Source organism: Schistocerca cancellata, chromosome 4 (genome assembly GCF_023864275.1).
Source record: "Schistocerca cancellata isolate TAMUIC-IGC-003103 chromosome 4, iqSchCanc2.1, whole genome shotgun sequence".
In the NCBI taxonomy this organism is placed as follows: Eukaryota; Metazoa; Arthropoda; class Insecta; order Orthoptera; family Acrididae; genus Schistocerca; species Schistocerca cancellata.
This window is the reverse complement of record NC_064629.1, coordinates 265,009,474-265,297,831: the sequence shown is the minus strand read 5'-3', so window position 1 is coordinate 265,297,831 and position 288,358 is coordinate 265,009,474. Positions and strand designations below refer to the sequence as shown.

The 288,358-nt window shown below is 44.7% G+C and overlaps 1 protein-coding gene across 1 annotated transcript; it reads left to right on the top strand.

Moving 5' to 3' along the window:
* Positions 1-154,572: 154,572 nt before the first annotated feature.
* On the top strand, positions 154,573-274,654 carry LOC126183264 (tubulin beta chain-like). The gene is made up of 9 exons (XM_049925087.1): positions 154,573-154,697; positions 190,214-190,322; positions 223,963-224,209; positions 238,044-238,170; positions 240,956-241,155; positions 242,874-243,126; positions 250,859-251,008; positions 267,893-268,045; positions 274,523-274,654. Exons 1-9 carry the CDS (start codon positions 154,641-154,643, stop codon positions 274,646-274,648), a joined length of 1,422 nt encoding a protein of 473 aa, XP_049781044.1. The 5' UTR covers positions 154,573-154,640; the 3' UTR covers positions 274,649-274,654.
* The last annotated feature ends 13,704 nt before the right edge of the window (positions 274,655-288,358 follow it).

Sequence of the window (288,358 nt, the reverse complement as noted above, 5' to 3'; positions counted from 1 at the left end):
CTCGCACAAGGTTTCGCAGTTTGCGGTAGTATTCCAACATCATGACCTACATGTCTGTTTACGTTGAACCTTTGCAATGTAAGGAAATAGACATGCTTGACACTTGTAAATGCTAGTTACGAAGAGCATGATTTCACCATAAAATGCAATAAAGTTCGAGGGAAGAGTGGCCGTCTCCTGGACGAATTTTTTCAGCAACGAAGAATGCAGCGCTGGAAGCAGCCATTTTCATGTCTCTTAATACGATATGGAATGTTCTGCACATTATCGACAGGCGTGTTGCTATTCACAGTTTTCGTCCACAGACCCTTGCTACGGCGAGGCAACCATTACAACAAGAACGACATCACATTATAATTAACAGCATAAAGCTTCGCTGTATGTACTCTAATTCTGCTCTATATAATAACCCTTTCTTTGGAAATTATTCAGTTTTGCACCAGACAGACATAGTCATTCGTAGACGTTCTAAATATATTTCAGGTGGCACCGTGTTTGGCGCACTGGATTCGCACTGGTAAGGACGACTGTTCAAATTCTCGTCCGGGCATCCATATTTAGGTTTCCCACGATTTCCCTAAATCGCTTACGACAAATGCGAAGATGGTTCCATTTAAAAGGGAGTGACCCATTTTTCTTTCCCTTCATTCAGTGATTCCAGCTTGTGCTCCGTCTCTAATGACCTTGTTGTCAACAGGACGTTAACCTCTAATCTACCTGATGTCTCGAATTTATATTAGAAAATATACCTACCTTGTACATGGAAATGTACTTTCGAGTTTTTATCTGACGAATATGGTACTACTAAAACAAATAACCTAACCATTCAGAGTCATGGAGGACAAAAAGCAGTATTGCTGTGCACGTCGCTGGACCAGTTGTTTCGTTTAGTGTACTGTCAAAACAAAAATGCATATACAAAATCAGACATAATGAAAGGACTGATAATTGCACACTTACAAAAAAAAAATGGCTCAAATGGCTCTGAGCACTATGGGACTTAATAGCTGAAGTCATTAGTCCCCTAGAACTTAAAACTACTTAAACCTAACTAACCTAAGGACATCACACACATCCATGCCCGAGGCAGGATTCGAACCTGCGACCGTAGCGGTCGCATGGTTCCAGACTGTAGCGCCTAGAACCGCTCGACACTCCGGCCGGCTGCAGACTTTCGTGGAAGGATGAGAACACTGAGGGAACAGCAGTACTTACCAACACTCCTTCGCGCCCATTAACGAAAACATCTTTGCATGTAATACCACGCACTTTTAATGGGACTGCTCTGTTCTTTCCATGTGCTTCTGTTGCTTGCGGTGGCTCATCTTTTACTCTCGGTCGTTTGACCTCGGCGTCAGCTTGGTCTGCGACGTGACGATGACGCTTTTCCTGATACTGCCGTTTATTTTCTGGATCTGCAGCAGCGGCTCCAGCAAAAACCATTGGGCTGCTGACGATGGAAGTGAAGTTTCTAGCGCCATTGCCAGGGTTTCTTGGGTCCGGAGCCTGTGTATCCGCTTCCAGAACATGCAGCCTGTGGAAAATATTACCCTCACACTTCATGCACACCTGTGTCGGTAAGTAGTTCTACAAGGCTTCCTGGAAAATTTTGAGGTGAACACAAATAGGTACATAACATACAATCAGTTCCAAAAACGCGACATGAAATAAGAAATAAATGTGAAGCTCAGGGACACGTGGAATTCTACACAGCGATTCGAATCTAACATGATAACTTGTATACGAAGCTTGTCGACAGACATACGACTACTACGAGGATATTGAGACACACTGAATCACAAATAAAAACCACCACCTTAAATGCCAGAGTGTCGTGTTGCTGAAAGTGAAGTGAAAATAAACTGAAAGCTATGTTGAGGACGATACATAGTGGTTATTTTACAGGCACAATTCTGTGATCGTGTAGCGAAACAGTATTGTTAAAACGGTTAATGCACTCCTCCTAGGAATATCGTAGCCAAAAAAGATAAATCGTGGTCGTTCTAAATGCTCTTGAAGAAAGGAGATAAATTTGATTCTGTCGACGAAACTAGTATCAGAGTGGCTTCATGGAATTCGGCGACTGAGCTACTACCTGATCCAGCGTAGCCTCCATGGGCCTAGATGAGCTTCAGGGACACATGCTGCTCTTCATTCACATACACACTCTTCGCATCACCTAATTGGTATTGGATGAGAACCTTTTAAGAGGTTACGCATTTAGCAGGTTTACAACTCGAACGTTGGGACATCATACGTTTTCTCCTGCCTCACGATGTCAAACGTTTTGAGGGAAACCCTGTTCATGTTTTCTCGCTTTTATACACTCCGTATTAACAGTACTTTATAAAAACATTTCTTATATTCAATACAGTCTAGTTGACTCGTGCGAATGATTCGCACTGTATCCTGGTCACCGATAGGTAATATAGTAATGCAGGAACAAGTAAATACAAATAATTATTAATAAAAAGTACAATGCTGCAATACCAAAATACAGTATAGAGGCCGGTGTAAGTTGATGCAACTCTTGCAGGAGGTTGGGAATTTACAGTCGTGTGATAAACCTGACGATGTATTTTGAAACAATATGGACCACTGTCAGTAATATCAACCGAATTAAACTGCAGTGAAGCAAATGCCAGAGCATTGTTCAACTGTCTGATATTTTCTAGGTAGTTCTTACTATCGTCACAATGCTTCTCTATGAGTTTTCGACGCTCTTCACAAACTTCAATGGGCTGTAAGTTCACCTTTGCCTTGTGGCAACACGTAGTAGCTGAATTGTCACTGAACTCCGCAGCAAACAGCAAAGAAGAGCAATGTATGCACATTTGGTCCGTCTTACCAATGTTTTGAGTTTGAACTTCATCGTCTTTAGTGGAAAAACGGGCAGAACAAAAAGTTTTTGAAAGTTTATATAGTTGTCTTCTAGCACTGATAGTTTGATGCAGATGAAGCATGTAAGTCGGTGACACAAAGTCGTTACTAACTTGTGCCGTTGACCATAAACCCAACTTCTCTGCGACCGTCCTGAGCTTCTTTGACGTGCTGAATCCGAAGTGTTCTTTCTTCGTCACTGTGTCTGGCATTTCATTTTCTGCCGTCTGTGACACGTTGCAATAAGTATCCTACGATTCACATTAATGTTGATTGATTTTATTGTATCCGACGAGCAGACTCTAACAAACAGTTATGTTACGTAGCAATGATTGAGAAAAGCATAAATCAGTAGATTCTTTAAAACGGTAACTTAAAACCGTGTGATTCCTAGACATTTTGCAGGGGGAGCAGTAAGAGGAACATGTTCATCACGAATAGCCACGCGACACTCTCAGCGAAGATATTAGGTGCAGACAAAGTGCTGACGCAGCGCAGTGTATGAGGGGCTCTGATACACGTCTCCACCGTGGGCAGGGTTGGCGTTATCATGCGATAAGGACGGTCAGAATGTCGCTTAACAAGACCCGACGGCCCACTGCCTCCTGCAACCCGCATAACTCGTGCGCTTACAGACCGACAGAGCACGAAATTGAGTCTCGAGTAAGCAACTCATTTATACTGTATCTCCAAGAGTTGACGTGTACGCGGTAGTAGACTCTATACTTATGAACAAAGCGCTCTCTAGCGGCTGTTACGCCTACACGTGACTGCCAAAAGCTTCACAAAATGTTCACATATGAAAATGCTGCGTTATTTTAATGATCGGGAGATGAGGGGAGGAAAGCCTGAAAGAAATTGTTGATGGATTCCAGTGCACATATTTCGGAAAAAGTGATGAGCGCTCCACCGTTCTGGTCTCAGAAGAGCCACTAGGGACCGACCGACTGCCATGTCGTCCTCAGACAACAGTGTCATTTGTTTGCTGTATGGAAGGGCGTGGCGTCAGTGATTCGCTCTTCCCTCTTCCGGTCGCTGTCGTGTTTGCAGACCTTGAGAGTCGCTACTTCCCATTCAAGTAACTCCTCAATTTGCCATGAAGAATCTGAGTGGATCCCGTTCCTATCCTCCTCCTTCTCCCGCCCCCCTCACCAATGAAAAGTCCCTGGCAGTATCAGGAACTGAATTCGGGTCCCCCTACATGGAAGTCATCCATGCTCACTAACCCACGGAAGTGGGCTAATTCACGTAAAAATTACATTACTTCCTTGAAAATGTGTATGTAATAACAGATTTGAGCTTTCAAATGAAGCTTTAAACATCTGTAACCACATAAAGCGACTGGGAATCGATATATTTGGAGGAAAGTACGCTGCGAAAACCACTATCAGTACAAATATCACTAATTTACTCGGAATTCATACCTGTTCGTTGTTTGCATCCATAGCTTCCACTTTAATCCCAAACAAGGTATCCCTCTCGACAGTTCTTGCTGATGTTTGAGGAAAAGTTCTGTAAAGTTCTATATTCATTTCCTTGCACTTAAAAAAATTGTAGCACTTAAAATACTGTAAACATCCAGTCCCCAGAAAAATATATTTCTTACGCTAGAGCTTTGTAAAATCATATTTTCGTAGAATATAAGTTATACTATTACAATCATCAAATGCGGCGCTCTTGTATGTGCAAGTGCTGAATAAACCTTGGTTAAATGAAGTTAGTGTTCGTCATTCATCTAACTACACATTGTTCTACGTGATAATATTGTGATACACCTCCATCAACAACAGAAATTCCGCTTCGTAGTTCACCGCAATCCGATATAAGGTTCATGAGCTACACCACCGACAAGTTGTCGCCTTCGGAAAGTAGCGCAAGCTTTACCGAATTGTAACTCTAAATCTAGTAAACATTAAAGAGATAAGTTTATGAAAGGTGTTTTCTTTTACAGTAATTGCCACATATAAAAATATTAATGCTTTTAAAAAATATAAGGTTAATTTTCTCATTTTTCGTACGATTTGAGATGGACGTCGCACGTGTTTAAGAACCGTTTTCGGTGTACCTGCATACTGGCAATTCTTGTTTTATGTGTACGCATTAAATAAGAACTAAGAAATATTTCGGATTGAAGAGATTATATCCATATTCAGAAGAGAAAGATTCATACATTCTCAAACATTTCGGATAAAGTAATCGCCCACAAGGAAGATGTTTCGTCAATTATGCATCAGCATGGTGCCTTGATTCTACTACCACTTCAGTATGACAAACAAGAATCTCTGGGCGTCTCTGATCGTTGTTTAACGTAGTCCATTCAACTGGATGGTCGAATACAGCTCGTATGTTTCTACTATGATTGATATTACTTCTTTTAATTACTGGATGGAAATTCGCATTCGCTGTAATGGGAAAATGGCCATCTATAGTATTTTATGAAACCTTTTCGATGAAGAATGCTACCTACCACTGAACTGTCTCCTCGGGATACTATTTTCATGTACTAGAACAAGCGATCGAAGTGACGCAATGGCTACAATATTATACTCTTCGCATTAGGGGCTCAAATCTCCATCCGACGATTCATCTTATGTCTTCCGTCTTTCCTTTATTCGCTAAATGTAAATTCTGGGACTGTACTTAAGAGAGGATCTATCTTCTGATGTCAAACCTCGCCCTTAGCAGCCCGAGCTACTGTTCTGTCTCTAGTTGCTATTATGTCGACTGCGCATTAAACCCAATCCTTTCATGACCGCAGGTTGGTAATTACAGCCAGTTATTCAACTTTTGTCGCACCTGTGACGGTATTCGCTAAAGGTGGGCGTTCTTCGCGCCAGGATTAGGCAGTTATTTTCTTTTTTTTGTGTGCTCCGACAGTTTCCTTACGGAACACCATAATGAACTTTCACAAGAAGATGTCATGCTGGCTTTTGTAATCCTGATCGTATGCGTGTTGCCATATACCTGCTCTGCGTTACAACGTTCAGTTCAATAAGACGTACACATCTTGGTTGAGCAGTGGCGTTTTGCTGGCAAGCCAGCCTTCGCGCTCTTATCTTTGCTTGTGGCGCGTACTGAGTCTTGGCTGCCTTAACTTTGCCGGAATAGTTAACTGGAGGCACTCGCCATGGACGTGACAGTTGGCGTTCGATGCTACCTGAGGCCCGAGTGTGCGTGTAGTGGAGCGGGAACCGACCACGTGTAAGGGGCAGCTTGGTGGGGAGCCTATCCTGTCGCCTGTGAGGGAGCTTGTTTCTGCCTTGGGTTGCGTGCTGCTAGTTCCGGACGCGGCTGTCTACGGTCGTCCGCCTGCTGTACCCGACGCAGGCCATATCGGACGTTAAGTGAGATTGTACATAGGGCATGTCTGTGAAGGTGAAGAGGGCTGCTACCTCACTTCTGGTAACTATTAGCGCATGGGTGTTACCATTGAAGTAAAGGTGTGCGTATGAAGAGTTCATGGTGTTTAAGACAGATGTTAAATATTAATATAATGCACGAGCGTGCCTCTTCCAGCTCGTGAGAAATTGTTGTTTGATGTAATATGTAATCAGCTGCAAGACCATAATCTGTTTATCAAATATACCGCTTTCGAGTGTTTGGTAGCCTTAGCGTAGTGATCCCCAGTAAAGCTTATAATGAAATTTTCAAAATTGTGCTCGTTACGGTTTTCACTGAACAGTGGGCCATAAGAGTTCACGTAATTTAATTGTGACTAAGATTGGAGTGCACGCTGGCCTTGCTAGTAATTGTAAGTTTTTTTAATGTCTTAATAGCAGGCAATTCTCCTTAAGGTTATTGATAAGATTTGTGCTGTTGGTTGTACCTTGTCTGTGTAGTTAATTCGTAGTGGGGACAAAGGCAGTGTGCCGATTTATTAGTGGATTGTCCCTGCGGACCTGTTGAGTGCGCTTGTTAAATGTTACAGCTGGCTGACTGGTGTTTTGGAGTAAGCACTACCTTTCCATCTATGGGTACCGGGCCTGTGAAATCCTGGGTAGCGGGAGGTGACTCCGGGTCGAAGCTCGAGAAGTGGGTCTTGTACGAAATGCCACCTTCCGTCTTGGCTTCTCCAAGCTAAGTTTTCGTTCTGCCCTCGAGCGACCTGGCGTCACTCCTCGCTAATTAATTCTGGCGCTAATTGTGTTTACTTGGGTATTTATTGTATTTAGTATATTTACTAATCCTTGTCACAAGAGCAACATACAACTGTAAAAGGTTGTTGCGGTGTTACTCTTAGTAACACTTCGCGCTGACTATCTGTGTTACTGAGCCTTGTAACCGAAGTTTGAAACCTTAGTAAGCCTTAGTGATATTGATTGACTCTTGAGTGTGAAACAAGTGCCTTTGTATTAACTTCATCCTGCTATTTATTGGGTGTATCTCTGGCAGGTTGTTATTTAGGTAAATGTTTTGAGAACATCAGGTCTCAGTGAGCGAAGACTAGTCAGAAATATTGTATTTCTTAATTCAAGCCGTCAGGCGCATAATTGTCAGTGGTTTTAAAATTTTCTTATATACAAGATAGACTTTGTTTCATAAAAGGACATTGGTAGCAGATTCACTAAATTCTTGTGACTTACTATTCTTATTACCTAAAAGTAATCAGGAGTAAGATATTGTTGTTTTAAAGGAATTTGTTGATATGACTTAAATAAAACGAGTGATAACGAAAGGGGTCTAGTCCCTCCTACTGTTTCCCCATTCCCTAGTAGAAGAATGTTTCAAAAGAAGAAGTCATGCTCGTTTTTGTAATCCTGATCGTATGCGCGTTCCATATACCTGCTCTGCGTTATAACATTCATTTCAATAAGACGTATACATTTTGGTATTGCTATTTTCACTACCATTAGTGATATTGTATAGAGAAGTTTGTCCACTGATTGGTTACGAATAGGGATCCTCTGGTTCTAGTGTAAACGCATTGCTGTACGTTAGTAACTGAAACTACGGAGGCTTGTATAAGAAGTAGAATAAAGTACTGTGATATGTAGATTCCACTACGTATAAGCAAATTTTGTGATATATCTGAGGCGTAAGGAGATGTATTAATAACTTTTTGACGAACATGACAAAAATAAATACTTACGGTTTGATTACATAGGTTCCCAGATGGACTAGCTGATAAACCCGGCTACCGATAACCACCATCTTGGGTCCAGCAGGTGGAGCTGGTGGTGGCTGCGGAGGCTGCGGGGGTGGCACTGGTGGCCTCGGCCGCGGGGGAGCAGGCGGGGGTGGACGAGGCCTCCTCGGGTCAGGCTGCGGCTGCTGCTGCTGCTGCTCCTCCTCCATCTCGGGCCCCAGCACTGTCCCAGCTATCAACGCCTGAAGCACAGTACATGCTCGGTGCTCTCACAACAAAGCATACTTTACACCTCTCTGCTGGTTCATATTTTACTTCTTAAGACCAAATGTCAAATTAACGATTTTACTGTCATTTTGCCATCCTGATTCAGTCCATACTGGTAGGAATAGTTGGCCGGTAATACACAGAGCGACTTTTCGATGTGAACGGAAAAATCAAACGACGTACAGATACCGGTAAAAGGAAGTGAAAAGTTATGTTCTACTTTCACGCAAAGTAATATTTGCGGGACCATCGCAAATTCATTTAGCTCAAAAATAGCAACACTGAAGATCACATTACTAACTAATTCGTACTTAAAATTATCACATTATAAAGATTTCATGTAAATGCTTGGTCTAAACGAAGAGAATTGTTCACAAATTGCCCGGGGAGTTTCAGCAATGAACCAGGTAACAGGTGGGTCGTAAGTAGGGAAAGATGGTATTTCTTCCCAGCTTGGTTGGATGGGTGACTGATGCCATGTGAATTTATCATACTTTGTATTGTGCGTATCCACTGCACGTAGTCTACACGAACCAAGAAGTATATCGGCAGTTAACTGCTGTGTCACAAGCAGGAATTGTATCTGAACGGCGTACATACAGTACATAGGATGTAAACAATAACTGTTTACACTGTACCACACTGGTGTGGAGGAAGTTGAAACGAAATATTTGACGTAATATACTTGTCTATCATGTCGAGAAGCAACCTCAAGTTGGACAACAAATGCCACCTAAGCTTCAGTGCATACACGCCACGTGAGACTTAATATCCTCTCGTCCTCTTACGCCACCAGCTTAGTGGAGGACCTACTGAATCTAAAACTGACGTTTTGTAAATGTTAGCTCAAGATTAAGTGAATTTTAGCAGCGTAAAATTAACTATTAAATGGTTTTTATTTTCTATGGCTGTCTTCCTGCGAGACGACTGTGCTCGTAAGAGGTAAGTTTAAATGAAACTGGAAACATGATTACTTTTTGCATGACGTGTTAAAAACCGTCCTTTAGTTGCTCTTAGTTTAACTTACTGATGATAACGAAAACGGGTGGCACAAGAGGTCGAGAGGATATTAAAAATCTCGCCCCGCGTGCGTACGCTGTGACTTGATGGATTTTGTAGACCAGTTTAAAGTTGTCTTCCAGCTAGACTGACCGCAAGTGTTATACGACAAATTCTTCGCCTCGACTACCCCTACACCATTGCGGGAAGTTTTAAACAGCTATCGCATACACACTGTATATTGTGAAGTTAGTAAATGATTTAAGTTACGTATTTTGATATGACAAAGCCATGACTGGAAATGTATATTTAATTTTTTTAATGCAGTACAAAAGTTACACCTCACCTAAGTAATTTCGAGTTCAGAACAAAGAGAACAACATACAAACTGCAAGAAGATTGGCACTGAATTGAGGTGTTCTTGAGGTTCCTTATCGTTTGCCTACAGTATTCCATGTGTTTGTAGTAATCTCTAAACAGCATCCGTTGGTAAGGTAATCTGTTGGGCAGGTGGACGAACTTGGAAACTCCCTTTATAGGATGTAAGGGGTATACGTGCAGATATTTTTATTGGTGACTGAGGGTAACTGAACTGATAGCATGGACAAAATCTCCATGCTTGAGTGTACTTGTCCTTTTTTAGGCTGGGTGATATTTTAATAGCAGCCTGTCGTCTTAAGTAAGGATAGAATGGTATGACGCTGTTTTCGTGCGTTAAAAATTTATTGAACAACCACGCACAACCGTTTTCAAACCTTACCGTTTCAATAATCAATTTTCTTTTGCGGTTCTGTGGAATGGTTATGTTTACCTATAGAAACTCCTAGAATTACTCAAATAAAAAATAGTTTGTTCGTCTTCCGAAAATACTTGCTGTCTCAGTTTTAGTTCCAACTATGTCTGCGTATTGCATTCATAATCGTCCCCAGTATGGATTGTGTCATTTGTGCCAGCTGATGCCTGAGGCTAAGTCATTTCGACTGAGAAACGGAAGAAACAAACACATGGGCGGAATAAAACTCGTTCAGTTGAGAACACTTGTTTACTCATTTGCTCCCTGTTGAGTAGAAAATTCCTAACCTGAAAAGCCTCGCGTACGTGGGAAATTTAAATGAGTTAAAACATCAGAACCTACTTTGTCGTCAGTCTAAAGTACATCTGCAAGTGCGATGGCGGACGTCTGTGATACTGCAAACGAAAAATGATTAATCTTAAATTATTTTACACTTATGCTCACTCCGTTTGTGATCTAGAGGGAGGGTCGAATTTGGTTGTCCTCTTATTATTTTCTGGATGAGCTGTTGGAGTGTAATCTGACTTAAAGGGCCATCATAGTCTGCGTTAAACTACATCAAAAATAGCACATTCAACACAGTAGTTTCAATGACAGACTTTTGACAACGTTACTGTTCACACACATTCAACATGTTTCTATCACACATAAAGTACGTAGATTTGTTTTGTGAAAAGACTATTGGTAAATAAAAAGTAACGTTACTGATGACTTCTCTCAAGAATTCAGAATGTGAGGGGACAAGAAAAGGGACGGTAAATGAAAACATCCAGATCTCAGTGTTGTGACGGAGGCAGGGGCTATGTATTGAGTATTATAAAACCCAAATCATAGCAGCTGTATCTCCAGTTAATTATACAGTTCTTAAAATATTTAACTGCAACAACGATCACAATGCACGCAATAGTTATTCCACTAAACCGTGACCGAGTTCGTAATCTGCGCGGAGTTTCAGAAACACTTTCATTAATGCACGGACTGCCGTATTCTTGGAACTTCAGTACTGCGATAGCAGTTTCGTTTTCGTCGTACTCTCCGCGCTTCGCCGACATTCTGAGAAGTGGGGAACTCGACTGGCGTGATGCGCAACCACTTGTAGCAAGGGCCAGGCCCGAAGCATAGGATGTAGTGGTAACTCAGCTGTAAATTCATGGTGTTTACTCTTCCCATTCGACAATTTAATCGAGCTGAAATCTTAATGCTCATCGACTTCGACTAAACAGTTGAGTCGACGGAACAATTGATTGTATGCCCTGGGACTTACGAGAATGTAACCGCAACTGTTCAAATAAGTACAATAAGATTCGCACTCGTCAGCTAATGGTACGCAAACATTCTGAAATTGTAAGGCCATGGAACACACTGACTGTGTCTAAACTGAAATAAACATTGATTCAAACCAATATTGTTACTCTCTTGAACCTGAAACGATGCAACTCATTTAACGAAGAAAAATCCAGTGTATGCTCCTGGCTATACGATCACGTAATTGACACTGTTCAAATAAGCTCCGTAAGAATCGTACTAGTCAGCTAATTCCGCACAAACATTTTGTTGTTTTTTACAGTAACCAGCGCAAATATCGCGATCCTACGCATTCAGTTATCAACATTCGACGATGTGCCAATGAAGTAACTAACTTTCTTCCAAAATAGAACCTTCTCAAGTAGTTAAGCCATGGAAACCAATGACTGTATCAAATCCGAAATAGACGTGGAGCCAGAGCGAGATTTCTATGGCATTTTAACCGAAAACCGCTCATTTCTCTCAGCGAACTATAGAATTATTGATTCCTCTCATTCCGGTTTGGCATTCTCATCCGTAAATGTGTACACTACAAAATTTTGTTATCGTCTAAGATCTGATGATAGTAAGGCGTTTGAACATCTTGGCGCTTACTCAAGTGAAGTAGTCAGCCAAGGTACTTTCTGGAATGCTGGCCATCGGATTTGCCAGATCCAATCCCCACATAGAGAAACGGTCACTGCGTCTGTCTCTAGTGCTGAGTCGAACATTAGGGCGCTGCTCTCATGACATATCATCGGGTATAACAATGGACTTCATCTGCGAAGGCAGCAGTATTAAGCAATATTCTATATCTGTTTCTGGAACAAATTACAGTGCAATTTGTACATTTGGTCCAGTAATATTCTATGGATCAGTACAGCACTATCCGAAGATGTAGGGCTACGGCCAAATGCCAAACGGAGTAATAGAGGTTCTTGCTTTTTTTTATGCTAGTTTCAGATATTCCATTATGTATCTGCTAGATAGTATGGACCTAGGAAATGTTCCAAGTACCGCTTCTGATTAAAACATAACTTTTTCCTGGGATATTTGCGTCCTTTTACTATTACCAGTCATTTCAGTTTCTTTTACATTTCTGTAACGCTGTCCCGTGACTCAAACAAACCTGTGACCATTCATGTTGGTCTTTTTTGTATACACTCAGAATACTACATTTGTTCAATTTGATATTGGTCCTATACGCTTGACAAAAATTCTCTTAGATGGGTTCTACGAGTGTTTTCGAAGCAGTCTTCTACGAAGTCCCAATGCATTTTCCTAGTATTTTATCGATGAACCCAAGTCTATCAACTTATTTACCTACGATAGAGCCTAAGTAATCATTCCATTCTATAACCTAATAAATTTGAACAACGAAACTGTCTCCAAATATGACAGAAAATCCAAAGAGATCCTATTCATATATAATGTATACAAGCCGCAAATCGCATTCATTGCATGGTAGCAATGATAATGTTGCCGAAGACAGCGCCAGCAGCGCTAAGGTGGAGTTACTAAGCAATGAATTTTTTACAGCAAAGAAGAAGCCATAAATATTCTAGTTCGAATAAAGATCAGCGACCATCACGGGTAACTTAGAAGTAGCTTTCTTCGTTCTAACGAATCAACTTCAGTCACTCAACAAGAGCAATTCTTCCAGTCCACATTACATACCAGTTATGTTCCTTTCAAAGTATCTTGATGAAATAGTTCCATTTGGATCAGTCGTATAGAACCACGCGGACAACGACAGATCTTTACATAAAGACTAGAAAGCTGCACAAGCTACACCAGTATACAAGAAAGGAAATAGATGAAATCCTTTGCATTATAGACCCATGTCACTGATCGATTTTCAGTAGAATTTTGGACCATACATTGTGTTTGAACATCACGAAATACCTCGAAGGAAACGATCTATTGACACAAAGGCCACATAGACCAAAAAAAAAAAAAAAAACCATTCAGGTGAAACACACCTGGCTCTTTATTAGCACAAAATAATGAGTGCTATCAGCATTCCTTATTTTTTGATTTACAGAAGGTAATGACATCGTTTATCACAAGCAGCTTCTAATCAAATTGCTTGTCTATTCGTTATCGTCTCAGCTGTGTGACTGTATTCGTGATTTCTTGTCACAGAGGTCACACTTCATTGTGACTGACAAAAATCATACTGTGAAACAGAAGTGATATTTGGCGTCCGCTACGAAGTGCTATCAAAATTTACACTAAACAACAGAAAGTGTGAAGTCCTCCACGTAAGTTCTAAAAAATTCCTGTACACTTCGGTTTCACGCTAAATAACACAAATGTAAAGATTTTAGCTTTAACTAAATGCTTCGTGATTACCAACTTAAGTTAGAACTTACACTAGGAAATTGTTGTGAGGAGGGCAAATCAAAGGCTGCGTTTTATAGGCTGAACACTTAGAACTTGCAATGAATCTAATGAAAATGCTGCCTACGCTAATCTCGTCTGTCCTCCTCTACAGCACTTCTGTGCCGTATGTAATCTATACCAGATAAGATTGACGGAGGAAATCTAAAAAGTTCAGAGATGAAGAGTTCGTTTTGGATTGCCACGAAATATGGGGTGATGGCATGTCAGATTACGGTGTGATCAGCTGTTGCCTCCGAATTCCAAGAATGGCCAAGCATTCACAATATCTCTATACTTCGCTAGAAGATCATCAGTATGACACTCATCGAAGCGTTGAAGTGATCAAACACTGGTACTCAATTTGAGATCCAAGAGTTGTTCATTAGAAAGTCATGGTTTGTGTGTCACTCGTGAGAAATATATGTACAACATTACAAATATACAGCCAGAGCGCGATTGTGATTTCTGTACATCAATATCCTGAAGCTAATCTGTATCAAATACAAGAAAAACATAATAGGAAAACAACCGTTAATTCACTCCTTACGTAATGAAGTTCATCATCATATGTCTGGATTTGGGAATATCCTGTGCGGACTAATGTTTCGTCCATTTTGTTACTGTGCTTGTATTTCGTAATATACAATGTGTTATACTGCAACGCTTAAAACATTGCTCAGATACATGCATCTTTTAAGCAGAATTACTCTCCTTTATTACAGAACTGCTTCCAGACGTGCATAACAAAAATGTTGTTACTTTAACACTTAGCTGTACTGCACATAACGATAAATTGGAAAATAGTGCAAGAAGAAGCGAGCCCTTACACTTAAAATTTAGTAACAACTATAAGACTAACTTACAGCAAACAAAAGGTCTAATAGAGTATACACTGCGTAACAAAGAAAGTCTTAATTTCGCATATCTTGTATAGATAATTATCACTTGCTTTTATTTCAGTCTCAACATCTAGATAAAATATTCTCAAAGCGCATGTTCCTCAATTTCAATAGGTTGACGCTGCCGTGTATTTGTCTTGTTGAAAAGAGGCTGCCCATCGACAATCCGATGCGCAGATGTGGAAATTTCTGTGCCAGATCTACGATTACTTTTGTACAAAAGAGATTTCGTATGGGCATTACTGTGTCTTGCCTAACATTCACTTCGGTAAACGTCCTATGAAATAAATCTATCACGTCACACCGGTGAAACATGAACAACATATGTGGCAGCTTAATAAGTATAAAAACAATGTACCAAAAAAGGTTTTGTTGTATACGTTGAATTTTTAAACGTAAGACTGCTTTCACTTTTGGAAAGCAGACAACCTAGGGTCTAACAACTGAATAGAAACAATGATGCCATCACGTTAGTCTCAATCAACTATAAATTAGGAAGTTTGCTACGCGCCTATTTGCACATAATATAAGTAACAAATAGTCAATAATTTCCTAAGTTTTGTACTTACCAAAAGAATAAGCACCCGTATATTTGTAGTGGCCACTGCCTCTGCTCTCCTCCTCGTCCAAGCGACTGCTGTCGACTGAGTCGCGCTGTGGAACGCCTTCAAACAACCCCACCCCTACCCCACCCTATCCGCAAGCTGCCGACTCAGCCTTGCGCCTTCCGTACGCTGATTCACTGAATACCGACAAGAGGCATGTGTGTCACTAGCGTTAGAACGCTAAATTCCTTCCGCTCAGACCCTCAGATAACAAGACGGAGCACCTATTTTCGAATGACTCAACACTAGAGAATTTCCCTCCAGAGACTATGTAATCTCGAATATAATAATTCTGTCACTCGACCGCGAAAACCAAATGAGTGTCTGAATCTGAACTACACTGACGGCCTACTTTTCGTTCTCCCTACTGACACCAGATGATGTTTTATGCTAAAGTGAAATGATATGGCGGAGAACTATAGCACAGGACAGCTAGTTCAGAGGAGCAAATTTCAAATCCCAGTCCAGTCACACTGATTTAAGGTTTCGTTGTTTCCCTAAATCTCTTTAGGCGTATACATGGAGGGTTCATTCAAAATGACCAGTGCAAATTTCCACTCCATTCTTGTATAACTGAACTGGTGCTTATGGGTCAACCATGGAAATTTGTTCCACCAAAGAGTAGTGAATGGTAAGGACTGTTCGTGACGTTGGAGGGACATTTTATTTCCTTTGAACAGGACTGTTGTAAGATGCCTACTCCTTTATTTTTATCTATCGTTGCCAAGTTTCTTTCTAAAACCAGCTGTGTTGATATAACCACAGTAATCGGACCACTGTTAATGCTGCACAGCTTAGATTGGGCATCCTACTCCCAAGGAACACGCATTTGAAGACAAAAATGAGACTGTATGTCTACCGGTACATGCCCTACAAAAATCACAACAGCTGCCATTAAAAATCTTCAAACTCGGTTAGTTTTAATAGATATGAAAAGAATGCGAAACGAAACACTGTCTTAATAGAAATAAAAGGTTTATTTTCTCTACAACGAGGCACGGTACACGTTCCTAACGTTTCTACCCACACGTACGGAGTTCACTCTTTTTTGACTTATCATTTATTACCTTTATGAGATAACCATTGCTTCTATCGGTCTTTGCTATCAACTCGCTGCTAATATTGACGAGTTCTCAATACCGTCCATGAACACTGCAACATTTAACTGATTTATCGAACTTCTCACGGAAGGCGGACGTGAATCGTTCCACCACGTCTGACAAACAGTCACAGCTCCCCACTACACATTGCCTTCCGAGCCGTCCGTTATGGCTGGCGCCGGACGAAACTTCTCGATCATTAAGGATTCCCCTGGCGGCAGTGCTGCTGCACTAGGCCGCTACGGGTAAGGTACAGATGTAAATACTCAATAGTGACTATATCTGTAACCTTACGTCCCCCAACTTAAAAAGTTTTCAAGATATATTTTGAAAAAAAAAAGAAGGGTAATAATCCCCCCCGATGGGATGGAATGGAAGAAAATTCCCCTTACACAAAGTCTGAGGAAAATTACTACAATGATATCATCAATCAATTTCAAGAAATTCGAAAAATCATCCCATTTCACATAATTCAAAACCCCCAAAAAAATCACAATAGTCCAAAAAAGCAAATATCAGAAACAATGTCCAATCTATATGGTGATTCAAACAGCGAACAAGATAAAATTCCTCGTATACAGGAATATTATTTACAAATACAAGCGAAAGGAATTAAATGCATTAAATTTTATTTTCAAAATTGCGAAGTAATTGCATTACATTTCGTCAATTATTTGACAGTTAACTAAACTATCAAATTGTATCTTAATAAAACACATCACTCGTAGAAATTAGAAGCAGTTTATGTCTCAAAAATTTAAATTAGGCGAATATTTGATTTAGCTCAATATGGCAGTTATTTTTATTTCATTTATACATTTTCAATAAATTGAACGTTATTACTTTTTGCTGTTGACATTTGCATTAAACAACTAAGATATACAGGGTGATCAAAAAATCAGTATAAATTTGAAAACTTAATAAACCATGGAATAATGTAGATACAGAGGTAAAAATTGACACACATGCTTGGAATGACATGGGGTTTTATTAGAACAAAAAAACAAAGTTCACAAAATGTCCGACAGATGGCGCTGGACAGCAAAACGTCAGTAACTGCTACCGTGACTGGTGAGAGGTACGCCGATATGTTACAGAAGCGCATCATCCCCAGCCTGGCTGATAAACACCTGCTGGAACGTACGATGTTTATGCAGGATGGCGCTCCACCCCATATTGCTTGACGGGTGAAAGATCTCTTGCGTGCGTCGTTTGGTGATGATCGTGTGCTCAGCCGCCACTTTCGTCATGCTTGGCCTCCCAGGTCTCCAGACCTCAGTCCGTGCGATTATTGACTTTTGGGTCACCTGAAGTCGCAAGTGTATCGTGATCGACCGACATCTCTAGAGATGCTGAAAGACAACATCTGACGCCAATGCCTCACCATAACTCCGGACATGCTTTACAGTGCTGTTCACAACATTATTCCTCGACTACAGCTATTGTTGAGGAATGATGGTGGACATATTGAGCATTTCCTATAAAGAACATCATCTTTGCATTTTCTTACTTTGTTATGCTAATTATTGCTATTCTGATCAGATGAAGCGCCATCTGTCGGAAATTTTTGAACTTTTGTTTTTTTTGGTTCTAATAAAACCCCATATCATTCCAAGCATGTGTGTCAATTTGTACCTCTCTATCTACATTATTCGTGATTTATTCAGTTTTCAACATTATACTGACTTTTTGATCACCCAGTATATTTGTGGTTTTCCCCATAACCATCCTTTCTTTTTCTTATCACTACGCACTGGGTTTTAATTGACTCATTGGTGTCCCGCGCACGTTTCACAACGTGGTATCACCTCCATCGATGTCTACCTCCGCCGATGTCGTGCTCGTGCACGAGTGAAGTGGTAGCAGCCAGGCAGCTATCAGCTGCACTCTGCTCGGCTGACTGTGGCATTGGCTGCAGTCTCCCCTCCAGTCTCTGCTGAACGCTGACCCTGCTCTCTACCGAGGCTCGCAAAACACAGGCTGCTGGGTAGCAGGGAGCCAGCTGAGCTTGTCATCATTCAGGTTTTCACACTGCCCATGCCTCCCGGCGACGACTCTACAACTATCTGCTTTGGGAATTATATTCTGTCGTGTTATTTATGTAAATGAGGTAGATAAAGATGACCATTTGTGCGAAATCAGTCTCGCTTATTTGGCGTGTATTACAACTGCTGCAATATTAGAAAGTTCGGTTTTGTTTTATCTAGCAGACAGTGCCAAAATACACGTAATCAAGTCGAGAAACCACACGATATCAACAACTTTTTCGTATTAGACAATGACATTTTGAGTTTTCATGTAGCAAAACGTTTGACGAACTTTGATGAGGTAATAGATTCTTTCGCAAAAAGGAAAGCTCACCGTGTAAAGTTGTAACAAGATTAGAGAGAAAAAATGCTGGGACCTAAGGATTGCTACGGTACCAGGTTCGAATCCTGCCTCGGGCATGGATGTGTGTGATGTCCTTAGGTTAGTTAGGTTTAAGTAGTTCTAAGTTCTAGGGGACTGATGACCTCAGAACTTAAGTCCCATAGTGCTCAGAGCCATTTGAACCGAAGGATTGAAGAAATGTGTACTGTTTTGCTTCTCACTTGCCTTTACTGGTTCGATGTTTCCTCTATTTAATTTTACGTCGCACAAAAGAGAACATTATTACTAACAAGCAATAAAGAGTACAAATTTTCTGAAGAGTTCTTATTCTCCCGTTACAAATAATCGCATCCAGTGTTAATTGTGAGTTTTTTAAGCCAAAATCGGGAGGCTACTGAGAAAATCGAACATAAATACTGTCTTCCAACCGCCGCCGAAGACGAAACAGCTGCTGGGCTCAGCTAAAGACCCACTCAAACTCAACATACCTGGCGTATATACACTACTGGACATTAAAATCGTTACACCACGAAGATGACGTGCTGCAGACTCGAATTTTACCGACAGGAAGATCTTGTGATATGCAAATGATTAGCTTCTCAGAGCATTCACACAAGGTTGGCGCCGGTGGCGACACCTACAACGTGCTGCTCATACACAAACAGCAGTTGACCGGCGTTGCCTGGTGAAACGTTGTTGTGATGCTTCGTGTAAGGAGGAGGAATGCGTACCATCACGTTTCCGACTTTTATCAAAGTCGGATTGTAGCCTATCGCGATTGCGGTTTATCGTATCGCGACACTGCTGCTCGCGTTGGTGAAGATCCAATGACTGTTAGCAGAATATGGAATCGGTGGGTTCAGGAGGGTAATACGGAACGCCGTGCTGGATCCCAACGGCCTCGTATCACTAGCAGCCGAGATGACAGGCATCTTATCCGCATGGCTGTAACCGATCGTTCAGTCACGTCTCAATCCCTGAATCAACAGATGGGGACGTTTGCAAGACAACAACCACCTGCACGAACAGTTCGACGACGTTTGCAGCAGCATGGACTATCAGCTCGGAGACCATGGCTGCGGTTACCCTTGACGCTGCATCACAGGCAGGAGCGCCTGCGATGGTGTACTCAACGACGAACCTGGGTGCACGAATGGCAAAACGTCATTTTTTTCGGACGAATCCAGGTTTTGTTTACAGCATCATGATGGTCACATCCGTGTTTGGCGACATCGTAGTGAACGCACACTGGAAGCGTGTATTCGTCATCGCTATACTGGCGTATCACCCGGCGTGATGACGGTGTGGGGTGCCATTGGTTACACGTCTCGGTCACCTCTTGTTCGCATTGACGGCACTTTGAACAGTGGACGTTACATTTCAGATGTGTTACAACCCGTGGCTCTACCCTTCATTCGATCCCTGCGAAACCCTACATTTTAGCAGTATAATGCACGACCGCATGTTGCAGGTCCTGTACGGCCTTTTTGGATACAGAAAATGTTCGACTGCTGCCCTGACCAGCACATTCTCCAGATCTCTCACCAATTGAAAACGTCTGGTCAATGGTGGCCGAGCAACTGGCTCGTCACAATACGCCAGTCACTATTCTTGATGAACTGTGGTATCGTGTTGAAGCTGCATGGGCAGCTGTACCTGTACACGCTATCCAAGCTCTGTTTGACTCAATGAACAGGCGTATCAAGACCGTTATTACGGCCAGAGGTGGTTGTTCTGGGTACTAATTTCTCAGGATCTATGCACCCAAATTGCGTGAAAATGTAATCACATGTCAGTTCCAGTATAATATATTTGTCCAATGGATACCCGTTTATCATCTGCATTTCTGCTTGGTGTAGCAATTTTAATGGCCAGTAGTGTAGCACTGCCAGGGAATGTGGTGTACAGTACATTGGACAAACGCAGCGCTGCGAATCGAAAAGGTGCGAGGAACATATCAGACACGACCGACTTGGACAGACAGAGAAATCTGCTATAGCTGAACATAGCATCAAAGAAAATCACACCTTTGATTTCGAGAACACCCGGGTGCTGTGCCGAGCCAGGAGCTATTGGGACAGCGTCATGAAAGAATCGATGGAAATACGGGGCCACGAGAATCTTGTGAAAAGGGACGAAGGTTATCAACTTATCGCGGCCTGGAATCCAGCATTGGCCGCAATACGCCGTGAGCGCACCAAGAACCGTCCAGCTCGCGAGACGCGAGCGGAATGCTCTGACGGAGACACAAACGGCGCACCCCCTTCCCCCTCCACCCCGCCCGCCGGCTCCCCTGGACCCAATCTCCCGCGGCCGGGTGGCGAGGGACATGTTGCACGTATAAAGGGACCGGCATCAAAAGAGTCTTGTCATTTCGCCAGAAGACGATGAGTATGTCACTCGTCGAAACGTCGCTGTTTGAAGACACCGCCACCCGGCAGGAAGCCCGAGAACTCTTCAGCAACGTGTATTTCGACGGATGTTGCTGATGTCAGAAGTATCAAGCTATCTGTTTACCTCAGAATAAACAAATAGTGTTTTTCTAAAGGTAGTAGCTGCGTCCACTTTTCCAGCCACTTGCAAACAATCGAAGGATGTTCATCTCAGATTTTTTTTCTGCCCGACAGATGGGATCTGTTGCTCACACACCTGTAGCAAGTCTGCTTGAAGAAAAAAGAAGGCAAGTTAGTTGCTGGTATAGCATTCTGACTTCTTATTGGCCCTCTGCAAAATAGAGGGTGGAGTCTGAAGGTATATAAAGCCCAACTCCCATTACACTCGTCATCAGTCTTTGATAGTGCCTAGTTGTGTCCATGTGATTCCTACAGTGTGAAACGATCAGCCAGCAGTGATGCCAGCGGTAGTAGTGGTGGGAAATGGCCAAGCTTCTGCCAATTGCTATGCAAGTGTTCACAAAAAAAAATTGTGAGTTCAGAATGCTACAGATATAAAATTTTGAACAAAGTATTCAAATTTATCGAAATTGTGATACATTTTCGTAACAAGTGGTTATAAATGTTCTTCTTTTCTTGCTATTGCAGCATTCATTCCCAAAATTTTGGCTGAGTTACCTGGAAGCAGAAAGTCGCCAGCAAGCGGAAGACGTTGTGCTACCATCATGTAAACTTAAAACTCTGTGCGTGATAGTTTACATGTTCAGAAAACATCTCTTAAGGTATTCAAATCGTAACAAGTGCTTATAATATTTCTACTGTTGTTCTAGCATTAGAGCAGCAGCAGCTGGAAGTTGATAAGCTCCAGCAAGTGGAAGAGTTTGTGCTACCATCATGTAAGTACATCTCCAAATTCTGTGTGATAGTTTACATGTTCATAAAATAGCTGTTGATGTATTCAGATCGTAACATGTGTTTATAAAATGTTTGATCGCGCTTTTGCAACATTAGAGTGGCAGTTGACGGACATTGGGCGGCTGCTGGAGGCCGAAATGCAGCAAGAACGTAAGTACATTTGTAATGAATTGCTGTTAGACTTTTTTTTCATTGTATACAGTTGTGATAGGCATATCTTACTCATTGTTGTAGATGTTGCTATAGATCAAGAGGAGGATGAGATTCTAGTAGGGGTATGCATCGAGAATGATGACCAGGAGTCATCACTTCCATCTGGTATGGACTTCTTATTTTTATTTTTTCGTAGTTATGTATAATCAGTATCTCTCTGCAAGCTGAATTCAGTACAGATTTGTTGTTGTTTTTTCTTAATATCAATATCTTGTTGCAGACTACTTAGATAAGGTGGATGGGTGGCTACACAACAACACTTCCGGCGATAGTAGACTACCGGAATGGGAGTGTGAGATGGCTACTGAAAGGCAGAGCGACCTGTCCCTTCTGGAAGAGGAGGTGGAGACATTGGAATGGGTGGGAGAACTAGCAGAAAGATCGACTGAACTGCTCAAGTCTGGGACACAGAGTGTAAAAGGCGATTATCACATGACCGTCATCATTACAGCATATTATTATTCTGCAATGCTGATGTACTTCATTGTTGTTGTTTGTTTACAGCATATATTTAAAAAATATTGAGCATTGTACTTAATTTTGTTCCATTATTCGTATGTTACAGAGGTGCCACCAACACCGCCACAACAACAGCTTGCTGTGGCACCTGGAACAGGAATGCTAAAGCATTACGTGTAAGCTTGAATTCGACTGAGAGACTACCATCTTTTTTTTATGATCCATCCAAATGTATATGAAACTCTTGTATGGAAAAGTTAACGAATGTTGGTGCTGGATGACAATCCTAATTTCATTGTTCTTAAATGTCGATGAAGCATAAGGTTTACGCGAGAAGTATTCCTGGTGTATGATTATCTAAAGCTCTATTCCCTCGACGCCATGTGACCCTCTCTACGAGATACGTATCTGGTTCCGAGCTCTTCCGTAGCTCTTCTGTCTAAAACCATCCTGCCATTTCAGCACCATTGCTTTCCTTTAAGAGGTAGGTTCTACGATTCGTTCTCTGCATTTTGGACCCTGTGAATATCTCGATTGACCAGTTTGGCATGTATGACTTGTCAAAGTCCGTCTTGTGTTTTGAAATACGTACTTAATCACCTACATTAAATTGCTGTTTGCGCGAAATTATTATTTCGATACGATTCTATACTATATCTAGAAGTCTATTATCATGAACATCGAACAGTCTCATTTATATTGTGCGATGTTTGTTTTGATTATACTGTGCAATTATTTAAGGGAGGGTATCAGTTCCATTGTGTGAGTCACGAAGATTGAATTGCATCGACATTTGGGTTTTCACTGTTCTGTTCAGACATTCCACGATACTCGCCTTCGGGTTCAAAAAATTTGTGTGAATTCCTAATGGACCAAACTGCTGAGGTCATCGGTCCCTAGAATTACACACTATTTAAATTGACTTATGATAAGAACAACACACGCACCCATGCCCGAGGGAGGACTCGAACCTCCGGCGCGAGGGACGTGCAATCCGTGACATGGCGCCTCTAACCGGGAGTTCACTCCGCGCGGCCGCCTTCAGGTGGGTGAACCTCGAGTAGTGACGTATTCCATACCGCTCCATCACAGTCTTGAAATATCTATTGTGAAACTCGCCACCGTGATCTGTTTGAAAGTTGTCTGGGGTTCGATTCGTCCCCGTCTTCAACAATCCCTCAAACACATGCGCGACATCCTTCCATGTTTTCGCTTTCACGGGTAATGCCCAGGCAGTTTTAGAATAAATATCAATTACCATTAAAATATACTTGAATCAGTTATTCACACGTGAATATTCCCCCATGTCGACAAGATCCGCCTGCCAAAGATCGTCTAGACCTTTAATCATAACGTATCTTCAAGGGTATGTTTTGTGTGCTGGTTTGTGTAGTTCTACATACTTACTACAGTCCCCATACTTATTCGATGATAGCTCTCTCTCTCTCTCTCTCTCTGTGTGTGTGTGTGTCTCTCTCTCTCTCTCTCTCCCCAAGCTCAGAAATTATTGAAATAACTTCATTCAAATGGGCTGTACTACCAGCGGCAGCTGATGCCATGAGCAATCGTAGCTGGTCTATTAGCTTATTGGGCTCGTCGTAATATATATACTGCTGATATACTGTTTTATGCTGAATGTCAATACCCTCACCACTGCTATTTTTTCACCATCCACTTAGGTTTTATAGTGGATTTGAATTTCACATTGCTTCGGCTTTTTGCATTCTTATGCGGATCAGTCAAAAGCAATAGTTCATGATAAATTTCAAGATCTTTAGGCGAATAGTTTAAAGTTTTTGTGAGTCTTAGGAAAATAAGGTTCAGTAGGCCAGGTGTTCTTTGAAACTGTCTATCACCGATCTGTATTGTTTTTTACATTTAAAGTGGTAGGCTGCGTGCCCAATCTGGCCCAATATGTATGGTTTTTCACCATTGACATCAAATGTTTTGTCTATCCTAGCGTTGCTGTGACGGTCAATGACATCGGCAATAGCGTCATCGTCGTTGTGGAATTTCACTGGGAGTTCTTCGAGAGATTCAGTAAATGGTTTAAAGGTTTCTTGCTGTGTCTGCCCCTGCTTCAAATGCGCTAACCTCAGCAACCGCAACATCTCGCGAATGGTCTTCCGTGCGTCAATGAATTTATGCTTAGTCGACATCTCGTTGTATACTAATCGGACTTCCGTGCAGCGCGAAGTTTTATATATCCGCTCTTCTTCTTCTTCTTATGCTCCTCCCCCTTCTCTGTAACAGCTAGTTTCCCTTTTCTTAAGTCGTCTACTTTCTTTTCAATTACGTTAACCCTTTCATACAATGGCCCCTTCTCAATAACGGCTATTTCCCCTTCAGTTAAGCCGTTTACTTTCTTCTCGACTGCATTAACCCGCTCATTCATTGTACTGTTCAGTCTCAGAAGATCCGTAGTTCCTTGCGTACGCCAATAACTTTACGTTCCAGAGTTTGAATTTTTGCGTCCATGTCCAAGCGAATGTTTTGTCTATGCACATCAATCCTATCAAACGGAACTCCCAGCATGTGCGCGAATTTATCCATGGTGTATTGATGTAGTCACCTCTTTGCATGGCTATATATATAGGGACTCCTGGAAGTTTCATCTGTACCTGCCGTCATTCAGTTTTCTTGTTTTAAAACCCATACTGTGAGTGATTCCAACAATCTGCATATATCTCTACAAAATCATTGAACGACATATCGATTCCTACATTAGCCTGATAAATGTGTTTTAATTTCAGATTTTCCTGTTTGAATGCTATATTTAGGTTTGCATTATCCCTCACCAGCTGTTTTGGAATCTGGATTGTCTGACTCAGATAAAATACATCAACAGCCATATGGCGACCGAAACAGAAATACAGCCGAATTTGATCTTGGTTTTCCACAGCAGCCTCGTCAAATATGAACTCTGTGTCTGGCTTTACTTTTTCTGGTCGAGGGATATCACTGCTCTCACTGAATGTCGTGAATGTCACACCATCTACACTCTGCAATATCTCCTTTAATAGTTGGTATTTGGGCTGAAACAGTGTTTTTCAAAATACACATACATTGTCAAAGTGGACTCCATACTGATGTATTAGCAGTGACATGAGAACATTTGTCTTGCCGCAGTTGGATGGACCTACAGTTATTGCACATATGGTATTTGGAAAGAGTACGCCATTCTTCTTCCGGTCTTCTTGCACACTGTCACAGCTCCAGTCGCTTACAGTAAAGTCTGCCATGATACCTGATACTTCAGGTACTGGCGTGCAATGGGTTTTTATAGAAAATAATGAACACTATACCCTTCCATGATACCTACTATGTCAGGTACTGGTATACGATGGACTTTTACAGAGAATTTATTTTAATGACATACTTTTCTGCTGTTGCATGTTTCCAGTGAAAATACTAGTGGCAGTAGTTTTAGTTCTTGCGATATAATGAGAAGTAAGAAATAAAATACATAAAATGGCTATATACATTTTTATTCAGTAATCAAACGCAAAATGGACTACATCAACTGGGTCTTTCTTTATCTTAACACAGATACAAAATGTTCAAATGTATGGGGATTCCTACGGGACCAAATTGCTGAGGTCATCGGTCCCTAGACTTACACACTACTTAAACTAAGTTAAACTAACTTACGCTAAGGACAACACTCACACCTATGCCCGGGGGGCCGCGCAATCCGTGACATGGTGCCTGAAACAACGCGACCACTACGCGCGACACACCAGTACAGAATATAGAAAATAATGCCTTCTTGTAAGCACAGAATTCAGCACGTATTTCCCTCAAACTTATTGGCAATACATTAGTTTTCGCTGGCACCATATTGACCCACTGTTCAAAGTCATCTACATGCACATTGTTCGCACTTAGATCCTCTGCAATGTTTCTACACACAACTTTAAAACAAGGTAACCATCTGTTCAGTCTTTTCAACACAGTGGATAGCACTATCTGTAGACGAAACAAGTTTCTAATGGAGTGGTGTACAAAAATGGATGTGCCACCTGATTTCACACAGAGTGCAGAGTCATTGTACACTGTTGTAATGGACAAAGTTAACGCAGCACAGCTCAGCTCAGATGATATACAAGGGTCAACTGCTGCTTGATGTGGGCTTTTGTGCGACACAGTTCATCCCATTCCACCTCCATAAACCGCACTTTAACACTTTAAGCTGTATTCTCTATCTCTAACACAACACACCACTCAGTCTGTGGTTGCTCCTATACCAACATGTAAGCACTTCGGACCACTAGCGGTTAAATTATACACTGAAGTGAACAGCACTGGTGCAAATGGCTTAACTAATATCTTCTTATCCACTACATTCTCACTTTTTCTATGCAGTATCACTAGAATATTCTGTGATTATGGAGTCCAGTACCAACCTGCGTCATGCTGATTAGGGTCGCCAGTGCACTTTGTAAGTAGGTTGTTTATGTTTTCTTATTGGCAACGTTACGTAGCGCTCTGTATGAAAATCACTGGCTGTGCTGTGTGCAGTCTGTGGCTGGTTTGCATTGTTGTCTTTAATGTAATATTTTTTCTGCTTGAGCTATGTCATGTTTAGATATAAGTTATTGCATTTTTTGCTGCTCTTTGGCAGGCATAGTGCTACTGAATTTTAATTTGTGTTACTCTTCTAAGCCAGTTTACTACTGATTTATTTTTCTTGTTTGCTGCACATTGCCTTGTATTAGTTGTAATATTGCAATTGCTTTGCTAATTTCTATAATGCTGCTTGCTTCGCAAATCTGCATTTTTTTCATTGCTGTTTTTGTTAATTGTTTTGTGCTGCTGCATTGCCTCGTCCCTTAGTTTAGCATCTGAGCTCAGTAGATTTAAGTTAGCTTAAGAGGGGGTAGACTATATAAGAAACTAACTATGATGAATTGGAAGAAATGCATTGAGAAGCTATAAGAAAATGGTTTGGCCAAAAAAGTTGTGTACAGTGGAGAAAAACTAATTTTGAAAGAGGATATGAACAGAATACAGAAAGCATGCTTGGATAGGATTTTTTTGGTGGAAACAAATGTTGAAATAAGAAAAAAAAGATCTATGGAATGAAGTTTTGGGTTGGACTGCTGTACCAAATGTTACACTGAAAACGAACTCTGTCCTTTCCTTTTGTGTTATCCCACTATGTGTTTGTGTACCCTTGTGTATTTGTTTTCTTCCTGTCTCTGTGTACTGTTTCATAGAATTTTTTTTCTCTTCTAATACTAAGCTACATTCACTATGATGAGGAATACTGTTATCCTCAAATATAACTGGCATTAATAATATGTTATTTATTTTGTAAAGATGTTTAGACATTATTTATTCTGTTTTGTTTTAATGCTCATGTGTGAAGTTGATGTTTCAATAATTATTCTGATCTTTTATGTATTTACTTATGTCATAATTCCTGTAACACTGATGTGTATGTATATTTCTATTCTTTTGTAAAGCCCCTATTACTACAAATGTTATCTGTATTGTTATGTTCTGTAATGATGTATTTTGTACCTTTGTTATTGTATTCTCATGTTATAAAAGTGTAATTGACACCAGTTCATCAAATTAAGCAACTTGTAAGTTACATTTCACTGCACACCTTTCTGTTGCTCATAGTAATGCACAATATGTGAGAGGTTGGGACTGTTAGTGTTTGCACGTGTGTTAATAATTTAGCAAGGGACTGGATAACAGCATTGCTGGTTCTAAGGACAATTCCAAAAATTTGTGAGTGCACAAGTGGTGGTTATGGACTTGCTATATTATCCGCAAGACTCTTCAATGGTGATTGTGCACCCGCACAGTCACAACAGATGGCTGCTGGCCATCTCTACAAGGACTACAGTGGATCTGCATCTCTGATGGCCCACCAATATCATTATTTCTACAAGGACTGCAGTGGGTCTGCATCTCTGGTGGCCCACCAATACCGTAATCTCTACCGGGACTACAGTGGGTCTGCTCTGTGATGACCTACCTACCAATATTCTTCAAAACGTCGAATAACTCTGCTGTGGGTTTCCTCTGTTGTGGCCCATTACCTGTCTGCATGTCAAGAGTCAGCACTGTATTTCCGTTGGAAGGACAACACTACTTCTTCAAGATTGCATGGAAATCCACTACTTCCTTGTGCATTTTCTTTTACTGCTCAGACTTTGAGAAAAAAAACACACTGCAATTTTACTGTGATGGATGATCAGGACTGTCTTTATGGACCGTGAGAAAATTTTAGCTTTTGACCAACATTGTATCAAACAGTGTGTGCATTTGATATCTTTGTTATTGTAGTTATGAAAAATTTTATCAAATCATTACTGGCCACTGCCCAAAAGAATTTGTAAAATTTTTTGTGGGGAGCATGGGGGCTATGTAAGTAGGCTGTTTATGTTTTCTTATTGGCAACGTTACGTAGCGCTCTGTATGAAAATCACTGGCTGTGCTGTGTGCAGTCTGTGGCTGGTTTGCATTGTTGTCTGCCATTGTAGTGTTGGGCAGCTGGATGTGAACAGCGCGTAGCGTTGCGCAGTTGGAGGGGAGCCGCCAGCAGTGGTGGATGTGAGGAGAGAGATGGCAGAGTTTTGAAATTTGTAATACTGGATATCATGAACTGCTGTATACATTATGACTTTTGAACACTATTGAGGTAAATACATTGTTTGTTCTCTATTAAAATCTTTCATTTGCTAACTATGCCTATCAGTAGTTAGTGCCTTCCGTAGTTTGAATCTTTTTTTAGCTGGCAGTAGTGGCGCTCGCTGTATTGCAGTAGTTCGAGTAACCAAGATTTTTGTGAGGTAAGTGATTTGTGAAACGTATAGGTTAATGTTAGTCAGGGCCATTCTTTGTAGCGATACTGAAAGTCAGATTGCGTTGCGCTAAAAGTATTGTGTGTCACTTTAGTGAATGTTTGAGTACGTTCAGTTTTGCTCAGCTGTTTGAAAAGCAAATAATGTAAGAGGTTTATCAGCACAGTAATTCAGAAATTTTTCTAAGGGGACTTTTCATAACTTGAGTGAGTCAGGGACTGACTGGGTTTCTTCAACTGATAGTGACAGCTGATTGTCGTGCTCCATCAAGTTGACCAGGCGCAGAACAGGATCCTAGGATGCTGCCATTGTTGCAGGCTGGGGCACTATGCTGTTGCAGACCCTGACTGGCTGGAGGACGTGACATCCACTGATGAGCAAAGAAGAAAAGGCGGTACAAGCAATGATACAATCACAAAGACTCATTTTCCTCATGTAACAGTAAACACAGACATTAAGCAGGGGTACTTACTCTTCTGCAGCTTCTTCCTATTCTGCTTCTGCTGCACTGGGCGGCGCTGGACGACCTCGGCTGGCACTTCATGCTGACAGACGACTGCAACTGAGGCTGCAGAGCTACTGGGCCCACCTTATGTCCCCCATGTGTTCGAATGCTCTATTCCTATTAGCTACTGCCAATTTCAAGTGCTTCTGGTTTTATCATTGTGTTGTGGTGAGTGAGGGATTTGGGCTTTCCTTCCAGGAAAACCAGTGTTCAAGTCCTGGAAAGTGCACAGCCACTTTTAATTTCCGCCAATTTCCGGGTGGGGCGTGGGGTGGGACGTCATCACAGTCCTGGGAGAATTAAATTCCCACCAAAATTGGAAAATCCCACCATTCTTGAAATTCTCGCAAAAATTCGAAATTCCGCCAAATTCGAAATTTCCTCCAATAGAGTAGGTTGGTGAGGGGGAGGGGGAGGGGGCGAGGATCGGAACCCACGTGCTGGCTGATGAAAAGACATAACGTCATCTGGGGGTGACGGTGGTTAATTTGATAACAATTTGATATCAAAATTGCACTCGAGCCCCCATCTTCCTACTACACTACTGGCCATTAACATTGCTACACCACGAAGATGACGTGCTACAGACGCAAAATTTAACCGACAGGAAGAAGATGCTGTGATATGCAAATAATTAGCTTTTCACAGCATTCACACAAGCTTGGCGCCGGTGGCAACACCTACAACGTGTTGACATGAGGAAAGTTTCCAACCGATTTCTCTATCACAAAAAGCAGTTGACCGGCGTTGCCTGGTGAAACGTTGTTGTGATGCCTCGTGTAAGGAGGAGGAATGCGTAGCATCACTTTTCCGACTTTGATAAAGGTCGGATTGTAGCCTACCGCGATTGCGGTTTATCGTATCACGACGTTGCTGCTGGCGTTGGTCGAGATGCAATGACTGTTAGCAGAATATGGAATCGGTGGGTTCAGGAGGGTAATACGGAACGCCGTGCTGGATCCCAACGGCCTCGTATCACTAGCAGCCGAGATGACAGGCATCTTATCCATATGGCTGTAACGGATCGTGCGGTTACGTCTCTTAGTCAACAGATGGGGGCGTCTGCAAGACAACAACCATCTGCACGAACAGTTCGACGACGTTTGCAGCAGCATGGACTATCAGCTCGGAGACCATGGCTGCGGTTACCCTTGACGCTGCATCACAGGCAGGAGCGCCTGCGATGGTGTACTCAACGACGAACCTGGGTGCACGAATGGCAAAACGTCATTTTTTCGGGTGAATACAGGTTTTGTTTACAGCATCATGATGGTCGCATCCGTGTTTGGCGACATTGTGGTGAACGCACATTGGAAGCGTGTATTCGTCATCGCCATACTAGCGTATCACCCGGCGAGATGATGGTATGGGGTTACACGTCTCGGTCACCTCTTGTTCGCCTTGACGGCACTTTGAACAGTGGACGTTACATTTCAGATGTGTTATGACCCTTGGCTCTACCCTTCGTTCGATCCCTGCGAAACCCTACATTTCGCCGGCCGCGGTGGTCTAGCGGTTCTGGCGCTGCAGTCCGGAACCGCTGGACTGCTACGGTCGCAGGTTCGAATCCTGCCTCGGGCATGGGTGTGTGTGATGTCCTTAGGTTAGTTAGGTTTAAGTAGTTCTAAGTTCCAGGGGACTTATGACCTAAGATGTTGAGTCCCATAGTGCTCAGAGCCATTTGAACCATTTGAACCCTACATTTCAGCGGAATAATGCAAGACCGCATGTTGCAGGTCCTGTACGGGTCTTTCTGGATACAGAAAATGTTCGACTGCTGCCCTGGCCAGCACATTCTCCAGATCTCTCACCAATTGAAAACGTCTGGTCAATGGTGGCCGAGCAACTGGATCGTCACTCTTGATGAACTGTGGTATCGTGTTGAAGCTGCATGGGCAGCTGTACCTGTACACACCGTCCAAGCTCTGTTTGACTCAATGCCCAGGCGTATCAAGGCCGTTATTACGGCCAGAGGTGGTTGTTCTGGGTACTGATTTCTCAGGATCTAAGCACCCAAATTGCGTGAAAATATAATCACACGTCAGTTCTAGTATAATATATTTGTCCAATGAATACCCGTTTATCATCTGCTGTTCTTCTTGGTGTAGGAATTTTAATGGCCAGTAGTGTACTTCAGACTACTTGAAATGAGAGAATTTCCTTCTTTGTTAGGGTACTTCATTTTCCTTATAATAGAAAAAATACTAGTCGTCCCTTTGCTTATAAACATGAAGCCTCGTCCCCCTCTCCACAATTCTGCGATTTCTAAATGAATAATGAGGAACCCGTCCCCAAATATGTTCCTAGAACCGCCGTTGTGACTAACTCTTGGTTCACATTTGGTGCAGTTTATGCAAAATTGTCTTGGAAGACAGATTGCGACAGAGAAATAGGTGTTGATTCACTCAGTTTATGAAAAGATTAAAAATATCAAAATGACATTCACACATAACATCGGTCCTTAACCGCTTCCTCTGCAGCAACGGTAAGAACAACTCTTAAACAATCATATTGTAGTGCAGTCTTATTATTGTTCAACAAAAATTTTCTGCTTCTTTAATTTCTATGAGTGTTCACTAAAAAATAACAATAAACAATGAAGCTCGAGACTTGCTGTACTGTTAAGCAACAAAGAGAAACAACACTCGATTTTTTTTTCCTTAAGTAGCAAGTATCATGTGACTGGTTACAAAAAACGCGGTTTAACTGCCCCTCACCTTCAAGTTTTTATCGTCGCTTTACAGTTTCACCTCTAGTTGTTTTCAAAACTAGATAAAATAATAAGTCTTATCACGCGCAATTTCTTCGTTAGTTCAACTCGAGTGGCATGTAAGTAGGACATCACAACACACACCTCCAGCCTCAACGAATGATATAAGTCATGTTTTTCCCCTTCATGGAAAAAAGTTTTCAAAGAAAATTAACTTTGTACCTTTCTGTTGCGTGTGTGTTGTGAGTATGAAGAGTTGTATAAAAATGCATAGCAACATTTGATGCCTTTCCGTGCCACTTATGTGAGCAGATCTTTTCTGACCTTTGCAGTATTATAACCTTAAAACGAAATCGTCTTAATAATGCAGCGGACCTAAGATTGTTGGTGACAAAACTTACTTCAGTGGAGTTATTGAAAAACACATAGAATTTCATTCCTCACGTCAGTGACCCCACATTTGAGAACATCGTTTATCCACTGGATTTCCTTAAAAAAAACTCTGATTTTCAGTTACTATACTTATTGTACTGTATTTCAGTAAATGCAATATTTTCTGTATTACTGTACTATTACTGTATTACAATAAATTACTAATGGCATCATTTTTCTTGATCTTTTTCTTGTCTGTGGCAATTCTAATTAGTAAATTTTTTAATACCACGTGAAATTTCAGACAGCATTGCAAGGGGCTCTTTAGATCACTTTCCGAATATATAGTGAGTCCACGTTATCGGAAAGTTCGGGAACCACTGCCCTAGGCGTTTGCGACACTTACTTCTTATTCTCCGGCCTCCGGCTGCCTGCTGTTTGCTGTGGCTGCTCTTGTTCCCACGGTCGGCTGCTTGTGGCGCCGTGGCATCTGCTTTCTGTAACCAAGTTGTTCGGCGTTTCTTCCGCCATTGACTACATTTTTCTGTTTGCACTCGTATTTCGTATCCGTAATTTCCTCTGAAGATAACTACTGGTCGAAAAGTCCTTTCACGGGTCGCCAACTGTAAGATGCCCAACTCCCTTACTCGTATCTATCACGGCCGAGTTTCTCTCTTACACAAGCTGTTTTGATATAACCATGTCAATCGAACTACTGTTAGTGCTGCACAGCTTAGCAAGGAACAGGCACCTGAAGACTAAAAATGGGACGGTGTGCCTACCGGTACATTCCCTACCAAAATCACCACACTCGCCATTAAAAGTCTTCATACTCAGTTAGTTCTAGAAGATATGGAAATGATTGAAAGGAGACGCTGACTTCATAGAATTTAAAGGTTTATTCTCAGTAGCACAAGGCACAGTAGACGTCCCTAACGTTTATAAGCACACGTACTGAGTTCACTCTTATTTGGACTTATTAGTACTTTTCTGAGGTAACCAGGACTTCTACCGATCTTTGCTAACAGCTCGCTCCTAATATTGATGAGTTCTCATTCTTTCCCACGAACACTGCAACATTTAACGAATTTATCGAACTTCTCACAGCACGTGGCCATGTATCGTCCTACAACGTCTGACATCCAGCCACGACTCCCCAGAACTCATTGCTTCTCGTGCCGCCTGTAACGGTTGGCGCCAAACCGAGCTTATCGATCACTGAGGGTTCCCCTGGCGGCTGTGGTGCTGCGCTTGCCCATTACGTGTACGGTACATATACCTATACTCAAAGAGTAACTATACCTGTAACCTTACACTATTTACTGGAGATCTAATTATTTTTTGGGTATTAATACCAGTTTAGACAATATAAACTACAACAGACTTTACTTATCTACGAATGCTACCATAATTATGGACGTAATTTCAGTTCCCTGTTCGAAATTTGCCTGACTTATTTTATTTCCTTCATAACAGGGTAGAGTCCTTTCGACCTTCTGACTGAATAGTTAAGAAATTAAGTAGCAACTAACTGGTTTCCAAATCTGGTCAAGTGTCGCTGAGGGTTATGTTCTTGCAGCGATGCCCTATACCTTTACATCCCACAATATTTATTTTTGCGCATTCATAGAGAAGGCAACAGATATTTCGTTTTTCTGAACGCAGCAACAATAATAGAGTCTCAGAAAATTCGTAGAAGCATTACATACACCATTATGTTCCTGGCGTCGGAAACCATGCATTAAGCACCCATGTTTCTGATCAACTTTTCGAAACAGTTCCATTAGCAGACCAAAGTAATAAATTTCTCACAATTCATTAACATTTACCAAACGTAAATACCACAATAAGATATTCTTGTTAATACCACAGCAAATTGCAGTTGTCTGTGGCTAACGAAAGGAAAAAGAAAACAAAATGAGTGCTTTAATCTTGCCGTTTCTTAATATCAGTTTTACAACAGTCAAATGTAACAAATTTCCTCTGTCCTACCCAAAACCGACAAAATATGAATGCCAGAGCACGACAGTTTCGTGAGAAATGTCTCGTAGAATACAAAGAACGTTATGAAAAATATTTAGGTTAGGTATCTTGTGTCATGAAGGTTTTTCTTTGTAACTAGGAACCCGGAATTTCTGCCATGTATCACCATAGCTCCTAGTTCGTTAAATTGTGGACTTTATTGCAAACGTATGCTACAGATGAAAGCTATCCAAAAAGTTCCGAGACCGATTTCATTCCTATCGTATCAGCGCCGTCAGCATAGAAACTACGCTGGTTGCCTGAAATAACAACTGTAAGCAACATACGTGCATTCCACCAGTTAAGTTGTGAGCAGGCAGTGTGTCAAACTTGTATTTCAAATTGTAATGGGGCAACATCTCTGAATCAAGTGTTCATGGACACTGTATTGTGAAAATATAGACACTGTACATACACAGATATTGTGTATTCATGCCTCGACGGACTATAACTAGATATAATATTTGTCTCCTTGTGCGGAAATCAGGAACTGTGAGAGTATATGGAAGTTTGGATTGATCCTAGAGCCGTGCTCGGATAGCGGAAGTGGTTAAAAGGCTCACTCGTGACAAGTGGGTTCGAGTCCTGGTCTGTCAGAAATATTCATGTGTTACAAACAGCTAACACTAATGCACCGTTGCAGAATACGAACCTATTTCATAATATTTACTACAGCTGTAATTGTCAGTGCCAGTGTCTGTTCATTCAGATGTGCATGGATGTCTGAAGGATATTGTATTGTGGACATACAGACAAAGTATAAACACAGACACTGTAACCATCAATGATGTACCCATGCCCCGATGGGCTAAAACGATGATATAACATTTTTCTCCCTGTGTAGGAATCACGAATTGTGCGAGCATGAGTTATGACTATGCAACATATTGAAGTTTGGATTTGTCCTGGAGCTGTGCCCGGTTAGCTGAAGTGGTTAAGGCGACCGCTCACGATAAATACTAACTCTAGGTTCGAGTCCCAGTCCAGCACAAGTTTGCATGTGTAGCAAACAGCTGACGTCAATGCACAGCCGAAGAATGCGACTCTATTTCGTAATGTTTACCACAGCTGTAATTGTTAGTGGCAGTGTCTATTACTTCAGAAATGCATGCATGTCTAGAGCACAATGTGTTGTGAAGATACAGACACTGTATAAGCAAAGGCATTGTAACCATCAATGATGTATTCGCACTTCAATGTGCTCAAACAACAGTGCAGTATGTGTCTCGCTGTAGACTAATCAGGAATTGTGCAAGGATAGGTGTTGTGACTACATGACAAATGGAAATTTGGACGGGTCCTGGAGGTGTACTCGGTTAACCGGATTGCTCATGACTGCATATGATAAGTGGGAGATCGGGCTGATCCAGTAAACATTTTCGTATGTTGCAAACATCTCATGCCAATGCATAGCTGCACAATACGAATATATTTCACGATATTTCTTTCCCCTGGTACATAGGTGATTGAGAAGTCTCATTCTTGTCAACAAAATCCCATCTCGTTAACCTTTTGAGGGTCCATTGTGCTGTCAACAATAACCCTATGGTCAGTATATATCCTAGTCTTGCGTCCAAACTGCAAGTGCCTGAGGTTCAGTTACAGTGTAATTCTTTTCGCTCTTAGTCGGTGCATAGTAACAAAATGCTACGGTTTTGTGCTCACACTTTCGATTATTTTCGAAATCTTGAAAAATCATTATGCTGAGTTTTGTCTTAGCACAGCCTATGGCCATAGAAAAATCTTTCATTAAATCAGAGTGTGACAGTATAAGTGCCGTCACCACGACTGCCTTTAATGTTTGGCAATCTCTCTCTCCTTTTGTGTCCTACACTCAGAGTGGTTTCTGCCACTAAGCTTACACAGCCATAGTGTTTTAGGCGTGTGTACCTTTATGAAATGCTTATAAAAATTAATGAGAGGTAAGAGTCCTCTCAGTACTTTCTTGGTTCTAGGTGACAGGAATTTCGCAATGGCCACGATTTTATCTGTGCTTGGTGATATACCTCCTGCCATAATAATGTGACCTAAGAATTCTACTTTGTTTTTCAGAAAACCGGATTTTTCGATATTTGTGTTTACTCCATTATTGTTTGAGACAGTGAGTAGCGCCTTTAGAACTCTGTTGTGGTCTCCCCGTGGTTTCTCTTCACTTAATAAAACGTCGATTTAACTTGTTACATGTTGTTTCAATGACTCATCGAGGATGTCATTCAGTCTGTGAATAAAAGCTTCAGATGACATGTTCAGGCCAGATGGGAGGAGACGGAACTGATAGCATCGTCCGCATGCAAGAAACGTCATGTATTTCCTGCACAAAGGATGCAACTTAATCTGCCAAACACTAGATCTCAGGTCTATTGGGGAAAAAATTGTGATCACGTGGAATTTTCGTTGTAATTCTTCAAGTTTCTCTGGGCTGTCCATTTCTGGTGCAATAATCATATTGATTTATTGAGAATCAAGAACAAGGCGAATGTACCCATCCTTTTTATAACCAAACCACAACAATCTATTATATATTGAAACATTAGGTTCAGTCACTCCATCTTCTAATATTCTCCTAATTTACAGAAAAAATTTACGCCTGTTCTAACATGTGTGAGACTGGTTCTGATCTGACTTTTTACCACAGTTGTGCAAGGACGCTCTGTGAGTGCGTTAGGAACCTGGTGTTGAACCTATGGCCTGAAAGGTAGGATGATTCCATCTCATGCATGCAGAGTTCAGAAGAGTGCAACAGTACAGACAGTGATGTAATCAGACAATGCTCTCAATGTCGGTTCCACTACACTCCCCGTAAAGGCAAAGTTATTGCTAACAGAAATTAGTGTACGGGTTTAGGAGTAACTGTATGTTAGCAAAAATGAATATCTTAGATTTTCGTTATTAACAAGGTTCTTTAATGGTAGGATGGTTGATGACTATGTCTGGGGGTCGATAAAAATACAAAAACATTAAATAAAGTTGGGGCCAGAGATATCAATTACGCTAAAATGCACAATGAAAATATCTAAAATTGAATGGGAGGTCGGTAAAGAGCAATGAAAAAGAAGTACACAATTAAAACCATTCAGCAAATGCATAGTATAAAAAACTCTACCGTGGCTGATCAGTCCTTTTCATTAGATCGGCTATCTTGCGTTTCTGCTTCAGTTAAGCACAACAGTTGTGAATATGTTTAGCTACAGGTCATGTTTGAACGTACAAAAAAAATAGGAAAGATAGAGATGACAGTAGTTCTGAGTGTCAACTGAATATCACTTTCTGACATAGTGGAAGGACACCTTCTGTCGGCAGTGGCAGTGGCTTCTGTCTACACGAGCTGTGAACCTGAGGATCTATTCTAAATTTCTCTCAACTGTCAAACACCAGTCATATATATTTCCTACATCTTCGGTGAAGTTGAGACTCCTAGTTATTCCCTAGGTAAGTTAATTGGCATGGTGCACGCTATTTGGCTGGAATAGCGCATATGTCATTGCCCTCAAATCGTTCACAAGCATTAACTGTCAGTGCTCGGTGCAATCCTCCATACTAGGAGACTTTGCAGTTTAACTCCTCATGAATTAAGACGAGCTTGTGAACAAGTGCTCACATAATGACTCTCGCAATAGTCTGAGCACGGCATGAGTCTCCTTGCTGAAACACTCGATGATTTTCTGCAAGAGAAGAAGCGAATTGCTCTGTCATCAATTTGCCTATGTCAAAGCTGGTGGCCACACATTTTCTTTCCGGCTGACCAGAGCATTTGTACTTGTTATAACTCCACCCGCTAGAGTTTTTGTAGCCTATCACAGGCGTCGATTCTTTCGTTGGACAAATTTAACTTCTACTATGTAATACTGAGATAAACAGCTTTTTATTTCATGCAAGTTTTAACACAGGTGGCTACGGTGAGTCACCAAAGTTTTGAGTTGGGTTTCTCTGGAGGCTTATCTGGCATCTCCTGCAATGTTCCTGTAGAAAGGCTTTCCAAAGGGTCGTCATTAAAAGCAGGGACAAGGACTGCTTTTGCCAGCGACCCACACAGTGCCTCTGGCTTCTCATTGTGTCTACTAGGTGTCCTGCTGTGAGGTTTCAGCAGAACGTGGGAGGGGCATTCCATCGTAAAAATTCTCCTTCCCTCAGAACTGCATCTCATAGCTCAGGTCTGGGAAACTGCTTGTGTGTAATTACTATTGTGAGTGTTAGTGGTTCACATTGACAAAATGTCGGTTTGTTTATTCGCTTTGGCTATCAATTAAATTCGTTCCTTTTCATGTAACTATGTCATGTGACGTATCGAGTTAACCAGAATTGTTTCAGTGTGTTTGAGTGTAAGGTATGTTATTTGTTTCACACCTTACGCTGTAGGCAAGTCGGATATTGTATGGAAGTACAGAAAATTTATGATCGTCTTTTACTTTAAATGTGTATTGAAAGTTTTTGATCGTTCTCAGTTTTGGTGAGAAGTCTTCTTTATTGGTTAGTAGTTTCTTGGAATTCTCCTCTTTCTTACAAACTAATGTTTTGAAATTCTTCCACCCATTCATTAAGTTTATGCTCGATTTAACGTCAGATCACCCGCTTCTCTTCGTGACATTGTCTTCCTTGATTACTGTTACTGCTTACTTTTAAGTCTGTATACTTGTCATGTTTCAAGCATATTTCAAGCAGGTCGCTGGAATTTATGCTCGAATAGCTTCTTCCGCAGAATGGATGTGTTTTTTCTTCCTTTCTGTAAAATTGCCTCCCCTTGGCCAAGATTTAACATTGCTGTGCTATTATTCAGACAGTCCTTTACCAATTATTAAGTTTAGAGTCAGTTAGCTGTCCCCTTCACAAACAAATTCTAGTCTGTGAATTTATCTGCTATGGCTCCTTTGATTCTCATTACTTTTCCGACAACACAGGCCAGCAAAAATTCTTGACACGTGTTTGGAATGCTGTATCAGATATTACCAAAATTGGACTCCAGCTGTTGAGTATCCCTTTTAATTGTGCTTGTCCTATTGTGACTTCAATCACAGGATTCAGATTTGGCAATGTGATTACTTCCTTCGCCTTTAATAGCATCTCTGAAGTGTCATCATCCATAAGCAATGTTATTTGGTTGATTATGAATTGCTTTGCTGGCGTCACAGCAGCCTCCCCCGCAGTTAGACTTCGTCAATGTGATGAGCAACCACCACGCTTGCCATTCCTTGGATTAGGTGGTCTGATTTCTACGATGTCAGGCTGTTCCCTCTCTTGATCTGGTTTGGATCCATTTTGCATGGGTCACTGTCTATAGCATAATTATAATTCTGATAGCTGTTGCAACCTTCTCTTTGTGGCAGATGACTACAGAAAATGATTTCCTCCGTCTAACATTCCATGGTAATGACTACCTCCTGTTATAACCGCTTTTATTGTTATAGTGATATAGAGATCCTTTGAAATTACTTTCTTAACCTCTCACCGAGCGAGGTGGTGCAGTCGTTAGCACACCGAACTCGTATTTGGGAGGACAACAGTTCAAACCCACGTCCCGCCATCCTAATTTAGGTTTTTCCTGATTTCCCTAAATCACTTCAGGCAAATGCCGGAGTGGTTCCATTGACAAGGCATGGCCTACTTCCTTCTTCATCCTTCCCTAATCCGGTGGGACAGATGACCCGCTGTTTGGTCCCCTCCCCCAAATCAATGAAACAACCTTAACTTCTGCTTCTCTCCCTTGCGTTGTTCTCGTCAAAATCAAATTCTTATTCATGAACCTATGTTTTTAAATCCTACAGTATCTTCATTGCATCTTTCTGATACTGGTGATGTTTGGTTTGTGGGCCGCTAAACTGCGCGGTCACAGCGCCCGTACAAAGTCCCAATCTTTTCTCACACCAATGTTTTTTTTTTACGCACTCCAATGTAGCCACTATCACGAATGAGGATGGTGATGAGATAATGAGGACAACTCAGACACCCAGTCCGCGGACAGAAAAAATCCCCAACCTGGCCGGGAACTGAACCCGGGACCCAATGATCCAGAGGCAGCAACGCTAGCCACTAGACTACGAGTTGCGAGCATTCCTGATAGTATTTGCTGGTAATCAGTCTGCAGTTTCATGTAGCGGTATTTGAATGGAGCATCCAAGAATTGATTCTTTCTGACCACAGCATCAAAGAACTTCTCTGGACTCATGAATCTGGATGCTACTAAATCATTGCACATTATCATTTCATGTTTCATTCATTCCTATGTCTTCGAAGAGTGCACAAACGAATTTGACCTGATATGTCAAGGGCCATGAAGGTGGGATATGTCAAGGGCCATGAAGGTGGTATTGACAAACTGAAATGAGTAATTCACATTTATGGGTGAAGTGTGTTCCCATTACGCTCATAATTTTGAAATTTCAGACCGAGATAAAGTGCTTAAAGTCGAACAGCTCTAATTCTCTAATGCATAACTGACTGTCGTGTCCAATGATCTCCTTGCTTCTCCCTGTCGGGATTCACTGTGCAAGTTTTCTCTGTTTCTGTGTCCAGAACTACACTCAGATGAGATTGTGACTTCTGCTCAGTGGTACAAAATTATGTGTTTCTCTTGATTCTGTTTCCCAGGCTAATGCTAGCGATACTTTCTTTTGAAGTCTGCTGTAATTTTTCTCTGATTCGTTATTTCTTTTCTGCTGCCTTTCATTTATGATTGCTTGATTATTATGAGATGTTAGAAGTGACTGTGTCTCCTGGGCTTCTACTACATATACCAGGACTGTGACGACTGAGCCTACATGGGCTTTAAGTATTTTTTCTTTTACTGAATGTTTTGCCCTTACTTCTGTCTTAGATTCAACGCATCATTCCAGAATCTTCATGTTCTCTATATTTCCATTGCTGTTTATCACCGGAAAATTGTGCAAACTTTTGCGAATGCTTCTTTGATCTAACAAATTCGTTATGTAAGACCATGCATTTGCTGATAGCCATCTTTTGCGTCCCCCCATTGCACAACTGATTCATAAACAGTCAATGAGTACTTCACTTACTTTACTTGCTATTTACTCCCAATTTTCTTCTCGATAAGAACCATCTGTTGGTTCACTAATGTACTGTAGTTCCCTTACATTATGCCATTACATTGTGTGATGATTATATACATAAAGTAAGTTACAAGCAGTAAGCCATTCATGACATCCTTCCAGTAAACCAAGACACATGTTTAGCAGCGCAAAGTAAATTAAGCAGGCACACAACACAGTACTACTGCCAATTCCTTTTACACCGACAGCAGGCTTCACAATTCTGTGTAAGCTAATCAGTCTCACAAGGTAACAAACAAACAAAATTTTGTCTAATTTAAACCGATTCTAAAACGTTTGTGTTAGAGATTTTGCGAAAAAATTAGTGCACCCGCACATCACTGACATAACTATGTGCACACCTACTTTCTCCTCTGCAAGGACGGCCACTCAAATTCTCTGCAGTTGATGGCAAGATACCTCTAACAAATAGAACAGACCATTGGTACAGATTGGTAACACAGAGTGTGGCGCTCTGTTAAGTTATAGTGAGAGCACCAGTTGTAGTACAAACCACCATCTATTTCTCTGGTGGGTCCTTGGAATTCTTTATCATCAATGTTCATACCTTTACTATTGCACCTATCCCCAATATGCTGATAATGTGACATGGTCACAATATTATCTCTCACTCTGGAAATAACACCAGAATGTTCTATTACTCCCATTGTCCATTCCAACCATACACATTACGATAAAACTTTCAAAAAATTTTCGACACTGATATCAGGACACTGCAAAACAATCCCCTCGCTAAACTAAACCGAAATAAGTGTTTCTCAGTTTAGCTGTGATTCCATAGAAAGCTGCATAGGTGGCGCACAGTGTCAGTCATGTCTTACCACCCTAGACTGAAGGGTTTCCTCTTACCTGTTTTCCGTAAATATCTCGCAGATTTTGTACGTCGAAGCAGTTGTTGTACCGCATTGGATTGTTCAGAAGGTACAAGCAGGCTACCTGTGATCGTAAGTGGACATGTGCTTAGTTAATTTACCTGAAATAAGTCCGAGGATGTGATTACATAGTGTTTGTTAGCTAACACAACAAAACAGTAAGTAGTAATTTTGTGGAGAATTGCTGAAATGATGCTTCCACGATGTAATATATTTGTGAATTGTCAGTGACATATTATGCAACCTCTCTGTGATGCAGACGCTCTGTACAAATTAAGTTACTTGTGTTTGATGTTCAAAATTCACATTCTGATTGTTCCCCAAAATTTTTAGGGCCAGAACCCGGGCGGCGTCATTACGGACGGGAACTTTCAGAATCACAGGAATGTCGACGACACGAGTAAGCGCACACCGATTCCGAACGACTACGCGGTGACTACACAGCGGGATTTCTTCACACGTTAAGTGCAACGCGCGGATCCAGCTAAGCCATTCATGCATTGGAGCATTCTGTTTATCTGTATTCATTACTGAAACATACTACATTACTGCCCGCACACTATTAATTGAAGTAATAATTGAGCAGACAACTGATTGCGTGACATACACTACTGGCCATTAAAATTGCTACACCACGAAGATGACGTGCTACAGACGCGAAATTTAACCGACAGGAAGAAGATCCTGTGATATGCAAATGATTAGCTTTTCACAGCATTCATACAAGGTTGGCGCCGGTGGCGACACCTACAACGTGCTGACATGAGGAAAGTTTCCAACCGATTTCTGATACACAAACAGCAGTTGATCGGCGTTGCCTGGTGAAACGTTGTGATGCCACGTATAAGCAGGCGAAATGTGTACCACCACGTTTCCGACTTTGATAAAGGTCGGATTGTAACCTTTCGCGATTACAGTTCATCGTATCGCGACAGTGCTGCTCGCGTTTGTCGACATCCAATGACTGTTAACAGAATATGGAATCGGTGGGTTCAGGAGGGTAATACGGAACGCCGTGCTGGATCCCAACGGCCTCGTATCACTAGTAGTCGAGATGACAGGCATGTTAGCTGCATGACTGTAACGGACCGTGCAGCCACATCTCGATTCCTGAGTCAGCAGATGGGGACGTTTGCAAGAAAACAACCATCTGCACGAACAGTTCGACGACGTTTGCAGCAGCATGGACTATCAGCTCGGAGACCATGGCTGCGGTTACCCTTGACGCTGCATCACAGACAGGAGCGCCTGCGATGGTGTACTCAACGACGAACCTGGGTGCACAAATGGCAAAACGTCATTTTCTCGGATGAATCCAGGTTCTGTTTACAGCATCATGATGGTCGCATCCGTGTTTGGTGACATCGCGGTGGACGCACATTGGAAGCGTGTATTCGTCATCGCTATACCGGCGTATCACCCGGCGTGATGACGGTGTGGGGTGCCACTGGTTACACGTCTCGGTCACCTCTTGTTCGCATTGACGGCACGTTGAACAGTGGACGTTACATTTCAGATGTGTTACGACCCGTGGCTCTACATTTCATTCGATCCATGCGAAACCTTACATTTCAGCAGGATAATGCACGACCGCATGTTGCAGGTCCTGTACGGGTCTTTCTGGATACAGAAAATGTTCGACTGCTGCCCTGGCCAGCACATTCTCCAGATCACTCACCAATTGAAAACATCTGGTCAATGGTGGCCGAGCAACTGGCTCGTCACAATACGCCAGTCACTATTCTTGATGAACTGTGGTGTCGTGTTGAAGCTGCATGGGCAGCTGTACCTGTACACGCCATCCAAGCTCTGTTTGACTCAATATCCAGGCGTATCAAGGCAGTTATTACGGCGAGAGGTGGTAGTTCTGGGTACTAATTTCTCAGGATCTATGCACCCAAATTGCGTGAAAATGTAATCACATGTCAGTTCTAGTATAATATATTTGTCCAATTAATATCCGTTTATCATCTGCATTTCTTCTTGGTGTAGCAATTTTAATGGCCTGTAGTGTAGTTGCTCCCTGGTGAGGCTGTCAGTACGGAATCTTGCAGAGCACTGTAACCGATCATAGCCACGAATACTGAATCAGCAAATTGTCTCACCAAGCAGAAAGGTAGACGAGGAACGCAGCCAAACAAATTCATTTAATGACTCCACGCCCAGAAATGAAGTGCAACATGTTCGTAGTTGTCTACAGGAGGCTTTAGCTGAACTGATAACCTTGAATAACACTATTCAAAATTTATTCGACGAAATAGAGTACGACGCCGCTGTCCCAACTTGTGAAGATTACACAGACTCGGCAAAATGAGCGATCCTGAAGGCAAAACACGATGTTTAGGCTATAATTTCAGACGTCACGGCCATGAGGACGACTTCGGGGATTTTCTACGCAGGCATGTAACAGTGTTCGACTACAGATTAAGGTACAACCGTTCTCCTGTAACAACGACCATTGGGCTCGTTTCTGGGAACAGTTCGTATCTTCCATTGACGCAGACCCATACTTGTCAATTGTCGGTAAACACGTATTCCTTAGAGGCGTTGTAACTGCCGCTTCCTACGCTCACACTAAAGAGACTTTTCGTACGTGTTTTGGTGACAAAGGCAGAATGAATCGGGGACATCTTGATTATGTCGAAGCCGTCCAGCACATATCATCCGACTCCCCAGAAGCTCTCAGCTTAATGTTTAATGAATGTGAGAGACAAACCCAGGCTCTACAGATGGTAGGGAAGAACATAGAATGTTATGGTCGAACGTTTCGCGCTTTTCCAGAGGACATACACTGATCAGCCAGTGCATTATGACCACCGACCTACAATCGACATAAAACCGTCAAGGCGATAGCTGCGTCACCTGACGAGGAATGACTGCTACTCAGGCACACATACGGTGCATGTAGTGTCAGCAAGCGTGCTGTCCGTGTGTAGAATGGGGAAGGCGCGCGACCTATTTGAGTTTGACCGAAGGCAGATTGTGATGGCCCGGAGAAAACTGCATGATTTGTCGGGTGTTCGAGGAGTGCTTTGGCGAGTGTCTTCAACACGAGGCGAAACCAAGGTGAAACCACGTCCAGACATTTTGAGGTTGGGCAGCCAACACTCACTACAGATGTCGGACGTCGTAGGCTGGGCAGACTCGTAAAACAGGACAGACAGCAAACAGTGGCGGAACTAACATTAGACTTTAATGCTGGGAAGAGTACTAGTGTATCTGAACTCTCAGTGCACCGAACACTGCTAACGATTGGCCTCTTCTGCCGAAGCTCCATGCATGTTCCAATGTTAACATCACGAGACAGACAACTACAGCTGTAACAGCCACGTGACCATCTTCACTAGATGTTGACGCAGTGGTAGAGCGTTGCATGGTCTGATGACTCCCGATACCTTCTTCGTCATGCCGATGGGAGGGTGTGAATTCGTCGTCTTCCAGGGCAACGCATCCTTGACACTTGTCCTTTGGCACACAGGTAAGCTGGCGTCAGCTCCATTATACCCTAGGTACCATTCACCTAGGCATCCATGGGTCCAGTGGAGCTCGTGTAAGGCACCTTGAAGCCAGGGAGTATCGTACACTGGTTGCAGAACACGTACATCCCTCCATGACGATCATGTTTCCCGATGGCAGTGAAAAGGCCAGGAGTGTGATGGAGTGGTTAGAGGAACACAGTGACGAGTTCCACTTGATGGGCTCGCCCCTCAGCTCACCAGATCTGAACGCAATCTAGCGCATGTGGGATGTGATTCAACGTGGCGTGAGAAATCATCACCCCTCTCTCCGGAATTTACCGGAATTTGTTTACTTGTGTGTGGCAACTCCAACCAGCGACCTATGAAATCCTCATTGCTTCCATGCCACGACGTGTCCCCGCAGTTATCCGTACTAAGGTGGACATAGCGGCTATTAGGTAGGTGGTCATAATGTTCTGGCTGATTAGTGTATGTCGGCGCTGGATAACCTTCCCCAAAAAGTTACTATTGGCACAATGGAGCATTCTGAAACTAATGGAATTCTTGTCAGAAGAGGTTGACGGGGCGAAGAGGAAACAAACCATTCTAGTGGAAACTCATAAGTTAACTGGCATTGTACTGTTTACGGCAGTCGTCTTGGTTCTCTACAAGCCAGGACATACAGTCAGTACGGAAGGTACAACACTATTGTGAAGTTCTATGAGCAGCAAGGTCACTGGGCACAAGACTGCGAGACAGTAAAAAACGTTCATGATCGCCTCAATATTCTGGGATCCAATAATATATGCTTTCTTTGTATTAACCAGTGCCATACAGAAGAAGACTGCAGGAAGAAACGAAAAGCGTTTTGATTCTTTTGCAAGGAAGATCATCTCGTATGTCAGCTGGTACAAAAGCGGAACATTCTACTTGGTCAGTTCCACTTGCCGAACACAATTCCGTCAGCAGTGTAAACAGAGGGCATCTAGGATATATATACCTTCAGATAGCTTCGCGTGTATGTAACTAACCTAAGGACATCCCCCACATCCATGCCCAAGGCAGGATACGAACCTGCGACCGTAGCGGTCGCGCGGTTCCAGACTGAAGCGCCTAGAACCGCTCAGCCACACCGGCCGGCCTAGAGCATGGTAGAGTCGACTATCACATAAGAACTGGCTCTGAGTACATCCTATAACAGACTGGTGAAATTGGTATGCGACCTAAATCTCTTGCTCACATCTTAAAACTTCGTAGCTCCTCGTACAACTTCCATAATTTAACAATATTCAATTGTCTACAGAATTAACTGGTTTACTGCATAGTGACATAATATTAGTAAAGACCTGATGACGCGTAGGCTCCTCATAGAATTTGCTACGTGAAAAGTGGACATTAATAATTAATATTTGACAAATAAAATGTTGAGTTTCACTCTAGAACACTTGAAATGTGTGAACTATATAGATTTTATTAGTGAATATAGTTAATTGATAATTGCTGTTGTCTGTCTAGTAGGAAAATGAGGCATCGGACATTAATAATTAGCCAGATATAGAGGGTGATCTTACTGTCAACCTAAATGCACTAGAAGTTACAGTTTGACCGTGAGCCTAAGACGCACGCCCTGTCTATTCTGCCACACTGCTCTATGATTCTGTCCCTTCCAAGATATTCTATTAATAACGAAGAGGTTATAATACATTAACAGTATTGTATGATAGAGTTATTTTATTCAACTTTAAATTCATGCAACACATTCCCTAGTTGTTCTCACAGCACTCACTCTACAATTACAATCACCCATTTATGACGAACTTGTGTGAGTTTACCATTGCCAATTCATCATTATACCATCGCCTTTTCACTACGTAACAATTCCCCCATAAGAAATTTAATCTGTGCTTTAACCTCACTTAGCTCGCAAAAATACGCCTTCTACTCACGTTTAAACTCTGTTGCGACTTTCAATATTCTTTACACAAATTTCATCATTAAGCACGATGCGTGGAGCAGGAGCTCCCGGGGCCTACTCTGCAGATTTGCTCAGGCTCGACTGACTTACACCGTGCCAAACGATTTTCAGGCGCCAATCTCTCCCTTCTAGAACTATGGGCATCCACGTCAGCAATGCCGCTGCACTGTAATAAAGAGCATAAGGGTGCATTCGATCCTTCAAGTGTAGGGTTGATATCTGTACCCTTACATCTCCCAACTATTTGTCTTCAGAAGCCGTGTGAAACAAGCGTTTTTGAAGAAAATCAAAAATCCCTCATTTAGTGAAAAGAGGAATTTCCCCACTAACTGAACATAATTGAAAATTAGCAACGAATCCGTCATGCTTGGCTTACCTTCTCCTATTTCCAGATTTACACTTAACACTACCTCATCCATCCATACATACTAAACTGAAGCGCCAAAGAAACTGGTATAGGCACGCGTATTCGAACACAGAGAGCTGTAAACAGGCAGAATACGGTCGGCAACGCATCTAAGATTCAAGTGTCTGGAGCAGTTATTAGATCGTTCACTGCTGCTACAACGTCAGTTTGTCAAGATTTAAGAGAATCTGAACGTGATGTTATAGTCGCCGGCCGGAGTGGCTGTGCGGTTCTAGGCGCTACAGTCTGGAGCCGCGTGACCGCTATGGTCGCAGGTTCGAATCCTGCCTCGGGCATGGATGTGTGTGATGTCCTTAGGTTAGTTAGGTTTAAGTAGTTCTAAGTTCTAGGGGACTGATGACCACAGCAGTTAAGTGCCATAGTGCTCAGAGCCTTTTGCACCATTTTTTTGTTATAGTCGGCGTACGAGCGATGGGACACAGCATCTCTGAGGTAGCGATGAAGTGGGGATTTTCCCGTACGACCATTTCAGAAGTGTACCGTGAATATCAGGAATCCGGTAAAATATCAAATCTCCGACATCGCTGCGGCCGGAAAAAGATCCTTCAAGAACGGGCCAACGACGACTGAGGAGAATCGTTCAACGTGACAGAACTGCAACACTTCCTCAAACTGCTGCAGATTTCAATGCCGGGCCATCAACAAGTGTCAGCCTGCGAACTATTCAATGAAACATCATCGACTTGGGGTTTCGGAGCCGAAGGCCCACTCGTGCACCCTTGATGATGGCGCATCACAAAGCTTAACCGCTCGACTGGGCCCTTCAACACCGACATTGAACTGTTGATGACCGGAACCATGTTGCCTGATCGGACGAGTCTCGTATGCAGGTATGGAGACAACTTCATCAATCCATGGACCCTGCATGTCAGAAGGGAACTGCTCAAGCTGGTGGAGGGTTTGTAATGGTGTGGGGCGTATGAAGCTGGGGTGATAGATACGACTCTGACGGGTGAAACGTAAGTAAGCCTCCTGTCTGATCACCTGCATCCTTTCATGTCCATTGCGCATTCCGACGGACTTGGGCAATTCCAGCAGGACAATGCGACACCTCTCTCGTCCAGAACTGCTACAGAGTGAGTCCAGGTGCACTCTTCTGAATCTAAACACTTCCGCTGGCCACCAAGACCCACAGACATGAATATTGTCGAGCATATCTGGTTCTGAGCACTATGGGACTTAACTTCTAAGGTCATCAGTCCCCTAGAACGTAGAACTACTTAAACCTAACTAACCTAAGGACATCACATACATCCATGCCCGAGGCAGGATTCGAACTTGCGACCGTAGCGGTCGCGCTATTTCAGACTGTAGTGCCGAGAACCGTTCGGAAACCCCGACCGGCAGCATATCTGGGATGCCTTTAAATGTGTTGTTCAGAAGAGACCTCCACCCCTTGTACTCTTACGGATTTATGGACAGCTCTGCAGGATTCATGATATCAATTCCCTCCAGCACTACTTCAGACGATAGTCGAGTCCATGCCACGTCATATTGCGGGACTTCTGCGTGCTCGCGGGGATCCTACACGATATAAGGCAGGTGTACAAGTTCCTTTCGCTCGCTCTTCGGTGAATTTTCTGACAGTTACAAAGGTATAATGTATATTTTCATTGTGTACAGACTTATTCAAACAGGATAAGGTCATATGGCACACTGCAATTAAGTCCACTTCAAATTTTATGAAATATAAAATCCTTGCAGAAAGATAAATACATTGAAACATATTTTCAAATTTTTCACACCACTATATCCATCTGGAGATTACAATTACATTTCGTTTCAGTCCATTTCAAAATTTACGAAATATTAACGTCCAAGCTGAAAGAAAGTACATAGAAACACCTTTCTCAAAATTATTCAGATCACTTTTTGTTGTTTACTTTAACCAAATAGCCCAAATTACGCAATGTTTTAAGTGACAAAAGTTTTTGTAAGAGAACCAATCTATAAATAAATAAAGTGTACCCAATACCATGTGTTACAGAAAAAGCTTTTGAAATTTAATAAACATGAACTAGCCCTATAATACAAAACCCAGTCCACTGCAAAAAAAAAAAAAAAAAAAAAAAAATGAATTGTGTCGTACATTCATGCGCACTTCTTTATACTTCACAGATTAACGCACAGGGAAGCACTGCTTGGATATGAAAACAGAATCTGCACACACGTCCACACTTAATCGCTGTAATGCGCCACAAACTCACTTACGTCGCACGGCTCCCTGGTTTATCGCTGCGTTACCTGGCAACGACTCAGCAGGCAGCCTGTAGCTGGCCCGTCCCTGTTGTCAGCTAATGAGGTTGCTGTCCGCGTTCGCTGAATACTTCCGCTCCCATCGGCTCCTTCAATGCGCCGCCAGAAGCCTCACCAACAACAAGGCTGCTCTCCGCCCAGCTGCTCTGCAGTTTATTGCCGCGCCTCGCCTTCTCTCGACATGCAACCACAAATTACACTGTGTGATCCACACTCGCATATGCTACACCACCCAACAAGTGTCGCAAGTCCTGGATTTAACTGCTAATCTTTTTTAGATCACTGTACTTTATCACAACATCCTAAGTGACTATGAGAATGGATGAGTTACTCTCTCTCACATATTTTTCGCATATGGAAAATTATTAAAGATTTTGTTACAACCTGATGCACCTTGAGTGAGACTAGAAAGTTAACAGCCTGAGCAGACGTTGATAAAGCCTGGTAGGGAGCTAAAAGCGTGAGGTATTTTTATGATTCTTAGCTCATAGAAACGGCATGCTGGGAGTTCAAAGCAATTGGCGGCGAGCCCATCCCTTAGTTAATCTTGCCAGACAGGTCCACAGCCAAACAGGGCTGGGAGGACAGCCCCTCATCGAGACAGGTCTCCAACAGAACAATGCCATGATACCTGTCATGGTGCTGGGGGCAAAGGTCTGAAGCAATGCGTCTACACAGTGGGGTTGTAAACCAGGCATTGTGTGCAGAGCCACGTGTAATAAAAATTCACCTGTTTTTATGTTCGCCGATGCTGCAGATAGGCCTGTGAACCACTTCCACTGGCTGCCTCGATTGTATAAGAAAAATCCGGCGTCTGAGAAAAATTTGGAGATGGAATCTTTATTACGCCTCATAGCTAGGACTAACAAACTCCACGGCACAGGCGATTTAGACGAAGATCTTTAAGCTTGTATCTGTTCACCTCTTGTCATGGGAAGCGACACAACTTCAGAGTAAATCGTCTCTTCTCCCTGTGTCAAAAACTTAATAAAGCCAGTAATTGGCGTTTTCTTTTTTTTCAGAGATGTGGGTTTCTTAACTCTTGCCCTGGTTCGACATGAGTTTGTGCTGTCGTGTGAGAGGGGAGATTTAGCACCTCTAGAGCCCTGTGATTGGCTCAAGATGGGGTGAAGGCGGTGTCGTTCATGTAGTTTGCGGGAAAATTGATTTTTTTTTAATGGTGTGGGACTCTGGTCTGGGAACAGTTCTAGTTGAGGCTCTGGCGTGTGGTTGGAACTTGGGGCCTGTCCTGAGGCTGATTTCACTTGCAAGTAGTTTAGAATGGCGATCCTGTAGTGAAGTTCTTACTGTACCGATAGTGTGACTTCAAATGTCTCGGACTGCTCGTCTGCCGAGGGCACACTTATTCGTTTTTGGCTTACCAGTCTTGACATTTGGTATCCTTTTGCGCTCTGTTGTATAAGTGAGCCAAATTGGTCCTTGTTATGACCAGTGAACAGGTGTGTCACACACTGAAATCTACTGTGATTTAAGGGCTCTTCAAAAATGGTTCAAATGGCTCTGAGCACAATGGGACTTAACATCTATGGTCATCAGTCGCCTAGAACTTAGAACTACTTAAACCTAACTAACCTAAGGATATCACACACATCCATGCCCGAGGCAGGATTCGAACCTGCGACCGTAGCGGTCACGCAGTTCCAGTCTGAAGCGCCTAGAACCGCGCGGCCACAGCGTCCAGCTTAAGGGCTCTGGCAAAGAGTAAATTGCGATCTGTCTGTCTGAGCGCTAGACCGTGAGATTTTTGCATTTCTTTCATGGCCACGATCAATTCACAGCTGCCACCTCCACGCCTCACCTCCGCCTCACACATCTCGCCTGCTGCAATTTACATCGCCACACGAAGCTAACAGGGTAAAGTACTGCCGCTCCAGCATTGTCAGGGCGTACAGATCTCAATCACCACTTACTCTCAGCTGCACCTATATAGAGAAACTTCAGTAGATTTGATCAATCAAAGTCTGCTCAGCGTCATATCAATTCATATTGCGTTACCCACATTTTTAGGGCCAGAGTTAAACTGTCTTTGCCAACCCAGAATCCTTGTCCAGTGTAGTCTTAAACCACCTGTTAGTTGTTTATGGTATGCAATCAATAACTTGTTTAGCATAATGTATGTCTGTTTTTTTTTTTAGAATGCTATTCGAACACTAAAATTATGGCCACTTTATCAAAAAATGGTTCAAATGGCTCTGAGCACTATGAGACTTAACTTCTGAGGTCATCAGTCCCCTAGAACTACTTAAACCTAACTAACCTAAGGACATCACACACATCCATGCCCGAGGCTGGATTCGAACCTGCGACGATAGCGGTCGCGCGGTTCCTGACTGTAGCGCCTAGAACCGCTTGGCCACCCCGGCCGGCAACTTTATCAATCATATAAACAGTCCCCACCGGGTTACCTTTCATTATGGCGTCCCATGCCAGGATGTCGGATTGATGGCACCTTCTGTGACAGTCAGATAGTAGATAGTGTTGCATAGTGAAGTTTCTGTTTCCATGTTTAATGTGGTGCACTGGGTAGAGTATTTTTGTGTTGCTGGCGGCTAGACATAGTGCTAATAATTGTTGTATGTGTGTATTCTCATGTTGTGGTCGTGACTTCAGTGTCAGTTCAACGATTGTTTCTGATGGCGAACGGCGTTGTGCTGATTTGTTAGTATAGAGTGCTCACAAACGAAAATCTCATAGACAAGGGTGCTGTAGTTGTCAGGAACTAGGAGTTAGTAGCTCACTGGAGCGTAATTTAGAGTAGAATCTGTGTGGCATAGGAATGTGTACTGTTTAAATTCGTTTGGTTCAGAATTAGAGTGCATGATTACAAGAAGCAAGGCACGTTTGCTGCAGAGTAGCGGAAGTAATTGTATTTTGTTAACCATGGATCCACGTCATATTATTAGCAGGGACAAGACAGATATTACACGGGTTTATCAGGTAAATGCAGTTGCAGACCGGGCAGAAATGTCGAACGTAGAACCTGCAGAGTATCACGACATGCTTCAGTCAGGTGACGAAAGTGAACGGGAGACCGCAGCAGAACGAAATGTAGGTGATGCTGGTACGAGAAGCACCATCAGTGAGACTGGTCGACCAGAATCACGAACGAAACGTCACAGAATCATGGAATCTCGTTCATCGAGCCCTGGAGGTGTTAGCAGTGGATCTTAGTTTGAGGCTCTTATGCAATTCATGCAAGAGGCAGAAAGGAAGAGGCAAGATGTTCAAATGTGTCTGAATTCCTAAGGGACCAAACTGCTGCGGTCTTCGGTCCCTAGACTTACACACTACTTAAAGTAACTTATGCTAAGAACAACACAAACACCCATGCCCGAGGGAGGACTCGAACTTCCGGCGGGAGAGGCCGCGCAATCCACGACAAGGCGCCTCAAACCGCGCGGCCACTCCGCTCGGCGAAGAGGCGAGAGACAGAAAGGAAGAGACAAGAGGCAGAGAAAAAGAGACAGGAGGAAGAGGAGGAAAGACACAAATTAGTCATAAGAACGGACTAGATGGAGTCAAGAAAGAGATCGCAGGAATCCAAGAAGAGATAGAGAATGTCAAGGAAACGACAGTAGAAATGCCCGCATCTCGTGGTCGTGCGGTAGCGTTCTCGCTTCCCACGCCCGGGTTCCCGGGTTCGATTCCCGGCGGGGTCAGGGATTTTCTCTGCCTCGTGATGGCTGGGTGTTGGGTGCTGTCCTTAGGTTAGTTAGGTTTAAGTAGTTCTAGGGGACTGATGACCATAGCTGTTAAGTCCCATAGCGCTGAGAGCCATTTGAACAATTTTTGACAGTAGAAAGCGCGATGCCAAAACAGCATGATTGGCACGAAGAGACGAATGAGTGGCCAAAGAACAAATTAAACTGTCCAGAACTGAGGTGTGTAAGACAAAAAAGGCACCTGAAACTCTCCAAAAGCAAGGCAAAAAAAAAAAAGGTCAAGAAGCGCAAGAAAAAATGTGTGAGCTGCGAAGCGAATCGAACAGATAGAAATCAAGCAGACCGAAATCTCTGAAGTTAAAGATCAGCACACCCGAGTCGCCGTGCTACAAAATGAGATGGCTAAGGACGTTCGTCAGGCACATGAACGGGTCGCGCAAAATGTGTGTGTGTGAAATCTTATGGGACTTAACTGCTAAGGTCATCAGTCCCTAAGCTTACACTCTACTTAAACTAAATTATACTAAGGACAAACACACACACCCATGCCCGAGGGAGGACTCGAACCTCCGCCGGGACCAGCCGCACAGTCCAAGACTGCAGCGCCTAGACTGCTCGGCTAATCCCGCGCGGCACGCGTCGCGCAATTGCAAACACAATCTCGTCCGGTAGAGCGCCATCTAGAGGATCACATAAGTGAAGAAAATGTTTTGCGATTCTCCGAACCGCTATACGAGGACACACCCCTGCACATCGGCGAATGCAGCAACAATATGCTCCTGCCGCGGCGGAACGCGTAATAGAAAATGCTCCGTCGGTAACACGCGGCATGTAAGAGACAGAGCCGGAAAACAATTGTACACGTCTAAGGAGGTCGGAAACGTTATTACGTGAATCTGACAACACGAGGGGATACCACAACAGTGCGCGAGGATCGTTTGGGCGCGGATATATGGAATCAAGCGCTGCAGACGAGAGGGTAAATTCGTACAGCGGATACGTCGAACCTTTCGACCACAAACTTTTCTTGACCATCCAGAATTTTCAAGTCTACAAGGAGGCAAGCAACGCATTACATCCAAAGACCTGGATGGCACAGTATGATCACGGGCTACCAGAATCTTCGCCACTAAAGTATAAGGTCCAGTTTATTTGTGGTTTTTTAGAAAGGTCGATTGCAGAACATATGCGTGGTGTTGCAAGAGTTGTCGCTCCTACTAAGAATTTAAGGACGCATTCCTTAGCACATACTGGTCGCAAAACACGCAGGAGAGGATAAAACAGGAGATCATGTTAGAAAAGGACTTAGAAGCGTCAGGATTCCACAGACCTGTCAAATTCTTCGAATCCGTTGTCAAGAAGAATCGATTCTTGGATCAACCATACAGTCCCAAGGAAGTTATAAGGCTCTGCTACATTAATTATCTTTACGTTACGAGCAACTGCTCATCGGTAGATGCAGCGATTCAATCGAAGCTTTCAAGAGCGGGCTGTGCGAACTCGATTAAATGGATGAAATTCACAACTCGCGGGAAAGAAGTAGAAATAATGACCGTAGCTGGTCAGATTTGCCAGAGAGGAATGACGATGGACGAAATGGGGGAAACATATATCGAAACGAAACCAAAATTCAAACTACAATGGGAATAACCAGCCATCATGGTAAAATAGAAGAAGACGAGGAAATTATAATCATAACAACAACAACTACCGACGGAACGGAAACAGGAGAGAGCAATAGAACTCGAACCAAGGCCAACAGGATTCTAAGGACCTACAGCAAAGCAATAGCAGGACATACAACGGTCAATGTCAGTAGAATGGCCAACGTAGCGAATATGTGTAATTGAGGCCACCTAACCCATATCAGGGGTCACGCAGAGAAAATTCAAACAGGAATTGATACACAGCCGCTGCGGACTCATGTCAAAGCAATGCTGCAGAAACTATCGGAACGAGCGATATTAGCCTGTTAGAATACGAAGATACAATAAAACTGCTACGGGAAGAGGAGGTGCAGTATGTAAATAGTCTCCATGGATGAACTGTTTAACGTAATTCAATTTTGATATTGTGTTGCTTAGCGTAATTTTCCATTTGTCCTATTTCAGTGTTGTTCTGTTTGTTTGCCACGTCCATTAGTTTTCTTCATGAGTCCTTGTTGAAAGCCGGCCGCGGTGGCCTATCGGTTCTAGGTGCTTCAGCCCGGAACAGCGCGACTGCTACGGTCGCAGGTTTGAATCCTGTCTCGGGCATGTATGTGTGTGGTGTCTTTAGGTTAGTTAGGTTTAAGTAGTTCTAAGTTCTAGCGGACTGATAACCTCAGGTGATAAGTCCCATAGTGCTCAGAGCCATTTGAACCTTGTTGAAAGTGGTCAAATGAGTTGCGTACTTATGACATCTTCACGCCAACATTCACTGGCAGGTGGCAGATGGAATTAAAATTCTGTTGCAAATTATATCTCATTAACAACTGGCAATTTATGTGACATACCAAACCAGGCACGTTGCAATACTGAGTGCTCCAAACAACTGAGAACTGCTATTATTTCTTTGGACGTCACAATCGTTGTCCGATTTCCGCTCCCAGGAGAACAAGGAAATCTGTCGGAAGTTGGCCACAATTGACATCGTATTCTGCCATAGCATTCTCGTAGAAGAGCCTTCTCAAGTATCACCATGGCCACTGAAATGGTTTCTGTTTACTTTCCGTAGTTTCTTGTACACTGCCCAAGGGACGGATGTACGTCACTTTATGTTTATCGTGATGTCAAAACGGTAAATCGTGCCATAGAGCAAGTGCGTCTCGATTTTCGGATGTGTCTCGTATGGTATTAGCGGTCCACGCTTTGGGCGGTGGTCGACGCTAAGACTCGGTGTGTTATGCGCCATTGCCTGTCGTGCAGTGTAGCTTGTCTCCTGGTGGAATTTGCCAGCCCCATGTGAGCGCCACCGGCGAAATATTGTGTATGGGGAATTAGCACGGACTAGTGCAGGTTACAGTAGAGTGGCGAACCCCAGACCCGGAAACAGGAAGCAGAAATGAAATGATGGACCATAGATGAGACTAAATATATATATATAATGCAATATGATTGTGTTTCATTTCAGCTGCAGTGATCCTGACAGAGGCGACAGGAGCCATCCTTATACTATGTAAAATTACATGTACACAGTCATAAAACGCCACTACAAAGATTACAGGCAAATCACCAGCACCTGAGTGAGTAGACGCACTTCCTGGCCACTTCAGCGTCAGCAGACAACACCACTGGACATCGAGAAATAAAATAGGAGTATACAAGGAATAAAATGCATGGAAATTCGCCTCAGTAGTATTAGCAAAGGCATATGGTAGTACAGTAAGTTAGTATTTAGTATTGGGAGAAGTCTGCACGTTTGGTGAAGGTATAGAGGTAGCGCCAGCGTAAAATTAGGGTGCATGACAGGAGTATAACAAACCGAAAACTAACAAAAACAAGTGCACACACAAACAAAGACACCTCAAACCACATACTTTACGTCCATACAGCATTAACAGGGCCCTGCAGTCATTAAGTGTATTTTTGGATATTGCGTCCTTAGTAATATTACAAATTTAAAGTAAAATATGAAGTAAAAAAATTTTACTCTTCAATATTTTTTTCTGTAAATTGATTATATCGATTTGTGAGAGAATACAGCACTTGACCACACTTGAGGATTGTGCAGATCTGCCATTGGACCCCAGAACCAACACGGCAGACAGGACGTCACGGCCCACACCAGCCAGCGAAGGGCAAGTGGAGCAGGCAGATGTAATGAGTCAGCTGTAGCAGCCAAGGCAAGTGGGACCACCCGCAGCGACAGATCCGGCCCCTGACAACTGACGCACGTACGTCACGCAGCCCGATTGTCTACCAGTGGAGGCAGCACATCTCAAGCCAGTGCAGACAGCGTGATGCCACCACATGCCTGCAACAACCCTCTAGAAGCCAACGACCCACCATGCCACTAATTGAGGAACAAGCTAGTCGCGTGACACCACAATTGACGCATGCGGCGAGCCTAATTGACTCAGTGGGGTGCCGAGAATGATGCATCCCCTCGACAAAAGGCGAACTTATCCGATGTCCCGTGCTGGCAGGCACATGTTCCGGTGCAGAGGTGAACAGGAAGAGTAGGGCTGCCCCTTGTCCCGCTAACACTGAATGGATTTCTATGCTAGGGGGTGGGTCGCACATCAAATGCAATGCTGTCATGCCAATCCATAGCGGCTGACTGCGGCCTGACAAGAATGAGGTCAAGGGTCCAGTTGCAGTCGAGAAGCTGCCAAGTCGCCAGATGCTGCCAGAGACGTCTGCCACCACTTCTGCCATGTCATACACTGAGTGAGAGGCCATTCCACTCTGGCACTAATTGCTGTTCTTCGATCCTACCAGCCACAGTTTGTGCGTGCACATAAGTGCATTGTTCTCAATTCGTGTGACTTTTCAATTGTAAAATTTTTCTCCCCAGGAAGCGATAGGACACCTTTCTGTAATATTATTATGTAATATATTTTTGTGTCTTTTGTATGTATCAACTGAACTGTTTTGGTTATGGGATCTATGTTTTTTCTGCACGTTTATTAATGCTCTCGACAATGATTATGTGGCTGTATTTGCTTTAAAATAATACACAAATTTACACAACTTAGGTAATAAGACAAACAGATTACACGTGTTTTTTCCTTGTTCATTGAGAATATGGGAATGTATGTGTTTGATGATTGAGACCAAATGCGTGATAGAGCAGGGGTAAATCAAGAGCAGAGAACAGTTCATACCCCAGGACATTGTAGATGATTAGGGACATTAGACATCTCTGACCTCAGGATATGGTGTGAATAGGTATATTTCTTTGCTTTAAGGCCTTGTAACTGCATATTAAATGTTAAACGGAAGTCTGTAATGTAGCAATGACCCCTGGGTTTAACATAATTCACACTACTCACAGCAATGTTTACATGTACTCTTGCTAGCTTGCAGCTTCATGTGAGTGAATGACCCCTGGAATAAATTAGGTCAAACTAGAATGTGTTTTAGAAATGGGAAATCTTGATTGTCAAAGTTATCTTTTTCACACATATATCGGTTATCAGGATGAGATTTTTCTACAAATTTTCAATGATTTCCTCTGGGTCATGTCACACTAAACAATATTGAAGTGAGACACTACCCATGCAGAAATCAATGGCAGGTAGTAGGCAGTGAGAGAGGACTCACCTACTTTTCACATACGGAAATTTATTAAGGATTGTATTAAAACCTGATGCACCTTGAGCGAGACTCCAGAAAGTTAACGGCCTGAGCAGACGTTGATGGAGCCTGGTAGGATGCTAAAAGCATGAAGTATTTTTATGATTCTTAGTTCGTAGGAACGGCATGTTGGGAATTAAAAGCAATTGGTGGCAACCCCATCCCTTAGTAAATCTTGCCGCACAGGCCCACAGCTGTTCAAGGCAGGCAGTCCCTCGTTGATACAGGGCTCCAGCAGAACAATGCCACAGTGCCTGCTGCGGTGCCAGCAGAAGCCTGGGCAGGAGTGACGGTCTAAAGGGACATATCTACTCAGTGGAGTCGTAAACTGGGCATTGTGTGCAGAGCCACGCTTGATAAAATTCACATGTTTCCGTGTTCGCCGATATTGCAAGAAGGCCAGTGTGGCAAGTCCCTTGGCAGCCCATGTTGTATAAGAAAACTCCGGCATCTGAGAAACGTTTGGAGATAGAATCTTTATTACACCTCATAGCTAGGACTAACAAGCTCCAAGGCACAGGTGATTTACATAAAGATCTTTGAGACTGTATCTGTTTGCTTGTTGCCGTGTGACGAGACGCGACTTCGGAGAAAATCATCTTTTCCCCCTCTGCGAAAACTTAAAAAAAAGCTAGTAATTGGCGGCTTCTTTTTTTTTCAGAGACACAGGTTTCTTGACTCTTGCCCAGGTTCGACATGAGCTTCTGCTGACATGTGGGAGGAGAGATTTAGTGCCTCTAGAGCCTTGTGATTAGCTCAAGACGGTGTGAAGACGGTGTCGTTCGTGCAGTTTCCGAGAAAACGGAATATTTTCTGGATAGGTGGCAAGCTCTCGGGTGCAAAACTTTGGTCTGGTGAGGACTTCTGGTCGAAGCTCTGGCATGGGTGGTTGGTACTTGGGACCTGTGCTGAGACTGACGTCACTTGCGAGTAGTTTAAACTGGGGAGCCTATATTGAAGTTCTTACTGTACCGACAGTGTGACTTCAAACGTCTCGGACTACTCGTTTGCCAAGGGCACACTTATTCGTTTTTGGTTTACCAGTCTTGACGTTTGGTATCCTTTTGCGCTCTGTCGTGTACGTGAGCCAAATTGGTCCTTGGTATGACCAGCCAACTGGTGTGTCACACACTGAAGTCTACCGTGATTTCAGAACTCTGGTAGAGAGTAAATTGCAATCCGTCTGCCTGATCGCTAGACCGTGAGATTTTTGCATTTATTTCGTTGCCGCGATAGATTCACAGGTGCCGCCTCCACGTCTTACCTCCTCCGCCGCACACATCTTGCCAGCTGCAAGTCACGTTGCCGCACGAAGTAAACAGGGTAACGTATTGCCGCTCCAGCATAGTCAGGGCGTACAGATCTCAATCGCCACTTGCTCTCAGCTGCACCTATGTAGAGAAGCTTCAGCAGATTTGATCAATCAAAGTCTGTTCAGCGTCAGATCAATTCAGCTTGCGTTATCCACAATTTTAGGGTCAGAGTACATGGCTCACTGGTCACCTAGTCAAACTCTCTTTGCCAATCAGGCGCCACCCAGTGGAGTGTTTCATCATCTGTTAGTTGTTCAGGATATTCAATCTATGCCTTGTTTAGTATAATTTATGTCTTGTTTGGTAAAAATAAATGTTCTTAGTACACTAAATTTTGCCAACGTTCTGAATCAATTAAATAGTCCAAACAAGTTACCTTCCAAAGGCGCCAGTCGACATTGGCCGTATCAACTCTCACATTGACTTCGTCTGCACTTACTACATGGAGCTGAACTGTATTGAAGATAATTTGCCAACTCACAAGACACCACAAGGTAGACTCTCTAGAAGAGAAACATCTAGCGGTGTCAACTGGAAAAACGTTTGGAAAAATATTAGCAACCCTATCCTCCAATTCAAAATAGTGTCCATATGGTATGACATAGTAAACAAGAACGTCCACCCAGGTAAAAAACTACACTAGATTAAACTGAAGTTGAGTCCGTACTGCGGTTATTCGCATACTGTCGACGCTTTGGCTGACACTAATCTGCAGAGAGCAATTCCAAATATGGAAAAGGAGTAGAAAAAACTCGCAATTATTACTAGAACTACAGAAACTACTATAACACTTACATAAGTAATTCAGCCAGACTGGCATTTCTTTCCTGAATCAAAGAACAATAGCTGCGCCTGGATTATCAGCCAGTTCTTATATTTTGCAATTGCGACCAAAAATGCGAGTATAGATGGATTTGTAAAATTTATAACGGGAGAGCAGCATAATCTTATAAAGAACCCAGAATACAAAGCTATGTCTTCTTTTCACGGTTTACAGTAAAGAAGAGGTAACATTTGATTGTTGCAGTTCAGTTAAGAAAGTTCCTACAAAATATGTATCATTTCATTTAATTTCGCTTAAAAAATTGTGTTTTTGACAAGTCATATTGCCTCAGGAGATCTCTTATTTCGGTAGAGCCACAACATAGAAGTTCAACAAAAATGGAAAAAAATAAAACATTTTTTCTAGAAGTATTTGCTTTATTTTGTATTAAGAAGTTTGAATTCTTTGTTTAAGAAAAACGCCAACAGTGAATGTCTTCATAACTTATGACAATGAACGGAGATTTATTCCTACAGGGTGATTCCGCGATGATAGCACAAACTTTCAGGGGTGATTGATGGAGAAGAGTAAATGTATCAGTCTGAGGTGAGGAACCCTGCCCCGGAAACGACCGGGTCGTTAGTTAAAAGCAAAAATCGTTCTGATACCTCAGACAGGTATCTGCATTCATTAAAGCCCTATTAATTACTGCCAGTGAGAAAACTGAGCAACAGTGGATGAATGGCAGCAACACCTCTGCACCTCACACATGAAATAGACCCATTATATGCCAGTTAATCAGAGCAATATGTGCTATGACTGCATGTTTCTGTCAACGGCTTAATTTCTTTCGCAGTAGTCTTTCACCCTGTTGTGGAGCCAAGAAAGAAGTGTTACGGTCTACCACACTATCGTTCAAACCCACTCCCTACCCCCGCCTACAACACCCACAGAGGATGTCTTCATAACTTATGACAATGAATGGAGCATTCCTCATCAACAGGGTGTCAGTCTGCTGCGAAAGAAATGAAGTTATTGGCAGAAAGATAGAAGCATAGAGCATTTTGCTGCTATTAATTGGCATATAATCGGCCTGCGTTGTGCGTGGGGTGCAGAGATGTTGATGCTGTTCAGACAAAGTTGAGGAATTCCTTCACAGGCAGACAGTAAGTCTAGACAATAATCCGAGGAAGTGGTAGTTTGGCTTTATGAATCAACAGAGTATGGGTAACGTCAGTAAATTCTACCAACGGTCTGTCCATCTATGCCGTCACATTACAACTCGATAATTCTCTTCTGAATATTACGATACCCTAGAGTGGTCGTTCATATCAAAACGTCTGGGGCTAAATTAATAATACACTGCGCCGACGCCGCATAGAATCTCAGCAGCGCGTTCAGTTTGGTGAGCCAGTTGTTATTTCGGGTTCTCTCTGCCTTAAGCGTATTGCAAGTTGAAAACTTCTTAAACACAGACGCTTTTCGCTTTTATTGACAAAGCATCAGAAATGGTAATATTGTAGTTATTACAAGTAGATGATTTTTGTCATTCTTGCAGCATTTATCGACTGAATGACGGTTTTGCTTAACGATCACTTACTCTAGATATTACTGTCAGCGTTCTGTGTTACTTGCTCCACGTTCTGATGACAACTGCTTTTCCGATCTTCTTAGCTGGTTTAATTTTCTACAGCAGTTTTGGAGAGCGCTTATTCGGACCTGGCGTATAGTTTCCGTGCGCAGTAGACGACTTGATGAGGAACTTTATGTTATTCATAGATTACGAAGTCTCTCTGTTGATGTTCTTGTTCTGCAGTAATTGCTGTGTCGTTCGTTATCTTTTCATTTGTGTTCTTCTGTTCTGGGGGAATAGTGTCAATGGCAACGTTCTTAAGAAAAATATTTTAAAAGTGTGTAATGATCAAAAGACGTGTTGCCTACTCTTAATGTTTACCGTATAAGCACTGGAACGCTTCAAAATGTGAATGGTCTTTTCAGTATTCAGTGCGCTTAAGATAAAAAAAGTTGTTACAGTTATTAATTTATTGCATTTAATTTGCAGTCGGTGTACCTAAGTATTATAAGTAACTACGCTCTAGTCCTTAAAGCTCGTTACAGAAATGGCAATAAAACTCATTGAAATATACTTAACGTATTCCGACGTTCAGCACCCGCGTCTTTGAGACGTAAGCTATAATCACATCCGAGCCCGCTCAGTGCGCACATTGGTGGTATTCTTCCTCCTGGTAGTTAGTTGAATCTTGGCATCACTGCAGAATAAGTCTGGCAAATCTGTTACGGAAGAGTTACTTCCTGGATGGCACAGAATTATCCTGCTAAATTCAATTGATTTTACTTGTCATTACCACTGAATATCAGTTGGAAACCAGTAAGGATATCTTAAGAAGGCTTCTCCATGAAATATAATCTCGCAACTTCCAGTACCTCTTAGTGTAAGGCTCTGAGCACTATGGGACTTAACATCTATTGTCATCAGTCCCCTAGAACTTAGAACTACTTAAACCTAACTAAGCTAAGGACAGCACACAACACCCAGTCATCACGAGGCAGAGAAAATCCCTGACCCCACCGGGAATCGAACCCGGGAACCCGGGCGCGGGAAGCGAGAACGCTACCGCGTGACCACGAGCTGCGGACTCTTAGTGTAAGGGGGAGAAACTTACGATAATGCACAACTGATAATGCCTCTTTCCACTTCTGCCTACATAACTTTTTGTGAATACACAATTTTACTTATTAAATTCCACATTTCCATACTACGTGAGTATGACACAGATCAGCAAATAAACTAAGACTAATTCGTAGACACGCTCGTGTTACAGATGCTTCATATTTTACTAGAACAGACATTCATCGTAAGGTTATCATGGTAAGCTGTATTTCATTTGTATTAGTACAGTACATATTTTAACAGCGTTTTTCATTCATTTATTGAACACAGAAGTAAACATTATTCAAGGATCAACAATATACTCTCACACATTACCTAAACAGTCTGAAATGCTCAGGTTGTTTACCAATTCCACACCAGTAGAAACCTACAGGTTCTTAGCTGAAGATGTCGTCAAACCAGGTTGAAAATCCGCGTCGGCAGCTGAGTGATCTACATCTACATCTACATGATTACTCTGCAATTCACATTTAAGCGCTTGGAAGAGGGTTCATCGAACCACAATCATACTATCTCTCTACCATTCCACTCCCGAACAGCGCGCGGGATAAACGAACACCTAAACATTTCTGTTCGAGCTCTGATTTCTCTTATTTAATTTTGATGATCATTCCTACCTATGTAGGTTGGGCTCAACAAAATATTTTCGCATCCGGAAGAGAAAGTTGGTGACTGAAATTTCGTAAATAGATCTCGCCGCGACGAAAAACGTCTTTGCTTTAATGACTTCCATCCCAACTCGCGTATCATATCTGCCACACTCTCTCCCATATTACGTGATAATGCAAAACGAGCTGCCCTTTTTTGCAGCCTTTCGATGTCCTCCGTCAATCCCACCTGCTAAGGATCCCACACCGCGCAGCAATATTCTTACAGAGGACCAACGAGTGTAGTGTAAGCTGTCTCTTTAGTGGACTTGTTGCATCTTCTAAGTGTCCTGCCAATGAAACGCAGCCTTTGGCTCGCCTTCCCCACAATATTATCTATGTGGTCTTTCCAACTGAAGTTGTTCGTAATTTTAACACCCAGGTACTTAGTTGAATTGACAGCCTTGAGAATTGTACTATTTATCGAGTAATGGAATTCCAACGGATTTCTTTTGGAACTCATGTGGATCACCTCACACTTTTCGTTATTTAGCGTCAACTGCCACCTGCCACACCATACAGCAATCTTTTCTAAATCGCTTTGCAACTGATACTGGTCTTCGGATGACCTTACTAGACGGTAAATTACAGCATCATCTGCGAACAACCTAAGAGAACTGCTCAAATTGTCTCCCAGGTCATTTATGTAGATCAGGAACAGCAGAGGTCCCTTTACGCTTCCCTGGGGAACATCTGATATCACTTCAATTTTACTCGATGATTTGCCGTCTATTACTACAAACTGCGACCTTCCTGACAGGAAATCAAGAATCCAGTCGCATAACTGAGACGATACCCCATAGGCCCGCAGCTTGATTACAAGTCGCTTGTGAGGAACGGTGTCAAAAGCTTTCCGGAAATCTAGAAATACGGAATCAACTTGAGATCCCCTGTCGATAGCGGTCATTACTTCGTGCGAATAAAGAGCTAGCTGCGTTGCACAAGAACGATGTTTTCTGAAACCATGCTGATTACGTATCAATAGATCGTTCCCTTCGAGGTGATTCATAATGTTTGAATACAGTATATGCTCCAAAACCCTACTGCAAACCGACGTCAATGATATAGGTCTGTAGTTCGATGGAGTACTCCTACTACCCTTCTTAAACGCTGGTGCGACCTGCGCAATTTTCCAATCTGTAGGTACAGATCTACCGGTGAGCGAGCCATTGTATATGATTGCTAAGTAGGGAGCTATTGTATCAGCGTAATTTGAAAGGAACCTAATCGGTATACAATCTGGACCTGAAGACTTGCCCGAATCAAGCGATTTGAGTTGCTTCGCAACCCCTAAGGTATCTACTTCTAAGAAACTCATGCTAGCAGCTGTTCGTGTTTCAAATTCTGGGATATTCCATTTGTCTTCCCTGGTGAAGGAATTTCGGAAAACTGCGTTCAATAACTCCGCTTTAGCGGCACAGTCGTCGGTAACAGTACCATCGGCACTGCACAGCGAAGGTATTGACTGCGTCTTGCCGCTTGTGTACTTTACATATGACCAGAATTTCTTCGGATTTTCTACCAAATTTCGAGACAATGTTTCATTGTGAAACCTATTAAAGGCATCTCGCATTGAAGTCCGTGCCAAATTTCGCGCGACTGTAAATTTTAGCCAATCTTCGGGATTTCGCGTTCTTCTGAACTTCGCATGCTTTTTCCGTTGCCTCTGCAACAGCGTTCGGACCTGTTTTGTGTACCATGGGGGATCAGTTCCATCTCTTACCAATTTATGAGATATGAATTTCTCAATTGCTGTTGCTACTATATCTTTGAATTTGAGCTTCATCTCGTCTACATTTGCATAGTCAGTTCGGAAGGAATGGAGAGTGTCTCTTAGGAAGGCTTCTAGTGACACTTTATCCGCTTTTTTAAATAAAATTATTTTGCTTTTGTTTCTGGTGGATTTGGAAGAAACGGTATTGAGCCTAGCTAAAACGACCTTGTGATCACTAATCCCTGTATCAGTCATGATGCTCTCTATTAGCTCTGGATTGTTTGTGGCTAAGAGGTCAAGTGTGTTTTCGCAACCATTTACAATTCGCGCGGGTTCGTGGACTAACTGCTCGAAATAATTTTTGGAGAAAGCATTTAGGACAATCTCGGAAGATGTTTTCTGCCTACCACCGGTTTTGAACAAGTATTTTTGCCAACATATCGAGAGAAGGTTGAAGTCCCCACCAACTATAATCGTATGAGTGGGGTATTTATTTGTTACGAGACTCAAATTTTCTCTGAACTGTTCAGCAACTATATCATCGGAGTCTGGGAGTCGGTACAAGGAGCCAATTATTAACTTAGTTCGGCTGTTAAGTATAACCTCCACCCATACCAATTCGCACGGAGTATCTACTTCGATTTCACTACAAGATAAACCACTACTGACAGATACAAACACTCCACCACCAATTCTGCCTAATCTATCTTTCCTGAACACTTCCTAAAAATTTCTGCAGAACTTATTTCAGGCTTTAGCCAGCTTTCTGTACCTATAACGATTTCAGCTTCTGTGCTTTCTATTAGCGCTTGAAGCTCAGGGACTTTCCTAGCACAACTACAACAATTTACAACTACAATTCCGACTGTTCCATGATCCAAGCACGTCCTGTATTTGTCATGCACCCTTTGAGATTGCAGCCCACCCCATACTTTCCCGAGGCCTTCTAACTTAAAAAACCGCCCATTCCACGCCATACAGCGTCAGCTACCCGTGTAGCCGCCAGCTGAGTGTAATGAACTCCTGACTTATTCAGCGGAACAACCCTAGTCAGCGTGGTGGACTGCTAAACAAAGGGACCGGGTTCGATTCCCGCCCGGTTCGGAGATTTTTTCCACGCGTGAACTGGGTGTTGTGTTGTCCTCACATTCGTGTCGTCATAACTGACTTTGCGCTATTGGGATGGGTATCACCAAAATCCATTACATAACAAAAATAAAAGGTTCGCAGTGCATTTTCTTCCGGTAACGAACTACCTTGACTGTTGTTCAGTAAGAAGGGGGAACATTCTTGATGGTTGTTCGGCAAGGAGCAGGACAGGTAAACATTTGAGATCAGAATAACCTCCGGGATGGTTTTATTTTTGAAATCTGCAGAATGTGTTACGTGTAGTAGCAACAGTTGATACAGTTTTGTCTTTCGTTTTTCTTACTCTGCGACCGAAAGGCGTCTCAGCTGTGGGGGCCATAAATACCAGCTGCGATGGACACGCTCCTGGGGAGCAGCTGCTGGTGCAAATCGCACTTTTTCAGCCAACAGATGCAAAATATGTTCATGCTGATCTTTGCTCGAGAATATGACCCTTGTTACGGCTCAGCCATTAATTTATTCTTAAGAAGTTAATATAAAGGTATCATAACTTGCCACCAGTAACAATACTGCATAGCAATGCTCAATGTATGAACTGATGGCGTTGAAGCAAAAATACAGCAATAAGCATTGCTTTGACTTTTGTTACTATGAATTAGAGCACGGAGTACTTCTACACCCGACTTCTGAACCTTACCTATTGAATGCAAATCTCGCACAACACTTAAATCGTCGCAGTTCATCACATACAGTTCATCATAAGTGTCGGCTACGGAGACCTCCTGAATGTGGAAAATCATTCATGCCAGAACGATCTTCCCTGAAAGAAGATAATCCTCTCATGACGTGTTTTGTCCAAAGGCACTCACCCCAAACACAATACAAAGGCCCCGAGCTGCCTCTCCTGCTTTCGCCCCTGTATGAACTCCAAAGCGAATAAGACGTCGCAAATGTTAGGTCTTTTATGGTGTCCATTCGTCCCGTTTTCAACGGCACAGTCCCGTTTTATTTCCAAATGTCCCGCTATCCCGAAAGTTTTTTTGGGGACGCTCAAACGTCCCTTCATTTTGTGATTCCCCTTGGCTAAAGTATTTATCGGGTGTTTCATTTGTAGTTAACAGCGCAATTATGTACGCTTGGAAGAACCACTTTTACTGTTTTGGGTACTACGTCCCATAATTAATTAAAGCCGTTATGACTTTTAGCACTTTACTTACTCGTTAACTCGAAAAGAGTCAGAGAGAGCAATACTGCAAGCAAAGGGATTACATAAAACTAGGTTACGAATAACAACAAAGGTTATCCTCTTCTAGTCTGTCTTCTCGGTCCTCAGATACTTCATATCACTGCTACTTGCTTTCTTCGCTATACTGTTAATGGTTTGCTCTTTTGGTAGTGAAGATTCTTGCTGTATTTTCTACTGCTGGTTTTAAGCAGTCTGAAGACATTATAGCCGACACCTGACAATTTTAAATCTTCTCAATCACTACTTTTTCATCAGGCCAAAATGGCAGTGCAATAAAAATTTGGAGTAGGTATTAAAATCCATGGAGAAGAAATTAAAACATTGAGGTTCGCCGATGACATTGTAATTCTGTCAGAGACAGCAAAGGACTTGGAAGAGCCGTTGAACGGAATGGATGGTGCCTTGAAGGGAGGATATAAGATGAACATCAACAAAAGCAAAACGAGGATAATGGAATGTAGTCGAATTAAGTCGGGTGATGTTGAGGGTATTAGATTAGGAAATTAGACACTTAAAGTAGTGAAGGAGTTTTGCTATTTGGGGAGCAAAATAACTGATGATGGTCGAAGTAGAGAGGATATAAAATGTAGACTGGCAATGGCAAGGAAAGCGTTTCTGAAGAGGAGAAATTTGTTAACATCGAGTATAGATTTAAGTGTCAGGAAGTCATTTCTGAAAGTATTTGTATGGAGTGTAGCCATGTATGGAAGTGAAACATGGACGGTAAATAGTTTGGACAAGAAGAGAATAGAAGCTTTCGAAATGTGGTGCTACAGAAGAATGCTGAAGATTAGATGGGTAGATCACATAACTAATGAGAAAGTATTGAATAGGATTGGGGAGAAGAGAAGTTTGTGGCACAACTTGACCAGAAGAAGGGATCGGTTGGTAGGAGATGTTCTGAGGCATCAAGGGATCACCAATTTAGTATTGGAGGGCAGCGTGGAGGGTAAAAATCGTAGAGGGAGACCAAGAGATGAATACACTAAGCAGATTCAGAAGGATGTAGGTTACAGTAGGTACTGGGAGATGAAGAAGCATGCACAGGATAGAGTAGCATGGAGAGCTGCATCAAACCAGTCTCAGGACTGAAGACCACAACAACAACACATAAAAAGTGAATTTCCTTGTATCACTAGTAAGGGAGAAACCGTATAATGTACGTTGTGTAAATCAAAATTTGTTATTGAACTTGGTGGAAGGTCTGACACTGTGAATCACGTAAAGACAAAGAAACATAGCATGGCTATCCAGACGAAAAATTCAAATAAATGTGTAGGTAACTACTACCTAAAGTTAAAAACAGTAACTGAAATGAATAGGCAATTGTTAGCACAAGGCGCTACGTTTGCTTACCACAGTGCAATGCAATAACCATAACGATTAAGTCAATGGATTGTACTACAGTACTTGTTAAAAAACTTTTAAGCTTTAAATTCACTTGTGGATCCACAAAATATAATGCAATTATTTCAAATGTTGTTGCACCGTGTGCAGCTCAGAAGTATTTAGATGAACTGAAAGGTGCTCCATTCACTTCTGTAATTATTGATACACTGAATCATTTGAATTTGTGGTTAGTTACTCTCCTTGTCACGTATTTTCTCCCGAAAAATGGAATCATAGTGAAAGTACTCGAATTGGTTAATTTGTCAAGAGAAACTTCAGATTTACTTCAGAACCATGTGCTGGAGATTTTAAAGAAATAAGTACTTGAGGGGAAGTTCGTTGCAGTTTCTCCAGACAACACTAACACCAATTATGATGATAAATAGAGGAAACGAAAAAACAATGTATTCTATAAACTGCAACAGAAGACAGTGAATAATATTACAGTTGCTGGCTGCCCAGCACATGTAGTGCGAAGTTCCTTACAATCTGGGTCAGACTGGGTACCCATTGACTACCAATTAATTGTAAACAAAAACAACCAGCATTTCTACACATACAAAGTAAGGTTGAATCTCTCAAATCATTCTGTAAGTTTCATGAAACTGAATACAAAACGGGACTCGGGCACAGCAGTACAAGACTGCTACCAGTATTGGAAAGGATTATAGAAATATTTCCTACTTTCAAATTCTATTTCATTTCCATTGATAAGTGTCCTGTTTTTCTTAAGCATTTCTTTTAAAACCCTCTGTATATTGTTTTCTGCATTTTTTGTTAGCCATCTAAGACCTTTCTCCACAACAATTAAATGTATTGAGAAACAAGAAATCACAGTGGTGGGAGTGTATCAAGAAATGAACAAATTATTGGGAAAATTACAGTGTAGAAAGTCTGAAAGATTTCTCTTATCATTTGTACATGAGCAGTTAACAAAACTGGAAGAAGAGGATGAAATTACTGTTGAAGAATTTAACAGCTATGGTGACATCTTCTATGACACTTGAACTGAGTATATTAATGAATGGTGTTTATCATTTCTCAAACATTTTAAAGCATTTGGGTGGTCTTTGAAAAGGATCAGCTACAATGGAAGGATATTCAGCATTGTTGTACTTCAGTTAGCAGTATTGTGTCAAATTTTTCTGTTGACGAAGACGAACTCTTCGATAAATTTTCATGTACTCAGAACCCAAGGAAAAGTGAAGGAGGAGACAATGAAAGTGCTAGCGCAATGTGGTGTAAAATGTTTGTCTATTCGAATAGTAAAAATATTAACACGAAAAACATGAGCCGGCCGCTGTGGCCTAGCGATTCTAGTGCTTCAGTCCGGAACCGCGCTGCTACTACGGTCGCAGGTTCGAATCCTGCCTCGGGCATGGATGTGTGTGATGTCATTAGGTTAGTTAGGTTTAAGTAGTTCTAAGTCTAGGGGACTGGTAACCTCAGATGTTAAGTCCCATAGTGCTTAGAGCCATTTGAACCATTTGAAAAACATGATTCATATGGTGGAGTTTTGCCTGGCAATTGCTGGGTCGAATGCTGCTGCGAAACATCTCTTTTCCTTAGTGAACTCTTTGTGATCAGGTGAAAAAAAAAACAGAATGAAAGATGAAACAGTGAAGGTATTGCTCGTTTTCAAAATGCACTTTAATGTGATCATGCGCTGACTTTTACGATACAGTATCAAAGAAAAATTCACTTCTTGATAAAATACAGAAAAGTGAAAAATACGGTAACAGTGGGGCAGAAAAATTGTAAAAAGTTATTTGAATCATCTGCGTTCATGATATAAAGGTAAACTATGTCCACTGAATTTTGTCAATATAATTTATGGACTGTTTTTTTTTTTCCTTATTTGTACCAGGTTTTTGTCTAAAATTCAATAATTGCCCCGTTTTTAATGAATAAAAATGAACACCATACCTTTTCCCACTTGTATGTCCATTTTACAACTTTTGAACGACGTTCGTAGGTTTCTAGCATGCAAAATCCAATATGTAAATCCGTGGTAAATATTATAACTTCAAATAACAAAATTATGGTTGATAATTACACTCATAGCCCCGCGTCGCGTTCACGTGACGGTCAGTGCCTGACGGCTGGCGGCGTATAGCCGGTAGCCGGTGGCGTCGGCCGACGGCCGCTGTAGCGCGAGGAAATGTTCGAGCGTGAACTGCTCCGATCATAACGCAGCCACGAGCCATTGGCGGAATAGTTTTTGGAAGCTTTTGCTGTTGCATGTGGGTTAGAGAGTGAAGCGAATAATCTTTGAGGTTTCATCATTCTCTTTGGCGTGTCAGTCCTGCGTTCACGCGGGGAGAGAATAGTCATTCATTATTTACCTATCGTCGAAGACAGTCATTTTCGAACGATCTTGGTTTTCGTTCGGACAGAAAAATATTGAAGCAAGCAGATCGTCCTGAAGCTCTGATGGTGATGTTGAAACGCAAAATTTAATATGGTGGTCTCGTAACCCACCGTGATTCGGATTCCCCGTTCAGACATAGTACCGATATATAGAGTCTGGGCTTTTATAGCTAGCAAGCAGCCACATCTCCTAACAGCTACGCAGACAACGCAATCCTAGAGTACACCGAGCATGCCTGCTTTCACCTGAAATGTTCAGACCGCCTTATGTGGCAAAGTTAGCGACTACTGCTTCTATTTCTGTTGCTCCCTTTCAGTTGTTGTTGTTGTGGTCTTCAGTCCTGAGACTGATTTGACGCAGCTCTCCATGCTACTCTATCCTGTGCAAGCTTTTTCATCTCCCACTACCTACTGCAGTCTACATCCTTCTGAATCTGCTTAGTGTATTCATCTCTTGGTCTCCCTCTACGATTTTTACCCTCCACGCTGCCCTCCAATACTAAATTGGTGATCCCTTGATGCCTCAGAACATCTCTTACCAACCGATCACTTCTTCTGGTCAAGTTGTGCCACAAACTCTTCTTCTCCCCAATTCTATTCAATACCTCCTCATTAGTTATGTGATCTACCCATCTAATCTTCAGCATTCTTCTGTAGACCACATTTCAAAAGGTTCTATTCTCTTCTTGTCCAAACTATTTATCGTCCATGTTTCACTTCCATACATTCATTCTGAAGTCATATGTAAGCTTACAATGAGCCTGCTGTGTTTTGGACGATGTTTTCATCCAGCTGTTCAGCATTTGAACTCAGAAGTCATTGTAAGTGAACAAGTGCCCGCTCCATGAGCATTGCAGAGCAGGCACACAGGGCGTGGGAGGGGGGGGGAGGCGGTGTTGCTACTTAATAATACGAGCTACAATCCTAGGTGCGTTATGGAGCCCCTTAGGGGAATGGCGTCAGGGCTGGAAAAAAGTCTAATTTACGCCGGTACGTCTGCTGAGGGGCCTCATCCGAGATGTAGACGAGGCCCTGCCTGAAGCTATCGAAGGTCCAACGTGCAGACAGCTTCATGTTATGAATCATATCGGCATCAACGAGTCCTATCGCTACGGTTCTAAGGCCATTCTCACTTCGTACTTGCGAGTGTCGGAAGTGATGAAGACTGCTGGCCTCGCTCGCGGTGTGCAAACAGAGCTTACAATTTGCATTAAGGTGTGCAGAATTGAATGGAATCCTTTGATTTGGAGACGAGTGAAGGGTCTGAACTAGATGTTACTTCGAGTCGGAGACTGCCTTTGCTGCATATTCTGGACCTGTGTTATGGGGAAGAAAATTGTGGGACTCCCCTTGGTACATCTATATAAATTCAATGCAGGTCGCAGTCAGTCCTGTGAAGTGGTCCTAAACACATTTTCCGGAATAGCTAGTTCGACAACCCATCAGCAACGGAAATATTTTAGTCCTTGCAGCTACAAACATGCATGACCTTATCGACTGTGTCAGTAGGAAGACAGGCATTAGTGATCATGATGTCATCATAGCGACGATGATTACTTAGGTTAATAAATCAGTCAAGATGACTAGGAGAGATTTAATGCTGTAAAGAACCGATAAGCAGTTGTTTGAATCCTACTTAGATAATGAATTGACATCATTTACTTCCAATACGATGGAAGTAGAGGAATTAATGGGCAAAATTTAAATTAATAGTATATCAGGCTCTAGAGGAGAATGTGGCGAGTAACTGAATTAATGGCGGAAAACATCCAACGTGCTTTAATAACTGAGGAAGCAGAGATTACTGCAATGTCCGTTCAAATAAGAACACGATATTGTCAACAGTCAAAAGGTATTAGAAATTCGATCATCTATAAAAGAATCTATGTACAAACCGTACACCAATTTTCCATTGTGATGCGTTAGCAGAAGATTTTATGGATTACCCAATAAAATTCTCTCCTTGCGGGGCAGCCCAGTTGTTAGCATACTGCACTCGGATTCGGGAGGAGCCAGTTCAAACTGGCGACTTGCCATCCTGATTTAGGTTTTCCGTGATTTCCCCAAATCGCTTAAGGCAAATGTCAGCATGGTTCCTTTGAAAGGGCCAGCCGCTTTCCTTCTCCACCCTTCCATAATCCGAGCTTGTGATCCGTCTCTAATGACCTCGTTGTCGACGGGACGTTAAACACTAATATTTTTCTCCAATTCTGGTCGTATGTAAAATCACTAAGTAGGTCGAAGGCTTCTGCCCAGTCTCTAGTCGATCAGAATGGTATAAAAATGACAAACAGCAAAAGAAAAGCTGATGTTTTTTGTAGTTCGAGTTTAAAATAGCATCCAAACATAAGGTGGTACAGACAATTGTTTGAAGGTGTCACGGACTCCCGTAAGGTGTCCCTGGTGTCCCTGGTGTCGAGAAGCAACTGAAGGGTCGAAAACAATTAATTCGCCAGGTCCGTATCGAATCCCAGTGCAGCTTTACAGGTGGTTCTCCTCGGCACTGGTCCCTAACTTAGCTTCAATTTATCGCGAATCTCTTGCCCAGTGTAAATTGCAAGTATTAGTGCAAAACAAAGTATCTCTATGTATATATTTATTAAATTTTCTTTTAAATGTTAACATGCATAAAATGTTGGGTTAAAATGAAATTTTTGTATTGCAAAACCTTTTAGTGTAGAAAAAATATTGTCAATAAACCTATTCTGGTTAACAAAGCAAAATAATACTAATACATCATAAGTAATTTGTTATCATATTCATACCTGTTATTGTTTACAAAAAAAAAACACTCCTTGATCTCAATCAAACATGGCAGCAGCGCCTTCCACTACAGTTTACAGCCCAAAAATAAGGAGGTTCACGCAATTTCTCTAATGAGAAAATGAGGGAAGGGAGAGAAGGACTTGATTTAAGTAACCATTTGGTCTAGAGAGAAAAGGGGAGAGTGGCCTGGTCTTAGAACATTATCTGTCCCAGAACACGCACTGTTAATGAGTGACCTCCATTTCTATGTTACACAATTGCCCAGGGCGTGTGGGAGTCCATGTGACATTCTGGCCTTGAATGAACCACATACAATTAATTGCCTAAGAGGGGAGGGTGTGACCTTGAGATACAATTATAATATGTCTTAGAAGCTACGCTGAGCCCACTACTAAAATTTACTATACATTTTCCACTTGATTTGAGTTCGCAACACACCAGGTTCTCATGCAAGTCACTTGTAAAGGAGATTAGCATGAATCACTATTATTAATTTTGCTGTAATTTGCATAGTTTTGCTGTATAGAATATTCTAAGTGTGGACTCGTCCGATGCATGCACTCAATTTTTGTACCTTTTGAAATAAATGTAGCATTACTGGATTGTTTGACACCAAATATGCAAGATATTTTCGTAGTCTTATTTCATTTCAGTGAACAATCTCGCCACGACACATCTTTCGTTTTGTACGGGCGAGTATGGCATATCTTCGTACCACGGAAATCCAACACATGGTCAGTGTCTTTTGTGCCTTGCCGTTTACGTGGTAGCCGGGAGCTGTGCTTAAGCTCCGCCACTCGCGGTGGACTACCACCACCCCATTTGACAGGCGTGCATATCTAAAATGCGTGCTTCTGTGTGTGTACTCAACATCCGGGATGACGGAGCCTGCAAGTAACACTATATGGCACACTGTGCCATTACCTCCCAGACCATAATTTCACTAGTGAGTCGGAGAGTCTTGCAACTATGGGTGAGAGTGGCTGGGTGTGAGGGACAACGAGCTGCAGTTAATGAAGCCGACTATCCGACCATGGTGTTCCTCATACCATACATGATAAAGTAACTCTGACCTCCCTCCGAATAAGGACTGCCCCAATCAGTTACGTCTGTAGCATACAAACAAATATACATCACAGTTTAAATGAGTGTATTTTATATCGTGATAAGAGGACAGAAGCAAACGTAGGTGGGAATCTGCATTCTATTTTAGCTAATGGTGAGATAAGTCTGGTAAATATTTCAAAAATAAAGGGAAATTGATATGATTTAGCTGCTTCGGGCGTTGAAAGAATTCAACAGCGGCACTTGACTCTTTGTAACCAAATAGCGACTCGAACCTGGATTTTCTGCTTTTCAGAAACGGTAGCCTTGACTGCCTCAGCCATCCGGTCACACTTTCCATCATCATCATCATCATCATCATTTAAGACTGATTATGCCTTTCAGCGTTCAGTCTGGAGCATAGCCCCCTTATAAAATTCCTCCATGATCCCCTATTCAGTGCTAACATTGGTGCCTCTTATGATGTTAAACCTATTACTTCAAAATCATTCTTAACCGAATCCAGGTACCTTCTCCTTGATCTGCCCCGACTCCTTCTACCCTCTACTGCTGAACCCATGAGTCTCTTGGGTAACCTTGCTTCTCCCATGCGTGTAACATGACCCCACCATCTAAGCCTGTTCGCCCTGACTGCTACATCTATAGAGTTCATTCCCAGTTTTTCTTTGATTTCCTCATTGAGGACACACTCCTGTCATTGTTCCCATCTACTAGTACCTGCAATCATCCTAGCTACTTTCATATCCGTAACCTGAACCTTGTTGATAAGGTAACCTGAATCCACCCAGCTTTTGCTCCCATACAACAAAGTTGGTCGAAAGATTGAACGGTGCACAGATAACTTAGTCTTGGTACTGACTTCCTTCTTGCAGAAGAGAGTAGATCGTAGCCGAGCGCTCACTGCATTAGCTTTGCTACACCTCGCTTCCAGTTCTTTCACTATATTGCCATCCTGTGAGAATATGCATCCTAAGCACTTGAAACCGTCCACCTGTTCTAACTTTTTTCCTCCTATTTGGCACTCAATCCGTTTATATTTCTTTCCCACTGACTGAAATTAATTGTTGGTAAGGCGGGTACCAGGTTGAGATTCATTGGGAGAGTCCTTAGAAAATGTAGTCCATCAACAAAGGAGGTGGCTTATAAAACACTCGTTCGACCTATACTTGAGTATTGCTCATCAGTGTGGGATCCGCACCAGATCGGTTTGACGGAGGAGATAGAGAAAATCCAAAGAAGAGCGGCGCGTTTCGTCACAGGGTTATTTGGTAACCGTGATAGCGTTACGGAGATGTTTAACAAACTCAAGTGGCAGACTCTGCAAGAGAGGCGCTCTGCATCGCGGTGTAGATTGCTCGCCAGGTTTCGAGAGGGTGCGTTTCTGGATGAGGTATCGAATATATTGCTTCCCCCTACTTATACCTCCCGAGGAGATCACGAATGTAAAATTAGAGAGATTAGAGCGCGCACAGAGGCTTTCAGACAGTCGTTCTTCCCGCGAACCATACGCGACTGGAACAGGAAAGGGAGGTAATGACAGTGCCACGTAAAGTGCCCTCCGCCACACACCGTTGGGTGGCTTGCGGAGTATAAATGTAGATGTAGATGTAGACATTACTTTCGTTTTGAAGATGCTAATCTTCATACCATAGTCCTTACATTTCTGATCTAGCTCTGAAATATTACTTTGCAAACTTTCAATCGAATCTGCCATCACAACTAAGTCATCCGCATATGCAAGACTGCTTATTTTGTGTTCATATATCTTAATCTCACCCAGCCAGTCTATTGTTTTCAACATATGATCCATAAATAATATGAACAACAGTGGAGACAGGTTGCAGCCTTGTCTTACCCCTGAAACTACTCTGAACCATGAACTCAATTTACCGTCGACTCTAACTGCTGCCTGACTATCCATGTAAAGAGCTTTAATTGCTTGCCTCCTATTCTATAATCTCGTAGAACAGACAATAACTTCCTCCTAGGAACCCGGTCATATGCCTTTTCTAGATCTACAAAGCATAGATACAATTCCCTGTTCCACTCATAACACTTCTCCATTATTTGCCGTAAGCTAAAGATTTGGTCCTGACAACCTCTAAGAGGCCTAAACCCACACTGATTTTCATCCAATCGGTCCTCAACTAATACTCGCACTTTCTTTTCAACAATACCTGAGAAGATTTTACCCACAACGCTGATTAAAGAGATATCTCTGTAGTTGTTACAATCTTTTCTGTTTCCATGTTTAAAGACTGGTGTGATTACTTCTTTTGCCCAGTCTGATGGAACCTGTCCCGACTCCCAGGCCATTTCAATTATTCTGTGTAGCCATTTAAGACCTGACATTCCACTGTATTTGATGAGTTCAGACTTAATTTCATCGACCCCAGCTGCTTTATTGCACTGCAAACTATTGACCATTTTCTCCACTTCCTCAAATGTGATCCTATTTCCATCATCATTCCTATCCCATTCTACCTCGAAATCTGAAACATTACTGATCGTATTTTCACCTACATTGAGCAACTCTTCAGAATATTCCCTCCATCTGCCCAAGGCATCCACAGGATTCACCAGCAGTTTTCCTGACCTGTCCTAAATACTTGTCATTTCCTTCTCACTTCCCTTTCGAAGACTGCTAATTACACTCCAGACTGGTTTTGCAGTAGCTTGACCTATAGTCTCCAACCTGTTCCCAAAGTCTTCCCAAGATTTCTTCTTGGATGCTGCAATTATCTGTTTGGCTTTGTTTCTCTCTTCAACATAACTCTCTCTGTCTACCTGAGTTCTAGTATGTAGCCATTTTTGATACGCCTTCTTTTTCCGTTTACAGGCTGCCTTGACTGCGTCATTCCACCAAGCTGTTTGCTTCATCCTACTTTTACACACTACTGTTCCAAGACATTCTTTAGCCACTTCTAGTACTGTGTCCATGTACCTTGTCCATTCTTTTTTCAATGACTGTAATTGACTACATTCAACTAACTGGTACCTTTCTGAGATCGCTGTTATGTACTTGTGCCTGATTTCCTTATCGTGAAGTTTCTCCACTCTTATCCTCCTACATATGGACCTGACCTCCTGCACTTTCGGCCTCACAATCCCAATTTCACTGCAGATTAAATAGTGATCAGTGTCATCAAAGAATCCCCTGAATACACGTGTGTCCCTCACAGCCTTCCTGAATTCCTGATCTGTTATTATATAGTCAATGACAGATCTGGTTCCCCTGCCTTCCCAAGTATACCGGTGAATGTTCTTATGTTTAAAAAAGGAGTTTGTGATCACTAAGCCCATACTGGCACAGAAATCCAAGAGTTGTTTCCGGTTCCTGTTGGCCTCCATATCCTCTCCAAATTTACCCATAACCTTTTCATACCCTTCTGTTCGATTTCCAATCCTGGCATTAAAATCCCCCTTGAGCAGAACACTGTCCTTGTCCTTTACTCTAACAACTACATCACTGAGTGCCCCATAAAAACTATCCATCTTATCTTGATCTGCCCCTTCACAATGCGAATATACTGACACAATCCTAATTTTCTTGCTAGACACTGTCAAATCTATCCACATCAGTCGTTCGTTTACGTACCTTATTGCAACTACGCTGGGTTCCATTTCTTTCCTGATGTAAAGCCCTACACCCCATTGTGCTATTACTGCTTTGACTCCTGACAGGTAAACCTTGTATTCTCCCACTTCCTCTTCTTTCTCACCCCTTACCCGAATGTCACTAACAGCTAAAACGTCCAAACCCATCTTACTTGCAGCCTCTGCCAACTCTACCTTCTCCCCAGAGTAGCCCCCATTGATATTAATAGCTTCCCGTCTCGTTACCATTCGTTTGCCGAGTCGTATCTTAGGAGTTCCTGCTTTGTCAATTAGAGGTGGGACTCCGTCACCTCCAAAGGTCCGAGGAATTTTGCTCTGATTGTTGCCAGCATCATATTTAAAGTACCAGGGAAGCAGGTTTCTAGCCTTACTTGCCCTGAGTCCCATTGGGTTTTACCCCTAACGGTTCCCAAGTGACGTTCAGTAATTTTGTTGCGACCCCTTTGCTCGTAGCCTCATTGTATTCCCACAAAGGGACGAACAATGGCATGCATCCACCTTGAAACAGCCGCATGTCCATCGTGGCGTATCTATAAAATTAAATGTGTGGTATTCATTTGGACATGAAAAGCTGAAACAATGCATCATCGGAAAATTCAGCTCAATTGATATACATGTCGTCCTGACGCATTGTCTCTGCAAGTTCCGAAAAGGCGATGAGACTGACCTAATAATTCTTCAACTTCAAATCCCCAAGTGCTCAACAAAAAAGTGAGCCGCTCAAATTATGGAAGAAGACTGGTATGTGTCGTGGTAGTCTGTACTTCAAGGTGCATGCGTTGTGAGCTGCGCTGTGGAACTTCCTCGTTATGTGACAGTGGTCTCTACGAGGAGTTTCCACTTTTATATCCAAAGATAGCCCAGAAATATGACATTTAACTGTCTTCTTGTATAAGGTATCATTCTCCTGCGAGTTGATCATTGGAATGTTTCTACTAGTGTTTCGAGCTCAGAGAGCAACTGTTTCGCAGGATTATCCCCGACATATGAATCAAAATGTTGCAGCTGGAATGATATGAGCATACAACATGATACACTGCCGTGTCGTCCTGTGATAGCGGTGTGAGAGGCATTGGAATCACCTTCACAATGATCGGCATAACTATCATGCACTCAAAGTCAGTGTATACAATGAAGGGACATCGTTCCTGGTAGAGGTCGTTCTTAAACTTTAAGGAATTTTTATCGTTAGAGGACTTTTCACATGTACTGCTTCTTGGCTGTAGCAATCAATCAGATGTCTTTCTAATCACTCATTCGTAGTAAAAGAGTTGATGCCTGGGTGACAGAAATAGCTTGTAGCACAATGTTTCTACAAATTGGAGAAAAATACGTGCGACTTGTTTTTGATCCATACGAAGTGATACTTTTCGCCTTCGGCGAATAGCATCAGATCTACATGTTTCCAGATCAACATCAGGAATTTATGTTCTCATTTGTGATTTGACGTAATTCATGCGACTAAAAAACTGTCCAAACACGTAAATATTTTCAGATAATGAAATTATTTTTAAAACATATTTGTGAAACGCTGAATATTTCTTCTTGTCCAAATATGTTTTATAGTACTCTTCCACACTAACCTGATTAAATTTCTCCTTTAACTGTGCATCACATTGCATTTCGTAGCGTTCAATTCGTAGATGTTGCGGTAGTGAACTCCTGTCTACGCAGAATGGAGTAGCAAAGACAGAAAAAAAGCAGACGATGTTTTTTTAAAATCTTGAAATGGGTTTTCGAATTCGTATTTCAAGTCAGATATCAAAGACACGTATTTAATCGCTGCCGCCTGTATGACATCCGATTGCTTTGACAGTGTAGGAAACTGTTGTTCCGAAAGCCCAAGTTTCATTTGGAATGCGGAAATAAGATAATGCATGACGTTAATCAGCACATCATTCCCTTGGAGTTGAGTAGTAACATCATTTAGGTGACTAGTTATGTAGACCAAGAACAAAAAGTCGGAAAACCGTTCTTTATCTTCGAACTCCGGGAGTTGCTTTCAAAGAACGATTGTATTTCTTGCTTCAAACCTAAAACCCTTTTCAACATTTTCCGCACGGGTTAGCCATCTTACTTCTGTATAATATGAAATGTTATCATGTTCTGAATCCAAAGACCTCAGAAGTTCTTGAAACTGACAATGATTCAATCATTTTGGCTTAAAAAAGTTCACTGTTTTAATATCCACCTTCATGACGTGGTCCATTTGGAGGGACTTGGCACATAAATTCTCTTTATGGATAATTCAATCAAATTTTAGCATTGACTTGTTGACAGATTTGCGGGTTTCGTTCCCAACAAATCAACTGAACCAAACCTTCGCGTTTTCCAGCCATTGCTAGAGCACCATTCGTTGTTAGCCCCGATAGGTTGTTAAGCTTTAACTAAAAGTGACTTAATGCCGATATAACTGCTTCTAACACATCTCATGGCTTCGTGGTATCCTTAAGTTGGTACAACGCCGCTAATTCTTCTGTTTTATTAAAATAGGCATCAATACTTCTGACATAACTCGCGACTTGGGCGGTATCCTCCATATCTGCTCATTCATCGAAAGCTAGAGAGTAAAATATAAACTCAGATGCACGATTTTTTAAATTATCTTCAGTTTGTCCTGCAATGTCATCCACACGTCTAGTAACATTTTTACTCAGACTCATTTTTGAGAAATCCTTTTTCTTTTCTGGACACACAATTTCAACAACTGTCTCTAAGTATTTCTTAACCACTTCGCCATCAGAATATGGCTCTAATTTTTTTCCCAGTATCAGAGCAACTGCATAACTCGCTTTCACATAGCATGTTCACTCTGAATTCGTCCTTATAAATATCTGTGTTAAGCAGAAAGTTTCCTTTTTAAGTCGTTTATATGGTCTTGTCGAAATTGTCCCTTTTACCTATAAAACATGTTTGGTCCCGTAATGCCGTTTGATGTTATATTCTTTTGGAACTGAGACAGATTCATTGCATATCAGACATAAGGGTTTTGTTTTATACTCCACAAAAAATAGTTTACAGTCCATTTGTCTCGGAAAGTTCTTAACTCCCTGTAACTTTTCTCTTCTTAGGTCCTATTTGTTTACTAGTTGACGCCACACCAACTTTACGCCTTGAACTAAAACAAACATTTTTTTACTATAATTCGGAAACTGACAAAGAGACTTCACGGTAATCGGGATTTTGTAATTTTTTTATGCATATGGTAGGTGAAGTCCAGAATCAAATATCAGTTACCTAAAGTACTTCGGCACAACTCTAAAAAATTCCTTACGAAATCAACTTTAAAGTTTCCCGAAGTTATTTAACTGTTTTGACGGCCTGTGTGGCTCTGTGGTAGGAAGCCCAACTGCCACATGGGTGAACGTCGATTTCCAGTTGGGGTAAATTTTTAAACGAAAGTTCATGTTCCACGAGCATTTCCGTGAAGCGTAGTGCACATAAAGTTGGAAAAAATTAATTTGAAATAATTTTCTTTTTTTGAAACAACCTTATATATAAAGGACCAGTGATTAGGGAGTTACATCTGCATTTTTGCATATGATATCTAATTAGAAATAAGAAGAGGCACATTTTTCGTAAAACTTGTCGTTAAATATGTGCTAATTATCATATATTTATATGACGTAGGCATTCTAACTGAACGGAAAAAAACTAAAAAAGTAATGACCGAAATTAAACTCGAACCAGAAATCCAGCAATTACTAGTCTCGAGCGCTGCCTTCTTTTTTTCAGTCTTTATGTATTTCACTCTTCACAGAAATGCTTGTAGAGCACGCGACTATTTTTAAAAGTATATATCAACCATGCACCCATGTTTAAAAATACGACTCACCTGGAAATCAAACCCTGGCCATTCACATAGTTGGTGAGCATTCTACCACAGAGCTACACTGCTCGTCGACTCATCAGTCTTTCAAATGAGTATTATACACATTTCGGGAACTTCATAGGCTGTTCTCTTGAGAATTTTTGAGAGTAGTAACCAACTGCTTTAGGAAATCGATATTTTAGTGCTGAAAGTCATGTATCATAAACAGAAAAAATTACATAAGATTCACTTAACCTAGCACCCTTACTTTAAGATTTCGACCCCCATTTCGAGTCCCTTTGCCACGACTGTTTCATAAAAATATTCTACATTGTTTTCAAGTCGATAATATTATTAGTTGCTGCAAATTAGAGAGAAAGACAGGTGGATGAAGTTGCACTAGGAGGTTGCCTATTCTACCTTTCTAATGCGGAATCCTTAAACGTCATCAGTAGAGACACATTGTTACAATTAAGTATTTATTTATTTTGCACTACTGAAATTTAAAAAAAGGCACTGAGGCAGGAACCATTGCACCACTAAAATTAAAGACAAGCATCAAAGATTAATTTAAAGAGATAAAACCTGACTTTACTTACCTGGAGTGTTAATACGTCTATCGCGATCGAGTGTGCACCACTATGCACGGAGAGGCCGTAACTTTAGCGCCGATAGTTTTGTAAGATTGCACTAAAATTAAACTGGAATGTATTGGCTATATCTGTCCCTCGTCTCACTCGCGCAGTGCAACAAACGCATCCGGTTGCCCAATCCATACTACTGCTGATTGTTGCTTGCATATCGCCAAGGCGAACTACATTTTCTTCAAAATGGCGCACGGGTTTTTCTAAAGAAATCCCACATAGTGATGTTTTTAAACAGGAATGTAGCCGAAAATCTATCTATATTTGAATCAATGAACTGAGACATTCCTATTGTAATTGGTTATGAAGACGCTTGATGGATGCTCCTATAGGAGTTTAACGTGAAATAAAAGTTACATTTTTCTGTCATACGAAACAGGTCCACGGGCCAAAACAACGATCGCGCGGGCCACACACGGCTCGCGGGCCGCCGGTTGGCCACCCCTGTTGCACAGCAAAAAGATGACTCTGAGCACTATGGGACTTAACATATGAGGTCATCAGTCCCCTAGAACGTAGAACTACTTAAGCCTAACGAACCTAAGGACATCACACACATCCATGCCCGAGGCAGGATTCGAACCTGCGACCGTAGCGGTCGCGCGGTGTTGCACAGCATATTCTGCAAAGTTCATTTGTCAGCCCAGAGGCAACTGCAGAGCTCTGGGGCCAGAGACCATCGTACACCAGCTGACCGCTAGAAGAACGACTGACAGCTATATGTTGCTCATTGCCGATTGTTAAGGAATATTGGTGGCTTCGAACATTGGTCAGCGCAATGGTTCAGCTATGGTTTTATGCCAGAGGAATGGCAGTTACTTTCGAGGAGCAGTGAGAGACCCTTAAGAGGAACTAAGTTTGTGTGTACAGGGTCGGAAGAACATGAAATTTAGTTGCTGTTTGTTCGCCGACTTGAGCTTATGCGGTTAGTTATCGATATGAATTAATCGGACGACTGTATCGATTTATTGTTGGGGTAGGAAGTTTACGCAGTTTTAGAAGTATGACTGAAAGTGTCTGTATTTCGGGGAAAGATTGCAGCAACGGGTATAGGGCTGTATATTAAAGACTGGAAATACACTCCTGGAAATGGAAAAAAGAACACATTGACACCGGTGCGTCAGACCCACCATACTTGCTCCGGACACTGCGAGAGGGCTGTACAAGCAATGATCACACGCACGGCACAGCGGACACACCAGGAACCGCGGTGTTGGCCGTCAAATGGCGCTAGCTGCGCAGCATTTGTGCACCGCCGCCGTCAGTGTCAGCCAGTTTGCCGTGGCATACGGAGCTCCATCGCAGTCTTTAACACTGGTAGCATGCCGCGACAGCGTGGACGTGAACCGTATGTGCAGTTGACGGACTTTGGGCGAGGGCGTATAGTGGGCATGCGGGAGGCCGGGTGGACGTACAGCCGAATTGCTCAACACGTGGGGCGTGAGGTCTCCACAGTACATCGATGTTGTCGCCAGTGGTCGGCGGAAGGTGCACGTGCCCGTCGACCTGGGACCGGACCGCAGCGACGCACGGATGCACGCCAAGACCGTAGGATCCTACGCAGTGCCGTAGGGGACCGCACCGCCACTTCCCAGCAAATTAGGGACACTGTTGCTCCTGGGGTATCGGCGAGGACCATTCGCAACCGTCTCCATGAAGCTGGGCTACGGTCCCGCACACCGTTAGGCCGTCTTCCGCTCACGCCCCAACATCGTGCAGCCCGCCTCCAGTGGTGTCGCGACAGGCGTGAATGGAGGGACGAATGGAGACGTGTCGTCTTCAGCGATGAGAGTCGCTTCTGCCTTGGTGCCAATGACGGTCGTATGCGTGTTTGGCGCCGTGCAGGTGAGCGCCACAATCAGGACTGCATACGACCGAGGCACACAGGGCCAACACCCGGCATCATGGTGTGGGGAGCGATCTCCTACACTGGCCGTACACCACTGGTGATCGTCGAGGGGACACTGAATAGTGCACGGTACATCCAAACCATCATCGAACCCATCGTTCTACCATTCCTAGACCGGCAAGGGAACTTGCTGTTCCAACAGGACAATGCACGTCCGCATGTATCCCGTGCCACCCAACGTGCTCTAGAAGGTGTAAGTCAACTACCCTGGCCAGCAAGATCTCCGGATCTGTCCCCCATTGAGCATGTTTGGGACTGGATGAAGCGTCGTCTCACGCGGTCTGCACGTCCAGCACGAACGCTGGTCCAACTGAGGCGCCAGGTGGAAATGGCATGGCAAGCCGTTCCACAGGACTACATCCAGCATCTCTACGATCGTCTCCATGGGAGAATAGCAGCCTGCATTGCTGCGAAAGGTGGATATACACTGTACTAGTGCCGACATTGTGCATGCTCTGTTGCCTGTGTCTATGTGCCTGTGGTTCTGTCAGTGTGATCATGTGATGTATCTGACCCCAGGAATGTGTCAATAAAGTTTCCCCTTCCTAGGACAATGAATTCACGGTGTTCTTATTTCAATTTCCAGGAGTGTAATTTAATTTTACTGCGCTCCTCGATTTAAATTGTAGAATTATCGCAGTAACCCATTCTTCAATCAGCTGAGTGGGGATTTAAGTTTTGTACGTGTAACATGGTTACGAGTTTTCTGAGGATCGTGAATCGTGAATCGAATAAGTATTGCTTGACTTAAGCCATCGGGCACAAGCTATTTGAGTCGGGGTTCCGGTTATGGCGTATTTGTGTCACGCCGATAAAGCGGGTGCTGTGATTAATTGTAAAGGTTGACGAAGGCATTCTCTGAGGCATAAACTAACGACCGTGAATGTATTGGAGGGATATGGTATTTGAGGATATATGTGAGTAGGATTTTGTGGATACTGAATTATTTTACTGTCGAGCGGAGTTCTCCATTTTTTTAAGAGATTTGAAGATTGTTGCCGGAACACCCAGACCGGTGTTTTTTTTTTCATTTTGATAAAGTTTATACGACTCAGAGTTGCGATAGTAACATTTAGTGTTTATCCAGATCCTAACTGAACCATAATTAAGTAGTATTCCACGCCTACCCTTATTCCCGCAGTTGCTAGTAACGAGTGACATTTTCATTAAGGTTTTGTTAGTGGGATCGCGGATCGATAACACCTCAAGTGGCTGCAAATTTTGCAGTTTGTGTTTTAAATTGAGTTAAAATGTGGTGATAGCACCTAACTTCATTTAGTTTGGAGTGGGGATTTAGTTTTGTTTGTTACTCGATCACTCCTTGACGTTTGTCTCTGTTTACAGTTAGTGAAGAGATGGAAGTAGACTGTTATTTTGTCTACAAGTCAAAACTTAGTCCCAGCGTTCTCATTTAGCCGGAATTACAAAATAATTGCTATTGAGAGAAATCATTCCTTATTACAGAAACAAGCTAGATCTTACACTAGCGGTCTAAGGCGTTGCAGTCATGGACTGTGCGGCTGGTCACGGCGGAGGTTCGAGTCCTCCCGCCGGCCGCGGTGGTCTAGCGGTTCTAGGCGCACACTCCGGAACCGCGCGATCGCTACGGTCGCAGGTTCGAATCCTGCCTCGGGCATGGATGTCTGTGATGTCCTTAGGTTAGTTATGTTTAAGTAGTTCTAAGTTCTAGGGGACTGATGACCACAGATGTTAAGTCCCATAGTGCTCAGAGCCATTTGAACCATTTTAGCCGAGTCCTCCCTCGGGCATGGGTGTGTGTGTTTGTCCTTAGGATAATGTAGGTTAAGTAGTGTGTAAGCTTAGGGGCTAATGACCTTCGAAGTTAAGGCCCATAAGATTTCTAACACATTTGAACATTTGATATTAAACTGTGGAATATTAACAACTGGAAGATAGCTGCTCTATTCAAAGATTCTTTAGTGACAAATAAACGCAAAATAGAGAATCCAAAGTATTTGCGAGTTAAAAAATTTTCATTTCAAAATCATTTAATTGATAAAATCATAATAAAATAAAAAGGGCTATAGTTTGTGTTTAAAAGGATATAAGAGTGAGTTATATATTCAAAAGTCCAGAAACTACGAAGGACTGGTTTAATTTTGTTCTGAAGTTGAAATTTGACGAACTTAGTCTCGTAATGTAAAGACAGGGACATTGTTTATAATATTGACGCTACTGTTTCTATCAAAATTCGTACATTTGAAACGTTTTGGATTCTCAGTGACAGTAGTACGCATAAGAAAGAAATTAGGAAAATATATCAACCTTTGACGGCGATTTTACTATATCTTTAATAGCGAAGTGAGTTCATTTGTGATTGGTTGGTTGGTTGGTTGATTTGGTGGGAGAGACCAAACAGCGAGGTCATCGGTCTCACCGGGTTAGGGAAGGATGGGGAAGGAGCTCGGCCGTGCCCATTCAAAGGAACCATCCCGGCATTTGCCTAAAGCGATTTAGGGAAATCACGGAAAACCTAAATCAGGATGGCCGGCCGCGGGACTGAACCGTCGTCCTCCTGAATTCGAGTCCAGCGTGCTAACCACTGCACCACCTCGCATGGTTCATTTAAGGTCTTCGACTTACGTTAAAGAGCGGTCTGACGTGTGTATTGCTAGTAGTGATTCTTGGCTACTCCAGAAAGGTTACGCGTAAGAAAATTAAATTATTTCTGTTATAGGAACAGTTCTAGAGAGCTACCTCTTATATACGTGTTTAGACAAAATAATTTTAGATTAATTTCGATCAATTTATGGTATTTAATCATCGATGTTACTTGACAGTGTACTATATGCAATTGCAATTTTTCCGTTAGTGTGTTGACGTCAATATAGGAGGAACCACCTCTAAAAGTCACTGCTAATGACCTTAACATAGTAACAAAACCATAAGGGAAAAGTATTTAAAAACTATATCGATTACAATCTACGCAGATAGCTGTCGTTTGTGTGCTCAGTTGCAATGCCCCAGAACTTGAACTTCTGTCTAACGACAGTGTTACCCCTGTGTTTCTTCACGTTATAACTCATAATTCTTAACACTATTTTTTTTAAAAAATTCTCTCAATTTATTCTCTTACTGGGGCTGTGTTTTGTATGCTAACAACAAGACTAGTTATGTGAAGTTATGGGTTGCATTTCCGGCACGGTGTAGGAAGAGAAGAAAAAAGAGTGGCGACCGTGGTGTCCAGGATATGTATTAATTATATACATTTCCTGAGAGGGGAGAATTGAGCCAACAATAACGATTGTGACAGAAGCAGTAAGGTTCATGGTAATGTGTTAACAGAGAGATAGATTTTTGATTCCAAATTGTATCATTAGATTTATTTAGTATTAAGTTTAACTCTCTAACCCGTAGGTTAAAGTAGTGATAAGGTTTGTCCAGTTGCTGGCTAGTCTTAATCCAAGTCACGATCGAGAGCAGCAGAACTCCGAGAGGCGAGCTGCCAGAACTACAGTCTAAACCATCGGCTTCAGCTGCAACTACATCATCGGCTTCGGTATCGAACGAGCGAGTCGAGACTAAGGAGGAGGCACAAAAGGAAAACCTTAAGTAAACTAAGAACTTTGCATTCTTATGTCTGTTTGGTGTGTAGTTCCTCAGTGGTTGTAGAATAGCATTTGTGTAAAGGGATAGTATCATTTTGTCTATCGCGTGAAGTGGAGTCAATACATATTTGAAAGTGTATCTGGTTATCAAGGGAAGGTGGAGTAACCTTTATACAAATAATAAATTTGTTATTTGTGGGTATTAAGTAATTAATTAGCAATCATGTCAGAGATCATGAAGGAGTTACTGGCCGAGTTACTGATTGAAGTGGAAGATAGTAAACAGGAAATGAAAACGGTTTAAAGGAAATGAAAGAAGGTCAGAATAAATTAAGGGAACATATGAGAAAGGGTCAGGATAAAATGAAACAGGAAATGAAAGAGGGACAGGATAACTTAAAAAAAGAAATGAAAGAGGGTCAGAATAAATTAAGAGAAGAATTGAAAGAGAGTGAAAAGGATTTAAAACAGAATATTAAGGAGGTCAATGTAAAGTTGAAAATAGAGGGTTATACGTTAAATCAAAGATGTGGGGAACTTAATAATAGGCACGGAGCAGTAGAAGAAGTTTTGGAAAATTTGGCTATACGTCCTACAGAATTTGAAAAGTTTCTGGAAGAACGCCACCAAGCTATTAGTTTATTGGTTAAAGACGTTAATGCTCAATTGAATAGACATTCAGAGGAGGTCACAGAGAAATTTCGAGGCATGATTGCAGTGGTGGAGAACAAAGTACACGGAGCCAAGGATGACATGTTAGGGAAATTAATTAAAACGCAAGAGCGGGTAACAATAAAGGAAACGGCAGTAGGCGTTAAATTGTTTGAGGTCAGTTTTCCAGGGGAGAATGTTAAGAAGGAAAGTAGATCGCAGTTAGAAACTGAAAAGCTATCTACGTCTTCTCTCTGTAACGGCAGTGCAGTAAGTTCAAGATGTAATGATCAAAGTAGGCAGTGAGTAAGAACGACACTAAATAGTCAAATTATGAACCGAGGTGCAGATGTAAGAAGGACAACAGTTCGTGTCGTTTGGCAGCAGAATGGTCTTGTTGTGTTAAGAATTTAAGTTATCAATTTCGGAAATTAAAGCCAAGGGGATTGGTGCACACTGTAATTTTCTTTACATCGTTTCAAGGAGCTTTACCTCCTTCTTGGGATGATGCTCAATGTGTAAGATTTTCAATAAGTCATTTAGAGGGACACGCTTATCAATGGGCGATGTTGAATTCACCAAGATTTAGTACGGTCAAAGATTTTGCCAGTGCGTGTAAAGAAAAATACTGGTCTTCAAATGAATGATCAAACTTTGAGGCTTGGGTCTCATTGTCTCAGTCTCAACGACATTTGGGTGAAGAATTCTCCAAATCCTGGAAGGACCACAATAGACATTAAAAAACTTCTTAAGAAGGTACCCGTGTTTATGCAGTGGTCGGTGGGATTTCATTAATATTTTCTGACCTACAGCTACTTTCATTTCTCTGATTGCCTTTGCGCAGGTCTTTCCTCTTCTGAACATATTCCTAATCTGCTTGTCACTGACCGAACCACTTCTGTGTGTCTATTTGTCCTCGTAGGGGGAAAGCTGACTAGCTATCTTATCCTGGCAGTAGGCAGCCAATTTTTCAGCACACGCATCTGATCTGTGGATCACATCTGTAGATTTTTGCGGTAAGTTCTTAATCACTTCTTGGAAGTCCCTGAGGAATTCGTCCCATCTCCTATGCTGCTTATTGCAGTTCCTTGATTAATCACTTTCCTGGGTTCGAAGCTAGATGTAAACAGGATACATCCACTGCCTTCATTCTTAACTTTCATAAAATATCTTTGGGATCTGTACTGTACTCAGTTGTCCGAGATGACCTTGTCTATCTTTCCGACATCTGCCAGGAACTTTTCCACAAATGGTTTAATTATTGGCTTCGCCATCACGCATTGTAGGGGAGTAAATGTCATGTACTTAAAGGTTAATTCGACTGTCATAACTGCGTATCGCAATCCTGATCACGTTACGGGAAGGGGATCTAGATCTAGCAGACTGGTGGCAGGAAACTGTCTCAATTGGTCTGGTATTACGAGGAAAAGTAGACTTCAGTCAGTGACGCTAGATGGTTTTGCCTTCTGGCAAGCCGTACATGTCGCCAAGACTCTCTGATTCCTTTTCGCCGTCTTATTAGAGTACACAGATTGTCTCAAATTAAGGAAAGACTTACACACCCTCGTCCTCACTTCTTTTTCGGAACAAGACTCCGCCACTGACTTTGTAGAAAATTCGAATGTTAAATTTCTCTTTGTCCTTCCACTTATCTTTTACATCATTTCAAGCTGGGTCTCTGTCTTCCTCCTCACTGATATTGCTCAGTCACATTGGCAGATAATTCTCAAAACGTACTTGTTTCAGATATAGTGTAACGAACACTGTTCGTTCAGATCATCATCGCTACCCCCAGAAAAACCTACTGGCGCTCTTCTTAGCGCAGTACTATGACGTTCTCCTTTCCCAGCGAATAATGGGATGTGAAATGAAATTCCTGAAGGTACAAAGCCCAATGGGCCAACCGTCTGTGCGTCAGCTTCGCCATTCGCAGTCATTGACCATTGCTTTATGGTTGATATAAACTGTAGTATTACGCCAGTAGAGAAAGAACTGGACCTTGTGGAATCCTCACACAATAGCGAGGGCTTCAATTCAGTCACCAAATAGTTTCTTTCGGATTTGTTTAACATTCTTCTGGCGAATGCTATGGTATTTTGCGTTACTACACCACCCTGTACTGTTTCTTGCACAGATAGATACGAATTCTAATTCTGGAGCTATCCGAAGCGAGACAGAACTCTTTCTCCAGCTGTGAGTGTGATAGAATAGGTGCATTAATGAGTGCATCTTTAAGAGCCTCAGACTAGCGCTCGGCTTGTCCATTCCACTCCCAGGCGGTGTTCTTACCAGTCACTTCGCAATGATAAGGCGTATTTACTGTATTAATAATAAAATTTTTATAGGAATTGACTAGTCCAAGGAATCTACGGTCGTGCTTCTTACAAGGGAACCTCCCCATCGCACCCCCCTCAGATTTAGTTATAAATTGGCACAGTGGATAGGCCCTGAAAAACTGAACACAGACCAATCGAGAAAACATGAAGAAGTTGTGTGGAACTATGAAAAAATAAGCAAAATATACAAACTGAGTAGTCCATGCGGAAGATATGCAACATCAAGGAGAATTGAAGCACAGGAGCGCCGTGGGCCCGTGGTTAGCGTGAGGAACTGCGGAACGAGAGGTCCATGGTTCAAGTCTTACCTCAACCGGAAAATTTTACCTTCATTATTTTCTCAAAGTTATGATCTGTCCGTTCGTTCATTCACGTCTCTGTTCACTTTAATAAGTTTAAAGTTTAGTGTCTGTGTTTTGCGACCGCACCGCAAAACCGTGCGATTAGTAGACGAAAGGACGTGCCTCTTCAATGGGAACCGAAAACATTTGATCGCAAGGTCATAGGTCAACCGATTCCTCCACAGGAAAACACGTCTGATATATTCTATACGACACTGGTGACGGCATGTGCGTCACATGACAGGAATATGTTGTCGACCCACCTAAATTGTACACTTAGCGAATGGGTAAAAAGATTCTTCTACCTTGCCCGATTTAGGATTTCTTGTGGATGTGATAATCACTCCCAAAAAAGTGATGAAAACATAAGAGTTTGTCACACAAACTGAAAATAAAAAATTGAACTTTTTACTCGAGGGAAGACTTGAACCTAGGACCTCTCGTTCCGGAGCTATTTTCGCTAGCCACGGGACCACGGCGCTCCGTAACTCTCATTATCTTTGATGTTGCATATCTTCGCATGGACTACTCAGTTTGTATATTTTACTTTTTTTTTCATAGTTCCACACAACTTCTTCCTGTCTACTCGATTTATCTGTGTTCAGTTTTTCAAGGCCTATCCACTGTGCTAACTTATAACTAAATCTGAGGGGGGTGCGATGGGGAGGTTCCCTTGTTAGAGGTGGGATGGCATATTCTCTGATAGCCCTCAGATTCTCTACATCTGGTCTGATCTCAGAAGCAAACACCACGTGTCCCGGAAAGTAACTTCCCTGCACCCCAAACCGGATTTTTTTTATTTATCTTTACTCCATGCATTTTAAAGACATGTAGCAATCAGTTTAATATGTTATTGTGTGTCTCCCAGGACCTTCCATCCGTCAGGGCATTGTCGATCTACAAATCCTTTTCCTTAAATCGTCTGATATGACGGTATTAATACCACATATGATAGCTGTCGACGATATATTCAGTCTGAATAACAACTTTCGGAAATGGTAACATCTACCATTGCAAACAAAGGCTGTAAATTCACAGCAGCCAGAATGCAACTGTAATTGTCTGTAACTAGTTTGTAAATCAACGGATGTCAATACTTTTATCCCATTAAAGGGCTGCAACAGCTCATCCATCGTTCCCAGGCGATCAGTCTCAGTCGCAGTGACCGTATTTATCTTCCTGGAGTGTCCGCCTGCTTAGCTGAGTGGTAACATATTTGCCTACCATGCAGCAAGCCCGTGTTTGATTCACGACTGGATTGGAGATTTCCTCCACTCGTGGACTGGGTGTTGTGTTGTCATCATCATGATCATCATCTCTTCATTGCGAACACGAAAGCTAACCAATGTGGTGTCACCTGCAACAAGACTTGCAACCCGGCGGTCGAACTTCGCCGCATGGGCCTCCTGGCCATCAGTGTCACACGATCTTTTCATATAATTCTACTGCCTGGAGTCGAGGACTATACCCGGACTGGTGAAACATGTCACTTGACAGCTGGCGTGTGGTTGGTTACACTGCGATTGCGAGGTTGCGATAGCTGCCACCGCACACGCCCACAACTCCGAAGTACGTTTTGTAAATGTAAGCTACAATCAACGTTTATACGTAAGTGCAACAAAGTACGTTTTTCTAACAATGGAGGGAACGACGACGGAGACCAAGCGTTTGATAGTATATTAAACCTGGAAATAAAAAAACCTGAAGTTAATGACAATATCTATGAAAAGTCGTCCAAATTGTTACAGTAATAGCTGCATGTAAAACGTCGTATAATAATGCAAATCTGAGCATACCAAATAACACGCTATCCACACTCATAGAAAGAAATGAAGCAAAACATACATAGCCTGCCCGATTGCAGAGAGAAAAAAAATTAATTCTGTATACATTTACACTCACCAATTTACCATGTCAATGGCGCAATTCCATCCAGTTCTCCTTCACTGTGATCGGAATCGGCGCCAAAACCGTTGTCTTCGTCATCATCATCATCATCATTAAGAGAAATCATTAACTGTTCGTTTTCATTTATAATGCCATCTATAGTCTGTGCTTCTCTTATCAGTTTAGCTACATGGTCTACTTTTTTCCTCCATGAGGCAGCGTCTACCGTAGCAAGACCTTCACGTAGCATTCTTTCCACTTCTGTTATAGTAAAAGTCGTTAACAGCAGTTTCGTCATGCTCATGTCCGCAGCAATGTCTCTCGCCTGCAACCACTGCACCATAGTTTCTTTACGGTCACTAGTGGTGGGAGCTTTATCTAAAATCACAGAATGGTACGGAGCACTGTTCATCACAAAAACGGTCGTAACATTAAACTGGAGCAACAAGTTTTTAAACCACTGTAGAAACCGTGGGTGGTCCATATCCTCATGATAGTCACCGGTTTTTTTCGATCGAAAAACTAGAAGCATTCAGGCACAAAGCCGTTTGAAGATCCTGCATGGGCCACAGTTAATCGTGTTCCTCTTCCTGTTGTCTGATGACCGCTGCTATTCGGAGTATCATCTGTCCAGAATTTCTCAACTGATTCTCCAGCGTTGACCCAGGTTTCGTCTAACCATATGACTGAGTGTATGTCCTTTCCCGTAATTTTGTGTAAGAAAATGGTACGCGCTGCAACGACATGAGCTTTTTCTAGTAACAGTTTTCGTCCATCTAACTTTTTAAAACGGAAGCCAATACTTTTAATATCATCGTAAGTGACGTTTTTCCCCCTGAGGAAAGTTCACTTTCTTTTAAAGAAATTAGCAACTTCGCTATTGTGGGGTATTCTTTCCTTTTATAGTATCCGTATATGTGCCGACGAATTGCATCGGATTGGAAGGAATCAATATCTGTAATAGGACGAGGCTGCTTCTTTTTCTTACCCGGAGTACTTAAAAACACACTGTTTCATCTACAGGGGCTTGCTTCCACACAGTTTATTTCACTGTCTTGTAAGTCTTGAAGTAGCATCCCTTTCCTCATAACTGTTCTTTCACTGAGTCCTAGAGTTTTCGAGGTACGCTCTAAAACTTTATCGGCAGGAATCGACGTATCCTCCGTAGTAATTCCAAAGCCTGACTATTTAATGGCACTCCACGGCGCAACGGATTGTCGCTTGGTGAACGACATCGTTTTGGAGACATTGTTTAACAAACAAAAACTGTAGTCGAGGAGGTAACACAACACAACAGCAGGCGTTCGTGCACGGCTTTTTTTCGGTGCTGTTACTGGTTCGGTAGACGCGGTGCCTCCCGTTCCTCACTTGTTTGTTAGTTATACTACCAACTCTAAGGCGCTTGGGGAGTGACTAAGTGACATGTCTCAGCGGCCCGGGTATAGACAATTGAACCATTATGCTTCATTACAATATGGAGAGGGCTGTTGTAAGATGAGGTGGCGTGCTCTGTCGGTGATGATCTAGCAGACATTTCAATTGGTCTCTGCACTCAGGACCTTTTCCTCTAATATCTTATTTAATGACATCTCACTCTAGCGTTTCTGTAGTTCTAATAGCTCTGACTCAGAGACGACAAACCCAGTCACACTCCTGTCTCCTACATTGCTCCAGCCAAACAATCCTTGAAATATAAATGTGCTGCACTGCTCCCTACCTTAACCTCTACAAAGCGTCATTTCATACTGATACTGGCGCGATAGTATTTGTGTAACCAAGAGAAGTTATGGGCACAGAAAATCTATGAGTACGTTTTTCGTTATCAGCGCTGTCTTTCCCCCAATCGCTCCTCTGATTTTTGTTTTATGTAGCGCTAACACTGGCCTCTCCGCTTCTATCATGCACACATCGAATATATTTTCATTAATAACTGATAAGCAGCTCGCTGTTTCGACAATACGCTGTACATTTCTACTTATAATATTTACATTAAGTACTGCATAGGAAACTAAACCAGTACTTTACTTCTCTCGCAGTAAATTTTCTCTTATTTCTTTTGCCTCCATGAATAGTGACATTTGTTCTCCTAGGCCACAACAGGATATATTCCGTCTAATTCTCTCTAGTCATCTGTGCGTTAGATTGACGTCTTCTTCATGTGCCGCTTTATGTCGAGGGTCTGGGAATCGAATCTCTATGATGCTCGCCAGAGGTAAGTTATCCCGTGCTGCTTCATTATGCATGTACTCAAGCCTTTCAGGTAAACGGTTATGTCGGGACCAATCATTTCTCTGGGTAACCCTGTTCCACCGCAGGCAGTTTGGTCGTGACAGTCTCTGTCGTCTTCAAGTGGACGTAAGGGTGCTGGCTGGTTCCTATCTGCTTGCACATTTTCGCGCCCTTCGTTATTTCTGTAGTATGGGAGTTCCTGCATAAGCAACTGGAACGATCTGATGTCGCTTATGCCTCTCCCTGCAACGGCTATGACTCGTTGCAGACGTTTAGAGAGCTTTGTCAAGCAGATACGAATAAGCTCAGAGGAATCGTAATGGGTGTCTAGGAACTGATTTCTTTAAACCATTTTCTTGAATTAAGCAGTAGGATCCTAATTATTCGTCTCCCCAGATGGTTTTGTCATTCACTATACAACCGATAATCTCGCACTAAGATTCGCATATGCGCCACAGCTTCGTTGCAGAGATGCCTGCAAACAAAATTAATTTTAAGACTAGAGCTCCATGATACCGGTAAAGCATCTTGGAACCGATCAATCCACATGAGTGGGTGAATCTCGTTCGCTGGGTCTGAACAGATGCTATATTTCTGTACATGAAGGAAGTTCCTTCAATTCTCGTCTTCTTCCACTTCACTGATCGGTTCGTTATCTGTTATCCTCTCTGAAAGACTGCAGTCGCTTAAGTGACATAATCTTTCCCCAAAATCTTTTATCTTCTTCGCATATCCCCACATTTTCACGAGATCCTCACTGCCGTGTTTATAGGCGAACGAAATGCTACTAGGCATCGCCTCATGGTGAATGGTTCCTTTATGAAATTCGTGAAATACGTTGTGGTTTCTCTTGTTTATTTCAGTCTGGTTCTCCTTGAAGCGGAGTAATGACTGTATTTTTTCACTATCACTTATCCCTAACGGTTGTACCCGGTCAGAACTTTCACTACATTTTGTTGACGTAGGTTGAACTGTTACAGTTAGTCTTTCTAGTCGTTCCGCAACCTTGCCAGCTTCTTTTTCATGTCACGCAATCTGCTGTCAGACGTTTTGTACAAGCGCAGTGCATACTTTATTAACTTCGTCAAGAACTTCACGGATTTTAACCGGGTCTAACGTGCCCATTTCTGTACCACCGACTGCACCACTTTCCACGGCAGTAATACGGTTCTCCAGTCGCCCTTCGAACTCTGTTGGGCCATCTATTACTTCTCCCATCTGTACGAGCCAAGTCTCCCTCCAAAACACTACTGCTTCTAACCACGTTGTTGCTTCGTTCACCTCCAGCCTAAATTTTTCCGCTACGCCCTTGGTCGCCACTATGAACACATGTATCCACGTGTTCTGGTCGTCTGTTTTCTGTACCAGGATCAAGCTCGTGCCGTCTAATTTCTTTTCTAATTTGAATACGGGACCTCTTGTTCTTCTTCTGTGACACTTTATTTTTCCATTTGCTATATTATAAGTGCTTGAAAAGCGGAAGGTCGAAGACGGTTGCCATTGTTTGCTCTGCAGGCGGCGTCCCGTAGCTGTGTTAGTGTCACCATCCTTCGCTTGAGCTTGGGTGGGCTGAAGGCCTACTACTACGGCGGGACTTGCTTTGTCCGGCTCCGACATAGGTGAGAGCGGTCGGCCACCTAGTCTGTTTCGCATTCTACTGTCCTGGATTTTTCCAACTTTATTGTGTGAGACGGCAGGACCGACGGGTCCTCTAAACCCGGCACGAGTGCGTCGCTTCCCTCCATGTCTGGAGTGCTGTTATTCTCTGCAGCCCTTCTCACGGGTTGTAATACACTCCTGGAAATGGAAAAAAGAACACATTGACACCGGTGTGTCAGACCCACCATACTTGCTCCGGACACTGCGAGAGGGCTGTACAAGCAATGATCACACGCACGGCACAGCGGACACACCAGGAACCGCGGTGTTGGCCGTCGAATGGCGCTAGCTGCGCAGCATTTGTGCACCGCCGCCGTCAGTGTCAGCCAGTTTGCCGTGACATACGGAGCTCCATCGCAGTCTTTAACACTGGTAGCATGCCGCGACAGCGTGGACGTGAACCGTATGTGCAGTTGACGGACTGAGCGAGGGCGTATAGTGGGCATGCGGGAGGCCGGGTGGACGTACCGCCGAATTGCTCAACACGTGGGGCGTGAGGTCTCCACAGTACATCGATGTTGTCGCCAGTGGTCGGCGGAAGGTGCACGTGCCCGTCGACCTGGGACCGGACCGCAGCGACGCACGGATGCACGCCAAGACCGTAGAATCCTACGCAGTGCCGTAGGGGACCGCACCGCCACTTCCCAGCAAATTAGGGACACTGTTGCTCCTGGGGTATCGGCGAGGACCATTCGCAACCGTCTCCATGAAGCTGGGCTACGGTCCCGCACACCGTTAGGCCGTCTTCCGCTCACGCCCCAACATCGTGCAGCCCGCCTCCAGTGGTGTCGCGACAGGCGTGAATGGAGGGACGAATGGAGACGTGTCGTCTTCAGCGATGAGAGTCGCTTCTGCCTTGGTGCCAATGATGGTCGTATGCGTTTTTGGCGCCGTGCAGGTGAGCGCCACAATCAGGACTGCATACGACCGAGGCACACAGGGCCAACACCCGGTATCATGGTGTGGGGAGCGATCTCCTACACTGGCCGTACACCACTGGTGATCGTCGAGGGGACACTGAATAGTGCACGGTACATCCAAACCGTCATCGAACCCATCGTTCTACCATTCCTAGACCGGCAAGGGAACTTGCTGTTCCAACAGGACAATGCACGTCCGCATGTATCCCGTGCCACCCAACGTGCTCTACAAGGTGTAAGTCAACTACCCTGGCCAGCAAGATCTCCGGATCTGTCCCCCATTGAGCATGTTTGGGACTGGATGAAGCGTCGTCTCACGCGGTCTGCACGTCCAGCACGAACGCTGGTCCAACTGAGGCGCCAGGTGGAAATGGCATGGCAAGCCGTTCCACAGGACTACATCCAGCATCTCTACGATCGTCTCCATGGGAGAATAGCAGCCTGCATTGCTGCGAAAGGTGGATATACACTGTACTAGTGCCGACATTGTGCATTCTCTGTTGCCTGTGTCTATGTGCCTGTGGTTCTGTCAGTGTGATCATGTGATGTATCTGACCCCAGGAATGTGTCAATAAAGTTTCCCCTTCCTGGGACAATGAATTCACGGTGTTCTTATTTCAATTTCCAGGAGTGTATTTATAGTTGCTGCAACGAACTATTCCGCTCTCTGTGGACAACCCTAATGTGAATCTCAATCTGATATAATTTAAATATTTTTCCACCAAAACGCAGAGAAATAATTACAAAGGAAAACGACGCTATAATACTAATGTAGATTCATTTCAAGAATGCAAACAAACTGCAACGAGCTGTTGAAAAGGAAATTTAAAATTAGAAAAAAATATTGTTGTTGTCGTGGTCTTCAGTCCAGAGACTGGTTAGATGCAGTTCTCCATTCTACTCTATCCTGTGCAAGCTTCTTCATCTCCCACTACCTACTGCAACCTACATCCTTCTGAATCTGTTTAGTGTATTCATCTCTTGGTCTCCCTCTACGATTTTTACCCTCCGCACTGCCCTCCAATACTAAATTGGTGATCCCTTGATGCCTCAGAACATCTCCTACGAACCGATCCCTTCTTCTGGTCAAGTTGTGCCACAAACTTCTCTTCTCCCCAATTTTATTCAGTACTTCCTCACTAGTTACGTGATCTATACATATTATCTTCAGCACCATTCTGTACCACCACATTTCGAAAGCTTCTATTCTCTTTTTGTCCAAACTATTTATCGTCCACGTTTCACTTCCATACATGGCTACACTCCATTCAAATACTTTCAGAAACGACTTCCTGACACTTAAATCTATACCCAATGTTAACAAATTTCTCCTCTTCAGAAACGCTTTCCTTGCCATTGACAGTCTACATTTTATATCCTCTCTACTTCGACCATCATCAGTTATTTTGCTCCCCAAATAGCAAAACTCATTTACTACATTAAGCTTCTCATTTCCTAATCTAGCTCCCACAGCATCACCCGACTTAATTCGACTTCATTCCATTATCCTCGTTTTGCTTTTGTTGATGTTCAGCTTATATCCTCCTTTCAAGACACTATTCATTCCGTTCAACTGCACTTCCAAGTCCTTTGCTGTCTCCGACAGAATTACAATGTCATCGGCGAACCTCAAAGTTTTAATTTCTTCTCCATGGATTTTAATTCCTACTCCGAATTTTTCTTTTGTTTCCTTTACTGCTTGCTCAATATACAGATTGAATAACATCGTGGATAGGCTAAAACCCTGTCTCACAACCTTCCCAACCACTGCTTCCCCTTCATGCCCCTCGACTCTTATGACTGCCATCTGGTTTCTGTACAAATTGTTAATGGCGTTTCGCTCCCTGTATTTGACCCCTGCCACCTTCAGAATTTGAAAGAGAGTATTCCAGTCAACATTGTCAAAAGCTTTCTCTAAGTCTACAAATGCTAGAAACGTAGGTTTGCCTTTCCTTAATCTATTTTCGAAGATAAGTCGTAGGCTCAGTATTGCCTCGCGTGTTCCAACATTTCTACGGAATCCAAACTGATCTTCCCCGAGGTCGGCTTCTACCAGTCTATCCATTCGTCTGTAAAGAATTCGCGTTAGTATTTTACAGCTGTGACTTATTAAACTGATAGTTCGGTAATTTTTACATCTGTCAACCCCTGATTTCTTTGGGATTGGAATTATTATATTCTTCTTTAAGTCTGAGGGAATTTCGCCTGTCTCATGCATCTTGCTCACCAGATGGTAGAGTTTTTTCAAGACTGGCTCTTCCAAGGCTATCAGTAGTTCTGATGGAATGTTGTCTACTCCCGGGGCCTTTTTTCGACTTAGGTCCTTCAGTGTTCTCTCAAACTCTTCACGCAGCATCATATCTCCCATTTCATCTTCATCTACATCCTCTTCCATTTCCATAATATTGTCCTCAAGAACGTCGCCCTTTTATATACCCTCTATAAACTCCTTCCACCTTTCTGCTTTCCCTTCTTTCCTTAGAACTGGGTTTCCATCTGAGCTCTTGATATTCATGCAAGTGGTTCTCTTTTCTCCAAAGGTCTTTTTAATTTTCCTGTAGGCAGTATCTATCTTACCCCTAGTGATACACGCCTCTACATCCTTATATTTGTCCTCTAGCTATCCCTGCTTAGCCATTTTGCACTTCCTGTCAATCCCATTTTTGAGACATTTGTATCACTTTTTGCCTGCTTCATTTACTGCATTTTTGTATTTTCTCCTTTCATCAATTAAATTCAGTATCTCTTCTGTTACCCAAGGATTTCTATTAGCCCTCGTCTTTTTACGTACTTGATCCTCTGCTGCCTTCACTATTTCCTCTCTCAAAGCTACCCATTCTTTTTCTACTGTATTTCTTTCCCCTATTCTTGTGAATCGTTCCCTAATGCCCTCCCTGAAACTCTCTACAATCTCTGGTTTAGTCAGTTTATCCAGGTCCCATCTCCTTAAATTCCCACCTTTTTGCAGTTTCTTTAGTTTTACTCTACAGTTCATAACCAATAGATTGTGGTCAGAGTCCACATCTGCCCCTGGAAATGTATTACAATTTAACAACCTGGTTCCTAAATCTCCATCTTACCGTTATATAATCTATCTGAAACCTGTCTGTGTCTCCAGGCTTCTTCCATGTATACAACCTTCTTTTATGATTCTTGAACCAAGTGTTAGCTATGATTAGGTTATGCTCTGTGCAAAATTCTACCAGGAGGCTTCCTCTTTAATTCCTTACTCCCATTCCATATTCACCTACTACGTTTCCCTCTCTTCCTTTTCCTACTATCGAATTCCAGTCACCCATGACTATTACATTTTCGTCTCTCTCCACTATCTGAATAATTTCTTTTATCTCATCATACATTTCATCAATTTCTTCGTGCGGAGCTAGTCGGCATATAAACTTGTACTACTGTGGTAGGCGTGGGCTTCGTATCTATCTTGGCCACAATAATGCGTTCACTACGCTGTTTGTAGTAGCTTACCCGCATACCTATTTTTTTATTCATTATTAAGCCTACTCCTGCATTACCCCTATTTGATTTTGTATTTATAACCCTGTATTCACCTGACCAGAAGTCTTGTTCCTCCTTCCAGCGATCTTCAATAATTCCTACTATATCTAACTTTAACCTATCCATTTCCCTTTTTAAATTTTCTAACCTTCCTGCCCGATTAAGGGATCTGACATTCCGCGCTCCGATCCTTAGAACGCCAGTTTTCTTTCTCCTGATAACAAAATATTGTACGAATTAAATTTAGTCCTAACGGCGGGGGTTCAGAGGATCCCTAAATATAGGATCCTGGATAAAAGAGTTGCCACAGAAAGGAGGCGCCTAGGTGTGTAAAGTTGGATTTTGCTAGGATTCGTAATTCAACAAAGCTAAAGGGAAAGGTTATGGTTCTTTGATAATAACTGTTAGTCATATAAGTCGATATTCAGGGGCCTGATAAGGAAGACTGCCTAGGAAGACTGCCTTCACAGAATGATCCCGAATAATAAACGCATAAATATAGCCTTCCAAAAGCAAGCATCCGCTTTCACTACAATAACTGGAATTTTATTTCGTGTCTAGCAATAAAGCATGATGCTTCCTTTACTAGAAGGAACGATTTGCGGCTAGTCTTTCGAACGTGCAATAGTCGGAATGGATCTTGTAATGAAACGCCCTGTCCTCTAGGTTTAATTTAGCAACATCAGCACGACGACAAAGCGAGATCCGTGACGACCACACCAAAAATAAATGATGTCTTTATGGATTTATTTGTTCCCCTTATGGAGGCCATGACAAGTTTCTTTGCAATTTCATGCGTTTCCTCTACGTTTTTGTTGGGGATGGACGTTATTGAAAGAAGGAATTTCCAACTTTAGTTTATTACAGCAAATCTCAGTATTGATTACAAAGTGATATGTTTAGGCTACTACAATTTAACATTCTATCTACATTCTATCTGCATGAACACTTATTTCAACAGCGAAATCTCTCAATAAGAAGTCGAGTGGAAAAAAGAAGAGAATGATGGAGCCTGACAGTTACTACGAAAAAATTACGCTCGTTGTTACAAAGAAATGGAGGAGGGTTAACATGCAGCCTCCATTGCAGACAGATAATCCGCGAAATAGCTCGCTACCGGGATGGAAATTTAGCAGAGAAGGATCCCTTCCGCAAGTTAGGTAAATCACTGGAGAATTCATCATACGCTCTGTAACTTACTACAGTGCACATGATGGATTCCTCAGCCCATATAACTACTGTTCTATTAGGCAATACTAAGTTGACCACTCTCCACGGCTTCCTAGGGAGAGGAACAAAGCAGTAAGATCACGTCCCACAAAAATTGACAGTTGCAAAAATAGTCACGTCACTATCAAAATATTCAATCGAGTTTAAGTCTAAAAATGGTTCAAATGGCTCTGAGCACTATGGGACTTAACTTCTGAGGTCATCAGTCCCCTAGAACGTAGAACTACTTAAACCTAACTAACCTAAGGACATCACACACATCCATGCCCCAGTCAGGATTCGAACCTGCGACCGTAGCGGTCGCGCGGTTCCAGACTGTAGCGCCTAGAACCGCACGGCCACACCGGCCGGCAGTATAAGTCTCTCTGAAGGCGAAGCAAATGCATGAAAAGCATATGAATTTGCTGAACATGGTTATCAAGTGCATCTACGTTGTCGTAAGGTCAATAACAAAGCAACAGGATCATGTCTCGCGAAAATCAACGGTTCCAAAAATATTCACTTATCTAGCGAACTAGTGAATCGAGCATAACACGGTGAAACATATGCATGAAAAGCGATGAGGTTATGTGGTTTATAAAGAGTCTCTACGTACATGAGGCCTAACTGGTGTACAAAAATACGGCTAGATCCAGGGCAAGGTTCCTGAATTAGTATCTCTTATTGAAGGAAATAGTGCGCATATAGTATTAGGAACGGAAAGTTGGTTAAAACCGGAAGTGAACAGTAACGAAATCCTAGACACAGAATGGAATATATACCGCAAGGATAGGATAAACGCCAATGGTGGAGGAGTATTTATAGCAGTAAAGAATTCAATAATATCCAGTGAAGTTATTAGCGAATGCGAATGTGAAATAATCTGGGTTAAGCTAAGTATCAAAGGTGGGTCAGATATGATAGTCGGATGCTTCTATAGACCACCTGCATCAGCAACCGTAGTAGTTGAGCGCCTCAGAGAGAACCTGCAGAACGTCGTGAAGAAGTTTCGTGATCATACTATTGTAATAGGGGGAGACTTCAATCTACCAGGTATAGAATGGGATAGTCACACAATCAGAACTGGAGCCAGGGACAGAGACTCTTGTGACATTATCCTGACTGCCTTGTCCGAGAATTACTTCGAGCAGATAGTTAGAGAACCAACTCGTGAAGCTAACGTTTTAGACCTCATAGCAACAAATAGACCGGAACTTTTCGACTCCGTGAATGTAGAAGAGGGTATCAGTGATCATAAGTCAGTGGTTGCATCAATGACTACAAGTGTAATAAGAAATGCCAAGAAAGGAAGGAAAATATATTTGCTTAACAAGAGTGATAGGGCACAAATCGCAGAATATCTGAGTGACCACCATCAAACGTTCATTTCTGAGGAAGAGGATGTGGAACAAAAATGGAAAAAATTCAGAAACATCGTCCAGTACGCCTTAGATAAGTTCGTACCGACTAAGGTCCAAAGCGAGGGGAAAGATCCACCGTGGTATAACAATCATGTACGAAAGGTACTACGGAAACAAAGAAAGCTTCATCATAGGTTTAAGAGTAGTCGAATCATAGCTGATAAGGAAAAGCTGAACGAAGCGAAAAAGAGCGTAAAGAGAGCAATGAGAGAAGCATTTAACGAGTTCGAACATAAAACATTGGCAAACAATCTAAACAAGAACCCTAAAAAGTTTTGGTCATATGTAAAATCGGTAAGCGGATCTAAATCCCCTATTCAGTCACTCGTTGACCACGATGGCACCGAAACAGAGGACGACCGAAGAAAGGCAGAAATACTGAATTCAGTGTTCCGAAACTGTTTCACTGCGGAAAATCGTAACACGGTCCCTGACTTCAGCCGTCGCACGGACGCCAAAATGGAAAATATTGAAATAAACGATATCGGAATTGAAAAACAACTGCTATCACTTAGTAGCGGAAAAGCATCCGGACCAGACGAGATACCCTTAAGATTCTACAGTGATTATGCTAAAGAACTTGCCCCCTTTCTATCAGCAATTTATCGTAGATCGCTGGAAGAACGTAAAGTACCTAGCGACTGGAAGAAAGCGCAGGTCGTTCCCATTTTCAAGAAGGGTCATAAATCAGATGCGAATAATTATAGGCCTATTTCGCTTACGTCAATCTGTTGTAGAATAATGGAACATGTTTTGTGTTCTCGTATTATGACGTTCTTAGATAATACAAATCTCCTTCATCATAACCAACATGGATTCCGCAAACAGAGATCATGTGAAACTCAGCTCGCCCTATTTGCCCAAGAAATTCACAGTGCCGTAGACACTGGCGAGCAGATTGATGCCGTATTCCTGGACTTCAGGAAGGCATTTGATACGGTTCCGCACTTACGTTTAGTGAAAAAAATACGAGCTTACGGAATATCGGACCAGGTTTGTGATTGGATTCAGGATTTCCTAGAAGAAAGAACACAACATGTCATTCTTAACGGTTCAAAATCTGCAGATGTAGAGGTAATTTCGGGAGTACCGCAAGGAAGCGTGATAGGACCTTTATTGTTTACAATATACATAAATGACTTAGTTGACAACATCGGTAGCTCCGTGAGGCTATTTGCAGATGACACGGTTGTCTACAAGAAAGTAGCAACATCAGAAGACTCGTACGTACTCCAGGAAGACCTGCAGAGGATTAATGCATGGTGCGACAGCTGGCAGCTTTCCCTAAACGTAGATAAATGTAATATAATGCGCATACATAGGGGCAGAAATCCATTCCAGTACGATTATGCCATAGGTGGTAAATCATTGGAAGCGGTAACGACCGTAAAATACTTAGGAGTTACTATCCGGAGCGATCTGAAGTGGAATGATCACATAAAACAAATAGTGGGAAAAGCAGGCGCCAGGTTGAGATTCATAGGAAGAATTCTAAGAAAATGTGACTCATCGACGAAAGAAGTAGCTTACAAAACGCTTGTTCGTCCGATTCTTGAGTATTGCTCATCAGTATGGGACCCTTACCAGGTTGGATTAATAGAAGAGATAGACATGATCCAGCGAAAAGCAGCGCGATTCGTCATGGGGACATTTAGTCAGCGCGAGAGCGTTACGGAGATGCTGAACAAGCTCCAGTGGCGGACACTTCAAGAAAGGCGTTACGCAATACGGAGAGGTTTATTATCGAAATTACGAGAGAGCACATTCCGGGAAGAGATGGGCAACATATTACTACCGCCCACATATATCTCGCGTAATGATCACAACGAAAAGATCCGAGAAATTAGAGCAAATACGGAGACTTACAAGCAGTCGTTCTTCCCACGCACAATTCGTGAATGGAACAGGGAAGGGGGGATCAGATAGTGGTACAATAAGTACCCTCCGCCACACACCGTAAGGTGGCTCGCGGAGTATAGATGTAGATGTAGATGTAGATATGCGAAAAATAAAGCGCTAATGCTTTCAAGTTTACTTAATATACGCATCACGACTTAGTCTAAGTCGGTATTCACTAGGAACATATGCTTACCCATCGACAGCAGGAACACCACTCCACTATCGAAGTCTACCTCTCTCTCTTGTTCAAAGTGGAGCCGCGACTTTGTGGAGGCGGAAACTGGCGCTCTCCATTCTCGCCAATGAGACTGCGTAAAATTGCCTCGTGAACTACATCCTGCTCTGGCAAGATGTGCAATAGGATGGCTCGTGATTTGCTAAAATTTAAGTAGGGTGATTTCTTTGCGTCACCAAACCTGCAAGAGAGGCCAGCTTTCAAAGACTGGTACTGCCATGATTTCAGGCTAAACATCTGTAGCGGGAAAAGAACTAAATTATGGCTGTTTGATGGTAGGTAGGTAGGTGGTTAGTGTTTAACGTCCCGTCGACAACGAGGTCATTAGAGACGGAGCCCAAGCTCGGGTTAGGGAAGGATTGGGAAGGGAATCGGCCGTGCCCTTTCAAAGGAACCATCCCGGCATTTGCCTGAAACGATTTAGGGAAATCACGGAAAACCTAAATCAGGATGGTTGGAGACGGGATTGAACCGTCGTCCTCCCGAATGCTTATGGCTGTTTGAGGGAGAGAGTGCAGTTTTTTAAGGAAATAAAAGGGAAATATCTTGAACCCAACCTCTTTCACGTATCAGTGTGGTTTTAGATATAGAAAGTTAAAGATGCACAGGGCACACGACACTGCCAGATCAAACACTGTTAAGGATCACATAATAAAATAATTATAAAAATATGAAAAGAGGGTAAAATAGCACATATCTTTCATCAGCTTAAAACATAATATTATTCATAATTTTAATCCAGCGCATTCTCTTTACAAAACTCAGGTGTTACAAAATTAGCTGCGACATGCAGTATGTCCAGACTGTTACATAAGACAAACAAGATGAGCAATTTCTGTTCGACCCAAATAATATCTCTTAGGAATAAAGGTAACGACATATATATTTCATCCTTTGCCGATCATTTACTAACTGCAGGCCATAAGCCTATGGAATGTCATGACGTCAGCACCCTGCACGCTGAATACTCTTGAAGAATAAAAAGTTTCAAAACACCTTTCTTATAATGACGGTTTCGTTCTAAATCAATATCTGCAATTACATAACAAAAAAATTTAGTGGTATTAAGCCGCTGCTTAGAAATGCTTAAAGCTGAGTCTCTTTTCTCTTCAGAGTAGACTTTCAAGTCTCGTTTTCCTCTCTCTTTTTCATCTATTATATTGTAATCGTTTTACACAAAGGGGTACATATTAGTTGGTGTTGTACTATCCCATGTAATTTTTCATTTTGTATGGTACTGGCTATAAACATTTGAGGTGAACACTCATATGCTGTTTAAAATACTTTTCAGAAGTTGGGCAGCTGTTGTCTTCGATTGTTGCAAGATGTCGCAATTTGTTTCGTGACCACGTTGTGACTATTTCGGCATATGTCCCTTTTAGTTTGGTGCCACCTCTACTGACTGTAGTCTTTCGCATCCCTTAGCGGCGTGTACAGTGCTACTTACTCCATGTAGCTATAGATTCACTGGCAGTTACCAGCTTTATGTCAGTTTCAATGTCTTTAACTTTATGTGATTTTAATATTAAGGTCTTGAAGAAGTATCTTATGTGGCGAGAGCATTATTGCTCTTAAATTCGTTCATCAGTTACTACAGGTGAGTACAGTCTTATAATAAATCTAATCGGAATAAAAATTTGTTATTCTTTAGTTTTCTCCGTGTTAATGTTTACTTATAATTTTTTAATTAAATGTGAATTTTCTGACGAAGACAATCATAGTCGGTGTCGAAACCTGGTAAAAGTAAATTTTTGTTGCAACCAATTCACTGTTTTATACCAATTACAAAAATAGATGGATGAATACTCATTGCAGTTGCAGGCACTGCTTGAGTAGTGGGGGACGGGATAGAGATTTTAAGAAGGGTATACAATTCCAACATATGCACCACGATGTGCTGGTGGATACAATAAAATAATGCAACGTCCTACCATTCAATTGCATTGTCATTATTTGTTGAACTACATTGCTTCCATCTGCAGTCATACACTCCTCCGTTATCATGCTTAGCGTTCTTGATACAGAAAGGTGTGAGTACATTACCCTGATAGATGTTTGCAACATTTACACTTGTTAAATTCTTCTTTGCTCAATGCAATCTTCTCATCTATTGAACACATGAGACCAAGATGTACATACTGACAGCAAATAAATGATTGCCCTTAAGTTGGCATCATGCTTTTTACATAGTGAATTATTCTCGTGGCATCACCAGTTCATAGCTTCTCTACAATACAGCGGCAGGAAAACTGCAGACTGCATTGCATGCAGTTGGTTGCTGAGTAGGGATGCTTGGAGTGGGGGAGGCAATGGCACGTCAGATTCCAAGTACTCGGCAGTAAGTGTGAGTAAGCACACTCATTCACTCGAGTCGCATTTACATATAAACTACAGCCCTCTCTCGCTCCTGTTAAATCGCGAATGTAGCTGTACATGCTGATAAGTGCTACACAAGCGAACTACAGTCGGCTCTCGCACCCACAAGAAGCGCAAACGCAACAACTATGTCAGCGCTACACTAGATACGCACGAAAGTGCAAACTAGGCATTTACCCGGTATGCCAATGGCTATACGTTACAGCACAGGTGCGGGGGATTGGGAGGCGAGAGGGTGTGTGGGAAGGGGCGGGGGGATGCTCTCTCCCTCCCGTTCCATGGTCGTGGCACATGTCGACAGAACTCCAGAAGTTGCTGATATTAGTAAAATATAACAAGCACAATTGCCTCATCACTGTGGACACTGGCCACACCCTTCCCCCCCCCCCCCCTAACACTGACAATGTTGAAAGCGACGTTGTCTACGTCATGCGTAATTGTGTCAATGTAATATGACACTGCCGTGTCACATCAGCTAAGAGAGCTCAGATAATGGCGTCAGTGAAATTCCTGCCAGAACAAGCACTGACCCGCTACGTGCCAGTTCTGTAGATGCCTGTCGAGTAATTGTAATGTGAGAAACACATAACAAAATGTCTTTCTTTTTGTACATTTACTGAAATTTAATAACACAGCTGCTTTTTGGCTGTAATATTGCATTTTTTACCATCAGTTTACAAATCACCCATTTAAATGACGTTATCTAGTCTAGTAACTCAACAGTGACGAATTTAAAAATATCATGGATTAAAAATAAAAGCTTCCTCGTATCAATTATGGTGGAGATAATGGAACGTGGTTTATTTAGTTATCGCTAACGGTGAATGGAGTCATAACATCAAAGTTCTCTTCGCTACATAGAATGTAACTTCTCCATCTATAGCGACACACCTGTGGCCATATTGCCAGTCTGTATATTAGAATTTCATAATCTGGTGGCTTATTACGTGAACTACTGATATTTTTCCATGAGTTTGAGGGAACTGTATGATTGTAAGAGATACAGAGGCGAGCGAGTGTGCCGCAGCTTACCCTAGTTCACTACTACGAGCGGCGCATCATCATAAAGCGTCTCTACTTAACATACAAAGGATTGCAGTATAGTTTAAGAGTGAAATTAAAGATTAAAATAGCTTTACCAGACTTCATCAGTGTATGCTTAAGTATATTAATGTGAACTTTCTCAAGTCTCAAAAATGATTAAATGATTATGTTAGGCAAAATACACTATCGTAATAAAAACATAAATGGCGCTGTATAATAAAATCATAAAGCTAAAAATTGGTCAGAATACGTCACAATTAAAAGTTAAAAGTCTCAACTGGATCAGAGCAATATTTTGGTTCAAATCGATATTTTTACAAAAAATTGAAGCCCCTGAATATTTGACTCAACAGCTGAAATTTCGTATGTAGCCTCACATTCATGTGAAAGCATTAAAAATGTGACACCAATAAGCTACGACTACTAGTGTTCAAGCTATTTATTAAAAACTAAATCGGGAACGAAAACGTATGAATTAATACGTGTCCGAGAAAGGGGCCATTTAGATACTGTTACATGTGCTTACGGCAGCTGACAGCAGATGTTCCGTTTGGCGGTCGGCAGTACCCCTATATACACTCCTGGAAATGGAAAAAAGAACACATTGACACCGGTGTGTCAGACCCACCATACTTGCTCCAGACACTGCGAGAGGGCTGTACAAGCAATGATCACACGCACGGCACAGCGGACACACCAGGAACCGCGGTGTTGGCCGTCGAATGGCGCTAGCTGCGCAGCATTTGTGCACCGCCGCCGTCAGTGTCAGCCAGTTTGCCGTGGCATACGGAGCTCCATCGCAGTCTTTAACACTGGTAGCATGCCGCGACAGCGTGGACGTGAACCGCATGTGCAGTTGACGGACTTTGAGCGAGGGCGTATAGTGGGCATGCGGGAGGCCGGGTGGACGTACCGCCGAATTGCTCAACACGTGGGGCGTGAGGTCTCCGCAGTACATCGATGTTGTCGCCAGTGGTCGGCGGAAGGTGCACGTGCCCGTCGACCTGGGACCGGACCGCAGCGACGCACGGATGCACGCCAAGACCGTAGGATCCTACGCAGTGCCGTAGGGGACCGCACCGCCACTTCCCAGCAAATTAGGGACACTGTTGCTCCTGGGGTATCGGCGAGGACCATTCGCAACCGTCTCCATGAAGCTGGGCTACGGTCCCGCACACCGTTAGGCCGTCTTTCGCTCACGCCCCAACATCGTGCAGCCCGCCTCCAGTGGTGTCGCGACAGGCGTGAATGGAGGGACGAATGGAGACGTGTCGTCTTCAGCGATGAGAGTCGCTTCTGCCTTGGTGCCAATGATGGTCGTATGCGTGTTTGGCGCCGTGCAGGTGAGCGCCACAATCAGGACTGCATACGACCGAGGCACACAGGGCCAACACCCGGCATCATGGTGTGGGGAGCGATCTCCTACACTGGCCGTACACCACTGGTGATCGTCGAGGGGACACTGAATAGTGCACGGTACATCTAAACCGTCATCGAACCCATCGTTCTACCATTCCTAGACCGGCAAGGGAACTTGCTGTTCCAACAGGACAATGCACGTCCGCATGTATCCCGTGCCACCCAACGTGCTCTACAAGGTGTAAGTCAACTACCCTGGCCAGCAAGATCTCCGGATCTGTCCCCCATTGAGCATGTTTGGGACTGGATGAAGCGTCGTCTCACGCGGTCTGCACGTCCAGCACGAACGCTGGTCCAACTGAGGCGCCAGGTGGAAATGGCATGGCAAGCCGTTCCACAGGACTACATCCAGCATCTCTACGATCGTCTCCATGGGAGAATAGCAGCCTGCATTGCTGCGAAAGGTGGATATACACTGTACTAGTGCCGACATTGTGCATGCTCTGTTGCTTGTGTCTATGTGCCTGTGGTTCTGTCAGTGTGATCATGTGATGTATCTGACCCCAAGAATGTGTCAATAAAGTTTCCCCTTCCTGGGACAATGAATTCACGGTGTTCTTATTTCAATTTCCAGGAGTGTAAATACCCCCAGAGAGGCAGTAAGAGGAGACACTTCGCATCGAGATATGAAGCTATCTGCATCAGTCAAATGTCCACGTGCGTGGATTAATTATCACCTGTGTTTGTAATAGAAAGTTCTAATTATAGCACTCGATTACATTCATGCAGTCATAAGGCTGTACCAAGTTTCAAGACTGTATTTTAAATAACAATGGTTACAAGGACTCTTAAAGAGGCAATTCAGAGGTCATGTTCTACTGTTGGTTCCGTTCTAAAAATTCCAGCTAGCAAAGTTTAAATGTAGTTGAGCTAAGACTTTTTCAGTAACGAAAGCAAACTTAACTCTATTTATATAAATATTAAGATGATTGTAAGTCGTTAAACAACAAAGCTATTAATTAATACGTGTCCAAAAATGGGCCATTTAGATACTGCCATCTGTGCCTAGGGCATTTTATAGCAGATGTTACGTTTGGCGGTCTGATACGCCCCTATACAGGGTGTTACAAAAAGGTACGGCCTAACTTTCAGGAAACATTCCTCACGCACAAATAAAGAAAAGATGTTATGTGGACATGTGTCCGGAAAAGCTTAATTTCCATGTTAGAGCTCATTTTAGTTTCGTCAGTATGTTCTTCCACCTACGCTCAATGGAGCACGTTATCGTGATTTCATTCGGGATACTCTGCTGCTAGAACATGTGCTTTTACAAGTGCGACACAACATGTGGTTCATGCACGATGGAGCTCCTGCCCATTTCAGTCGAAGTGTTCGTACGCTTCTCAACAACAGATTCGATGACCGATGGATTGGTAGAGGCGGACCAATTCCATGGCCTCCACGCTCTCCTGACCTCAACCCTCTTGACTTTCATTTATGGGGGCATTTGAAAGCTCTTGTCTACGCAACCCCGGTACCAAATGTAGAGACTCTTCGTGCTCGTATTGTGGACGGCTGTGATACAATACGCCATTCTTCAGGGCTGCATCAGCGCATCAGGGATTCCATGCGACGGAGGGTGGATGCATGTATCCTCGCTAACGGAGGACATTTTGAACATTTCCTGTAACAAAGTGTTTGAAGTCACGCTGGTACGTTCTGTTGCTGTGTGTTTCCATTCCATGATTAATGTTGTTTGAAGAGAAGTAATAAAATGAGCTCTAAAATGGAAAGTAAGCGTTTCCGGACACACGTCCACATAACATATTTTCTTTCTTTGTGTGTGAGGAATGTTTCCTGAAAGTTTGGCCGTACCTTTTTGTAACACCCTGTATAAATACAGATGGAGGGGAAGCAAGAGAAGACACTTCACGCCGAGATATCAAACTACCCTCATCATTCAAATGCAAGCGTGTGTTGTGCCTCGGATGACGTCAGAGCTTGGCAGACTTGTATGTGTTTTCGGGAAAAGTAGCAAGTGAACTCATGAGGACTGTACACCATCTTGGATCGCTCAGATTTCACGGAAGTAACTTTTTTGTGCCGCCCGTAATGTCAACAAAACCGCGTGGCAAGTGGAGAGATTATTTTCTACTTAAAGGTGAGCAACTGACTTTTGGTTATTAGAAGTCAGGGACGTAGACCATTTTACTTGGAACGTTCTGTAGAGGTCATCTCTGAACTGGTAATAGTGCTGTTTCTGATTGGGATCTTATTATTATTATTATTTATTTTCCTTTCTCAGACGTTATGTCTGCTTAAAAATGGAAAGTGACGCGGACCTTGATCAAGCGTCACTTCCTTTTAACTGTACGGTATATGTTACATTGCATTTAGGAACTTTCGGGTAATTGAACATGTTTCAATAATTATAGATTTCTGTAGTTGGATATATAAGTTTGGATGTAGCTGTATTGCGTTGATGTACTGGTGGATATTGTGTGGTATGACTCCTGTAGTTGATAGTATAATTGGTATAATGTCAACTTTATCCTGATGCCACATGTCCTTTACTTCCTCAGCCAGTTGGATGTATTTTTCAATTTTTTTCTCCTGTTTTCTTCTGTATATTTGTTGTATTGGGTATGGATATTTCGATTAGTTGTGTTAATTTCTTCTTTTTATTGGTGAGTATGATGTCAGGTTTGTTATGTGGTGTTGTTTTATCTGTTATAATGGTTCTAAATGGTTCAAATGGCTCTGAGCACTATGGGACTCAACTGCTGTGGTCATAAGTCCCCTAGAACTTAGAACTACTTAAACCTAACTAACCTAAGGACATCACACACATCCATGCCCGAGGCAGGATTCGAACCTGCGACCGTAGTGGTCGTGCGGTTCCAGACTGTAGCGCCTTTAACCGCTCGGCCACTCCGGCCGGCTATAATGGTTCTGTTCCAGTTATTAGTATTATTATTATTTGGAATATTATTATATTTTGGGCATGTGAACTTTTACAGAATAGATCAGTCAGTTAAAACTTAAAACTTTTATTTACAGTCATAGTTCCGGATCCTGCTGAGTAAATAGGAAGTAGGAATATTTTCTTTCAGTGAGCACAAAGAGTAATGAGGACTTGCAGACTGGAAATTATGGTCAGTATGTTCTCCGTCACTTTCTGGCTGACCGTAAAAACTGTTTTCAGGCTCTTGTAAACGGCGAACGTGTGTGTTAAGCACGAACGCCCAATTCAAATGTCTTTTCATAACGACAAAATGAATTGTCGACCATTTGATTATTACTCGCCGCCCTGCATGTTAAAAAATCAGGTATTTAGATTATATAATTCCGTACAGTAAGTGCATTGCGAAAATTTAAAAGATATCATAGGTTAAACATATATTTTCAAAGGTATCGTAGACGCTAGTGATGATGGAACCCAGAGGATGTATTTGTGATTAATGGTTGATCATGCTGTAACATTGTAAGGTTTGATAACACTTGGAATATTTAAAGTGAGATATTAATGAAAGACATTCGAATTTAATGTTCCAGCAACAAACTACAAAACTGGTAGAATTGTTCAAGTAAAATGAAACTGAGGCAGTTAAATCTAATGATTGAACTGCTACTGCTCATAGTTCCACATAATTTGACAGTTGAATTGCTTGGCCTAGTCTTTGTAAGAACAATAGCTCAAAATTCAATACAGATCTGACAAGAGAGAGTTGCAGGAGGAATTACATGGATAATACAGGGAAACGAAGAAAACATACTGTAAGGTGTCAGGCAAATCCAACACCTTCCATGAGTACCCTGACATTATAGCAAATCCGGCAGTATGTCACATAGTTCCGAATAAATCCTGACGTTAAATTAACCAAAGTAATACGATCAACGAGTGAGCAAATGGAATACCACAGACTAACACAAGAACGCCTAAATGCATGTCATACCTTCCCACCATGAAACAGACGCAGTTCCGAGGGGAGAAACGAGAACAGAAGCCAAGAGCAGAGTCATGTAGGCTAGGAGGCCCTACGATAAGGGACGGACACCCACGTCGCCAGCCGACCGCCAAGACCACCCCCAGCCCATGATAAAAGATAGAGCCCTCCAGAAGAACAGTATAGATCTTACTGTTGTGGATTGGCAACTGAGCCAACCCGGTATGAGAGGAAGCCGAAAGGCACGTGTTTTAGCTCACGCAGGCTGGCGTGAGGTCTGGAACAGGTCAAGCAAATTAGACTAGCAAAAAAGGACGTAGCTGTGGAATACTTGACTTTAATCCATAAATGGTGAACATCGCTCTTGACGGTACATGTTTTACAGCATCAATAGTAACTGGTAATGGCGCCTTGCTAGGTCGTAGCAAATGACGTACTGAAGGCTATGCTAACTTTCGTCTCGGCAAATGAGAGCGTATTTTGTCAGTGAACCATCGCTAGCAAAGTCGGCTGTACAACTGGGGCGAGTGCTAGGAAGTCTCTCTAGACCTGCCGTGTCGCGGCGCTCGGTCTGCAATCACTGATAGTAGCGACACGCGGGTCCGACGTATACTAACGGACCGCGGCCGATTTAAAGGCTACCACCTAGCAAGTGTGGTGTCTGGCCGTGACACCACACTTACGATAACACTAAAAGCTGCAGAAGCTGTAAAACATGTACCGTCAAGAGCGATGTTCACCATTTATGGATTAAAGTCAAGTATTCCACAGCTACGTCCTTTTTTGCTAGTCTAATTTCCTTGACCTGTTCCAGACCTCACGCCAGCCTGCGTGAGCTAAAACGCGTGCCTCTCGGCTTCCTCTCATACCGGGTTGGCTCAGTTGCCAATCCACAACAGTAAGATCTATACTGTTCTTCTGGAGGGCCAGCTGCAAGTTTTAGCGTGAGACTATACGCGTCTCTGTTACGTAGCAAACATTAAAAACATTGCCCCACCATGAAAAGTATAACGTTTCTCATTGGATAGACAGAATTTTTGTAGGCGGAGCTTAAGGTTAACACTGGGCCCCTGATTGGTCAGTTGAAAACACAGCTAGATATCTTTTCTTAAACCAACTTAGGCGAAATGGTAGTAAAGAGAAGTTAGGGAGAGTTGCTTCCCAGACAGCGAGGTGTGTGGAGCTGTGCCGCCGGCCGCCCCCTGATGCTGACTAACCTTTTTTTTATTTTTATTTTTTTTTAAGAGGTGGAGCCCCTCCACGCCCACACCGGCATGATCGCCAACACAATAGGTCTACTGCCATCTCTGCATAAGGGTTAGTATCCACTAAAGTGAGGTGTCGCAGGATGCGGGTACTGCGATGTTTGCGTACGTCTGGTTAAGGTTAACCATTAATACGTGCTCATCTGGTGATAGATTGGGTCAAAATCGAACGAAGGGTAGTGGTCTGAAGGGCAGAGGAAAGAAAGTGCCAAGGCAAGAGCCAAGGGAAAAAAACCTCTGCGATAGTTAGGTCGGGTGGTACGAGCAGTAGCGGTTGTCTTGCTGCCTGCAATAGGTCGTGCAAGAATAGGCGTTGTTAGTAGTGGGTATCATGCATGTCGATATCTTGACTTTGTGCGGTTTTGCTGCTTGGAGGCTGGCGCTGGGTGCTGGTGCAGAGTCCTCGTTCAGCGTCAGCAACTTGCAACAGTTAGGATTATTATCGTTCTTGTGTCCGATAGGTCATATACCGGAAGCACAGTGTGAGGTAATGCTGGCGGATTGTTTGTGCGTCTGTGGGCGAGCTCGTCGGTGTCCGTACTGTGGCCTGTTGGTCGGCTCTAATAGCAGCTGGTAGTTACCAGTCAGTGTTGCTGATATGCAGGGGCTTGCCGACGTTAGTCTCTTGTTTGTATGTGTTAGTTTACCATAGGTGGCTATGCCCTAGCTAGCAGTGTCTTTGGCCGCTTGTGCTTCCACCTGTGGTTGTGATCGTAGTTTCCCAGAGTGAGGATGGAAGGATTGTTCGAGTGTCTCGAGTTCCTGTATAGTCGTGTGGCGTGTTTTTTGAATACTTCATGGTGAAGATCCACGGTGCGTGTGTAGCGTGGAGCGTTGCTAATGATTCGTAGCACCTTGTTCTGTATGATCTGCAGGCGGCACAGTCGTGGAGGAGCTGCATATCCCCAGACGGGAGCTGCGTACGTCATCAGAGGTCTAATCAGTGCCATGTATATGGACCTCGACACCCTCCTACTCAGTGTGCTTTCCCTGTTAAGCATTGGGTAGAGCTGTTAGAGCCTCGCGTGCGCTTGGTTGGCAACGTACTCGATGTGGTCCCCCCATGTAAGTTTCTGGTCCAGCCAGACACCAAGGTATCTGACTTTCTCTCGGAAACGTATTGGGCGTGTATGTAGTGTTATCGGTCTACAGTGTTGATGTTTGCGCAGTAGTTTCGGTCTGCGTGTGAACAGAACTGCTTTGCACTTGTCGACGTTTACTTTAATACGCCATCGCTCCATCCAAGGCTCAGCTGTTCTGAGTGCTGTCTGTATTCGTGAATTGATGTTCGACGGTTTACAATCTTACGCAAGGATGGCGGTGTCATCGGCGTAGACGGCTAAAGTCGTGTTTTGTGTTGCTGTGAAGTCATTAATGTACAGGTTAAACAAGATGGGCCCTAGGATGCTTCCTTGGGGTACTCCAGCTTGGATACCGTGTTGTGTTGATTGTTTATCCTGCACGTTAGTGTTGAAACACCTGTTCGTGAGATATGAGTGTATGAGACGTACGAGTCCGTCCGGGAAACCAGCTTCGCTTAGTTTGCATATGAGTCCGTCGTGCCAGAGACGGTCGAAAGCCTTTTCGATGTCCAGGAACACGGCCCCTGTGGCTTTCTTCATGTTGTAGCCGTGTGTTATATGTTCAACTACACGGAGGAGTTGTTGTGTTGTCGAGTGGTGATTCCTAAAGCCGAATTGCTCCGGTCTTAGGGTGTCATTGGCGATGCAATGCCTAGTGATACGTTTTAATATTACCTTCTCAACAATCTTGCTGAGCGAACACAGTAGACTGATGGGTCGGTAATTTTGTGGGAGGGAGTGGTATTTCCCTTGCTTCCTGAACATCAGGACCTTGGCAGCCTTCCAAAAGTCAGGGAAGTGTTGGTGTTTCAGGATGGCATTCGTTAAGTGTGTGAGGTATTCTACAGCTTTATCCGTGAACTCCTGGAGGACACGGTTAGGAATGCCATCAGGCCCAGGGGCTTTTCTAGCGTTGGTGTGCTTGATAGCTCATGTGATTTCATTTGTGCTAGTACGTCTAATTTCGTTGCGCGAGGGCTGGGCTACAAGTCGTGTAACCTCCTGGTCCGTTTCAAGTGTGAATACTGGGCCTGAGGGAACCAGATTCGGTATGAAAGACGCTGCGTGTGTTGTGGCCATAAGCTCTGCCTTCTCCGTCGCGGAGTACGCTGGGCCGTCTGGTCCTTGTAACGTGGGAACGTAATGTTTCTCCCTGGTGAAGTGTCTGGCCAGCTGCCACACGCCAGGACGTGCGGTATCTAGCCCAGCGAGTTTCTATCCCCATTGTTCGTTTTTGAATGTTTGTATTTTACCCCGTATTATCCCCTGGAGTCTGTTGACGTGCAGTTTATAGAACGGGCGTCTGGTACGCTGCCAGTATCTCCTGAGGCGGTTCCTCATTGAGATAAGGCCCAGGATCTCCTGGGACAGGGCCGTCGAGTGTTGTCTTGGTGTTGTATATGGAATGGCGTCAGTCATTGCGTCTTGGACGGCAGTTGTGAGAGCCTCGACAGCCTCACCGATTTGCTGTGTGTTGTTAATTTCGTGGGTGTCAGGAATACGACTATCAAGCGTTTCCTTGAACAGTGTCCAGTTCGCGCGCTTGTAGTTAAGCATCCTGCGTGGTTCGATGTCCTGCGGTGTTTCTTCCGTGTGCAGTATTAAAGGCATGTGGTCTGAGTCCAGATCGTTTTCAACCGTAAGGTTGAGTGTGCATGTGATACCCTTTGTGAGGGCTATGTCTAACACGTCTGGCCTATGTCGGGGCCGTGTAGGCACGAACGTGGGAACGTACGGCCCAAGTATAATGTAGTTTCGGCCTAGTGCGTGTTCGTACAGTTTCTTGCCGTTGGAAGTTCGTATTCGTGAGTTCCAATCGGGGTGTTTTGCGTTTAGGTCTCCAGCGGCGATTACCCGCGGTGCTATGTTGAGTACTGTGCTGATTTCGCGTGTTATTATGTTTTTAGGAGGATTGCATATCGATACCAGTGTGGTGTTGGCTCCGTTGAACTTGATTCTGACGGCCGTGGCCTCTAGTCTTTCAAGCGCAGGGAGCTCGATGTTCGTGTGTTCTATGTCTCTGTGTATGATGATTGCCGTGCCGCCTCCCCTCCTGCCATCCGCTCGGTCGGTACGATTGACGCAATACCCTGGGATGTTTAGTTGTTTGCGAGGCGTAAGCAGTGTTTCGTTCACAAGAGCGATTCGGATACCCTTTCGCTCCATGAACGCGGCCATTTCGGCTTTTTTGTTTGCGATCCCGTGGGCATTCCAAAACAGGATCTGTGAGTTTGTGTTAGCGTTTGCGTTTCGGGGCTGATGTGGCGTATTATCCATGTAGTAGTGTAAAAAGTGGTGTGATAGTGGCTTGGAAACTAGTCCAGTTGAGCGTGCTCGACATGAACTGCATGAAGAGTTGTGAGACACACCCCATAATCTTCGTGACTATTTCGGTGGTCGTGCGTCCGGGGAATAATGTTTCCATTATTCTCTGGAATGTTGACATAATGTTGGGCATGTCGGCCTGTGTGTTGTTGGTCGTGTTAACGGCCGCTTGTTCCTGTGTTGGCGTCTGGTGAGAACTGGCCTGTGTGTCGGCTGTTCGTATGACAGTTGTGGGCGCCTGTGTATTCTCTGTGGTGACTGGGTGTGTTGTGTGGGTTGTCGAGTTGGTGTCCGGATTGTGTTCGTGAGTATTGGTGTTCTGTTGCCGGTGTACTTGTTGTGGTGTGGTCGTGTTCCTCCTGTTGTGGTTGTTTCTCCTTCTCCTCCTCTGGCGCTGTGGTCGTCCCTGTATTGGTGCGTCTTCTGTAGCCTGTGGTGGGCTGCAGTCCGCGATCTCAGGGGTAGGGTGTTGTTGTTGCTGGTGTCATGTGGTTTGCCCGGTGCTGGTGTGGTGTTAGGTGTAGTGTTTGTCTGTTGTGTGTCTATTGCTGGGGGTGTTTGTTGTGCGTGTCCTGAGCTCTGGGGCTCCTCTCACCGTCCCGCGCTGCTGGGGCTGCCAGCGACCACTCCAAGGAGGATACTCCACTTCTTACTGGGCGCGGGGGCGGTTTCGGAACTGTGATGGAGGTAGCTTTAGCGTGTTTGGCTATTTTGCGCCTCAGAGCTGCTTTGTATGCAATGCACCCCCTGTAGTTTGCCGGATGGGCAGCACCACAGTTGGCGCACTTGCGAGGTGCTGTATGGGGGATTTTGCAGTGTTGGGTCGTGTGACCGCCAGCGCAAATGCGGCAGCGGGGAGCGAGACCGCTTCGGATACCCGCGTGCGCAAAGCGCTGGCAGTTGTGGCATTGTTGGGGGGTGCGCGGCGTGTTGTAGATCTCTACATTGACGACCATGTGAAGAAACAACTTTAACTTCAACAGGTCGTGGGACTTGGCCGCGTCGGCCAATTCCGCCATGTAGTTGTGCGACGGTCTTGCTGTGCCGAACTCTGACATTCGGTTTACCCGAATGCACTCCCACCCGAGAGCAGAGAGTTCTTCGTGTACTGTTTCGGTCGGGGTTCGTGAATCTATCCCCCTGATCACGTACTGCTGTGTCTCTTCAAGGATTGTTCTGTACGTAAAGTGCTCTACCTTCCTTTCTTTAAGAAAGTCCAGCAGATTCGAGTAATCTGACTTGTTTGCCACGTACAGTGCGGCGTGTTCCCGAGTGAGCTTTGAGTAGTATGTTGTGGGGTTGTATTTCTTATTAAATTCTTTGTTTAGGAGACTGAGGTCTCCGATGTTGTGTATGATGACTGGTGTGAAGCCAGTCGCGGTATTGTTTGGGTTCTGCGTAGCTGCTTGTGTGTTTGTGGGTGCTGCAGTCGCAGGGTTGTTCGTGTTGGTCCCTGTGTTGCCTTTGTTGTTAATTTGCGGTGTGTTTGGAGTTGGCAACAGCACTCGGCCGTTGCCTCGTGAGTTTGTGGGCTCACTTGTTTGTGTGTTTGGTGGCTGTTTGCGTCTTGGACCGACCTGCTGCCACGGTCCGTCTTCTTCAGTGTTAGCTGTGTCCTCCGTCGGTTCTGGCTCCGGTTCCGTCGGTGCCTGGGCCGCCGGAGGTGAAAGAGTGGGCATGTCCTTCGAGATTTTAGCAGGCGCCTGTGTGTGTGGTGTGGGTGTTTCTGTCTGCGTGTGTTCACTGCCCATCAGCTCTGCGATCAGCTCTTGCTGTTCCGCAATCTGCTTGTCCTTCAAGGCAACCTGCTCTTGGAAGGTGGACAGTGGGACGGAAATGCTGGCGGGAGTAGCCGGCATTCCCGCCGCCTCTTGGGCTGCAGCTTTGCTGCGGGTAAGTGGTGGGGAAGCACAGGAAAGATCAGACATCTTTGCTGCTTATAGGAATTTTATTTGGATAGGGAAGGATGTACTACAATTTTGCTCTTTTTACGAAACGACGATATTTGTTTTTTCAGCGAAAGTGCAGAGTATCGTGTCCCTACGGATGAGGGGGGTCCCTACGACCTATCTGCGCAATGTGCAATGGGCGGTGCAAGAGAGCGCGGGTAGAAGAGAGTGGCCTACAGTGCACGGGGTTATCCGACGTGAACGGGTCCCTGACACTGAGATTACCCTACCAAATAACGGGAGAGTCCCGCTGGGGAGATTTGCAACGGAAGTTGCGGGAAGTTGAGCCGAAACTCTTGCCACTTAGCGCCTGGAAGCGTTAAGCGGCTTGCGCTGGTTCGTGCTGCTCAGAAGAGCGTCACCGGCAGCTACGCCAGTTGCAGATTATTTGTGACCACTCCGAGGAGCTATCAGACGGGCAGCTACGCCAGGTGCAGAGGGCAGCGTTCCGCTGGGGTCGGCTGCTCGACTGCGAGTGCTGCCTAACCAACGACAAGGTAATGAACGCACGCGATGCCGCATAATAGCGCATAAGGCTTCACTCAGAACTGCAGAAGTCTCATCTGTTACACCCCCTTTTTCGTAATACTAGTGTCGATCGTCAATTAAACTTCGTGGTATTCACATTTGCTATTAGAAGTTAAAATCTGAAACGCGATGATTTTTCTGTTATATAATTATCGAGAAGCCACAGCAGCCACTGTAATTTACGACAAGTTAAATAAGTAATTAAAGATAATTGAGGGTCGCTGTAGACCATTTCGATAGTTTTCTCTTTTATGAAACTTAACTTAAACCTAGATTATAGATGTGATATGGCATAGGTCATCCTTCGATCCATTATAGAACTTGGAAAACCATTCAGGGAATATTCGTTCACATTTTTGTTGAACGCAGTTGGTTTTTATCATCCTGTATTAAAATATTTCCTTTTATCAATAGTGCAATTTATAAACAATGTTTTGTGAGTAGAATAAAAATTCCAATTGTAAGCTTAACTGCTTTTTCGACGTTATTTTACCAGCTAACTAAAAATAGGAAAGCCTTGAACCCCTTCCACTAAATTTAGTTAGTATTAAGAATCTTTTGCAGGGAGTGCAGTGGAGCTGACGCTGAAATCATTAAGTATTTAATTATATCATCGCTAGTCTCACTGAACTCTTCTGAACTCTACATGTCATGTGTGGTCTAGCGTCTCCTTACCAGCAAAAGGTCCCAGGTTCAAACTAGTAATTCCCTAAAAAACACGCTCAGAGCGTCGTCGCGCGAAAGTGGTAGGGAGACACGACTTAGAACAAACAGACACCACGCAGAATGTTAGAATACTGATAGGAACAAAAAGTGAAGAGGAGAAAACATCTACAAAAGCAATGAATACATTTATAAACAATGGCGCTCTTGCCATAAAATCAGACAAGGTAACACCATGATAGTAATAAAACAGGAGGAATATAAAAATAAAATCCTAAAAGTTTTAGAAAACAACAACATAATAAAGCTAACAGGTGTCCCAACACAAAGATGCCAGAAAATACACAGGCTCTTCTCAAAAACATCTCAGATGTATTCACAAAACAAAAAGTGAAATGACTAAAAGAAGAGAACTCCAAGTCACCCACACTGAACGGTCTACTAAAACTCCACAAGTAGGCTATGTTAATATGCCCAGGTGTAAATTTCAGAAGTGAACCCACATATCACCTAGCCAGAGAAATATACTCATACTTACACAAACTTTATGTATACACAAACAACAATAGTATGTACAACACTGAAGAGCTGATAGAAAAAATCACACACACCAACATACCCACAACAACCACACTCACATCATTTGACATCAGCAATTACAACAACAGAAAGACATTCGCGAATCCCACATAAAAGAGATAGCAAACATTCTCAAATTAATCAAGATGCACAACTATTTCTCGTTTGACAACAAGTTCTACGCATAACAAGATTTGCTTTCCATGGAGTAACCAGTCACTGAACTCCTAGCCAACATCTTTCTCAGTGATGTGGAAAAAAAATACTTAAAGCCGTAGTCAGATACATCAGTACAGGGTATTATATTGATAATGGCTCAGTAAATTACATCATATACCTTCTAGATAAAACACTCAGTCATATCCAACAACTCCATACAAAATTTCATCAAAGAAACAGAAAATGACAGAATGTTAAATACACGAAAATAACACCAATTCTCCATAAGCACGAAACTCACCAGCACTAACACAAGTATACACAAACTAGCTGGTTTCCAATACATGCTGTGCAGACTGAACGAAACTCCACTCAGTGAAGACAATTTCAAAAAAGAATTACAAATAACCAAATATACTATAGAAAACGATATGACATAGACGCACAAAGTTATAACATATATATAGAGGGCACCTATCACACAAAAACAGTGTTCATCACCAAGACACAAACACACAACATAAATACACTTAACACACACAAAGGCACACATCAACGATAAACGCACACAATAATAAGTAAATGGTACACTCTCACTTTAAACAACCAAGCAGCCAAAGCATAGGCAATGTACTCAAAGAAACAAGAAATAATAATAGCCTGGAGAACAGGTAACTCAATAAATAGAAAACTAAAGGCAGCTAGTACAAATACAAACACAACACATCTGGTATTTACCATTTGACGAAGCAGGACTGCAAATCAAATTGTATTGGACAAAGAAGCAGAAACTTTAATAGCATATACACATAAGACAGAAAAGTATTAAAAGAATCAACTGTCATTTAACGGTTATCTGTACAGAAAAGCACTGAAAAGTAATAACTGTAATTTTACAATTTGCTGGACATCCTATGCACATGAAGCATAACCTAACAGACATCAACACCAACTTGAAACTTCTCAAGTACAGCAACAGCCCCCATGAAAACTAATAACGGAAAAAAATACCTAATACAAAAAGCCAAAGTCAAAAGAAAAATAATAAACGAATACACTGTCTGAGCAACGGAACTCTATTCTCTGCCCTCAAACAACTATCCGATAGCACACCTACCCACCCACACACACACACACAATATTTCATATACAGTTAATTTGACCTTACCACAAAATTCCCAGTCGTAAAATTTCGAGGTAAATAACTGTCTACATGGGTTTCTGTACGTTTGCAGATGGCAGACTGAGAAAGGAACACAGCTGTAACAAACAAAAACCCAGGGAAACCACGGCATCTGGTACCAAAGTATATGTACAAAATATTATTTGTCTTTCAAATTTGAAAATGTTTTCTTAACAACTCGAATTTATTTGTGTTCAAGTAGTAAAGAGCATTTTTCCTATTGTTTAATAGAAAGGAAGTTAAAGACTTAGAACTACTTAAACCTAACTAATCTAAGGACATCACACACATCCATGCCCAAGACAGGATTCGAACCTGCGACCGTAGCAGACGAGCGGTTCCAGACTGAAGCGCCTGGAACCGCCCGACCACAGCGGCCGGCTAGATAATAGAAGAAATGAAGTGTTTTGTTCAAGGCGGACACTTTTAAAAAGTGATAAAGTAATTAAACCGTATTTAATAACTTGATACGCTCTCTATCTAGTCTAGATAAGAAACTTATGGAAAATACGTTTATACCATAATGAGACATTTTGTAGGTGGAAATACCAGGTACTTTTAGACCATACCGAGACATTTTGTACGTGAAAATACCAGTTCTCATTCAAATGATTGAATTTTGTTCCTCATGTTTTGTGAACCATTTTGTCACTGCTCAAAAATGGCTCTGAGCACTATGCGACTTAACTTCTGAGGTCATCAGTCGCCTAGAACTCAGAACTAATTAAACATAACTAACCTAAGGACATCACACACATCCATGCCCGAGGCAGGATTCGAATCTGCGACCGTAGCGGTCACGCGGTTCCAGACTGAAGCGCCTTTAACCGCACGGCCACACCGGCCGGCTGTCACTGCTCAAAAGCAGTCATCCTTTGCGTGCAGGTATCTCAGTCAAATGTTGCCATAGCTCTTCAGTAACGCGAAATGCGTGAGGTATGCAATTGCTAACAATTTGCCTGCTGACAGCTCATGCATGCACAACGTTTTTAGCCTTACGGAGCTCTTAAACTTCTCAATATTCACATTTACCTTTAATTATTCTGGCAAAATTCACAAATAGTGGTACAGTAAAATCCATTCGGTCATTTGGTAAAAGTTTTCACTGGCCCTTTGAAGCTCAAATTCTAATACTTTAAGGTGAGCAAATATCTGACTCCTCTGTCATGAGTACAATATTCCGAAATATTTCGAATATTTGTGTTTCGGTTTTAGGCAACACTGTGGACATGCTGCAGCTTTTCTGTATTTCACAGCTATTACGTACCTCCAGTTGGGTGTATACATCTCTTTTCTTCTCATTCATGGCTAGACGTCGTACTGACTGCATTTTTATTTACACGGAATATTCTAAGTCCTGCTTCCATACTTTTGCTGTGTCAGTGGCACGCAGTTGTGACTGAGAAGGTGAGACATACGTGTGTGGTAACTGCCCTACAAAATCTTATGCAGAAACTGAAACTTCTCATGTGTAGTTTCTGCACTAGGTGGTATTACATCAAGATGGAAGCAACCGTAGTTTATTAACGGTGTCTTATTTTTCATGACTACATCTCAAGAACACAATTATAATTTCCTTCGAATTTGAGACTCTTGGTGTGAATGTTCATTGTGTAGTATCTGATATGAGAGGCCAAAATCAAGTTGTACGGGGAGAACTCGGAGTTACGGTAGGTAGGTTTTAAATTAGCTAACTCTTGTCAGCATCCTTTTGATGATAAGAGGAAGCTAATTTTCCTACCTGATACACTAAATATTTATAAAAATGTGTGATATCACTTGAAGAATGGGCTTTCAGTCTTGCTTCCCAATCAAAAAATACACTCCTGGAAATGGAAAAAAGAACACATTGACACCGGTGTGTCAGACCCACCATACTTGCTCCGGACACTGCGAGAGGGCTGTACAAGCAATGATCACACGCACGGCACAGCGGACACACCAGGAACCGCGGTGTTGGCCGTCGAATGGCGCTAGCTGCGCAGCATTTGTGCACCGCCGCCGTCAGTGTCAGCCAGTTTGCCGTGACATACGGAGCTCCATCGCAGTCTTTAACACTGGTAGCATGCCGCGACAGCGTGGACGTGAACCGTATGTGCAGTTGACGGACTTTGAGCGAGGGCATATAGTGGGCATGCGGGAGGCCGGGTGGACGTACCGCCGAATTGCTCAACACGTGGGGCGTGAGGTCTCCACAGTACATCGATGTTGTCGCCAGTGGTCGGCGGAAGGTGCACGTGCCCGTCGACCTGGGACCGGACCGCAGCGACGCACGGATGCACGCCAAGACCGTAGGATCCTACGCAGTGCCGTAGGGGACCGCACCGCCACTTCCCAGCAAATTAGGGACACTGTTGCTCCTGGGGTATCGGCGAGGACCATTCGCAACCGTCTCCATGAAGCTGGGCTACGGTCCCGCACACCGTTAGGCCGTCTTCCGCTCACGCCCCAACATCGTGCAGCCCGCCTCCAGTGGTGTCGCGACAGGCGTGAATGGAGGGACGAATGGAGACGTGTCGTCTTCAGCGATGAGAGTCGCTTCTGCCTTGGTGCCAATGATGGTCGTATGCGTGTTTGGCGCCGTGCAGGTGAGCGCCACAATCAGGACTGCATACGACCGAGGCACACAGGGCCAACACCCGGCATCATGGTGTGGGGAGCGATCTCCTACACTGGCCGTACACCACTGGTGATCGTCGAGGGGACACTGAATAGTGCACGGTACATCCAAACCGTCATCGAACCCATCGTTCTACCATTCCTAGACCGGCAAGGGAACTTGCTGTTCCAACAGGACAATGCACGTCCGCATGTATCCCGTGCCACCCAACGTGCTCTAGAAGGTGTAAGTCAACTACCCTGGCCAGCAAGATCTCCGGATCTGTCCCCCATTGAGCATGTTTGGGACTGGATGAAGCGTCGTCTCACGCGGTCTGCACGTCCAGCACGAACGCTGGTCCAACTGAGGCGCCAGGTGGAAATTGCATGGCAAGCTGTTCCACAGGACTACATCCAGCATCTCTACGATCGTCTCCATGGGAGAATAGCAGCCTGCATTGCTGCGAAAGGTGGATATACACTGTACTAGTGCCGACATTGTGCATGCTCTGTTGCCTGTGTCTATGTGCCTGTGGTTCTGTCAGTGTGATCATGTGATGTATCTGACTCCAGGAATGTGTCAATCAAGTTTCCCCTTCCTGGGACAATGAATTCACGGTGTTCTTATTTCAATTTCCAGGAGTGTATGTCCCTCCATGTAACGTAGTACAACTTAGTCATTTGAAACGTTTATTTAAGACAGACTACGTTTAAGGCTTGAAGGTGACACCAGAACTGTGCGATGGGTTTTGATGCCAATGAACCGAGACAAAATGAAATATGGTTTGACTACTGTGCTAATTAACAACCAAACTGCTATAGCTGCTGCTGCTCAGTGTGCTGTCGAGACAGTGAAACTTCCAAGAAATGCTTTCACCACAGCATGACTGGTTGAGCCTCATGGTATCTAGAGCTGTAGCTATGGCTCTGAGTGGTACTAATAATCAAATCTACAGTGAGTCACTTTCCAATCTGAAGGACATAATTTCAGTATTCGAAAATCTCGAGATGGGATGGAAGGGCAATTGGAAACTGCTCCATTCGGGTGTGCTTTTTGCCATCTGCAGAATTTCAAGCCTCATTACTGAACGACAATGGGCTTAAAGCTGTACTGACAGAGCTTAGAAAACCTTTTTTCAGTGGTCCACTTGAAAAATCCTGTTTCAACGCCACGTGAATTTCAGTCAGCAAGTAGAATCAGTACTCTCATTAAGTTTTTTACAGCTAGTTGTAATTATAGTGAAAAGCTGATAACAGTAGTTTCTCGGCAAGACTGATGGTGGAGACTATAAGTGAAAATGAGGAGAAATATGGTGAGGAAATTGATGAGCCAGATTGTGGCCTTGTATGTGATGATGTGCATCAGTCTTTTGGGCAAGTTATGAAATGTTATTTACTTTGAAAATCATGCCAAAACAGCCTTCTAGCATCAGAGGAAAATCCTCATGTACCTATTAAAATGCTTTTACATATGATGTCATTTACAGAGATCTCACTTTTTCATACGTCGAATACTGTTTTTAATCTCTGGCAGACAGGAGAGCTGTATGTGAGAGGCAACGAATAAAAATTACTGGTCAGTGAAATGTTGCTAGCAGGTTTAGCACTTGCATTAAGTCAGTGAAGGAAAATCAATCTTCCCAGCCTTCCACATTGTGCAGGAGACGATAATTCAAAGCTTTTTGACACTGAAGATTTATCTACTTCCAAGAGAGTAAAATATCGTGGTTTAGAGGCACAGGGGAATAGAAGCACGGCTACGAGGAAAAGGGAACGGAAGTCATGACTGTCAAAACAATTTTTGTTTAGGATCTGAAACAATGCATAAATTCTTTTGAATTGTGAAACTTATTCTGACATATCACTTCCATCACTAAGACGTGCATATGTGCTGTGTTCATGTACTGTATTATGCCTCCTAATGCAAGACTTCAAATATCCTGACTTTAGTATTGTTCAAAACTTTGCTGTAATATTTTGTATCATATTTATTTCAGTAAGGTTTGCTATGACATGCGTGACTTCGCAAATATTTTTATCTCACTTTCTGTTTACATCACTCCACAAACATTCTGATGACTGTATCAATAAATAGTGTATTCTTACAGCGAATGTACAAGTTTGCTCATTGTACTTTACCACCATCCCTGTCCCTTCCATATGTTTTGTTTCCCTTCTGTGCATTTGCTCTCTGGATTACAAGACACTTTTTACTGACAGTCCGTTATGCTATACTCTAGACACACACAAAATAAATAAATTCTTCAAAAATGGTTCAAATGGCTCTGAGCACTATGGGACTTAACGTCTGAGGTCATCAGTCCCCTAGAACTTAGAACTACTTAAACCTAACTAACCTAAGGACATCACACACATCCATGCCCGAGGCAGAATTCTAACCTGCGACCGTAGCGGTCGCGCTGTTCCAGACTGAAGCGCCTAGAACCGCTCGCCACTCCGGCCGGCTAAATTCTTCCAGTACAGACTTCAGCCTTGCTAATATGAATATATCATAGATCACAAAGAAACAAGTCTCACTCAAAATCTGCAGAATTACAGTGTCCAGGCAGGTGCACAGTCTTTAAACAGTACAAATAATTTCTGGTAAAGAGCATTGCTCTTTTCTGATGTAACTGCAGTATCCATGTCAGTTCACAACGCATCCGTTATATATATATATATATATATATATATATATATATATATATATATATATATATATATATATATACCTTGTGCACTAATGGTAAGGAAGAAATAGCTTATAGCTGGTGTTCAAGTGGGTGCACAGTTTTTTAATTGTACAGGTAATTTCTGGTAAATAGGTCTGATCTTCTGCAGTGTAACTGCTGTTTCTGTCAGGTCATGATATACCAGTTTCATCTGAGAAGCATGACTGTGATTTCTGAACAAATGCCGGGGACAAAAGACGTCACAGACAAGATCGGAAGAGTTTTTGTGTTCGACTAAGTGCAGCGTTTTCAATAATTTAGGTTTGCCATCATTGTAAACTGCGAAGATAATTACTGGAAAACAACACTGTTCCATGCCTAAATACACTCCTGGAAATTGAAATAAGAACACCGTGAATTCATTGTCCCAGGAAGGGGAAACTTTATTGACACATTCCTGGGGTCAGATACATCACATGATCACACTGACAGAACCACAGGCACATAGACACAGGCAACAGAGCATGCACAATGTCGGCTCTAGTACAGTGTATATCCACCTTTCACAGCAATGCAGGCTGCTATTCTCCCATAGAGACGATCGTAGAGATGCTGGATAAAGTCCTGTGGAACGGCTTGCCATGCCATTTCCACCTGGCGCCTCAGTTGGACCAGCGTTCGTGCTGGACGTGCAGACCGCGTGAGACGACGCTACATCCAGTCCCAAACATGCTCAATGGGGGACAGATCCGGAGATCTTGCTGGCCAGGGTAGTTGACTTACACCTTCTAGAGCACGTTGGGTGGCACGGGATACATGCGGACGTGCATTGTCCTGTTGGAACAGCAAGTTCCCTTGCCGGTCTAGGAATGGTAGAACGATGGGTTCGATGACGGTTTGGATGTACCGTGCACTATTCAGTGTCCCCTCGACGATCACCAGTGGTGTACGGCCAGTGTAGGAGATCGCTCCCCACACCATGATGCCGGGTGTTGGCCCTGTGTGCCTCGGTCGTATGCAGTCCTGATTGTGGCGCTCACCTGCACGGCGCCAAACACGCATACGACCATCATTGGCACCAAGGCAGAAGCGACTCTCATCGCTGAAGACGACACGTCTCCATTCGTCCCTCCATTCACGCCTGTCGCGACACCACTGGAGGCGGGCTGCACGATGTTGGGGCGTGAGCGGAAGACGGCCTAACGGTGTGCGGGACCGTAGCCCAGCTTCATGGAGACGGTTGCGAATGGTCCTCGCCGATACCCCAGGAGCAACAGTGTCCCTAATTTGCTGGGAAGTGGCGGTGCGGTCCCCTACGGCACTGCGTAGGATCCTACGGTCTTGGCGTGCATCCGTGCGTCGCTGCGGTCCGGTCCCAGGTCGACGGGCACGTGCACCTTCCGCCGACCACTGGCGACAACATCGATGTACTGTGGAGACCTCACGCCCCACGTGTTGAGCAATTCGGCGGTACGTCCACCCGGCCTCCCGAATGCCCACTATACGCCCTCGCTCAAAGTCCGTCAACTGCACATACGGTTCACGTCCACGCTGTCGCGGCATGCTACCAGTGTTAAAGACTGCGATGGAGCTCCGTATGTCACGGCAAACTGGCTGACACTGACGGCGGCGGTGCACAAATGCTGCGCAGCTAGCGCCATTCGACGGCCAACACCGCGGTTCCTGGTGTGTCCGCTGTGCCGTGCGTGTGATCATTGCTTGTACAGCCCTCTCGCAGTGTCCGGAGCAAGTATGGTGGGTCTGACACACCGGTGTCAATGTGTTCTTTTTTCCATTTCCAGGAGTGTAATTGCTAGTTCTATTTTTGTTCACAGGCTAGTAATTTGTGTAAAAGAGCATATTTATGAGATACATCATGAAGGCAAGTATCAGAAATGCTATATTTTTTACAGATGCAACATTTACGCTTTTGTTACTACTTTTATACCTACTTGGCCCTCCCTGTGTGCATGCTGCGTACAGAAACAGGATGAGCTTGCTGTAACTTTCGAACAGGTGAAGCCGGTGTTGGCCGCGATCAGCCGTCTGCAGGGGTGTTGCATGGGACACCTCAGGTTTCGCTCATTTCGCCGACCGACTACTGCACCTTACAGTGACACAACGCAGATGATCCGCTTTCACAGCAGGATGACTGGCGGACTGTAACATGTTCGCGTCGCTCAAACAGTCAATATGGTAACTGGGGAGCCAGTTCACCCTGCAGGTGGACAGGTGGCGCTCCTTCAGCAGAGTTCGAGCAAGCCCAGCGTGGGTTCAGGGTGCAGTTATCTGCAGGTTGTAGCTCAGGTCGGCACGAATGACCCCTGCCGCTTGCGTTCTCAGGCCATCGTTGGTTAGTAAAGGCGGCTGGCGAAAGTGGTGATGGCTGGCAGCCTCGCTCACAAGCAGAGCTCGGGAGATGCGTTGCTGTTCCAAGGGGGTGGGGGGTTTTGTTCGGTTCGGAGTAGAAATGATGACCTCAATAAGAAACTCCATCGATTGTGTCACGTTCTTGGCTGTAGCCTTTTGGACATGCATTATGGTTTGGGGAACTGCAGGTTTTCCTTTGGTAGGTCAGTGGTGCATTACACCCACAAAGCAGCTACGAGGGTAGCACGGTACTTGTGGAGTGCACAAGGTCTTTTTTTTTCTAGGTGATAGTCTGAGATCCGTTAATGAGTGCTCACGAGTCGATACGTAAAAAACGAAATTAGACAGCGTATAAAGTAAAGACACCCCAACTGTCAAAATTTTTAACAGTAAATTGCATCAGCATTCGAAACGAAGTTCCTGGATTTTGTGCCCTCTTGGAAACCTGTCACACTAAAATTATTCTCGGAACCGAGAGCTGGACGGAACTTGAAGTAGAAAGCTCCAAATTATTTGACGAGGCATGGATCGAACGAGTATATCGGAAAGATAGGTTAAACAACGTAGTAGTGGGTGCACTCATTGTAGGCGACAAATACGTTGAATCTGTTGAGGTTGAAATCGAGTCTAAATGTGAAATTACTGGGTGACAATTATTCAACTATATGAAATAAAATTGTCATAACTTCTGAACGGTTTGCGTTAAGACTTTCAAACTGCACGGTTGTCCGAGGGACATGATGGGAATTAGTATGCGCATGCGTAGTTTGGTTTAGCGACGAAGCCCACTTTCATTTGGAAGGGTTCGTCAATGAGCGAAATTCGCGCATTTGTGGGACTAAGGATCCTCATTTCGTGATAGATAAGTGTCTTCACCCTCAACGGGTGCCTGTGTGGTGTGCAATGTCCAGTCAGAGAATAAGCGGTGCGATATTCCTTAATGGCACGGTGACTACTGAACGGCACGTGGAGATTTTACAAGATGATTTCATCCCCATTATCCAAAGTGATCCTGATTTCGACAAGATGTGGATCATGCAAGATGAAGCTCGACCCCATCGAAGCAAGAAAGTGTTTGATATCCTGAAGGAGCACTTTGGGGACCGCATTCTGGCTCTGGGGTAACCAGAGACCACTGACATGGACCTCGATTGGCCACCATATTCTCCGGATCTGAACACATGCGACTCCTTTTTCTGTTGCTATGTTAAAGACAGTGTGTACGGCAATAACCTCAAAACCATTGCTGAGCTGAAAACATACATTCAGGAGGTCATCGACAGCATCGATATTCCGACACTACAGAGGATCACGCATAATTTTGCTATGCGTCTGCGCCACATCGTCGCCAATGATAGCAGGTCTATCGAACATGTCATAAAGTAAATCCGAATACCTGTAGTGACGTTTACATGTTGAATAAAGTGTGCACGCGCCGTATTTTGTAACTAATTTACGTTTTTTTCATATACACTCCTGGAAATTGAAACAAGAACACCGGGAATTCATTGTCCCAGGAAGGGGAAACTTTATTGACACATTCCTGGGGTCAGATACATCACATGATCACACTGACAGAACCACAGGCACATAGACACAGGCAACAGAGCATGCACAATGTCGGCACTAGTACAGTGTATATCCACCTTTCGCAGCAATGCAGGCTGCTATTCTCCCATGGAGACGATCGTAGAGATGCTGGATGTAGTCCTGTGGAACGGCTTGCCATGTCATTTCCACCTGGCGCCTCAGTTGGACCAGCGTTCGTGCTGGACGTGCAGACCGCGTGAGACGACGCTACATCCAGTCCCAAACATGCTCAATGGGGGACAGATCCGGAGATCTTGCTGGCCAGGGTAGTTGACTTACACCTTCTAGAGCACGTTGGGTGGCACGGGATACATGCGGACGTGCATTGTCCTGTTGGAACAGCAAGTTCCCTTGCCGGTCTAGGAATGGTAGAACGATGGGTTCGATGACGGTTTGGATGTACCGTGCACTATTCAGTGTCCCCTCGACGATCACCAGTGGTGTACGGCCAGTGTAGGAGATCGCTCCCCACACCATGATGCCGGGTGTTGGCCCTGTGTGCCTCGGTCGTATGCAGTCCTGATTGTGGCGCTCACCTGCACGGCGCCAAACACGCATACGACCATCATTGGCACCAAGGCAGAAGCGACTCTCATCGCTGAAGACGACACGTCTCCATTCGTCCCTCCATTCACGCCTGTCGCGACACCACTGGAGGCGGGCTGCACGATGTTGGGGCGTGAGCGGAAGACGGCCTAACGGTGTGCGGGACCGTAGCCCAGCTTCATGGAGACGGTTGCGAATGGTCCTCGCCGATACCCCAGGAGCAACAGTGTCCCTAATTTGCTGGGAAGTGGCGGTGCGGTCCCCTACGGCACTGCGTAGGATCCTACTGTCTTGGCGTGCATCCGTGCGTCGCTGCGGTCCGGTCCCAGGTCGACGGGCACGTGCACCTTCCGCCGACCACTGGCGACAACATCGATGTACTGTGGAGACCTCACGCCCCACGTGTTGAGCAATTCGGCGGTACGTCCACCCGGCCTCCCGAATGCCCACTATACGCCCTCGCTCAAAGTCCGTCAACTGCACATACGGTTCACGTCCACGCTGTCGCGGCATGCTACCAGTGTTAAAGACTGCGATGGAGCTCCGTATGCTACGGCAAACTGGCTGACACTGACGGCGGCGGTGCACAAATGCTGCGCAGCTAGCGCCATTCGACGGCCAACACCGCGGTTCCAGGTGTGTCCGCTGTGCCGTGCGTGTGATCATTGCTTGTACAGCCCTCTCCCAGTGTCCGGAGCAAGTATGGTGGGTCTGACACACCGGTGTCAATGTGTTCTTTTTTCCATTTCCAGGAGTGTAGTTCAATATTTGTCATCCTGTATCTGGAAAAAAGTAACAGAATTAGGTGAGCTCAAGATAATTATCGAATGTTTTTACCGGTCACCCGATTCCGTCACGATGGTTATAGACTCGGTGAAAGGAATTCTAAGCTCAATAGCGCTGATGCATCCTGATTGTGCATTATTAGTTGTAGCCAACTTTAACCTACCAAGTACTTTGTATTGGCAGGGACGTCTATGGGCCCACTGCAGTTGTTCTGAACACAGTTTCTGAAAACTGTCTTGAGTAGCTATTTTGCTAGCCCATAGACAATGGAAATATTCTAGAATGTGTAACTATAAACAGGCCTGACTCTATCGACAGTGTAAGTATAGAAAGGGAATTACTGGTCATGATGTCATCATAGCGATGATGGTTGCTAATGTTAACAAATCCATCAGGAAGGCTAGGAGTGTATTTATTGTTCAAAGAGGAGATAAGCAGTTGTTAGCATCCTACTTAGACAATGAATGAACATCATTTGGTTCCAGTATGATAGACGTAGAGAAATTACTGGCAAAGTTAAAACTGATTGTAAATCGCGCTCTGATGAAATATGTGCTAATTAAGTGGATTAAGGACGGAAAAGATCCACGGTGGTTTTAATAACAACATTAAGATAATGATGAGACAACAAAGATTGTTGTACTCTCTGGTCAAAAAAGGATGTGGAAATCACGGCAGGTAAAAGTTAGTACAAAGGTTTATGAAAAGATCAATGCGCGAAGCGTACAACAACTTCCACCGTCATACTTTAGCGAAGTATCTTGCCGAGAACCCGACAAAATCCTGATCCTAGCTAAAATCATTAAGCACGTCGGCTCCTTCTATCCAGTCACTTGTCGACCAGTCTGATACGGCAGCAGATGACAGCAAATGGAAAGGTGAAGTTTCAAGTTTCGCGTTTAAAAAGTCATTCACCCAGGAGGACCGTACAGACATACCATCGTTTGAATGTTGCACAGACTCCTGTGTGGACGACATAGAAACAGATATCGCTGGCGTTGAGAAGGAACTGAAAGAGTTGAAAACGAATTAGTCACCAGATCCTAACAGAATTCCAGTTCCGTTTTAGAGAGAGTCCTCTACGACACTAGTCCCTTACTTAGCTTACATTTATCGCCAATATCTCGCTCAGCGCAAAATGCCAAACGACTGGGGAAAAAACCAGGTCACTCCTGTATGTAAAAAGGGAAAGATAACGGACCCGCAGGATTACAAATTCATTGAATTAAAGTCGGAAGGCTGTAGAATTCCAGAAAATGTTCTAAGTTGGAATACAATAAATTTTACTGAGACGGAAAAGTCCTGCCCGCAAATCAGCACGGATCCAGAAATCATCGCTTGTGTGAAACTCTGCTTGCGATTTTCTCACATGGTATGCAGCCAACCACGGATGTAGGGCAACAGGTAGATCCCACACACTTAAATTTCCGAAAAGAGTTTGATTCGGTGCCTCACTGCAGGTTATTAACAAAGGTACGAGCACACGGAAATGGTTCCCAGACATGTTAGTGGCCTGAATACTTCTCAAGTAATAGAAATAGTTCAAATGGCTCTAAGCACTATGGGACTGAGGTCATCAGTCCCCTAGACTTAGAACTACTTAAACCTAACTAACCTAAGGACCTCACACACATCCATGCCCGAGGCAGAATTCGAACCTGCGACCGTAGCAGCAGCGCGGTTCCGGACTGAAGTGCCTAGAACCGCTCGGCCACCACGGCCGGCTCATGTAATAGAAGCCAGTACGTTGTCTTCGACGGCGATTGTTCACCAGAAGCAAGGGTATCGCCAGGAGTGCCCCCACAGAAATTTAATAGCACCTCTCTTGTTCTTTGTATACGCAAATGGTCTTATGGACAGGGTGAGCAGTAGAACATACAACCATGTTGTCTATTCGCGTGGCTCGCACGGACCTGTAGTGTGCGAGTGAGAGCGCTAATACGTTTCGCGAACATTGGCAGAAATTACCAGAGATTACCGATGCTAATAACAGTTGGGTGATCGAAACATTATACACTTACACGAATAAAAACACTTATTCGCCATCTGTGAATAAAAAGCGTTAAGGATAATAGAGAAATTGGAAAGCCTGCTGCATTTATAGAGCCAATTATTTGCCGTTTATAAGAGAAATGCACTTTTCGTTTCTTTGAAATTAGTTTTTAGAACAAATCTTTTTTTGAAGCGTCTCATCAGAAACATTATTCGATTTACAGAGATTTAACATTGTGACACTAAAGAAAATACGATCCATACGTGCAATGCACTCATGTGATAATGATGATGAGGTCCCATACTCCGAGGAGCGTAGGAAACGATGCGGGAGGCCCGCACCGCCGACTAGGCAAGGTCGTAGCGGAGGTGGTTTGCCATTGCCTTTCTCCGACCGTAATGGGGATGAATGATGATGATGAAGACATCACAACAACACCCAGTCATGTCGAGGCAGGGAAAAATCCCTGACCCCACCGGGAATCGAACCCGGGACCCCGTGTGCGGAAAGCGGGAACGCTACCGCAAGACCACGAGCTGCATTCGTCTTTAATCATGACATACATGATCAATTTTCAGCTCAAAATTGTCTACAGCAAAAACTGAGAAATCATCAGTTCTGCTGTAGTTTTTGCCTAATAATTCGTTGTGATTCCACTTTAACTTCACTTCTCAAATCACTCTCCTAATAAAATCTTTTTACGCCATAGTGTCATTCGAAACTCGTGACCCGATTTCTTTGGCTGTTACATGTCTGAAGTTTGTTGTAAGTCTTCCTTGCTCATGGACAGCAATAGATGTATAATATTTATTTTTAAATTGAGGACAAGGCTTTGCTAAGATAACTGCAGTTGGTACAGAAAGGCGAAAAACGTCTTGCAGTAGTCTCTTGACACTTTCACGATTCCCAAGTTCCATGTGTGGAACTCTTTTATATAGTAGGGCCAAGTCTCTGTTCCGAATTTTTTTAATCTCAGAGCTCTACATAATTGCATTGACGGATGTCGGACAGAAAAACTGTTCCATATTTTAAACGGCTAACTCACTCAGATTTAATCCTAAAACACTTTGGATGACACTGGATGTACTGCAGCATTCCCTAAAGGATTTAGGAGAGTTCAGAGAGTTCAAATTAAAAGTCTGGTATTGTTAATCGTTAGGATACACCGAATTCTTGCTTGCTTCATTCATTTTGCATTACTAACGACGAATTGCCCCCCCCCCCCCCCCCCCATGAACCATGGACCTTGCCGTTGGTGGGGAGGCTTGCGTGCCTCAGCGATACAGATAGCCATACCGTAGGTACAACCACAACGGAGGGGTATCTGTTGAAAGGCCAGACAAACGTGTGGTTCCTGAAGAGGGGCAGCAGCCTTTTCAGTAGTTGCAAGGGCAACAGTCTGGATGATCGACTGATCTGGCCTTGTAACAATAACCAAAACGGCCTTGCTGTGCTGGTACTGCGAACGGCTGAAAGCAAGGGGAACTACGGCCATAATTTTTCCCGAGGGCATGCAGCTTTACTGTATGATTAAATGATGATGGCATTCTCTTGGGTAAAATATTCCGGAGGTAAAATAGTCCCCCATTCGGATCTCCGGGCGGGGACTACTCAAGAGGATGTCGTTATCAGGAGAAAGAAAACTGGCGTTCTACGGATCGGAGCGCGGAATGTCAGATCCCTTAGTCGTGCATGTAGGTTAGAAAATTTAAAAAGGGAAATGGATAGGTTAAAGTTAGATATAGTGGGAATTAGTGAAGTTCGGTGGCAGGAGGAACAAGACTTCTGGTCAGGTGACTACAGGGTTATAAACACAAAGTCAAATAGGGGTAATGGAGGAGTAGGTTTAATAATGAATAGGAAAATAGGAATGCGGGTAAGCTACTACAAACAGCATAGTGAACGCATTATTGTGGCCAAGATAGATACGAAGCCCACACCTACTACAGTAGTACAAGTTTATATGCCGACTAGCTCTGCAGATGACGAAGAAATTAAAGAAATGTATGATGATATAAAAGAAATTATTCAGATAGTGAAGGGAGACGAAAATTTAATAGTCATGGGTGACTGGAATTCGAGTGTGGGAAAAGGGAGAGAAGGAAACGTAGTAGGTGAATATGGATTGGGGCTAAGAAGTGAAAGAGGAAGCCGCCTGGTAGAATTTTGCACAGAGCACAACTTAATCATAGCTAACACTTGGTTTAAGAATCATGATAGAAGGTTGTATACATGGAAGAACCCTGGAGATACTAAAAGGTGTCAGATAGATTATATAATGGTAAGACAGAGATTTAGGAACCAGGTTTTAAATTGTAAGACATTTCCAGGGGCATATGTGGACTCTGACCACAATCTATTGGTTATGACCTGTAGATTAAAACTGAAGAAACTGCAAAACGGTGGGAATTTAAGGAGATGGGACCTGGATAAACTGAAAGAACCAGAGGTTGTACAGAGTTTCAGGGAGAGCATAAGGGAACAATTGACAGGAATGGGGGAAAGAAATACAGTAGAAGAAGAATGAGTAGCTTTGAGGGATGAAGTAGTGAAGGCAGCAGAGGATCAAGTAGGTAAAAAGACGAGGGCTAGTAGAAATCCTTGGGTAACAGAAGAAATATTGAATTTAATTGATGAAAGGAGAAAATATAAAAATGCAGTAAATGAAGTAGGCAAAAAGGAATACAAACGTCTCAAAAATGAGATCGACAGGAAGAGCAAAATGGCTAAGCAGGGATGGCTAGAGGACAAATGTAAGGATGTAGAGGCTTATCTCACTAGAGGTAAGATAGATTCTGCCTACAGGAAAATTAAAGAGACCTTTGGAGATAAGAGAACCACTTGTATGAACATCAAGAGCTCAGATGGAAACCCAGTTCTAAGCAAAGAAGGGAAAGCAGAAAGGTGGAAGGAGTATATAGAGGGTCTATACAAGGGCGATGTACCTGAGGACAATATTATGGAAATGGAAGAGGATGTAGATGAAGATGAAATGGGAGATACGATACTGCGTGAAGAGATTGACAAAGCACTGAAAGACCTGAGTCGAAACAAGGCCCCCGGAGTAGACAACATTCCATTGGAACTACTGACGGCCTTGGGAGAGCCAGTCCTGACAAAACTCTACCATCTGGTGAGCAAGATGTATGAAACTGGCGAAATACCCTCAGACTTCAAGAAGAATATAATAATTCCAATCCCAAAGAAATCAGAGGTTGACAGATGTGAAAATTACCGAACAATCACTTTAATAAGCCATAGCTGCAAAATACTAACACGAATTCTTTACAGACGAATGGAAAAATTAGTAGAAGCCGACCTCGGGGAAGATCAGTTTGGATTCCGTAGAAATACTGGAACACGTGAGGCAATACTGACTTTACGACTTATCTTAGAAGAAAGATTAAGGAAAGGCAAACCTACGTTTCTAGCATTTGTAGACTTAGAGAAAGCTTTTGACAATGTTGACTGGAATACTCTCTTTCAAATTCTAAAGGTGGCAGGGGTAAAATACAGGGAGCGAAAGGCTGTTTACAATTTGTACAGAAACCAGATGGCAGTTATAACAGTCGAGGGACATGAAAGGGAAGCAGTGCTTGGGAAGGGAGTAAGACAGGGTTGTAGCCTCTCCCCGATGTTATTCAATCTGTATATTGAGCAAGCAGTAAAGGAAACAAAAGAAAAATTCGGTGTAGGTATTAAAATCCATGGATAAGAAATAAAAACTTTGAGGTTCGCCGATGACATTGTAATTCTGTCAGAGACAGCAAAGGACTTGGAAGAGCAGTTGAACGGAATGGATGGTGTCTTGAAGGGAGGATATAAGATGAACATCAACAAAAGCAAAACGAGGATAATGGAATGTAGTCGAATGAAGTCGGGTGATGTTGAGGGTATTAGATTAGGAAATGAGACATTTAAAGTAGTAAAGGAGTTTTGCTATTTGGGGAGCAAAATAACTGATGATGGTCGAAGTAGAGAGGATATAAAATGTAGACTGGCAATGGCAAGGAAAGCGTTTCTGAAGAAGAGAAATTTGTTAACATCGGGTATAAATTTAAGTGTCATTTCTGGAAGTATTTGTATGGAGTGTAGCCATGTATGGAAGGGAAACATGGACGGTAAATAGTTTGGACAAGAAGAGAATGGAAGCTTTCGAAATGTGGTGCTACAGAAGAATGCTGAAGATTAGATCGGTAGATCACATAACTAATGAGAAAGTATTGAATAGGATTGGGGAGAAGAGAAGTTTGTGGCACAACTTGACCAGAAGAAGGGATCGGTTGGTAGGACATGTTCTGAGGCATCAAGGGATCACCAATTTAGTATTGGAGGGCAGCGTGGAGGGTAAAAATCGTAGGGGGAGTCCAAGAGATGAATATACTAAGCAGATTTAGAAGGATTGTAGGTTGCAGTAGGTACTGGGAGATGAAGAAGCTTGCACAGGATAGAGTAGCATGGAGAGCTGCATCAAACCAGTCTCGGGACTGAAGACCACAACAACAACAACAACAACGACGACGAATTACCTAATTATACCAAGGGGACACGCATATCGGGTAATGTTCGCAATTTAAGAAGGGATTGGAGATTTACAGTTTCTGTCGATTGCATTCTCATCGCTGGCTGCTTACGTAGAGTTCTTGCACCATGTTACCAGTGGGAGAGGGAGACATATAGGTAGGTCCAGAAACAGATTAATGTTGCCGAGTCGGTAGTGTAGTAGGACTGTAATGCACTGGATAGGCCGTGTGCGGCAACTAACAAAAAAATTACATACAGTGTAGCCAGCGTTCTGGGCCGTTGCGACAGCCAGCTGGGTCCACGTTGACAGTTGTGAGCAGGCTGTCTCATGTAGAACTTAACAGTATCCTGCACTTGACGAAGCAGTCAGACCTCCCTTGCATCCAGAATTAAATTTGATGGTGGCTTTCGACAGCTTGAAGCACTCTGGACGGACGTACAATTTCTCTTCAAACTTACAGCCATCTCTTTCTGACACATTATTTTGTAAAACACAGCACGCTTTTATTACGGCAATTGCAAATTCATTTCGAAGATCCATTGGACGATGAAAATTCTCCGTTCTCCGCCTCTTTGCCAGAGTGTATTCTATAAACCACTTAGTCCGAGACAGTCGGTTTTTAAAAGTTCTTCTATTGTTTGTTAAACTCCTTCCTCCATAAGGATGCCTTAAATTTTCAGATATACTAAATGCCTCATCTACGACAATGACAGATGGCATCGTTACTCTCTTGTTTGATATGTGGTTTTTTTTCTTGATGTTTGTAAATTTTTACAAACGAGGTTTTCATGCAGAATTGATTGCGTAATATCAACTGAGTCACTGTATTTTCCGTATGCTCTAACATCTTTGTAAATGTACTTCTAATCCATAGCGCATAAATCAAATAAAACGACGGAAAAATAATTTTTATAATTATCGTAAAGTACGTTTGTGTTGAGAAAAATGGCATAACATATTCCACGTCCATCTCGCTCAGCTGATCAGTCACGACTGACCGTCAGCTGGCTTACTTAATTGGCTGCTTAGTGTTGCGTCTGACTAGTGCGTTATAGCCCAGCCTGCTGAGGCCGACCGCCTCAAAGCATTTTCATGTTTCATTTGTTATTCTGTAAATCAAGTAAAGCTGTGCTCAACTCGAAGAGTGGTTTCAGCACTGCAGTGCTTTAGTAGGCATGGTGGTCCGCCCTTGACTTCCTCCCAATTCTGATCAGACGTATATAGCCAGTTAAACTGGATCTATATTTCAACACGTACTCCAAAGTATGGTGCCAAATGATTGGGCATTATTTTCATTGTTACAGGTGAAAGAAGCGTTAAATAAAAGAAAATCATGGGACCAAATGGGGATCGAACCCTCAGCCTAAGTTTTATAGTGTGAAACTTAACTGAGCCACAGAGGTACATTTTTGGACAAACCATTAATAAAATATTTATCAAACAGAAACTGTGCTGAGCTAGGGGAACAAATAATAATACTGTAGAAGAAGTAAACAAAGAAAGTATGGTGACATTATATGTTATTCCTTATTTAATTAACAGATAATTTATTGGTGAATAAATTTCTTTGAATGACCTACTTATTAAAATACTTACGCAGACAGAAATTCATTCGAATAATACCCATCTCTTCTCACCACTACATCTTGTGCTTCCTTTCTCTTTATGTTCATATTATCAAATGTAATGTCATACCAGTTCATTTGCTCGATTTACTAACGAAAGACTATGGTTTAGCTGGACTGAATTTTTCTGTTAATTATGAACAAAGTTGAAAGTTATGGTCTGGTGGCACACTTCTCAATGTCAATCTCTTTAATTTGTTCTGTTAAAATATGTCCAAAAGTTAGTGCGATTTTAGCTCCTGACTGAAAGCGAGCATTAATTCATAAGCTATTGTTTCACAGAAATATTTCAACAACATTCAATATTCGGTTACCACATTAATTTTCGTAACACCATTGCATCTCGGGTATACAGCGCACACCTTCTACATAGAAAACATGGAAAATCGACAGATTAAACGAAATTCTAAATCTAAATGTATTTAAACGTTTCGTAGGCCCGCCAGTGCCCTACGTTGTGTCGACGTTGTATAGGTAGCGTCTACATTTTCTTACCCGCATGGCAAGGTCACGCGGCTGGTGCCCGTCCCTCTGTGAGTGATCGCCGCGTGATACCGAGTGAGCAAACTGCCAGCCGTTTGCGTGTGCATAGCGAGTGATGTAGACGAGCGCTATTCACGTGTATTCGCCATGTAGCTGCAGTGCTCTAGTGTACACATGGCTGACACAGCCACGTGAGCCACGTGGATTTCTCGTACCTGCAGTCACACACAAACACACACACACACACACTGCGAATCTGCAGAGTGCACATGCACTGTGCGCTTTGCTTAGCGTCAGACTTGGGCGAAATTTAAGTGATGACAAATGAAGAATACATATATAAATTACTATTCGTTTTCGTAAGTAACAAATATTATGTGAAACATTATTCACTTACACGAATAAAAACACTTGTTCATCATCTGAGAATAAAAAGTGTTAAGGATACCAGATAAATTGGAAATCTAATTGCATCTACAGCTCCAATTATTTGCCATTTATTAAAGAAATGTAATTTTCGTTTCTTTTAAATTAGTTTTCAGGACATCTCTTTTTTCTAAACGTCTCATCAGAAACTTTATTTGATTTACAGAGATTTACCAATGTGGCACAAAAGAAAATACGTTCTACACAAGCAGTGCACTAATACAATGATCTTTAATCATGACTCAGATAATTGAGTTTCAACTCATAATTTTCTTCAGCTTAAACTGAGATATCATCAGTTCCACTGCAGGTTTTACCAAATAATTCGTTGTGATTCCACTTTAACTTCACTTCTATAAATCACTCTCCTAATGAAATGTTCTTTTTACGCCATAGTGTCATTCGAAACTCGTGACCAGATTTATTTGACATTTTTTTGTCTGTTATATGTCCGAAGTTTGTTGTAAGTCTTCCTTGGTCATAGACTTCCACTTACATTCGAAACCAGTGTCTGTTCCGAAATTTTTGAATCTCAGAGCTCTACATAATTGCATTGACGGATGTCGGATCGAAAAACTATTCCACATCCTGACGGCAAGCTCACTCATAGTTAATCCTAAAACACTTTGGATGACTCTGGACGTCCAGCAGCATTCTATAAACGTTTTAGGACACAGATTAAAATTCTGGTGACGTTAATCGTTAGGAACCACTGAGTTCTTGCTTGGTTCACTCATTTTGCAGCACTACAAGAACGAACTGCGTAATTATTCTAAAGAGACAAGCATATCCGATACTGTTAACAGCCTAAGAAAGGTTTGGAAGATTGCGGGTTTTTGTCGGCTGCAGTCTCATCGTTGGATGCTTGGTTGCTTACGTAGCTTGTGCCATGTTAGCAGTGGGGTGGGGGGGGGGGGACGTATTGGCAGGTACTGGAGACAAATGAAAGGGGCCGAGTCGGTAGTGTGATAGGGTTCTAACGCGCTAGGCAGGCCGTCTGCGGCAACCAATAAAAAAACGACGTGCAATGTAGCCCGCGTACTGGGCCCTTGTTTAGTATGGAGCTTTTCTCCAATATTTGTAAATTTTTTCTAACGAGATATTCATACAAAACTGATAAAAATAGATGAGTCATTATAATTTCCCTATATTCCAACATTCGTGTAAGTGAAGTTACAATCCGCAGCTCATAAAGCCAGTAAACGAAGGGAAAATAATTTTATAACTGTAATTAAATATGTTTGTTATGACAGAGAAGGCATGAAATATACCATGTCCATCTCGCTCAGGTGATCAATCATGACTGACAGTCAGCTAACTGAGTAAATTGACTGCTTAACATTGCAGCTGCCTGGTGCTTTATAACCTAAACTGTTGAGGCTATCCACCTGCAAGCGGTTATGTTTCATTTGTCACGTTGTAAATCAAGTAAAGCTGTGCTTAACTTGAAGGCGATTTCAGCGCTGCAGCGTTTTACTAGGCATGGTGGTGTGCCCTTGACTTCCTCCCAGCTCTGGACAGATAGAGACAGTTAGAGGAGGATCTACATTTCTACACGTACTCCAAAATACGGTGCACTTGACTTGGCATTATTGTCATTGTTGTGGTCTGGAACTGCGCTATCGCTACGGTATGGCATGGTGGTGTGCCCTTGACTTCCTCCCAGCTCTGGACAGATAGAGACAGTTAGAGGAGGATCTACATTTCAACACGTACTCCAAAATACGGTGCACTTGACTTGGCATTATTGTCATTGTTGTGGTCTGGAACTGCGCTATCGCTACGGTCGCAGGTCCGAATCCTGCCTCGGGCATGGATGTGTGTGAGGTCCTTAGGTTAGTTAGGTTTAAGTAATTCTACGTTATAGGGGACTGATGACCTCAGAAGTTAAGTCCCATAGTGCTCAGAGCCATTTGAACCATTTTGTTATAGGTGAAACAAGCGATAAGAATAGAGAAAAATCACATAACCAACTCAGGGTCGAAACCTAAGCCGAATTTTTGTAGTGTGGAATTCAAGTCACTGAGCCACAGAGGCACATTTCTGGACAAACCAGTAATAAGTTATGTATAAAATAGAAACTGCACTGAGCCAAGGAAACAACTAATTTTATACAAGAAGTAAACAAGGAAAATACAGTGGTATTATGTGTTATTCGTTATTTAATTTACGGATAATTCATTGGCGAATAAATTTGTTTGAATGATTTACGAATTCGAATAATTATTCAGATAGAAATCTATTCGATTAATACTCATCTCTTTCCACCAGTACACGTTACGCTTCATTTGTGTAACAAGTTCTAATAGTTCACTTGTTCTATTTACTCATGTAAGCCTACGGTGTAGCTAGATTGAAGTTTTATAGTTAATCATAAGCAAAGTTGGCGATTATAGTCTGTTGTCACACTCAACGTAAATCTTTCTAATTTGTTCTGTTCAAAATATGTCTAAATGTCAGTGCGATTTTAGCAACTGACTGAAAGCGATCATTAGTTCATCGGCTATTATTTCACGGGAACATACAGTTCCACAACTGAAACAATGACCTTCAGTAACATTCAGTGTTCGGTTATAACTTTAATTTTTGTTAGATTGTGGTAAAATTTGGTGAATCCCATGTATACAGCGCCCACCTTCTCCATAGAAAACATGGAAAATAGACAGCTAAAAAGAAATTCTAATTCTAAATTCATTTGAATGCTTGCCGGGCTCGTTAGTGCCACTGCGTTGTGTCGAAGCTGTAAACGTAGAGTCTGTGTTTCCTTAGTCTCATGGAAAGGACGTACGGCTGTTGCCCGTCACTCGGTGAGTGAGCGCCACGTGATGCTAGTGAGTGAATTGGCAGCAGCGTGCTTCCGTGTGGGTGTGTATAGCGAGCGCTAGTCACGAGGATTGGCCACGCAGCAGGAGTGCTCTAGTGAGCAGCAATCCGGGACTGTTTGCTGCTGACACTGTGGTATACTGGAAAGTATCGTCATTGGGTGTCTGTAGAAGGGTACAGGGTGACTTTGGATTCCTATTTGGTGTGTTGAATGGGAACTTGCTGTAAATGTAGGAAAATGTAAGTTAATGCAGATGAGCAGGAAAAAGAATCCTGTGATTTTCGAGTACAGCATTAATAGCTGCTTCATACAGTCACGTCGGTTAAATATCTAGGCGCTGCGTTTCAAAGCGATATGAAATGGAACGTGCACTTAATGACGGTATTAGGGAAGGCGAATGAACACGAAGGTTATCACGTGTAGAACATTCGTGCGACCCATTCTTTAGTACTGCTCGAGTTGTTTGCGATCTCCACCATGTCACGTTAAAGGAAGACATCGAATCGCTTCAGAGGCGTACTGCTAGGTTTGTTACCAGTAGGTTCAGTCAACACAAGTCTTACGGAGATGCTTCGCAAACTCAAATGGAAATCTCTTCAGTGAATACGACGTTCTTCTCGCAATACACTGTTGAGACAATTTAGAGAACCGACATTTGAATCTGATACCAGAACGATTCTACGGTCACCAACGTATATTCTACATGCCTCGAATTCAAGATAAGATAAATTAGGATCGAACAAAGACACATGGACACAAGTTTTTCCCTCACCTTATTTGTGAGTGGAGTACGTATATAAATGTAGAAAGGTGCAGATATACCTTCATATTTCGTGTATGAGTAGCATCATATCGTCAGAAAATTCAGAAGCTAAGCATGGCTACAATGGTCGGTGTACGACATTCATATCAATTACACAATAGTCAAGATATGTATTTCTAGTTTGCTAGTTAAAGCGTAGATACCACAAACTCTTCATGCCTAGGTGATACGTCTGTAAGGAGGTTATTGTCCGGTATTTTCCTCATTACGGACATTGCATTTATTTTGCTTCAATAAAATTTTTTCCAACAATATAGTAGTATTACTACACACAACAATATATGATATACTGTGATCCTTCCTTGATAATAAATTAGTGAGCGTGAAAGTTGTGTAATAAAGTCAACCTTGCAAGACGAGACTTGCAATCTCGTCTCTTATTTAAACTTTACTGAAGGAGGAACATTGCCTTTATACTAGCACATGGTTTGTTTTGAGTGATTACTTTTCAAGTGTCACGCAAACTGCTTTAGAATCCTGGTGTTTGTCCTGCAGATTTGAATTTTCCTTGTAAAACCATGTTTTGTGACATACATTGGTTACCTTTTTCTGCTCCTCAGGAACTGAGATGATCAGTTGAAAGCAACACTAAGTATTTTAGCTTGTTGCTCTATCAGGAACTATAAAATCTATCGCTGTCGCTGTTGATGGGTCTTAACATAACTAAAACAAGTTTTACCTAATCAGAAAATGTGTTTTTCGGACACATAATGCTACAATTCTTTTCACCTGAAGATTCAGACGTTCGCTTTGCCGCTTATACTTTTCCTTAGTAGTGTGTTACGTCCGTGTGCGCGCTTCTCTAACAAAAAAACAAAAAAAAAAGGCTAAAGACCCCCAGAAAACGCACCAAGTTATCGGCTGACCGACCAATTTCGTGGCAACCTACACACGTCCCGATCGATTTCACTGAGGGATTACAGCGCTGCCCTGTTTCTATCGCTGATAGCGAATAGGTTATGGTAAGTTCATAAGGTTATGTTAAACGAGATGCCGCCTGATTATACACAGAAACAAAACCTGGGATTTGCGTTGGCTGCTTCAGAGGTAAGAATGCCAAAAAAGTCGAAAGAAAGCTATGGGAAAAGAAGTGGCTAATGCATAGAATGTGATTCACTGACACTCTGTTACGTTAGGAGATGAGAGCCAATGATTTGCATAATTACATAAGAAAAGATGGAACATGCTTTTAGGAGCTGCTGAACATCATCAAACTATTCTTAAAGGGAAAGAATACAGTCATGACAGAGGTGGTAGGCTGCGAAGAGAGACTGTTAACTACATTTCGGTTTCTAACCACAATCAGGAGCTACGAGGACCTCAAATTCAATGCAGTTGTATCACCACAATTATTATTTAAAATGATACCTGAAACCTGCAATGTGATTTATAGTTGTATGAAGAAATACATCGCGCTAAAGCAAAGAAAAGTAAAATATTCAGGTGAAAGTTATTAATTTATACAGATATGTAGAATAAAAGACGTTCCTGCAAGATTAATGAATTCGTTTCAGATTAGAAGAAAGGAAGACTACAGATTTCGCAATGTCTAAAATCAAACAAATACAACAGAAACAAAAGAATGAAGCATTTAGGAACAGTTATTACTGTAAAAGAAGTCACAGACATCGCTCTTCATAGCAGAAGGCTTGGATATAGGTTGAACTTTTTAACACTTCTAACAACAAAGAAAATATATCTCATGAATACAAGATCTAATTTATATATATTTACATTTTTTAGATTTCCTCTCCCTTAAGCATCGTAAATAAAACCTAAAAATCGAAATACAGGCGGTCGAGGGGCTTTCATTCGTAAAATGTATACTATAGTTCCGTTACTTCCTCCATGTGTTATATGAAACCATTCTCCATTCGTTAAAAGTGAAACGAGTGCTTAATTTCTTGCATTGCTGTTGGTATAATCCTCACACGACGTGTCCTACAAACATCTGCAGTCTTTAAATTTCATCAGAAACTGCCATTAAACTTTTGTCCCCATCGCACTCCGTCAAGTATGTTAGAAAAGCATTTAATTCCGCGCACATTGACAAAAGACGAACTTTTGTCGGCAGATTGGCACGCCAACGCTACGCAATGAAGTTGGGGGGGAGGGGCAGGGGTGTCTGCTGTCGAGTGATCATACCCAAGCAACAACTCGTCAAGAAAAGTCGGTCGGTTGGTGCATTTTTTCTTTTTTCTTTTTTTTCTTTAGTGATTTTCAATTCCCCCCGAAGAGGGCGGGCTGGCAGCAGCTTAGTACGCTGCTCTACAACCTACAGACTTTTTTAAAAACGGAAGAAGAAAAACAGGCGATAAAACGGTGACTTTAAGTGTAAAATGGCGGGGAAAATGCGGAAAGTTGTCGGTTGGTGCGTGTGTAGGGCCCTTAAATACCCTATAGCGGTCAGTGTATACCCAGCAGCGCGACAGGCCAAGTACTGCCGCCGCCGGCAGGTTGGCCATACTTTCCCTATAGGCGCCTACATACGCTCCAAATTCATCGGCCGACCGACCGACCAATTTCGTGGCAACCTACAGACGTGCCGACTGATTACACTCAGCGATTACAGCGAAACCCTGTTGTTTTGATTTGTTTATCTTAAGTTCATTGAGTGTATATTCTACAAGATCCCGCACGGTTTTAGAGAGGCACAGAAACAGTGGTTTGCCTTGTTAGATTTAGAGGTAACAAGATAAAAAAAATCCGAGAGAAAGCTCTGGGTGAAGAAGCGGCTAATGCAAGGAAAAATATTCGCCTCGTCCTGTTACTTAAGGAGCTGATGATTTTCGTAATAATCTAAGAATGCATGAATCATTCGTTTCAGAGCTCTGGAACATCATCAAACAATTCTTACCGAAAAAGAATAGTCATGAGAGAGGCTATAAGCTGCGAGGTGAGCCTCTTAGCTACATTACGATTTCTAGCCGTTGGCAGAAGTTAAGAGAACCTCAAATTCAATGCTCTTATATCCCCACGAGTATTAACTAAAATTATTCCTGAAACTTACAATAAAAGACTTTCACCTAATTTATTTATGTATGTAACATAAAAGATGACCGGCAAGTAAGAGAAACTCACTTCAAATCCGAATAACAAGGACCACACATGTTGTCGCGCACACCACCTAATATACACAACAGATACATAAGAAACGAAGCATTTAGCGACTGTTATAACTGTTAGAAAGTCACACACTTTGATTTTCATAGAAGAGGCCTTGGATATAGACTGGACTTTTTTAACACTTGCAACAATGAAGCAAATATAATATATAAATTAAAGTTCATTGATCGTCGATATTTCGGTTTTTAGCTTTTCTTTCCGACAAGTACCGGAAATAAAGCGTAAAAAGAGAGATGCAAAAAATCGATGGACTTTTATTCTCTATATACGCCACAGGAAACCATTATGGATTCGTTAAAAAAATGAAAAAAAGTGCTTCACTTCTTGTATATCTGTATTTCCTATACTCCTCGCATGACACGTCCCACAGACATCTGCAGCTATTAAATTTTTTCAGAAACTCTGTCCTTATTGTGTCGTCCGTCTCTCACTCTGTCACGTATTTCAGAACAACATTTAATCCCACAAGCATTGTCAAAAGTAAGATTTTGTCGGGCAGTTGGCACTACAGCGGTACACACTGTACAGTTTGTTGGGTGGAGTGGAGTGCTCGGAAAGGTCGCGGGGGCGGTCGGCTGTCTGGTGGTCCTTCCTGCCCGACATCCCGACAACAGGAAAGTTTGTCGGTCGGTCAGAACACCTATACACATCCAATTTGTCCGTCGGTGGATGTGCATGAGCCGTATCAGAGCTTTGCCATCCCTCAGCAGTTTAGCCGGCGTGTCTTCAGCCAGCAGTTGGTTTCCGGCATCGCCTCAATAGGAACTAAACCTGGAAGTGTTTGTTTACGCTGCCAAATAAGTATGCGGGAAATTCTGCACATACAGTGTGGTCAGTGTGGAAATCAAATTGGCAGCAAGGTAAGCCGGCTCAGAATTACGTCTGAATTTTTCTTCGCGGTCACTATGGGAGAAATACGTGGTGAGGTTGTAGTACATTCCTCGGTTCCTCAGTACATACTGGATTTTGGAAACCTTTTGTGGAGAATTTCGCGTCATAGTTGGCATCTACCTTAAACTGTATGCCAGGTCAGGGTTTCCAGCGTTCTCTCTCGGGGGGGGGGGGTCTCAAAGTTACTGAGCTGCGAGTTCGTGTTCATACTATTTGCTGTAGCAGTATGGAAGACAGTTGGTTAAATTTTAGCTAAAACCTGTCGACGAAACGAACATTACTTCATTTGCTCTTTCTGTACATTGGACGATGTAAATTTCAGTGCTACTGTGTTTAGTAAACGTTGTTCGTTGGCTTCCCGCTTTCAGATATACTACGTACAAATAATGTATACCGATATCTCAGTACTAAGGGTTTGAAACGTCTTTTTTGCTACCGACCTGTGTAATGGAGTCAAATAATTTCCACCTACTTTTTAGATTCTCGTGGAAGCAGCTAATGTCGAAGCTCTGATAATTGGAAGTGTAAAGATGTTTGTAACCAGTGCAAGGTTTCCAAGAGTGACAAGTAATATAGTAAATAGTCGCTGTATCATATTAGCGAAAAACCACACTTGTTAAAGAAAAAAGGTCAAACGCTTCGTGTATGATTTGTTTAAAAGTAAGAAATAAAAATCAATAATGCTCGAAGTTATGCACAACAAATGAGGTGCTGATTGAGAATGCGCCATCCCTCTCCTGATATCTGAATGACTCTCTCATATTTTAAACCGAAGAATCGTTGCAACTCTTACACCTTCGGGCACAGATGATAGAACTGTTCAGGCCACATAACAAAAGGTTTCGCGGTCCACACAGTACACCAAATATAAAGTATTCAAATTCTAAGGTCAGATGCGTACCTTTAAACTATCAATCGGCTCCTCAATTGCTATACATAATGCTGAGCGACATTAGAGAGGGTCGTCAAATGTGTATCTAACCTGTTTTATTTCTTACATTTAAATTATTTGGCAAAACATTTGATACCGGTAGTTTTTCAAAAATTCTTAGTTTGTTGAGCAAGCATGGTCCTTTCGGCAGCGCATTTGCTTTCCTACTGTCTTGTCATCGAACTGTCTCGAATATAGTACGTGAGGTGAAGGAAGCAGTTTTTCATACGTAAATATCACACCAATGCAGCTCTTAATACCTGAAAGGGCTAGGACCTGAAGAGATTAACTTTTTGACACTCCATTTACATAACTATAAATAGTTAAAATTTCCTTCAAAGTTTTCGTAATTAGCCTTCAGCAGTAATTAAACTTTTTTGTGTGTTTGTACTCTGTAGGATTACCAGCAGGAAGGGCTAGTGGATTGCGAAAATTTTCTGGCAAGCCTCGTTCCGCAGCAGAAAATACCCTTTCGCCTGCGATCACAGCTGTTTCATTCACCGGCACAGACCCGAAACTGAGTAAAACGAAATGTTTAATCGAAACTATTAAATGATCTAATGGATTAATTAAGCTTCATTGAAAATTTTTGGAGATAGGTTTCGCTAAATGACATCAAAAGTTTGTAGTGTGAACACAAGACAGTAACAGGAAGTACGTTGCTGAAATTTGTCTCCATTACCTAGCTTAATCATGCCTCAATAGATCTGTGAGTAAACTACCCATCCTGACATGGGTATGAGCCGATGTAAAAGTAACGGTCCTAGGTAACCGGACAGTTTAGAATACTGGTTCCCGAGTAATAATTAGGACGTTCATCGAAAAGCTTTACTGTTTTCCACTCAGTGGAGTTTCTCCACCTTGTCGGCCTAATTTAGAAACGAACCTCAGAATTTTTCTTTCCCAAGGAAAGCAGGTGTTGACAGATGTGAAAATTACCGAACTATCAGTTTAATAAGTCACAGCTGCAAAATAGAACGCGAACTCTTTTCAGACGAATGGAAAAACTGGTAGAAGCCGACCTCTGGGAAGATCAGTTTGGATTCCGTAGAAATATTGGAACACGCGAGGCAATACTGACCTTACGACTTAACTTAGAAGAAAGATTAAGGAAAGGGAAACCTATGTTTCTAGCATTTCTAGATTTAGAGAAAGCTTTTGACAATGTTGACTGGAATACTCTTTCAAATTCTAAAGGTGGCAGGGGTAAAATACAGGGAGCTAAAGGTTATTTACAATTTGTACAGAAACCAGATGGCAGTTTTAAGAGTCGAGAGGCATGAAAGGGAAGCAGTGGTTGGGAAGGGAGTAAGACAGGGTTGTAGCCTATCCCCGATGTTATTCAATCTGTATATTGAGCAAGCAGTAAAGGAAACAAAACAAAAATTCGGAGTAGGTATTAAAACCCATGGAGAAGAAATAAAAGCTTTGAGGTTTGCCGATGACATTGTAATTCTGTCGGGGACAGCAAAGGGCTTGGAAGAGCAGTTTAACATATTGGACAGTGTCTTGAAAGGAGGATATAAGATGAACATCAACAAAAGCAAAACGAGGCTAATGGAAACTAGTCTTAAGTCGGGTGATGCTGAGGGAATTAGATTAGGAAATGAGACACTTAAAGTAATAAAGGAGTTTTGCTATTTGGGGAGCAAAATAACTGATGATGGTCGAAGTAGAGAGGATATAAAATGTAGACTGGCAATGGCAAGGAAAGCGTTTCTAAAGAAGAGAAATTTAACATAGAGTATAGATTTAAGCGTCAGGAAGTCGATTCTGAAAGTATTTGGAGTGTAGCCATGTATGGAAGTGCATGGACGATAAATAGTTTGGACAATAAGAGAATAGCTTTCGAAATGTGGTGCTACAGAAGAATGCTGAAGATTAGATGGGTAGATCACATAACTAATGAGGAGGTATTGAATAGAATTGGGGAGAAGAGGAATTTGTGGCACAACTTGGCAAGAAGGGATCGGTTGGTAGGATATGTTCCGAGGCATCAGGGGATCACAAATTTAGCATTGGAGGGCAGCGTGGAGGGTAAAAATCGTAGAGGGAGACCAAGAGATGAATACACTAAGCAGATTCAGAAGGATGTAGGTTGCAGTAAGTACTGGGAGATGAAGCAGCTAGCACAGGATAGAGTAGCATGGAGAGTTGCATCAAACAGGTCTCAGGACTGAAAACACCACGCATTTTTTAGTTCTCAGACGTGGAGATATAGATTAATTTCCCGCGAAGTAATATTTTCACTGCTGGGAATATACTGCATGTCGTGCTAGAAGTAAAAGTGAAAATATTCTGTTGATATTTGACGTATTAAACAGGGTGAAGTAGAAAGGCATGTGGGCCGTCGGCCATGTGTGCGGAGTGGACGGTGTTCACTGGCTAGATGTCGCCAAAACGAGAAATATTTTTATCCGTGACTTTTTATCCTGTCAGCTCTTCCAGGTTAATGTCGAAAGAGCGGCCAGTGGGGTCAGTACCTTCATATGCTCTGATATTTTCAGTAAGCAGTGCCCCCTTACCACTGCACTAAAAGACGCAGTCGTTAGTGTCTGTCAGTTCGGATGACAATATGTAATGTTTATCTATCCCCAGATATACGTTTCCATTATCATGAACTGTTAGTGGCACAGCTCCCTGTCCCCTTCCTCTTGTTGGGGGACTTTAATGCCCATGATCCCCAGTGGGCTAGCGACGCTCTCTCTCACAGAGTACTAGAACACCACCTTTAAGAATTGGACGTCCGCCTACTCAACACTGCAGCTGCAACCCATTTCAGTATGGCCCACAGAACGTTTTCAGCTATTGATCTCGCAGTTTGCAGCCCGAGTATCTTACCCCTGATTCAGTGGCACGCCCATGGCGATCTTTGTGACAGCGACCATTTTATTGTTCTCTCATTCTCCGCTCGGACATCTAGAACATGTTCCACGTTGGTCGCTTAGGAAAGCTGATTGGCAGGCTTTCTCCTCTGCAGCCACTTTTGTAGCTTGTCGTGTGATGAATATCGACAAATTGGTACAGGATACTACTGATACTACTAATCATGCTACAGCAGCAGCGATATACTTCTCCAGCTCATCCCCGACGGCCACCGGTGCAATGGTGGTCTAAAGATACAGCCACAGCTATCAGGGGACACCGCTTTAACAACACATGCGCAATCCCTCTATGAATGGTTTAACAACATTCAAGAGACTGCGTGCGAAATGCGGTTTTTAATAAGGAAAAGGGAGCTGTCGTGTTGGGAGCAATATGCCTCAACTATGTGATCCTGCACCCCATCGTCCCAAGTATGAACTAAGCTCCGCCGCACTTGGTGCTATCCATCACCCATGGCAGTTCCTGGCATCCTTGTCAATGGTAACATCTGCACTGATCCCGTGGTACTTGCCGAATGTTTTGTAGCACACTTTGGTGAAGTTTCCGCTTTCAGTAATTACCGTCCTCATTTCCTGGCCCTGAAACACCTTACTGTGTGCCGCCCGCTATCTTTCCATGCACATGGCTCTCTATTATACAATGTCCGTTTTAGTGAACGGGAGCTTCGCAGTGCTTTGGCAGTGTGGCGATATGGGACCTGGACGCAACAAAATTGACAGCTAAATGCTCAAACATCTTCATGCCGACAGCATGAAACATATCCTATGTCTTTTTAATTGCAATTGGCAGAAAGAAATATTTCCCTCCCATTTACGGTAAAGTATTGTTATTCCTGTCCCGAAACTGGATAAGTACCCACATATTTTAACTAATTACCGACCATTCTCGTTAGCGAATGGGCTGTGTAAGCTATTCAAACAAATTGTCAGGGGCCATCATTTTTGGTGCCTTGAAGTCTGAGGGCATATACCGATTCCAAAGCGTTTCTGGTCCACCATAAATCACCTGGTTCGTTTGGAATCGGCAATGCTTTCGCGTATCGCCAACATCTGATAGCTGTGTTCTTTGACCTACAGAAGGCATACTACACCACCTGGGCGACATCACACTGCATTAGTGGAGTTTATGGGCCAGTTTACCCATTTTTATGCAGAATTTCCTATCTGTTTTTTTTCCAAATACTCTGTTAGCAACCACTATGTGCAGGAAACTGGAGTCCCTCAGGGATCGGTTCTGAACGTAACGATGTTTGCTATCGCCATCAGTGGTATTGTAAATGCAGTGGGCCCCGCAGTTCCTCTGTCACTGTACATGGATCTCTGCCTGCGCTATGCCTCTGCGTCACTGTGCACCACTGAGCGCCAGCTTCAGGGGGCTGTCTGGAGAGTCCATGACTGGGTCCTGAAACACAGCCACCAATATTCCCCTGCACAATCACTAGTTATGCATTTTTGTTGACTCCAAATTGTGCACCCACACCCAGAAATTTATTTTGGTGACCAGTTACTAGAAATGGTTAACTTTCGCCTATTCGTAGGCATTTCGACTACACGCTAACTTGGCCCTCGCATGTCAGCCAGCTTAACTTGCATTAAGAAGCTGAATGCTCTCCGTTTTCTTAGTCAATCCGCATAGGGCGCGGACTGTACAGTTCTTCTGAGATTTTACAAAGCACTTATTTATCCTGCTTGGACTATGGATGCGTTGCCTGTGGGTCGGCAGCATTGTCGGTACTGAGCTTGCTGGAGGCTGTTAACCACGCTGGCTAGCGGTCGGAGTTCCATACGAGCCCTGTGGAAGCCGGTATCACATCACAATGGGTTAGGAGACAGTAGCTTCTGGCAAGTTACACAGTCACGGTCTGAGAGATGCCTACCCACCCATGTCACTCAACACTGTTCCACAATCCCCACAGGAGACTCGTCACTCTTCAGCGGGTTCGTACTTGGCTACCGCGGGGCCTCAGCCTTTGCAACATTTTCCCCTTCCGTACAGCGTGTCTGTCGTCCTGCTATTCTTTTTCCCCTCCCTTGGGAAATATGTCTGGGGAATTCTCTACAATGATCTGCATTCTGTCGCTGGTGTACGAACAGTCTCACCTTTATTTTTGGCTCCCTTTTCCTGTCTTTGTTTCCCTTCTCTCGTTCCTCCACTTCAGCGTTAGAGAATGCTCTTTTTTTCTCTTTCCTCCCTGTGCGCTTCTGAAGGCTGGCCCACGGGTCTGACACGTAACGGATGACTAGGTAACGTGTAATTCAAAGCCCCAGGTCGACAGGTAGGGTTCACATGTACCGCCTGGTACAGGCCAGGCACACGGAGGGGTAATTGCCTGAGCTGCAACCTTCCCAAATTGCAGATTAGTCGCTGTGTCAGATGTTCGGGAGGTGTGACCTGAGGTGTAAACAATCATCTAAGGCGGGTGCTCCCCCTTGTGGAGGGAGCCCCCAGTTGGAAGGAGCGCACCATCGGAGACGCTGCCAACCATGGGGATATTCTTGCAATGAGTCACTCATCTTCCCAATCAACGTCTACAAAACGTAAACGTAATGAAGCTATTGATTCGAAGACCCTTCCTGCTGCACTACAGTTCCGGTCAGTCCTTCACCACGGTCAATCCGTTTATTATTGAGGAAGGTGTTGATGCAATTGCTGGCCCTGTGAAATCCTGATCTCGTTTACAAACTGGCACTTTGCTCTTGGAGACTGCTTCTGATTCTCAAACACAACTTCTGCTTGCTGCCTCGCTTCTCCACAGCTACCCTGTTGATGTCAAGGCCAACAGAGCTTTGAATTCTTCCTGTGGTGTAATTAACACCAGGCTGTTCGACGGTCTAACCGAGGCCGAAACACAGTCTTACCTCTCTGGTCAGGGTGTCATCGCCATCCATTGTGTAATGAAAAAGGTAGATTATTCCTTAGAGCCCACGCATACTCTTTTCCTCACCTTTGATAGAGTGGTGCTGCCGTCAAAGATGAAAGCAGGCTATGAAATTATCACAGTCCGGCCATACATTCAGAACCCGATGTGCTGCTGTCAGTGTCATCGTTTTAACCACACTAGAATATCTTGTTGACACCAGCCAAATGTGTAACCTGCGGCAGAGATACACACGCGGACGATTGTCCACCTCCTCTTCCCCACTGTATCAACTGAATGGCGGCCATGCGCCTCCTCTCTGGATTGTCCCATGTACCTAGATGAGTGGGTTGTCAAAGAGGTTCAGGTAATGGAAAAAGTGCCTTACCTAGTAGATCGCAAGTTACTGGCTAGTCGCAAACCCTGTGTTCTCCCGTCTGGATCCTAGTTCTGTTCTTCTTACCCTCGATTCATGAAGGACATGGCCACGCAAACATGCGACCTGAAATTCGGCTCTGAGGTTGTGAAGTCGCCCAGTGTCAAGGTAGCATCGCCATCCCCCCGTCCTGCTGTGCAACAAACGGTCAAACTCTCGCCTCAAGGGGCGAAGCGGCCAACTACACAATCAGTAGTCAGGAAAAGACAGTAGTAGTACTCCCATGACGACTTCCTCCGTCCCTCCAGCCAAACGCTCGAGACTTCCTCTTACCAGAAAGGCTCGGAGAAGTCCGCCAAAGGGAAACAGTCTTCCCCTTCACCAACTTGAAGATTCTGTTCGATGGTGTCGCCACGTGGTATTTAGCCCAGCCACCCTCTGTCTCGTCGGTGCGCACCTCCAACCGTTTTACAGCATTTGACTCTACAGACCGACTGCACGAGCAAGCCGATGCTTCTGTGGACCTCGTGGAGCAGGATCCTCCTGCTCCTGTGCCCTGTAGTAGCGACTCCACACCGGCTATCACTCGGCAACCACCGAGTTTACACGCCTCCATCTCTTCCTCCTCATGAATGTCCTCCAATGGAACGTCCACGGCCTTTGGTCCCACAGAGGATTAACGGCTGCTTTTAGCATCGCAGCATTCCCTTGTACTCTATCAGGAAACGAAATTTCGCCCTGACAACCGCTTTGAGCTTCCACATTACTTACCGATTCGTTTTGACCTTCCCCTTGAGGTCGGCATTCCGTCCCATGGGGGTGTCATGCTGCTCTTATGGAATGACATTCATAATCAACCCATCTCCCTGACTACCTGTCTTCAAGCTGCTGCAGTTCGCCTTTTTCCTTCCCTGCCTGCCTTTCTCCTTTGAACCCTTTATGTACCTTCGTCCTTCGATGTCACCAGGACAGACTTCCTTCAGCTTATTTGGCAGCTACATCCCCCGTTTTTGCTACTCGGTGACTAATGCGCATTATCCACTCAGGGATTCTCTCAGGACCTGTCAGAGGTGCCCTCTTTGCTGACCACCTTAACTAACTCATCCTCTTCTGCCTTAACACTGGAGCACCCACTTTACTTTCTGACTCCTCGCACACCTATTCTCATTTTGACATATTCTTCACTGCCCATTTTTCCTATGGTCTTGAGTGGTCCGTTCTGACACTTCCTCGAGCGACCATTTCCTGTGTTCTCTCTGTTTGCTGACTCTTACCCTATCCACATGCACCCCCCAATGGTAGCTTACTAAGGCTGACTGGCAGCTTTACTACTCCCTGGCGACCTTCGAAGAAAAAGATTTCCCCAGTTGTGATAACCAGGTGGATTATCTCACCAATGTTATCTTTACTGCTGCAGAACTTTCCATTCCTCGCACTTCCCCTACACCACGTCGTGTTCCAGTCCCTTGGTGGGCTCGGGCATGCCGCGATGCAATTCGCGCATGTAGACGAGCTCTCCACGTTTTTCACCGTCATCCTATGATGGAAAACTGCATTCATTGTAAACAGATGCGTGCAAAGTGTCGTCGCATCCTTCGGGTTAGGAAGCGAGATAGCTGGATTTCATTCACTAGTTCTTTTAACAGTTCCACCACTTCCTCTGTCGTGTGGGCCAACCTCCAACAGCTCGCTGGCACAAAGATCCATTCCCCAATTTCCGGCCTGACAGTAGCAGATGATGTTGTCTTGGACCCTCTTCCTGTCTCCAACACCTTGGTCCACCATTTTGCCGAAGTTTCGAGCTCTTCCCATTATCACCCTGCCTTCCTCCATTGGAAACGAAGAGGAGCTGGCTTGGGCGGTACCCTTCTCTTCCACGAATCGTACTTCAATGCCGCCTTTACGATGAGGGGGCCAGATCATGCTCTCAGTTTATCCTGATCCTCTGCCCCAGGGCCAGACGCCATCCGCATTCAGATGTGTAGCACCTTTCTCTTGCATGGAAGCAATTTCTGCTTAACACACACAACTGCGTCTGGTTAGAGGGCACATATTCCAGACGCTGGCCTGAAGCCACCGTCGTACCCATACCTAAGCCCAGCTAAAACAAAAATCTTCCTTCTAGCTACCGCCCCATCTCTCTTACCAGCTGCGTTTGCAAGGTGATGGCACGTACGATTCATGCCTGGCTGGTAATTTTGCTAGAATCTCGCAATTTACTGACGAATGTACAGTGTGGATTTCGAGCACGACGTTCGGCAGTTGACCATCTAGTTAATCTGTCCACCCGTGTCATGAATGGATTTCTGCGGAAATCAGACACTGGCCGTGTTTTTCCATTTGGAGATGGCCTATGACACCTGCTGAAGTATTGGTATCCTCCATACTCTTTACACGTGGGGTTTCCGTGGGCACCTGCCATGTTTTCTTCAGGCATTTTTACAAGAGCGAGATTTCAGGGTGCGAGTGGGTTCTGCCTTGTTGGACACATTTATCCAGGAAAACAGTGTGCCTCAGGGTTCTGCCCTGAGTGTCGACCTCTTTGCTATTACTATTAACCCTATAATGGCCTTTCTCCCACTGGGCATCTCTGGCTCCCATTTTGTTGACGATTTTGCCATCTATTGCAGTTCTCCATGGACCTCTCTCTCTGAGTGGCGTCTTCAGCGCTGTCTTGATCGTCTTTACTCCTGGAGCATCGACAATGGGTTTCGCTTTTCCACTGACAAAATAGTCTGTATGAATTACTGGCAGCGCAAATGGTTTCTCCCACCATCACTACATCTTGGGCGTCTTGCCCTTCCATTCCTTGAAACTACTAAATTCCTGGGTCTCGTGCTCGATAGGAAGCTCTTGGTTCTCCCATGTGTCTTACCTGGCAGCCCGCTTTACATGGTTTCTCAATGCCCTACGTGTTATCAATGTTACTTCCTGGGGTACCGATCGAACCATCCTACTCTGTTTGTGCCAGTCCTTTGTCCGTTCGAAACTAGACTATGGGTGCTTTGTTTATGCATCTGTACGCCCATCCCTCTTAGCCCGTCTCAACACCATCCACCATCATGGCATACATTTGGCCATGGGCGCCTTCTACACCAGCCCAGTTGAGAGTCCGTATGCTGAAGCTGCTGAACTACCACTGTCCTGAATGAGATTTTTACTCTGCAGCGGATTGTGCGCTGATATGAAACTTCCTGACATATTAAAACTGTGTGCTGGACCGAGACTCTAACTCGGGACCTTTGCCTTTCGCGGGCAAGTGCTCTACCAACTGAGCTACCCAAGCATGACTCACGCCCTTTCCTCACAGCTTTACTTCTGCCAGGTTCGCAGGCGAGCTTCTGTAAAGTTTGGAATGTAGGAGACAAGTAACTGGCAGAAAAGCTGTGAGGATGGGTCGTGAGTCGTGCTTGGGTAGCTCAGTTGGTAGAGCACTTGCCCGTGAAAGGCAAAGGTCACGAGTTCGATTCTTGGTCCGGCACAGAGTTTTAGTCTGCCAGGAAGTTTCATACCACATTGCTGGAACTTCCTCCTCAGCTGGTATGCGTACCGTTGGTCTGCCATGCATGGCCACTTGTCCTATGCCTCCTTTGATGATTCCTTTGACCATCACTATGGGGCTCGTCGTTTTTATCTGTTCCCTCCTGGATTCCACTTTCGGCACTTGCTACGGCGGTTTAACGTCACGCTACCTGCACCTTTCCCGGTGGGTGTGAACCCTTCACCACCTTGGCTTCGTGAATTGGCCCCCTGTTAACCTTGGCCTTCATTCGCTTCCTAAGGACACTACGGCAGCCTCGATCTATCTCCTCCAATTTCATGACCTTCACATGAAACTTCGCCATAGTACTCTTGTCTACACTGATGGCTCTCGGACTGGCCATGGGGTCGGGTGTACCTTCGTCATTGGCACCTGTCTCTTTCGATATCAGCTTCCGGCACACTCCTCAGTATTTACAGCCGAGCTCTTTGCCTTGTATCAGGCCACGTAGTACATCTGGCGACACAGCCTTTTCAATTGTGACTCACTCAGTGCCCTCCAAAGGCTATGTGTACTGTACACTGCTCATCCCTTAGTGCAGCAGGTACAGGAAACCTGTCACTTGCTCACTGTTGTGGAGCCAGTGTCATGTTTCTGTGGGTCCCTGGTCATGTCGGTCTGCCAGGAAACGACGCTGCTGATGTAGCTACCAAGGCTGCGGTCCTTGTACCTCAGCCCGCGAGTACCTATATTCTCTCCGATGTTATCTGCGTTGCTGTCGGGAGGTGGAGTCCCTTTGGCATCGCCAATGGTCCTCTCTTTACGGGAATAAGCTTATTAAGCCTCTCCAAGCGCTTTGGACGACCACCTCTCGGCCCTCCCTCTGGGAGGAGATTTTAACTCGGCTGTGTATTGGGAACTGCCTTTCTAGCTATCGTCATTTGCTAAGTGGCGCTACCCCACCACTTTGTGAATATAGCGCCTAAATTTTAACTATCCGCCGCTTTCTCTTGAATGCCCTTTTTAACAATTTACATTACAGCTCGGGTTTACCATCTGATTTATGAGCCGTTTTAGTGAATGACCCGCGGGCGCAGTTGTTTTTGCGCTCTAAAGCAAAACAACTGTTCCACAATCTGCTGTTCAGACTGTTTGTGCATAGGCCAAAACTGGAAAGACCAACTGGGATCAGACTGTTTCCCACTGAAGAACCTCCTACAGCGTCTGTTAGCCTCTGTTAGTCTGTGTTCCTACAGTTCCCTCTAGACACCCCCCATGGGCCGTACTGTCTCCTGGTATGGGGATGGACCTCTTGTTGCCCCAAGAAGGATGTTAATTCTATCCTTCTCAGACAAGTTTCTTTCAATCCTCCACTATTTTAATTCGGTATGCATTTACACAAATGGATCGAAAGTTAACAACAGTCGGTTACTTTTGCACATGCAGGTAGACAGGAGAAAAACTCTGCCGAGTGCCTGCAGTGTGTACCCTGTAAAGTTGATTGCCGTATCTCAGGCTTTCTAGTATGTCCAATGCCACGTCACGACGATATTTCTGATCTGCAGTGATTCCATGAGTTACTTAAAAGGCATAACCATGTGCTATCCCATAAATCATTTGGTCACAAACATCTGGAAGCTACTGCCTGACATCTACGGCTCTGGACAGATGGTGAGCTGCATCTGGACGCAGTCACACAGGCATTCCAGCAAATGAACTCGCCGATCGTCTATCTAAATACGCAGCTGCAGGAGATCAGCTGGACATCGGGATATCAGGCCCAGACGTCAGATTACAACTCCAAGGCAATAATTTGAGGTTCTGGGAATTGGAATGGCAGGCTGCTACGACCCAAAACAAGTTGAGAGCGATTGAAGGCTCCAGTAAGGCTCTCGGAAAGATGCCATTGTGTCGTGCCGACTACACATTGACCATACGACTCACCCAACAAGTTGAGAGCGATTGAAGGCTCCAGTAAGGCTCTCGGAAAGATGCCATTGTGTCGTGCTGACTACACATTGACCATACGACTCACCCACAAGTTCCTTCTGTGTCAGGATGGTGGTCCTCACTGCAGCTGCGGTAGCCTACTGACGATAGCGCATGTTCTTGTTGAAGTGCACCATTCTGGCTGATCTGCGGCATGGTCTCAGCTTGCCTATCTCACTACCTAAGGTGCTTATGGATGACGTGCAACCACTGCCAGTGTTGCATTTCCTGAGGGAGAGCGGATTTTATCCTAACATATAATACTCTTCCACTTCCAATGTTTAAGAGCGGTTGTCGGGGCGACTGCCTTCCCCTTTGGCGGGTACCCATCGCGCAACCACAGATTCCTTTCCCCCCCCCAGGGGGTCCACAACTCTTTAGTGGATATGTGCGTGGCGAGCATGGGGCCCCGAGCTATTGCAGACTTCTTTCTCTCCAGGGCTGCATTTCCTTCCCCTTCCCCTCCTTTCCCCTCCTTGCTCCTTTCCCGTTGCCCTCTCCTCTCCTCTCTTGGTGTCCTTGCTTATGTTGGCCCCGCTATCCTCCTGGTTTTGTTGGTTTTACAATTCGGCTTTGTTGCGTAATCATCTCCTCCTTTTGGCATTCCTTGGTCCCCCTCTGGGGTTTGACCTCCATTACTAAATTTCTCCTCCGTAGTGAGAAGAAGGGATCGGTTGGTAGGACATGGTCTGAGACATCGAGGGATCACCAATTTAGTACTGGAGGTCAGTGCGGAGGGTAAAAATCGTAGAGGGAGACAGAGATGAATACACCAAGCAGATTCAGAAGGATGTAGGCTGCAGTAGGTACTGGGAAATGAAGAAGCTTGCACAGGATAGAGTAGCATGGAGAGCTGCATCAAACCAGTCTCAGGACTGAAGACAACAGCAACAACAGTGTGAGCCATTTGGGGAGGAGCACCTTACCTAGTGTCTCCGACGTGCGCCCTCCTAGTACATTCCACCTTCTCTTTCACGTCGTTGTCTGGTGCTAGGGTGCATAGCCAGCACGGTAGCCAGCCCGTGTGGTGGGGTCGCTATGTACCCTTTTGGTTGAGCCCCCGGAACACAGGTATTACACTTCTGATACCTGAGCTGTGACCTCCTCATGCATGCCTTGGAGTGGTTGCTCGTCATCCTGGAGCATCGGAACTCCCGGCAATGGCCGCCGTGCCAGACGGCTGTGGCTGGGTGGCGCCCGTGAGGAGAGCCCCTGATCGGAGTGGGTGGTATCAGGGCGGACACTATGCAAATGAAAAGCATATGGGTCCAGAACTCCGGCCGTTCTTCTGCGGCCGTCTCTGCGTGGAACTGATTCTTCAAGTGCTGCTTCTCTTGCCCTTTGGGCCTTCCCTTCCATGGCTACCCCCTGGGAAGAGGGTCAGGCCCGTCGGCTAGGGGCGAAACCTTTCCCACGTTATCTAGTTTGCACCAGGACTGATGGAGATACTTTCACAAATACCTTTATTCTTTGTGGAACGCATTGAAGACAAGTTTGGCGAAGTGGACTCCCTGAGCAAGATGGGACCGGGTTCGTGGCTGATCAAAACTGCTTCAGCTGCCCAATCTGCGGCCTTTCGTGCCTGTACCCATCTTGGCACAATTCCTGTGTCTATTACCCCCCCACCAGTCTCTAAATATGGTACAAGGTGCGATTTTTCATAGGGACCTCATCCTTCAAACTGATAAGGAACTTCGGGAAAATCTCGGACGGCGGGGTGTTCACTTTGTTCGGCGTGTTCAGAAGGGTACTAAAGACAATCGCGTTGATACTGGAGCCTTTATCCTGGCCTTTGAAGGGGACACCCTCCCTGAGAAAGTTAAGATTATGGTTTATCGATGTGATATGGAGCCGTAAATCCCACCTCCCATGAGCTGTTTTAAGTGCTTGCATTTTGGACACAGGCCCCTCTGTGGTGACTGTGGACGTCCACTCCATGAGGGGAGTCCCTGTGTTCCCCCTCCTGTGTGTGTAAATTGTCATTGTAGTCATTCTCCACGTTCACCAGATTGCCCAGTATATAAGAAGGAAAAGAAGATACAGGAGTATAATTCCCTCGATCGTTTAACCTACACAGAGGCCCCGTAAGAGATCTACACGTCTGTGTCCATGACATCTAGTTACGCCTTGGTTACATCTTCACCCCTTCCTCCCCCTTCCTTACCCCCATCCCGGAACCCTCTCCTCCCTCCCTCCCTCTCCTGTGGCTCCCACACCTTCTCCTATGGGCGCTGCTCCCCCTCCCCAGCCGGAGAAGTGTCCCACTCCTTCGGTGTCTGCCGGTCAAAGACGCCTCTCCCATATGCCCCTTCCCAGCACCTTCCAGGCCAAAGGTCTGCTGCCACGCGACGACCGCGAGAGCCGCGGTCTGTCGGCCCCCAGGTCGCCCGGTCTCTTTCTGTTCTTGATCTCCCCCCTGCGGGTCCGGGGATTAGAATAGGCCCGAGGTATTCCTGCCTGTCGTAAGAGGCGACTAAAAGGAGTCCATCCCCCTCACGGGGGTAGTTAGCGCCTGCGTCCGGAGACGGACGGTTCCACGACCTATAATTGTGGTCTTTTTGGTTTTTCACTTCTCGTCTCTTCCTTCCTTTTGTTGGTTCCTTTCTTTGCTCTTCTCCACCTCACTGTCTTCCTTACTCTTTCCCTTGAATTCTCCTTGCCTTCTCCTCCTTGCCTTCTCCTCCTTGCCTTCTCCTCCTTGCCTTCTCCTCCTTGCCTTCTCCCCATTGCCTTCTCCCCATTGCCTTCTCCCCATTGCCTTCTCCCCATTGCCTTCTCCCCATTGCCTTCTCCCCATTGCCTTCTCCCCATTGCCTTCTCCCCATTGCCTTCTCCCCATTGCCTTCTCCCCATTGCCTTCTCCCCATTGCCTTCTCCCCATTGCCTTCTCCCCATTGCCTTCTCCCCATTGCCTTCTCCCCATTGCCTTCTCCCCATTGCCTTCTCCCCATTGCCTTCTCCCCATTGCCTTCTCCCCATTGCCTTCTCCCCATTGCCTTCTCCCCATTGCCTTCTCCCCATTGCCTTCTCCCCATTGCCTTCTCCCCATTGCCTTCTCCCCATTGCCTTCTCCCCATTGCCTTCTCCCCATTGCCTTCTCCCCATTGCCTTCTCCCCATTGCCTTCTCCCCATTGCCTTCTCCCCATTGCCTTCTCCCCATTGCCTTCTCCCCATTGCCTTCTCCCCATTGCCTTCTCCCCATTGCCTTCTCCCCATTGCCTTCTCCCCATTGCCTTCTCCCCATTGCCTTCTCCCCATTGCCTTCTCCCCATTGCCTTCTCCCCATTGCCTTCTCCCCATTGCCTTCTCCCCATTGCCTTCTCCCCATTGCCTTCTCCCCATTGCCTTCTCCCCATTGCCTTCTCCCCATTGCCTTCTCCCCATTGCCTTCTCCCCATTGCCTTCTCCCCATTGCCTTCTCCCCATTGCCTTCTCCCCATTGCCTTCTCCCCATTGCCTTCTCCCCATTGCCTTCTCCCCATTGCCTTCTCCCCATTGCCTTCTCCCCATTGCCTTCTCCCCATTGCCTTCTCCCCATTGCCTTCTCCCCATTGCCTTCTCCCCATTGCCTTCTCCCCATTGCCTTCTCCCCATTGCCTTCTCCCCATTGCCTTCTCCCCATTGCCTTCTCCCCATTGCCTTCTCCCCATTGCCTTCTCCCCATTGCCTTCTCCCCATTGCCTTCTCCCCATTGCCTTCTCCCCATTGCCTTCTCCCCATTGCCTTCTCCCCATTGCCTTCTCCCCATTGCCTTCTCCCCATTGCCTTCTCCCCATTGCCTTCTCCCCACTGCCTTCTCCCCACTGCCTTCTCCCCACTGCCTTCTCCCCACTGCCTTCTCCCCACTGCCTTCTCCCCACTGCCTTCTCCCCACTGCCTTCTCCCCACTGCCTTCTCCCCACTGCCTTCTCCCCACTGCCTTCTCCCCACTGCCTTCTCCCCACTGCCTTCTCCCCACTGCCTTCTCCCCACTGCCTTCTCCCCACTGCCTTCTCCCCACTGCCTTCTCCCCACTGCCTTCTCCCCACTGCCTTCTCCCCACTGCCTTCTCCCCACTGCCTTCTCCCCACTGCCTTCTCCCCACTGCCTTCTCCCCACTGCCTTCTCCCCACTGCCTTCTCCCCACTGCCTTCTCCCCACTGCCTTCTCCCCACTGCCTTCTCCCCACTGCCTTCTCCCCACTGCCTTCTCCCCACTGCCTTCTCCCCACTGCCTTCTCCCCACTGCCTTCTCCCCACTGCCTTCTCCCCACTGCCTTCTCCCCACTGCCTTCTCCCCACTGCCTTCTCCCCACTGCCTTCTCCCCACTGCCTTCTCCCCACTGCCTTCTCCCCACTGCCTTCTCCCCACTGCCTTCTCCCCACTGCCTTCTCCCCACTGCCTTCTCCCCACTGCCTTCTCCCCACTGCCTTCTCCCCACTGCCTTCTCCCCACTGCCTTCTCCCCACTGCCTTCTCCCCACTGCCTTCTCCCCACTGCCTTCTCCCCACTGCCTTCTCCCCACTGCCTTCTCCCCACTGCCTTCTCCCCACTGCCTTCTCCCCACTGCCTTCTCCCCACTGCCTTCTCCCCACTGCCTTCTCCCCACTGCCTTCTCCCCACTGCCTTCTCCCCATTGCCTTCTCCCCATTGCCTTCTCCCCATTGCCTTCTCCCCATTGCCTTCTCCCCATTGCCTTCTCCCCATTGCCTTCTCCCCATTGCCTTCTCCCCATTGCCTTCTCCCCATTGCCTTCTCCCCATTGCCTTCTCCCCATTGCCTTCTCCCCATTGCCTTCTCCCCATTGCCTTCTCCCCATTGCCTTCTCCCCATTGCCTTCTCCCCATTGCCTTCTCCCCATTGCCTTCTCCCCATTGCCTTCTCCCCATTGCCTTCTCCCCATTGCCTTCTCTGGTCTCCGCCTCAGCGTTTCAGACAGTCTGTCCTCTTTCTCCCTCTCTCTCTTCTTTTTCCTCTTCTTCCTTCCTCCCTGTGCGTGCCTGAAGGCCGACCCACGCGTTCGCACGTGTAGCCGGTGACGGGGTAACGCGTAAGTCCCCGCCCTAGGTAGACAAGTAAGGCACGCGCGTACCCCCTGGTAAAGGCCAGGCCCGGGGAGGGGTGATTGCCTGAGCTGATACCTTCTGACCATGCCGATTGGTCCCTCCGTCTGTTTCTTGTGAGGTGTGACCTGAGGTGTAAACATTCACCTAAGGCGGGAGTGCCCTCTGAGAGGGTCCCCACAAGGAAGGAGCGCGCCATCGGAGACGCTGGCAATCATGGGGATTCCTCCGCAATGGATTCTACTCCATCGCTTTCGACTTCTGCCCAAAAACGGAAACGTGACCAGCCACCAGTGACAAAAGTACTACCGCCTGCCCCACAGTTCCTCGTCGTTTCTCGATCTGAGGACGGAAAGGATTTTTCCTCTGTCAACCCTTTCGTTATCCAGAAGGGCGTAGATGCCATAGCCGGATCTGTCAAATCTTGTACCAGGTTGCGTAATGGTACCTTATGACTAGAAACTGAGAGTGCCTTTCAGGCACAAAAAATGCTTCGGGCCACACTCCTGTACACGTTCCCTGTCCGGGTGGAGGCCCACCGAACTTTGAATTCGTCTCGTGGTGTAGTCTATACTAGCTCCCTCGACGGATTGACGGACGAGGAGATTCAATCTTTCCTCGCTGAGCAGGGCGTGACGGCTGACCATAGGGTCATGAAAAAGGTCAACAATGACCTTGTACCGACCTGGACACTTTTCTTGACCTTCGATAGTGTTAAGCTGCCATTGCGCATCAAGGCGGGCTACGAGGTTATTTCTGTTCGCCCCTATGTCCCGACACCTACGCGCTGCTACCAGTGTCAGCGTTTCAATCACACTCGACAGTCTTGTTCCAATGTGACTAAATGTGTCACTTGTGGCAGGGATGCCCATGAGGGTGACTGTCCACTTCCGTCTCCTCGTTGTGTGAACTGTCAGGGTGACCATGCCGCATCCTCCCGCGACTGTCCTGTCTATACGGAAGAACGCTGTATCCAAGAAATTCGGGTCAAAGAGAAAGTGTCCACCTCGGCTGCTCGCAAGCTACTGGCTAGTAGCAAGCCCGCGCTGCTCCCAGCGGGGAAATACAGTACTGTCCTCGCCTCTCCTCGGACTACCAGGGAGGTAGCAACCCAGACATGCGATCTGACCTTCAGCACCACGGTCGTCCGTTCGGCCAGTGCTAAGATCGCGCGGTCGACGTCTCCTCTTCCTCCCATCACCCCACAGACACCAGCCCCTTCATCAGCTTCTGCTAAGATGAAGACCCCGAAGTCAGATGCACGGGCCTTCAAGAAGGAACCATCCCGTGCAGACTTCCTACGTACCTCGACCTCCCAGCCTTCGACCGGTACTTCCACCAAACGTCCTTCCAAAAAGACTCATAGGAAGCACAGTTCTCCTTCTCCGCCACGGCTCATTTCTTCTCCTGCGCCACCCAGCTGTTGCTGCCCCAGGCCGTCATCCGTTTCGCCTGGCCGCACCGCTGGTAGCCGTACATCTGGCCGTTCACCGGCGGAGGAAGCTCCCCCTCCCGGCCATCCTCCCGAGATGGCCGATGAACCTATAGACCCAATGGACGATGACTGTCCGCCTACTGATAGCGGCGGCAGTGCTCGCTCGAAGCCAGGCCCTCAGCGGCCTTCGAGGTGACCCCTTCTCTCCTCTTCCCTTTCTTACGATGGCACTTATTCACTGGAATATTCGCAGCATTCGCTCCAACCGAGAGGACTTGAAGTTGTTGCTCCGCTTGCACCGTCCGCTCGTCGTAGCCCTCCAGGAAACGAAGCTACGCCCATGCGATCAAATTGCCTTGGCACACTACACCTCTGTGCGTTTTGACCTACCCCCTGTGGTAGGTATCCCAGCTCATGGAGGGGTTATGTTGCTGGTCCGGGATGATATTTACTACGATCCCATCACGTTGCACACCGGCCTGCAGGCAGTTGCCATCCGCATTACTCTCCCCACCTTTACGTTTTCTTTTTGTACCGTTTACACTGCCGTTATCAGGGCAGATATGATGCAACTTATTGCTCAGCTACCTGCACCATTTTTGTTAATTGGAGACTTCAATGCCCACCATCCCCTTTGGGGCTCTCCAGCATCCTGCCCGAGGGGCTCCTTGTTAGCAGACCTTTTCAACCAGCTCAATCTTGTCTGCCTCAATACTGGCGCCCCTACTTTTCTTTCGGACACATCTCACACCTATTCCCATTTAGACCTCTCTATATCTACTACCCAACTTGCACGCCGGTTTGAGTGGTATGCACTTTCTGATACATATTCGAGCGACCACTTCCCGTGTGTTATCCATCTCCTGCAGCATACCCCATCTCCGTGCTCCTCTAGTTGGACCATCTCCAAGGCAGACTGGGGGCTCTTCTCTTCCAGGGCGACCTTTCAGGATCAAATCTTCACAAGCTGCGATCGTCAGGTCGCACACCTCACGGAAGTCATTCTCGCTGCTGCTGAATATTCCATCCCTCACCCTACTTCTTCTCCACGTCGCGTACCGGTCCCCTGGTGGACCGCAGCATGTAGAGACGCTTTACGTGCTCGTCGACGTGCTTTACGCACATTTAAACGCCACCCTACAGTGGCGAATTGTATCAATTATAAACGATTACGTGCTCAGTGTCGTCGTATTATCAAAGAAAGCAAGAAAGCCAGCTGGGCTGCTTTCACAAGCACCTTCAACAGTTTTACTCCTTCTGTTGTCTGGGGTAGCCTGCGCCGGCTATCTGGCACTAAGGTCCACTCACCAGTTTCTGGCTTGAAGGTCGCGAATGACGGCCGCATTTTCGCAGAGGTTTCGAGCTCCGCTCATTACCACCCTGCCTTCCTCCCCCGCAAACAGGCAGAGGAGGCTAGGCCACCTAACTTCCACTCCTCGAATTGTGAAAGTTATAATGCCCCATTCACCATGCGGGAACTCGAAAACGCACTTGGCCGATCACGGTCCTCCGCTCCAGGTCCTGATTCTATTCATATTCAGATGCTGAAGAACCTTTCTCCTGCGGGTAAAGGTTTTCTTCTTCGTACATACAATCGCATCTGGATTGAGGGACATGTTCCCGCATGCTGGCGCGAGTCTATTGTTGTCCCGATTCCTAAGCCGGGGAAGGACAAGCACTTGCCTTCCAGTTATCGACCTATCTCGCTTACCAGCTGTGTCTGTAAAGTGATGGAGCGAATGGTTAACTCTCGATTGGTTTGGCTGCTCGAGTCTCGACGCCTACTTACCAATGTACAATGTGGATTTCGTAGGCGCCGCTCTGCTGTTGACCATCTGGTTACCTTGTCGACCTTCATTAAGAATAACTTCTTGCGGAAGCGCCCGACCGCGGCTGTGTTCTTTGATTTGGAGAAGGCTTACGACACCTGTTGGAGGGCGGGCATTCTCCGCACCATGCATACATGGGGCCTTCGCGGTCGCCTCCCTCTTTTTATTCGTTCCTTTTTAATGGATCGACAGTTCAGGGTACGTGTGGGTTCTGTCCTGTCCGACACCTTTCGCCAGGAGAATGGGTTACCACAGGGCTCAGTTTTGAGCGTAGCTCTCTTCGCCATCGCGATCAATCCAATAATGGATTGCCTCCCAGCTGATGTATCAGGCTCCCTTTTTGTGGACGATTTTACCATCTATTGCAGCGCGCAGTGTACACGTGTCCTGGAGCGCTGTCTTCAGCGTTGTCTTGACCGTCTTTACTCCTGGAGTGTCGCCAATGGCTTCCGTTTTTCTACCGAGAAGACGGTCTGTATTAACTTCTGGCGCTACAAAGAGTTTCTCCCACCGTCCTTACGACTCGGTCCCGTTGCTCTCCCAATCGTGGAGACAACCAATTTTTTAGGCCTTACATTTGACAGGAAACTTAGCTGGTCTCCACATGTCATATTTGGCCGCCCGTTGTACCCGTTCTTTAAATGTCCTCCGTGTTCTCAGTGGTATGTCGTGGGGAGCGGATCGAACCGTCCTACTTCGTCTATATCGGTCGATCGTCCGCTCCAAGCTGGATTATGGGAGCTTCGTATACTCCTCTGCACGGCCATGCATCTTACGCCGCCTCAACTCCATACAACATCGGGGTTTACGACTTGCGATCGGAGCATTTTATACTAGTCCCGTAGAGTGTCTTCATGCTGACGCTGGCGAATTGCCACTCACCTACCGGGGCGATATACTGCTTTGTCGGTATGCCTGTCGGCTACTGTCAATGCCCGACCACCTGTCTTATCGTTCCTTTTTTGACGACTCTCTCGACCGTCAATACGGGTTGTATGTCTCTGCCCTGCTACCCCCTGGAGTTCGCTTTCGTCGCCTCCTTCAACACCTTAATTTTTCACTCCCTGCAACCTTTCGAGTGGGCGAGAGCCACACGCCACCTTGGCTCCAGGCTCAGGTCCGCGTTCACCTTGACCTCAACTCGCTCCCAAAAGAGGTTACCCCCGGTTCGGTCAACCACTCCCGTTTTTTGGAACTTCGAAGTTCATCAACATGACTTTCATTTATACAGATGGCTCTAAGACCAATGACGGGGTCGGGTGTTCCTTTATTGTCGGGGCGCAAAGTTTCAAATACCGGCTCCATGGCCATTGTTTGGTCTTCACAGCTGAGCTCTTTGCGCTCTACCAGGCTGTTCTTTACATCTGCCGCCACCGACATACTGCTTATGTCATCTGCTCAGATTCCCTGAGCGCCATCCAGAGCCTCAGTGATCCGTACCTGGTTCACCCTTTCGTACACCGGATCCAACGCTCTCTTCAGCAGCTGGTGGACGTCGGTTCTCCGGTTAGCTTTATGTGGGTTCCTGGCCATGTCGGTATCCCTGGGAACGAAGCTGCAGATGCCGCGGCCAAGGCTGCGGTCCTCCAGCCTCGGACAGCTTCTTGTTGTGTCCCTTCGTCCGATTTTAGCAGGGTCATTTGTCGGCGCATTTTATCGCTGTGGCATGCCGATTGGGCTGCACTTACCGACAACAAGCTTCGGGCCTTAAAACCTCTTCCCGTGGCTTGGACGTCGTCCTCACGCCCTTCTCGGCGGGAGGAGGTAGTTTTGGCCCGGTTAAGAATTGGACACTGCCGGTTCAGCCATCGCCATCTGCTGACGGCTGCGCCGGCGCCGTTCTTCCCATGTGGGCACTTGCTGTCGGTTCGACACATTTTAATGTCCTGTCCAGATTTTAACACACTGCGCCTGGACCTTAAACTGCCAAGTACTTTCGATGCCATTTTAGCGGATGACTCACGAGCAGCTGCTCGTGTTCTTCGTTTTATCAATTTGACAAACCTCTCTAAGGACATTTGATGATGCTGTTTTTTTAATCCTATGCCTGTCAGTCTGTCTTTTATCGTGTTTTCCCTTTTAGTTGTTGTCGTCAACTTGTGCCTCACGGTGCATTCTTAGAGTAGTCAGGGCGCTAATGACCATTGAAGTTGTGCGCCCTAAAACCACAAAAAAAATGTTCTTGATCTTGCTGCAGCTGGCTCCTTTATGCCACAGTCCTCCTCGATCTCAGCCTCAAAAGAAGAATAAACATAAGTCCCGGGACAAAGAGCCTCTGGTGTCACCAGAGGTCCCTTCCCCGACTTTACAACCGAATTCTGACCTGTCGTTCATGGATGTCGCCCCCTCCTTGTCGGTGACGGGTGGGGACCCGGTGGTATGACTGGCTTTAGCGTGTTCAGCCCCCATTTAAATCATCGTTCTGTAGTTCTCCAATGGAATTGTAATGGATACTATCGTCACCTTCTGGAATTGAAATCCCTTCTTTCGTCTTACTCTGCAGCTTGGGTGGTTCTCCAGGAATCTCATTTTACTGATTCTCACTTACAGACCCTCCGTGTGTTCCGTGTTTTCTGTCGAAATCGGGTCGGACCTCTGTGGGCTTCTGGAGGAGTTTGCACGTTGGTCCGTACAGACATTGCTAGCACGTGGATTCCTCTTCAAACTACATTGGAAGTGGTTGCTGTTAGGGTCCACCTAGACTCTGTGGTCACAGTTTGCAATCTTTATCTCCCTCCTGACAGGACTCTTACACCTGCTGCCTTAACTGCCCTTCAGCAACTTCCTCCTCCCTTCCTCCTCCTTGGGGGATTTTCATGCTCATCATCCCTTGTGGGGCAGTGCCTTTTCATCTAGACGAGGTCTTTTTATAGACCAGTTTATTGCAGACCACGACTTGTCTTCTTAATGATGGCTCCCCTACTCATTTCAGTGCCGGTCATGGTACCTTTTCTGCCATTTATCTTTCTCTTTCTTCTCCCTCTCTCCTCCCTTCATTACACTGGTCGCCACACGAAGACCTTTGTGATAGCGACCATTTCCCGTTGATTATATCGCTCCCTTCCCGCTCCCCGATGGACGGATTACCTCGTTGGTCTTTCCAACGCGCCGATTGGCCTCTATATACTGCACAGGTCGTTTTTTCTCCCTCTTTGTCGGGTTGTATTGATGACTTCCTACGTGACGTGTCTGATGCGATTGTTCGCGCTGCTAACCTTGCTGTCCCGCGCTCATCTGGACCTTCTCGTCGCCGGTAAGTCCCATGGTGGAGTACGGCCATTGCCATCAGTGATCGCCGTCGAGCTTTGCAACACTTCAAGAGGCACCCATCCATAGCCAGCCTTACTACCTTTCAACGCCTCCACGCTATAGCCCGTTATTTAATCAGAGCAAGTGGATATGTTGGGAACGATTCGTTTCTTCCCTTGGTTCTACTGTCCCTCTGTCATGGGTATGGGCTACACTTCGCTCTCTCTCTCTCCAAGGTTGCCATCGGTAGTCCACCCTCCCAGGCCTTCACCTCCCAGATGGCCTTTGTACGGACCCATTAGTTCTTGCAGAACATCTTGCGACCCATTTTGCAGTGGCCTGAGCATCAGCCTCCTATCCAGCTCCCCCCTGCGGGTTCGGGGGTTAGAATAGGCCCGCGGTATTCCTGCCTGTCGTAAGAGGCGACTAAAAGGAGTCTCACATGTTTTGGCCTTATGTGATGGTCCCCTCTCGGGTTTGACCTCCATCTTTCTAAATTATTCCGAAGAGCGAGCCAATTGGGGAAGGGCGCCTTACATAGTGCACTGTATCCGTCGTGCAATTAGACCTTTAGCCGGCTTTCACGTCGTTGCAATGGTGTCCCGCTCGTTTTCGATCTTTAGGGCGGGGATACGTCCCTGGGTGCGATTACCACGCTGCCCTCTGCAGTGTTTCTTTTAACTGCGACGACGACCTTGGACAGTTTTGCACCTAAGATCCAGCACGGTAGCCAGTCCGTTGTGGTGGGGCCGCCATGTACCCTCTTGGTTGTAGCCCCCTGACAACACAGGGATCGCTCTACTGATGCCTGCGCCGTTAACTCCCCACGTATGCCAAGGAGTAGATGCCTATCCTCCTGGGGTATCAGGACTCCCGGCAACGGCCATCCTGCCAGGTGGCCTTTGCTGTGGCTGGGTGGCGCCCGTGGGGAGGGCCCTTGGTCGGAGTAGGTGGCATCAGGGCGGATGACCCGCAATGAAGCGTGGTACATCATCTCTCGCTGGCGGCCAGCCGCCAGCAGTCTCTAAGCGTTCTCGGGCTCAATTTAATGCTCAGAAGTACGATCCGACAACGTTCCCCTCCCTGGCCACGCCGTGGGAAGAGCGTAAGTCCCAGGATGGAGGTAACAGTTATTCGCCCCGATTCTTAGTTTGCACGAGAGCTGATGGGAAGTCTTTTCTCTCCACAAAGCCTCAGTTCTTCGTCGAGCATCTAGAGGACAAGTTTGGGGAGGTGGAGGGCTTGTCTAAAATGCGCTCTGGCTCAGTTCTGATACAAACGGCATCCTCCGCCCAGTCACGCAGGTTACTTGCTTGTGACAAGTTGGGGGAGGTTAACGTTACTATTACTCCACATAAGAGTTTAAATATGGTCCAGGGTGTTTTTTTCCATAGGGACCTCCTTTTGCAGTCTGATGACGAGCTGCGCGCCAACTTAGAACGTAGAGGTGTTCATTTCGTCCGGCGCGTTCATCGGGGTCCGAGGGACAATCAGGTTGCTACCGGTGCCTTCATCTTGGCCTTCGAGGGTGATACGTTACCGGAAAAGGTCAAGGTGATGGTCTACCGATGTGACGTCAAGCCCTATATCCCTCCCCCGATGCGGTGCTTCAAGTGCTGGAAGTTCGGCCATATGTCTTCCCGCTGCACTTCCAGCCTCACATGTCGAGATTGCGGACGCCCATCTCATCCCGATACTCCATGTGCCCCGCCTCGCATCTGCGTCAACTGCGGGGAGCACCATTCACCTTGCTCGCCAGACTGCAGAATATTCCAGAAAGAGCGCAAAATCATGGAATATAAGACCCTGGACCGACTGACTTATACTGAGGCCAAACGGAAATACGACCGATTACATCCAGTGCGAATGACAACTTCCTACGCCGCTGCTACAACACCTGTGCTAGCCCCATCAGTTTCGCGCCTTCCGGCCGGATCGACGAGTGGTACAACTCCTCCAGCCCCCTTGCCAGTGGGGGGCTCTACCCACCGGGTTGCTCCTGTGCCACCTACCTCAGGAGCAACACCATCCCCCCCATCGGGGACGTCGGTCCCCACTTCTAAGCCGGAGAAGTGTCCAACTTCTTCGGCTTCTCACGCTCGCAAGGGGTCCCTTGGGTCCCTCCCTTCCCAGGTTTCCACCGGCGGGAAGGCTGACGATAGACAGTGGTGTAAGTGCCCACAATCTGCAGGTCGAAGGGCTTCCCGATCCTCCTCAGTCCCGGAGACTGAATCGGTGAAGCCCTCCCAGCCAGTTAAACCCAAGGAGCAGCGTGAGAAATCAAAGAAGAGCAGCTCTAAGCCCAAGGAACGCGCGGTGGTAGCCACCCCATCGCTACCTTCTAGCTTTGCGTCTGAGGACGAGGTGGAGATTCTGGCGTCCGCTGAGGACCTCGATCTCGCCGGTCCCTCAGACGCCGTGAATAGCAATAGCACTAGCACGGGTGCTCAATCGGAGGCAGCAGGTGACCCAGCGGCGTAATCTGCCGTCCCAGTCCCGGCACGCCTTTCTCAGCCATGGACAAAACCATCCTCCAGTGGAACTGCAGCGGTTTCTTCCACCATCTAGCTGAGCTCCGCCAACTTATCAGCCTTCACCCTTTCCTCTGCATTGCTCTGCAGGAAACTTGGTTTCCAGCAATGCGCACCCCCGCCCTCCGTGGCTATCGGGGTTATTATAAGAACCGAGCAGCTTATGAAAGGGTGTCTGGTGGCGTCTGCATCTATGTCCTTAACTCTCTTCACAGCGAGTCTGTCCCTCTACAAACAGCTTTAGAGGCTGTCGCTGTTAGGGTGTGGACGCCGCAGGCTCTTACCGTCTGCAGTCTTTACCTTCCACCGGAGGGTGATGTCGCGCAGCATGTCCTGGCTGCGCTGATAGCCCAATTGCCGCCACCTTTCTTATTACTGGGCGACTTTAACGCCCATAACCCTCTGTGGGGTGGGTCAGTGGCAACAGGTCGAGGCGCCACCGTTGAGCATTTATTGTCGCAGCTCGATCTCTCGATTTTGAATGATGGTGCCTCCACACACTTCAGTGTGGCGCATGGCTCCTACTCCGCCATTGACCTTTCAATCTGTAGCCCTAGCCTCTTACCATCTGTCCACTGGAGTGTGCATGACGACCTGTGTGGTAGTGACCACTTTCCGATTTTTCTGTCACTACCACAGCGTCACTCTTCTGGGCGCCCTAGCAGATGGGCTATGAATAAGGCTGACTGGGACTTGTTCTCCTCCACTGCCGCTATTGAGCCTCTCTCAACTGATGCCATTGATGTGGTGGTTACATCGGTCACCGCCGGCATCGTCACTGCCACCGAGTCTGCCATTCCCCGTTCTTCTGGGTCCCCTCGGCGGAGGGCTGTGCCTTGGTGGTCGCCTGAGATCGCTGAAGCGATTAAAGATCGCTGGCGGGCGCTCCAGCGTCACAAGCGACATCCCTCCATGGACCACCTTATCGCCTTCAAACGGCTGCGTGCGCGGGCCCGCCTCCTTATCCGCCAAGGCAAGAAGGAGTGCTGGGAGCGGTATGTGTCCACCATTGGACTCCATGTATCTCCATCGCAGGTCTGGGCCAAGCTTCGACGGGTCTTCGGCTATCGGACCCCTGCCAGCGTCCCTGCGCTCTCACTGAATGGAGCAGTTTGTACTGACTCCGACGTCATTGCAAACCGCTTAGCAGAGCATTTTGCTATGAGTTCCGCTTCTGCGAATTACCCCCAGGCCTTCCGCTCCATTAAAGAGCGGATGGAACGTCGGAGCCTTTCTTTTCGCACCAACGCTCCTGAACCCTACAACGCTCCATTCAGTGAGTGGGAATTTCAGAGTGCCCTTGCCGCTTGCCCTGATACCGCTCCCGGGCCAGATCGCATCCACTGTCAGATGCTGAAACACCTTTCAGTGGACTGCAAGCGACGCCTCCTCGACCTTTACAACCGTCTCTGGGTCGAGGGTGAGTTTCCGTCGCAATGGCGGGAAAGTATTGTCATCCCCATTTTGAAACCTGGAAAGAACCCTCTGGAGGTAGACAGCTACCGTCCCATTAGTCTCACCAACGTTCTTTGAAAGTTGCTTGAACGGATGGTGAGCCGGCGCTTAAATTGGGTGCTGGAGTCTCGGGGCCTTCTGGCTCCATCTCAGGGTGGGTTCCGTAAAGGCCGCTCCGCCACCGACAATCTGGTGAGCCTTGAGTCGGCCATCCGTACAGCCTTTGCCCGCCGTCAGCACCTGGTCGCTGTCTTTTTCGACATGCGGAAGGCGTACGATAAGACTTGGCGTCATCACATCCTTTCTACACTTCATGGATGGGGTCTTCGGGGCCCTCTGCCGATCTTTATCAGAAATTTTCTGTCGTATCGTACCTTCCGCGTGCAAGTCGCGGCCTCGTATAGTTCCTCCCTCGTCCAGGAGAACGGGGTACCCCAGGGCTCTGTCCTCAGTGTCTGCCTGTTTTTAATTGCAATAAACGGTCTCGCTGCGGCAGTAGGAAATTCTGTCTCCGCTTCCCTGTATGCTGACGACTTCTGTCTTTACTATAGTTCTATTAGCATTGCAGCAGCTGAACATCAGCTACAGGGCGCAATCCGCAAGGCGCAGTCTTGGGCTGTAGCGCGTGGTTTTCAGTTTTCGGCTGCCAAGACCCGCGTTATGCATTTCTGCCGGCGCCGAACGGTCCATCCTGAGCCGCGGCTTTACCTTGCCGACGAACTTCTTGCTGTGGTGGAGACCCACAGGTTTTTGGGTGTCCTTTTTGATGCCCGGTTGACTTAGCTGCCTCATATCCGGCAGCTTAAACAAGCGTGTTGGCGGCATCTCAACGCCCTGCGTTGTTTGAGCCACACCCGCTGGGGCGCCGACCGATCTACCCTGTTGCGGCTCTACCAGGCGTTAATCCAGTCTCGCCTGGATTATGGGTGCCTAGCTTATGGCTCAGCATCCCCATCTGCGTTGCAGGTGCTGGACCCAATTCTCCACAGCGGGATACGCCTTGCCACTGGTGCTTTCCGCACTAGCCCTGTGGACAGCGTCCTAGTGGAGGCAGGTGTACCTCCACTGCGGTTCCGACGCCAACGTTTGCTGGCCGCTTATGCTGCCCATGTTTTTAGCTTGCCCGGGCATCCAAATTATCGTGTCCTGTTCCCGCAGTCAGTCGTCCATCTGCCAGACCGTCGGCCCCGGTCGGGTTGTCCGATCGCCGTACGCATCAAGGAGCTTCTCTGCGGGCTTGGGTTTTTCCCAGTTCCACCTCCTTTCCGGGCGCCTCTGCGTACACCCCCATGGTGTGTTCCTCGCCCTTGCCTTCGGCTCGACTTGGCACAGGGCTCGAAGGACTCGGTCCCTCCAGAGGCCTTCCGCCGCCGCTTTTATTCCATCCTGGCCACGTATCAGGGCTCTGGAATTGTTTACACCGACGGTTCGATGGTTGCTGGTCGTGTCGGGTATGCGCTAACTCTAGGGGACCATTCTGAACAACGGTCCTTGGCGGCTGGCTGCAGCGTTTACACTGCTGAGCTAGTCGCCATCTTTCGTGCCCTAGAGTATATCCGCTCCTGCTCAGGTGAGTCCTTCGTTATCTGTAGCGATTCCCTGAGCGGTTTACGAGCTCTCGACCAGTGTTTTCCTCGTTCTCGTCTGGTGATGGCTATCCATGAGTCCCTGCATACTCATGCGCGTTGCGGCCGCTCTGTGGTCTTTGTGTGGACCCCCGGTCATGTCGGTATCCCGGGCAATGAACATGTTGACCGCCTGGCGAAAGAGGCCACGAGTAAACAGTCTCTGGACGTTGGCCTCCCAGAGACTGATTTGCGGGCAGTCCTCCGCCGAAAAGTTTTTGCGCTTTGGGACGCTGAATGGCGCAATCGGATCATGCCCAATAAACTCCGTGCCATCAAGGAGACGACGACTGTGTGGCGGTCATCCCTGCGAGCCAACCGCAGGGACTCTGTTGTCCTTTGTCGGCTCCGCATTGGCCACTCCCACCTGACACACAGTTATTTACTGCGCCGGGAGGACCCTCCTGTATGTCGCTGCAGGGCGGCTTTGACAGTGGCCCACATTTTGTTGGCCTGCCCCCTTTTAGCTGTGGTCAGGCAGACATTTGCGCTGCCTGATGCGCTCCCTGCCCTCTTATGTGATGACCCTGGTATGGCTGACTTAGTTTTCCATTTTATTCGGGCAGGGGGTTTTTATTATTTACTCTGAGTGTTTGTTCTGTTCTTTTGTGTTGATTCTGGCCATTGGCCTACGATTTTACGCTGAGTTTTTAATGTGCTCTCGGTGGTTGGCTTTTCCTTTTTATCTCTATGGTTGGCCAACCACTGTCACACTCTGTGTGATTTTAATTTGTTTCGTCTGATCTCTGTAGGAGTATTTCTTGTCCTGTGTCGTCTGACGTCTTTCCTGTTGTTCGTTTTTTATTCTCTTTGGGTGGTTTTACTTTTTTTGGAAAAAGGGACCGATGACCGTCGCAGTCTGGTCCCTTTAATCCCCCCCAAACCAACCAACCAATCCTATCCAGCTGCTTTCCTTCACCAGAAACAGCGGGCTGAAGCTTCCACCTTATGTCTTACCCCTTGTGAGTCAGAATCTTACAACGAACCTTTTACTGAATGGGAGTTTCTTTCTGCTCTATCTTCTTCTCATGATACGGCCCCTGGCCCAGATTCCATTCATAACCAACTGTTTCAACATCTCAGTGCTCCACAACAGCAACATCTTCTTCGGGTGTTTAACCGTATCTGGCTCTAGGGTGACTTCCCTTCTGAGTGGAGGGATAGCATTGTGGTTCCTGTCCTTAAGCCTGGTAAGAACCCCCTATCTGTTGACAGCTATCGGCCAATTAGTTTGACCAGTGTTGTTTGTAAGTTACTTGAACGGATAGTAGCCCGTCGGCTCAATTAGGTCCTCGAATATCGGGATCTATTGTCCCCTTACCAGTGTGGCTTTCAAGAGGGACAGTCTCCAATCGATCATTTCCTTCGCTTGGAATCCGCAGTTCGGCAGGCTTTTTCCCAGCGCTGCCATTTGGTTGCAGTGTTTTTTGACCTTCGCGAGGTCTATGACACGGCCTGGCGCCATCACATCTTACTTACCCTTCATCAGTGGGGTCTTCGATGACCACTCCCGATTTTTATCCGCCAGTTCCTGATCCATCGGTCATTCAGTGTTCGAGTTGGTACTGTTTTTAGTTCTCCACGGACCCAGGAGACGGGCATCCCACAGGGATCTGTCTTGAGTGTCCTTTTCCTCATTGTTATCGATGGACTTGTGGTTTCTGTTGGTCCTTTGGTCGCCCCTGCCCTGTATGTGGATGATTTCTGCAGCTGGGTTAGTTCCTCTTCGATGGCATCTGCAGAGCGGCAGCTCCAGGGAGCTATACGGCGTGCCTCTCCATGGACCCTCTCACATGGGTTTCAATTCTCTCCTTTAAAATCGCGGGTGGTCCACTTCTGTCGCTGTACTACGATCCACTCTGATACAGAGATCTATCCGATGCCAAACGATTGCCTGTGGTCCCACAGTTTCGTTTCCTGGATCTTCTTTTTGACAACAAGCTTACTTAGCTGCCCCATATCAGACATCTGAAGGTAGGATGTTTTCGTAAACCAAATGTCCTTCACTTCCTTGCCCACTCCTCTTGGGGTGTGGACCGTTCCCTCCTTCTGTCTTTATCGTGCTCTAGTTCTGTCTCGCTTGGACTATGGTTGTCAAGTTTATGGTTCAGCTGCTCCTTCCACACTGCATGTGCTGGATCCAGTCCACCATCGTGGTATCTGTTTGGCCACCGGTGCCTTCCCTACTAGCCCTGTTGATAGTCTCCTGGTTGAAGCTGGGATCCCCCCCCCCCCGCTTTATGTTCGGCGGTCCCATCTTCTGGTGTCTTATGCACTCGCTATCCGTTCCTCTCCCACTCATCCTTCCTATTCTATCCTGTTCCCAGACCATGGACGTCGCCCACCCGACTCCCGCCCTCGGGCGTGTTTACCGGTTGGGCTCCGCCTTGCGTCTCTTTGCCGTGATTTTCAGCTTCCTTCTTTGTCCTGCCTTCCTCGCTCCCTCCCCTCCACCCCCCCCCCCTTGGTTAGTTCCTCGTCCTCGAATTTGGATGGATCTCCGACGAGGTCCAAAAGATTCCGTTCCCCCGGTGGTTTTCCGTTTCTTTTTCCGCCAAATTTTATGGGAGTTTCGGGATGCTGTTGTTTTTTACACTGATGGGTATGCCTTCACGTCCTCTATTGGAACGGAAAGTCCTCTGCTGCCACCTACATGTGGGGTGTTTACTGCGGAATTGATGGCAATTTTCCAGGCTCTTACCCTTATTAAACAGTCCCAACACAATCGCGTTTTGTTATGTACGGACTCGATGAGTGGCCTTCTTGCTATTGACCGGTGTTTTTCGCGCCATCCCTTGGTCTCTGTCATCCATGACCATCTCGCTGATATTCACCGCGCTGCTTGTTCCATTGACTTCCTTTGGGTCCCTGGCCATATGGGTATCCCAGGTAATGAGCTCGCTGATCGTTTGGCTGGGGGAGCAGTCACTTGCCCCCGTTTTCTGTAACCTCTCATGCAGCGGATTTACGGCTTCACATCAAATCCCACTTCGCACAGTCATGGGCCAATTCTTGGGAGGCTACTCCCCTGTCTAATAAACTTCGTGCGATTTAGGTGACACCAGGCCCGTGGCGTTCTTCCTTTCGCCTCTCCCGAAAGGACTCGACCACACTGTGTCGTCTCCGCATTGGCCATACCAGGCTGACCCATGGTTTTCTTTTGCGTGATGAGCCACCCCCACTTTGTGGTTGTGGACCCTTTCAGTCAGTAGCCCACATTTTGGTTGAATGCCCCCTTCTTTGGCTCTGCGTGCTAAGTCCAGACTCCCCCACACTTTACCTTTGATGTTGGCTGACGATTCCTGGATGGTCTCTCTGGTTCTCGGTTTCCTTCGGGAAAGTGGTTTTTATTCTCACTTTTAAGGTTTTTAATCTCTCTGGTATTGGGGCAGTGCGGTGAGTGTTTGGGTGTCTCCCACTGTAAGCAGTGTTCGGAGATTCCCGATTCACCTCCCTGACCGAAATCCTCTTTTCTTCCCCTTTTACTTTGGTTTTACCTTTTTTAAGGATTGGTTAGTCTCCTTTTCCCATACGTACTTCTACATTCCAGCGGTTGTACCTTTTCAGTTACAGGTGGTCTTGCCTATGATGCTTCAGCATAGCGTTGGGTTCGTTCTCTTGCTGACTTCCCTCGTTTTGTTTTTACCATTCACAACATGACTTTCCCTTTTATTGTTCTGACTTTCCTGAGATGTCACATTGGCGGAATGGACCACATTTGAAACAAGGGACTGATGACCTTGCTGTTTGATCCCTTAAACCTCAACCAACCAACCAACCGACCGATTCCTTTCTTCCCCCCCTCACCTTTTTGTGCTCTTAGCCCCCCTTGTGCAAGATGCTAAGTGGTTTTTCTCTTTTCTTTTACCTGTTTTGGTACAACTACTGTCATGACGTTTTAAACTCTGACTTGCTTATTTAGTTTTAGCAGCCTAGTCACCATTGTTTTCGATTCTTACCTATGAAATGTTTCTCTCGTAGTGAGGAGGGACGGGTGGCCCCGTTGTTTAGCCCCTTAAACACACAACCATCGACAACAACATTGTATCGTCAAAGGGAAAGTGTATCATCTCGACTGAGGATATTATGCGTGACATGACTCATAGACTTTGGTTATAGTAGCATTGTTTGTAAAGGCATTTGCTGATTAGATCCATAAGTTAGTTTTATGTGGGATCGGTTCAAAGTACTTGGTTTCTAGACCATTTCCTGAAACCCGAGTCTTGGGTTGTCAGTGTGCACGCACGAAGATACGCTGTAAAATAGGAATCAGTCAGGAAAATGCTTTATACCGGCTTTCATTCGCGGAGCTCCATCTGAATGCGGCTTCGGGAAACGTAATTCTCATTGATCAGAAGGTGTTTTCCAGCAGCTACGACGATCGAAGAATAGTTTACAGACCGCTACGGACTAGACATCGTGAAGAATACGTAGGAACGACAAGGAGTTGGTGGCGATCTGTCTCAAGCTAGGGATGGGTTTCTGGGAAGGTGCTAAGAGTGATTCAGAATTGAGGGAACTGTAGAAAAATATATTGACGTAATTGATGCTGTCTTCAATGGAAATACTAAACAGTGAACGATAATTCACATTACGAGATCATCATTGTCTTTTTGCATAAACCACATTCGTTCGGCAACAGCTGTCCAACATGGGCATTAACGTTATGGACTCTCAACGACACTAGCTGCCGATTCGAATCGCATGGAGAAACTGTGTGCTGAGGTATCTTAATCACTGTCAGATAACTAAGATACCAATTGGCTACAGCTAATGCCCATTGAGACTGCATTCTTGAAGCCTGGGATGAAGTAGACATCTATGACTATCCTCCAAAAACAATGCAAAAGATATCTTCTAATATTTACTCACCTTGAATTTCCACTCCCACCTCTTTCTCTTACACTCTCGTCTCACTTGCCTGTCACTCCATACTCCGAAGATTAATAAAAAAATGTTTTCGTTGAAATTATATTTTCTTGTAATGTCTGCCTCACGTCTCACTTTTTTCCTTACTATCCTCTATCAATCCTACCGGTACCTATGAAATAGTTCTTTTAAATCCCCATGTGGTTACTGATTCTTCGTTCTGAAAATATCCTTTCCGTTCCCATTTTCTCTCTCCCCTCTAAGTTAAGACACTGTGACATACTTTCCTAAACGATCTTTTATTCATGTCTTTTATTTTGCTCTTCTACCCTCCAGCCTGTTCCTTGCTCATTCAATCGTAATGATTTTGCTACAGATCTTTCTTGACGTTCACCATCTGAGAACAGAACAGAGTGGGAGGAGGGTAGAAAATAGTGATACTCGATATACCCTCTACCACACAACGTCTAGAGACTTAATGAGTACCTCTGTATGTGTAGAGGTGCTCTTACGTGTCTCGTGAGAAATTTCTGCTCAGCAGAAGGCGCGCCGATGAAAGTTTAGACACTGATGCAATGATGGAAACTAATTATTATTTCAGTCTAATTTGGTGGGGGGAATTGACTGACAAATGTACTAGCAACTTTCCACGTGTTTGACATCGTGATGCAGCTATCGAAATAACTATGCTTCCTCTCTTCATTGGCAACGTAACTGAGTTAAATTACTGTATGGGCCTGTATCGACAGTTCCTCTACAGGTGCAAACAAGGGCCAAATGACGAACACAGTCTCTAGTCTCTGTTCTCCGCCATGTACCACTCCATGGCCCGCAAATTATATACATAGATGTGAAAGTGTAAATGCGGTAAAATCACACTGTTACTTACGACAATTTTTACAGTGTGACGTGTTTTGCCCATATTTCAGTTCTGGGAAACGATATCTGAAGAGCATGGCATAGACTCCAATGGTGTCTACGTCGGTAACTCCGACCTGCAGCTGGAGCGCATCACTGTTTACTACAATGAGGCCTCAGGTGAGTTTTTGAATTTTTTAGCAGCCGATACCAGGTATAGCACAATGAAAATTATAAATTCTTCGATGTAACGAGGGGGCAGCATGTGTAGGGATATATCAGTAACTCCAGGGTTTCAGAATACATACGGAAAATATCCACTTCAGTGGATAGAGAATCTCTCGAAGGTTTTAGCACGCCCTACAGGGGCTCAATGAGGGCACTGTTTGTGACGTGGAACCATCAATACGTGCATGAAATTGACGTCGGTGCTGCTTTTGCTGGAAAGGCGAAAAGACGGCAAATCACTTTGCTTATCTGCAGGCGAGATCTAATTAGATGTGGCAGTATAGAGCTGATTCAGGGTGACAATTATTGAACTATATGAAAAAAAATTAGAAACTACGGCATGCACACTTTATTCAACGTATACGTGTCACTACAGATATTCGGATCTAAGGTGTTATATGTCCGATATGCCTGCCATCATTGGCGATGATGCGGCTCAGACGAATAGCGAAATTCTGCATGACCCGCTGACGTGTCGTAACATCGATGCTGTCGATGACCGACCTCCTGAATGAATGACTGTTTTCAGCTCAGTAAAGGTTTCGGAATTATTGCTGCACATCTTGTGTTGAATACAATCCCACAAAAAGAAGTCACTTGTGTTCAGATCCGGAGCATATGGCGGCCAATCTAGGCCCATGCCAGTGGCCTCTGGGTACCCCAGAGCCAGACTGCGGTGCCCAAAGTGCTCCTCCAGGACATCAAACACTCTACTGCTTTGATGGGGTCAAGCTCAGTCTTGCACGATCCACATCTTGTCGAAATCAGGATCACTTTGTGTAATGGGGACGAAATCATCTTGTAAAACCTTCACGTACCGTTCGGTAGTCGCCGTGCCATCAAGAAATATCGCACAGATTATTCCGTGCCTGGACATTGCACACCACACAGGCACCCGTTAAAGGAAAAGAGACTTCCCAATCGCGAAATGCGGATTGTCAATCCCCCAAATGAGCCAATTTTGCTTATTGACGAACCCATCCAAATGAAAGTGGGCTTCGTCTCTAAACCAGACCATCCTAATTCCCATCATGCCCCATGTACAATCGTGCAGTTTTAACGTCCTGACGTAAACTGTTCAGAAGTTATGACGATTGCATTTCATATAGTTCAATAAATGACATCCTGCATTTGTCTAAATGTGCTGACAGGCCTGCCTGCTGTATCCTCTAGAGTCCTGATTGTTGTTCCAAGGGCCGGCCGGAGTGGCCGAGCGGTTAAAGGCGCTACAGTCTGGAACCGCACAACCGCTACGGTCGCAGGTTCGAATCCTGCCTCGGGCATGGATGTGTGTGATGTCCTTAGGTTAGTTAGGTTTAAGTAGTTCTAAGTTCTAAGGGACTTACGACCACAGCAGTTGAGCCCCATAGTGCTCAGAGCCATTTGTTGTTCCAAGGTTTGATTTTATTGAAGCTGATATTCACAAGCGATAAGGACACAAATAAGACAAAAATAAGGAGGAAAAATTTTATTTTCATTTTTCCATACTTTTAAGGTTTTTTCAGTTGGTATCATAGATCGAAGATCGCTGTGGATGGAGACATCTGTATGAAGTTTCAACTGCGTAAGAATGAATGAGGAAATGAGGTCAAGACACTAAGCAATGAGTAAAATGATTAATGAATCATATGTGATACCCGCGGCCTAAGTTAATACAAAGAAATACATATGAGCGTTAAAACAAAATTTTTAACATATAAAATAATCCTATTTTTGAAACTTCCTGGTAGATTAAAGCTGGGTGCCGGACCGAGACTCGAACTCGGGACCTTTGCCTTTCGCGGGCAAGTGCTCTAGCTCTAGGATTCTGTGAATCCTATTTTTTTCTGAAAAACGTAACATAGGTTCAAATTCAATTCTTGTGAAAAAGAAAAAACAATTTCTTTCAGACATAAAGCACAGGAACATTTGACACGTGCTACATCGTACAAACTTTAGACCTCTACAACCCTCTAATCAGCATTTTAATCTATTTTCCTGTATGTTGTTCATCTGAGGCATGTGCTTAGCATTTGATACCCTGAATGGCAGAGATGGTAAAGTTTTTGGTGCTCTTGCACGTTTTGCTGGTAGACCTTCATCACCACCACCACCCTCATCATAATCATCGATTGAGTCTGATCTTTGCTCTTGCTGACAAACTGTAGAAAATAAGACTTTGTGCAAACAGCAAGCTTGAAAGCTTAATATTGCATGATGTCCGTTCTCATAAATTTATTACTTTGCGTTGCTTGGCTATATTCTAGCCAAACTGCTGCAACAGCAAAATCTATGAAGTTGTGGATCACGTGTACTGTCCATTTGTCAGTTCTGCTTGTCATTGGGTATTTTCCCTCCAATATCAAGGTTGTCAGGTACTAGAATTTTTCCAGACACGATATCTTTACCCTTTCTTGGTATATCAAAAAGTAGTATACCGTTAGATGTAGATAGCACAGCGTTCTTAAAGCCAACTGGGTGAGGTTTGACCCTTACATACTGTCTCTTTCTTACTTGACCTTTAAACTGTATCATCTGCTCATCTATACGTGCATGAATTGGTCGGGTATGATTTCGAAATGCGTTTCTTAGTCGGTCAAGGAGTTGTCGTATCTTCGAATAACTGCCAATTTGTTTGATTTCCTCTGATACAGCATTATCATTAACTAGTTTGAGAACATTTCTTACCAGGTAAAACATGTCCCTGATAATTGTATCTGCAATCAATGGATGTGTTCTCCTTTCCCAAGACATTCTCAATCTAGGGAACCCCAGTAATGCAATCAGCATACTAACCACTCAAAACTTTAATTCTGCTCCAGTACCGTTCATTGACTCTACTGTTAGTGTAATATGACGTAAATTTATTTAATAAGCCATATCATCAAATAATCTTTGGTCAATATATTGCGTGAAATATTCAAATGGTGACTTCACAGTTGGAATTTCAGGTGTTGCAAATTCTGGTACTTCAGGATTAAACCTAGAAATTAGAGTAAAATAACGTAGTCTTTTCAAACTATACGTTAAATATGACATAAAAATTTGTATCTAGCAACTAATTACTCTGTCATGTCTCTCCATTTTGCACCTCTGTTGAATCTCACTCAAAGGTACTCCATTGTTATCTGATTCGGATGATGACTCATCAGCTGCTGGAGTTAGTGATCTGACAGCTATATCACGCTCATCTTCAGACAAATCAAAGTGAGAAATATTTGGATCTTCGACTGCCAAAAGTTCATCAGTTAGGTCTACAGCAAGGAAAATTGGGATTACTGGGTTCATTATTTTCATTAAAGTAACACAATAAATACCCAATATATTTACATGTAAGAGAAACACACAATTTAATACAGGATAACGACAGCAAAGAGAACAACATTTAGCAAAAAATGAAGATACAAACACACGCGCCACCATAAGCAAGTAAACAATGGCAGGAGATCTATAGTAATAGTCCCGAGGTATCAGGGATGATACCTGCAATTAAGGAGAACATTTTGTTCATGAAGAGTAGTTTCTTGGTAGTGATATTTATTTACAGGTTAAATGAAACCATTTGCGAATAAAAGTATCCTTCGAAATGTGTGAAATTGCAAAAGATAAGAATACTTACCTTTTTTAATTCCCGACATGCTGCATGCCATCGTAACACTCACTTTCCTGATGCTGCTACTGCTGCTGCCACTGCTGCTGCCACCTGTTGATGGCGTGAAGAAGTTTAAACAAATGACGAACAGCATGAGCTGAATGTATACCCTGTGATACCGGCAGGAGCTCTCGCTAAAGCGGTCGAAAAAAAGAGTAAAAATATATTTTAGACTATAGACATCTCCCATACCTACGGACGCTAGAGGATATAGGAAGGTGAGTATAGGGCCAGGGCCAGCTGAATAGACAATCTGCACTAATAGTGGAACAGACAGTTCAAAGACAAGATCACAGTGCAACCCATCGATACATCTAAGGCAATCGTATGTGGTGAATTCGACGTCACGATACAAGCTAATACCTATAACGAGTCAAGGTAAGGATGCCCTTTCTGCCATTCATGTATGTAGGCCAGTTCTACGACCTAACTAATGGTGTGAAAATAGTCATCCATCACACTGAACATACGAAGACAGAGTTGATCATCCTTCCATTGATCTAGGCCAGTAGGATGACATAAAAACGGCGCGAAAACAAATTCCTTCCCTTCACTTACCCTAAAAGCTATGGCAAATACTTAATACCACCAATTATCCAAAGTGGCCACCTTAAAGCTTCTAGATCAGCACACTTGGCAGGAGAGTATTCGTCATTATCTGTAAATACTCAAACGTAAGATCACTTGCCATTGCTATTTACAGTTTTGTGATAATTTGCTATATTTTTGACCTTGTCCCACTTTCGAGAATGGTCAACCCAGGATCCACGTAAATACTAGACCGAGGGGTATCTGTTGAGAGGCCAGACAAATGTGTGGTTCCTGAAGAGGGGCAGCAGCCTTTTCAGTAGTTTCAGGGGCAACAGTCTGGATGATTGACTGATCTGGCCTTGCAACACTAACCAAAACGGCCTTGCTGTGTTGTACTGCGAACAGCTGAAAGCAAGGGGAAACTATAGCCTTAATTTTTCCCGAGGGCATGCAGCTTTACTGTATGACATTGTAATTCTGTCAGAGACAGCAAAGGACCTGGAAGAGCAGCTGAACGGAATGGACAGTGTCTTGAAAGGAGTATATAAGATGAACATCAACAACAGCAAAACGAGGATAATGGAATGTAGCCGAATTAAATCGGGTGATGCTGCGGGAATTAGATTAGGAAAGGAGACGCTGAAAGTAGTAAATGAGTTTCGCTATTTGGGGAGCAAAATAACTGATGATGGTCAAAGTAGAGAGGATATAAAATGTAGACTGGCAATGGCAAGGAAAGCTTTTCTGAAAGTATTTGTGTGGAGTGTAGCCATGTATGGAAGTGAAACATGGACGATAAATAGTTAAGACAAGAAGAAAATAGCTTTCGAAATGTGGTGCTAGAGAAGAATGCTGAAGGTTAGATGGTTAGACAATGTAATTAATGAGGTATTGAATAGAATTGGAGAGAAGAGAAATTTGTGGCACAACTTGACTAGAAGAAGGGATCGGTTGGTAGGGCATATTCTGAAGCATCAAGGAATACCAATTTAGTATTGGAGGGCAGCGTGTAGGGTAAAAATCGTAGAGGGAGACAAAGAGATACACTAAACAGATTCACAAGGATGAAGGTCGCAGTAGCATGGAGAGCTGCATCAAACCAGTCTCTGGGCCGAAGATAACAACAAGTGTTTAATGATGACAATATTGTAATATTGTAACAAATACACAGATATTCCCCTATAAACAATTTTCAAACGTCAACAAATACGCTCTTGCTACGTACTAAGTTCGTTTCACTGTAAAGATCATATTCCTGCAGGTAAGAGATATTTAAAAATTGCACTCGAAAAAATTTCCTGTCCTTGTGCTGCTACTATCACTACTAGGGACAGTATCAGAATAGGATAGGGACGTAATTTATTTGAAACCACCTAAAATACAATGTAATAGTCCAAATCATGTTCATAAAGTCTGTTATCACGAATTGCTCTACACATAGTCTGCAGTGTCTAAACTGTCGCCACCCCAGCCTCTCGTGTGTGCTAACAGCATGTGGCAAGAGGAACTACAGCTCGCCTAGAGATAGATCTGTGCTGAGACACTGCCCCGACTGCTCAGTTCAGAATACGGGGCCAGCATCTCTGTGCCTCACACGAGAATGACTCTTGCAATGATCGGCCAGCATCCATACTGAACTAAAGTGTAAGTCCTACCTCCAGCCGAGATAAGGCTGACTTGACAGGTGCATGGAACATTCAGCAGAGGAGAACGTAATGGCTATAATCTTAAATTGCTCTAATATTTTTATTATATGTCTAATTTTCGAGGCTATTTCCAGTAATGGGTCATTAACATTCAATCACTTTAACGTAACATCAATGCTAGCAAAGTTCTTCTGTACCGTAACAATTTTTTCAAGTCGACTGTTCTAAAAAATGTACTAGTAGCAGTCCCAAATGAGTCTAGTTAGATATTCATTTGTTCGCTATGTATTAACAGGGACATCAGAAACACGAACAATCGCCAGTACTCACAGGGAATAACTATCTATCCTTGTCAGCTTCCCAATTTGATTGTCCTTATACAGCGCCTCCACCTACAAGTCTTCCTCGTTTCTAACCTTAGCATTTCCTAGTATAGCATCTCATAATGCTCCACGTTTTTTCTTTCTTAATAGATTACTTTCTTGAAGTTACTCAAATATTATGGCTACCGACGTCATGTGTGGAGTTTTGAGGTATCAAGTACCCTCCATGTACAGGTGTACTGTCGAACGATCGCGAAATTGTGCTGTGACAGTCTGAGATAAAAGCACTTCATATCTCAAGGCCAGCAGTTTTTGATGGCAATAATATAAGGAAGGCTGATTAACAGTTTTCTAGAGCAATGATCAAATAAGCATCATTTCTGCGCCTTTAATTAAACATTAGTTTCCTGTCACTGTTGCACATTTTGCTTCGTATGTAGTAGTAGTACTATTCTTATCCTGACTTCATGTTTCACAGAGAAAAGGCAAACAATTGCCCTAGACTCCACGAACTGACGTTACATTACTGTTAGTCACCATCCAAATACCACATGTAGATCACTGTAAGTAGCAGACTTTTTAGAATCTCTTCTTATGGCAGGGTAAACTATGTATTTTGCATATATAGTCACACACACACACACACACACACACACACACACACAGTGTTTGCTTGGTATAGTTTTAAGAACATCCAGCTTTCTTTTAACTTAAAATTTAAATCTAAATCACAAACGTCCAATTCTTTCCCCGACAAATAATTTGACAAATACGAAACGGGTATATTCTCGTATTTCAATAAATATCTACTTTTTCATGTAAATTATCTCTTTATAGCTTCAACAATTAGCTCTGTTCCTTCTTGCAATTCTTCTAGCTGAGAGATTTGGCGAATTTATAACACAAATATTAACATTCCACATCTTCCTGTGTGTTGGCAGCTCTTCCACCCAACATTCTCGAATTTCCGTACTGAGTATGGTCTAAAACTTCTGCAAACGAGTGCCCATCAAATGTAGATAATCAGGGAGTTTTAAACCCGGCAAACGCTTGTCCAGTTTATAGGTGCACAGTGTCAGTTAAATCGCATTTAGGCAGAATGTAAGAGTCCTTTCTAAGCTGCTCCAAACAGGAAAAGAAGTTCGGAAATCATTGTATATCCTGTAATATAGTAAATTTTCATGGGTCTATTGATTTCTGAAAGTTCTTAGGGGTGGAACTTCTTAAATGGGGTATGGTTTAAGTCTGCTCTATCCATTGGTTCCTTCAGTTATTAAGTCTCGATACAGAATTTTGATACATGGTACATTACTTTGTGGTCCTTGGTCGAGGAAAACATATGTCCGCCATTTTAATGTACCACCTGTTCGTAACACCTGTGTCATCTGTGTTTGTCAGTGTTAACAAAGATCGTCCACACTACGCCTGTAAGCCTCTTTTTTTTGGTAGATTGTAGTTTTGTAGGGCTGTTACTCTTTTTAGCAGACCATTGCTGTGTGGTACTGCCTCCCACCACTAACAAATGTGCATTAAGAAAGACTAGTCCCACACAGTACATACACCTAACATCGATTCTGATTCTGAAATGCAATTTCCTTGTGAAGTGTAGCACGTAATACAGCCGAGCAATGGAATCAGTTGTGTAACATTGATGTTCAGAGTTTACATTCAAATAATTAAAGCTATAGGCGGACAGAGCATAGTTTAACCTTTCCCCAGACTTGATTGCCTGTGAGGTGTACTTTATCAGTAAATTTCCGTCTGATCACAGTACTCTAATAGGCTAATTGCTGAATGGCAATAGTACAATAGTGCTACATATGTCTTATATGTTTTATACTGACAAGAGCCAGTTCTAATTTGTCAATACGTAAATTTTTTATGGTTCTCAGTAGTACATCCCAGACTGAGAAAGTTTCTCCAGCTTCAGTAATATGACACGTTAATTATAATACTTATCATGTAAAGTGATAGTCGTTGACGTGAATGTTGCAATAGTTCAGGCAATTAGCACACACATTTTAACATCTGTCTCTTCCACTTCGCGATGAGTGTGTATTCGTCAAAAGAATGTGCTGTGGCAACTTATAAACATTAAGTCATGGAACACTGACACACATGCAGACTGTAAGACAGCATTGCTGTACTGATGTGGAATGGCTCCAGTCAGCGATGACGGCCTCATCAACCATACAGTATTGGGTTCAGGCAGGCACAGTTAAAAGCGTAATGTAAAGCAGGATTCTCAAGCAGGATTGTAAAATTTAAGAATGCAACTTAAACTATGAAGAATATTCAAAACACCAACTTACCCACGATGTTAATGTCCGAAACATCGGATAGTGTGTGTATGGTAAAAAGTGTAGAATCGATATTTATGCAAGTACCCCAACGTTTGGTCACTCTTCTCAAAAACCAGTCGCAAACCGAAATCAGTGACTTTTCCACCACACACACACACACACACACACACACACACACACACACACACACACACACACACACACAGGAAGAGGGAGACTAAAATTAAACAAACTCTTAGCAGTAGTGTTACTTGCTAATTTCCCGAAGATAAATGTAGATCAAATATTTATTACAATATATCTATTGTGGGAATGGTAACAAATTTTTTGTGTGAATTCATTTTATTTTTTACCGTCAATTGCGCTATTGCAACGAATGTATTTGTTTTACTTTGTCTACCACCTTACCAGCTGAGCAATAACTTGTACACATAGCTATAGCCTTTATGTGTATTCTCTCTCCACAGGTGGGAAGTGTCCTACGTGGAAAGCGAATAGAATGTGGTTATAGGCAAAAAGTTTCGTTACTCATTCAACTGCACTTTCCACGTTTTATGTGGAAATGTACATGAATATCTCTACTCTCAATGCTTACCATACCGTTTTTCCTTAGCACCTATCAGTGATTGGATATTCACACCAGGCAAGAAATAATCTGCAGTGTCTGCATGATCACTTGATATTCTTCTTCTTCCACATGTCAACGCAAAAAACCTTCTGCCAACACAATGCTAACTGCCAAAATCCAAATCTTACATGCACTAAAACACGCATGGGCAGTAGTGGAGGTTGAGTTCTGAATTTAGCCATATTAAATACAGCTTTATGCCTACCTACTGATCTTTACACAATCTTGCTCCTTGTTCACCTAACAATGATACCCGTTTGTCCCTTCTTGGGAGTTGGTAATACCGAATGAAGTCAAACTATGGTTGTTGGTTTCGTATATACTCTAAAGATATAAAACGTAACGTGGAAATTTCATAATACAGATTAACTGGAGCTCTCACAGCTTCTTATATACATCAAAGATCCAGGCAGTATGTCACCTCACATTTTTAGTTTTTCAAATAAAGTACGCGTCTGTTGTACTCAGATACTGCCCTAGTGGTGATGGTAGCAGCACTACTGCACAAGATTGTTTAGTGTGTTTTTAACGAGGTTTTGTCTTTAGAAACGTTCGTACTGATTCGCTGCTCTTACTTAAGTCTGCTGTAATCTTAGTACCAGACTCCTCTAAAACAGCCTGATAGTGACATTTTTACCCCACTAATAATGCATAAACAAATTCTTTACAGTGAAACGTAGACTTCGTAGAACAAGGGCGTCTTTGTTTGTGCTCATTAAATAATGTGGGATATCAGTATATATGTTATAGTAGTACATTGTGAAAATTGTTACACATAGAAAGCCTAGTATTTCCGTGTGTTTGGTTGACGACCTAGGAAGCGGAAAAATCAGTCAAAAACGCACCAAATTACCCCAAAATTGTAAACAGCAGTGGGAGATGATCATACAGAAAAATCCAACATTCTTCTATCTGTTGTAATTAATGGATTTGAAGATCACCTTTTTTGACCATTCGGTATGGTAACATTGGCTACCATTTTAAATAGGATAACATCCTGTCAACTACTTCGCCTAGAGGAGTGTGTGGAGGGAACAACATAACAGCACCTGCTTATTCTGACAAGAGGCGGTGGCCAATCTGATGACAGTAGTGATCCTTTCACTATAGTATATGGACCTCAAATGACAAGACACAATTGGCCTAGAGAAGGGAGGGGGACTCGTTTCACTGCCATTTTTAAGTCCTCCTATTGACCTAGGCCAGTTTTGCCCTAATCCACACAATGTGCATTGGTGATTGTTTTCATGTCATATTTGTCGTACAACTGGCCTACAGGCATGGGCAATGGAAGGAGGTTGGACAGCGCTTATCTTAACAGGTGATACGCATAAGGTTATGTGATGACATTGAACGTAGCAACGCAATTGCCCTAGAGGCGTGGGCAGTGCATGAGGTTACATTAAGACCTTGTCTTCGGACTGGCGCTGCTCTACTCGTGCAAGTTGCTGACCCAGCTGCCCCTGGCACTTTACCTTCCTTCCTTAGACCACCTCTATATGGGCTCTCTATCCTTCCTATACTACTCCTGCTCCCTAGTGGTGGACTTTGAAACTATACCGTAGCAGCCATTACGAATCGCAAGTTTCAGAAATGGCTTTTTTACTGATGTCTTTTTCGTGTGTCTTGTTTTAGTGCAATAATCGACTAAATGCAGAGTGATACTTAAAAATAACTTCGTATTTCGTTAAAAACTGTCTAATACGCAAAACAGGAAATGTAAGAAAAGGGCGAAAAGAATCTAAACCTAATTAGCGTTTTAAGTAACTTGGTCTGCACTAAAATAATACGAAGATTATGAATAAATGGATGACTTCCACTATTAGTTGCCGATATGGTTGAGAACACAATATAACTGCTTTAAACCTACAGCACGCATAGTTCATCTAGGTGGTGGATGACACTAAGAAGCGATAAGTGAGACGATCACATAAAATCAGAAGGAAGGTGATCGGAGGAATCAGATTTGTAGTATTATTCTGGGGAAGCAACTTGTATATGTAAGGGAAACAGCACAGTATTGTTCAGCGTTAAGTCACAGTAAAAATGGGAGTAATTCTGACATACCGCTTTGTTAGTAATAAGTCGATACATCCCATACGAATGTGTTGTGGGTAACGGGGGAATCTTTGGGAAGAGATTCTCGCGAAATCCTGTTGGATAAATTTACAGAACCGGTATTCGAGGAGTAAATACCAGTCCATTCCTAAATAGATTTTCAAGTGAACTGTAAATACAAAGTTCCAACTGTGAACTAGATGGTAGTGGTAGATTTTTGAATGCCCTAAAAGTTGAAACTTGCAGATATACCCTGTCACCAAAGATAGTATGTAATGATAGAGTAATGAATAAAAGAAATGAAGCGAGTAAAAGTGGTCTGAATTGTTGAACAATGTACGAAAAAAGTGTACATTACGAAACTCTAGCTTGATGGGTATTACCATAATCAGTTATATATTATATGAGTAGGTCCTTCGCATCTCCATTTCTTGAGACCTATTCCTTTCTTCTTAATGCTGCTGTATATGTTGCCGTCAATCACATGCAGCATCTGAAATCTCTTCCTACCTCGCCTCCTCTTTCCCTTCCACATCTCTCTTGGACTGTTTTATAAACCTTCACTTTCTTAATGTTTGTCCAATGCAGTTCAGGTTCCTTCTGTATATTACTTTCATTGTCTTTGCTCTCTCACTCTTCTGAATACTTCATTTTTTACTAGGTCCATCCAACTTACTATTTCCGCCCTCCATATCCTCATCTCAGGCCCCTGCCTGGCTCTTTCTCCCTCAGTGTCCATGTTTCAGCACCACACACGACCCTCTTCACAAAATATTTTACTGATCTTTCCCACAAATTTTTGTCTATATTGGTACAGAAAATTCTCCTGTTCTTCTAAAGACCCTCTTCCGCCATCGATATCGTCTTTGTGCTGTTCTTTGTCTGTCTGTTTCCTGTTTCCGAAGTAGTCAAAGCTTTGTTCCTCTTAAATATTCCTTCATTCGGAATTCATCTCTTTTTCCCTCGTAGTTCAATTAAAATTGTCTTTATACTGATTTTAACTCCATAAACCTTTCCTTCCGCTTCAGTCGTATCCATTATACCGTCTGATCTTTTTAATGTATTCGTAGGAGGCTCATAATCGTCTGCAAACCTCAAACACCCTTTTCATTTAATTGGTAGTGGTAAAAAAACGCAATACCAAAATCAATTGTACAGTAACGAAATTTCGGGAGTAAATTTGTCAAGATACAATATGTGGTTAACATCGCAAGATCACAGGTTACTGTGAGCGCGAGATAAGCTATAGCAAATGTGAAATGCTGGTAAATTAATACCCGGTGTAGCTGCCAGAATATTGAACACAATGCATGCACGTCTGTATGCTTCCTTTCTACAGATGCCAGATGTTAAGTTTGTGGGATGGAGTTCCAAGCCTCGCGCACTTGGTCACTCAATACAGACGGTTAATGCTGTTTCTGGATGACGCTGGAGTTGTCGTTCGATGATGATGATGTCCCGTATGTGCTCGACTGGAGATAGCTCTGGTGGTAGTCATTCTGCAGAGCATGTTGGGTTGCAACAGCGGTATGTGGCGAGTGTTATCTTGTTGGAAAACACCATCTGGAATGCTGTTTATGAATGGCAGCACAACGGGTCGAATCACCAGACTGACGTACAAATATGCAGTCAGCGTGCGTGGGATAACCATGGAAGTGCTCCTGCTGTCAAAATCGACCCCATAACTAAAGGTATAGTTCCAGTGTGTGTAGCACGCACAGGTTGGATGCATACCCTCAACCGTCCTCCTCTTAACCAACACATGGCCATCACTGGCACCGAGTCAGAATCAGCTTTTATCAGGAAATACAACATACCTCCCCTCTGCCCTCCAATTAGCCCTCACTTGACACCACTGAAGTCACAAATGGCGGTGGTTTGGGATCAGTGGAATGCACGATACAGGACGTCTGGCTCGGAGCTCTTGTCACTGTGGTGCCAACTGCTGCTCAAATTGCTGCAGATAGAGTACAATGCGCCAGAACCGTACGCCGAACACGATGGTCCTTGCTTTCGGTAGTGACGTGTGACCGTCCGGAGCCGGTCCTCTTTTGACGGTATATTCTCATGATCACCGCTTTCAGCAGTCATGTACAGTGGCTACATTCCTGCCAAGCCCTCCTGCAATAATGCAGAAGGAACATCTAGCTTCTCGTAGACTTATTACACGACTACGTTCACTCAGTGACGTATTTACACTGGGATCTTTGTCGCCCTAAAAGCATTCTTGACTAACATCAACTCACTACGTTCAGTCTCAAACGTAACTCAAGCTCACGACCGTTACAGCGTGAATTTTACCCATTCAGACCCTCTGGCTGCAGCTAAATATATTAACTTCTACTGTATCTTAGCTGCAACAGAAGTATCTTTTTCCCAATGGAAACCTGAGGTGCAAATTTGTGAATGTTCATCCTCTCCATCATACGCAAGCGCTGCCAACTGTCCGGCATCACTATGAAAATCCCAGCAAGTCAGTGTGACAGTGCGTAGTAACTCGTGTCCTCCAGAATACTCGGATGTGGTTGGTTCGCTACATTCCGTTATATAATTTAACATTGTTATTATTTTGCATGGTAATTATTGATCATTTTACCATTTATTAAATTAGAATATTTCGCAATTACTGACTTCAATCCATGTATTGAAATCGGGGTACATACTTATGTATAAATCTTGCATCTAAAATTGTTAAAAACAACCTAAGTGCATTACCAGATAAAGAAAAGTTTTCCTTCCCGAAAAAGTCAGTCTAAAGGATTAATGCAAACCTCATTTGCAACCTCATAGTGGCGCTATTAGCGCATCTTACGCGACTGCCGTGAAATTTGAATAAACATCTTTCAGACACAGACGCACACCTACCAACTTTCGTTCATGTCGCGCAACTCAGCATTGCGATTTTTTCAGTCGGTGTAATCTCCAACTATAGATTGGAACGAGAGGTAGACAGACAGAATCCTTGCTCTACTCCTTTTCCTAGTTCTATCCAGATGATACTTTCTCCTCTCACTTTCACTGACTCCTTTTAATTTAAATAACTGATAAGACTGGTGTAGCCGGTGACAAATTCTCAAACTCGTGTTAAGCCATAGTATACGCATAGGTGCCCCCTCTTGGCTCTATTTAAACCACGTTAGCAGATGGCTGCCTTGCCATTCAGTTATCTCATTTCTTCGATACTACTGAGATACAAACGCGAACATTAACAAGTACTACATCATCTTTCCACAAGCTTTTAAGTGCCACTACAAGCGTACACTAAAGAGCCAAAACATTATCATCACTGCCCACCGCGACGTTGGATGCCGTCTGGTGGCGTTGAGGGCACGTGACGCGACAACAAAATTATTTAAGCGGAGCAGACACGGACTGCGGATCACGCAAGCGAAGATATGGGCTGCAAATAGGGAAATTGAGATAAGCGACACTGATGAAGGGTACATTATTATTACTAAGCCTGTGAACGAGTATCTCAAGAACGTCGAAGCTGGCCAAATGTTCATGTGCTACTGGCACGAGCATCTACGGAAAGATGTAGGGACAATGAAACTACCATTAGGCGAAAAATTGTTGGGCGACCATAACTCTTCGCAGAACGTGGGGTTTCGAGAAGTTCTGCTCTGTGAAGTGGGATAGATGATCAGTGGCAGCTCTGCCGAAAAAGCGCAATAATAGTACACGCACGAGTCTTCAGAGGCACACCGTTCCTCGTGTGTTCACATATTGAACCAACGACAGCGTCAGTTAAGATCGCAGTGGCCACGGGACCAACGGGATTCGACCGTCGACCAATGGAAACGTCCCCCTGCGGGTTCGGGGATAAGAATAGGCCCGAGGTATTCCTGCCTGTCGTAAGAGGCGACTAAATGGAGTTTCAACCGTTTCGGCCTTCCATGTGATGGTCCCCCTTGGGGTTTGACCTCCTTTTTTCAAAATTCTACAGAAGTAAGAGCCTTTTGGGGAAGGATGCCTTACGTGGCGTATCACTGGTCCTCAGTGCACTAAGACCTTGGCACTCCGCATTGTAACGGCGTTGTAACCACACAAATTATTCCTCAAATTGGGCGTAAACGCCTGATGGCTTGCACAAGTTACGCCCATAGTGCGTCCCCATCTGCACCTACGATCATGATGGACTTTCCATGGCACCCAAAATCCAGCAAGGTAGCCAGCCCGTTGTGGTGGGGTCGTCATGTACCCTCTAGGTTGTAGCCCCCTGACAACACAGGGATCGTACTGCACCCTCCCCACGTCGGCCAAGGAGTAGATGCCTGTCTCCTTGGGGCATCGGGACTCCCGGCAACTGTCATCCTGCCAGGTGGCCCTTGCTGAGGCTGGGTGGCGCCCGTGGGGAGAGCCACTGGTCGGAGTGGGTGGTATTGGGGTGGACGTTTCGCAGATGAAACGTCAACATGTATCAGGTCGCTCTGCGGCCAAGTCTTTTAAAAAGAAAGGTACTGTCTCTGGTTCTGGTTCTCCTGCCCTTTCCCCCTTGGCCACTCCCTGGGAGGAAGGACAGACCCGCCGGCTTGGGGCGAAGTACTTCCCCTGCTATTTATTCTGTTCTCGGACCGATGGGGGGGGGACGTTTGCCACCTCCAAGCCCATGTTCTTTGTCCAGCACATCGAGGACATCTTCGGGGAAATCGAGGCTCTCAGTAAAATGCGTTCGGGGTCCGTTCTTACTAAGACCGCCTCCGCCACACAGTCGATGGCGCTCCAGGCGTGCGACCGACTAGGGGACATCCCAGTGTCTATTGTCCCGCATCTGGCACTGAATAGGATGCAGGGGGTTATTTTTCATCGGAACCTCCTGCTGCAATCTGATGAGGAGCTCAGAGCCAACCTGGAGCGTCGAGGCGTGCATTTCGTCCGGCGAGTCCCAAAGACCGTCGCATCGACACTGGAGCCTTTATCCTCACCTTCGAGGGGGACCTTCTCCCGGAGAAGGTAAAGGTGATGTGCTACCGGTGCGACGTGCGACCTTACGTCCCGCCTCCTATGCGCTGCTTTCGGTGTTCGCGCTTTGGGCACATGTCCTCACGGTGTGAGGCTGAGCCCCTTTGTGGCGATTGCGGACGTCCTCTTCGTGAGGAACATACATGCACCCCACCACCTCGGTGCGTCAATTGTCCTGGCATCCACTCGCCTTGATCTCTAGACTGCCCCGCGTATCAGAAGGAGAAGAAGATTAAAGAATCCTCCGCGGCCGTAGAGGTGACCAGCTCTTCACCCGTTTCGTTCCCTCTCTTTTCTTACTAGCGATGGCTTTGTTACATTGGAACATAAGAGGTATTCGATCTAATCAGGAGGAATTAAAACTGCTCCTTCGCCTGCACTGTCCGCTCGTCCTTGGTCTCCAGGAAACCAAGTTGCGCCCAACTGACCGTATTGCTTTCACCCACTATACCTCGGAGCGGTCTGACCTCCCCCCTGTGGACGGTATTCCAGCTCATCGTGGGGTCATGTTGCTCGTTCAGGACGATGTCTATTACCATCCCCTCCCATTGACCACCCCACTCCAAGCAATAGCTGTCCGTATTACTCTTTCTGCCTTTACTTTTTCTGTTTGTACTGTCTACACTCCATCGTCATCCGCAGTTAGTCAGGCTAACATGATGCACCTGATAGTTCAGCTTCCTTCGCCGTTTTTATTGTTTGGCGACTTCAATCCCCATCATCCCCTTTGGGGCTCTCCTGCATCCTGTCAGAGAGGCTCCCTCTTGGCGGATGTCTTCAACCATGTCAATCTTGTCTGCCTCAATACTGATGCCCTGACTTCCCTCTCGGCCTCTACTCATACCTACTCCCACTTGGACCTCTCGATCTGTTCTACCACTCTTGCCCGTCGGTTCGAGTGGTATGTCCATCTGACACCTATTGGAGCGACCACTTCCCCTGTGTCGTTCATCTCCTGCACCACACCCCACCCCCACGTCCTTCGAGCTGGAACATACCGAGAGCTGACTAGGGACTTTACTCCTCCCTGGCGACCTTTCCGGACCACAATTTTCTCAGTTGTGACAGTCAGGTCGAATACCTCACGGCTGTTATCATCAATGCTGCCGAACGTTCTATTCCTCGTACTGCCTCTTCTTCACATCGCGTTTCCGTCCCCTGGTGGAATGAGGCTTGTCGAGACGCTATCCGTGCTCGACGACGTGCTTTACGCACCTTTCGCCGCCATCCTACGTTGGCGAATTGTATTGGATACAAACGACTCCGAGCGCAATGTCGTAGAGTCATCAAAGACAGCAAAAAGCTTGTTGGGCCTCTTTCACCAGCTCCTTTAACAGTTTTACTCCCTCTTCTGTCGTCTGGGGTGGCCTGCGCTGGCTGTCGGGCATTAAGGCCCACTCCTCGGTACCTGGCCTGACTTCAGGTGAAGAGGTCCTTGTTGATCCTGTGGATATCTCCAACGCCTTAGGCCGCTTTTTCGCGGAGGTTTCAAGCTCCGCCCATTACCACCCTGCCTTCCTTCCCAGGAAAGAGGCAGAAGAGGCTCGGCGACCTTCCTTCCACTCGCTGAATCTGGAAAATTATAATGCCCCCTTTACTATGCGGGAACTCGAACGTGCACTTGCACTGTCCCAGTCCTCTGCTCCGGGGCCAGATGCCATTCACGTTCAGATGCTGGCACACCTTTCTCCGGCAGGCAAAAGCTTCCTTCTTAGTACCTACAATCGCGTCTGGACCGAAGGTAAAGTCCCCATGCGTTGGCGTGACGCCGTCGTTGTTCCTACACCCAAACCCGGGAAGGATAGACACCTTCCTTCTAGTTACCACCCAATTTCTCTTACAAGCTGTGTCTGTAAGGTGATGGAGCGCATGGTTAATGCTCGGTTAGTTTGGATTCTTGAATCTCGACGGCTACTTACCAATGTTCAATGCGGCTTTCGTCGCCGCTGCTCCACTGTTGACCACCTTGTGACTTTGTCGACATTCATCATGAACAACTTTTTGCGAAAGCGCCAAACGGTCGCCGTGTTCTTCGATTTGGAGAAGGCTTATGATACCTCTTGGAGAGGAGGTATCCTCCGCACTATGCACAGGTGGGGTCTACGCGGTCGCCTGCCCCTTTTATTGATTGCTTTTTAACAGTTCGAAAGTTTAGGGTACGTGTGGGTTCCGTATTGTCAGACGTCTTCCTCCAGGAGAACGGAGTGCCCTGTCTTGAGCGTAGCCCTTTTTGCCATAGCGATCAATCCAATTATGGATTGCATTCCACCTAATATCTCAGGCTCTCTTTTTGTCGATGACTTCGCGATCTACTGCAGTGCCCAGTGAACATGCCTCCTGGAGCGCTGCCTTCAGCGTTGTCTCGACAGCCTATACTCATGGAGTGTGGCAAATGGCTTCCGGTTCTCTGAAGAGAAGACGGTTTGCATCAACTTTTGGAGATATAAAGCGTTCCTTCCGCCATCCTTACATCTTAGTCCCATTGTTCTCCCATTCGTGGAAACAACTAAGTTTCTAGGGCTCACACTGGACAGGAAACTTTGTTGGTCTCCGCACATCTCTTATTTGGCTGCTCGTTGTACACGTTCCCTTAATGTCCTCAGAGTTCTTAGTGGTTCATCTTGGGGAGCGGATCACACTGTCCTGCTTCGCTTGTATCGGTCCATAGTCCGATCAAAGCTGGATCATGGGAGCCTCGTCTACTCGTCTGCTCGGCCATCCCTCTTACGCCATCTCAACTCCATCCACCATAGGGGGTTACGTCTTGTGACCAGAGCTTTCTACACTAGTCCCGTCGAGAGTCTTTATGCTGAAGCTGCCGAATTACCATTGACCTACTGGCGCGATGTACTGCTTTGTCAGTATGCCTGCTGGCTGTTGTCAATGCCCAACCACCCCTCTTATCAGTCCTCCTTCGCCGATTCTCTCGACCGTCAGTATGGGTTGTATGTGTCTGCCCTGCTGCCCCCTGGAGTCTGCTTTCGTCGCATGTTTCGACAATTGGATTTTGCCCTCCCTACCACCTTCAGAGAGGGTGAGAGCACGACACCACCTTGGCTCCAGGCTCCGGTTTGGGTTTATCTCGACCTCTGCTCGCTCCCAAAGGAGGGTGGCCGGCTGCAGTGTATTGCTCACGGTTTGTCGAACTTCGTGCGCGACTTGCCAGTCACACCTTTATTTACACTGATGGCTCCAAAACTGACGATGGTGTCCGCTGTGCCTTTGTCGTTGGGGCCGTCACCTTTAAATACCGGCTCCTCGACCAATGTTCCAGCTTTACGGCCGAGCTTTTTGCTCTCCATCAGGCCGTTCAGTATGCCCGCCGCCACCGCCATTCATCGTATGTACTCTGCTCTGATTCACTCAGTGCTCTTCAGAGCCTTGGAGCTCCATATCCGGTCCATCCCTTGGTGCAACGGATCCAGCAGTCCCTCCATTCTTTCGCTGAGGGTGACTCTCCTGTCAGCTTTCTGTGGGTTCCCGGCCATGTAGGAGTGCCTGGGAATAAGGCTGCTGATGCTGCAGCCAAGGCTGCAGTCGTCCTGCCTCGGCCAGCCTCCCATTGTGTCCCATCATCTGACGTTCGTGGGGTTGTTTGCAAGAGGCTTGTGTCCTTGTGGTGGGATACTTGGTCCTCACTTCAAGGAAACAAGCTCCAGGCAGTAAAAGCATTCCCAACTGCTTGGACAACGTCCTCCCGACCATATCGGCCCCACCTGCGGGTACGGGGGTAAGAATAGGCCCGTGGTATTCCTGCCTGTCGTAAGAGGCGACTAAAAGGAGTCTCAAATGTTTCGGCTTCATGTGATGGTCCCCTCTCGGGTTTGACCTCCATCTTTCTAAATTATTCCGAAGAGCGAGCCAATTGGGGAAGGGCGCCTTACATGGTGCACTGTATCCGTCGTACATTGAGACCTTTAGCCGGCTTTTTCGTCGTTGCAATGGTGTCCCGCTCGTTTTCCATCTCTTGGGCGAGGATACGTCCCTGGGTGCAATTCCCATGCTGCACTCTGCAGTGTTGCTTTTAACTGCGACGACGACCTTGGACATTTTTGCACCTAAGATCCAGCACGGTAGCCAGTCCATTGTGGTGGGGCCGCCATGTACCCTGTAGGTTGTAGCCCCCTGACAACACAGGGATCGCTCTACTGATGCCTGCTCCGTTAACTCCCCACGTATGCCAAGGAGTAGATGCCCATCTCCCTGGGGCATCAGGACTCCCGGCAATGGCCATCCTGCCAGGTGGCTATTGCTGCGGCTGGGTGGCGCCAGTGGGGAGGGCCCTTGGTCGGAGTAGGTGGCATCAGGGCGGATGACCCGCAATGAAGCGTGGTACATCATCTCTCGCTGGTGGGCCTCCACCAGCAGTCTCTAAGCGATCGAGGTCTAACCTCAATGGAAAGAAATTTGATCAAAGATCATTTCCCTCCCTGGCCACTCCATGGGAGGAACGTCTTGCTAAAGAAGGCAGTGGAGACTATTCACCCCGGTACCTCATGTGTACGTGGGTTGATGGAGAATCGTTTATGTCGACCAAACCCCAGTTTTTTGTGGAGCACTTAGAGGACAAGTTTGGGGAGGTGGAGGGCTTGTCCAAAATGCGCTCTGGTTCTGTGCTCATCAAAACGGCATCCTCTGCCCAGTCACGGATGCTCAATTGTGACAAGTTGGGGGATGTTTCAGTTAGCATTACGCCGCATAAGTCTCAACATGGTCCAGGGTATTATATTCCACAGGGATCTTCTTCTGCAGTCCGACGATGAATTACGCGCCAACCTCGAACGACGATGTGTTCACTTCGTCCGCCGCGTCCATCGGGGTCCGAGGGATAATCAGGTAGCCACAGGTGCCTTCATCTTGGCTTTCGAAGGTGATGTTTTACCCGAAAAGGTCAAGGTGATGGTTTACTGTTGTGATGTGAAGCCATATATCCCACCTCCGATGCGGTGTTTTAAATGCTGGAAGTTCGGGCACATGTCATCTCGCTGTACTTCCAGCATCACATGTCGAGATTGTGGACGTCCTTCGCATCCCAATACTCCATGTGCTCCGCCTCCCATCTGTGTTAACTGCGGAGAACACCATTCACCCTGCTCACCGGACTGTCGGATCTTCCAGAAGGAAAGGAAGATAATGGAATATAAGACCCTGGACCGCCTGACCTACACCGAGGCAAGGCGGAAATAAGAGCGGCTACATCCTGTGCCTATGACGTCTACCTATGCCGCTGCTGCAACACCGGGTCGAACCTCTACAGTGTCGTCACCTGCAGTTCGCTCTCAGCTCTGTCAGAATTCACCGGTCCCCTTGGTTGTGGGGGGGCACTTCACTCTCTGTTGCTCCTGCTCCATCTTCTTCAGGAGCAGCACCCTCCCAACCATTGGGGACATCAGCTTCCCCTTCCCAGCCGGAGAAGCGTAAGACTTCTTCGGCTACTCTCGCCAGGAAGGGATCCCTTGGGGACCTCTCTTCGCAAGTTCTGACCAGTGGAAAAGTGGACACACGAAAGTGGCTGAAACAACCACCCGTCCCTGGTCGTAGGGCCTCCCGGTCATCGTCTGTCCCTGAGACTGACACAGTGAAGCCCATGAAGCCTGACCCACCGAAGGCACAGCGCGACAAGCAGAAAAAGAAGAAAGTCCCCAAGACCAACGATATTGTGGTGGCACCCGTCCCACCGCCTCCTACCAGCTCTGCGTCTGAGGACGAGGCGGAGCTTCTGGCGTCCGCTGAGGACCTCGCTCTCACCGGTCCCTTGGACACGATGGATAGCATTTGCACGGGTGCTCCATTGGAGGCAGCAGGTGACCCAGCGGCGTAATCTGCCTTCCCAGTCCCGTCACGCCTTTCACAGACATGGAAAATACCATCCTCCAGTGGAACTGTGGCGGTTATTTTAGCCAGCTACCTGAGCTACGTCAGCTTCTAAGCATGACACCTGCTTTATGCATTGCCCTCCAGGAAACCTGGTTCCCGGCAATGCGGACCCCTGTCCTTCATGGATACAGGGGTTATTACTGCAACCATAGCACTTACAATTGTGTGTCAGGTGGAGCCTGAGTGTATGTCCTTACCTCTGTATATAGTGCTCCTGTGCCCCTTCAAACATCATTGGAAGCTGTGGCTGGCTGCGTAAGGACTACCCAGGACATAACTGTCTGCAGTGTCTATCTCCCTCCAGGTGGTACAGTCTCCCTGACCGAATTGGCTGCACTTGTCACCCAACTTCCCACGCCTTTTCTTCTCCTGGGGGATTTTAACGCCCACAATCCCCTGTGGGGTGGAACGAAGGTTACTGGCCGAGGCAGAGATGTCGAGAATCTCATCTCCCAACTGGACCTCTGCCTCTTAAACACTGGCGCCACCACACATTTCAGTGTGGCGCATGGTACGTTCTCGGCCATAGATCTGTCGTTGTGGAGCCCAGGGCTTGTACCATCGGTCCACTGGAGAGTCCATGACGACTTGTGTGGTAGTGACCATTTTCCCATATTCGTTTCATTACCCCAGCGTCGCTCCCATGAACGCTTGCCTCGATGGGCATTTAGCAAGGCAAACTGGGAAACGTTCTCCTCTGCTGCCACTGTTGACTCTCCCCCACGGTACCATCGATGTGGCGGTTGAGACACTGACTGCAGCGATTGCTTCCGCTGCGGAACGTACCATTCCTCGTTCATTAGGGTGCCCCCGGCGCAAGTCAGTGCCTTGGTGGTCTCCAGAGGTCACTGAAGCCATTAAAGAACGTCGGCGGGCTCTTCAGCGACATAAGCGGCACCCGTCTTTGGAGAACCTAATTTTTTTCAAACGTCTCCGTGCTCAGGCACGGCGGCTCATCAAAAGGCGGAAACAGGAGTGCTGGGAGAGGTACGTTTCCACCATTGGTTCCCATACTTCACCCTCCCAGGTGTGGATGAAGATTCGGCGCATCTTTGGATTGCAGCACTCTACAGGTGTCGCAGGGCTTACCATCAACGGGGCGGTATTCACCGATGACGATGCAATCGCAGAGCATTTCGCCCAGCACTATGTTCGGGCCTCTGCGTCGGGGAATTACCCGCCCGCGTTCCGCGCGCTAAAACGCCAGGAGGAATGCAAACGGCTTTCTTTTACTTCTCGCCACCCTGAGGCGTATAACACCCCATTTAGTTTGTGGGAACTTCAAAGCGCCCTGCACAGTGCCCCGATACAGCCTCTGGGCCAGATGGAATCCACAATCAGATGATCAAACACCTGTCCCCGGACTGTCAGCGGTGTGTTCTTGCCATGTTCAACCGCATATGGAGCGATGGTGTCTTTCCGTCGCAATGGCGGGAGACTACCGTCATTCCGGTGCTGAAGCCTGGTAAGGACCCGCTTAATGTGGATAGCTATCGGCCCATCAGCTTGACAAATACTCTGTGCAAGCTATTGGAACGTATGGTGAGTCGACGGCTGTGTTGGCTGCTCGAGTCTCGGGGTCTTCCGGCTCCGTGCCAGAGTGGCTTCCGTCAGGGCCGTTCCACCGCCGATGCTTTGGCCTCTCTTGAGTCTGCAATCCGCACTGCTTTTTCCAGGCGCCAACACCTCGTCTCCGTCTTTTTCGACCTCTCCAGAGCATATGACACGACGTGGCGGCACCATATTCTCGCCACGTTGCACGGGTGGGGTCTCCAGGGCTCTCTCCCCATTTTTATTCAGAATTTTTTATCTCTTCGGACATTCCGCGTTTTAATTGGCACATCCCATAGTTCGCTTCATATCCAGGAGAACGGCGTTCCACAGGGCTCTGTATTGAGCGTGCCCCTTTTCCTTGTGGCCATTAATGGCCTTGCAGCAGCAGTAGGGTCGTCTGTCTCACCCACGTTATATGCTGACGATTTCTGCATCTTTTTCAGCTCTTCCACCATTAGTGTTGCAGAACGTAGGTTGCAGAAGGCGCAGGCGTGGGCCCTAGCCCATGGGTTTCAATTTTCTCCTGCGAAGACTTGTGTTACGCACTTTCGTCGGCGTCGAACTGTCCATCCCCACCCTGAGCTCTATCTTCAGGATGCCATGCTCAGGATTGTTGACACTTACCGTTTTCTGGGATTGCTGTTCGATGCCCGGCTTACTTGGCTTCCACATATTCGTCAACTCAAGCGTCAGTGCTGGCAGCATCTGAATGCCCTTCGCTGCCTCAGCCACACAACTTGGGGTGCAGATCGTAATACGCTGCTGCAGCTCTACAAAGCCCTTGTGCTGTCCCAGCTTGATTATGGGAGTGTAGCGTATGGCTCAGCGTCGCTCTCGGCGTTGCAACTGCTGGACCCCGTTCACCACTGTGGGGTTCGACAGGCGACAGGAGCATTCCGCACCAGCCCTGTTCATAGCCTCCTTGCTGAGGCTGGGGTTCCTCCGCTTCGTATTCGGCGTCAACAATTGTTAGCCAACTATGCTGCCCACGTCCGTTGTTCTCCCCGTTACCCTAACTACCGTCTCCTTTTCGCTAATGCGGCAGTCCATACCCCACACCGGCGGCCTCGATCAGGCCATACCATTGGGATCCGTGTTCGGTCACTCCTTAGTGACCTCGAGTCTTTGCCTCTTCCATCTGCTTTTCAGGTCCACCCACATACACCACCTTGGTGTATTCGTCGGCCACAGCTTCGGCTGGACCTCTCACAATGGCAAAAGGATTCAGTTCCTCCCGCAGTCTTGCGCCGCCAATTTCTTGCTCTCCTCGATGCATCCCGCGACTCGGAGGTTATCTATACAGATAGCTCGATGGTTGATGGCCATGTGGGGTATGCTTAAGTTCATGCAGACTATGTAGACCAGCGCTCCTTGCCGGACGGCTGTAGTGTTTACACCGCAGAGCTAACAGCCATTTTTCGTGCCCTTGAGCGGATTCGTACCAGCACTGGCGAGTCTTTTGTCGTTCGCAGCGACTCTCTCAGTAGTCTACAGGCTCTTGACTAGTGCTACCCACGCCATCCCATTATTGTTGCCATCCAGGAGTCCGTTCATGCTCTTGCACAGCGTGGTCGTTCAGTGGTGTTCATATGGACCCCGGGACACGTTGGGATAGCGGGAAACGAACATGCCGACAAGTTAGCTAAAGAAGCCACCCGCAAACTGCCGTTGCAGATCGGCCTCCCGGCAACTGATCTCCGATCGGTGTTACGCCGTTGGGTCTTTGGGATGTGGGCAGACGAATGGCGCACTCTGCCTGTACCCAACAAGTTGCGGCCTGTAAAGGAGACCACGACCGTGTGGGGTTCCTCCATGCGGGCCTCTCGCAGGGATTCCGTTATTCTCTGCAGGCTCCGCATTGGTCACTCTTATCTGATGCATGGTCATCTGCTGCGTCGAGAGGACCCCCCTCATTGTCGCTGTGGTGCAACCATGACGGTGGCCCATCTGTTGTTAGAATGTCCTCTTTTAACTGCTCTCAGGTGTGCTTTTAATCTCCAGGGTGATTCATCATCTCTTTTAGGTGACAATGCCTCTATGGCAGATCGTGTTTTAAGTTTTATTCGAGAAAGTGGCTTTTATAGGTCCCTCTAATTTTATTGCGTCACACTCTTTTGTGCTGTATCTTTTACTTTGTTTTGTGTTGTAATTCGACTCCACCCTAATCTTTTAGGCTGGAAGTTTTAATGTGTTCCAGAGTGGCTGGCTCATTCTATTTTCGTGATCAGCCAGCCACAGTCCTCTGCTGTGCGTTTTAATTCCTTCTGCTTTTCTTCTGTTATTTTTGTTGCTGTGCTTAGTTTTCCATGTTTCTTTATTATTGACCTTGGGGATTTTCTTCCCCTGGAATTTTTATCTTCTGCTTCGAATGACTAATGGATGGTTTCCCTGTGCTCTGTGTGTTTATGAAACAAGGGACCGATGACCTCTGCAGTTTGGTCCCTTTAATCCTCAAACCAACCAACCCAACTATATCGGCGAGAAGAGGTCCTGACCAGGTTGCGGATTGGGCATTGCCGGTTTAGCCACCGCTACCTGCTCTCCGGTGACCCAGCCCCGCAGTGCCCTTGTGGTCATGTATTAACAGTGCGTCATGTTTTATTATCGTGTCCCCGTTTTAGTCAATCTCGTGTTGTCCTGTCTCTGCCACCTACTTTACAGGATATTTTAGCGGATGACGCTCGAGCAGCTGCTCGTGTTCTTCGTTTCATTACTTTGACTGGATTGTCCAAAGACATCTCTTTCACTTATTTTATCTGCCTCTTTGTAAGAACTTTCTGGTGTCCCCACCCCTTGAGTTTTACTAGATTCTATGTTCTCTAACAATTGTGACTGGGCGCTAATGACCTCAGTAGTTGAGCGCCCTTAAACCCCAAACAAAAAAAATGGAAACGTGTCGGCTCTGCGGGTGAATAGCATTTTTACTACACTAGATAGACGGTCGTCTCAACAAAAGCAGTCATCCCCCCCCAGGGGGTTCACAACTCTTTTGTGGACACGTGCGTAGCGAGCACGGGACCCTGAGCTAATGTGGCCCTCCTTCCTTTCTGGGCTGCATACCTTCCGTTTCCTAATCCTTCCCCCTCCCCCATCTTCGCCCACTTCACCTCTGGCTCTTTCCTTCCCTTTCTCCTCCTCTGGGAGTATAGTTTGTGCCTACGTCCAGTGACGGACGCTCTTAACTGTTACAAATTCCTTGCTTTCTATACTTGCAAGTCTTCGTCCTTCTTCTGTCCTTCTCTTTTCCTTCCCGCTTCTCTCTGCACTTTTCTCCGCTGCGGCGTTTGAGACCCCTCTTCTTTCCTTTCCCTTTCTCTTTTTTCCTCCCTGTGCGTGTCTGAAGGCCGACCCACGCACTTCAATGCGTAGCCGGTGACGGGGTAACGCGTAATTCCCCGCCCCGGGTAGACAGGTAGGACACGTACGTACCCCCTGGTAACGGCCAGGCCCAGGGAGGGGTGATTACCTGAGCTGATACCTTCCGAAAGTGCCGATTGGTCCCTCCGTCCATTTGTCGGGAGGTGTGAACTGAGGTGTGAACAATCACCTAAGGTGGGAGTGCCCTCAGTGAGGGCCCCCACAAGGGAGGAGCGCGCCATCGGAGACGCTGGTAATCATGGAGGATTTTTCTGCAATGGTTTCCTCACCTTCCACTATGTCTGCTCACAAACGTAAGTTCACTGAGTCTCAGCCACAGACAGTTCTTCCATCGTTGCCACAGTTCCTTGTGGTTTCTCGGTCTGACAAAGGTCACGACTTCTCCACGGTCAACCCTTTCATTATTCAGAAAGGTGTCGACGCAATTGCAGGTCCTGTCAGGTCTCGTTCCAGATTACGGAATGGCACCCTGTTGTTAGAAACAAACAGTGCCCTCCAGGCACAAAAATTGCTGCGTACTTCTCTGCTCCACACCTTCCCTGTCCGGGTGGAACCGCATCGTACCTTAAATTCCTCGCGTGGGGTCGTTTATACACGCTCCCTCGATGGATTGTCTGACGAAGAAATTCAGCACTACCTGTCTGACCAGGCCGTAACGGCTGTTCATAGAGTTATGAAAAGGGTTCACACGAACATCATTCCAACCTCCACTGTCTTCTTGACATTTGACAAAGAAACCCAGTTCCTCCCCTTCTCCGCCAAGGCGTGTCCCATCTACAGCACCACCTGGCGGAAATCGCCCTCGGCCGTCTTCTGTGTCGCCGAGGCGCACTGCTGGTGGCCGGTCAACCGGCCGATCGCTGGTGGCAGGAGCTGCTCCTGACCAACCTATGGATCAGGATCTTCTGCCTTCGGCTGACTGCCATTCCATGCTGTCGGTCGCTAGCTCCGTGCAGTCTTTGAGTTGACAGCAACTTTGGTCACATTCCTCCATTTTCTGTTCACCCCATGTCCATTATCCACTGGAATATCCGCGGCATTCGAGCCAATAGGGATGAATTGTCGATCCTCTTACGATCCTACTCGCCGGTCATCTTCTGTCTTCAGGAAACAAAGCTGCGTCCCCATGACTGCTTTGTTCTCCCTCATTTTCAGTCCGTCTGATATGATCTCCCCTCTGTTGCAGGCTCTCCAGCCCATGGAGGACTCACGATTCTTCTTCATGATACTCTCCATTATCACCCAATCCACTGAAACACTTCCTTCCAAGCTGTCGCCATCCGTCTTTCCCTTTCCGGATACACATTCTCTCTTTGTACTGTATACATTCCATCGTCCACACCAAAGGCAAGAGCTGATCTCCTTCATCTTCTTGGTCAGCTTCCACCCCCCTGTTTGCTGGTTGGGGACTTCAATGCCCACCACCCGCTTTGGGGATCTCCACATCCTTGTCCACGTGGCTCCATATTGCTAGACGTCTTCCACCAAGCGGATCTAGTTTGCCTCAACACTGGGGTCCCCACATTTTTGTCTGCCTCCACGACAACTTTATCTCATTTGGACCTTGCGGTCGGTACTGTTCCGCTAGCTCGGCGCTTCGAATGGTTCGCCCTTGATGATACACACTCGAGTGACCACTTTCCATGTGTCCTCAGACTGCAGCCTCAACTGCCATATATGCGCCCGCGACGCTGGAAGTTTGCCCAAGCCGATTGGACACTTTTTTCGTCTCTAGCGACATTCGATGACCGTCGCTTTCCCAGCGTCGACGATGTCACACATACTACAGACGTTATTCTTACAGCTGCGGAACGTTCAATACCACGCACCTCCGAATTGCCCCGGCGCCCCCCAGTTCCTTGGTGGAACGAGGCATGCCATGACACACTACGTGAGCGGCGACGTGCTCTTCGCATTTTCCGTCACCATCCTACTTTGGCCAACTGTATCAGCTATAAGCAGCTCCGTGCGCGATGCCGTCGCGTCATTCGCGATAGCAAGAAGGCAAGCTGGAAATTCTTTATTAGCTCATTTAACACCTTCACTCCCTCCTCAGAAGTTTGGAGTCGGCTTCGACGGTTCTCAGGCGCGCCTAGTTTCTCCCCGGTCTCTGGGCTCACTGTTGCGCATGATACATTAGTGGACCCCGTCGCAATTTCTAACTCATTGGGTCAACACTTTGCTGAGATTTTGAGCTCTTCCAATTACCCGCCAGCGTTTCTCCCGAAGAAACGTGCAGCGGAAGCGCGACCTCTTGCTTTCTCCTCTCCAAATCGCGAAAGCTACAATACTGTTTTCTCCATGCGGGAACTCCAACATGCACTCTCTTCTTCTCGCTCCTCCGCCCCAGGACCGGATGGTATCCACGTCCAAATGTTGCTGCATTTATCAACCCATAGTCTGCGTTACCTCCTTCGCCTTTATAATCGAATTTGGACCGACAGTACTTTTCCCCGACGATGGCGGGAAGCTGTCGTCGTTCCTGTTCCGAAACCTGGAAAGGACAAACATCTCCCCTCTAGCTATCGCCCCATTTCTCTCACGAGTAGTGTCTGTAAGGTTTTGGAGCGTATGGTGAATTACCGTTTAGCTTGGTGGCTGGAATCCCGCAGTCTTTTAACACCTGCCCAATGCGGATTCCGAAAGCATCGTTCTGCAGTTGACCATCTAGTTGCTCTCTCCACTTATATCATGAATAATTTTCTCCAGAAACGCCAAACAGTAGCAATATTTTTTGATCTAGAGAGAGCATACGATACCTGTTGGAGGACAGGTATCCTCCGCACACTGTTCTCTTGGGGCTTTCGAGGTCGGCTGCCCCTTTTTCTTCGCGAATTTATGGCAGAGCGCACATTTAGGGTGCGGGTGAACACTACTCTCTCCCGTACTTTCTCCCAAGAAAACGGGGTACCCCATGGCTCCGTGCTGAGTGTTGTACTGTTTGCCATTGCCATTAATCCAATTATGGATTGTCTGCTTCCTGATGTCTCGGGCTCCCTCTTTGTGGACGATTTTGCGATCTACTACAGCTCTCAACGGACCAGCCTTCTTGAACGACGTCTTCAAGGATGTCTCGATCGCCTCCACTCTTGGAGCATCGAAACCGACTTCCGTTTTTCTCCCAGTAAGACCGTTTGTGTTAATTTTTGGCGACGTAAGGAGTTTCTTCCGCCCTCCTTACATCTAGGACCTGTCAACCTTCCGTTTTCAGACGTCGCTAAATTCTTGGGTCTTACGTTTGACAGAAAACTATGCTGGTCCTCCCACATTTCGTATCTTTCGGCTCGCTGTCTGTGATCCCTCAACACCCTCCGTGTCCTGAATGGTACCTCCTCGGGAGCGGACCGAGTGGTCCTTCTCCGCCTCTATCGCGCCTTAGTGCGCTCGAAATTGGACTATGGAAGCATAGTCTACTCCTCTGCTCGGCCGTCTATTCTTCGGCGTCTCGACTCTATCCACCACCGTGGATTACGTTTAGTGTCTGGAGCTTTTTACACCAGCCCTGTGGAAAGCCTTTATGCTGAGACTGCTGAACCTCCGCTGTCCAATCGGCGAGCAGTCCTTCTGAGCCGTTATGCCAGCCATCTGTCTTCCATGCCTGCTAATCCAGCCCATGACATATTTTTCGACGCCTCCTTTGATGTAGGGTATGCATGCCGCCCCTCCTCCCTACTACCACCGGGAGTCCGCTTCCGTCAACTGCTCCATTCTCTTTCCTTCCGCTTTCCTAAAACCTTCTTGACAACTTGGGGTACAGCACCGCCTTGGCTCCGTCCCCGGATCTGCCTGCTCCGTGACCTTTGTCGATTTCCCAAGGATGGTACCCCTTCACTTGTTTATCGTCGGGCATTTGCTGCTCTATGTGCACAAATGACGGAAGCCACATTTATTTACACCGATGGCTCGAAAACATCGTTAGGTGTAGGGAGTGCCTATGTTGTTGGCGACACCCCAAATCACTTTCGGCTTCCCGACCAGTGTTCGGTCTATACTGCGGAGCTTTACGCTGTTCTCCGGGCTGTCCACTACATCCGCCGCCATCAGCGGATACAGTACGTTATCTGCTCAGATTCTCTCAGCTCTCTCCTCAGTCTCCAAGCTCTTTACCCTGTGCACCCTCTGGTCCACCGGATTCAGGACTGTCTGCGCTTGCTCCACCTGGGGGGCGTCTCGGTGGCGTTCCTCTGGCTCCCGGGACACGTTGGTATCTGCGGAAATGAGGCGGCCGATATTGCAGCCAAGGCTGCAGTCTCTCTTCTTCGGCCAGCTATTCCATCGATTCCCGTCGCCGATATACGGAGCGTTTTATGTCGTCGTGTTGTTCATTTTTGGCACGCTCACTGGTCGACACTTCCCCAAAATAAATTGCGGGACGTGAAAACTCTTCCTTGTGCTTGGACCTCTTCCTCCCGAACGCGTCGTCGGGAGGAGGTAATTTTAACTAGACTCCGGATAGGGCACTGTCTTTTTAGCCATAGACATCTTTTAAGCGGCGATCCTCCCCCACTCTGTCCCCACTGCTCTCAGCTGCGGACGGTAAGACACCTTTTAATTGAATGCCCCTATTTTAATCCGTTACGCTCCCGTCTACAGCTATCGCCTGATCTATCGTCGATTTTAGCAGATGACACGCGCTCCGCCGACCGCGTTCTCCAGTTTATTAGTGACAGTGAAATGGCGTCAGTCATTTGAACCTTTTTTTGGGGACAATCACCCCCTTTCTGTAGTGGATTTTTAAGCATTCTTCTATTTTTAGTTTCTCAAATTTTCTGACTTTGTTCCCATTGCTGCTGGTTTTAAAAGTCGGTTTTTTACTGTCTTAAGTCACGGGCTGGGCGCTAATGACCTTAGCAGTTTTGCGCCCTAAAACCACAAAAAAAAAACAGACCGGGCGCTAATGACCTTAGCAGTTTTGCGCCCTAAAACCATAACAAAAAAAGCAGTTACCGGGGTGAACGGTGTGTCGAAACGTGCAGGGCGCCGCGGACGCAACCTGTTGGGAGCAGTAATGTTATGGAAGACTTTCCTAGACTTGCATGGAATCTGTGGTAGTAAACGAAGACACGCCCGACGGCGAGGTCATGTTTCAGAAGGCTAATGGTCCGTGTCTCGGACCCAGAACCATGCTACAGTGATTTGAGGAGCATTATAGTGGACTTAAGTTTGTCTCGACAACCAAATTGGCCTGATCTAAGCGCTATGAAACGCATCTGCGTCGCTATCGGGCGCCATCACGGGGTACGCAAATCGGCAGCCCGTTATTTACGAGAGTTAGGTGACATGTGCGTAGACACATAATGACAAATACCTCCACAATCCTACCAACAAACTAGGATCCCTGTTACGCTGAATCGGTGATGTATTTCGTTCCAAAGGCGGACAAACAAGCTATTAAGCAGATGGTAATAACATTTTGACTCATCAGTGTATATCGTTAATCAGCTGCTTAAGGATGTCGGTTGTTAAACAGTGCAGAGGATTAAAGGTAAAACAACCTAGTTTGGATATCTTCAGCGGTTCACAAAACACCGGCTCCTTGGTCGTTTACAGCGAAGATGTTCTCCCCCTGAGCCGCTGTCTATTGGATCACTCAAAGGAATGGAAAATAACTGTCAGGTTCTGTTGCCAGATAAAAGCAGAAAACTGGAGCTTAAGGACAGGTGAATGAAAAAAAAAAACTGTCGGGACTAGGACATGTCAAGACAAACGGACGTATTTTCAACTATTTTCTTACAAAATTATTAGTTTCATGTATGTTAGGATTTTTCATTAGTCATCATGGTATCTAAATCCTATAAGACCATCCACAAAAAATTTTAGTACAAAGAAACCACGCATTAAATGACAGTGATGAAGACACACGCGCTTAATAATTCTGCACTTTGCATTTCTGAAGAATGTTAGCGTAATTACAAAAAAGACCGGTTCATGTTTGAGATTGTTAGTACATCATCCTAGTGTGTAGCTCCATCCAAATTGTTTATATTTAGCGTTCCGAAACAAACATATTCTATACATTAGTTACATCCGTATTTACACACAGTGAGCTGATAATGTCGATGGGCGTTGTGCGCACATTTGCCTCTCTCGTTTTACTACAAACAAAAGTACGAAATGAAAAAGTGGACGTAAAGGGCTGTCACTGCAACGCAACTGAAGTATTAAACGTCGTGTCAAGATGAGTTGTCAGTGGACTACAGGAGGCGAAAATTTGAAACACTGTTCGAGAAACAGCGGCATTTGTAAGCCACGCAAATAAGTTTTCGAGATGTACGGTTCCAGCTGCGACGAGACGTCCCATTTGGTTCATGGAGTGAGTATTTTACGTACTTTTATCATCTCAATCGAAACATTCAGGAACTCTTCTCGGCACTTCAGTGTGCTGCAGCATTTCTGAAGTGAGACGCATATTTAGAATTATCAGTGTCCAAAAGTCGGAACATACTGCGTCCAGCCTAAGGCCGACACGTGACGGGTCATGACATCACCTAAAAATGGACATCTACCGGAAATCAGGATACATGGCAATACTATCACTTTCTCAATTAAAAACCAAATCGGACAATAGCTTCTGTGAAATCTCGTCGCTCTGCAGACTGAGAATTCTCACTTCCGCCTTCACCACAGTTCAAACAGCACCAAGGGGCACTGTTTTATTAGTACATGCAGTTCAAACTAGTTACTGATTTGTGTTCTGACAGCTGGGAGCCAATCGTGCAGCAGCAGGTACGTGCCGAGAGCCATTATGCTGGACCTGGAGCCTGGTACAATGGAAGCGGTACGCTGCGGGCCCTACGGACAGCTCTTCCGGCCTGACAACTTTGTGTACGGTCATGGCGGCGCCGGCAATAACTGGGCCAAAGGCCACTACACCGACGGCGCCGACCGCGTGGACTCGGTACTCGACGTGGTGCGTAAGGAGGCAGAGAGCTGTGACTGCATCCAGGGGTGAGTACACTCCATCACTACTACATTCTTTTTCTTGCAGGGACTACTCGTACTTTGGTCTTCATCAGTCATATCCATTCCTTGATTCGGCACGCCAAGACTTCCTCTCCTGTGCCAATCTCATCTCAGGGTAGCACTTGGACTCAGCGTTCTGTATTAGCTAGATATATTTCAGTCTGTCCATCGCCTAGAGCTCTTGCCTTATGTGGCTTATTCTAGCACTGTGGAAGTTACTCCCGTCGTCTTCATGCATGTCCCTTCTCACTGGTTCCTGCATATTACGCTCTTTGCAAAAATTCTGCAGAGGACCACCTCATACAACAATTTACAAAGTCGTACCGAGAGATGATCTTAGAAAATTCTCCTCCTGCGTAAGATCGCTAAGCGGAACAAAGACTTCAACTCACTCGTCGACCAGTCTGGTGTAACTTAAGCTTTGATTTTGTCGTTTTCTATTGCTACACACACTTCCATGCAACTGGAAAAAGAGCAGGTAACTCTCACATATAAGGTGGTCAGAAAGAGTCTGAACAGCTTTGTTAGGCTGTTGCACAGTAGGCTGCGCTGAGACATAACTGACAAAAGAGACACTTTGCGCCATTTACGGTTTACTTAGCATTAAAGTTAGCCAATCAGGTAACTGCGCGAGCAAAATCAAGCAGCCTGCTTGAGACAGTGTCGCCAAACCCAACAAAAGCATCTTTCGCTCACGTTTTAACAAGTGATAATTCACGGACCCGCAGATGTGCGTTTCAGCATGTGCAATTGCGAGCATCTGCGCGCGCCACTATCTGACTAGCTAAAGTCAATGCCAGTTTAATCGGAAACAGCGCAACGTATCGATTTTTTTTCTTTACAATTATTTCTCAGCACAATCCACCCTGCAACACCCTTAAAAGCTTTTCAGACATTGACTATCCTGTATAAGAATAATAGGGTAATTTTGGATATAATCTGGTAGCTAAGGAGAAAGCTAGATAACAACGATCTTCATTTTTTTGGACGCCAAATTTATTTCAGTGAAAAATAGACATAAAAAACTTACGTTACATACCATACGATACAATACCATAAACTTTGTGATCAAAATTATCCGGACACCTGGCTGAAAGTGACTTAAAAGTTCGTGGCTCCCTCCATCGGTAACGCTGGAATTCAATATGGTGTTGGCCCACCCTTGTCCTTGATAGCTTCCACTCTCGCACGCACACCTTCAATCAGGTGTTGGAAGGTTCCTTGGGCAATGGCAGCCCATTCTGCACGGAGTGCTGCACTGAGGGGAGGTATCAATGTCGGTCGGTGAGGCCTGGCACGAAGTCGCCGTCCAAAAACTCCCTAAGGTGTTACATAGGATTCAGGTCATGACTCTGCGCAGGGATGTTACGATCGTGTAACCACTTCGCCACAGGCCCTGGGATATGAACATGTACTCGATCGTTTTGAAAGATGCAATCGTCATCCCCCAATTGCACTTCAACAGTGGGAAGCAAGAAGGTGCTTAAAACATCAATGTAGGCCTGTACTGTGATAGTGCCACGCAAAACTTGTGCAAGGCCCGTCCATGAAAAACACAACACCATCGCTTCCGATTTTTACTGTTGGCACTACACACGGTGGCAGATGACATTCACCAGGCATTCGCCATACCCACACTCCATCGGACACCACATTGTGTACCATGATTCGTCACTCTAAACAGCGTTTTTCCACTGTTCAAGCGTCCATTGTTTACAGTTCTTACACCAAGCGAGATGCCGTTTGGCACTGCCGTTTGGCACTGCCGTTTGGCACTGCCGTTTGGCACTGCCGTTTGGCACTGCCGTTTGGCACTGCCGTTTGGCACTGCCGTTTGGCACTGCCGTGTGGCACTGCCGTGTGGCACTGCCGTTTGGCACTGCCGTTTGGCACTGCCGTGTGGCACTGCCGTGTGGCACTGCCGTGTGGCACTGCCGTGTGGCACTGCCGTGTGGCACTGCCGTGTGGCACTGCCGTGTGGCACTGCCGTGTGGCACTGCCGTGTGGCACTGCCGTGTGGCACTGCCGTGTGGCACTGCCGTGTGGCACTGCCGTGTGGCACTGCCGTGTGGCACTGCCGTGTGGCACTGCCGTGTGGCACTGCCGTGTGGCACTGCCGTGTGGCACTGCCGTGTGGCACTGCCGTGTGGCACTGCCGTGTGGCACTGCCGTGTGGCACTGCCGTGTGGCACTGCCGTGTGGCACTGCCGTGTGGCACTGCCGTGTGGCACTGCCGTGTGGCACTGCCGTGTGGCACTGCCGTGTGGCACTGCCGTGTGGCACTGCCGTGTGGCACTGCCGTGTGGCACTGCCGTGTGGCACTGCCGTGTGGCACTGCCGTGTGGCACTGCCGTGTGGCACTGCCGTGTGGCACTGCCGTGTGGCACTGCCGTGTGGCACTGCCGTGTGGCACTGCCGTGTGGCACTGCCGTGTGGCACTGCCGTGTGGCACTGCCGTGTGGCACTGCCGTGTGGCACTGCCGTGTGGCACTGCCGTGTGGCACTGCCGTGTGGCACTGCCGTGTGGCACTGCCGTGTGGCACTGCCGTGTGGCACTGCCGTGTGGCACTGCCGTGTGGCACTGCCGTGTGGCACTGCCGTGTGGCACTGCCGTGTGGCACTGCCGTGTGGCACTGCCGTGTGGCACTGCCGTGTGGCACTGCCGTGTGGCACTGCCGTGTGGCACTGCCGTGTGGCACTGCCGTGTGGCACTGCCGTGTGGCACTGCCGTGTGGCACTGCCGTGTGGCACTGCCGTGTGGCACTGCCGTGTGGCACTGCCGTGTGGCACTGCCGTGTGGCACTGCCGTGTGGCACTGCCGTGTGGCACTGCCGTGTGGCACTGCCGTGTGGCACTGCCGTGTGGCACTGCCGTGTGGCACTGCCGTGTGGCACTGCCGTGTGGCACTGCCGTGTGGCACTGCCGTGTGGCACTGCCGTGTGGCACTGCCGTGTGGCACTGCCGTGTGGCACTGCCGTGTGGCACTGCCGTGTGGCACTGCCGTGTGGCACTGCCGTGTGGCACTGCCGTGTGGCACTGCCGTGTGGCACTGCCGTGTGGCACTGCCGTGTGGCACTGCCGTGTGGCACTGCCGTGTGGCACTGCCGTGTGGCACTGCCGTGTGGCACTGCCGTGTGGCACTGCCGTGTGGCACTGCCGTGTGGCACTGCCGTGTGGCACTGCCGTGTGGCACTGCCGTGTGGCACTGCCGTGTGGCACTGCCGTGTGGCACTGCCGTGTGGCACTGCCGTGTGGCACTGCCGTGTGGCACTGCCGTGTGGCACTGCCGTGTGGCACTGCCGTGTGGCACTGCCGTGTGGCACTGCCGTGTGGCACTGCCGTGTGGCACTGCCGTGTGGCACTGCCGTGTGGCACTGCCGTGTGGCACTGCCGTGTGGCACTGCCGTGTGGCACTGCCGTGTGGCACTGCCGTGTGGCACTGCCGTGTGGCACTGCCGTGTGGCACTGCCGTGTGGCACTGCCGTGTGGCACTGCCGTGTGGCACTGCCGTGTGGCACTGCCGTGTGGCACTGCCGTGTGGCACTGCCGTGTGGCACTGCCGTGTGGCACTGCCGTGTGGCACTGCCGTGTGGCACTGCCGTGTGGCACTGCCGTGTGGCACTGCCGTGTGGCACTGCCGTGTGGCACTGCCGTGTGGCACTGCCGTGTGGCACTGCCGTGTGGCACTGCCGTGTGGCACTGCCGTGTGGCACTGCCGTGTGGCACTGCCGTGTGGCACTGCCGTGTGGCACTGCCGTGTGGCACTGCCGTGTGGCACTGCCGTGTGGCACTGCCGTGTGGCACTGCCGTGTGGCACTGCCGTGTGGCACTGCCGTGTGGCACTGCCGTGTGGCACTGCCGTGTGGCACTGCCGTGTGGCACTGCCGTGTGGCACTGCCGTGTGGCACTGCCGTGTGGCACTGCCGTGTGGCACTGCCGTGTGGCACTGCCGTGTGGCACTGCCGTGTGGCACTGCCGTGTGGCACTGCCGTGTGGCACTGCCGTGTGGCACTGCCGTGTGGCACTGCCGTGTGGCACTGCCGTGTGGCACTGCCGTGTGGCACTGCCGTGTGGCACTGCCGTGTGGCACTGCCGTGTGGCACTGCCGTGTGGCACTGCCGTGTGGCACTGCCGTGTGGCACTGCCGTGTGGCACTGCCGTGTGGCACTGCCGTGTGGCACTGCCGTGTGGCACTGCCGTGTGGCACTGCCGTGTGGCACTGCCGTGTGGCACTGCCGTGTGGCACTGCCGTGTGGCACTGCCGTGTGGCACTGCCGTGTGGCACTGCCGTGTGGCACTGCCGTGTGGCACTGCCGTGTGGCACTGCCGTGTGGCACTGCCGTGTGGCACTGCCGTGTGGCACTGCCGTGTGGCACTGCCGTGTGGCACTGCCGTGTGGCACTGCCGTGTGGCACTGCCGTGTGGCACTGCCGTGTGGCACTGCCGTGTGGCACTGCCGTGTGGCACTGCCGTGTGGCACTGCCGTGTGGCACTGCCGTGTGGCACTGCCGTGTGGCACTGCCGTGTGGCACTGCCGTGTGGCACTGCCGTGTGGCACTGCCGTGTGGCACTGCCGTGTGGCACTGCCGTGTGGCACTGCCGTGTGGCACTGCCGTGTGGCACTGCCGTGTGGCACTGCCGTGTGGCACTGCCGTGTGGCACTGCCGTGTGGCACTGCCGTGTGGCACTGCCGTGTGGCACTGCCGTGTGGCACTGCCGTGTGGCACTGCCGTGTGGCACTGCCGTGTGGCACTGCCGTGTGGCACTGCCGTGTGGCACTGCCGTGTGGCACTGCCGTGTGGCACTGCCGTGTGGCACTGCCGTGTGGCACTGCCGTGTGGCACTGCCGTGTGGCACTGCCGTGTGGCACTGCCGTGTGGCACTGCCGTGTGGCACTGCCGTGTGGCACTGCCGTGTGGCACTGCCGTGTGGCACTGCCGTGTGGCACTGCCGTGTGGCACTGCCGTGTGGCACTGCCGTGTGGCACTGCCGTGTGGCACTGCCGTGTGGCACTGCCGTGTGGCACTGCCGTGTGGCACTGCCGTGTGGCACTGCCGTGTGGCACTGCCGTGTGGCACTGCCGTGTGGCACTGCCGTGTGGCACTGCCGTGTGGCACTGCCGTGTGGCACTGCCGTGTGGCACTGCCGTGTGGCACTGCCGTGTGGCACTGCCGTGTGGCACTGCCGTGTGGCACTGCCGTGTGGCACTGCCGTGTGGCACTGCCGTGTGGCACTGCCGTGTGGCACTGCCGTGTGGCACTGCCGTGTGGCACTGCCGTGTGGCACTGCCGTGTGGCACTGCCGTGTGGCACTGCCGTGTGGCACTGCCGTGTGGCACTGCCGTGTGGCACTGCCGTGTGGCACTGCCGTGTGGCACTGCCGTGTGGCACTGCCGTGTGGCACTGCCGTGTGGCACTGCCGTGTGGCACTGCCGTGTGGCACTGCCGTGTGGCACTGCCGTGTGGCACTGCCGTGTGGCACTGCCGTGTGGCACTGCCGTGTGGCACTGCCGTGTGGCACTGCCGTGTGGCACTGCCGTGTGGCACTGCCGTGTGGCACTGCCGTGTGGCACTGCCGTGTGGCACTGCCGTGTGGCACTGCCGTGTGGCACTGCCGTGTGGCACTGCCGTGTGGCACTGCCGTGTGGCACTGCCGTGTGGCACTGCCGTGTGGCACTGCCGTGTGGCACTGCCGTGTGGCACTGCCGTGTGGCACTGCCGTGTGGCACTGCCGTGTGGCACTGCCGTGTGGCACTGCCGTGTGGCACTGCCGTGTGGCACTGCCGTGTGGCACTGCCGTGTGGCACTGCCGTGTGGCACTGCCGTGTGGCACTGCCGTGTGGCACTGCCGTGTGGCACTGCCGTGTGGCACTGCCGTGTGGCACTGCCGTGTGGCACTGCCGTGTGGCACTGCCGTGTGGCACTGCCGTGTGGCACTGCCGTGTGGCACTGCCGTGTGGCACTGCCGTGTGGCACTGCCGTGTGGCACTGCCGTGTGGCACTGCCGTGTGGCACTGCCGTGTGGCACTGCCGTGTGGCACTGCCGTGTGGCACTGCCGTGTGGCACTGCCGTGTGGCACTGCCGTGTGGCACTGCCGTGTGGCACTGCCGTGTGGCACTGCCGTGTGGCACTGCCGTGTGGCACTGCCGTGTGGCACTGCCGTGTGGCACTGCCGTGTGGCACTGCCGTGTGGCACTGCCGTGTGGCACTGCCGTGTGGCACTGCCGTGTGGCACTGCCGTGTGGCACTGCCGTGTGGCACTGCCGTGTGGCACTGCCGTGTGGCACTGCCGTGTGGCACTGCCGTGTGGCACTGCCGTGTGGCACTGCCGTGTGGCACTGCCGTGTGGCACTGCCGTGTGGCACTGCCGTGTGGCACTGCCGTGTGGCACTGCCGTGTGGCACTGCCGTGTGGCACTGCCGTGTGGCACTGCCGTGTGGCACTGCCGTGTGGCACTGCCGTGTGGCACTGCCGTGTGGCACTGCCGTGTGGCACTGCCGTGTGGCACTGCCGTGTGGCACTGCCGTGTGGCACTGCCGTGTGGCACTGCCGTGTGGCACTGCCGTGTGGCACTGCCGTGTGGCACTGCCGTGTGGCACTGCCGTGTGGCACTGCCGTGTGGCACTGCCGTGTGGCACTGCCGTGTGGCACTGCCGTGTGGCACTGCCGTGTGGCACTGCCGTGTGGCACTGCCGTGTGGCACTGAGCAGCTGCTCGACCATGAAATCAGTTTCCACACCTACCGCCTAACTATAATAGTACTTACAGTCGATCCTGATGCAGTTTGGAATTCCTATGTGATGGTCTGGATAGATGCCTGCGTATTTCACATTACGACCCTCTTAAACTGTCAGCGGTCTGTCAGTCAACAGACGAGGTTGACCTGTACGCTTTTGTGCTGTACGTGTCCCTTCACGTTTCCACTTCACTATCACATCGGAAGCAGTGGACCTAGAGATGCTTAGGAGTGTGGAAATCTTGCATACAGACGTATGACGCAAGTGACACTCAATCACCTGACCACGTTCGAAGACGATGAGTTCTGCAGAGTGCCCCATTCTGCTCTCTCACGATGTCTAATGACTATTGAGGTCGCTGATACGGAGTACCTGGCAGTAGGTGGCAGGACAGTGCACCTAATATGAAAAAGTATGTTTTTGAGGGTGTCAGGAGACTTGATGACGTAGTGTACTTTGGAGTAAAAGCACGTACTCTGTGGGGGCACAAATGATCAATGTTATGTTGTCCGTCTGAGGCATGCAACACACTGATACTCACGCCAGTCATCTTCAGTCCACCCTGTACATTCTTCATGGAACCCACTTCTAACACTTAGAACACTTTACCCAATTAACTGATTTTCTTGTTGACAATTTGAACTCCTTACAATGAAGGCAAGGCATTTCACTCTCATCTTAAAAAGAGCTGTTGGGCTCTCACGTCGTCAGAATCTGCCCTTCCTATGATCTACACCCGGAGTGCTTCATTTTTTTACCTTCTAGGGAGATTTTTTGTTGGATAGAGTTTGTGTATGGAGACTGGTGATGGTTTCTCGTAATAAGGAACTGACTTTACACTCTACGGTGATACAGTGAATTAAGACTGTGTCTGCACTTCAGTCGACGGATCAGGATATGGAGAAGCAGGAAGTGACAGTTTCGTGTTCTGGAACTCTGGAATTATTCTTTCTGATTTATCTGATGCTGGAAGCTCCTATTTGCCAAAGGCATTTGCATTAAGCGGGACAATATTGGTCTTTCTAAATGCAGATAGGTCATTTTGCATTGTTGCTGTTCTAGTGTATGAAAGTCCAAACAACTGAGTTAAGCCATGTCTTAATGTCGTGATCATATAAAGCGCTTAATAGTCCGATCCCAGATGTGTGTTTTCATCTTCAAAAGGATGATTAATCAAATTATTAGTGATAAAATAACCCAAAAATTGCAGCAACTAATTGTAAATTTTATATGTATTTATTAAATTGTAGTTAGTAAAACGTATACGCACAAGTAGTGTGCTGTTAAAAGCAGATACTTCTTATGTTACACATTATAAATCTTACAAAATCGTGGGTTTCTATCAGACAGTTCTGGTTTTACATCAACTGTACCTTCTCTGTAAAATTCTGTGTGCATAAGAAGAATGGTGAACAATCGTTTCACTTGGCATATGCTCATAAGGCCTGTTAAAAGTATTATTCATTTTATTACTAGTTTCAGCTTTTAATATGACTAATAGTTCCTTGCCGAATACAAAATATCACTATATAAGAAACACAACAGCAAAAAATTTAGGAAGTTATTTTGCCCAGCAACGCGTTTGACACTATCAAGCCTCCTGGCGGCACTGGAGTTGCCGGTTGTCTTAAAGGTCTAACGGGCAAAAGAGTTACGGACTCGTATAGAGAAATGACTCCCGGTACTTCCCCAAACCCGATTATACCCCAATTTTCCGTAAAAAACAGACACACAAACGTAGATCCATATCCTTAACAACGGTTTTCTACAGAATTGTTAAGTTTATTCAGAGTTGAAATATACTAAAGTTTTTTGTGACAGAAAAGATCTTATCCACAAATCAGTACGGATATAGAAACCATTGCTCTTGCCATACTTGGCTTTCCTATTTCTCGCACGATATCCTGTGAACCATTGACGAAGTGCATCACGCAGGTTCCATATTCCAGAAAGTGTGTTCAAACTACCGATTGACGAAGATCCGAGAAACAGGAATATGTTCTTACGTATGTGAGTGGCTCGAAGATTTAATTAATAGAACCTGGTATGTTTTCTTGGATGGGGAATGATCTCAGCCAAGGGTATTATCAGCAGTATATCCAATCTGCTTTTCAATTCCGGATCACATTAATATGTTTCTTGAAACGTCCACCGAATGTAATGCCCTTTCTGTACAAATTTTAGATCCATGAACTATTAAAACGCTTACTAAACTTTTCTAGAGGAACAGAACAGGAATAGCTCATTTTGTTCAGCGTAATGTTAATGTACACAAGTACATATGAATTACATGAATATTATAAGCTGGGATAAGCGCATAGGCTATCATTAACAACGTCTAAGTAACCCAGCTTGTAACACAGGTACGTGGAGTGGACACGCTTGGCTCAGTATGTTAGACTGTCTTTGTTCAATCATCATTGCCTAGTGTATTTCTTTTCTTTCATTATTACTCCCAAAATAGCACAGCAACGATGGCCAGATTCAGTGTCAGTGCTGAATGTCTTCAGCACTGTTTGCTTCGTGTATCAGTATGATACCCCTCTTTCAGTAAGCTTCTGTATGGTTAAAATGGTTCTGAGCACTATGGGACTTAACATCTGAGGTCATCAGTCCCCTAGAACTTAGAACTACTAAAAAACCTAACTAACCTAAGGACATCACACACACTCATGCCCGAGGCAGGATTCGAACCTGCGACCGTAGCGGTCTTGCTGTTCCAGACTGAAGCGCCTAGAACCGCTCGGCCGCACCAGCCGGCTAGCTTCTGTATGTTCGCAGTTGAAGAGTGGAATATGCCTGAATACGACTCTTATTTTGGATGTGTTGTAAGTTCCTCAACTGTCCTTTATTTTCCGATTGTAGCTTTAATCGCGTAAATCGTCCTTAAGCAAAGTTTTGGGCTTAATTCTCTCTCCAGCAGGAAAGGGCAGGTGACATCTTGGTCATGGTCAGGACAGGGAGCAATTTTGCTGTTCCAGCGATAGCACGGGGAGACCATAGTGGGCCCGGTGTTCTTGCTACATGCAGTCGCGGCTGCTGCCTCTTAGTCCCCTCTGCTGCTGTGCATTTTGAGTTACTCTCTCTCATGGATTTCTTCGCCTTCCTCATCCTCTTGCTACCCAACCTGCGTTACCTCCATAGACCTTGGCAGGCCCTCTTTAGTGGCTGAGCGTATCTAACACTTCATCGTTCCTCATGGATATTCTTGTCTAGCTTGATTCCATTGTTCCTACTTAAGTGTTTTTAGTCGTGCCCCTTCTAGTTTCTATTTTCGAAAAAACCTTACTGTGTACGGCTTGCCCGTCTCTAAACCAGGGTAGGCCGGCGTCGATCTGTGAAAGATTTGAAGGCAGAGTACAGTGCTGGCATAGGCACCAGTGTTTTGGAGCACACCGTTCAGCGCACAGTGTTGAACACGGTGTTCCGCAGCAGAGGACCCCTGTTTGTTCCCATGTTGAGCCAACAGCAGCTTCAATTGCGATTACAATGGGCACTGCGTCATCAAGATTGGACCGTAGATCAATGGAATCGTGTCGCCTGGTCTGATGACTCCCGTTTTCTATTAAACCAGGTTGAAGACGAACGGTTGCTCGAAACATGTAGCGCGCCACGTACTCAGGCCAGTGGGAGCTGCATTACGTTATGGTGCATATCCAAGTGACTTCAGTGGGACCTGCAGTAGTATTCCAAGGCACCATAACTGTCGATTACGTGAACATTATTAGGAACCACCTGTAACCCCTAAAGCTTGATGTCTGCCCCAACAGCGATGGCATCTTTCAGCTGGATAACTGTCAATGTCACAAGACTAGAATCGTTCTTCAATGGTTTGAGAAGCGTGATAGCGAACTCACGCTGTCTTGGCCATAAAGTTCGGTTTATCTGAACGCGATGAAACCCAACTGGAACGTTATCGGGCGCCAGCTTGCGCCCACAAACTAACCGCCTGTAGTGATTCTTCTGTTTCTCCCGGCGTATTTGTTGCTCGAACAGTCCACGGGTATACTGCCGGTTCATAGAGTCCGACGGGCACAATATTTCGGCAATTAGACATGTCGCCATAGTCAGGTGCGCTGACGTTAGAGCACCTGACGATGGCGATATGTCTGATCGCCGAAATATTGTACCCGTTGGACACTATGAACCGGCAGTATACCCCTTAGACTGTTCGAGCAAACCGCCTGTAAATTACGGGAAGTGTGTGGCCTGCTACGCATAGGTATCTGGTGCCACAAACTTCTGGAAACCTCAAGTATTTATCGAATCCATGGCACGCAAAATGACTGTTGAATTGCTTTCCAGAGGTGGACCAACACGCTTTTGCGTAGGTTGTCATAATGTTTTTGCCGGCCGCGGTGGCCGAGTGGTTCTAGACGCTTCAGTCCGGAACCGCGCTACTGCTACGGTCGTAGGTTCGAATCCTGCCTCGGGCAAGTATGTGTGGTATGTCCTTAGGTTAGTTAGGTTTAAGTAGTTCTAAGTCCAGGGGACTGATGACCTCAGATCTTAAGTTCCATAGTGCTCAGAGCGATTTGAACCATTTCATAATGTTTTGGCTCATCAGTGTATGTAGACCTACAGACAACATACTTTTCCCATGACACTTCGCTTGTTAAAGTTATCTAGCTGCCTTAAACGGTCTGCTGCTCCCAATTATTCCTCGTTTTTTCTCATATTCCCTTCAAAATACTGACGTTAACAAAGCTGTTGCTTTTGCTTTTGACGCTTCATTTCTCTATTTAACGTAAACTCTTCTGTCCAGAATTGGATGTTTGTTTTTATTGTCTATAGTGCCGTCATTTACTAGTGCGGAGAAACCGAACGGGTCAATTGACAGGCCTTTCATCTGATAATTTAGAATGGTCATCATAAAAAGCTAGTCTATTACCTACGCCTGGACTTAGAGTACACCAGTAACAGGAATTATTTGTCTGCTCGAAATTGTATAATTTATGTTCTTAATGTTAAAATAAAACGTAACTCGCAAAATTTATTTAGTGTCCTTCCAATCTAAGTTAACTGTACAGTAACGATGACACATTACAACAGGCTGTGAAATGAAATGTCGACAAGACAGTCTGTCAGACCTCGTCACAAAGAGCTACTGACGATGGGGTACAAGGGAGAAAATAAATTCTGCCATAATGAAACACTGCTGATGAAAGTTTGTTATACTTCAGACTTGGTCATTTTTCTAACTTAAGCGTACGGTAGGTTGAAACAGACGTTTTGCCTTTGTTAAAAAAAAAGCATTCAGTGACTGTAGAGTAAAAATTACGAATACATACATGTTACTGTCAAACAGTTAAGATACTTGTCCTTCCAAGTAAGAGTATGTAAAAAGGATTATGTACTCGCATAAAGATGTAGTCTGACCATACAGCGTGCTCTGAAAAGTTACTGGATGTCATTCTTTCAACAATTTGCAGCAAGCTTAAGACTAAAAATTACCAATAACTTTGGCAGTTGTTGCGGGTTACAGATGCAGATTTATTTTGTTAATAAATAAGATTTTTCGTTAATGCTTTGCGTCCTTCACGCAAAAAAAGTTTCAGGTGGTAAGTTAGAGCAGTTAAAATGCTTAAATACAAGCAGACTTGTATTCACAATGAATAGATAATCGCCAAACAAGACATTCGTTTGCTGCAGATAACGTATGGTGGCTGTACCTCGTTTAAACCGAAACATGAGAGGTTTCGAATTTTCTGGAACCAAGCATATAACTCCTTGGATTCAAATTATGAACTGACGTTCCTGTTAGACTTCATTTCTATTGGCCAGTATTGGCAAAGCGCAATAGGAGTGCACGTGAAATCATCTGGCAAGTGTGTGTGTGTGTGTGTGTGTGTGTGTGTGTCAGTTAACCAATATGACAGCACCGGTCTTCATTCACTCAAAGTACGTAACAACTTCGTTCAGCTAATACACAGTTAGAGACCTCGGGCTCAGTCTCGAATGTAGTGAAACCGGAAAGTGAAATGCCTCGTTTCTTTAATCGCGACCGGAAAACTGGTCACAACCACTTCCAGATCATAACGATGCAAGAAGTTAGGACGGCAATGGATTCTGACATACTCGTAATACTGTCGGAGCTCAGTGTGACCTTTGGGGGAAATCTGTAATTTCAGAAAGCGCAAGCTGAACGTAAGAGGGTCGAAGACTGATGGAATAATGCAACATATTGCACATACCTGTTACCGATAGACTACACTACAAGGATAATTCACTGGACACAGTAACAACCGTAAAATACGAAAGCAAAGGGACCTAAGGCGGAATGACCACATGGAACGTGTTTTAGGAAATGCGGATGCTGGCTGCGATTGGTTGGAAGAATTTCGAGGAACTGTAATTCATTCTCCAGATAAGTTACGTACAAAACACTTTTATGGTAGATCTTAGAGAACTATTAGTCAGTCTGGGAACTATACCAAATAGGATTAAAGAAAGATCCATCGAAGAGAGGTACATGTCGTCAGATGTAAGTTCAGTAAGTGCGAGATTGTAGATTCGAAAAAGAGACAGGCAAGGTATTGTTTCCACCCAAAGAAATCGTGAAAAATGACCGTGATGGTGAAACAGAAATCATGGCCCATAGGAAGGCTTACAGTTATTTTTCACACGTACTAGTAGAGTGGTACAGGAAAGGGGGAAATAATCGTATCCTTAGGAACACACTTGACCTGCGAAGTATGGACGTAGACACGTAATGAGTGGATTGCACTTTTTGGACTTGAAGAATACTGAGGTTAGTACGATCCAGGCGCAGTCCGTGCCCCTTTAACGTAAAAATAAGGTAACTCCAGTCCCAGAGAATCATGAGATGTCGACCGGCCCAAGGCGTCATTTCAATGCAACATGAAAATGTCACACCGATCTCCCAGCGGTTGTCTGTGTCCTAGATGCTGGAGCTATAGCTGAATAAAGTAGCTGCCAATTGGCCTGAAGAGGGTAGTTAGCCCACAAAGGAAAATAACGGCAACTGAACCCGATTCATCCAGGTGAGAGAGATGTGCTACCTATAACAAAAAACATGACGTAAGTACCAGCATTGACTGTGTTGGACTCGTTTGTTGCAGATTCCAGCTGACTCACTCCTTGGGAGGTGGCACGGGGTCCGGCATGGGAACACTTCTCATCTCGAAGATCAGGGAAGAATATCCAGACCGCATCATAAAAACATACTCGGTGCTGCCGTCGCCAAAGGTGAGTACCCAGCTCCTCTGCTCTGTCGGTCAGACCCTGGTTTCTCAATACCCTCTGAACTTTCAAGATATTAAGAACTACTTGTTATTACCCAAAATATGAAAATGCAATGTATTGGTTTACAAACACATCGCCTTTTAAGATCAGTCTGTGTTCGCCATATTTGCGGTATCGGCATAGCGTCTTTTAGTCGATAAAATGTCCTGAGTCTACAGTTCGATCCCAGCCACTGCTTTCATGTGGAATAAGATCAACAATGGTGGTCAAATACTTTCGGCATAATTCACCCTCGTTCTGCGAACGTCCTTAACAAAGATCGCGCAGAGGACAGATTCAGGACAACTTTTGTCCTTGGGGTGAAAACTGCATCTAATAGGCGAAAGAATCACTCACGATCATCGCCCTGAGGATGCAGGAGCCAATGGAAAGCATGCATCAAAAACACACACTGTGAATCCACGGGACATGTGCCCAAGTAATTGAAGAGGGACCAGGAAAACTCCATTCGCAAAAGATGATTCTCGAATAGACCTACATCCTGAACTCCGGGAAGGTCTTCCAAAGGAGAGGTGACAACAAGAAAAAGATTGCATGACTATCGAAAGAGCAACACTCTAAGGGGTCGAAGCGTGGAGTGTCAGAAGTTAGAATGTGGCAGGGAAGCGAGTAAATCTGAAAAGGGAAATTCAAGGGTTAAATCTGGTAACTCCTTTCAAATTTTGATAACTCCTTTCAAATTTTGATAACTCCTTTCAAATTTTGATAACTCCTTTCAAATTTTGATAACTCCTTTCAAATTTTGATAACTCCTTTCAAATTTTGATAACTCCTTTCAAATTTTGATAACTCCTTTCAAATTTTGATAACTCCTTTCAAATTTTGATAACTCCTTTCAAATTTTGATTTTGAAATCCTTATCAAAATAATCTCAATCGCTTTTACTCAGTTCATTAGTTTCAATGTACAAGGTAACAGTTACTGAACTATATGAAATAAAACGTCCTAACTTTTGAGCCGTTTGCGTTAGGACGTCCAAACTGCTCTGGTGCCCGCGGGGCATTACGTGAATTAGTATAGTTTGGTTTAGCGACGAAGCTGACTTTCATTTGGATGTATTCGTCAATAAGCAAAATTGGCGCATTTGGGTGTCTGACAATCCGCATTTCGCGATCGAGAAGTCTCTTCACCCTCAACGGGTGACAGTGTGGTGTGCAATGTCCACTCACGGAATAATCGGTGCGATATTCCTTGATGGCACGGTGCTACCAAATGGTATGTGAAGGTTTTGGAAGACTATTATCCGAAGTGACGCTGATTTCGACACGATGTGATTCATGCAAGACAGAGCTCGACACCATCGAAGCAGGAGTGTGTTTGATGTCCTGGAGGAGCACTTTGGGGACCGCATTCTGGCTCTGGGGTACCCAGAGGCCACTTGGATGGGCCTCGACTGACCACCATATTCTCCGGATCTGAAGACTGCGATTCCTTTCTGTGAGACTGTACTGAATTCAAGGCGTACAGTAATAACCCTATAACCGTTACTGATCTGAAAACAGCCACTCGGGAGGTCGTTGAGAGCCTCGATATTCCGACACGTCAGCGAGTCGTGCAGAATTTCGCTATTCGTTTGCACCTCACATCGTGGCAATGATGGCAGACGAATGGAACATATCATAACCTAAATCCGAATATCTGTAGCTACGTTTACATACTTAATAAAGTGTGTGCCGTAGTTTGTAACTAATTTACGTTTTCTCTCATATAGTTCAATAATTGTCGCCCTAACTTCTAATACTTTGTTGCATCATTTTAATCATGGTATTAACTTTTGTTCTTTTTCATCTGCAGTTTTTCTCCATCTGATTCTAATCCCCTTATGTTTTAACTGTGATTTAAGTTCTTCCGTTTTACCATTTTGTATTTTTCATGTCCCTCCATGTATTATTTCTAGTCATTTTGACTGATGTACTGTAATCCCTACTTTTGCTTGAATCTGCATCTGTGTTATTTTGTCCATACTTCACTTAGAATATGTTTCACATGTTTGTATAACTATCAGCATCCAAAATACGTACGTCTTCCTCCGAAAAATAAATTTGACTACATTGCACAGATAATATAAACTTAGTTTGTTTTGTAACAGTTAAGGATTTTGAAACGTTGAAATACCATAATTAAAATAGCGTGTACAAAGATTTCAAATGTAAAGAGAATAATAATAAAAATAACAAATAAACTGTAATTAAAATAACAGCAAAAGATTAGCAATAAAAAGTAATACTTACCCCAATTAATTGAATAATTATCTAAGTTATTCCAATAAAAGCTTGAAAATACAAATTGTAAAAGCTCACAACAGAATTCTAACCCAAAACCTTCAACATGTCATGTATGTCTTAATCACTACACTACGCTGCCACTTCAGAAAATAGTATTTTGCGCAAAATAGTGCACGCATTTGTATCGAACTATTCTTTCGCATTGCAGTTGCTCACCTTTGGGAAAACAGTGATAAATGTTGCCGTTTTTCAAGTAGTATTAATGCATTGTGCCACGCAGCTACTACTGACACTTGCTCATATGGACACGAAAAGAGTTATTTCCGTTTGATGCACACCACAACGTGCGTGTTCCGATGAATGCACAGAAACTACTGTTACAGTACCTGTGTGACGCCAGTGTTCACATTGGCGTCTGGGAATTTTTTTTTGCTAGGGGTTAGAATGGCATTTCTCCTTTTTATATATACCTCGAATGTAGCCGCACATTGTTCTTTCCGTAGGTGTCGGACACGGTGGTGGAACCGTACAACGCTACATTATCAGTCAATAGGCTGGTGGAGATTACAGACCAGACTTATTGCATAGACAATGAGGCACTGTACAACATATGCTTCCAGACGCTGAAGGTGCCTAATCCCAGCTATAGCGACCTCAACCACCTCGTCTCACTCACAATGTCAGGAGTCACAACGTGTCTCAGGTACGACTATTAATAAACAGGAAGAACTGTTGATGGCTGCGATGTCTCACTTTTCTCGTCACGGTTGAAGGTGTGTTCAGCCGAATTTGTATTTCCCTTTTCGCACAGCATAACTCGCAGCACCTGGATAAGAATACTGATTAGATTGTCTAAACAGTACGAAAATGGATACAAACTCGGCTGAAAATAAAATAAAGCATTGGCGGTTAATTGTCTCTCTCTCTCTCTCTCTCTCTCTCTCTCTCTCTCTCTCTCACCCAAAGGTATTTTCCAACCAATGCCGATGGTAATGCATCGTCCTAATTTTATGTCGGTCTCTTCTGATGATAAATCGACGCACTGTTGCTGCTAATGCATCCTTAATTACGTATCCATCTTCGTAGTCTTCTCAAATTTTTCTTGGTTTCTTAGGAAATTTGTATTAGACGTTTCCCACTCACCCTTCTCGATGCATGTATGGCGTGCTATCTAGGACAAAATAGTGTGGTAGGGTGTTCATACATCTCTTGACCCTGGTGTGAAGTGCGAAAATGTAAAATTAATCGAACATGACATAGGTTAGCGTCGAATACATAGTATCAAGTTTATCCGGCGTAAGTGTTATAATGAATTGATAAAGTACTTTATATTTCCTATACTGTATTTATACTTCCAAAATTTGTAAATAGTTTTCACAATGATTGAATTTATTTTTCTGTCCAATAAGGTATGTAGGTAACCAAGCATTACAAGTTAATCATTTCGCAATCAAAAATTTGAGATAGTCTTATCACCCGGTTCTTCATCAACTTGGGTTTCATAGTACAAAAATGGACTATTCCATCAAAATAAACTGTGTCTTAGCACAATCCTCTTTATCATCGAAGCACTGGTTTTGAACCTGCAACATTTTTAGGGATGCTTCAGCTGGAAATTGCAGAAACATTGACGAATTAGCAATTCTTAAGTGCAAACAAGAGCGTCCTCGACTGAAGTGTTGGCACTGCTACCCACATAGTGACTATTTTTTAAAGAATAAATACATAGTTTACCATATGTAGCACGATATCGATCACAACGATACGTAAGATGTCAGATTTTTCGGCGTACTGAAGTTTTGCTATAACGAAAACAATGATTCTCATTTTAAATACTTCGAAACAGGAAACTGTTTTAAAGCTATTTCATGACAGTTGTTACTTATTTACAAAAGTTCTGTCAAGGAATCTAATTATGAGAAACCATACCTCTACAGCTTTTAAGTAAAATAACAATTTATAGAATTGGTCAACTAAACAATCTACATTAACGCTGATTTTTAGAGAGAATATTTCACATTACTTGACTAGTATGGATATGTTGATAGGACACATTTAGGACACATTAGAGGCATCAAGTAACAGTAAACTTCGAAATAGAGGAATGTGTGTGGTGGTAAAAATTGTGAAGGTGAGCAAGGCTTGAGTACTGTAAGCAGGTTACAGTGAATATACGTTGATGAAATTAGAGACGGTCTCCTCAAAAGACAACTAACGGGTTACAGAGCTGCCTCTTAAGATTCTCATAGTGATACCATTTCACAGAACGTATGACGAATAGGTATCACATATAACATTCGTCTAGTAAAAGTATATAAACAGTAGAATGATGGTACGCCAACAAATAGGAAAAATGTATAAAGATTATCGCTATTGATGTTTTTCCTTTGGCATATTGATACATCGTTGTCACTTGTACAGGTTCCCTGGGCAGCTGAATGCGGACCTGCGTAAGCTTGCTGTGAACATGGTTCCTTTCCCGCGTCTGCACTTCTTCATGCCGGGCTTCGCTCCGCTTACATCACGCGGTTCACAGCAATACCGCGCGCTCACCGTGGCGGAGCTCACACAGCAAATGTTTGACGCCAAGAACATGATGGCCGCCTGTGATCCAAAGCACGGGCGATACCTCACCGTTGCCGCGATCTTCCGCGGCCGCATGTCCGTGAAGGAGGTAAGTTACGGGCTCTTCTAAGTGTATGTAAACCTAAAAAGTTGAGACAAATAACATAAATTTAAACCGACATGTTGATAACAGAAAAGATATTTCAGCCTTTGATTGTTTTGAGAAAGAGGTGAAACACGCTGCTGCTGCTGCTGCTGCTGCTGTTGTTTTCGTCGACCATCTCGTCACGTTTTGCGTTGGTACTTATCTGTTAAGGCATGTGTACGCAAGTGCTTATGTTTGCAGGCATTTTTACGTATACCTCTGTCGGATTCCCTTGGCGCAATTACTAGCTTCCTACGATAGAAGTCAATCGTATATTCCCTCGACTGGTCAATTTTCCATGGGTGGCGTTCATTCACAAACTTAAAAAGATGTCACTGTTAGCATTAACTTTCTAAATCACTTACAAAATTGGCAGTTCCGGTTTCTGGAACATAGCTCAACAGAACATGTCAACTAACATTTATGCTCTTATTCATAAAATAGTCTGTACTGGTGTAAAATTCAGAGCTGAGCAGAGCGTGGCAAATTGATTATACTTCTGCCTTCAAAAATGTGTAGTACGATCTGGCTATAAGTAATAAAATTGACAATGATCGTTAACTGTTGAATGGAGCAAACTAACAATACGCTTAAATCAGACAGCGACTGCAGCTGCTGTGAACGTGTAATGTAGTGAGGGAAATTCACTCTGAAGATTCCTTGTGCTGGTGCTCTGAAATGCTCATCAAGCACATGGAGAAATTTCGAATTCAGTGGCCAGCGTGGCTCTGCATCGTGTTCAACGATTGACGTCCATATCCTCGTTCGGATCAACTTCGCGCCCAGACTCATTCGTCAAAGCTCAAAGACACTTACCTCCAACATGACACAAGATTAGACTTCTCTGCTCCACGGCACCCGAAGGAATTCTGCTAATCTCGTCCACGACAGAAGACTGAGCCCCCACTTCCTCAAACGTTATGCAAGTCCACGAACACGACGTGTGAATTGTGCCAAAACGTTAAGAACCAGCAATCGAAAATGGTAGTGCTCTCTTGCACCAATTGCACATCACCCCTTGTACTGTACAGCCTTCTTCCACAAGCTGGGGAAAAACTATATCCCCATGCTAGCACATCTCGAAGCATCGAACAGGAGTTCACTGTCAAGTTTCCTGACGTCACGATCGGTGTCCGTCGACACACCTATTTTGCGTGCACGGGAAACAGTGGCATCGGAAAAACGCAACAGCTCTCAGAGAGACACAGCGTCAGGCGTACAGCAGAGCCGCCCCATTTCGGATATTTCGGCGACCTGTTTTCACAGGTCCAGCTGATAACGGTCTTGCAGGGACGTTCTGTGGAAACATGAGGACCCCTGCAGAAACGATGAAATGAACATATCCTTGGCCAAGAGAAATTCAGTGCCTCGGCTTTCTGCAGCTCGGCGAAAGCAGTCAAGAGTTCTGCCTCTGGCCTATGGAACAATACGCTGTGGCGCGCTCTGGGCTCACCGCTTGCCGTAGGCAGTGGACCTCCCAAACCCCATCACCTCTCCAGTGCCTTAAGCCATGTCCGCTGCCTCTGCTTCCGCTGTGCTGACCAGTCGCCCTTCACTCTGTCTATACCTATTTTTAAGACCCATAGTGTTCTCCGAAGTGGAATCAGTAAACCTCATCTGCCACAGCCATGGCTTCCGACAAAGCAAGCGCTCAGTTCTACCAGCTCTAATAACTTCACGCACCTAGCTAACAATTAATTCAGTGTTACAATCACAGACAACTCTCTTTAGTAGCCTCATTGACCATAGAGGCTTCCTAACCTAATGAAAGTACCTTAAATGTATGTGTCTGCTTGAATGAACAATTAAAGCGGAAGAAAGGCAGGACCGAAAGACTTGCCGTCTTTAAATTTTTCTGTATGTTGTGTAGTTTTTGCAGTGTCGTCTTCTGAAACGGAGGTACTTACGAATAACACTGTATCATTTTCATCGTCATATTACAAGCTACCAAGATTACATTCGATATAGTCATCAAGGTTATTAATTAACGCAAGATGCCAAATTATCAGTGCAGTGTTCTAAATCTTAATGAGATTTAAGGGAAGGAAGTGGTAATTTGAAGTGGTATAACATAGCAAAACTGAGGACGCCAGTAATACCGTGTCAGATTAGTTCATGTATTAACAACTGCCAACAAACCTGCCAGTAATTGACCTAGTCTCGTTTTCGCTTAATGTGGGCACATTTTCACACCTGTGAAATCCACCAATGAAGATAGGCCATAGAACATGTGTACATACACTCCTGGAAATTGAAATAAGAACACCGTGAATTCATTGTCCCAGGAAGGGGAAACTTTGACACATTCCTGGGGTCAGATACATCACATGATCACACTGACAGAACCACAGGCACATAGACACAGGCAACAGAGCATGCACAATGTCGGCACTAGTACAGTGTATATCCACCTTTCGCAGCAATGCAGGCTGCTATTCTCCCATGGAGACGATCGTAGAGATGCTGGATGTAGTCCTGTGGAACGGCTTGCCATGCCATTTCCACCTGGCGCCTCAGTTGGACCAGCGTTCGTGCTGGACGTGCAGACCGCGTGAGACGACGCTTCATCCAGTCCCAAACGTGCTCAATGGGGGACAGATCCGGAGATCTTGCTGGCCAGGGTAGTTGACTTAAACCTTCTAGAGCACGTTGGGTGGCACGGGATACATGCGGACGTGCATTGTCCTGTTGGAACAGAAAGTTCCCTTGCCGGTATAGGAATGGTAGAACGATGGGTTCGATGACGGTTTGGATGTACCGTGCACTATTCAGTGTCCCCTCGACGATCACCAGTGGTGTACGGCCAGTGTAGGAGATCGCTCCCCACACCATGATGCCGGGTGTTGGCCCTGTGTGCCTCGGTCGTATGCAGTCCTGATTGTGGCGCTCACCTGCACGGCGCCAAACACGCATACGACCATCATTGGCACCAAGGCAGAAGCGACTCTCATCGCTGAAGACGACACGTCTCCATTCGTCCCTCCATTCACGCCTGTCGCGACACCACTGGAGGCGGGCTGCACGATGTTGGGGCGTGAGCGGAAGACGGCCTAACGGTGTGTGGGACCGTAGCCCAGCTTCATGGAGACGGTTGCGAATGGTCCTCGCCGATACCCCAGGAGCAACAGTGTCCCTAATTTGCTGGGAAGTAGCGGTGCGGTCCCCTACGGCACTGCGTAGGATCCTACGGTCTTGGCGTGCATCCGTGCGTCGCTGCGGTCCGGTCCCAGGTCGACGGGCACGTGCACCTTCCGCCGACCATTGGCGACAACATCGATGTACTGTGGAGACCTCACGCCCCACGTGTTGAGCAATTCGGCGGTACGTCCACCCGGCCTCCCGCATGCCCACTATACGCCCTCGCTCAAAGTCCGTCAGCTGCACATACGGTTCACGTCCACGCTGTCGCGGCATGCTACCAGTGTTAAAGACTGCGATGGAGCTCCGTATGCCACGGCAAACTGGCTGACACTGACGGCGGCGGTGCACAAATGCTGCGCAGCTAGCGCCATTCGACGGCCAACACCGCGGTTCCTGGTGTGCCCGCTGTGCCGTGCGTGTGATCGTTGCTTGTACAGCCCTCTCGCAGTGTCCGGAGCAAGTATGGTGGGTCTGACACACCGGTGTCAATGTGTTCTTTTTTCCATTTCCAGGAGTGTATGATGCTCTTAAAAATGTGACACATGCGGAGGCATGAAGTGTCAGTAATGTGTCGTTTCATATTGTAGCTGCCATTTGCGTGAGGCCATGTGAATTAATTGATGAAATTCTATATGTATAATGTCGTTGCGTTTCTGTATTCCACTACAAATGACGAAAGGCTGAAATAGCTTCCGGACATTCTATAAACATAATTTGAAGTCAACATTCTCAACAACCATCGTTCCAGTTTAAACTGAAATGAACAAAAATGCTGTATCGTCATAATCGTAAACAGCATTTAGATAGGTCGGCGCACTATTGCGCAATAAACTTTGTCTGCTCCTATTTGCAGCTTCATTGTATAGCAACTGCTAAGTCATGGAAGCTGTAGAGACCAAACGACAAGCTTTGCACGAAGCGTTCCTAATGTGATTTTCCACAATGATATGTTACATGCTGCAGAGTTTTCGTGGTATCGATAGTAAATCGAAAAAATTGTCTATCGCCGAGTTAATGGATTTCTCTAAACCTTCCCCCCTACCCCTACCCCCCAAACTCGGCTAATGTGAAAACTAATCTCCCAGATCTCCCAGGATGGTGAGAGAAACGTCGTTCCCCTATCATCTACTGCTCTTAACGTGATGCTGCTACTTAGAATAGCATTTCAGCTCTCTTGGCAGACAACAGCTACTGGCTCATTAAAACTGTTTTGGCCTCTAGGAACGGATTGGCACAGGGTGATATGGATTCCACTGAACATAAAACTGCGTTACTCATACACAGATTAAACAAGTGTGGCAGGGGCCTTCGTAGTCCAGTGAAAAATTACCAATGAGTGTTGTACGATGCGCAAATATTTCATTTTTGCTGTGTTTCTGTTGATAACGATTTGCTTACGTAACTGGTGACTCGGGTGAATGCGGAACCAAAAGGCTAAAACTAACACCTAAAAATAGTGTTTCTACGCTTATATCAAAGTTCTATCCTCGTTAATAAGTAACAAAGGCAGATCTACCAATCCATCTCTAACGTCTAGCTGTCCCAGAAGCATGTGTGTATCCCAAACGCGATTGCGAAGTGCATTTCATTAAATATTCAAAGAACAGCAATCCGGTCATACGGCGAATGTCCCAGTATGTGGTCTGATTGAGACAAGTATATTATAGTTTAAATCATCGCTCGTATTGTCAGTCTGTCTTACCTCTACCTTTATCAGCTGTTACTTACTAACGATAATTGTGATTAGATCTGAATCACGTTTATTCCTATCACATCGCTAATTTACTGGATGGCCAACAAAACTTACCTCCCACTCCTGGCGAACCACTGTCTAACGTCCCCCGCTGTATGAGGATGGATTCATCGGAGCCAGGGGTCTGTCTGGTATGAACTCCTGCAATACTAGCAAAGAAGACAGCAGACCACCAGCCAAGTACGATCAGCGAACTTCTACTGTCTTTACCTGGAGTACTGAAAATCGGCTTCCACTTAGTGTCATTCAAATATCAAATTTTTAAAGTGCATGGGACACCTGTACCCTTAATATTATGCATGTATAGAGCTACCACAAAATGTCTTTCATATGAGCCGACAACCAAACAAATGTATATGGTCGTATTTTTGATGTAAAAATAGGCGCGATAACTATCTCAAGTACTATAGACAAAGACAGTGTGAATGACATGGTGAGTGAATCTTAGAAGAATCTGTAAAGTGCTAAATCGAAAATATTTTGTAGAAACAGCACATACAGGTATGATGCAGCTCTTCATGCTAGACTAACCCCTGCAAGTATATCTTATCTGCATAATTACTGCAACCCACATCAGTGTGAATCTGCAGTTTTTTTTATTCCGTGGTCTTCCACTACAGCTTCTACACTCCTTTTTTCCCCCTCCTGTATCAAACTAAAAATTTGTTGATGGATTACTATTTGTCCCATCAACCGATTCTTTTAGTCAAGTAAGAAATTTCGTTTCCCCCGATTTGATTAATGTACATTATTGGTTACTTGATCTACCCATATAATCTTCAGCAATCTTCTGTAGCACCACATAAACACGCTGACTGCCACAAGGCCACATTTGGCGTGCCAGGGCCGCTGACAGCGCGCCCACCAATGGCCTCTTGGCAGTCAATGTACTGAATGTGGCGCTACAGAAGAATGCTGAAGATTATATGGATAGATCGAGTAACTAATAATGCAATTAATCAAATTGGGGGAAACGAAATTAGAGTTAACTTGCCTAAAAGAAAGAAACGTTGATGAGAGACATGCTGAGTCAACATGTTAACGTGCTATGTTCTTTACACGTCACTTCCTTTACAGGTTGAACTCACGTCAAATATCTTCTGGAAATGGAAATAATTTCTAATTTTGAAATTGGTTTTAGGTGTAGACAAATTTCGTTGTGAAATGCTTTCCTTGCTACAGCCATTTCGTATTTTATATGATCTATAATTCAACCATCCTCAGTTACTTAGCTGCCAAAATAGCAAACCCCATTTTTTTAATCCTATTCCCTCAGTGTCACTTCATTAAATGAGGTTATACCATTTCCTTTGTTTCACTTTTGTTGATGATCATATTATAATTACCCTTTCTAGGCACTATGCATTCTGTTCAAACTGCCGTTCAGTCGCTAGCCTTAATTGACAAAATTACAGGCTCATCAGAAAATGTTTTCATTTCTTCTCCTTCAACTTTAATTGCCTCTCCAAAATTCTCCTTGATTTCCTCTACTTGCTCAATGGGCGCATTAAATATTGTGAATAGACTACCTTCTTCTTCTTCTTCTTCTTCTTCTTCTTCTTCTCTCTCTCTCTCTCTCTCTCTCTCTCTCTCTCTCTCTCTCTCTCTCTCTCTCTCAGCAACTGCAGTCTGATTTCTGTGCAAGTTATTAATAACATTTCGCTTCCTATCTTTCAACTGAGCTGCCTTCATAATTTAAAAAAGTTTATTCCAGTCAACATTGTAAATCAACAAATGCTATAAACGTAGATTCGCCATTCTTCAACCTATCGTTCAAGAAAGTCGGCAAGTATAGCGCTACGAACTTCCAAATTTCTCTCGATAGCCTAAATTCTCAGGATACCTTCAACCACTGTTTCTATTCAGCTTTAAATAATTGCCTTTGCAGCTATGGCTTGCTGTACTGGTTGTACTTTCGTCAACGTAATATCATCGATGCATTTTCTCAGTACATAAGCTGTTCAAAGCCTATTGTCTTCCATTTTCACTAGGTATTAAGGCCTATACTGAATGCTGATACAGCATGGACGAATTACATCAAGGTGAACTGTTAAGAGGCATTTACCGTGTACAGATAACCACAGCACGAGTGACAGTAATTTGTACTTGCGACATACAACCCGACACAGGATGCGCACACGTAAATGCTCAGATATCTCCTACATATATTCTAGTGCACATCAAACAACTGACGTATGAAACAAAATTAGATACATATTTGCGAAATGTCTTGGAGTTCGATCAAGTCTCTACAGCAGTTACTTTCCAGTCTAGAAATATTTTTTCTATTTGCTATTTCGCATTTTTTGCGCAAAATTTTAATTTATTCTGACATAGCATTTTCAGGCGATTTTTAAAAAATTTATTCGAAAATAATAATTCGATATTTATTAACGAACATCTCCATTTAATAATTCAGAATTTTATTGAGAGTACGTAAAATTTTCTGATAGCCAGATCATAAACAAGGTCTTAAAAATAACGAGACTGGTAAGCTATCGGCAGCTATATTAATTAGCCTGAAATATTTTGATCTTAATGACACTCTGAAGTCTTGTGGTCTTCAAAGGCGATTTGCTTGGAGTTCTCGTGCGAATTACGTCATACTGCTGTAGCAAACTGGTGCCTGGTCACTGATCTCAAAATTTTATACTTAAGAAGGAAATCGAAGAAGACTATCTTCTAAGGTGGTCTTGTCAGTATTATAATGGACTTGTTATTCTGCCAAATTGGCACTATTAACACAAGTTTATGTAGAACATATGCTGTTGTCCCAGTGAAAGCACCCGAAATTGTTTACAGGTGGACGAGCAGATTCTGAGCATGCAGAACAAGAACAGCAACTACTTCGCTGAGTGGATCCCTAACAACGTGAAGACGGCCGTGTGCGACATTCCGCCCAAGGGCCTCAGCATGTCCTCTACGTTCATCGGCAATACAACGGCCATACAGGTAAAAAATAAAGAACTAAAACGGTGTGTCCAAAGCACGCTGAAAACTAATGATCACAATGTGGTCCAAATTAAATAAAAAGAGTGCAAATATTGTTAACGAAGGGCGAAATCCATTCGCTTATAGCGCACTGCAACGTGGTGGACGGCAGCTTCATTTAAGTCATATAACCGCCCCACCACTTTACTCGCTTACTTAAGACTGGAATACCTCTGACAGTAACGTCTCATAGGCTCGATGCATACGAACGAGTCAGCAATGTGCTCGCAACGTCAGATATTGTTTCGGTACATACAGGGCCTCATAATACCGGTAATCCCGCAGTAACAGTAGTTCGTATGGCAACGGGTATGGACGTAGGCAGAAGAAAGCAGATAGATAATGCTCTCCCCCGGGATAAAGTCATTTGCTGGTTATAGCAATTTCACGTTTCTAACACGCACATAGACATAAAAACTGACGGCCGGTCGGCCGGCCGCCACATCGACCAAGTCCGAGTCGTTCACTTCAGGTGGCCAATAAAACTGACCGCCTCTGACAAAGCTAAGTCCGGCCATCTGCACACTATGGCAACGCTTTAAGATGCGGAAGCTTCAGGAGAAAGTGTTGTGTACTTACGAGATACTCTGCGGTTGCGTTAGCCCGTGGGCTAGTGGTAATCGTCGTGCATTCTAAACTTAGTCGTCTAAAGTTATGAACATCGAAGATAATTCGCATCACATTCTGCCCACTTCTAATAAAAAAATACTTTCAGAAACAATTCCGCAGGACAGCTCGTGGTTGCGTCGCTATCAATGCAGCTTATGCTCGAGCGTTTCCTGGCGATGCATCAGTAACCGGCCACCGGTCAGACGCCACCCGCCGCCTGAAATCGGTCGCCGCCCAGTTGAACGCGGCGCCACGCTTTCGGTGTATGTATCAACCGCCATTTTCGAATTTGGAGTTCTAGTTCTCATCTTGCAGTTAAGCATTGGATTTTGCACACTTCAAAATCATGAACTACCGTTAAGCATTAAGGATTGATTTTCCACATTAAGAAAGTCTCGACTACTGATAAAGTGATGGATTGCCATATAACCACCATACGACATTTGCATTCAACAGCCAATCTTCAGAAGTTTGGTGTAGGAATCCTGCATGCTCCGATTCGAAACAACTGAAATCAACGAAGTAACTATTACTGCACTTTTGCTTGATCATTATCAGGTCGCTCATTGAGCATTCCTATGCAATACTGTTACTGGTGACGAGTTAGGAAGTTCTTATCGTTAACTTCCTAACAAGAAATGAAAGGCTGAGCCCCCAAAAGACGTAAACTCGAGAAAAGAGTAGTGTGAACATAATACTTCCCATCTGGTAGCTCCAAAAGTGCAGTTCGCTCTACGAATTCTTCCCCAAGGGTGTGTCCATCACAGCTGGAATTTGTTGCCAGCAATTGACACCTTTCGGTGGCAGTGTAAGAAAATCGACTGACAAAACATAACTACATGTGCTAATGCATGATAACGCACTCTGTTAATTTGAGACACACAACTATCCAGGAGATTAATAGGGCAGTCATTTCTCAGGAACTTGTATCGATGGGGAAGTCATCTCTCAGGCACTTGTCCCTCTCATCGTATACTCGTAAAATTTTACCTTTCCCGCTCTTCATCGATCAACCGTCAAGGCAATTCATTTCTAGATGAAAATGCTCTTTAAATTACACTGGTTTAATAACTTTGTTAGAACCAGTAGGTTTCTACAGACGAAGCATTTGGAAACTACTTCAACGTTGTCATACTGTGAAAGGCTATACTGTTGCTGATATAACTGGGTTTTCCATTACTTTATTGAACACAACTGTATTCACTTCACTAATACAAATTAAATTCAACTTACTACGGAAACATCACGACGGTAGTCTACCTTAATAAAGCATTACATACCTGTAAGAAGACTGTGCCTATTTTAACACAAATTAATAGGATATTACCGACTTTTGACTTCGAAAAGGTCTCTATTTACTTCGTCTTGTATCATACTCAAATATTATGAAAATGCGGCGGATCATAGGTAGAATTATGTTTTCACAGCAACAAAAAAATGTCGGCAGAAAATAAGAGTGGCATTACGAATTTTTCAGTACCATAAGGTTTTCGCTGTGACACTAAGGGGCACTGAAAGTAGCAAGACAAATTTTCTCGAGCGTTGTCATACGATTTCCATAATGAGTTTCTATCTGCCTGCTTGTAGCTCTGCCACAAAAGAATTAAAAGTACGGCTTTCAGTGAGACTCGAAAGGCGAACGAAAACAGCTTGTAATCGGCAGGCAAGCACGTTACCTCGGAGCTAGCGAAAAGGTGCGCCGTCTGTGAGTTACTTATCGGCACGGTAGCTGCTATGACAGATAAGTCGCAACATTTGAGACGAGAGTAGTTGTACTTCCCGTTTCCAACGACTTTCGTGGACTCAAAAGCATTAACTGATATCCATATATCACTTCGCAAGAGAAAATAACATGATTCAATTGAAACGACAGCATAATATCAAGTGAATTTAGCGGGATAGTTCTGTGCCATCACGGAAGTAACTCGTCTGTCACAGGGTTGCCAAACATATTCTGCGTTGTTGCCAAGTTTCAGTTATACTCTCAGGAAGGATACCAGCTGATGCGTTCTGTGAGTGACACCGGAAGTGGCTATATCTTCATCTCAAAGTTGTGGCTCGCAAGGGCCGGAATATACTCATAATATTTCAATGAGTCTTATTAGCATTTCTGTAGCTAGGTTTAGGGGCTGGAGTGGAATTACCTGTAATACATCGAAGCACTGAATGCAAAGGAAACGTCATAAATAACTGCGACGATTATTTGTTTTACTGTCTTAATCGGACCGAAACCTTGAAAGCGTAATCACCAGACGCGACTCACAATTTTGGAACTTCTCCAGTGTTTGAGTTGACAACGTATCTTTGCTATACAATATTGTTATTGAGATCACTGTCAGTGGCACATCTGCCAGAAGACAGGCACGACCTGACTTCTTCTTGTCAGCTTTTCTGGCGTATATTCTCCCGTTGCTCGAAACGTGAAGACTTAAGGTGATTTCGAATATTCCATATGGCGAAAATCTTATGTTTCTTTTCTTCCAGCTCTAACATTAAAAAAAAGTTACAATAAGCAGCAGGAAAGCGCCTGTGAACCAACAATTAATAATGCAGTCATAATTAGTGGAATCTGACAAACTCCATCTGTCATCTGATAATTGTGAAAAACTACTTTTTCATCTGCACAGCACCACAATATGAACTCAAGGGTTTCGTACGATTCCTATACTTAATTTCGTTGTGATCGTTTTCAATGACATGGGAGGAGAAGCAAAACCATCTGACTTGAAACATACTTTTCCAGCGGGATTGGAATGTTTGGCTACAGTTCCAATAACACTTCCAATGTGGTATCAAGAATGTGACCAATCACTCACTGCTGTAGTATAGGCTAGGACAGAAAGGAGCAAGTTTCCCACAAAGTAAACGAAGAGAGACCCTGTCGCTGTCACTTATTAAACATGAATGGTTCAGAAAATTTCAAATATATCTAGTGAAATGAATAGGTTAATGCAGCTCCAGTCCGTCCTTATCAGTGAGTCGCCAAACATTTTCCGAATAGCACTGAAGATAGAAGTGTGTGTGTGTGTGTGTGTGTGTGTGTGTGTGTGTGTGTGTGTGTGTGTGTGTGTACATTTGCAGGGTTTTTCAGGAGGAATAGTAGATATTTTAGCGGGTGGTGGTATAGACTAATTGCATAAAAGAATTCCATACAAATGTGTCCACTTTTATTGAGTACAGAGATACAGCTGTTAGTACGTAACCCTAAAAAACTCAAAGCAAAGGCAATTGAGGACGTTCAAAGTTCATTTTCAAAAAATTCTCCCCCGACTTCAATCCAATTTTGACTTCTCTTGATAGCACCAAGTGTAGCTCTTCCGAGGTCGTCTTTGCGTTCTTTTAGGAGGGCTGCACTATTCTTAATCCGAACGATCAAATCGGCTCTTGAGTTAACTTTTACTTTGTAGATTTCACCTTTTAACCATCCCCACAGGCAAAAATCAAAAGAAACAAGGTCTGGGGACCTCAGTAGCCAAGGAAAGTGGCCATCTCTACTGATCCATCTTCCGGGAAATGTTAGGTTTGGATTGTCTCCTGATGACTAGAATGTGCAGGAGCCCCGTTATGCTGGAGGAACATAAGCATTCTTGGAGCAAAATGAACCTCTTCCAATAATGCTGGAATCTCATTTTCAAGGAATTGTAGACAACGGGGTCTTGTAAGGACCAACATATGAAGCGAAAATGCATTGACCCCAGCTGTATGTACTCAATAAATATTGGACACATGTTGTATGGCATTTTTCTGCGATTTATCTGTACTACCACATCCTACAATATTTACTATTCTCCTGAAACATACTGTATAATTATTCAGGTCTCGACGGGACATCGAAAGTTTTCAGTGCTAGACGCACGTCATCATCCGAAACCTCGCCAGAATACAGAGTAGCTGCGGGCGAATGGCATAATTGATGGATTGGGGGGGAGGGGGGGGTACCGCGTATGTGGTATGCGGCAAAGATGAGAATTTTCGTCAGACGAGGCGCGTGTATAGATAGGTCCTGCAAGCATCTTGGACGTTGTGTCCCAATAGTGCAATGGTCAGCGCTTCTGCCTAGTCAGCAGGAGATCCCGTTTCGAACCCCTTGCGGTCACGCGTTTTCATCTGCCGCCGCTGCTGTATTTCAACGTCCTGTGTAGTGTGGAGGTCTGTCCTTCGATATTTAAGATGAAATTGTTTTTTGGGGCAATACTGTGATTTGCGAACATTTGTCTTGCCATCAATGTAACGGGACTTCAGCGGCATCCATTATTGTAGCGCATATTTAGTCAAGTAATGAATGGTAAGAATACAAGCATTTACGAACAGTCGAAGCAGGAAGCAGCTGATCACTTAACCAAGTGCAACATAGTCATTTCAGTTGCATAGCTGATGGTAATATTTGTCACACAATTCACTATAGAATTAATGTAGTACCTGCACGATTCTCTCTGTAGACTTACTGTATCATTAGCAGCCTGTGAATGGAGTACTATATTCGTTAAATCAGATTACTCAAGCTGATTCCCAATAAAGAGAAGCGACGACGCCACCATACTATCTTTATTTACGTAGGTAGTCAGCGCTAGATTAAGTGCGATACCATTAACGTTACTGTAAGCAGTAACACCATACATCCACTGCAACCCAGACCATTATCATGCAGTTGTTACTCGCAGTGATGTTCGTCGCTGATGTTCGTCAAGAATAGCGTAAAGCCCCTCGTGAATGTGAAGTTCCATTTGTATTCCGCGTAGGGCAGAGAGAATCCTAAATAACAGTAAGAGATCACCCAGAGAAGTAAGAGTCCACGTATTGTCTCAAGTTGTTGCAGTTTGATATTAATGTAGTTCCCGATGGTTTCACACTAACGGTATCTTTTGGCTATCGGAGTACTCATATGGGAATTATCAAAGTGTGGTTCCTAGAACACTCAACTACCTTAATAACACATCATTTTGGAGTGAATATGGCTAGGAAAGCGACGTTAGTTTGACGTTTCCGTCCGTCTCCTGACGACTTAAGAATGAAGTCTGAAGTGCACTCACAGTTGTTGTCTGCCGCATGAATTCTGTAAAGTATTTCTGAATACAGACATGTGCAAATATCTTAATGGCTCTAGGGAAACTCATCTTCGTTGCATTTTTTTTTCCATATCGTAATTAGCACAGTAACATAAGGCTCATTCTGTTGAACTTGATGCCCACAAATCCTTATATAAGAATCTGCGAGAGGTAATAATGTATGAAACACTGTTGGATAAAAAATAGAGAGCTCCCTGCTTTTTGAGTTTCCGATAGGGTCTACGATAAGACTCTGGTGCCATATTATGCTTCAGAACACTTCATACTAGAACAAAAGCTATTGTATGAGAAGAGGAAATGACATACGCTTCTCAGAAACTTGTTTTTTATTTTCTCACTTAATACAAAAACAAGGGCATTGATATGAGAGGAGGAAATTAAATATACTCTTCTAAGACATAATTTTTCCTAGTGTGTTACTACTGCGTGCATGAAAGCTCTGCAGTTAATTTTTGTGTATTGGATAATTTTGATATCACCTCACATTACTTTGGGAGAAGGTTCCTATTTTCTTTGGATCCAAATAGTGGAGATATACTCACTGGTTAATATTCTGATGACTAATGACATGATACCCGTTCCAATTGCTTCATGGCATCTGTGAGTAGATTGTCACGCTGGTTACTATAAGAACATGCAGGCAGTGATGTCCGCTCACTGCGGCCAGAGCAAGGTGATTTCTTTATGTTTACGGCGAAGCGTCTGCTGCAGTGTCCACGCTCAGCCAACATAAACAAATCGCGGTGGCACTGGGTGAGATTTTCCATTTACTTTGCATTGTAAGAATTGTGAGGAGGAGACTTAAAGTAAATGGACTTGTACGCAAAAGAGCTGCGACAAAGCAAAGCTTGCCCGATTATCAATCAATTGTCCACATGGGTTTTGTGGACGAATATACTTTCAGTAACCAACCCAACCACAATTATTACGTAAGATTTCTCGAAGGCGTCAGGGCATTGATTCCATTAAGGTCCTCGATAGTGTAGCGTGATGGTTTACTTCCCACCATACGTTTCCTATATTCGACCACAGGTCGCGTACATTTGTAGGTCCACATAGCAATGACTTCGTTACCTCTGTCCACATATTCTCTATCGGGTTGACCGTGGGACGAACGGCAAAAGCTTTTTCCGCTCTTGGCCCTGAAATCAATCTTGCGCTGCTCTGCTCTGATGAATGGGGCTCTGCTCCTGTAAATAAACTTATCTCGTTACTTCATATATTTAAATAAGGTATTTGTAATAAGCACATTGTATTAGTATTTTCCATAGTGTTTAAGAATGCATGCCCTGTCATAGATAAGAAATCTAGATTCAATAGTCCGATTAGGAATGTGGTTTATCGAATCAATCATGTGATGAGAGTCGTAGTCGGAAATCCACATTAAGACTGACAGGCTGAATCCGATTAGAACGATCTGGCATCGAACTGAAACTACAGAAATCGGATAATTTGAACGTCTGTATTGCAACAACGCTGCGCTCATAAATTCCTTTGTTGGAGTAACAGGTAGCAACTGTCTAAGAAAGTGAGGAATATGTCTACTAGCAGCAACGTAACGTAATTATAACCTATATTTATGTGATGCAAATATTGAATCGAACAATATACATCTATTTCAGTGGTAGGAAGACACACAATATTGAATTTGCTGATTACAATAATAATAAAAACACAACTATGGAAGAGTTAAAACTACTGGTGTATATAGGAGCACTCACTACACTAAATATACACACTAAGCAGAGATCAGAACCAACCAACACACAGAAGAAACCCACAAAACCAGCATGGCAACACAGGCTACAGATCAGAATAGAAAAACTGAGAAAAGACATCGGACAGCTAACACAATTTATAAGAAATGAAATGTCAGAAAAAAACGAAAAAGGTTAGGTAAAATCTCACAAGAAGCGATGGAGCAATTAGATGAAAAGAAGCAAAAATTACAAGCATTGGCCAAACGACTTAGAAGATACAAAAAAGTGAAAATAGAAGGAAACAAAACCAAACATTCAACACAAACCAAAAGAGATTTTACCAAACAATAGATAACACACACATTAAAATAGACAATCCACCAAACATAACAGACATGGAACACTTCTGGAGCAACATATGGTCAAACCCGGTACAACATGACAGGCATTCACAGTGGATACAAGCAGAAACAGACTCAAACAAGATGATACCACAAATGCCTGAAGTGATAATTTTGCAACATGAAGTCACCCGAGCAATTAATTCTACGCACAATTGGAAAGCCCCTGGAAATGATAAAATAGCAAATTACTGGCTAAAGAAGTTCACCTCAACACATTCACATCTAACTAAATTATTTAACAGTTACATTGCAGACCCATACACATTACCTGATACTTACACATGGAATAACTTATCTGAAACCTAAAGATCAAGCAGACACAGCAAACCCAGCTAAATATCGCCCCATAACATGCCTACCAACAATATACAAAATATTAACTTCAGTCATTACACATAAATTAATGACACATACAACACAGAACAAAATTATAAATGAAGAACAAAAAGGCTGTTGCAAAGGAGCACGAGGATGTAAAGAGCAACTGATAATAGATGCAGAGGTGACATATCAAGCTAAAACTAAATAAAGGTCGCTACACTATGCATACATTGATTACCAAAAAGCTTTTGATAGTGTACACCACTCATGGTTACTACAAATATTGGAAATATACAATGTAGATCCTAAATTGATACAGTTCCCAAACATAGTAATGAAAAATTGGAAAACCACACTTAATATCCAAACAAATTCAAATAATATCACATCACAGCCAATACAGATTAAGCGTGGAATATACCAAGGAGACTCATTAAGTCCTTTCTGGTTCTGTCTTGCTCTGAACCCACTATCCAACATGCTAAATAATACAAATTACGGATATAATATTACTGGAACATACCCACACAAAATCACACATTTGCTATACATGGATGATCTAAAACTACTGACAGCAACAAATCAACAACTCAACCAATTACTAAAGGTAACAGAAGTATTCAACAATGATATAAATATGGCTTTTGGAACAGACAAATGGAAGAAAAGTAGCATATTCAAGGGAAAACACACTAAACAAGAAGACTACATATTGGATAACCACAGCGACTGCATAGAAGCGATGGAAAAAACAGATGCCTATACATATCTAGGAGACAGACAAAAAATAGGAATAGATCATAGAAATATTAAAGAACTAAAAGAAATATATAGACAAAGACTAACAAAAATACTGAAAACAGAACTGACAGCAAGAAACAAGACAAAATCTATAAATACCTATGCTATACCAATATTGACCTACTCATTTGGAGTAGCGAAATGGAGTAACACAGACCTAGAAGCACTCAATACACTTACACGATCACAATGCCACAAATATAGAATACATCACATACATTCAGCAACAGAAAGATTCATATTAAGCAGAAAGGAAGCAGGAAGGGGATTTATCGACATAAAAAAACTTACATTATGGACAGGTAGACAATTTAAGAAAATTCTTTCTAGAACGAGCAGAAACTAGCAAAATACACAAAGCACTCACTCATATAAATACATCGGCTAAACCACTGCAATTTCGTAACCACTGCTACAACCCTTTAGATCACATAACATCAACAGATACGAAGAAAGTAAATTGGAAAAAGAAAACTCTACATGGCAAGCACCCGTATCATCTAACACAGCCACACATCGACCAAGATACATCCAACACATGGCTAAGAAAAGGCAATATATACAGTGAGATGGAAGGATTCATGATTGCAATACAGGATCAAACAAACACCAGATATTAAGGCAAGCATATTATTAAAGACCCCAATACCACAACAGATAAATGCAGACTTTGCAAACAACAAATAGAAACAGTAGATCACATCACAAGTGGGTGTACAATACTAGAAAATACAGAATACCCCAGAAGACATGACAATGTAGCAAAAATAATAAATCAACAGCTTGCCTTACAACATAAACTTATAAAACAACACGTTCCCACATACAAGTATGCACCCCAAAATGTACTGGAGAATGATGAATACAAATTATACTGGAACAGAACGATTGTAACAGATAAAACAACACCACATAACAAACCTGACATCATACTCACCAATAAAAAGACGAAATTAACACAACTAATCGAAATATCCATACCCAATACAACAAATATACAAAAGAAAACAGGAGAAAAAATTTAAAAATACATCCAACTGGCTGAGGAAGTCAAGGACATGTGGCATCAGGATAAAGTTGACATTATACCAATTATACTATCAACTACAGGAGTCATACCACACACTATCAACCAGTACATCAACGCAATACAGCTACATCCAAACTTGTATATACAACTACAGAAATCTGTAATTATTGATACATGTTCAATTACCCGAAAGTTGCTAAATGTAGTGTAACATATACCGTACAGTTAAAAGGAGGCCACGCTTGATCAAGGTCCATGTCACTTTCCATTTTTGACCAGACATAACGTATGAGAAAAGAAAGAATATTAATAATAAAGGCGCCTCCCCAGGTGGCGAAAAGGAGAAAGCGTCCCAGATATGGATGGTACTGAGGAAATCGCCGTTGAACCCAAAATCCACACACGTCTGAGTGAAAAATCGACGGTACTCTGGTCACCGTCTGTTAGCTCAATGAGCTTGGCTGAATATATTTGGTTTCAAAGGCTTAGATACAAGCAAACATGAACTGTGCAAATAAATTAAACTTGCAGAGAATATGTGAGATCTCTGGTAAACTTCCCTGCAAGCAGAAAACATTCATTTGAATGCTAAATATCAATACACTGATCCAAGCAGGAAAATATCTCGCATAAGAATTCGACCGACAAAAAATTCTCATCCTTGCTCTTCATGAAACATGACTAACTCATAATGAAATTTTGCATTACGGAAACTATCGCATCTTAACGAGAAAAACACAGCAAAAGATAACAAAAGGCTCACAAACCTTCGGCATGGTATATCTCATACACAGATCCGTCGTCAACTCTGTCAAAGAAATCACACCCATTAACAATCGACTTACCACTATGCGCATCCAGAGCGTCAATAAAAAATATATATTCTGCAATGCACATGGCCCCACCAACATCGAAAATAAGAAAAACCCCAAAAAATCTGGAACACACTCGAAAAAACCACGAGCAAAATTCACCAAGAAAACGTGAAAATGCTAATGCGAGACTTCAACGCTCAATTTGCGACAGCAAAAACCTATAGAAAAATCATTGATTAAAATTCTACACATAGAAACACTAAAACCAACAGAATACGTCTGATATTTGTCAACAATTCAAACTCAAAATTATGTCTACCCACTTGAGGAAAAAATCAGCTCCGAGGTAACATGCTTGCCTACTAGTTACAAGCTGCTTTCGTTCGCGTTTAGACGCTTGCTGAAAGCCATATTTTTCATTCTTTTGTACCAGAGTTTCAAGCAGACAGAGAAACTCCATAAGACAATCGTAAGACAAGGCTCCAGCAAATTTTCACTAAACCAGTGTAGTCTGAACAGCATTTTCGTCTAGAAATGAACTGCCTTTGACGGTTGATCGATCAAGGGCAGGAAAGGTAAAATTTTAAGAGTATACAATCAGAGGGACGACTGCCCGAGAGATGACTTCCCTATCAATCTCCTGGATAGTTTTGTTCCTAAAAATGGTTCAAATGGCTCTATGGGACTTAACTTCTGAGGTCATCAGTCCCCAAGAACTTAGAACAACTTAAGCCTAACTAACCTAAGGACAACACACACATCCATGCCAGAGACAGGATTCGAACCTGCGACCGTAGCGGTCGCGCGGCTCCAGACTGTAGCGCCAAGAACCACTCGGCCACCTCGGCCGGTTTGTTCCTAAGATCAACAGTGTGTGTTATCATGCATTAACACACGTGATGTAGTTTTGTCGGTCGATTTTCTTACACTACGACCGAAAGGTGTCCATTGTTGGCAACAAATTCCAGCTGTGATGGACACACCCTTGCGGAAGAATTCCTAGTGCAAAATGCACTTTTTGAGCTACCAGATGGAAAGTATTATGTTCACACTACTCTTTTCTCGAGTTTACGTCTTTTGGGGGCTCAGCCTTTCATTTCTTGTTAGGAAGTTAACGATAAGAACTTCATAACTCGTCACCAGTAAGTATTGCATAGGAATGCTCAATGAGCGACCTGATAATGATCAAGCAAAAGTGCAGTAATAGTTACTTCGTTGATTTCAGTTGTTTCGAATCGGAGCATGCAGGATTCCTACACCAAACTTCTGAAGATTGCCTGTTGAATGCAAATGTCGAATGGTGGTTATATGGCAATCCATCACTTTATCAGTAGTCGAGACTTTCTTAATGTGGAAAATCAATCCTGCTTGAAAGATCTTTGTTGAAACAAGAATATTTTTTTCTGGCGCATATTTCCCCAAAAGCACTCGGTCCACATACAGTTCAAATCTTTCGAGCTGCCACTTCTGCATTCACCCCTCTGTTATACCAAAAGTTTTGTGTTGCAGATGTTACACCTCTTTCCACTTGCGACCTAATTTTACAATGCTTAACGGTAGTTCATGATTTTGAAGTGTGCAAAATCCAATGCTTAACTGCAAGATGATAACTAGAACTTCAAATTCGAAAATGACGGTTGATACACCGACAGCGTGGCGCCGCGTTCAACTGGGCGGCGGCCGATTTCAGGCGGCGGGTGGCGTCTGGCCGGTGGCCGGTTGTTGATGCATCACGAGGAAACGCTCGAGCATAAGCTGCACTGATAGCGACGCAACCACGAGCTGTCGGGCGTAATTGTTTCTGAAAGTATTTGTTATTACAAGTGGGTAGAATGTGATGCGAATTATCTTCAATGTTCAATCAGATGTAACTTTAGACGAGGGCCGAAATGTATTTAAAAAAAAAGACAGTTGGACACGAACACGCGATTACTGGTTAAGGCTGCACGATTGCCACTAGCCCACGGGCTATCGCAACCGCAGAGTATCTCGTAAATACACAACACTTTCTCCTGAAACTTCCGCATCTTTTTAGCGTTGCCATATTGTACAGATGGCCCGACGTAGCTTTGTCAGAGGCGGTCGGTTTTATTGGTCACCTTAAGTGAACGACTCGGGCTTAGTCGACGTGGCGGCCGGCTGGCGGTCAGTTTTATTGTCTAAGACTGTACTTTCTAGTACTCGATGATGCTCCCAAAATTGTTAAACGGTGCAAACTTGAAACAGTTGGGCTCTCGTACTACTATTTGCGATGTGTACCCAATATTTCATGGTATTTCTGCACCGATTCGAATTGCACATCCAAGCCGAATACATATATGGGAGGCTGCGGTAGCTGTTGTCTGAGTTACAAACACGAGGCTACCTCCCAATTGTTCCATAAGGACTGCAGCTTCGTGGTATGGCTCCACTACCTGAAAGGTACTATTGAAAAGCTTAGAGTTGGCATACGAACATGAAAATGGCAGATACTGAGATAGGTGACAGCGGAACAGAATAGTATGTATCTGAAAGAAAGAAAGAAAGAAAGAACTCCCGAATGAGTGTCCAGTGTGCTAACAATAGCACCACCTCGCTCGGTACATAGTTAAAGGACTATACCACTGATGTCAATTTGTTATAAAATTATGAAACATGGTTTACGCTCTCGTATTGTGACATTTTGAAGAACGAAAATCGCCATAAAACTCAACATGAATTTCGCAAAGAGATTTGTGAAACTCTGCTCGATCTGTCGTTCCATGAGATCCATAGTGCTCAGGTTTATGCCTTGTTCCTAGACTTCAGGAAGGCATTTGACACCGTCCCGAACTGTCGTCCAGAGAAAAAAATAAGAGCTTATCGAGTATCCAGAGTATCGTACCAGATTTACTACTGCATTCAAGGCTTCCTTGCAGAGAAAACACCACGTTGCTCTTAATTTAACAAAATAGATGTAAAGTAATTTCAGCAGAACGCTAAGAGAGTCTGAAAGAACCATTACTTTTAATAATATATTAGATGATACAGCAGAAAATGACAGAAGCTCCACAACATTATTTGCAGGTGATAGTTACCTACAAGAAAGTAGTAATGCAAGAAGGTAGTAGCTATTTGCAAAAGAACTTGCAGAGGATTGATGAATAGTGCAGAGAAATGCAGTTCACCCAGAACGTAAATAAATGTAACATACTGCTCACACATCGCAGAAATAAACTAGCGTGGAAATACCCCACTGATGACAAATTTTTAGAAGTCGTATCAACCGTAAGATATCTAAGAGTAAACGTCCAGAGCGACCTTACGTGAAATAACCACGTAAAATAGCAGATGTCGGACAGATTCATGGGAAGGGTCTCAAGGAGACATCTAAGAAATAATTAGCTTACAAAACATTAGGTCAACTGACTCTTCAGTACAGCTCCTCACTCTGGAACACCTACCAGGTAGGACTAATAGTAGAGAGCGGAGCGTTTAGTCACAGAATATTTCACTTACCGCAAAAGCGTTACAGAGATGAACAAACTACAATACCAGGCGCTGCAAGAGGGACATCGTGAACCACTGCGTGGTTTAGTATCGAAATTCCGAGTGTCGGGTACGAGAATAGACTCGCGGCCCTCCTTTTCCTATCGTAACAGGAGCTTAATAGGAGTCCCTTTATTTGGTACGTTTTTGCCTTGTTAATTTGACTATACTTTGGACCAATTCTCCCTTTTGGTCCCCACACCCGCCCCTTCTGGCCTTCTTGTTCCCAACAACGACGGAATTTTCGTGGAAGACAATGGCCCATGTCACCAGGCCACAACTGTTGGCGACTGATTCGAAAAACGTTCTGGGCAGTTCGATCGAATGATTTGGCCATCCATCAGACATGGTTTGGGACGTAATCGAGAAATCCGTTCGTGCACAAAATCCTACGCCGGCAATACTTTCGCAATTACGGACGGCTACAGAGGCAGCATGGCTTTTATTTCTGAGGGATTTCCAACGACGTGCTGAGTCCATGCCACGTCTCGCTACTGTTCTACACTGGCCAACAGGTGGTCCGTCATGTTAAGAGGTATCTCATGACTTCTGTCAGCTCAGTGTATGAAGCACCGCACTTCTGAGAAAACGTAGCTAAATTCATCTAGTAAGATAATGCGGAATGAAGTAAGAACTACCAACACACTCATGTCTGGTTCCATCCTACACGCTGAGGCTGAATCGCTACCGTTGTCATGTACTGCATTAGGGTTTCCGTACGCACAGACGTGATTGCTACGATAACTGAAAATCCCATCACTTGTAAAGCAGCCTTATCAGTGCCAACAACTGACAATGCACGAACACAGCACACTGCCGCGACGTGCATTGACAAAGATCGTCTGCTATGGACGTTTTCGGGATTTAAGCCTTTCACCCACTGAAAGTCATGCGTTCACAGGAGATTGTGATGCTGAATGTTACAGGTGAGGTAACTCCTTGCCTTCGATCAGTCAGTATATTGGCTTTTGTCCAAAATATGAACGCGTAATAGCTCGCAGCTCCATAGGTCTTGGGGTCTGCCAATGTTACAAATCCTTCTTTCCAATGTGCCTTTCTCTCAAAAGCACTGTGTAAATGTATTTACACATGGTAACTGCCTCTTGAGATACCTTTAAGTATGAAGCTGAAGTGCTGCCGCAGCATTTCCATCCGCAAGGCCGTATATGTAGTGCATGTCGCTTGTCTCTCCCACCAAATAAATCTTTTGTGACGTGATGGATGTTACTAACATACGCAAAACAACAAAAGACAAGCTAAAAAGAAATGACGAGACCACCTGTAACGAAGAATGCAAGTAAAAATGTAAGTCTGAGGTGCATTACATAACAGGGAATTCCTCTCGGAATTTGTACATTTTCGACCCATTTTCATATGGGCTTCTTGTAATGGGTTGGTGACAGGAACAGTCATTCACTTACGGACACAATTTACACATACCATGTGTATATGTTGTCATATATTAAATTGATATTATTAATGTAAGTAACACGCAACTCTAAAAATGGAATAAAATACATACAGGGTTTCCGAAATTCCCCTTACAAACTACCAAGATTTGTTGACGGGAGCGAGAACATAATAATTTGAATAGGAACCCATGTTCGGAAACGTACCGTTTCTTTTCACGGCAGCTTCAGTTTACATGTGTAAGGCGTCCACGTCTGCTGAGGGAAAGTAAAGTCTGAGTTGCTTCTCCTGGTATGCAATAGAGTAGACAGGATGATGTGGGCTACCAGTTGTTGAGTCGCATGCAAAGTATAACTTAAGAGACCCCTGTAGAGACAGAGGAAGATCTGCTCTTATGAGTTCTGGCCGCTGCACTAGAAACTGAAGATACGGCATGTGGGATGGCGAGGGTGAACCACAACAGGTTTCTAAGTAAACTATCTGTAACAAAGTTTGTGGTCGCCATATCGAGCCGCTGTTATGCATCAGTACTGTCCTGTGCGTACAGTACGCTGAGTTCTTTTTTGTTTTAGAATAATATAAAAACGTAATGTTAAAGTGTCAATACAAACAACTGGGATTATAAATGGATGTTCAGCTATATTTCCTTTCCGATTGTACTGCGTCACTCCTAATTAAATTCCTCGCAGATAAGTAGACACGTTAAACATCTGAACAGAAACTGTCAGAATGTTATGTACTCACTCCCCTCTAAAAGTCCTAGAAGCTTATAACAGGAATCCCAGAACAGCTTGTATATCATGAAGTTTTCCCTGCTTTTTGAGTTACACATTGATAGCATTCATAGAATCAGTACAAAGAGAGAAGATTTTTAAGTAGATAACTATAGTCCAGTTGTGTTCTTCGAAAATGAAATAACAAACATCTCAAGTATGGGAAATTTAGAACATTGTCAAATAATAAATTCACAATTTAAGTCTCTAGCTGCTCTATTAAAACATACTGCGGGTAAAAGAACGTTGCTACGTTGGAGAGCCGTCAGCCTAAACGAAAAAGTAATGATCCATGCTACTGAAACAGATGCCACAACCATAGAAGATAGCAGAACAGTATACTATAGATCTGTGTAACAGATCATTTGTGAACTGCGGCAATTCTGATAAGAATACAAACTTGTTTCAGGAATTGTTTCGGCGTATTTCAGAGCAGTTCGCTTCCATGTTGCGACGCAAGGCTTTCTTGCATTGGTACATAGGCGAAGGCATGGATGAGATGGAATTTGCAGAGGCAGCCTCCAACGTCGACGACTTGATCAGCGAGTACCAGCAGTACCAGGTTAGTAGCGGGTGTTTGGTGAATCTAAAAAAGAAATGAGGCGATGTAGCAGATTTTGACAACCTTAAATAAAGTTACTGCCACCTACACGCTACCTGTTTACTCCTGCCTTAAATGCCAATTAAGTCAAAACGAAGAAACCTTTTGGCAGTTTTAATGTTCACAGAAAATAGGCTTACCTTATTTAGTGCTACGCCTTTTCCATTAAGCGTAATAAATATGGTAGATGTGCCATCACTGCATGAATGAAGGAAGGAAGGAAGGAAGGAAGGAAGGAAGGAAGGAATATCGTTGATGAGTGACATTGCCAACTAGCTGTTCTAGAATCAAATGAATCTGATCCGTGTTTGAGTTCCGCAGACTGGTCCGTGTACTGACCATGTAGCTACTTCTGTCTCTAGTTTGTTGTAATAATAATGTCCGCAACTCGTGGTCTTGGGGTAGCGTTCTCGCTTCCGGCGCACGGGCTCCCGGGTTCGATTCCCGGCGGGGTCAGGGACTTTCTCTCCCTCATCATTGACTCGCAAGTCGCCGAAGTGGCGTCAACTAAAAAGACCTTGCAATACGGCGGCCGAACTTTCCCGCATGGGGCCCTCCCGGCCAACAATGCCATACGATAATTTCATTTCATTTTTAGTAATAATTATTATGAACCAGTTGTACAAAACACGAAACAGAATTAGTATCTCGAACTACGAAACTATACTCAGATGTTGCAAATGTAGCCCTATTCTTGCAACCAGTGGTTTCACTATAGCTAAAACGAGTTAGTTGTCTGAACAGCAAGTGTTGAGAAGTCTTATAAGGTAACTTCAACATTTGGTATGTGTGGGTTAGCATTATTGCAAAAAAAAAGTAATTCACGTGGTATTTTCCTTCACTCTCATCGTCATTTTCGCAAATACGGTTATTCGTGAGCAACAAATTACTATACATACTTGTATGTGTCCTCGAAAAACTCCACGATGTCACAAAATAATGTACATTTTTTGGAACTGAAGCCCTTCAGTGTAAATCGGACAGAACTGTGAAGTTTTTTGTGTTGTACGGGTTAAGATGTAAAGTAGCGGTATATATTCAAAACTAAAACCATGCTGAAATAAGACTACGGCTAAGATTACTGCTGCTGAGACAGTGACATAACTATTGTATTTTTTATAATGGAATAGTATCGAAAGCTTGCTAGATTTGACCTCTTAGATAAGTGTTTGTATTCTTGCGGTATACATTGTTTCCTTGCTAATACCCAAAAGGTTGAACATAAAAGGATTAAATGTGGTGATGGAACGAGTACCCTACAACACTTCCTCTTTGCCCTATCCATCTCGGAGGGACTTGGCGACTCAAATTTCCTGTTGCAAAAATAAACTTAATTTTCAAACATTTCGTTAAGTCCTGTAGTTCTCAGATGCAACATTTATTAAGTCACCTGCTTCGACTGGGCGGTTTCTTGTATCAGTCATCCATCTACTTAGATCATGGTTCGGCCTGAAGGTCTTTATTTCTTGGTTTCGGTGCAGAAATTTGTCCACCTACGCAGATAGGCTTGTTCATGCCCATTCACTTCACTCTGTGTTGATACATGCTAGTTCAGTCGATTCAAAGCGCCATTAAAAAACAGACTAGGTAGGATAACTCAAGCTTAGTGGTAGTATCTGTATATTTTTAGAAAAGACCTGACGTTCGGAATTAAATTGCATTAAACGTTCAAAGTTAAATTAATGAGCCTTTAATGTGTCTGAAAAATCATCTTAGTGGCTATCAAATCCATATTCACTGCCTAAACTATTATTATTGCAAGCTTGTTACTGTTTTACTAAGTGTCTTCACACGCAAAACAGCCAGCATTTGCACGTCCAACCCGAATAAATTCTGTGTTCTAAACAATCAGTGACCCACAACTATCCGCGAGTTAAAGTAGTTCAGTCCTCTTCTTTTAAAGAAGTGCTCGCCGTAATGCTCCATGAATGTTCATGACACACCATGTGGAGTTCTAAAACGACCAGAAATTTCACACGCAAATAACTTCCAAAGTAATTCAATAAAGAATTCTCAAACATTTCACTAAAAATTTTTAAATTTGTACTCTATTCATATTTAGGGCAAAACATCTGAACGAATACATGATTCTGATCTTAGCCGAAATTTGTGTGGTACCGGTCCACACGTTCCGTTCACTAAGACGGCTGACGTTCGACAACTCGATACACAGGACTGCAGCACAGTGCGCTTCGCAAAGTGCGTAGAATACTTAAATCTCTTGTGCTGATTGTCTGTCCAGATAATCAGAAAAGCTCCTGCCTTCAAATGCTGCGATAATCAGTAACTCGTCCAACAGGATTATGAAAGAATTTATGAAACGAAATTCAAATAAAATGAACTCCGAATTATCGGCAGCAATTAAACTTTTTCTTTCGTTTTGGCTGTTTTTACACAAAAGAAAGCACAGTGGACACGAGTCTCATGACTCGTGACTGCACAAGATTTTTTCCAAGTATACTTTTCCATAGTTTTCAGTAAAATAAAACATTCACACTTCACGTATGTCCTCTATACGCTCACTCTAACCACAACATAATTAAATAATTTTGAAACGACTGTTTCTACTTCAAGCAACTATCGTAGCTAAAACATAATTTTAAAGACATTTTATGTACTAATCTTTTTAGTCACAGATTATGGAGCATAAATATCTTACAATCCATAGCTCTGTTTCGTGGCGAAAGAAAAGTTATTTTCAGATTAAATACACTCCTGGAAATTGAAATAAGAACACCGTGAATTCATTGTCCCAGGAAGGGGAAACTTTGACACATTCCTGGGGTCAGATACATCACATGATCACACTGACAGAACCACAGGCACATAGACACAGGCAACAGAGCATGCACAATGTCGGCACTAGTACAGTGTATATCCACCTTTCGCAGCAATGCAGGCTGCTATTCTCCCATGGAGACGATCGTAGAGATGCTGGATGTAGTCCTGTGGAACGGCTTGCCATGCCATTTCCACCTGGCGCCTCAGTTGGACCAGCGTTCGTGCTGGACGTGCAGACCGCGTGAGACGACGCTTCATCCAGTCCCAAACATGCTCAATGGGGGACAGATCCGGAGATCTTGCTGGCCAGGGTAGTTGACTTACACCTTCTAGAGCACGTTGGGTGGCACGGGATACATGCGGACGTGCATTGTCCTGTTGGAACAGAAAGTTCCCTTGCCCGTCTAGGAATGGTAGAACGATGGGTTCGATGACGGTTTGGATGTACCGTGCACTATTCATTGTCCCCTCGACGATCACCAGTGGTGTACGGCCAGTGTAGGAGATCGCTCCCCACACCATGATGCCGGGTGTTGGCCCTGTGTGCCTCGGTCGTATGCAGTCCTGATTGTGGCGCTCACCTGCACGGCGCCAAACACGCATACGACCATCATTGGCACCAAGGCAGAAGCGACTCTCATCGCTGAAGACGACACGTCTCCATTCGTCCCTCCATTCACGCCTGTCGCGACACCACTGGAGGCGGGCTGCACGATGTTGGGGGCGTGAGCGGAAGACGGCCTAACGGTGTGCGGGACCGTAGCCCAGTTTCATGGAGACGGTTGCGAATGGTCCTCGCCGATACCCCAGGAGCAACAGTGTCCCTAATTTGCTGGGTAGCGGCGGTGCGGTCCCCTACGGCACTGCGTAGGATCCTACGGTCTTGGCGTGCATCCGTGCGTCGCTGCGGTCCGGTCCCAGGTCGACGGGTACGTGCACCTTCCGCCGACCACTGGCGACAACATCGATGTACTGTGGAGACCTCACGCCCCACGTGTTGAGCAATTCGGCGGTATGTCCACCCGGCCTCCCGCATGCCCACTATACGCCCTCGCTCAAAGTCCGTCAACTGCACATACGGTTCACGTCCACGCTGTCGCGGCGTGCTACCAGTGTTAAAGACTGCGATGGAGCTCCGTATGCCACGGCAAACTGGCTGACACTGACGGCGGCGGTGCACAAATGCTGCGCAGCTAGCGCCATTCGACGGCCAACACCGCGGTTCCTGGTGTGTCCGCTGTGCCGTGCGTGTGATCATTGCTTGTACAGCCCTCTCGCAGTGTCCGGAGCAAGTATGGTGGGTCTGACACACTGGTGTCAATGTTTTCTTTTTTCCATTTCCAGGAGTGTATATCTCCGATAGTATTGAAGATCATGATCTGAGGTGATGAAAGTACAGTCGTGGCAGCGACAGGATTACAGTATGTAGAGTACGAAAAAACGAGTTTCCCCGGCAACAGAACCAGACACTGTTAAAAATCGCGCACTTCACTGCAAGGAATAACAACTCGGGATAATGTGCTACGTTAGACTGTGACAGGCTCGTCAAAGAAGCGGGCGGGGCCTGATAAACCGTCCGGACGGCAAACGCCAGAATGATATCCGTGGTAGGCTAACGTGCCTAGCTTCAGTTACGTATGGATTTTCTTTAGCCCAGTGTACGCAGCTTTCGCAATTAATTGTTCCGTAAAATTTAAAGGTTACGTCATCCGGCAAAATACTTAGGTCCTCGAAATATTTAACTTCTTCACAAATTTTGATGAACTAACGAAATTAATTTCCCGTTTTGGCATCAGCTACATTCAGAATGTGTGTCGGAATGTAAGCCTTTAAGATTTGGCTCTGCTAATCTCGATCCAACGAGAGCATTGTCCTTTGTTGTCAGTGTGACCGACATTTTTCTTCCGCTATATGCCTTCACGCAATCTACCGTTCCCTAGACTTCAACCATGCCTCGGATTCTTGTAACTCTTAACTGCAAAGATCAAAGGTGGTACTGCCCAAGTAAAATTCTTAAACGTCGTTTGTTTTCTAAAAACACTTCAGCACCCGCTTCATACCTGCAAACGATGTCACGTCTATTTAGAGTCCTGCAAGAAATGGAAGCGTTGCTAAGTTTGCACTTCATTCTGATTCAGTGCCCAGAAACATATTCCCCTTTTTTAATAAACATTTTTGGAACAGTGATCAAAAATTCTTAAAATTTTTCTTTCAAAAATTCAGGCTTGATCACACCACTTAAGTTTCAAGAACATAGGTGACTGGTTTCGGTCATATCACATGATCATCATCAGACCTGTAATTTAATTTAGAAAGTAATAGAAACCTTACTAGATTGACAATAAAATGACAAAATGCTTATAAAGATAAAATACAATAAGACTTGTTATACCCATGGCAACCTTCGAAGATGGTAGATGGAGCACTCTTCTCAGCTGCTGTGATGTCAACTGGTGCCAGAAAGTGACGGGCATACGTTTAAATACGAAGATGCTCCGCCTACCTCTTCTCCCTATACCTCACGTCAACCAGTGTAAAACGGGTTCACATAATCGTCAAAACGTAAAAAAAAAGTACAATAATAACATAAAAAGTTATGTATAAAATATCTTTACAACCATGGAACTACTTAGATATTGTATAAAATACCAATTAAAAGCTTTAAAAATAACTGTACAGACTATGAATACTTAGTGTGCCCTCTATGGGCTATGGTGGTACTACCACAATGGTTTAAAAGTCAACGATGTTGTGAAGGTCTTTGGCATTGTGGCATCATATCGATATGAGTTGTGACTTGACTGCAAGTATACACCTATGCTAGATTGTTTGTCTTATATTATCATTATTTGGCACTGGAGATATATGTAATAATGAAATGATCAGCTGCCGAGTGGTATATTACATTTTTTAAATGTCATAAAACTGGTTTATTAAAAATGGGGTTATATTTCGTAATATTTCTAGTTGGTAGTTTAAGATTATGATATAAATATTTATGTACTGTTCTGAGGTACATTTCTGCCATGGATAGAACTGGGTCCTATGATTTTCTGAACAAAAGAGTGTATACGTGTTCATAGAATTTCGTCAAAGAGATCATAAAAATGTTTCTCACGAAAATCCAGCTGTTCATTGAGAAGCACTGACGGTTCATCTCTCTAACGGGCATATATCTCGATCTCCTCCTAAATATTTAATAATAAGCCTTTATTAGCGCAATGAAGGACTTGCAAATTGTTGTACCGTCCCTTCAGCATGCTTATTAAAAGTTACATGATGGCCGAAGACTGATTTTGTTCGTGCGGTGCTATTCTGATGGTCAAGTGATATGACCGAAACCGGTCACCTATGTTCTTGAAACATAAGTGGTGTGATCAAGACGGTATTTTTGAAAGAAAAATTTTAGACATTTCCCTGCTTTTAAAAGATAAATTCAGTTCCATAGAGTTCATTTTGCGACAAGCAGGAGTAGTTGGGTTGAAGTGAACTTGAAACGCGAACATTTTGGGTTAGGCTTTACCGTGACTTATTGACATTAAATGAAACAAGTAGTTTACTGTTACCAGTCACCGTTGACTGGTTACAGTAAACTTGTTTCATTTAATGAACTGAACTTGCTGTGACAGCCTACTAAGATGTGCGTTTCGTCTGCAGGAGGCGACTGCAGAAGACGACGACGACCAGGGCGATGACCAGGACGACGAAGTAGAAGAGGCTGCCGAGGATAAGGTGGCGGATGTCTCCGCGTACAGCCTGGAAGACACACGGGTTGTGGGCTAGTCATACCATATTTACGTTTAATAAAATCAAAATATCGATTGATAGCGGATGTTGCAGTCACAGATATAGTTATGAGCGCAGAACTAAGTATTGCATGCATCAATAAACATGTTTAAAGGGACGTATTTTTTTTTCTGCCGTAACGATTGGTACCCTGAAATATGTTCTATGTAATTGGTAAATTAGTTTATTTACGAGAAGAAATGATGAAGATGCAAAATTTAATCAGTTTTTTTCCATTGAATAGTTGTATTTGGTCTTCTGTTACAGTAATCTGGTTCGTCTTTGTTCTAAATTTCATATCGAAAATCACAACTGCGAAGTTACACACAAAGAGCGAGAAAACGATGGCTTGTGTGGTCAGTAAGAAATACAAGAACATAGTTTATTCATCTCTTAATGAAAACATTTTTCCAGCCGTAATACAGTATGTGAATCGTTTAAGGCACAAATAGCGCTTCTCCACTTTTTTTACACTGAGTCATTTAAATTTTCGTATTTTTGGAGACAACACATACAGTTTTATGTAGAAATAACGCATCTATCACAGGCAAGGTTTAAAATTTCAGTATAATTCAGAAACGACTCTTCTTCTGCAGAGGTGCTATTTATGCTTTGAATGTGTGCATGAGAAATGTTCTGTCTGTTCAGCACGTGGTGTACCACTACCGTCCTTTGAATGTCAACCGGCAGCATGGCATCTGATAATGAGAAAGTGTTTTGTTCGAAGTGAAAAAAACGTGAAAAGGAACTTAAAAATATCGAATACAAATCAGAACATGTGAAGGAAGCAAAAGTAAATAGTTCGGCATACATCAACTTCAACTGTGCTTCTAAGGTCGTCACAAAGAAGAAAATTGGATACGATTGCAAATCAGTGTGCTGCAGTTTCACTGTAAATTTTGATTATGCAAAACGTTTGCTGTTGAAAACAGTGCTTCAGTGTGTCATTAACAGTTCCATAATACATCACATGTGTAAAAAGGTTACGGAGCTGTCAGAGGGATCATGAGGAGATATCCACAAACTTTTGTAGCAAATAAAGATGAACACGATTAGTATTACAAGCACTGGTGAAGTGGTAAAAGTTAACAAGGTAAGGAAGCAAAGATATTTCGCACATGCTATTTCATGTATTATGTTACATAACGTTTAGTAAGATGTCAAATATGTGCCAAGGCATTTCAAAATAGAAATGTGACAAAAGCTCGTGCTCGCCGTTTCACATTTTTTTTTTTCTGTCTGGAATGTCTCCAAAGAACATAAAGGGTAAAAATGTCACTAAATGCAGCTCCAAGGGGCCAGTAGTCGAGCAGTTACGCTCATATCCAACAAAAAAGGGTCATTATTAGAGATGGGCAAACTGAAACACCTAACTGTTTCGAAACAAATGAAACAGTACAATATAATGTTTCGAAACGCAGTTTCGAAACAGTGAAACAGTTTGTGTCTTATAATAGTATAGGCCGTCACATTATATAATCTTGAGTGTCTACTGTATAAATATTGCCATAAAAACACAAATGAGGTGCGAGACCGCCAATCATATCGCAGAAAGTGTGAAACTTTCACTTAGGCGTCTTTGCAGTTCCATATTTCGTGTAGCAGCAAATGCACTGCTTTCGTGTCATGTGACTTTCATACTTTCCAATTGGCCGAGGTCAGACTTAATATGTTTGACATAACAGATTTTGCCAAACTCGTTTCCCTGTATTCTAGTGCATAATTTTGATAGGTTTTAAGAGTGATAATCTGTATGTGCTCTTGAAACGGCATATCATGAGATATAATTTATCGAGATAACATCCTGGAAGCGAGGCACTGAATTAACATTTATGAGTATGCCACTCACACTTTTACTACCCGCAGATAAATTTTCCATTGTTTGTCACACAGAGCAGGATGCAAAGTGACTGACGCACACAGATCAAAAAAATTACCGTAACAGACTGGAGGATATAGCGCAATGGTCAAGTATGGCAGTTTCTCATCAAACATTCACAAGTTAGCTGGATACATCTCATAGTAAGTACACTTGATAGAATAGGAAAACATTTCAAGGTAACTGAAATGCAGAGATTCGTATGTTTCTTTGAAGTATAAAATCCAGACGAAAATTTAAAGCAGTTCCTACAGTGTAATGCCTTTGTGATACCTGTATCATGGCAAATCTGCCTCTACACCACTTACAGTTCTTGCTAAAGAAGTTTGTTTGAGGTACAGGTACATGGAGTTCCCTCAAGTAGACACAGCAAGCAGATGTATTACCATTTTATTATATACTTTCCCAGGAAATCAGAGATGAAATTACGTTGTTGTAGAAATGCAATTTTTATCACAGTATCTGAACGCCAAGAACAAAAGTATCGAAGTACAATTGCTGATTTGCCTGAGAATTTTTTATCATACACAAGTATCAAGATGCCTATAGTGTAATAACCAAACACAGCACATTTACAAAAATATACACACAAACATATACATACACAAATCAGATAATTATTCTCAAACACACAAATGAATAAATAACATACTAAAAAAATTAAACTCACTGAATGGTGAGCAAAAACGTGTCTTCTGTGTGTAACAAATTTCAGATAAATGTTCTTGTAAGGTAGCTACATGCACAGTTTAGTGGACTAAACAAAATACAATCAAATATAAATTCAGTGCACTCTGTCCAGAGAAGAACAAAATTAATTGAAATTTTCCTGTTTCATTTCTGAGTAGATCTGCTGTGCCTATTCTAAGTTGTAGTCTAGAAATATCATTTTTGATACTTTTTCGCTTGAAAGACGGGATCGTCTGTCTGTTATTGTTTATCCCTGCTTTGAAAATATGCGCTCACATGGAACAGAGGTGGCCATAATACAAAGATGTCGTTTCATTATTTCAAACAGTGTAGGAAACACATTTTCTTTCCACCACAGCAATGGATCTTGTGATCTGTGTATCAGTGGCATCTTCATATATTTATCAAGCTCAACTATACTTGCAGCACGTGGATTGTCTACACTTTGGATCAAGCCACCTACAGCTTGGTCAAAATCTTGCCAAATGTTGCCACTGCTAGAAGTGAATGCGCTCACCTCAACTGGTTTGGCTGGTGGCGGATTTTCTGTAGAACACCGAGTGGGTTTCTGTCGTATTGCACAGCACTTGTTAATTATGGCATCTTTTGTTTCTTGTAATCGATGCCCAGTTTTTGGAAAACCATGCTCCCTGAAGCGAGGATCCAGTAATGTTGCCTCACAAGCAATTGCTTTATCTGCAAACTTTTGAACGAGGCGGGTACAAATTCCGTCCTCAAGTTTAGCAATTACTGTATTAGTGGCTTCATTACTGTGATCTGAGTTTTTAGTCTCAGACAATGACTTTGTAAACCTTTGATTAATAAGACAACTTTTGACAAGGTTACATTTCTTTCACTGCTAATTTCTGTTGTGACTTGTTCAAAAGGAGATAGTATTTCACAAGGTTTTTCAATAACTAACCAGTCTTCATTGGACAGTTTTGTTTTTGAATCCACACTGACGATGGCAAGGGTGCTTTGCAAAGGCTCTTTGATTTTCAAAAGCCTGTCAAACATTTCATATGTGGAATTCCATCTCGTAGGGCAATCTTGTTTCGGTGTTAAAATAGGAACGCCCATTTGCTTCTGAATATTGTGTAATTTCTCAAGTGCTTGAGGACTTCTTTTGAAAAATTCCACTACTGACTTCACCTTTGCCCTTGTGTCTGTAATTGGTTCAAGGCTTGCTTGCACGATTAAATTCAGTGTATGTGCAAAACAAGGTACATGCCACCATTTGCACATCACCACTGCCTTCACCATATTAGGTGCGTTATCTGTAGTGCAAGCTACAATTTTATTGGTGATACCCCAAGTTGAAGTCACATTTTGTAATTCATTGGAAATGTTTTCTGCTGTATGCTTGTCATGGAATTTAAAAATAGATAACAAATATGACTTCAGATTGCAGTTTTCATCAATGAAGTGAGCAGTCACTGCAATATAATTCTCATTTTTCACAGATGTCCATCCATCAGTTGAAATGCAGATGGAGGATGCAGCTTGCACTGCAGATCTTACTCGCACTAGTGCGCTGTCGAACACTTGTGAGAGTAAACTGTGGGAGAGTGTTTTTCTACTTGGTGGTACATAGTTTTCATTTAATAAATAAGTCATTTTTCTAAACTCTACACTCTCAACTACATTAAATGGAAGGTATTCTTTAACAACAAGTCTTAAAATCTGTTCGTCTATTTTGGCTCGTTTGGATGAAGGCACTGGTCTTGATGCAAATCCAGTAATCTTTGTTTGTCTACCACACCTACCCTGAGCTGAACTGGTGGAAGTGCTGGGTATTTCTTACACAGATTGTTCATCTTGGCGCACAGCCACTGAATTGGCAGATTCCTGAACAGTTGCTGTGGAAACTGAACTGGTTTCGTCACTGCCCAGATTCATAAAGACTGATTTCGAACGAGTTTCACATAAATTAACTGTTGGATGCTTATGTCGCAAGTGTCTGTTTAAGCAAAAAGTTGAACTACTTTTAAACGACAACACTGCCGAGCACAAGTTACATTTAATTTTCTCACGATTTATCTTCATAAAATAATCCCACACCGGACTTCGTAACGTCATAGCTGAAGACAGAAGAACTAACATGAACTGTACTGGAGGCGGGAAAAAACTGCAGAAACAATGGATACGCTACTGGGATTCCCAAATTTCGTTGGTATGGATAATATATACCCGGCCTGCTAATATCCATGCACACAAAAGAAATCATTGTGGAGAATAGGCACATTGACTATAGACTCACAAATAAAGCCACATAATTCGAATAAATGACAAAATATAAGAGAAAAAAATTTTTGTCCCTTAAGGTGTTTCGAATCATTACTATAAATCCACCATGCTTCTTAGCCCTTCCCATTCACCATTACATCATCAATGATCCGTCAATCATATTACTTTTCAAGTGCATCCAATTTACGTATATGTCTAAAAATTGCCACTCTACGCCTTTTCTAATTCAAAATGTTGTAGGTTTACTTGAGTTTTTTAATATGATTACTGTACATCAACAGATAAGCATATGTAATAGGAGATGTGTAACTGAATGTTTTTCACACTTTTATTTTGAATGCGAATAGTGTGCTTTATTTTATTGTTAGTGTTTACAAAGTATATATTACGCCATTTCGGAATAGAGCAATCAATTAGAAACGAAGCTTTATTTTCGGAAATCTTTAGCTTCATGCTGTTGTGTGTCAAAAGGATTTCGACACTCTTGAAAGAGTTCGATGAAGTAGTACATTAAACGTATTTCCGTATCTGTGCCGTGCCCGAATCTCGTCAGAGACAAAGCGAAATGAAACATTACTGTTTCGATACAGTTAGTCCGTTCCAAGCACAAGTGGACTGAAACAGCGTTATTTTGAAACAACGATACAGTTTCTGTGGCTGGCTCGAGATCGAATCAGTTCCCGTTATCCGACACAGAGCGGAATGAAACACTACTGTTTCGAAACACTGAAACAGTTCCACGTATCGATACACTGTTCCGAAACATAGAAACAGTAGCCAAGTCTAGTCATTATACATAACGAGATGAAAATATTCGACTAAGAACCTTAATATCAAAATAATGAATAGCATTTTTGTGGAGAAGTATCCTGAACAGGTTTCCTATTTGTTGAACATTATTTTTGGAAGAACGGTTCACACTGGTACTTAAAAGTCCACAAATAGCTATTTCCTGTAAATGTAAAGCTGTAGCAATAAACTTAAGTCCATTAGTAGTAGTAGTAGTAGTAGTAGTAGTAGTAGTAGCAGCATATACAGTCCATACGAGGAGACCAAAAACGTTCCCAAGCAAAATGGACCCCCCAGGGGGTCCCCAACTCTTTTGTGGATACGTGCGTAGCGAGCACGGCACCCCGAGCTAATATGGCCTTCCTTCCTTTCCGGGCTGCATACCTTCCCTTTCCGCATCCTTCCCCATCCCGCATCTTCGCCCCTCCTCCCCTCACCTCTGGCTCTTTGCTTCCCTTTCTCCCCATCTGGGAGTATGGTTTGTGCCTATGTCCGGAGACGGACGCTCGAAACTGTTCCAACTTCCTTGCTTTCTCCACTTGCAAGTCTTCGTCCTTCCTCTGTCCTTTCCTTTTCCTTTCCTCTTCTCTTTGCCCTTCTCTCCGCTGCGGCGTTTGAGACCCCTCTTCTTTCCTTTCCTCTTCTCTTTTTTCCTCCCTGTGCGTGTCTGAAGGCCGACCCACGCACCTCCATGCGTAGCCGGTGACGGGGTAACGCGTAATTCCCCGCCCCGGGTAGACAGGTAGGACACGTACGTACCCCCTGGTAACGGCCAGACCCAGGGAGGGATGGTAACCCGAGCTGATACCTTCCGAAAGTGCCGATTGGTCCCTCCGTCCGTTTGTCGGGAGGTGTGACCTGAGGTGTGAACAATCACCTAAGGCGGGAGTGCCCTCAGTGAGGGTCCCCACAAGGGAGGAGCGCGCCATCGGAGACGCCGGTAATCATGGAGGATTCTTCCGCAATGGTTTCCTCACCTTCCACTATGTCTGCTCACAAACGTAAGTATACTGAGTCTCAGCCACAGACGGTTCTTCCATCGTTGCCACAGTTCCTTGTTGTTTCTCAGTCTGATGAAGGTCACGACTTCTCCACGGTCAACCCTTTCATTATTCAGAAAGGTGTCGACGCAATTGCAGGTCCTGTAAAGTCTTGTTCCAGATTACGGAATGGCACCCTGTTGTTAGAAACACACAGTGCCCTCCAGGCACAAAAATTGCTGCGTACTTCTCTGCTCCACACCTTCCCTGTCCGGGTGGAACCGCACCGTACCTTAAATTCCTCGCGTGGAGTCGTTTATACACGCTCCCTCGATGGATTGTCTGACGAAGAAATTCAGCACTATCTGTCTGACCAGGGCGTAACGGCAGTTCATAGAGTAATGAAACGGGTTGACACGAACATCATTCCAATCCGCACTGTCTTCTTGACATTTGACACAGTTCAACTCCCATCGAAAATCAAAGCAGGCTATGAGATAATTTCCGTTCGCCCTTACGTCCCAAACCCTACGCGTTGCTATCGATGTCAGCGGTTCAATCACACCAGCCAGTCCTGTTCCAATCCAGCCAAATGTGTTACGTGTGGCAAGGATGCCCATGAGGGTGCTTGTCCACCTCCATCCCCTCGCTGCATCAACTGTATGGGTGACCACGCTGCTTCCTCTCGAGATTGCCCCGTTTTTAAGAACGAAAAGCTCATCCAGGAAATAAGAGTGAAGGAAAAGCTGTCGACCTTTGCTGCTCGAAAATTATTCGCCAGTCGACAGCCCACCGTGCCTCAGACAGGAAAATACAGCACTGTCCTTGCTTCTCCTCGGCCAACAAAGGAGGCGGCCACACAGACTTGCGACCTCACCTTTAGTGCCACGGTCGTCAGATCGGCCAGCGCAGAGATCGCCCGTTCAACCTCACCTCTTTCGCCTGCCCACTCTATGGCTCACCCTTCGTCGGGTTCTGCTAAATCTCGAGCCCAAAAGTCAGACACCAAGCCTTCCAAAAAAGAGCATACTCGTGAAGAGTTTTTACGTACCGCAACTTCCCAACCATCGGTTCCTCCTTCATCTAAACATCATACTTCTAAGAAGGCTACAAAGAAACCCAGTTCCTCTCCTTCTCCGCCAAGGCGTGTCCCATCTACAGCACCACCTGGCGGAAATCGCCCTCGGCCGTCTTCTGTGTCGCCGAGGCGCACTGCTGGTGGCCGGTCAACCGGCCGATCGCTGGTGGCAGGAGCTGCTCCTGACCAACCTATGGATCAGGATCTTCTGCCTTCGGCTGACTGCCATTCCATGCTGTCGGTCGCTAGCTCCGTGCAGTCTTTGAGTTGACAGCAACTTTGGTCACATTCCTCCATTTTCTGTTCACCCCATGTCCATTATCCACTGGAATATCCGCGGCATTCGAGCCAATAGGGATGAATTGTCGATCCTCTTACGATCCTACTCGCCGGTCATCTTCTGTCTTCAGGAAACAAAGCTGCGTCCCCATGACTGCTTTGTTCTCCCTCATTTTCAGTCCGTCTGATATGATCTCCCCTCTGTTGCAGGCTCTCCAGCCCATGGAGGACTCACGATTCTTCTTCATGATACTCTCCATTATCACCCAATCCACTGAAACACTTCCTTCCAAGCTGTCGCCATCCGTCTTTCCCTTTCCGGATACACATTCTCTCTTTGTACTGTATACATTCCATCGTCCACACCAAAGGCAAGAGCTGATCTCCTTCATCTTCTTGGTCAGCTTCCACCCCCCTGTTTGCTGGTTGGGGACTTCAATGCCCACCACCCGCTTTGGGGATCTCCACATCCTTGTCCACGTGGCTCCATATTGCTAGACGTCTTCCACCAAGCGGATCTAGTTTGCCTCAACACTGGGGTCCCCACATTTTTGTCTGCCTCCACGACAACTTTATCTCATTTGGACCTTGCGGTCGGTACTGTTCCGCTAGCTCGGCGCTTCGAATGGTTCGCCCTTGATGATACACACTCGAGTGACCACTTTCCATGTGTCCTCAGACTGCAGCCTCAACTGCCATATATGCGCCCGCGACGCTGGAAGTTTGCCCAAGCCGATTGGACACTTTTTTCGTCTCTAGCGACATTCGATGACCGTCGCTTTCCCAGCGTCGACGATGTCACACATACTACAGACGTTATTCTTACAGCTGCGGAACGTTCAATACCACGCACCTCCGAATTGCCCCGGCGCCCCCCAGTTCCTTGGTGGAACGAGGCATGCCATGACACACTACGTGAGCGGCGACGTGCTCTTCGCATTTTCCGTCACCATCCTACTTTGGCCAACTGTATCAGCTATAAGCAGCTCCGTGCGCGATGCCGTCGCGTCATTCGCGATAGCAAGAAGGCAAGCTGGAAATTCTTTATTAGCTCATTTAACACCTTCACTCCCTCCTCAGAAGTTTGGAGTCGGCTTCGACGGTTCTCAGGCGCGCCTAGTTTCTCCCCGGTCTCTGGGCTCACTGTTGCGCATGATACATTAGTGGACCCCGTCGCAATTTCTAACTCATTGGGTCAACACTTTGCTGAGATTTTGAGCTCTTCCAATTACCCGCCAGCGTTTCTCCCGAAGAAACGTGCAGCGGAAGCGCGACCTCTTGCTTTCTCCTCTCCAAATCGCGAAAGCTACAATACTGTTTTCTCCATGCGGGAACTCCAACATGCACTCTCTTCTTCTCGCTCCTCCGCCCCAGGACCGGATGGTATCCACGTCCAAATGTTGCTGCATTTATCAACCCATAGTCTGCGTTACCTCCTTCGCCTTTATAATCGAATTTGGACCGACAGTACTTTTCCCCGACGATGGCGGGAAGCTGTCGTCGTTCCTGTTCCGAAACCTGGAAAGGACAAACATCTCCCCTCTAGCTATCGCCCCATTTCTCTCACGAGTAGTGTCTGTAAGGTTTTGGAGCGTATGGTGAATTACCGTTTAGCTTGGTGGCTGGAATCCCGCAGTCTTTTAACACCTGCCCAATGCGGATTCCGAAAGCATCGTTCTGCAGTTGACCATCTAGTTGCTCTCTCCACTTATATCATGAATAATTTTCTCCAGAAACGCCAAACAGTAGCAATATTTTTTGATCTAGAGAGAGCATACGATACCTGTTGGAGGACAGGTATCCTCCGCACACTGTTCTCTTGGGGCTTTCGAGGTCGGCTGCCCCTTTTTCTTCGCGAATTTATGGCAGAGCGCACATTTAGGGTGCGGGTGAACACTACTCTCTCCCGTACTTTCTCCCAAGAAAACGGGGTACCCCATGGCTCCGTGCTGAGTGTTGTACTGTTTGCCATTGCCATTAATCCAATTATGGATTGTCTGCTTCCTGATGTCTCGGGCTCCCTCTTTGTGGACGATTTTGCGATCTACTACAGCTCTCAACGGACCAGCCTTCTTGAACGACGTCTTCAAGGATGTCTCGATCGCCTCCACTCTTGGAGCATCGAAACCGACTTCCGTTTTTCTCCCAGTAAGACCGTTTGTGTTAATTTTTGGCGACGTAAGGAGTTTCTTCCGCCCTCCTTACATCTAGGACCTGTCAACCTTCCGTTTTCAGACGTCGCTAAATTCTTGGGTCTTACGTTTGACAGAAAACTATGCTGGTCCTCCCACATTTCGTATCTTTCGGCTCGCTGTCTGTGATCCCTCAACACCCTCCGTGTCCTGAATGGTACCTCCTCGGGAGCGGACCGAGTGGTCCTTCTCCGCCTCTATCGCGCCTTAGTGCGCTCGAAATTGGACTATGGAAGCATAGTCTACTCCTCTGCTCGGCCGTCTATTCTTCGGCGTCTCGACTCTATCCACCACCGTGGATTACGTTTAGTGTCTGGAGCTTTTTACACCAGCCCTGTGGAAAGCCTTTATGCTGAGACTGCTGAACCTCCGCTGTCCAATCGGCGAGCAGTCCTTCTGAGCCGTTATGCCAGCCATCTGTCTTCCATGCCTGCTAATCCAGCCCATGACATATTTTTCGACGCCTCCTTTGATGTAGGGTATGCATGCCGCCCCTCCTCCCTACTACCACCGGGAGTCCGCTTCCGTCAACTGCTCCATTCTCTTTCCTTCCGCTTTCCTAAAACCTTCTTGACAACTTGGGGTACAGCACCGCCTTGGCTCCGTCCCCGGATCTGCCTGCTCCGTGACCTTTGTCGATTTCCCAAGGATGGTACCCCTTCACTTGTTTATCGTCGGGCATTTGCTGCTCTATGTGCACAAATGACGGAAGCCACATTTATTTACACCGATGGCTCGAAAACATCGTTAGGTGTAGGGAGTGCCTATGTTGTTGGCGACACCCCAAATCACTTTCGGCTTCCCGACCAGTGTTCGGTCTATACTGCGGAGCTTTACGCTGTTCTCCGGGCTGTCCACTACATCCGCCGCCATCAGCGGATACAGTACGTTATCTGCTCAGATTCTCTCAGCTCTCTCCTCAGTCTCCAAGCTCTTTACCCTGTGCACCCTCTGGTCCACCGGATTCAGGACTGTCTGCGCTTGCTCCACCTGGGGGGCGTCTCGGTGGCGTTCCTCTGGCTCCCGGGACACGTTGGTATCTGCGGAAATGAGGCGGCCGAAATGAGGCGGCCAGCTATTCCATCGATTCCCGTCGCCGATCTACGGAGCGTTTTATGTCGTCGTGTTGTTCATTTATGGCACGCGCACTGGTCGACACTTCCCCAAAATAAATTGCGGGACGTGAAAACTCTTCCTTGTGCTTGGACCTCTTCCTCCCGAACGCGTCGTCGGGAGGAGGTAATTTTAGCTAGACTCCGGATAGGGCACTGTCTTTTTAGCCATCGACATCTTTTAAGCGGCGATCCTCCCCCACTCTCCCCCACTCTGTCCCCACTGCTCTCAGCTGCGGACGGTAAGACACCTTTTAATTGAATGCCCCTATTTTAATCCGTTACGCTCCCGTCTACAGCTATCACCTGATCTATCGTCGATTTTAGCAGATGACACGCGCTCAGCCGACCTCGTTCTCCAGTTTATTAGTGACAGTGAAATGACGTCAGTCATTTGAAGCCTTTTTTTGGGACAACCAACCCCTTTCTGTAGTGGATTTTTAAGCATTCCTTCTGCTTTTAGTTTCTCCAATTTTATGACTTGGTTCCCATTGCTGCTGGATTTAAATTTCGGTTTTTTACTGTTCCCTTAGTCACGGGCTGGGCGCTAATGACCATAGAAGCTTTGCGCCCTAAAACCAAAAATAAAAAAAAAGCAAAATGGAATCCTTGTATAATCTAAGTAAAGAAAACAATGAAGTTGCTATAATGTGTAATTACATGCAGAATCTGCAGCTGCCGAAGATGTCAGTACAGGAAGCGCTCTGCTGCGGGCAACTTCCCTTCAAGGTATTATATATTCACAATATGAACTACACTGCAAAACTTTACGTACAGGTATATCATGAGGGATAGGCCAAGAAACATCTGGATGAAGTTGCTCTTCTTTCTTAGACTACATTAATAGTGAAGTACAAAGTTCTACTACGTAACTACAAATTTCCTGGTGGTTTTCCTGTCAGAACAAAAATAAGTGTTGGATTTCTTAAAAACACTGGTTAGTACGGAAAGATTACACAATTTAGACCATTATTTTCCCGTACGTGGGCATTCTTACACGCCTCCTGACTGTAATTTCGATGTTACAGAGAGATTCGCATATCAGATAGAATATATCCATTGCATGAGGAAGTAGTGTTAATAGTATCTTGGAACAAGAACAACATATTTAGTATTAAAATTTACAGACTGCAAACATTTTTGATTTTCGTAACTGGTGACAAAAATAGGTCTCCTTCAGGAAGTAAGTATTTTCGGTGGAGTCTATGCGAATAACGGTGAAAAAAATGAAAAGTAATATTCTATGTATGTGAATTTATGGAATTTAGATATGAAGAGCATCTTGTCGTAGGAAGGAGTATCACTGATGGACTGATTGTGCAAAGCAACAGTTGAAAATTATGAACAATCAACCGTCCATTGTTGCCATGTGCTCCTTTTCTGCAGGGCTATGTGGAACTAAATGAGAAGAAACCAACCGATATACAGAAACTGAAACCATTCATACCAACAGTATATTGTGACTACATAATTAACTGGTGATAAATTCTCTTGATAAGGCTTATTCCGCAAGATACTTTTGTTTTCTTTACTGAATTTCTAACATTTGTGTAGCCTTATGATGTGACAAATACAAGATTTTCATTTTATTTCAAACATGTTTTGCGTAAATATTTGAGTACTCAAAATTGTTTGTTAAAAGGGAAGCACCCCCTTCCCCTCCCCCTCCCCCTCCATTCGATTTAGTGGTAAGATGGTCTTGTGGATATCCCGTCAAAAACTGAACACAGATCAAGCATGAAAACAGGAATGTGTACTACACTTTGAAAAAATAACCAAATCGAAGCAGTGAATGATCGAACTTCAAGATTGGAAACCTCGAAGGAAATGTGGAAAGCGAAGTGTCGTGGTTGTGTGGTCATGGTGTTTGAATGCTTCGCTGGAGATAAGAGTTCAAATCTCCCTCACGCTCTATTTTTTTTTTCCTCAAATTTATGTCCGTCCAGTCAATGACATGTCTGTTTCCACTTCTCTAGTCTTGGTAATAGTTGTACCCTACATCGGTTATACAACATGAGTCATATGGTAAGAATACGAGTATATTACCGTCGTAAGCGCACATAAGGTGAGAGCAGGCGAGATGCCGCATAGACCTCTCACGGAAATGAAAACAACAAATACACGGGTGAACAGTGTTACAAGGAAAGGAATTAGTCAAAACTTTCAAAATTGAACTAATGAGTCATAACATGTGGTACTTGCGTAGAAAAAAAGACATGTACGTCTGGAGGTCAATTCATTACACTTCGTTGTTGTAAGCAGAAGTTACAGCGCAATAGACACATTAATGACCCGACGGACAGTTCATAACTTTGTGAGAAATAAAAAAATATATGTTCGAAATCGGATCTCTCATTTGCAGTCCAACACTGTAATCAGATAACCACGACACCATGGCCGTGTACATTCGGTAGATGTTGCACATTTTGAGCTTGGACTGCTCGTTTTTATTTTGCTGATT

Excerpts from the sequence above, each read along its gene's own strand:
- LOC126183264 (XM_049925087.1), top strand. The coding sequence starts at position 154,641 with ATGCGGGAAATTCTGCACATACAGTGTGGTCAGTGTGGAAATCAAATT. Across the intron at positions 224,210-238,043 it reads AGCTGTGACTGCATCCAGGG|ATTCCAGCTGACTCACTCCT; the intron begins GTGAGTACACTC and ends CGTTTGTTGCAG. Across the intron at positions 241,156-242,873 it reads GGAGTCACAACGTGTCTCAG|GTTCCCTGGGCAGCTGAATG; the intron begins GTACGACTATTA and ends TCACTTGTACAG.